The 288358-nt window shown below is 42.5% G+C and overlaps 1 protein-coding gene across 2 annotated transcripts; it reads left to right on the top strand.

Moving 5' to 3' along the window:
• Positions 1-8067: 8067 nt before the first annotated feature.
• Positions 8068-239758, top strand: LOC126266911 (forkhead box protein F1-like). 2 transcript variants are annotated; one of them, XM_049971590.1, is made up of 2 exons: positions 8068-9554; positions 238832-239758. In XM_049971590.1, the coding sequence occupies exons 1-2, from the start codon at positions 8243-8245 to the stop codon at positions 239038-239040; spliced, it is 1521 nt and encodes a 506-aa protein (XP_049827547.1). In that variant the 5' UTR covers positions 8068-8242; the 3' UTR covers positions 239041-239758. The 2 variants fall into 2 exon arrangements, with proteins under 2 accessions (XP_049827547.1, XP_049827548.1); XM_049971591.1 differs by lacking the exon at positions 238832-239758 and adding an exon at positions 41138-41203 and having other exon boundaries at positions 8244-9554.
• Positions 239759-288358: the final 48600 nt, after the last annotated feature.

Raw genomic sequence — 288358 nt, forward strand, 5'->3', positions numbered from 1 at the left:
ACAGGGAGTGAAAAGTTATTTACAACTAGTACAGAAACGATAATGCAATTACAAGAGTCGAAGGACATAAAACGGAAACAGCAGTTGAGAAGAAAATGAAACATGACTGTACCCTATCCTCGATGTTATTCTGTCTATACATTGAGCAAATGGTGAAGAAAGCAAGGAGAACTATGGGAAGGGAATTGAAGCCCAGGAAGAAGAAATAAAAATTCTTTTATTTGCCGATGACACTTACAGAAACGGCAAACGGCTTGTAAGACCAGTCAGACGAAATGGATAATGTATTGAGAATATAAGGTAAACATCAACAAAAGCACAACAAGAGCAATAGAATGTAGTGAAATCGGGCGATGTTGAGGGAACTATACTAGGAATAATACACAAAAAGTAGTGGATGAGTAGAGCTATTTTTGAAGAAACATAACTGATAATGACCGAAATAGGTAGGGTATAAAACGCAGATTGGTGACAGCGAGATTTACATTGCTGAAAAAGAGGGGTTTGTCAACATCGAATATCAATTTAAACGTTAAAAGGTGTTATCTGGAAATTATCCTTGTGCGAAAGTGAAACGTAGACGATAAGCAGTTCAGACAAGAAGACAAATGCTGAATATCAGAAGGTTAGATCAAATAAATGATGAGGAGGTACTGAATACAATATTGGAGAAAAGAAATTAATGGCACAACTTAACAAAAAGAGTGGGTCGGTTGATAGCCCACATACTGAGAAATGAAGAAGTGATCGGTTTGGAACGAAGTGATGGCGGTGGGGGAATTAAAATTATAGATGAAGGCCTGGGCGTGAATGCAGAAAGCAGGTTCAAATGAATGTAGGTAACAGTAGTTATTAATGCATGAAGAGACTTGCGCAGGATAGATTAGCGTGGTAATCTGCGTCAGACCAGTCTTCAGATTGGACACCTCAACAGCAACAACAATTTTCCGGTATGTTGCAGTGTTATCTTCAGTCGAATACTGGTTTGACGCAGCTTTCCACACTAATCATTCCTGCGCAAATCTCTCCATCTGTATATAACTGCTCCATCTCGCAGCCCCTTTAACCCGATTACTGAAGTCAAGCCTTAGTCTTCCTTTAGATTTTCCCCCTGTTTCCTGTACTTTGTACTCAGTGGACGGATTAAATAACATGTGGCATAGCCTGAAGCTCTGTCTCAATCCGTTCTTATCTACTGCCACCCTTTCGTGCTGTTGACTCGTATTTCTACTGTTTGATTTCTGTACAAGTTTAAATAAACTTGTGCTACTTCTATTCTATTCCTAGTGACTTCAGAATTTAGAAAAGCGTATTTCACTTTAGACTGTCAAAACTTCTAAATCTACAATTGCTACAAATGTAAATTTGACTTTCTTCTCCGTATTTTCTAAGATCAGTCTAAGATCAGTGTTAGCTCCCGTGTTCCTACGTATCAACGCAAATCAAATCATCTTCCGTCAGGTCAAATTCAACCAGTCGTTCCACTATCCTGCAGACAATTTAATGTTCATGTCTTGCCACCACTACTCATTAAACTGATGGTCTAGCAATACCTACCTCCTTTTTTCGTTAGAGCAGACAGAATAAGCTGGTCCCATGTTTCCATACTGCATTTCCTACTCTTTCCTGTTCTACGACTTCATTATCGCAAAGTTATTGTTTCTCAATAAAGAAATAGTGGCTTTTCCTATTATGCACAAGGCTACTGAGGGTAAAGATGCTGCACACCACGAACACTGCTAGTAAAATAAATGCTAGGGATCCAAGAGTGAAATTTAACGGCCCAATGACGTCACACATACGAGAACAAGCTTAGAAGCTCTTGGAATAGCACGGGTATGGTATTTATGTCGGTGCAAATTTACTTTTGTCGAGTGCTGCATATTGGTCCATCTTATACATCATGAATGACACCCGATGAATGTTTTATAACGTTCGGTTTCTTGTTCAGAATAGTTGTATTTTTTTTGTTATTTTTTTTTGTTTTGTTTTGCGTTCGAAAGGCTAAACGGGAATCCCACGCTGTCGCAAAATTGTTTAATATGGACCATTTATAGTTTACGTGAACTGCACGCCGACCAAAATCCAAACACGAAAACGAATCTATCAGCTAAGAATACATACGATTCTGTGCTCCGACTTGTTACGGTGAAAAAAATGTGATCCACATCTACGGGCTAGAAACGAAAAAGAAATCAAATTAGTGTGTCGAAGCAGGTGACCTTCCAACAAGAGAGATGAAACTCACATAAATTTCTGGGAAGTATCTTCTGGGATCCAAAACACATTCTTCTTATATTTACTAAGCAAGCTGTAAAACAATGCGAAGTGAATGCTATACAATTATTAGCTACCAAAAAGAGGAACAATACAGTAGGAGACACAATGATTGCAAGAGAATAAAATCCATTTATACACTTGCCCAAACAATTCCATTAACGACGGGAAAACTGAAGGAATAGGTACACCAATCACCAGGTCATCTGCCTTGAATTTCTAATTTCCACCTGTTTCTACGTCTAAAGGAATTTATTCCTGCACAAACTGTGAGTCAACTAAGCTGGCTCCTGCAGTCGTGTATGGGTATTTTGTAAACACCCCAAAACTGAAATTTAGTGTTGGATTTACTCTTTAAAAAAAATGTTGGGCAAAGCGCATCTCTGTGACAATGAAATACAGCCTTTCACTACCATGCTGATTTTTCACCTTCCTTTGTGTGAAATAAACAGAACAGCAATGAGAAAGCGACGTTGCAAGCACTGAAAGAAAACTTACACTGTATATGTTAGGTGCCTATAATTTGCTTAGTATCGTCTGAACTCTGCAGATTTAAAGCTGAGTTGACTAGAAGTCTGTGAAATTAGTTAGCATGTAATATACTGTTCTCGTTTAGCATTACTTTTCCGCACTGCCTGTGCTACCGACTTACGCTTTTCTATTATCTCAACATTATGTACCTTACTGTTACACATCCTCCTTCGAGACTCCAAAATCATCACACAGAAACACTCTTTTGTTTGTTATGTTGTGATGTAGTCCTAGTATAAGTCTGATTATATGTGGCAAGTGCCACGTGTATATCGAACCAGGATTCGAACGCAGACCGCTGCTTTTCGATCTAGTAATCCGCGAAATAGCTAGCGCACTGGCCGCGAAAGGAAGTTATCTTGATTTAAATCCAAGTCCAGCTCAGATTTCTACCATCCTACGTACATGAAACTCTGAATACGATCTGCATATAGTAAGAGTACCCATTCAAAAATGGATTTGTTTCATTTCTTTACTTTCCTGCAGTGGACATGGAGTTAAATTAATGCCTGTGTAGACTTGTTGCTATTTAGCAGATACGTATTTTTATCAAACAATTCGTGTGTTCCTGTGTACTTCATGTGGTACTTATCACAGAACCGAGTGAGTAGCGCAGTGGTCAGCAAACTGGACTCGCATTCGGGAAGACAACGATTCAAACGGCGTCCGCCCATCCTGATTTAGGTTTCCCGTGATTTCCCTAAATCGCTTCAGGCAAATGCCGGGATGGTTCGTTTGAAAGGGCACGCACGACTTCCTTGTCCATCCTTCCCTAATCCGATGGCACCGATGACCTCGCTATTTGGTGTCCTCCTACGAATCAACCAACCGGCTTAGCACGGATGTGTAGTGGGAATGTTACGGTTGTATTTAATATGTAGGTTTTCCAGGACGTATTTCGGTCGTGATATCTGTAGTGCATGTTATCATCTTTCACCAGTTGGTTAGCATCATAAGTAATTGCATTAGGATATACATATATCGCGTTTTACATGCTAAACAGAGCCGCCCGCGGTGGTCTCGCGGTTCTAGGCGCTCAGTCCGGAACCGCGCGACTGCTACGGTCACAGGTTTGAATCCTGCCTCGGGCATGGATGTGTGTGATGTCCTTAGGTTAGTTAGGTTTAAGTAGTTCTCAGTTCTAGGGGACCGATGACCGCAGATGTTAAGTCCCATAGTGCTCAGAGCCATTTGAACCATTTTTTCGGTAAACAGAAACTTTTCTTATTTTTACTAGACAAAGGTACTTATAGTGTTTCACTTTTCTCTGAAATATTGATTTAACTTTATTTCCATTCTTCATCATGTTACTTCATATTTGTGCCATGGAACAAATTGTCTTTTCAAATACTAGACAGAAATTGTCGTCTAGGTGTACACAAATTACGTCTGAAATGATGGCAGAGAATAAACATAGAGTATCACGATATTAATAAAACGATAGGAGGCTAAGTTACCCTCGTTCAGTCTTCGAGAAAATGATGAGTGTTTATCACCCATATTAATTTTATCCTAATTGGAATACAACGTATTTGTTCACAAATTCTCGACTGTCAAGGGCTAAAACGAGAAACGTTAATTTATAAGCTGTCTTATCGAAGAAAGTGATAAGCCGATGCAATAAATCAATGTGGAATTCGATACGTGCAGATCGCATACATATGTCTTTTAGAGCACAGACAGAGAGCTTTTCCCTAGCCTCCTACCGTTTGCTTGTTTCTGGGGGATGGTATCAAAATGATATGGCACTAGAGCATAAGTAAAAAAGCAGACTGATTATCTTGAAAGGTTTCGCGAGCTCTGTCTTTGCCAACATTGTTAGCAATGAGTTCACTCAACGGTAAATTGCCGTTCACGGTACACACCGTCAGCAAGAAAGTGTAACATAAGTTTCTATTTCAGCCTTAGTGCTGTTGTGATGAAACTAAATTATTCGTAACGCTGAATGATTATTTATATTTTACAACAGCAGTTTTCGTCACAGTTGTTTCAGATGGTCCAGATGGCTCTGAGCACTATGGGACTTAACATCTGAGGTCATCAGTCCCCTAGAACTTAGAACGACTCAAACCTAACTAACCTAAGGACATCACACACATCCATGCCCGAGGCAGGATTCGAACCTGCGTCCGTTGCGGTCGCGCGGTTCCAGACTGAAGCGCCTAGAACCGCTCGGTCACAACGTCTGGCCACAGTTGTTTCTAACATTTTGGGGACCCCAGAAAGCAGAGCCTACGTAAGGATGTGCGGCAGATACACTTAAACATTCAGTTCGCGTTTACCTTCCAAATAGATACCAAATAGACAAATTAACAAACTTAAGCACATCTACGAACTATTACTTTGATTGCCGAAAACATTTGTGGAATTTTTCAGTGCAAAAGGCCGGTTGTGACCAAGGTAACCAAAATTGTGCTAGTGAAGGGCATCACATGAAATTAATGTCATTATATTTTTTAGTTGTGTTCTGGTTCCCTGTAAAAAGCTAGATGCTGTAAGAAATAAAAAGCTCCCTCAAAAAGGCAAGAATGAAGACGTATTACCAGCGAGAAGGCGCAATGGACTTGTCACTACCCACGTATTTGATAGGAGCGGACTCCGCATTCCGATTTAGATATCCGAGGTTTGCCTTTAATCGGGAAAATGCCGATAGGTGGATGACAGTGGATAGTCTCCTGTCTACAGCTTTATATCTAGCTGGTACTCCATACCTAATAACCGCAATGTGGACGAGACTTTTCCTATCTACAGAATGCAGTCGGTCTCGGTCAGATACAGGAAGTATTTCCAGCACTGACTTTATGTGGTCGACATCGTTAACGTTTGAAACCCAGCCGAGGCCGAAATAAATGTCTTGGGGAAGAGAAAAAGGGGAGGAATCGTATGTGATCCGTCGAAGGAAACCTTCAGGCATTCGCTTCAGTGATCTGACCCGGATGACTTTAAAAACTTTTCAGTGTACAGTACTTTGCAAAATGTTAGTAATTCTGTAAATATTGCTCTCTTTACGTCAGGTTTTCGAACTAAGCTTCTGTAAAAGCTTTGATGACTCCTGGAGGAACGACCCAAACATGGAAGAAAAGAAAATGAATTCATATTTTGGACCACTGGTGTCGATGCTTCTTGTACTTCATTCTCATACTGTGATAAAATATTTATCTTTGAACTCCGATTCTCCTAGTTATAGTTAAGACAGTTCACTCGTAGTAGGGGAACAGCTATACGTGCAGATCTAGTATGTTCTGCAGGCTGGATGCTCACGAGCGTATGTCTGTAAGCACCCTGATAGGTGACACTGGTAGCTTGTGTGAAAGCCGGTACAAAAATGACGTTACGTATTACTGAAACGTTTACCTTCAAATGTACCACAGCGTACATTCCAAGGAGAACGAAAAAAGACATTACATCATCCCAAGTACTCGAGTAATTAGGAAAATAGTAAAATATAATTATTTGAACTTGTACCTAGAGGAAACCACAGTCGTTCTTCCGATTAAATACCTGCCGATGGAATAGAAAAGGAGAGAAAATGGTACTGATATATTAAGTGCCCTTATCGAAGCACTGTAGATTAGGCTGCGGAGAGCCTATATGTTTAGTTACTTCAGATTGATCGACCTCGGAATAAACTTGTAGAAATGTACTATCGCTACTAACATACTGAAACCCCCCCCCCCTCCCTACCCCCACTCCCCTCACACACACACACACACACACACACACACACACACACACACACACACACACACACACACACACTATTCTTAATCTGAACCGGGATTTAGATCATCAGCCACGAAAAAAGGCCGATGCTATAATAATGCAAGTGGATAGAGGGTGGAAATCTACGAACCACAGTTTTTCGGCGCTAAATTAAAATATCTTTCCAGTACGTAGTTGACTAAATAATATTCTTCGGGTGAAACAACAACAGACTGAAGGCTGCTACATAAATATCTTAGTAATACACTTGCCGTCTGCGATATCCAAAGTTTTCCTGTCAGGGAGAGAAATAACATGTAATTTTTGTCTTACGAGAACTGACTTCATGTATTCCATCATGAGTACTTCTCGCTTTTCAGGTTGGTGCCAACAAAACATTTGGCTTTCGGAAGAGAAAGATGATGATCGCAATTTCGCAAAAAGTTCTAACTGCAACGATAAACGCCTTTGTTTGAATGACTGATGTACAACTTACGTATCATATCTGTGACGCTCTCTGGACTGTTTTGCGACAGTACAAAACGAGCTGCCCTTCCTTGAATTTTCTGGGGATACTCCGTGAATCCTAGCTGGTGAGGGCTCAATGCCACGCAACACTTCAAGAAAGGACGGAGAACGGTAGTTTAGGCAGTCTCTTTACTGGATATGGTGCATCTGATAATAAAATGGAGTTTATGGTTCGCCTTTCTAACAGAATAATCTACGCGGTCGTTCTAATGAAAGAGACTATTGACGACACGGAATATCGCCGTAGTCTACAAACACACCTCAAAGATACAGGAACATTTAGGTCTATCAAGGATGCTTAAAATCCCTGAAAAAAATAATTTAGAGAATATAATGTAGTTGTGTAAATGTGTATATGCGTACTACAAAATAATGATGCAGAACTGACTGGAAAAACGTAACAGAAACATTAGAAGACGAAACACATAGATAAGGTGTTGTAGAAGACGTCTTGAAGCTGAGAAACAACCAGATTAGATTCGATAGGACCCAGGTCCTGACTGCTGCGAGCTATTGTTGTAACAGTCTATGTGGAGATAATTAAGCACGCAAGTAATTTCAGTCGAAAAGAGGAGGGTGTGAAGCTGAGTGGTCTCTGGATGAGGGTGAACGACGGTGAGAGGGTAGCAATAGTGGCCGACAGCAGCCGGCAAGAACCAATTCATCACGAATTTTGAAAACATGTGACACGCTTCTACGTAGCAGCGCAAGGAAACGACATGAATAGATACCGGACTAGTGTGTTAATTGGGCATTTATAAAAGCTACAACATCCGTCGAAGATTTCCTCCCTAGATAAAGAAAAAGCGTTTGGGTTCTAGAACAAATTCGTTTGTCCACGGAATAAGAGCCTGGAATGTTTTAACGGTTGACACTGGTAGGAGCTTGCTTCAGAGGGGAGAAACGTGCCCCGAAAAAAAGAGAAGGTGTTATTTATCAATGTGGTTCCCGTCCTCATTCTGACGAGTGACTAAGAAAAGGAAGTGACGGTTCGGACGGGAGCCCGAGCGGCCGGCGTCGCCGTCCGCCATGCTAGCAGCGCGCGTCGGCGTCGCCGGACGCGGAGGGACGGCGAGGGGAGAGCGAGGCCACGCCCACCGCGGCGCTGGGCCCGCCTCCGCGTCCGCCCCCGCCACAAAAAGCGCGGGCAGCGCGCGCAGGGCCGGCGGCCGGCCGCCAGTTGTTTACTCGCCAGCCCAGCGAGATGATGAAGAGCGAGGACGCTCCGGCGCCCGCCGCCGACGCGCACGAGCCTCCGCCGCCGCCGCAGCCGCAGCCGCAGCACCACGCGTCCGTGCTGCAGCAGACCATCAACATCCAGCAGCACCTGCACCACCTGCACCTGCACCAGCACCACAGCGTCATCCTCAGCGGCGCCGGCGCCGGCGCGCTCCCGGAGCTCGACCACCACGCCGCGCTCACCTCGCACCACCACCAGCAGCAGCTGCAGCAGCAGCAGCAGCAGGCGCACCACCTGCAGCAGCAGTTGCACGTCGAGGCTCTGCAGCAGCAGCAACAGCAGCAGCAACAACAGCAGCAGCAACAACAGCAACAACAACAACAACAGCAACAACAGCAGCAGCAACAGCAGCAACAGCCGCAGACGCAGCAGCAGCAGACGCAGGACAAGGAGCAACAGCCGCCGGCGAAGAAGGGCAACCCCGGAGTGCGGCGGCAGGAGAAGCCGCCCTACTCGTACATCGCGCTGATCGTGATGGCCATCCAGAGCTCGCCCGCCAAACGGCTCACCCTGAGCGAGATCTACAGCTTCCTGCAGCAGCGCTTCCCCTTCTTCCGCGGAGCGTACCAGGGCTGGAAGAACTCGGTGCGCCACAACCTGTCGCTGAACGAGTGCTTCATCAAGCTTCCCAAGGGGCTGGGCCGGCAGGGCAAGGGCCACTACTGGACCATCGACCCCGCGTCCGAGTTCATGTTCGAGGAGGGCTCGTTCCGGCGGCGGCCGCGCGGCTTCCGGCGCAAGTGCCAGGCGCTGAAGCCGTCGGCGGCGGCGGTGGCGGTGGCGGCGCAGTACCACCACCAGCACGGTCACGCGCACCCGCACCACGCAGCCGCCGCCGCCGCCGCCGCAGCCGCCGCCGCCGGCTTCTTCTCGCCCGCCGCCGCCGCCTCGCACTACGACGCCGCCGCCGCCGCCGCCGCCGCGCCCGACTACCACGCGGCCGCGTGCGCCTACCCCCAGCACTACGGCTACGAGTACGCGGGCGGCGGCGCGGCCGGCGGCGGCGTGCTCACCTACCAGCAGCAGCAGCAGCAGCAGCACCAGCAGCAGCAGCAGCAGCAGCACCAGCAGCAGCAGGCGTGCTCGGACCGCGAGGTGGCGGCCGCGTGGGCCATGCAGGGCGGCGTGTTCGCCACGAGCGACGGCAACGCCTACATGAAGCCGCCGCCGCTCAGCCCGCTGCCCGACCACCAGCCGCTGACGCCGCCCGCGCCCGGGCCCTCGCCGCACGACCCCTACGCCTCCTACCAGTACGCGCTGCAGGCCGCCGAGCACGGTAAGGGCTGCCGGGCGGGAACTGCCAGACTCAAACAATTATCTGCCCAAGTCACGGTTTCATTTCGTCCCACGACACCTTTAGAGAACGCACATCTGATCCTAAGAGGCACACAGTGGTAAGCAAGTCTACTTCGTCTTCTTTAAGTAGCCAGTTTAATTATCTGCGTCGTTCACTTTTTTTCTTTCTCTACGATGCGTTTTCACTCCTAGACTCATCAAATGTTCAAATGTGTGTGAATTCCGAAGGGACCAAACTGCTGAGGTCATCGGTCGCTAAGACTCACATCCTGCATGCATTCACTTGCAAGTTTGCATCGTTTCCTGGATATATCCAGCTGTCCGCCTTTCGTTTACAAGTTTGTTGTTATTTGCTCCTTCTTAACACCGTATGACACTGACGTCATTCATATGTCTACACATACAGGGTATTAGAATCAAGAGTTCCTTAGTTTAGGAAGTGGCACTTTGCAACAAAACAAAATAAAATTGTCCAATAAACATGGCCTCTAAAATCCACACCTTAACAACTAGAAACCCTTCATCTTGCTACTTCAAGCTCTATGTTATTACGGAACGACCTACATAAATCAGTAAACACATGAGGACTATTCCATGATACAACATGCGATAAACAGCTACTACCGTAAACCGTATTCACACTCCTGGGTGATACAGTTCTTGCTTGATAGAGTACCAGCCCATTTCCTCTGAAATGTCTGAGAACATCTCACACAATCATTTAATGGCCAATGGATAGGTCGGGAAGTCCAGTACGCTGGCCAGCTCGCTCCTCGATCTTTAAAAAAAATGGTTCAAATGGCTCTGAGCATTATGGGACTCAACTTCTGCGGTCATTAGTCCCCTAGAACTTAGAACTACTTAAACCTAACTAACCTAAGGACATCACAAACATCCATGCCCGAGGCCGGATTCGAACCTGCGACCGTAGCGGTCGCGCGGTTCCAGACTGCAGCGCCTAGAACCGCACGGCCACTTCGGCCGGCTCCTCGATCTTAATCCCACGGTTATTTGGTTTTGGGGACACAAGAAATCTTTGGTGTCTGCAAGTCACCACAGGTACGCGTCATCTGTGCCTGCCAGCGCTTCTGCGACGAACCTGAGGGTTCTCAGAGTGTTCGTGACATCGCAATCATTCTGTACGAAGCATGCGGCACTGTGAATTGACTGCATGCTGAGCATCTCCTCTGGATATAACTCACAAATGCAGGTGGTACGTAATAGCAAGGAATAATGTGTTTATGGCATTATGTAAGCCCTTCTGTAATAGCAAAGAGCTTGTAGTAGAAGAGATGTGTTTCGCACTAGTGAAGATGAATTTGTGCTTAAGGTATGCACTTTAGAGCCTTTACTCAACATTTCTTGGTTTCGTCCACCTGTTGTCTCTCAAATTATGGAATATTTTTTAACATCATCCACACCGCGTCACAAAATTATAGTCTGTAGCAGACAGTGCTATACATACAACTGTCACCAGTCCCCTTTCCTATTCCAGACGCAAGTGGAAAGCGGGAAGATCGATTGTTGGTGCCCGCCGTTTGATCTATTATCTTCATAATTTTATCTCCGTTATCTTTTCCTGTAATATACGTACGAGGAACCAATATTTCAGTTGACTCCTATAGGAACGTACGCTATCGCAGTTTTAATATTAAACCACTCCATTCTGCTCAACGCCTCTTCTCTGCGTCTGCCACTGAAGTTGGATACGTGCTCTCGTAGCATGTTCGTGTTTACTTATCGAACTTCTGATGGAACACGCTTCTCGTCTTTTTCTCTGTTGTGTTCCCTCTATCAGTCCAGTCTGGTACAGGGCCCAGATTGGCTAGTAATATATAAGCAACAGCAAAAATACTTAAATAATCTTCCAGCAAGAGCAAGCCTGTAGGCTGTTCTATTTACAGATTTGTTACTCTGAATGTCGACAAACTAGGTACATTCCAGAAATCGTATAGTTGCTCAAACATAATGCTTTACAACCTTGATTGGCAATGCAAACAGGTAATGCCCTTTGACTAGCAAGACATTATATTTCTGTACTTCTATGATCTCTAGAGAATATTTATTTTGAGTTTTATGTTTCGATATTCACTTGCAGAAATGTGAGTATACAACGATCTGCAATGTGATTCGTGCTGGAATATGTTGTAAATAATTTTGTTATCGTTTTCTGTATCGATTCTGTGCTGTACTATGATAACCAGTGAATCGTAACAAGTGATTTGTAGCAACGTGAAAAGTAAGACAAACTATTGGTGACAGCTAGAAGAAGATCTAGAAGAAGAAAGTTTATCTTTTGGTGCTTACCCCTACCTTACCGTTACCACTCCCACAACGTTACTTCGCCCCATTCATACTGGTGTATCATCTACACAGTATTTGTCAAGACTAAGGGCCAAAATTATGCAGACGCTACTGAATATTTATTTATTTAGATAATCGCTTTCGGCCCAATCGATGATCATCCCCAGTCCAAAACTAATATTGCAAAACGACATTTATGCAACAATTCGCGAATTAACTCCGGAACATGCGATATTGTCAGGAATGTTACGCGGTTATCCACGTGACAACATGAGCATATGTCAGCGTCTTCATATAAATTAAGAAATATCTTCATGATATGTTAAAATTTTTACGAAAACGATGGTGTTCTCTAATAAACTTAGGATGCTTGATGTGGCTTTCATTCCGAAACCGTGTAAATAAATTGTTCATCACTGAAGATGGCCGGGGGTAGATAGTAATCTACGCGGCCAGCTGTATACAGCAAACAAAAACACAACAGTGTCACGCTCGAAGCTCAGACTGATTTATACATCGCACTTTTGTGGGAGCCTTCCATTGATTTCCCATACAATCACACATATTTGCTCTTGTTGCTGTCTACAGTCGGAGACTGGTTTGATTTAGCTTTCCTGTGCAGACGTCCTTATTCCAGCAGAACTACAAGGGGAAATCAAATGAAAACGAGACAGGTGGTAACAAAGAAATTAAACTCTTTATTATTTCAAAAGTAATCCCCATAACTGTTAATCAATTTATCTCGCTGTGAGGCAAAGTGGCCAGTGCATTCATGAAAACTTGTTTTCTGTTGCCTACGGAACCATGATCGTACCCACGTGGGCACCTCTTTATCCGAAGCAAATCGACAGCCACGAGGGACGGTAAGAAGTATGTGTAAGGGCTTCCCCGCCAAACTTCTGCAGCGTACTCGAAGCAATCTTGGCAACATGTGGGCGGGTCTTACAGTCATTTGAACGTGTTTATTGCATTCATCCCTTGATCACGCCCTACAATTTTTACCACCCCCCCCCCCCCACCCATATTTTCTTCCATTAGTAAACTGACGATTCCTTCATGCCCCAGGATTTGTCCTACGAACTGATCCCTTCTTTTAGTTAAGTTGTGCCACCTTCTTTTTTCTACACCAGCCCGATTCTGTACTTTCTCATTAATTATCCCACCCACCCACCAAATATTCCGTATTCTTCTATAACACTACTTTTCAAATGTTTCTATTCTCGTCTTGCTGAAATTGCTTCTCGTCCACGCTTTACTTCCGTACAGACATCTTCGGAAAGGTCCTCCTAACACTTAAATTTAGATGAGATGTTAAAAAATATCTCTTTCCCACAAATGGTTTTCTCGCTATTGCCGCGCTGCACTTTATGAGTACATCATCTCTGCTTCGACTATTCTCAGTTATTTTGTAGCCCAGTTAGCAAAACTGATCGACTGCTTTTGGTGTCTCATTTCCTAATCTAATTTCCTCAGCATCACCTGATATAACTTCACAACATCCCATTATATTTAATTAACTTTTGTTGATATACATCTTATATTCTCTTTTGAAGAAACTATCCATCTTGATCAACTGTTCTTGCAATCCTTTGCCGCCTCAGACAGAATTACAATGTCATTGGCAAATCGCAAATTTTTTGTTGCTACATTCTCCTTGTCTTCTTTTACAGCTTGCTTAGTGTATGCATTGAATAACATCTGGAACAAGCTTCAATTTCATTTCACTCCCTTCTCAGCTACTGATTACCTATCATACCACTCATATCTTGTAACTGCAATCATATCTCGTAACAACTCATGTGCGTTAATGTCACATATTATGTTCACATAATTTTAGTATTTTATTTATGTTATTACTTTTTTAATTTTTAACCTATAATGAAGGTATTTTCCAGTTAGGTGAGATCGCTGACAGGTGCACAAGTTGTCACGTGGTTGGACATATAACTTTCCTTGTACGTTCTCGTAGTTCTCTATTGCATCCTCGCCATTTAGGGCAAAATGCACTTTGCAACACTCATTAGTTTACACCCAACCGAAATTAATTATCAAAACTTTAAAAAAAAACTACAAACTCAGGTTGTTTTTCACTTTACTATCAGGGACCACGGTTTTATAAAGACGCCATGTATTCAGTTGTGAGTATTCAGAGATGAGAGACCTGCAGTTGTAAATGAGTATTTCAGGTGTTACGAGGTCTCCAGTGGACTTGAATCACGTGTTTGTAAACTGATGTGTGTACGTTTCTGCATCGACGCTGGCGCAGCTACCTTGAGAAACAATAAACAGTGGACTGTGACGTGTGTCCAGTGTGCATTTTTTCCGAGGGATTCCACGCTGTCGTTCATGTATGAAATCGCGAAAAAAACCACAGCAGAACCGGTTGACAGGTTCGTGGCTGCCTGTCTCATTGTGCTACAAACACCAGGGACATATGAAATTACATGGCAGAAATGTGTGCCCAGTTGTATTCATGCACCCATCACTTTAAGCAGTTTCTATGATTTAAATTTTTGCTTTAAAGTATAAGTTGGTCCATCTTAACGTTTTCACTTTAGCATGTCCATCTTAACGTTTTCACTTTAGCATCCTCTACAACCCGTAATTTTGACGCTGTAGGTATAGCACACTCTTTGTTTCATCTTTACTCAGGTGTGCTGTAGATTATTATCTATCCTTGGCGTCAGTGTGTCTTAAACTCACCGTATGTGGAAGAAGAGAGACCGAGTGTGAAGTGTATTCTGTGGATACTGTATGTCTCATGTGTACTTCAGCACTGGCTATCACTGTCAGCACATTGGTTAACCAACGACAATTGTTGTAAATAGGAGTCGCCATATGTCCTCCCCGCTCTTTCAATACACAGACGCGAAACATTGTAAGCGCATTGTTTTCTTAATGTTTGTTACGGTTATAGGAAAATAGTTAACCTTCGACTTGGATTCCTGTTAGCGTCCTCTGTACGTTCCACAACCTTACGTGGGAAATTAGAAATACCAAGTTTATTTACTGAGAAAATGTATTACTTTTCAACCGGTGTACAAGTTCCACATTTGGCGAGCTACCATGAACATGATCGATGAAACTCGAATATGAGTAACTAACGACTGTGCTTTTACACTTAGAGTGGAATATTTATTTAATTAGCCGTATTTTGCAACTAAATTTTGTTGCTTTCATTACCAAAACATGTCTCACTGGCAATGGGAGGCATCTTTAGAGAGTTTTTAATAATCAAGAGAAGTGAATACTCTAATTTTCAGCAAATATTTTCATTTTTACGTCAGTTCGGGAGCTGTAGCAGTTAATAGCGGTAAATGAGTTCGGTCTGTTTACTTTTAAGCTATTTTGTGCGAATTACTGTTATTAATATCCTGTTGCTTTGACTTACTCTACCAGAGACTGTTTCGTTAGTGATTGTTTCTGTGGAAGAGGCCAGCACTATTCCGCTAGATATACGCCGCAAACGTGTGACAGCTCACCTGTTTTCGTGTTTGTTAAAATATTCCTTTGGGTTTTGTAGAGCCTCTTGCTGTTGTCCTAAAGTCTTTTCTGATGGTGTTCGTTACATTTATGGTGATGTGTAATTGTTGCTTGGAGAACGTTGAACATTTTATAGTGTGCCCACTTAATTGCAAGTTGGTTTACGGACATTTAAACACACACACTGTTGTTGCTTGATATGAGTGTGGAACTGACAGTAAGTACTTAGTGATTGCATCTGTCTTTCTGACATTTGACTTGCCAAATTAGCAGTCACGAGAAAAATGATGTCGGTTATTTTATGTATATTAGACACTATAATTTTTCATTTTAAGTTTTTACCAATATACACATCTGATTCTTTTTAAGGTTCCGTATCAAATATGTCTCCCCTTCCTCATTATTCACCGGTATTGTGGTATTGTTGACGTTCGAAGTTGCAGCCGGTCTTGTACAGAAAATTATACGAACTATTCGTTTGTACGTCATTTGACAGTATTCAGAAACCCAGTCCTTTTTTTTTTTAATATGTCACAATACACTCTGTTGCGATAGCTCTAGTCGTCTTCATTTCATGTTTATATCATCAGCAAAGGGAATTATTTTGCTTCTATGAATATAAGAGTCGAGACCATTATCATAAGTAATACAGAAATAGTAATGGACCCAGTACCAAGCATTGCGGCACGCCGGGGGTTATCTGCTCCAATAGGAAGAGCATTCGTTGTCATACCTAACGGAAGCTGATGCAATATAACGAACTATCAATAATGTAATGTGCTACTAACTACACCCCCATGCAAAAAAAAAAAAAAATTAAGTTCCATCATAAAGATAATGTGTTGTGCGAGGTTCAGTGCCTCAGACAGATCACAAGGTGCACCAGGAGGAAAGTTGTTCGAAGTTGTCGGATATCATTAGGAGAAAACATCACCCAAAATACGCTCTGTATACAATCGTTAGCGAGACAACGCTGTCTGGAACACTGCGTCTTCGTTAAGCGGTACCTTCAGTATCTGTTTGGACTTACAACAGAGTGGAACTACTGCACATTCCGTAGCGGTTATATACGAGCTGTATTTCAGTAAAACACATTTTTGGTATCAGACCAATAGTGGCGGTAAAAATGGAAATGAGCGTATGGCATCGTTGGCCGGGAGGCCCCTGTTCGGGGAAGTTCGGCGGCCAAGTGCAAGTCTTATTTCATTCGACGCCACATTGGCCGACTTGCGCGCCCGTGATGGGGATGAGATGACGATGAGGACAACACGACACCCAGTCCCTGAGCGGAGAAAATCTCTAAGCCAGCCGGGAATCGAACACGGGCCCGCTTGCATGGGAGGCGTGCACGTCACCACGCAACTGAGCAGTCGGACAATAGTGATGGTATTCTTGCTTTACTACCAAAGTTGCTCGCCTGTTCTCCACTAGAATACTTATACACTATGGCATAATTTAAAGAGTGATGTTCGAAGTGCAGTATCTATAACGAACATAAAAATGCGTTGAAGATAGCAGAGCAGTTCTTTAACACGTACTATGAGGTAGAAAATGACAAGAAAACACAAGGTACGATCTGTTAATTTACTGCTGTATGTACTGAAAGTTTCTCTAACACTTTTAAAAAGCTGTATCTAGGAAAGTGCTGAGATTAGAACGTACAGTTATGAGATTTTTGTGTTTCAAACCGTTCATATAATCATCTGCTAAAGTATGTGGACTCCCAGTTGTATTAACTTGTACACATATTTTTCTTGTTACGCTATATCCACGTGAACTGCAGACAAAACGTCATAGTGCTTTTGCAGGAAGTAAAAAGGTACACCACCATCTAAAGTATCATGATCGGTGTGGCACTGCAAAGGTCAGACCACTCTCCTTCAGTCTTAAACAAGAATGTCTCAACTTTACGAAGCGTCTAACATAATTTCAACCGATAGTTTGCTCCTCCAAACCAACGTCAGTTATAAATACAGCAGCATAATTAGACAGCAGACATAACCTACTGACCACTCGGATTACATTTTTTTATACACCAGTGGTTCACAAAATGTCCAGGTGGAACATAAGTTCTTCTGGAAGGGGAGCGGCCGATAGGACTGGTGGCCATGATGGGTGTCATGTGCTTCCGAAAACCGAAATTCTTTCCTACCGTGTGATAAATGGGTTTCTTCGTCAAAACTTGACTTTTTTGTTACAATCGACTCCTTAGAGTTCCTTCCCAACAATGAACCAGTAACGATATTGTACATGTAAGGCCACGTGAAGTAAATAGCAGCTATATAATTAAAAAAAATTAAAACTACATCTGTCTTTATAACCGCTGCTAATGGTTTCACCTGCCACTTTTACGAAATATTTATGTCTGCACACACTGTTAATAAGAGCATAATGTACAAAAAAACAGCATTTGCAAAATTTTAGAGTGTTCAGAGGTATGCAAAAAGAATCTTTTTTTTATGCGCTAAAGATTCGACAGCTGCGCCGTTTTCTTCCTCTATGTCCTTCTTCTGCAAGTGATGTTCAGAGACGGTATTCAAACTGCCAGGTGATGAATGTTGTTTTGGAGATGTTGCTGAAAATTCGTTAACGATAATGCGCAACTGGCATTTGCGTGCTAATGAATGTATAACAACCTCTAAACAGCTAGTTGTTTCAAGAATAATGGCTGCAGCTTCAACCAAACTGGCACTCGGCTCTTCTGGAGGACCAGTTGGCGTCTCGTGCACAAAATGGTCCCTATGGCCCCCCTCCCCCAACAGTACACCCATGGAAGTGACATCAGGAAAACATGGTGGCCACGGTACAGGCGCTATATCTTCAATCTGACTACTGGGGAAAACATAATATAAATGTTCTCTGATTTCAACGCTGAAATGTAGTGTGACTCAGTCGCGCTTGAATAAAAGACGTTGCCTGACAGATAGAGGGACGTTCACCAATATTCCCGTAGTACTTCAAGGAGAAATATGCGGTAATTTCCTCTACCGAGTGTCTGAGGCAGAGATTACGGCCCATTCAGAAGGTCGTTAACAATACTAGCCTATACATTTATGATAAATCATTGTTGATGGTGGAGCACACGAAGTGCATTAGGATTTTCCAGCTCCTACAGACAAGGCTGTTGAATATTACTTCCCTCGTGGAGGCAACTTTGTCAGTAAACAAAATGCACATTTAGAAGTCAGGGATGATTACAAATTGGTATCTAATACCATTGGCAGAATCCCACCCACTGCCGAAAGTCATCAGCTCACACGTCATGTGCGGTAGCGTTCTCGCTTCCCACGCCCGGGTTCCCGGTTTCGATTCCCGACGGGGTCAAGGAGTTTCTCTGCCTCGTGATAACTGGGTGTTGTGTGATGTCCTTAGGTTAGTTAGGTTTAAGTAGTTCTAATTTCTAGGGGACTGAGGACCTAAGATGTTAAGTCCCATAGTGCTCAGAGCCATTTGAACCATTTTTCACACGTCATGCATCTTCTGACACTTGACTGGGTGCATGTCCGTCTCGTGCAGGACGTTCCACACATTGAATTTGGAGATATTTAGTACACTGGCTTTTAATCATGTGCGGTGCTGGGGTTGTCCTCAGTTCTTCAAACTCAGCAGTTTGCATACAACGAGTTCTACCAGTTTCCAGTCCCTCGGGTTTAAGGAATTCTTTTTCACGAACACGGCCATCAAGTCTTTAGAATGTGACATGATTTGGCAACTCCTCCCTGAAAACCAAACTGCATACGTACGCCTTGCTGTTCGGGTACTGCATGATTGATAGGCACGTCAACTAACTCAATAACAGTGCAAGCAGCCATCAAGAATCTGTGAACGCCACTAGAAACTCCCATGTAAACACAACATAAGACGAACAGTAATAATGTAATGATTTATTAGGGACGTGGATACTGCTAGCAGCAACGAAGCAACGAGAACTTACCCTTCCTAGCAGTAAGATGTAGTTGTGTTGCAAATCAGATTCCAATGTCAGCGTGTTGCATACGCAGCAGGGAAAACAATTGTGAATGCTGCGTCAAACCCTTCAAGAACCGCAAGGGGGAAAAAGCGATGCACCTGTGATATTTGTGTCATATAAAAAAAAAAACTGTTGCTTTTTTATTTCCTTTAATAACTCTACATTTTTGTAACATATTTTTTTTTCATACACTGTATATCATTAGCAAACGAACATACGAAATCTGATCAAATAGTTCACATCTAAAGCAAATGTATGAGTCAACACATGTCGAATGTTGCTTTGCAACTCTGTGTAGTTGCTAACACTGTCTGTAGCTATGAAATTGCTTTAACCCTTTCAGACCTTCTAGCTACAGTTGTGACATTAACTTGTACTGTGTCTTCGCTGCAACACAAATATTCTTTCCCATGGAAAGGTACACATTTGTGAACGTTCAACCTTTCCATCACGTGAAAGTGTTGCCAACTGTTGGGCATCACTATGAAAATATCAACAAGTCAGTGTAGCAGTGCGCTGCAGCTCGTGACCACTAGAATACACCGATGTGGTTGGTTCAGTACATTCCACTGTGTAATTTAATCTTGTTATTGTCATTTTGCATGGTAATTATTGAATGCTCATTTTACCATTTATTAAAATAGGGAAAACTTCATAATTAGTTATTTTAATCTATAAAACGAAGTCAAGTGTGCAAAGTATTTTTTCTGAAAACGGGTACATATTTTTGTACAGATCTTTACCTAATATCATTTTAAAAAATCACCTAAGAGCATTACTGCATAAATAAAAATTTTCCTTCCTCCAGGAAAAATTCAGGTCTGAAAGGGTTAAAAAAGAGAGAGGATACCACTGTCAGAAATGCTGCATATAATTGCAGCATTTAAAGAGACAATCGAAAAATAAATAATTCCACTGTGGATGTATTTACATCTACATCTACACATACACATATACTCCACAAGTGACTAAAAGGTACCTGATGAAGGATAGTTCATTCCATCTTTAGTTACATACTGGTTTACTGTAGTCACGTATTGAGTGAGTGGAAAGTAACAATCTGTATGCTTCCGTGCACACCTTAATCTCTCTTATCTTACTCACATGATTCGTTCGTGACATATACGGTGTGTCTTTCCGGTGCTCTAATTTTGCACGAAAGGTTTCAGGAAGATCAACACTATTTTGCTTACATACGTTGTATACCAACCTGCTACGAACTTGTCGCCGCGTCTGTGAATCCAGTTATCTCCTCGGTGAGCCCTTCTTGTAAACGCTCCTAGTAACAGGTGGAACTGATCAGATTCACGTCTTGTTGACGGTTTCTAGTCCCTGAATTGTTCCCTCAAACCTCTCATCCATATTCCTTCCCTACTGCTGAATTCACGTCTTCGTACCATTTTATAGTATTATTTTTGTAGTGTTGTATCTCTATATATGGATTACGAGAAAGGCATTCGAGCATACCAGTACTCTGCTAACCAAATGCTATCGAGTTATTCCTCTCTTGGTTGTTGTTTCAACTGAAGACGGACTAATACTCCAAACCCGTTATGGTAAAATTGTGTTACCTTAAGTGACTACTAGTTGTATTTATGCAATGAACTAAAAGGAATTTATTTTTCAATTTTCTATGATGTCGATGTATTACTAACAAATTTAATTATTATTTTGCAAATTAGGAGAAAAACTAATGATAAAATGAACGCAGTATGTAAATCATCTCTTAGAGTAATCTGATTCAAACAAACTAATGTTTTATATTTCCTCAAGAGGGCCGCATTCGAATTCCCTGCCAAGCCTAATCTTGCCTGGCGTTCCTGATAATATCGGTGTCCACGGAACTCTAACCTTTCGCGTTCTGTTTCTCATGACATAGTTTCTTGTGGTATTTTCTCTGCACGTATGAACACAAAGCTGAGATAATAGTGATAAGGCACTTACCTTTCTCTGCGCCGGTAGCAGAGTGGACAGCACGACAGAATGTCAATCCTAAGGACCCGGGTTCGATTCCCGACTGCGTCGAAGATTGTCTCCATTCAGGGGCTGGGTGTTGTGTTGTCCCTATCACCATTATTTCATCCCCATCGACGTGGAAGTGTTCCACAATAAAAACAGGTCAGCCTTCAAAACTAACCCATCGAAGTTTAGTAAGTTACTGTCAACGACTCATGTGCACATGCTAAACATAGCCTGTAAGTAAAATTCTGTCGCACATTTGTGTGAAGGAAATATTGACTTTAGAAGTACTCGGTATTATCTGCGATTTAACAAGTGCAGTTAATAAGTATCAACAAAATCTGAATATGTGGCACATCACTGTCCTGTCACATGAGGACAAAAATAAAATAAAATTGATAAAAAGAAACAGGTTATAAAATGGTTATGTTCCAACATCTTCAGTTTTATTAAAGAGCTTATACGTCAGTAATATATTTCCTTGTTTTTCTTTGGCTTTTAGGGTTTCTTTAATTGGCGTTTGACTGATATACTCTTTTGCTGACTACGAACGTAGCCTGTTTAAGTAACAAAACATTTTTGTATCGAAGTTTAACGCCAGATGTAGAATTTGAGGTTGCTTTTCGGAGAACGGTTAAAAAATCCGTAGCAAATTTCGAGAAGCGAATGATAATATCTGCTTCAAATAGTTAAGGTATACCCCCCTAATCAGCCGAAGGAAGAGAGGAGCTGTCATTTTGAAGTACTCTTTCAGTATTTTCCATCGGAATGTAATAAAACTATAGTTGAAGAGGTGTTGGAAGGCGAGAATAGCAGAGGCGTGTGTGTAAGACAAACCTTTGGCCACATGGGATGCAGCCGTTATGCTGCGATGACTAAGACATCTGGCAAGTTTTAGAACTTCAGTGTTAAGGTTGATGACCAGAATGACACTGTGCCAGTATCTGATAACAACATGTCAGATCGTAAAATAATCTTATCATTTTGTTTTTAATAACTGAGTTTTTTAGTAGACCAGATTCACATACAGGAATACATTTAACTGTATTACTTGCTTTTGTTGAAGTTGTCATCTACGATCCAAAAATGACAAACTGAAATGCGGCCAGCCGGAGATTTTTTCTTTTTTTTTAGGAGTCAGTCTTTGAACGACCTACTATCCCTTCAACGCTACTCAAATGGGTGAGTCATCTGTGAATCTAGTTAATCAATTATTTACAAAACACATTTCCTTAAATAAAAAAAACGTAAATCTGTAGTGCTGTGTTTCGCATAAATAATTGTTGTCTGTACCCGTAACCGACGTCCGCTTACTTCTGTAAAACGAATCTGTTAACCGAACTGTAAAGTTTTCAATTTCAGTTTTCCGCAAGCTATCTGAAAGTCATTACACTAATATTCCACTGACAATGCTACCGCCAGGAACGTGTCTTTCGTCTGAGTTAATTCTAAACACGGACTCATCCCGAGTTAACTTAATATGCACAGTTAAAGATATCACTCACCTAATTCCGACATTGTACAGCTATCGTACTTGCGATCCTGAGTCTACGATGGAACGCAACGCTCTTTTCTAATGGTTTTGACAATAACTGAACGCTTGCTTTCCCCACGTCTGTGTAACACTGAGATTTTTCACTTTTAACAATAATTTCTTCGCACATCACATTATTTCATGAATAATTAGACAATTTAAAAATGATACGAAGTGATGTGCTGTACAATCTTACCTTCGTGACGTAACTTTATCTCCTCCCATGAAATTGCCAAATTCTTTTGTTATGCATTTGATGCCGATCATTAATCACTTCCCTAACCGTTTAAACTGCTGTGTTTATCTCCAGCAACGTTACATATGTGATCAGACATACCACTACTTTCGTTTAGCCGATGCTTATTGGATGGCCATATCCTATTCACAGTAGAATGTTGTCCTTAACGGAGTTAGATCGCTTTTCTTAGGATAAACATCCATACTGAATCACACGGACGCATTAAACGTGGTACTCCACTTAGCGCAATATTTCATTTCGTAAATGGAATTGCCGGAAGGCACCAAACTAGCTTTCCATGTGGAGAACTGTCGGACCCTTATATATCCACAGGGAGAACGTTGCGAGAGAACTCATTCGGATCCCTGAACAAGGAGTAAAGCGCAATTTATGATTTTTTTTCTGGTGTCACAATACCAGCTGCACTCCTTATAGCGTTTACCAAGATATCTAAACTGTAGATTAAGATTTGGCGCCTACTCTGCTGGAACATTTGTACAGAGGGAGAAAATATCTCTTGCACTACATCACATCTCGAGCAGCCACTAAGAAGTCAGGCATCGCCTGATAAGACAGTTCATACTGAATAAATGAGCCAACGTGGAATCCTAACGACGGATTTATTGCCAAGATTTAGGTTCATAGCCAGGAAAATGCGGCACAGTGAACGGCAGGGACACTCCAGGAGAGGAATACACTCTTCTTCGCAAGTGGGTTCCTTGAGTGACAAGCGGATATGCTCAAGGAGGTTCGGGATTAGAATCACTCACCTCATGTTCAGTTATGGCTACTTAACTAAAACACCGCCGTAACATCAGTCTCCCTCCGTCTCTGTTGTATGAACGTGTGGAGAAGCGATGAGTGAATGGCGGAGTGTGACTTCCCGTCGATACTCAGGCAATTAGAGACAGGACATAAGCTGAAATTGACAACAATTGGGAGGCTAGGATATTTGCAATGACATTGTGGAATGAATCTTCTAAGCATTCACTATAAGCAGTTTTGGGAAACCAAATAAATGAATGAGGTTGACCCATCCGTATAGACACGCGCGCGCCAGCTCGCCATTTCCAGGATTCAGGGGAGGCGCGCTGGCCCCCAGATCGAATCAGCCCAACGGATTAACGACAAGGCTCGGTGTGCCGGCCAGCCTGGGTGTGGTTTTCCGGCGGTTTCCCACATCCTGCTACGTGAATACCGGGCTGGTACCCACGCCATGCTGACTTATACGATTTGCAAACATTTATAAAACTTTCGCACACTTTCAAGTGGGCGAGCGCTAGACGCAGACTGTCGGGCTACACAAATTCCGTCCCGGTAGAGAAGGGGTGCCGACAGGAACGGGATCCGGCCACCCTCTACCACTAACATTGCTAAATCCGAAAATTAACAGGGGGACCCTGTTCAGATACGGGGAAAATACATGAAAAAGAAGAAGAAAAGAAACAAGTACATCAGGTTACCTGAATGACATTGAATCTCGCTTTTCTTGAATTGTAGATCAACTTGTATGTGTGCAAACTTTATCATATAACGTATGCCTCAATATAGCTGACCCAGTAAAAGACATAGAAATAAAGATGTACAAAGAAAGAAAGGAGAAAAACAACAGCAACCCTCTGCATTCTTAGCAATGATACGCAAAATGCGTACGTTGGGCCCTGAATACTTGTAAAATTATGTCAGTGATGGTTAATTCTCCTCGAATTGACAGAACGTAAAAAAAAGACGTATAGTTGGAGGTTTCTTCATCCTTGTGTGTTAACAGTCTTCTGACTGGTTTGATACACCCACCAACTGTTTCACGTGCTAACGTCTTCATCCCAATTTAGCTGTCGTCCATTCACTTCCACAAAAAGCCATGTTCTAGTATACTCTCAGAATTGCCTCTCTCAAATAAAGGCCTTTGTTTGATAGTAGTAGGTTTCTTCAGCGAAGAAACTTCTCCTTTCCTGTGCTAATTTGCTTCTTAAGACTTCTTTTGTTTACCCATCATACATATTTCGTTTCCCAGGTAGCAGAATTCTTGCACTTCATCTGCTACATGGCCACCGATTTTGATGCTATATTTGTCGTTAACTTCATTTCTACTACTCAAAATTTTCGTCTTTCTTTGCGTAACTGTCAAGTAAATCCTGCGATTACTCGACTGCTCAGTTCGTTCAACAAATGTTCAAATGTATGTGAATTCCTAAGGGACCAAACTGCTAAGGTCATCGGCCCTAGACTTACACACTACTTAAACCAACTTACGCTAAAGACAACACACACACCCATGCCCGAGGGAGGACTCGATCCTCCAGCGGGAGGGGCCGCGCAGTTCGTTCAGCAGCACCTGAAATTCTGTTATTGTTTTTGAGAATAGCAGCACATCAGGGGTCATTATCATTGATATTCTTGCACTCTGAAGTGTAACCCAGACATTCGTTTATACCTGTCATTACGTTTTCGATGTACAGGTCGAAAAGTAGAAATGAAAAACTGTATCCCTGCTTACATTCTTTTCAATTCGAAGAGGCATTTTTTGGCCTTCCATTCTTATCATTCGCTCTTTGTTCTTGTACACATTGTGGCAATACGGAACTACACAATCTCGCCAGGAAAAGATCGATCATCTTGTAATTATAGTAAATAAATAAGTGTAAGGGATTCCGAATTAATAAAAACTTCATTTTATAAAGTGAATCAACGAAGCTGCGGCTGTAAAACAACATTATAAGTAGACACATAACATTTATTTTCTGCAGCTTATGTTTATGGCAGGACGGCAAAATAAAAAATGTGATCACAAGGAAAGAACTCCGAAATTACCTTTCATATGTTTATTTGAGTGTTAAATGTCCATTTGGAAGAGGGGAAATACTAACACTGCCATTTTCCTATTGTTAATACTGTATATCAGAACACTTAAAATATGTTCAAGCCCCGATTTTCTTCTTTTCTATTCTAAAATAACTAAATAAAAACATCGAGTGCAGTTCTCTGCTACTTCTGTGTCGTACTGTCTGACTCTGAATTGCATGCAGGAATAATATGAGATAGAATACCGCGAAATTTTTAAATAATCGTAGCAACTAATAGCTTTGAACATAGGCTCGCTACTGATCACTACGATGACTTTCGTCTACAACTACGACGATTCCAAGTTACGACTATCAGCAATAATTTATACAGAAGTACAAGAAGGTGATAAAGTACATGTAACAAATGAGAAAGTATATGGAAGTTACATGAAGAAGAGACGTGAAACGTAGTGATCAGATAGCCACAGCTGCAGGCAGCTAAAGTACCAATTTCGATCTGTCAGTGATATACAGTACCAATTATGAAGTATTAAGACGATCGTAACAATCGTTCTGTAATAATGGTTATTGTGTTATCTGAATACATTCTGGTCCTACACATACTCCCTCGCGTAGTAGATGGGATGGAAACTGTTTATTAACTCCATGGTCGAAGAAACTAAATTTTGACACAGTGCATTCGCTAATGCTATGAGAAGAAATTTAAAAAATCCCATAATTAAAAAACACATCCTTGCACGTACTTCAGTCAACTGATAGTGTGTAATCTTACTCAAGCACTTGGATACTAATCTGTTTATTGACAGAAAAATTCTGGGCTAGATATAAAATATCTGCAGAAGTAGTGTTTTACCTGACAACAATGTATTACGGGTCTAGTTGCCGCAGGTAAAAGGAATGGTCACAGCGGAGTTGTTTGTACATATTACTTACGACCACGTTTTCTAAATTCCTGCCTTGCTATAAGCTTAGGAAGAAGAAAGAAACTGAGAAGCACTTTTAAGTGTAGTCTGAAACATTAGAGGTTTCAAGTAATTCGTTGATTTTGTGCCATATGGACAGGGCGTTTCTTTGGTGTCCCCAGTAACTGTGAGCGTTAGACGTTACACCGTTTTCATTTGATCAAAAGACCACTCAAGATTCAATCCTACGATGTCTTCTCGGTGCTAATGCACGACGAGTACACAATGCTTGACTCAACCAGACATGATGTGGTTCTCCGACTGGTGTAATGATATAGAAGCTGCCTGATTAACTCAAGTCAGGTAACATTTATGATGAAAATTGAGATATGAACTCTATATTTTAACACAATACTTTTGCAACAACTGTACGCCTCGGGAGACTATATATTCTTCTTCTTCTTTCTCTTCACTTCATGTATTAGCCAAATTGCCTGTCACGGTACTCCATTTCTTGTATGGTCTTCCCACCTCTCTTGTTTCAGCGTAGCTACACTCTATAGCCTTTGCCGGGAATATTTATCCTCCTTTAGGGTCCATATGTTTTTTTCATTTTCTCCTCTTTTTCTTTTTTTCGTTTAAGTTACATATTTTTAAATCTTTTCTTTTATCTTCATTTCTTTATCCGACCTTCCCTTGTACATCCGTTCACTGTTCCTAGAAATCTCATTTCTTGAGATTGTATTCTACTTTCTTGGTGTTTGTCGTTGCCCATGCTTCACTCCCATACGTCAGGCCTGGTTCTGTTATCGTTTTATAAAATTTCAGTTGGGTTTATTTCCCAGCTTTATTTTTCGAAGTTTTTATGACGGTTCCACATATGGAAGTAAATTTATGTTTTGGTCCACGTCATGTTTGTATTGGAAAGTAATGTAGCATGCTAAATATTTAAAATGTTTTACTTGCTCCAAGATTTTATTATTGAAGACTACCTTAGATCTTACTAATAGTCCGCCCTGAAATGCCATCAATTTCGTTTTATGTACCGATAATGTGAGGTTGTCACCTGAGGCTATCAGCTACAAGTTACAGACTCCCTTTCTAGGTCGTCCTCATTCCCTGTAATCAGAGTTAAGTGATCCGTAAATAAAATTATATTTAGTCTAGTGCCACGATCTAAAGTAACTCTATTTATGTTCAACATTTTCCATTTGCTGATAATTTCATCTGTATGTGTATACTGAAGAATGTTGAAGAAATCCAGCATCATTGTCGTACCCCAGCATCATTGTGCTCATTGACCTTGTTGTAATATTTCCCATCTCTACAACAATTTCGGTGTTTGTGTATAGACTGTTAATAACATTTATGAGGTAAGATGTATAACCTCATTCAGTCACGACATTCCATAGCATCTCTCTATTCACAACATTATTAAATGCTTTCTCCAAGAAAAAAAAGATGGGTTTTCCTACTGAGCTTTCGTGCTTTTCCTATAACCTGTTGCAGTGTAAAAACATTGTCAATATTTGATTGTCGTATTCTAAAATATGATTGTTCTTCAGACATTAACTTCTCCGTGACAATTTTAAGACTTACGTCCAGGATTTTGGCGTATATTTTATAGGCTGAACCCAGGAGGTTTATATCTCGATAGTTAATATATTTATTTTTATCGTCATCTTTAAAGATACATATTATTTTCGCCCTCACCAAGTCTTTTCGCACTTTCGTATTTCTCCAACATTGAATAAATATGTGAAGAAGGCTTATATTTGGGAATAACCTTCCATATTTCCACAGTTCCACATTAATAACATCTAAACCAGTGCCTTTCTATTTTTTAATACCACAGTTTTTGTATATATATATAATTTCTCTTCTATTTACTTTCATTATACTTTACAATAGTGGGACTGCTTACATAGGTCTTGAAAGCTGATTGTTTTTCTTAAATTGCCCCGTCCGTCTCTGGCGTCCAAATCCTTACTCTTCTATGTTTCCTGCATTTGCTTTTTTTTCCCTAGTAACTTAACGGCTATGTTTGATACAGCTGTGTTTTTAACTTTTTTCCAATGTTTTTCCAAGTCTTCTACCGTTCCCAAATTTGCTAATGTTTTTGTCATCAGCATTTAGTACAGATCTCTTAATGTGCTATCTTCTACAAGGTAAACTTTAAGAAAATGAGCTTCCTTTTGATCTATAAATGGTTTCTTCGGTTTTTTACATTTTGCATAGACGTCAATTGTTGACATCAATAAGAAATGATCTAATCCAATATCCACTCCCCAATAAACTCTTGTATCTCTAACATGTGCAGGAAATCCCTAATTTATTATTGGTTAATCTATATATAGCTATATCCGCTTGCTGGCCAGATAAATTTGTGCATCCCTTTCTTCATAAAGACACTATTGGATATTTTTGAGTGATTAAAGGTAGCAAAATCTCTGAGTTTTTTCAGTTTTCATTACATACGTTTCCTCCAAGTGTACATAGTATTTTTTGCAGTTGGTATATTTATAATTCTGGTATTGAGATCTCCCATAAGAACTGATTTTTATTCTATCCGTTTAAGATCACTTTTTGTAAAAGGGCTTGGATTCGTCAATTTTTTCCTTCTTCTGGGGCAGAAGTTGTTATTATTCTTAGGATTCCTCTTGGACCTTTAATTCCTGCTAGTGCAATTCGTTCTTTACATGTTCGTAGTCCCGTATTTTATGTTCCCTTATTCTATGAATGTAGTTGGCAACACCTTTACTTGGTCTTTGTTCCTGCTTTACTCCGCTGTAGATCATAATGTACTCGTCTATGTATTTGGTTCCAGATGTTTTCTTCTTTGTTTCTGTAATTGCTACAAAATCTATTTCATTTCTTTCAAATGGTTAGCTGATTCAGCTTACTTAAAAGCCATTTCCCTAACGTTCGAGATGGTACCTTTCAAAGCTTCATTAACTATTTCCTCTTGTTCCTATTTCTTACTCAAGTCGTATCCCGCCAATCCGTCTTGTTTCCGAGGCTGTACTGAGTAATGCACGTAGGTTTATTATGTCCCTGAATCGAGTACCTGCACATTGCAGCAAGACTGATGATGGGACTGCCATCTCTGAACTTTACCAGTCACAGCTCGTAACTCACATAAGTGAGTAAGTTACAGCACTTCGTCTGTACGCGACGTTTTGGTTATACCGCTAATACTCGGTCGTCAGAGCGTCGTCTGTTAGGCAGTCATACTATTCTCTACATCAGATCGTCGCATTTCCTAAGCTTTGTGTAAATCAAGGTCTTACCGATGGTAACAATCTGTGTAACCTTTATTACAGACCTTTTGCCTAGTCTCAAATAAACTTCTGGGCCCCATATTTATTCAAGTGTTTAGCACGAAAGAAGAAAAACCACGACAGCAAATGTTTCCTCCTTCCTCTCTACAATGTGGACACACGTAATATCTTTGGCAAAATCTTCTCACTCCTGAATCTGTGCTTTCTTACATTTACTATTTCAAATAATGAAACGTTCATCACCATATTAAAACTATTTAAAATTTTTGCAGAATTTTTTTTATTGGTGAGAACCTGTTAAAATTTTCTGGAAAGTGTAGTGATTGTCCTAATTTATTTACGTATAAATAACGATACATTATTCTCATCGTTGCATAATTTCCATCCTGTGATTTCTCAAAGCTTACTATAAGTCCGTCGATTTTTTATGATCATTCTTGTTCTGCTTTTTCATCAGATCAGAAGGTTGTTAATAACGAATATTTGTCTATCTAATCGGAAGCCGGGCATAACGAAAACAGCTAAATAGTGCGCTGATTAGAACCTTCCTGGCAGGTTATAACTGTGTGCCGGACCTGGAATCTAACCTGGCATCTTTCCCTTTCCCATGCTAAGAGTCCATGTCCGAAACAAAATTTTAATCTGCCAGGAAGTTCCAGTTAAATAGTTGACAGAATTTCATCTAATATGTAATAAACTCCTCGCTCGCTAACCATTTCAAAGCAAGAAACACACGACTTCATAAAGCTGGCTCGATAATTCGAGCAGAGTTGTTAACAATTACAAATACCATATTATTAATTAATTACTGTAATGTTTTATTTTCTGTTTCATAACCCGGAATACATATTACGTAATCAATGAATTCTCCCAGTAAAGACAGAAAAATGTTATGAAGAACAAACACTCCAAGTTCGCTCCCTATCGTACTGGACAGAGAAAAAAAAGATAAAAAGATTCGTAAACGCAAACTTCGAACTATATAAAATTATTTTTCGATACATCACTTGCTAGAAAGATTTCTCACACGTATTTTTAGTTATGTCCAGAAAGTCTCCACCAATACGTGTAACCATCCTAATTTCAAATGAATAGGAAAGACAGCATCTGGGAAGTGCAATTTACTATCGTTCTTCGTCGTTCCTGTAAATTCTATTGGTTCCCGAAAGTACGCCAGCCAAATCTCCTATATCGACTACGGTTTTTTTTCTTCTTGTGGAGTATAGAGCTGGTTCAATTTAACGACACTTCCTGTTTTCACTCGTCTACGTCGTTTGTTTTGACTGATCCCTCATAACAGGTTGTCTATTATTGCAAGGAAGATGCTGAACCGACCACTGTTCTGCAAATGGACAAGCACAATACAGCAGTTTCCACGAGGGAGTGTTTTGACTCCAATGTTTTTCTGGGCACAGAATCAAACAATTATCTATCAGTGTCGGACTAAACTGCGAAATAGACGTCAAATAAAATATGTTTAGACGTATATCCAACATAATTAGTACATTCTGCGAAATTTTCCGTAACCTCACAAACCTTTCAACCTGTTTTTGCTCCGCTTCCTGTATTTAGGGTATGAAGGTGTATCGCAGACGTATGTCATATTGTCTGGCGCACATTTCTATTTTCTGTAATGTCAGCATTCTCGTTTAAAGTATGACTTTGACTTCTCAGTTAGAGAAGCGTCCAACGAAGTGCTTTCATATTACAACGAAAATTCCGGTTTAGTGCGAAAGGTTCATTCTGGGAAAGCATTGATACTTGGCGGCAGTGTAGCAGCATGTTAGATGCGCATATGATACGCCAGTGGCAGTGGACGTTAGGCAAGTCCCACGCACAAATGTTGGGCTATATGCCTATCAGTCAGGAGTGGATCCCATTCCGAGGAACTTCAAGTGTGTATTTTCAACGGTGTCACCACGCTTAGTGTTGATAACACTCCAAACAGACAAGCACTGCTACGCTAGGTCTGATAAGAACCCTCTTTGTATGATGCAGGGTACACTCCGAGGTTGGTGCTTCTGTAATCTGAACCGCACACGGAAGGTAAACTATGAATCACACGTTGAGGAATGTCAACATCTACGAGAGCGTGCTCAAAAATAATGCCTCCGAATTTTTTAATGTGAAAACCACCAAACCTTTTCCAATTAAAAAAAACGGGATCAACACCTTACATCTTTAGTCTTCATGTCTACATATACGCAGCCCTCTGCCGCTACAGGGCTCCGAGTTGTAACGTGTAACATGGCGGCGTGTAGCGTAACTATGTCGGTGCGTGAGAAAGAGCGTGCTGTAATCGCTTTTCGAAATGGAATAGTTCCTCCAGATATGGAGTATCCTCTCCCTCAACATGGAGATGCCAGATCACACACAATCGATTTTCATATGTTTAGAGTGCTTACCGAACACCTTCGAGGATTTCACTTTGATAGCGATGGAGCGGTGCAATGAAGGTGTTGTAGCTCCGTCAACGGTATCAAGAAACTAGATCTCGTTGTGAGAAATGTGTTCTCCGCCAGGGTGACTCTGTTGAAGCTATCCTGCGATGTGTGGTGGGGGGTACCTCCGGTAGCACTTTCACTCTCCCCCTCCTTTGTTCAATTCGCTAATTGTGCGTGGGAAGAACGAATGTCTATAAACTTCCATATGAGACAAATTTCTCTGATTTTCTGGTCGTTTTCATTTCGCGAGATATATGTGGAAACAAGTAATATGTAATCCGACTCTTCTTCAAACACAGCCTTTTGGAAGATCAACAGCAAGCCTCTACGTGATAGACACACCGCTCCTGTAGCGTCTGCCACTAGGATTCGCCGAGCATCTCCAAATCACTCATCGTTCTCACGTCAACTAAATGATTCTGTGACGAATGAAAAGTACTGTTCTTCGTTGTGATAAATACACTACGTAGAAAATAAATACGGAAACAGTCATCTGTACAAGTATTGGCAGTGCTTTGGGATGCATTGGGAAACGTCTAAGGTACTGTCATCACCATCCTTCTTCTGCAAGGTTCCCTAGTTTCATAACTAACGAAATAAGTTCGATGAGAGAAACTTCCTTTTTCATCATATTATTTAGTTCTCACATCTCTCAAGGATTCGTTTGGTTAAGCGTCTCAATTCAGACAACAAAGAGCAAATACTTTACTACAATAACTTCTACAACTACTACTACTACTGCTACTACTACTATCACTAGCTCAATTCAGTTACGTTTTATTTCTAGCTGTTTATTTGTTATTCATTTAGTGTGATATCACTGTATTTAGTGACTTGTTCTTCAACCCTATAAGCTTGTACGATCAGTGTGAGGTCTGAAGTAAGGTAATGTTTTAAGTTCTGGCTCTAGACGGACCAACCGGTACGACCGACCGCCGTGTCTTCCTATACGAAAGGTATCACTGGAATCAGTGGCATTTGCTCAGTGCACCGGGTTTCTTAAACTTGGAACCGCCACTAATCGGTCATGTAGCTCCTCCGTTGGCCTCAGGAGACTGAGTGCACCCCATTGCAGTCCTTTAACTAAGGAAAAAATCCCTGTCAGTATTGGGAACCGAACACGGGTCCTGCGCATGGCAGTCCGCACACAGACTTTTCAGCTATGGAGGTGGTCTGTGAGGTCAGCTTCCCTTCTCAAATCAGTAACCACTTGTTAGAAATGGATGTAAACGGTGCATTCCATAATTTGTTATATTTTCTAGTTCCTAAGACTTTCAAAATTACGTTACTGTAATATGATGTGCTTTTGAGGTATGAATTATGGAATCGATCCGAAATCAGTCCGTATAGAAATAAAAGGATCTTTAAAGGCTGGCGCGAAAGCCTTGCTTCTTAAAGTGAGGATTGCATAAAAACCTGCTTAAGCTGTAGTGAGTGCCTTGCATCTTTCTGATGTTTTTTCCCTGCTTTGGTTACCAGTGTGAGATGGAAAATGAAATGTAGCTTGTTATGTTTACTGCCTGCGGACAGAAATATTCCTATTTAACTTGGTGTTTGGTACTACCATCTCTGAAACTTACTCGTATGGTCCTTACGTTATGTTACATGCCAGCTTGTCAAATGTGGTAGTTTAAGAAGCAGTAAAAGTAAGGGGGGGGGGGGGTCAAAAAGTAAGTAATTTTTATTCAAAGTGACATTCACGACGTTATTTTTCTGCATAGTCATTAAGTCTCTGTATTCAACAGTCGGGACGTTCTCCCAAACGTTCAGTTCGTCGACTATAGAAATCCGCTGCTTGTTAGCGGAGACATTCGAGAACCACTTTGTAAACGACGTCATTGTTGGATAATCTCTTTTGCCCGAAACGTTCTTTCAGCTTGCGGAAGGGTAGAATCCGCCTGTGCAGGCTTGGTCAAATAGTTGGCATCATTGCATTTGGTTCACATACCGCCAGAGTGTCACTGTGAATCCGTTTGCAACTTAGACGTTTTGCCCACAAGAATTGTACCTTCCCACGTCGACATTGGAGTAAGTTTCCAGTTGCCGCTCCATTTCAGTCACAAACTGTGATGCACCTGTCAACGGTACCGCAGCAGGACTGTGGCTGCAGCAGACCCTGAACAACGACTCTCCTCTGCCACTCTCGCTCCGCTGTCGTCTTAGCGTGGGACGACATGAGTAACTTTCTGGTCTCTGTGTGAAATACAACTGAAGCAATGTTAGGAAAACGTTCCTATACATTTAGCTTTACGCCAACTACAAAATTTAATGCTTCGTAGCATGGACACAAAGATATTCTGAACTTACTGTTAGCACAGGCATTAAACTGACATGTTCATAATTTGAACCACATACCTTATAAAGTAAATGTATACTATCGTCCACATCAAAATTACAACTCAACTAAAAATAAAAATAAAATTTCATTCTCGGTTTTGCTATATCGAGTACGATACTTAATCAAAATAGTTTGCTCTCTATATGTATAAACATAATGCTAGACTTTCTCTAGTATAAACATCACTTTTTTAAAAATATATAATGTTTGTATATTATTGTTCGCAATAGTGCAGCTATCATTCTATCTTATCATTTCTCTCATGAATTTCAAAGTGCTACATAATCCGTATGACGAGACCATGTTCAATAAATTTTCACATGAGACTCAAATTTGCACGTTCTTTCCCGTTTACTAGAGAGATTTCGCTTTTTTTCAGGTAGCGAAATTCTGCCAATTTTCCGAAGAAAACTGTAAGAATCCACCAAAACACTTCATCTACCGTCTGAAAAACTTTTCATTTATGGAAGGCAGCAAAGCATTCTTATTATGCTGTCTGAATTAATAAAGTTGACCCTAAGACATGAATAAGCAGTTATGTAGTACATGGTCTTTAAGTGACGGTAAAATGAGAGGTAAGCCATCCAATCCTTTGAACAGGTAGTTTACCTACCAAAGAAGTACATCCATCGTGCAACCTCAACTTTCAACACCGATTTCTGAGAACATACTTCCTCTCTCTTTCCGAGTTTATCCCGTTCTGCTGGATCCGATATTGTCATTATTTGTCAAATAATTTTATTTAAACATTTTAGCTGAATGTCCTTCTATCGCCACGGCCGTCAGTTAACCTAAGAAAGGGAAGTTTTGTGAGCCGTCTGTCGGTGAATCGTGTAAACTGTTTGTGTATCGTACTTTCTGATGCCGGGATTGAGGACCAGCACAGTAATTTACCTAAACAAGAGCGTAAAACCGCCTAAAACCCACACTCGCGCTATCTGGTGCACCAGACCAACGCTAGTTAATCCGTCGCGCCGATTCCATCCGGATCTGCCTCACATCCATGTGTCGCTAGCTAGTGCGTCGCGCGTTACGCTATACGAGCATGTCACCGCAACACATTTTAATTCTAGTAAACGAAATATAGTCTACATCATCATCAACATACGTCTTCGTTTGGGTTAATTCCATGTACTCTAGTTAGTCAATTACCTACCTGATATTAAGACGGAAGATAACGATACTTACGGAGAAACAGACGAGCTGTTTACAAAACTGAACATTAGAAGTAAAATGGAATGAAAGAAATTTTTTCATACTGAGAAATGAGGAGGAGCGATCTATTAAATTTAGTAAAAAAAAAGTTCTAGAGCCAAGATCGCATGAATACTTATTTATTTTTGACTGTCAGTTTTGACAAGCTCTGTTGTCATCCTCTGGTGTTAAAAACTGTTGTTGCAATAGACATGTTTTGTAACAATAAGTTCTGAAGACGAGAAGATGACAGCAAAGCTTGACGAAACCGGTAGTCGAGAACAAATATGTATTTATACGATCTTGGAAGTTTTATATCAAAACGGAAAGACATGATCATAAAAACGATCAGCTGTAGGCCATTTCCTCACCGAAACAAAAACAAAAAATTACGAAACTACTTTCATACGCAAATGCAAATGTTTCAGCAGCGTTATCCATTACAATGATACTGTTTTTCTTTGATTACAGATCGGTTATTTCCAAACAGTCACACACAGAACTGAAATATTCGTAGAGAAATAACAGGTGTTAGGGAAAACAACTTGTCTCTACAGAAACAGAGGAAAACAGTCGACCATTTATTTATATGAAACAAATAACAAATTTAATATCGAACTTGTGAGACTGAAAATATGTAGCACGTCACAGTTTATTTCTTTTCCTGTCTTTTTTATTGATCACATGGAAGGCTCCATGCGTCCCATGGATATATATTGAAGGTGATTAAGAAATACTTGAAAGCGATCATGGTTTAAATGAATTAAGTTTTTCCATCAAATACGACTCGTTACTGCTATTATACAACATTACTTGTGAACATACAAGATACAAATGTTTAATTTCACAAAGTTTCGGGACCCGAACGGAAGCATGTGATTCTTTTAATAATTACCAGTAATCTCTCTTCAGTCCACGTCGTCCTAAGCAAGTTCGCTATACAACTATACTAGGCAAAAACCGCCGTCTGTTAAGAGCCAATATTGACAAATTTTGTGTTGGAGTGTTTAGAGTGTTGAGGAAATCTAGTATGTTAGCAGCAGATTTCTTTTGCAGCTCACTTTAATACGCTATGTGATCAAAAGTATCCGGACACCGCCAAAAACATATGTTTTTCATATTAGGTGCATTGTGCTGCCATCTACTGCCAGGTACTCCGTATCAGCGACCTCAGTAGTCATTAGACATCGTGAGAGAGCAGAATGGGGCGTTCCGTGGAACTCACGGACTTCTAACATGGTCAGGTGACTGGATGTCACTTGTATCATAAGTCTCTACGCGAGATTTCCACACTTATAAACGTCCCTAGGTCCATTATTTCCGATGTGATAGTGAAGTGGAAACGTGAAGGGACATGTACAACACAAAAGCGTACAGGCCGACCTCGTCTGTTGACTGACAGAGGCCGCCGACAGTTGAAGAGGGTCGTAATGTGTAATAGGCAGAAATCTATCCAGACCATCACACAGGAATTCCAAACTGCATCAACATCCACTGCAAGTACTATGACAGTTAGGCGGGAGGTGAGAAAACTTGGATTTCATGGTCCATCGGCTGCTCATAAGCCAGACATCACGCCGGTAAATTCCAAATTACACCTCGCTTGGTGTAAGGAGCGTAAACACTGGTCGATTGAACGGTGGAAAAACGTTGTGTGGAGTGACGAATCATGGTACATAATGTGGCGATCCGATGGCAGGGTGTGGGTATGAGAATGCCCGGTGAACGTCATCTACCAGCGTGTGTAGTGTCAACAGTAAAATTCGTAGGCGGTGGTGTTACGGTGTGGTCGTGTTTTTCATGGTGGGGGCTTGCACCCTTTGTTGTTTTTCGTTGCGCTCTCACAGCACAGACCTACATTGATGTTTTAAGGACGTTCTTCCTTCCCACTATTGAAGAACAATTCGGAGATGGGGATTGCATCTTTCAACACGATCGTGTACCTGCTCATAATGCCCGCCCTGTGGTGGAGTGGTTACACGACAATAACATCCCTGTAATGGACTGGCCTGCACAGAGTGCTGACCTGAATCCTATTACAACACCTTTGGGATGTTTTGGAACGCCAGCTTCGTGCCAGGGCCTCACAGACAGGAGCCGAAACCTCTCCTCAGTGCAGTACTCCGTGAAGTAAGGGCTGCCATTCCCCAAGAAACCTTCCAGCACCTGACTGAACGTATGCCTGCGAGAGTGGAAGCTGTCATCAAGGCTAAGAGTGGGCCAACACCATATTGAATTCCAGCATTACCGATGGAGGGCGCCACGAACTTGAAAGTCATTTTCAGAAAGGTGTCCGAATACTTTTGATCATATAGTGCATACTAGATTCGCTCTTACTATGCTATATTCAAGTGCTGAAGTAGTTGAAGCTAGCTGCAATTCGTTGACTCTGTTGGTTCAAATTGCTTTGAGTACAATGGTACTTAACATCTGAAGTCATGAGTCCCCTAGAAGTTAGAACTAATTCAACCTAACTAACCTAAGGACATCACACACATCCATGCCCGACGCAGGATTCGAACCTGCCACCGCAGCGGTCGCGCAGTTCCAGACTGACGCGTCTAGAACCGCTCGGCCACAACGGCCGGCTCGTTTACTCTAATGAGATTAGGTGCGATCGAAAAGTTTTCGTTCTAAGGTCTCACTAACCCCTTGCCTACATGTCGTTGATTATATTTCCGTATCGGAGTCGCGCTGGGTTGCATATACGCTGAAGAAACGCATCCAAGCGGAAAAATTTTGATCGCCTCTTACACGAATATCTTAATATATGGTTTAGTCAAAGAATTCATACAGGTTTGTGCTATCCGTTTTTACTTTGACAATCACGGGAAACACGAGAGCGGTAACGCATGTAATACAGCAGGTATTTTGCATCAACGACCTGTAAAAACTTCTTGAGTCTATGAATGAATCTTTCACAGTTCGTTCATCGAACACAAACTATAGTGTTTTGCAAATACTATTAATGTGAGAATGTGGATCCCATATTAGAAAACGGAGAAGCAATTATTGTTTCAAAATTTTTTTTTGTTATTAGGGTTTTTCAGCAACACATATGATGTGATAATTTGTGCCTTTAGGTTAAGTTATTTGGTACCAAGAGCAAGTCTTTCACTAAACAATTTTACTGTCACTCATATTCTCGTAATTGTACTTTTCTGTTTTTCCGAAGAATAAAAATAGTTGTGGGTTCCCCTTCGAGTTTACATTATACACTGACAGATTTAATTCCAACTACTTTGCACACGGATCTAAAACAAGTATTTTTTTTAAATATGTTATTATGTTTTATCGCTGATATTTGTTTCATGGAAATTTAGTAGTCCAAGGTATAATTCTGGAGACATCATTGGAAGACAGAACTTTAGGCAGAGAATCGTGACCTGAACCACGAACCAATGCCAATAAAACAAATCTCAGGAATATCGTAAATACCGGACATGAAATCCTGCGTTCTATAATCACGACGTTTTATTCTGTACTTTAGAATCAATTTCATTACATATTTCCAATCTCATACCATAAACAAGCGTCACTATGCCTGTAAGCATACCATTCATACTGACACAGAACTAACACTTTTGACATTTGAGAAATATTTTAAAATATGGCTCTCCTGATATAGTGCATTGTCTTTCATAATTCTTGTGCGGAAGTGTCTGTTTTCACACATTCTATTCATGTTATTTCCACACAATGGGCACTTTTATTTTGCTGCTGCCTGTAAAGGCGCGGAAACGGCGAGGATATATTCATCCGGATAGGACAACTACATGAAGGCGTAGTTGACAATTTAAGGCATGTTGACCGTAAGACAAGAGAGAGATTCCAGCAATATGGAGTCATTAATTTGTATAGCACACATTTTGTTGAGCACAGATCATTAAAAAAAATGTGTTTCTAGGCATTGAACTCTTCATCTGTTGCATGTCAGCTTCTCTGAACGTCGTTCACGGACATCTGGAAGAGGTGCAGTTGTTTCTAATTTAGTCATACATTCAGATTCCGTAGAAGATAGTCCAGCATTTCTGCGTTACAATGATAGTAGGAGAAGTCCAAAGAAAATCTGGTTGGGCCCTTTCGTTTCATAAAGTGTCAAGTCAAGACTTTGAGATATTCGCCATTGCACCACTTCGCTGAAACAGGCAATTACTAATGGAAATATCCGGCACTATTTTCCACGGTGTTTTGAAGCTTGGGCTACTGCCGGTGCCTGAAGTACTTGGCCGTTAATGGTGTTACTTTAACAGGACACTGTCTTCTGCTTGCCGCATTCACTCACACCTAATTTCACTCGCTCTTTTTAATATTTCCTTGGATTTGTTGTTCTGCTGGGAATTCACTGTTGCTAATACCACTTGCGAACTTTACTGCATTGCAGTATTTGTTTCTCTTTGAAGATATAATAAACGCCCCAAGAGAGGTTATTACTAAATTATTTCTTCACGAAGATTTTTGGAAAATGTCTTTTGAGTAGCTTCGGAAGCTACTTTGTTGCGACCACTGACTTATCTTGTGAGTGTGAACGAAACAATATTGCACAAAGTGCTTACGTTGTGAGTTTGATTATGACGGTAACTTGAAATAACGAGCTAATGGAATCCTCACTTTCTGTGCATGATCACTCAGCGGCCGTCTTTGATTTCGCTACAATTTTATTCCTGTGGTCGGAGGCCATTCCTGTCGTCCCGTCGCTCCATATCCCTAGATGAGAGGCACATACTGCGAGAGCGTGATGAAAAGTAATCCTTCGAATTTTTTATGTGGAAACTCTTAACGATTTTTAAATAAAACAAACGTTATTAAAATTCTACATTTTTATTCTTCACGTCTACGTATTTATTTCTCAACATAGTCAACCTGCCGACGAACACATTTCCTCCAACGAGAGACCAGTTTGCTGATATCATCATTGCATAATGTCTGACTTTGCTGTCGAAGCCACAATCTCACCTCTGCTTGCACCGCTTCATCACTGTCAAAGTGAAGTCCTCGGAGGTGTAAGGTGTTCGTTTAGTTTTGTAAACCGACTAAAATCGAATGGGGCCAAGTCGGGACTGTATGGAGTATGATCGGTGACAATGAACCCAAGGTGTCGGATTGTTGCAGATGTCGCAGAGCTCGTGAATGGTCTTGCACTTACATGCTGAAGGCGACATTGACGTGCTGAAGGAGAGGATGCTCCATATGCGGACGAACTCTTCGAATTCGAAACTCGGTTACGGCACTCTGAAACATAGCTAAGCCAGACACCGCCATGCGCTACAGTTCGGAGTCCTCTAGTGGTTGAGAATTGCAAGTATGTAGACATGAGTTACAGTTTGTTTATGTAGACATGAGTTACAGTTTGTTTTATTTAAAAAGCTTTAAGAGTTTTCACATAAAAAGTTCGCAAACATTACTTTTTAGCACGCTATGCTACATACGTATTATCTCCCTGCTAGTTGAATAAATTTTGTTCTTCGTTTTTTAATGTTTTGCCCCTTTGTGTGACGTGATTGTGAGTTAGAGACAGGAAAAAAGTTCTCGAATTGGCTTAGAGGAAAGTGGAAAACCGTCGGAGGAAGACACTCTGTCTGCCACATGTTCTACGTCGGCTCTCATCAACCCCATACATGGATGCAGGCTGTGTCTGGTACACTTGTCAGTCTCCCAAGTAGTCGCACTATGCGTTAAGCTGCACAAAAGTCGATTCAACTAGTCTACACACTAACAAATCCTTTTTTTTTTTGTTTTTGAGACGGTTTTCGTTCCGAGTACACGAGGACTGGGATGGCATGCGTTAATTCTTTGGCATTGCTTTCCGATCCACGGAGGCATTCTAATGCGTCAATTTTTGACCCAGAGAGGGATAACAGTCCTCGAATAGCACCACATTTTTCTGGTTTGACTCCAGATGATTTCGTGCTCTGCCTACAGTGGGGAGTATTTTGTGGATGTTGAATCGATTCAGTGGAATGTGACAGCAATTTTGAACGGTATTCCAGTCGAAGGTTTGCCTAAGTGTTCCATAATCTCTACGACGGATTTTGCAAATGTGTGACAAGAAATCGTTTGTATGATAAAAATTAAAAAGTCGATAAAATTGTTAACATCATTTTGTATTTCACTTCGTGATAATCACAGACCTCAATTAATATACTGACTAGAGCATCTCTAAGTTAAAACAATATCTGTGAAATATGAATAACGTAAAAAGTTAGTTGAATAGTCAAATTCAAAGTACTTAAAAACAGAGTAAAAATGTAGAAGAAATTAAACGCTCCAGAATATTTGCATTTAAAATACATTTGTTACTACATTATATTCGAGAAACTGAATTGATCCCAAACAGATCATTGCAACGTTTTTCACTGTGGCATACGAAGGACCATCATGTTGAGACCGGCTGTGCAGCATGCTTTCTTCAATCTTCATATATTTCTTTTTAAAAAAAATTAAAAAAAAAAAAACAGCGAGGGCAGCGTGCACTAGATTACCTCGTTTGACACGGTGGGTAAACGCTCGTTGGGCGGAAGACAGACGACCACAACGTGGCTCTCGATTAATCACAGGTCGTGCCTTTGCCGTCCGCAGAACGTCTGTAGTCTGCAGCCCCTCTAATGAGGCGAGGCTTTTACGCAAGCGGTCAAACTCTTCGCATCAAGCGGTCGCCACGTCCGGCAAAACATGTAGACTCTATCTGCGTACGTCATGCATATTCGTAGTGGTAAACTCGCATGTAGAAAATGTTATAGTGTTACTCAATTTTTTCCCTGAAAGAAAATCAGAGTTAAGGAACGCTTTCCTTATCTTTTCCAAAATAACTTTGATATTTAAGATTACAAATTGTGTTGCAAATTAATCATTTCAAAGCACAATCACCAAAACGTCTGAAAAGTTTGGAATATAAAACTAATTTTCCAATATTTAATTGCTTCATCATTTTCATTGGAATCTGCTCTTTTTGATGGTGTTAAACCATTCTCAAACGAAAGGCAATGTGTTGAGACGAAGGATCTCATGGGCTGCGGATGTCGTATTTTCCTTCTCGAAGCAATGATGGTAGTCCGCCCTTCAGTGTCGCAGTACAAGATTTTACAGCCGTGGGATCTTTCCTGTGTTTTCAAAAGCATCTACTTGAATAATTGCAACTTTCTGTATTTTTTAGCTCCAGCATTTTTGCAGAATAAAGCGAATCGTTTTTTTCCGAAACAATTCCTTTCAGTGTACATGTTCCCCAAAATTAGCTGTGTCATTTCCGTTCATATAATCGTGATTTTCATTTTTTCTACAACGTAATTCTTCTATCCTTCATTTGTATGGTGAATGATGGGTCAAGGCATACATTATTTTCCTATTATAAAGCTCTAAAATAATGGTGAATTCAAGAAAGTGACACTGGTGGTGTTCATTCTGGTATTACAGAATACAAAATAAGAAGTTAGACATATCATTGTATTTGAAGAAGTGATGCTTATAATACAGACATCATCAAAGGTGGCATAACTTCTTCTGGCACTGTGAGTCGTATCAACTCAGAGCAAAAGGCTTTGAATAAGAGACTTGCAGATATCACTTGGGATATAGCTTTTAGCAGAGATTTTAACACTAGTTAACAGACGCAGTGAGCCCTCAAAACACGCAAAAGAGTTCATTTGTTCCGTATATATGGGGTCTCTCCCTCTAGCACTAGACTCTTCAATTCCAGAGGGTGTGAATTTTTTAGAAATAGACCTATGAAGTATGTTGACGCATTTTCAGTCGGACTCTTTCAATCATTAGCAGAAGCTAGTTTCTTGTCGCTAATAGCCTTACATAGTTTGTGTTTTACTCTGGATTAACGAAAACAAAAATAGAGTGTAAGATTTTAGTTATCACTCTTTTGTCCCTAGAGACTGCACCGAAGTAGGAAGACGTTTTATTTTGTTATATTTTCAGTTAATTATGTATAAATACGGAGATATTAGGTGTATTTAATTTTCTTATAATAGCGACAGATTTAGAATTGAAATAAGATAGTAATGTAGAAGTAGTAGCTATTTTCCCTGTCCGTTTACAAAACAGTTTCAGAAACCTTTAAATGAAGACGGAAAATATGTTTTCGAAGCTTATGCGAAGGTAGTACCATAGACAGTCTTTTTGCGTCGATGATGTGGTCACGAGAGAACGAGTAACTGTTGATATGAACAAGTTTGCTGGGAGAAATCAGATGTGGGCTTACTGAATAAGCCACACGGACATTCACTGGACCAGAGTGAGAATAACCACAGGAAACTTAAGCCGTATGATGGGACAGGGTTTTGAAACCCGCTGCTCCCATGTCCTAATCCCTGACCTCTGCGCCGTGTAGCCTGGTAATCAATAATAACTCGCGGTTACCTACTACTAAAGCTATACACGTTCACAGTATTGTTACTGCGGCTTCGTCCTCCATAAAATGTAGTCAGTAACATATAGCACTACCATTGCCAATCGTCATTTAAGTGTATACAAAAACGATGAAAGAAAAACATATTTGATGTAAATCATTTCATTATTTCTCAAATTTTTAGATTCATCCCCCGTCTCAAGATGAAGAAAGTCGCTGTCCATGAATATTTGTGTTTGCTATAAGGGAACGGAGCATCCGTCGATTCACAACATCATCGGTGGGCGATGTGTTGGATAAATCTTGCATAATTCCTTCAAATTTTCTTCTTAGATTCTCCATAGCTATGTGCCGGTCACATTGTCACAGTCGCAGAATAGATTTTTAGCTTTTCCCCTCTTCTAAAGCCAGGATTTTCATCTTCCTTGATTTGTGCCAATTCTTTTTAAAGATGCCCATTCTCATGATGAAGAAAGGCGTAACGGTTTCTCTTATTTATCCAGATTTCATTATGACTTAGAGTAAAAATGTTGTTTTATACTATACAGAACTAATAGTTCTTCAATCCGCTAAAGCAATGGATACGACATGTCTAGCGTAACCAGAGATATAAGCTATCATTTCCGTGGAAGAGTTGTACGAAACAACCACTTCTGTTGCTGCCGGTTCATCATGAACCACTCAAACAGCTGATAGATGTTTAGTTTTCGGATCTCACTGATATAGCGACGTTTCGACTCCTCTTACGATGTTCACCGATTGTGCATTACATCAGTGGAACTGTTTTGAGAGCCCGCATCTCGTGGTCGTGCGGTAGCGTTCTCGCTTCCCACGCCCGGGTTCGATTCCCGGCGGGATCAGGGATTTTCTCTGCCTCGTGATGGCTGGGTGTTGTGTGATGTCTTTAGGTTAGTTAGGTTTAAGTAGTTCTAAGTTCTAGGGGACTGATGACCTAAGATGTTAAGTCCCATAGTGCTCACAGCCATTTGAACCATTTGCACTGTTTTGAGTATTTCCTTACACCAGTCGACAATTGTCGCTGAGCTTCGGTCAAATTGTGTGACATACATCGGAGTCAGGTCGTTTTTCATGCAAAACTGGGAGTGTTCTAGTCTCCGATATGCCGAAGTATGTTCCTGAGTCACGGTAAGACACAACCGATTCTCCTAAATCGTGCAGCACATAGCATCAGCGTTTGTTGCAATAACAACTGTTTTAGGTCGACCTTCGTGAAATTCGTACTGATGAAATTCTATTGAAAAATTGTGAGCAGTTTCTTAAGACAGTTGATTGCCAAATGTTTAACTAGCCAGTTGTTGTTGGGTTAGGCCTTTACAAACATAGTAAGAAAAAAAACGCTCACTTTGGACTAACGAATCTGACAGTTTCTGAACTTCCGTTGTTTTAAGAATAACAAAATTTCAAATTTAAAAACAGTTGTAATGTCACATCTCAAAATTCATTACTGGGTGTGTCCAAAATGGTCCAAATGGCTCTGAGCACTATGGGACTTAACATCTGTGGTCATCAGTCCCCTAGAACTTAGAACTACTTAAACCTAACTAACCCAAGGACATCACACACATCCATGCCCGAGGCAGGATTCGAACCTGCGACCGTAGCAGTCGTGCGGTTCCGGACTGAGCGCCTAGAACCGCTAGACCACCACGGCCGACTACTAGGTGTGTATTTTCTTCCATAATAATGACTTATTAGGAAGCTTATTTGCAATTTTATTGGTACACTTAGTATAATACGCATTACTTCCTGTTATAGGATTGATTGTTGAAAATGTGTTGAATGGTTTCGAACACGACAGACCGTGACTAAATCTGCTGCAGATCACGTTTCATGTCTTTGACATTTTAGCTGTCAGAGATTCGCAGTAATTTTGTTTGCCATACTTAATTGTTAGTAATAAATAATCGTGTTCCACAACAGTAAGTGATTTGATGCCTCGTCTCTTACAGCGTTTCTGTTCTTATATTGCCGGTAGTCGATTCGTGGCTTATTGGAACAGACGAGATATTTACATCGATGCAGACACGAGAATTGTGTGGGCAGCGGCAGTAGTGCGTCTTGAATCCAGTGAAGATCCAAGTCTATAAAGTAACAGCTCTGTCCAGAGAATCCCATGTGGCCATGTTTTGTTTAAGTGTATGATAAATGAATCAATCCACTGCAAGCAATTCGAGTTGATGCGAGGATGATATTACTGTGTCTGTCTTGGGGACTAAGTCACAAGTTTCCTAATTGCAGAGCCGACCGAGATGTGCAGACACTGGGGTAAGGAATTCACAATTGGACCACAAGCAGGTAAAGCTGAGCGATTGCAGGGTGTGTATATGTTCCGCTCGAACACCGGAATCACGCACTGTAGACCATGCGATAGCGTGTCCTCTATCAGATTGTACCGCATAAGTTTCTGCGTAATGTGAACAGATGGCCTCTAGCTATGGAAATCATGCATTTCAGGACTATGTTTGGCGGAAATTATTTTATCTTACTCTATGTAGCCGTTGATCATAGACTGACCCCGTTGCTCAACATGTATAATGACGTTCTACTGAATAAGGTATTTAGCAGTATTTATAGCGGTGTAGTCCAAACGTTTCCGACCTCGGAACTTCCGTTGAACGGACAAATAACACTTTGCTTACATTCTGTTCTTCTTCCTGATATCTACCATGATTAACACGGACGAACGGAATTACTCAAAGAGAATAAGGGTGTAGAGTAAGAAAAAACTCAGGAATCCGAGAACAGAGAATTTCTCGATTCCGAATAGTACGAGAGAAATGACGACGGATATTCAAATATTACATGCGAGAGCAAAACCTCCCGTTTCACGTCGCGGGATCGATTCGTGTCGGCGTCATCAAAGACCAGAACGAGAACAGTCGTTGGTTGTTCTCATAGAAGGTCCCTGATACGAATTCGCTTCGCTTTGACTCCATCTGAGTCTCACTGCGGGAAAAGAGGCAGCTTGTTTCTTCCATTAATTTCTTATACGTTAAGGAACGTTCCATTGAAAACCGTATATATAAAAATATTGTTTCGTGCTTACCTTATATCATTTAAAAATCATTCCATCACTTTAAAATAAAGAAAAAGAGAAAACTCCGTAATTCGCTGGAATCTGGTGGAAAAGGACCGAAAAATCTACAGTTCCTTACCAAAAGGGGACGAAAACTGAAAACATTTCTCTGGTTATAAACATTAACATCACCACGCCGCAAAGTATTCACTGAATTTCTGTTTGCTTCGTGCGGAGAGCAAAAACACATTCATCATTGTAGATGTGTTGCTTGTTACTTGTTTTTATACTAACATTCGCGCTTGACGCCTGATAACATTTCACAAGCGCGAGTGCTCCATATCTTGAAGCGATGTTCAGCCCCCATACTGAAATGGTATTGTGGTAGTGGACTCTGTCTATACGGTGATCACCTATCCTTTCCGTTCCTTTCTTTGTGACCTTGGGCCTTACAACCCTCACGCCTCTGTTGTAATGTTGTCACCTCTCAATACTTAATGATGTTCACTGCTTTATATTTCATATTCTACATCTGTGTAGGACAGACATGTTGGCAAATTCACTAGTAATCGACTTCTTTACTTGCGGTAAGACTCGAATTCGATTTTCTGCTTTTCAAGGCATCCACCTATCTCGAGTTCACGGAGGCCTGCTGGAATATTCTGCAGCGATGTTTATTCCTCGCTACTACTCAGAAACAGGGCACAGTGAAACAATGCGATGCAAAAGTCACCCTCCAGACAATACGTCAGTTGCCGGCAACAAAAGTCTAACTTGGTGATGCTTGGAAAATCATAACCCTTCAAATCAGGCAGTCACGCTCACTGTGGACAAGTGTCTGAGCGGTAGAGGAGGCAGGACGCGCTGTGAATGTGTGAATGTCACAAGCAGCAGTCAACATCACTCAGACAGCGTGGGCGACCATTACCCTGTTGAAAAATGGCACCATCATACTGTCACGTTACAGATAATACACAGGGACGCACGATGTCTATGATCTATCGCTGGTCCGTCGGAGTTCCCTCTAACACCACCAGCCCTGACCTGAAGTCAAACGCGAAGACTCTCCACACATGGCGCCAGGAGTAACACTGCTGTGCCTCTCCAAAACATTGGAGGAAAGGAATGTCTTCCCCCAGATTTACCGACATACGCTCCAAGGACGGTCATTCGAGTTAATGCAGACCGTGATTCATTGCCAAACGTAATGAGACGCCATTCATCAGAAGTCCACGCTTCCCGGTCACTGCGCCAATCCAAATGCAGTCATTTGTGTCATGGTGTTACCTGTTCTTGGATAGGAGGCGCAGATGTGAAGGGGTTACGATTTGCTTGGTGCACAATACGGCGACTCCCTTCTGATGGTCAAATGTAGTCGACCGGATCCTTAACGACGGATATTCCTAGTTTCACAGTCCGATGCAGTCCAGTACCGCTCCACTGTCGATCTGAATGCCCCACAAACCTGGATTTTTCACGATTCGACAGCCACCCAAATGGAGACCAACAGTGTGGCCCCTTTCAAACTTTGTCATGTGTTGATAACGCTGTCTCACACAAGTACCCAGCATCTCTGTGTGCTTCGCAGCTATCACCCAACATCTGACGATGTTCATACACCGTATGTACCCTATTAGGCTAGGTAACAACACTACATCTACATCTACATCTACATCTACATCTACATCCATACTCCGCAAGCCACCTGACGGTGTGTGGCGGAGGGTACCCTGAGTACCTCTATCGGTTCTCCCTTCTATTCCAGTCTCGTATTGTACGTGGAAAGAAGGATTGTCGGTATGCTTCTGTGTGGGCTCTAATCTCTCTGATTTTATCCTCATGGTCTCTTCGCGAGATATACGTAGGAGGGAGCAATATACTGCTTGACTCTTCGGTGAAGGTGTGTTCTCGAAACTTTAACAAAAGCCCGTACCGAGCTACTGAGCGTCTCTCCTGCAGAGTCTTCCACTGGAGTTTATCTATCATCTCCGTAACGCTTTCGCAATTACTAAATGATCCTGTAACGAAGCGCGCTGCTCTCCGTTGGATCTTCTCTATCTCTCCTATCAACCCTACCTGGTGCGGATCCCACACTGCTGAGCAGTATTCAAGCATTCGGCGAACAAGCGTACTGTAACCTACTTCCTTTGTTGTCGGATTGCATTTCCTTAGGATTCTTCCAATGAATCTCAGTCTGGCATCTGCTGTACCGACGATCAACTTTATATGATCATTCCATTTTATATCACTCCTAATGAGTACTCCCAGATAATTTATGGAATTAACTGCTTCCAGTTGCTGACCTGCTATTTTGTAGCTAAATGATAAGGGACCTACCTTTCTATGTATTCACATCACATTACACTTGTCTACATTGAGATTCAATTGCCATTCCGTGCACCATGCGTCAATTCGCTGCAGATCCTCCTGCATTTCAGTACAATTTTCCATTGTTGCAACCTCTCGAACCACCACAGCATCATCTGCAAAAAGCCTCAGTGAACTTCCGATGTCATCCACCAGGTCATTTATGTATATTGTGAATAGAAACGGTCCTATGACACTCCCCTGCGGCACACCTGAAATCACTCTTACTTCGGAAGACTTCTCTCCATTGAGAATGACATGCTGCGTTCTGTTATCTAGGAACTCCTCAATCCTATCACACAATTGATCTGATAGTCCGTATGCTCTTACTTTGTTCATTAAACGACTGTGGGGAACTGTGTCAAACGCCTTGCGGAAGTCAAGAAACACGGCATCTAACTGTGAACCCGTGTCTAAGGCCCTCTGTGTCTCGTGGACGAATAGCGTGAGCTGGGTTTCACACGACCGTCTTTTTCGAAACGCATGCTGATTCCTACAGAGTAGATTTCTAGTCTCCAGAAAAGACATTATACTCGAACATAATACGTGTTCCAAAATTCTACAACTGATCGACGTTAGAGATATAGATCTGTGGTTCTGCACATCTGTTCGACGTCCCTTCTTGAAAACGGGGATGACCTGTGCCCTTTTTCAATCCTTTGGAACGCTTCGCTCTTCTAGAGACCTACGGTACACCGCTGCAAGAAGGGGGGCAAGTTCCTTCGCGTACTCTGTGTAAAATCGAACTGGTATTCCATCAGGACCAGCGGCCTTTCCTCTTTTGAGCGATTTTAATTGTTTCTCTATCCCTCTGTCGTCTACTTCGATATCTACCATTTTGTCAACTGTGCGACATTCTAGAGAAGGAAGCACAGTGCAGTCTTCCTCTGTGAAACAGCTTTGGAAGAAGACATTTAGTAATTCGGCCTTTAGTCTGTCATCCTCTGTTTCAGTACCATTTTGGTCACAGAGTGTCTGGACATTTTGTTTTGATCCACCTACCGCTTTGACATAGGACCAAAATTTCTTAGGATTTTCTGCCAAGTCAGTACATAGAACTTTACTTTCGAATTCATTGAAAGCCTCTCGCATAGCCCTCCTCACACTGCATTTCGCTTCGCGTAATTTTTGTTTGTCTGCAAGGCTTTGGCTATGTTTATGTTTGCTGTGAAGTTCCCTTTGCTTCCGCAGCAGTTTTCTAACTCGGTTGTTGTACCACGGTGGCTCTTTCCCATCTCTTACGATCTTGCTTGGCACATAATCATCTAACGCATATTGTACCATGGTTTTGAACTTTGTCCACTGATCCTCAACACTGTCTGTACTTGAGAGAAAACTTTTGTGTTGAGCCACCAAGTACTCTGAAATCTGCTTTTTGTCACTTTTGCTAAACAGAAAAATCTTCCTACCTTTTTTAATATTTCTATTTACGGCTGAAATCATCGATGCAGTAACCGCTTTATGATCGCTGATTCCCTGTTCTGCATTAACTGATTCAAATAGTTCGGGTCTGTTTGTCACCAGAAGGTCTAATATGTTATCGCCACGAGTCGGTTTTCTGTTTAACTGCTCAAGGTAGTTTTCAGATAAAGCACTTAAAAATATTTCACTGGATTCTTTGTCCCTGCCAGCCGTTATGAACGTTTGAGTCTCCCAGTCTATATCCGGCAAATTAAAATCTCCACCCAGATCTATAACATGGTGGGGAAATCTACTCGAAATATTTTCCAAATTATTCTTCAGGTGCTGAGCCACAACAGCTGCTGAGCCCGGGGGCCTATAGAGACATCCAATTACCATGTCTGAGCCTGCTTTAACCGTGACCTTCACCCAAATCATTTCACATTTCGAATCTCCGTCAATTTCCTTCGATACTATTGCACTTCTTATCGCTATAAACACGCCTCCCCCTTCACTGTCCAGCCTATCTCTGCGGTATACATTCCAATCCGAGTTTAGGATTTCATTACTGTTTACGTCTGGTTTCAGCCAACTTTCTGTTCCTAGTACTATATGGGCGTTGTGACCGTTTATTAATGAGAGCAGTGTTACGTGTCTGTTGAATCTGTTGACATTATAGGAGGTGGAAAATGTAGTTACCACTCAGTCTTACACATTCATCAGCCCTTCTTACCGAGCGAGGTGGTTCTGTGGTTCACACACTGCACTCGCATTCGGGAGGACGATGGTTTAAACTCGCATCCGACCGTCCTGATTCAGTTTTTTCGTGATTTTCCTAGACAGCTTCACGCAAATGCAGGGACGGTTTCTTTGAAGGGGCATGGCAAACTTCCTCCCCCATCCTACCGAAACCAACGGGTCCGATGACCACGCTGTTTGGTCCCCTCCCGCGAATCAACCAACTAATCAACCAACCAGCCCTGCTTATTAGTGGATCACGAAATCGTTCGAAAACACCTGTCTGTCCTCGAATTTGATCACATGTGCGGGACACATTATTCTGTAGCGTGTGCATGTTGATGAAAGATACGATATAATGTCAATGTCTTTTAATGTACCCACAGCCAGAAATCCAAGGGGTGAAGATCAGGTGATATGGGAGAGGATGCTTATGGATTTTTTCGAGCAAAACATTGCTCATTAAATTTTTGTGTTAGGTACTGCCGTACGAGGAGTAGAATATTTCGTGGTGCCCCGTTGAACATGAAACACATTCCTTGTCTTTTCACCTGTTCAAGTTTCCGGCAACGTGTATGGACCTATGAGTCGGTCACAGTCAAGCGAAACCGATAAATTGATACGCTATGTTTCCATGACTATTCAGGATTGACATCTAGATATTGCCGAAATTTAACATCCCACTTTGTGTCAACTTTACTTCATCCGTAAATAAAACGCAAGCTGGAAACTGTGGATATTCAACTATTTGTATTGGAATGAGATCGAGAATGTTAAGCTTGTGGGCCGAGAGCTTGCACAAGCTATGAGCATTACGCGTAAAGTAAATGCGCGTACAGAGTACGCCACACACTTGTTTCACTATCGTCTTACACTCATAGAAACACTCGTACCTCGACGTACAGCGTTCAAATTCTGCGAGTTCTACGGCGTTCTCGTGTTTTTTCCCCGAATTATTCCGTATGTGCATATCGCTGGAACAACCTGCTGAATATCCTTTTTCTGATCGAGTTGCCAACGAGGATATCGAACGGTGTACATGAGGCTTGCCTGTCGAGTTGCGCCATTGGAAGAACCATGACAGGATACCATGCTTGTCATTTCCCCCATACAGTAATAGGAATCGATTTCACTGTTTACGCTGTTCTCACGCCATAGTATCATTAGTCTTGCTATGATGACTGCATAATCTCATAACGACAAACGATGTGACTGACGTAGGATATACACGTAAATGTATATAGAGAGTGGTCCATTGATCGTGACCGGGCCAAATATCTCACCGAACAAGCGTAAAACGAAAAAGCTACAAAGAACGGAACTTGTCTAGCTTGAAGGGGGAAACCAGATAGCGCTATGGTTGGCCCGCTAGATGGCGCTGCCATAGGTCAAACGGATATCAACTGCGTTTTTTTTAAAAATAGGAACCTCCATTTTTATTACATATTCGTGTAGTACGTAAAGAAATATGAATGTTTTAGTTGGACCACTTTTTTCGTTTTGTAATAGATGGCGCTGTAATAGTCACAAACATGTGGCTCACAATTTTAGACGAACAGTTGATAACAGGTAGGTTTTCTAAATTAAAATACAGAACGTAGGTACGTTTGAACATTTTATTTCGGTTGTTCCAATGTGATACATGTACTTTTGTGAACTTATCTTTTCTGAGAACGCATGCTGTTACAGCGTGATTACCTGTAAATACCACATTAATGCAATAAATACTCAAAATGATGTCCGTCAACCTCAATGCATTTGGCAATACGTGTGACGACATTCCTCTCAACAGCAAGTAGTTCGCCTTCTATAATGTTCGCACATGCATCGACAATGCGCTGACGCATGTTGCCAGGCGTCGTCGGTGGATCACGATAGCAAATATCCTTCAACTTTCGCCAAAGAAAGAAATCCGGGGACTTCATATCCGGTGAACGTGCGGGCGACATGGTATGGTGCTTCGACGACCAATCCACCTGTCATGAAATATGCTATTCAGTACCGCTTCAACCGCACGCGAGCTATGTGCCGGACACCCATCATGTTGGAAGTATATCGCCGTTCTGTGATGCAGTGAAACATCTTGCAGTAACATCGGTAGAACATTACGTCGGAAATCAGCATACATTGCATCATTTAGACTGCCATCGATGAAATGGGGGCCAATTATCCTTTCTCCCATAATGCCGCACCATACATTAACCCGCCAAGGGCGCTGATGTTCCACTTGTCGCAGCCATCGTGGATTTTCCGTTGCGCAGTAGTGCATATTATGCCGGTTTACGTTACCGCTGTTGGTGAGTGATGCTTCGTCGCTAAACAGAACGCGTGCAAAAAATTTGTCATCGTCCCGTAATTTCACGTGTGCCCAGTGGCAGAACTGAACACGACGTTCAAAGTCGTCGCCATGCAATCCCTGGAGCATAGAAATATGGTACGGGAAAAGTTGATGTTGATGTAGCATTCTCAACGCCGACGTTTCTGAGATTCCCGATTCTAGCGCAATTTGTCTGCTACTGATGTGCGGATCAGCCGCGACAGCAGCTAAAACACCTACTTGGGCATTATCATTTGTTGCAGGTCGTGGTTGACGTTCCACATGTGCCTTAACACTTCCTGTTTCCTTAAATAACGTTACTATCCGGCGAACGGTCCGGACACTTGGATGATGTCGTTCAGCAAACCGAGCAGCATACATAGCACACGCCCATTGGGCGTTTTGATCACAATAGCCATACATCAACACGGTATCGACCTTTTCCGCAAATTGGTAAACGGTCCATTTTAACACGGGTAATGTATCACGAAGCAAATAGCATCCGCACTGGCGGAATGTTACGTGATACCACGTACTTTACGTTTGTAACCATTACAGCGCCATCTATCACAAAGCGAAAAAAGTCCAACTAAAGTATTCATATTGCTTTACGTACTACACGAATATGTAATAAAAAATGGGGGTTCCTATATTAAAAAATGCAGTTGATATTCGTTTGACTTATGGCAGCACCATCTAGCGGGCCAACCATAGCGCCATCTCGTTTCCCCCTTTAAACCAGACGAGTTTCGTTCTTTGTAGTTTTTCGTTTGATGCTTATTTCGTGAGATATTGGGCCCGGTCACTATCAATGGACCACCCTGTATAGGGTGTTCCACAATTAATATTGCACACTTTTAGAGGTTATAGAGAGGTTTTCTTAGATCAAGTTTTTCGTAGGAACCCACGTTCGGAAACGTCATCTAACGACGCTACAGTGCGTCAAAATTTATAGATGCCGGCGCCTGTAAATGTATGTATATGCAGGGCGATTCCGTGAGGAAGTTACACACTTTCTAGGATGATGGAGAAGGATATAGGTATCAATCTGAGGCAGGGGTCCAAATACCGGAAACGAACGAGTCGAAAATTATAAGTGAAAACCATTCTGATACCTCTGACAGTGGGAATATATGTAGTCTAATGGTTGCTGCTGCGATTGTAGGGTTTGCAACTCTTAGAGGTGGTGGTATGGAGGAAGACAAGGTAAAAATTTCCCTTAATCATTGATTCTAAAATTCATACCTGAGGAATTGTGAGAACTTCTTTATCTTCACTACTGTGAACCACATCTCCGTGTTCATTGCTCTTAAGGTATGCATCTTACAGCCCATGTTTACTGGACTGTTTTTACTTTACTGTTTTTTTTTTTTTTTGTTCATACTACCACCTCTAAACGTTGCCTACCTTACAATTGCAGCAACAACAGTTCCAGTACATGTATTTCACTGTCAGAGGTATCAGTACGGTCTTATATATGACTTTTTTCTAGTTTTGATCAGTACTATCCACTATAAGAATATGGGAGACCTTTTGAAGACACTTAGTTTTTGGACTTTCTATATGGAAATCCACCGGATTCAGTTAACTGTTTTGATTGCTATTTCGTTTGTGGCATGAAGTACTGGGCTCACATATCGTCCACAGCACAAAGCCGCATTTATTTCAGAAAAGGCTCAAAACCTTAGTATGAATACACTTTACAAATTTGATTTCGGTCAGCATTCACAAAATGCAACACCCGTATTGCACAAAGCTACCTCACACTTAATTCATCATGTTGCATAAACTCTCTTATGATATACCTGTAGCGTTAGTTGGTTGATACACTTTCAATCGTCAATAATTCGATACCTCGTCACTCACTTTCTTAATGTTACTGTTATTGATTGCAATTTTGACACAATTTTCACGCTATTCACCATGAAGAGAAGCCATAGCTGAATTCGGATACCATGGCTTACAAATGAAAGTGAACGGTCATTCTACCTGTTACCCTTTTACTGGGCCCCGGGCTCGATTCCAGGCGGGATGACTGCCTCGAGGTGACTGGGTGTTGTTGTGTCGTCTTCATCATCATTCATCCCCATTACGGTCGGAGGAAGGCAATGGCAAACCACCTCCGCTAGGACCTTGCCTAGTACAGCGGTGCGTGCCTCCTGCAACGTACACAATGCTCCTCGGAGTATGGGACCTCATCATCATCATCATCATCATCCCCCTTTTACTAACCATGGATGATTCTGCCAGGAAATGTCTACAACAAAGAATATTATGACGACGTAATATTCCAGTTTATTAATTAGATCGAAACACGAGGAATAGACGCAAAACAATCTCGCAGCTCATTTAGACTCTTTGTATCAGGCTAAGAAGATTTTTCTTTATCGTACTACGACAAGTATAAATATGAAACTGATAGTTTAGTATTAAATCTCTTATGGAACCGATCACGACACTGGAAACTGACATTTATTGAGGAATTTTAATAATAATATGTGAAACTTATATAAAATCAATACACAGTAATGTTAAGAGTAAGTATGACAGTTTAGTGCTGTTTCATCTCTTGTGAAAAAGCATCACAAAAGAGATGCGAGGCAAAAGAAACAGGATACCACAGAATGAGCCGCTACTAGGCTGTTTTCTAACAAGGTGACGTAAGAAAGCGAGTGGGCCGCGTTTTACTGTGTGCTTTCGTTGCCCCCACGAAATTCTCATTTCGAACGAAGAATGCCTTCGCTTACTCTTAAATCAAGAACATTTGACTTCCAGGAAACGGTGTTGGTGAATATTCGTCTTGACGAACGTAAGTGCCTGCACTGGCTTCTTCAATTTGTAGACGCACTGCAGGGTTGGTTAGCGCAGGCCAAGTTTTCAAGTTTACACCTTTTGGATCCGTAGTTCGTAAATGTGAATGCAGCGATTACACACAATGCGTATTACGACATAATTTGACTATACGAAATTCGATCCGAACCGAAGAATGCAACATTCCCTTTTTACAACTGTTTTATGGAGCTACAAGGTCTAATTAATCGTGTATTAGGGTCAGAATGTTTTTCTGGGACATGAAACACCATCACGTAACAGTCATATAATCTCCTTAACACCACAAAACTTAACAGAACACGTTCAGCCTCTTCCTGAAGCCCCTGTTCATACAAAATATATGTTACAATTGTGGGGCTACTTGTACTTTAATTCCAGCCTGAAAGTAATTCCAGGTGTATTATTTGTACACATCCCTCATCGGAGATGGGTCTGCGTACGTGTTTGGTGCCTGCATTCTCTTGAAACAAACAGCGCGTTGCTGAATAGTAACCGTTACCAAACAGGAACACTTCCTCTCTGCCAAGTTCATTGAAATAACCAACACTTCCAGATTCCTTTTTCTCAGGTACTCAATTCGTGTGACATGCATCTGGCATCCAGATGTAAAACTTCAAATTCCCGGCAACCATTCATATTCAGCAGCCACATGCGATGAAAACAATCACTGAATCGTCGAAAATAACTAATCATCCTTTTGTAGGCAGCGACTCTTTTTGTCCCGATCTCCAAACAGAACTGTCATACTCCCGCCCTAAGAAACGCCAGTCTTTAACACCGAGGCACGAGACCCTGATCATCATGTAAAGTCCCGAGTTCATTAAGGGGGTTTGTACCGAACGATGATTTGACCATAACTGATTCATTAAGTATACCATTGGCAAAACTGTACGATGGGGCAACAACTTTCATCTAATGAGCGTAATGCGAAAGGAATTAGCTGCAGCGGTATGAACGTTTCTGAATGTCCCTGAACCAAGGTCTACAGAAAAAAGAAGTCCTTGAACCTCCTCTCAAAGGACTCAACGCACAACTCGAATTTATTCAGTCGCAATACAAATAATACAATGACCTTCATAAATCTTAAGCTGGAAAGAAGAGTGGTAAAGAATTTGAAGTAAGAAAGCTTGCTAGAGTTATGAGAACCACAACGCACAATCTACCCGTTCCCGACAACCAGAGGACAGTAGTAGAACAGGAAATGATGGAAGACGATACCTAGCGTTAATTATAAGGTTGCATTTCCATCGCCGATATCCCCACCATCACCTCCACTATTCAACGGTTAGGGTTCCCTAATTTGTTCGCGCCCCTCTCATTTTTTGGATGCTCCACTCTCTTTGTCGAACAGTAATACACACGTTTACAGGATCTTTTTCTAATTTAAACCAGTGATACCTCCTCTAAGAACAAGGGAAACTTAAAAAAAAACTGTAATTGCGAAGTCGATTTCACCTGTTGGGAAGGTTCTGGCCTGTGTTCCCTGTGATGCAAAAGATTTGTTATTGATTATCTTGACACGATTAAAAGAACAGCTGGTGAATAATGGACTTGTCGTTTCTATTAATCGCAAGGATAAAAACTGAGAGAAGTGCAATTTGGACAAAAAGGTATCTCTCACGATGGCAGATTTTTAATAAAGTAACGTTAAAATTCTACATATTTACTCAATATAGTCGTCCTATTGACGACCACATTTCTCCGAAAAACAGATCAGTTTGTTGATATCGTCAACGTAGGATGTTTGGCTTTTTTCACGAAACAACAACTTCAGCTCTGCTTGAACCACTTCATCACTATCAAAGTGAAGTCCTCGATGGTGTTCTTTAAGTTCTGGAAACAGATGAAAATCGAAAGTAGCCAAGCCGGGTTGTACGGAGGATGATCGATAACAGTAAGCCCAAGGCATAGGATTGTTGCAGACATCGTAGCGCTGGTGTGCGTTCAGGCACCGTCGTGCTGAAGGAGAGGATGCTCCGTCTGTGGGAGACCTCTTCGACTTCTAAACTCGATTCAGCACGCTTTCTCACCCACCGATATTCGAGAGGCATTCAATAAGTTATGCAACACTCTTTTTCGAAAGCAGGCTGGTTTTGTACAGGATTCCCACATGCCATATTATTCTTGATTCTTTTGGCTGAAAAATCCTATTTTTCAACGTAATAAACTTTCAATGAGACGGCCTTAAACCACCTTACTGGTAGGGCCTATATGGCCTGGTGGTACCACCCTTCTGGTCAACGTCGGAGCAACGTCTTGCTGCATCAGTAACCTCCCCATCATCCACGTACCTGCGGAGTACATTCTTCATTGAGACAAAGAGATAGATGTCGGGAGATACGAGATTGTGGCTGTGGCATGGACGAGGAAGAAGATTGTTAAGCAAGATGTGTAAACGCCTCTCGGGAGCGCACACGTGTGTGAGGCCTTGCGTTGTCATGGGGAAGTTCGTTTGCATTTTTGTGGAGATGAAAGCGTTGAAGTCGTTCCTTCAATTTCCCTATAGTAACACAACACAATTCAGAGTTAACCGTTGTACCGTCAGGAAAGACATCAAACAGAATAACCTTTTCAGAGTCCCAGGACACCGTCATCACGACTTTACCGGGTGAGGGTGCGGCATTGAACTTTTTCTTCGGAGAAGAGGCGGTGTGGAGGAATTGCCGTTTAGTTTCTCATTCGAAGTGATGAACCAATGTTTCATCACCTGTGACGATGTTCAACAATAAACTGTCACGATCAACCTTGTAAAGTGCAAGCAATTTCCCATAGATGGTCCTACGTTGTTCTTCATGGTATTCAGTTAGTCGGCTCGAAACCATAGGGCACACACCTTTGAGACGAGTGTGTCAACACTACTTAAAGATACGTGCAGTTGAGCAGCGACGTGTTTGATTATGATCTGTCAATCACCTCCAGTAAGAGTGCCCGCACAATCCAGCATTCCGGAAGTCACAGCTGTGTGCCGCCCAACGGCTCGCCGTGCTTTTCTTCACTGTTCATCTCCGTAGACATTCTGCAAGCGTTTATCAATATCTGCGACGTTCTGTTTTTCTCCGGCAAAAGAAATTCAGTGATAGCTCTTTGCTTGGAACGCTCCTCCGCTACAGACGCCATTTCGAAAGTTGCGAATAGTGCCGCCACCAATCGAAACTTCATGAGGCTATAGAGGCTAAAGCGCAAAAATTCCACGATGTCCGTCAACAAATTCCGTATCTTTTCAACCGATAATTGCAAAGAAAGAAATGCGTTGCATTACTTATTGAACGTCGCTCGTAGTTACGTCACACACCGCTCCATTACACGCTACAATTCGGAGCCCTCTAGCTGCGGAGAACTGCGAATGTAGACATGAAGAATAAAGATATAGGATACTAATAACTTTTGTTTGATATAAAAAGCGTTAAGAAATTTTACGTATAAGATTCGGAGGTATTACTTTTCATCCCGCTCTCGTACATTGCCAAGAAGGTGCACTAACAATGGGAAGTTGGCGGATTTTCATTGCGATTTCTTGCAACGTGCACTTTGCTATCCTCCTGGACAGCGTGCCACAGAAAGGTCATCCGGTCACTTTCTACCACTAACACTGTCTAAACAGAAATTTAACATGCCGACTACGTGGAGATACGGGATAAAGCCCTGAAAAACAAGAGGAAAGATCCACTTTATTCGATAGATATGAGACCCTTTGGTTTATATGCATTCATACACGTAAAGAAATTTGTAGCTGCAAATGCACTGCTCCGAATGAAGCCGGAAAAAGTACGCTTTTGGGCTGAAAATTCAATCTTCACCGACAGGACCAGAACATTTCATTTTCTGGGAGTGTGACAGGTTAGTCATACTGTTTTATAGACTCACGTTGCGACCGCTGTTGCAAGCGACCTCCATTGAATACACTACGCAGGTGAATGAATGTCCCTTAGATCAGTGATCGAAACGTTTATCTATAAAATACTTGACTGGTGCATAAGTTTTTCCATAAGTGTACTAAACATAACAAATGCACATAACAGCTACTTTAATCATCAATAACATATTCACCTTCAGTATTTACAACAGTCTGCCAACGCGGCTGTAGAAATCACGTGGTTTTGAGTCGAAGAACGCGTCGAGCCACGTTCGGAGTGCAGTTTCATCCGGAAAGGAAGTACGCAGAAGTTTGTTAGATAGAAAGTGGAAAAGATGAAAATCTGAGGATGCAAGATCACGTGAATAACGTTGGTGGTGAATGAATTCCCAAACCAACCCCTATATAGTGTTTTTTGTATCTAGCAGAATGCGAGCTGACGTTATCGTGGACTAGCATCACTTCACGCAGTCTTCCTGGCCGGTATTCTTGGATTAAGTCTCAAGACGTTTCGGTTATTGACAATAAATTCCAGCAGTGATGGTAACACCTCTGGGAAGTAATTTGTAATACACCATATCACCACTGTTCCAGCAGATGCATAGCATTATCTTTTGTGAATGCGCGCAGGTCTTTGTACGTGTAGTTGCTGCTTTGTTTGGGCTCAACCATTTATTTCTTTTCTTAACGTTACCGTAAAGACACCATTTCTCATCATGAGTAACAATACCGGATGGGCTCGCCCGGTTTGCCTTGCGGTCTAACGCACGGCTTTCCGGGCGGGAAGGCGTGCCGATCCCCGGCACAAATCCACCCGGCAGATTAGGGTCGAGGTCCGGTGAATCAGCCAGCCTGTGGACGGTTTTTAGGCGGTCTTCTATCTGCCACAGCGAATGCGGGCTGGTTCCCCTTATTCCGCCTCAACTACACTATGTCGGCGATTGCTGCGCAAACAAGTTCTCCACGTACGCGTACACCATCATTACTCTACCACGCAAACATAGGGGTTACACTCTTCTGGTGTGAGACGTTCGCTGGGGGGGTCTACCGGGGTCCGAACCGCACGATAACCCTGGTTTCGGTGTGGGGCGGCCGAGGGGTGAAGTGCACTGCGGTAGTCGTCGTGGAGTTGTGGACCACTGCGGATGTGGCGGGGACGGAGCCTCTCCGTCGTTTCTAGGCCCCCGGTTAACATACAATACAATACAATTCAACAATACCGGATAGAAAGGGTCGGTGTCACTCGCGAGCCAATTGACGACGAAAGAGCAGAGATGTACCCGATGATTTTTTAGATTTTGGTTTAGAGGACGTGGTACCCATACACCCGATCCTTGAGCCTTCCTCATTGCATACAAATGTCGCACGGTGGTGGAATGATCACAGTTTATCAAATTTTCCAGTTCTCGAGCACAGTGAAAAGGATCATTGTGGAATAATGCGTTTAAACGATCTTCACCAAACCCCGAATGTCTCCTGAACGTGAAGAGTCACTAATGTCGAGGCCATTTACCTAAAAACGAGAAACACATTTTCTTTTCATTCTATGTCCAGTGTAATTAACCCCATACATGGCGCAAATTTTTCTGGCTGCCTCCGTTCCTGTAACCCCTCTAATGAACTCAAACAGAAGAAAATGTGGGAAATGTTTCGATTTCTTTATTTCGCACCTCATTTTGTAACGTAAACAGCTCCACTCAGAATGTCCAAGTGACAAAATGACTCTATGTAAAGTCAAATAGCAACAGTAAACAATAAATAAAAAAATTGCAACCGATAAATAAACCTGCAGCAACCGGAATACCAACATGCAAAATAAAAACTCTACAAACTTATACACCAACCAAATAATATAAAATCGAGGGCACATAGCGAGAAAGTGTCTACTGAAGATGTCAACAAGGAAGGGACGGAGCAAATCAGGAGCACCCATCGGGGCAGGTAGCAGTGAGTCTTGTCGGAGACGAGTCTCACGCCGGAGAGGCAGGTTAGGCCGACAAACACGAGTGTCGCGCCGTGGTGTCGGATTGCGGTCGCCATATTGGGGCCACGCGACGCTGTGGCCGCCCACGGAAGGCCGCATTCCTGGCCCCACTCCGCGAATATTTCTGTCTCTGTCTCCGTTACTTCCGACTCCGGCACTCTCTCCTAAAACCGGCTTTATCTCGTTTTCAACTCACATGCACGAAAGTGCTGGGTTTCTGCCGACAATACCTAGTATTAAGAAGACAGTGCAGAAAGTAGGTTAAATATTATTATTATGTCAGGTCAAGTAACTTTTATTGCATACTGGACTACACTTGAAAGCAACACAGGTAAATGACACTATTTTTCAGCATAGTCACCAAGTCTCCGTAAACAACGGTCGGAAAGTTCAGTTACTTGAAGACGTAAATCCGCTTATTGGCCACACGGAGCAATTCGAGAACAGCTTTTTGAACGTCCTAATCGTCAGAAAATCTGAGATTGGTGCAGATTAGTTCTTCGACTTGCCTGAAAAGTGTCGCCTGTGTTCGATGTCGATGATCTTGATTCTCCATCGGCATCATTCATGTCTGTGTGGCCTTGGTCAAATTCTTGACATCATTTTACTACGGCTGGAGGCGGCATTGCATTTGTTTCATATACAGCCAGAGATTCACAGAGAATTTGTGTACACTTTACACGTTTAGCCCACAAGATTCGTACTGTGCCACGTATTTTAATTTCTAGTCGTCGAACCATTTGACTAGGACTTTGCGCTACACCTGTTATCAGTTCCGCTGCAGAACTGTGTCTGCAGGATTCCCGAAAGATGTACTTTCTCCTTACAACGCAGCACTCTTCTTGCGAAACGGTCTAAGAGTGGTACGGGATGATTATCTTATTTTTTGAAGTCCTCTCGTAAATGTGAACTTGCTTTTCCACTTTACAAAAGGTTCGATGGTACTATTGGCACTTCTGTTGTTCTAGTTTCCAGTGTAGGAGGGGTGTTTAATAAGTAATGCTACACATTTTTTTTTCTGAATGCAGGTGGCTTTTATTCAGGCTTCCAATACACCATATTATTTCCCACGCCTTTGGCTGCAAAATGATATTTTCAACACACAAAATGGTTCAAATGGTTCTCAGCACTATGGGACTTAACGTCTCAGGTCATCAGTCCCCTGAACTTAGAACTACTTAAACCTAACTAAGCTAAGGAAATCACACACATCCATGCCTGAGGCAGGAAACGAACTTGCGACGGAAGCGGTCGCCTGGCTCCAGACTGAGGCGCCTAGAACCGCTCGGCCACACTGGCCGGCTTTTCAACACAATCTCCGTTCAATAGGACGGCATTACGTCACCGTATTGGGAGGGCCTGTATATCCTCATGGTACCATTCTACTGGTTCGATGTCGGAGCCAACATCTTGCTGCATCAATGACCTCCGCATCATCCACGTACTGCTTCCCACGGAATGGAACCTTCATTGGGCCAAGCAGATGAAAGTCCGAAGATGCGAGATCCAGAGGCTGTGGGGTGGATGAGGAAGAACAGTCCAATGAAGTTCTGTGAGCAGCTCTCGGGCACGCAGACTTGTATGAGGGCTGGCATTGTCATGGAGAAGGATAAGTTGATTTGCATTTTTTGTGGCGACGAACAGCTGCAGCTGTTTCTTCAGTTTCATGATGGCAGCACAATACACTTCAGAGTTGATCGTTACACCATGAGGGAGGACAGCAAACAAAATAAGCCTTTCAGAATTCCAGAAATTCGTGGACATGACTTTACCGGCTGAGGGCGGGGCTCTGAACTTTTTCTTCGGAAGAGAGGTGGCGTAACGCGAATCCATGGATTTGTTTCCGGTTCGAAAAGATGAACCAATGTTTCATCGCCTGTGAGGATGTTGGACAAAAAATTGTCAGTAGCACTCTCTTGAAACGCAAGCAATTTCGCTCAGGTGGTCCTTCTTTGCTCTTTGTGGTCTTCTGTTTGGCGTGGAGGAACCCAGCGGGAGATCGATTCTTAAGTACCTCTACTGGTGGACCAGTGTGTCAGCACTACTTAAAGAGTTGCTCTACTTTGTTTGTGATGTGACAGACGCCTTACCCAACGACTCATTTGTTCATTGCTTGGTCTCCGTAGACATTCTGAAAGGGCATATGAATATCTCTGCGATGCTCCGGTTTTCCGCCAAAAGATACTCGGTGACAACTCTCTGTTTGAAACGCACCTCCGCTACAGACGCCATTTTGAATACTACGTATAGCGCCGCCACCTATCGGGACTTCATGAAACTACCGTGGGTTAAGCGTTAATATTCCACGATGTCACCCAACAAATTTCGCATTTCTTAACCTAAATTGTCCGTGAGAAATAAATGTGCATTACGTCTTGAACGCTCCTCGTATTATCGGTATCTATATACAAAAGGTTTGTGTGTGTAAGAACAAACAGACTTTTCTCTGTGTCACCCACTCGTAGTTGAGTTCGTAGACAGACCTTATTCTCATGATTTAGTAGGGAAGTTTGATCGCGGTGCGTGGCAGTGGATGAGTGTGGAGACAAAAATCTAAAAAAACATGAAGCAACAAATAGTCTTAGGAAAAGCTATATACTCCGTGATTTACGAACTTTACTGTACCTGTGTAAATGCGTTTATAGTTTCATTCGTCCGATGTTGTACTATGCTTACGGTGTTTCTTCATTCAGACTGTAATAACGACGTCTAATATCAAATAGATCAGCTTTTGATCTCTCAGTACGTTTTCGTCGATCACTTTACCGACGACAGCAGAGACGCAAAGAAAAAAAATCCAGATAGACTCAAAGATAAAAATAAACCTAACTAAAAAATGTATAACCGAACCGTACACTACAGGGATTTCGGATAATCATTTCGCTTGTTCTGCATGGTTATAATCCTTTTCATAGCTTAGTGCGTTTTCGTCAATCATTTTGATAATGCCTTATGAAATAAAGTAACTACCATTCGTTTCTAGCTTCATTTGAATATTATTATGTCAAGACAATATTACCAAATTAGAATTGGCCTCCGGTGTTACCGTCGGTTAATTATTTCTGCGTAACGTAACGTCTATGCCAGTATGGATGGAACACGGTGAAGATTACATAATCACAGAAGTGGGTCTTATGGAACAACATGTCCAAATGAAGTGATAAGACGGCAGAACAAGTCCTGAACCATCAAGGAGTAGTCTAGATCTACTCTCCATATACTTAAGGTATCACATATCGTTACGACGCCGCGGACACCTTATCAACGAAACTGCAAGTTTCCGTGCCGCCGATAGCGCTTGCGAAGGATCTGGCAGACGCAGTCGTGCTCGCCCGTTGAGCCGCGCCTCCAGCGGCTCTGGACTTACGGTCACCCTCTGCCGTCGCGATGTAGGACGGCCAGCGGCAGCCCACAGGCCACTCTCGCTCGGGGCCACGTCGCTACGCAGGGCGCCTAGTCGCATCTTCGACATCGACGTTCATGTTCACTTCGGGGAGCCTCATCCTGGTTCACACAGATGGATTACAGTTTCTTGTTGCACTATTTGTGATGACTCTACGTACATTGGATAACCACAAGTTAAGTAAATCTTCTGTTCACTGTCTTAAATTTTCACTTATCTCTTCTGTTTCTGTCCAGATTCTCTACGACGACAGTTACCTCACCACTCTGTACTTCACCTCTCCTTACTGTGGTGTACTAAAATGTACACAACAATACTGATTCGTTCTTCACACGATATCCAGCACTAAACATCGAAACAACTTCATCTAAACATAGACAAGCTCGCACTTGCCTGCGTATCAGTCTCTTTGTGTTGTATCCAACTAGTCAGGAGTCAGCTGCTGCCGTATGATAAGAAACTCTTCTAAAGACAAAGTCTTACTAGAATAAGAGCACCTGACAGAAAAATACACACATAGTGTCCACAGTTCTGTTCCTTCTGTCCTACAAAAATTGTTGTTCGGTTAACCAAACAAATGTTTTAAATGGTTCTGAGCACTATGGGACTTAACTTCTGAGGTCACCAGTCTCCTAGAAGTTAGCACTACTTAAACCTAACTAACCTAAGGACATCACACACATCCATGCTCGTAGCGCGTAGAACCAAACAAATGTGTAAAGAGGTCAACAGGTTGGTCATTTCCTTCTCACAGCTAGGAGGTACGACTAGCTTACAGAGCATAAAGTTAATTTGAATACATCTACATCTACGACATACTTCGTAAGCCACCTAAAGATGTGTGGCGGAGGGTACTCTTCGTACCACTAACTAAGAAGAATGATTGTCGGTAAATTTGTGTATTTGCTGCAGTTTCTCGAATTTTCTCGTGGTGGTCATTATGCAAAGCGTATTTGCAGAGAAGTAATTTGTTGTACGACTCTTTCCGGAACGTACTCTCTAGAAATATCGATAGTAAATCTCTCTGTGATCCGCAACGCCCCTCTTGTAAGCCGGCCGGAGTGGCAGAGCGGTTCTAGGCGCTTCAGTCTGAAACTGCGCGATCGCTACGGTCGCAGGTTCGAATCTTGCCTCGGGCATGGATGTGTTTGATGTCCTTAGGTTAGTTAGGTTTAAGTAGTTCTAAGTTCTAGGGGACTGATGACCTCAGAAGTTAAGTCCCATAGTGCTCAGAACCATTTGAACCCTCTTATAACGTCTACCAATGGAATTTGTCGAGAATCTCCGTAACACTCTCTCGCCAGCTAAACGATCCCGTGAAGAAACGTACCCTCTTCGTTGGATCTTCTCTATCTCTTGAATCAGTCCTATCTGGTAGGGATTTCAGATAGATGAACAATACTCAATAACCCGCCTAACAAGCGCGTTATAAGCCGTTTCCTTCGTGGTTGAGTTACATTTCCTTAAGATTCTTCTTATGAATCTGAGTCTGCCATATGCTTTGCGCACTATTTATTTTATATGATCATTTCACCTGAGGTTGCTCTGGATAGTTACCCCCAGATATTTTACAGCAGATACTGTTGCCAGCGGAATGCATCAATGACATAGCTTTACAATATTGGATTTATTTTCCTATGTTTGCGCAATATGTTACATTTATTTACGTTCAGGGTCAACTGCCAGAGCCTGCACCATTCACCAGTTCTCTGGAGGTCATTTTGCAAATTGTTACTATCTTCTGGCGTTGTTACTCTGTTATACGCAACCGCATCATCTGCGAACAGCCTTAGCACCCGACGTTTTCTACTAGATAATTTATAAATATTGTAAACAATAACGGTCCTATCACACTTTCTCGAGGGGGAACTACCTTTACAACTACATTTTTAACACTCGCCGTTTATTTCAACAATTCCTGGGTGATATGTATTGAGACGCAATCATAAACCATGGAAACAGTGGCGACACTGGAACAACGGTAATCTTACCCTCTTCATACATAGGAAGTCCGAGACACACACACGAATACACTCAAGATTCCAAGACCTACATAAGAAAATATAGACGACCTCACATCTTCATAATATTCACATACAACTCTTCGCGACCAGAAATCAAAAAAACAAATGAGAAATGGACAAGCCCCCGTGCATCGACACGATATAATAGACCGAATTTTACGACAAAAACAAATGAGATTTATTGAAGTCATCACAAAGTACCACATCTTTGCAACCGTTAGATGATGGATGTACACAATCGAATAGCGAAAGCGAGGACTGCCTCACTCACACAATCTTATGTGGCTATACGATGGAATTCAACTCACGAATATCGACAAAACCATCGAAGCTGAATTCCCCGAGTCACAAGAAGGTCCGAAACTATACGACATAGTAGTGAAAAGCATGATCCACGGACCATGCGGGCCATTAAAACGCAATTCCCCATGTATGAGTGATGGAAAAAAAAACAACCCCATACTTCAACGACACAAAAGCCGATGCTGATGGCTATGCCACATACAGAACACGATCATTAAACTCAATTGTGATTTCTACAACAAAGCTACTGCTGAAAAGTAACTCATCGACAAAATTTACCCAAACATTGTTTACAACTATACCAATCCGGACAGGCTATTTCAAAGAGAAATTTTGACAATTAAAAATAATCTTGTCAACGATATCACTTTCAATAATCAAAAGAAAATTCCCGGTGGAGGGAGAATATACAAATCGATCGACGTGATGGTAAACGTCGAAGAAAGTGTGAGCTTCCGTGCAGAATTTCGAAACTCTTTGCAAGTAGCAGGAATGTCATTGCACTGCCTTCGATTTAAAATTGGAACTCTGAGCATACTTCTCAGAAATCTAAACTCACCGAAACTATGTAATGGAACAAGGTGACAGTTAAACAGCTATCGAATAACATGGACGAAGCCGAACTTACGACTGGAAAGTACACAGGACACACACTATTTATCCCCACAATACCACTGATCTCCACTGAACTGCCATTACAATGTAAAAGATTGCACTTTCCAATCAAATCAGCCTACAGTTTTAGAGTTAACAAACTTGAAAATGTTGCGGCATCAAAGACTCTGCTTCTCTCACGGTCAGTTATATGTAGCTTACTCCCGAGTAGGAAATTCAAAAAAATTGTACACATCTATCACAGATAGCAAAATGAAAAATGTTGTGTGTAAACAAGTATTGTAAATAGTTGGAACATGTTTTCAATAAAAAATTTTACCTCTTATACTTTAACAAGTATTGTAAATAGTTAGATTACGTTTCCTGTATTTTTTTCTCTTATATTTTAAAGTTTATTCTTTTATTCCAACAACCACACAATCTCATATCAACTCCCTGAGTGAAGCCGTGCATCCCAGCTAGTTACTACACATATATACCAGGTGATCGGCAAAATATGTAGATGGACACGTGAAATTCATCAGAATCCTGTCAGTGGTCGACAAAAGACACAGATATCATAGGTCGTAAAACAGTTTTGGTGAGATAAGATTGTACGTGCGTGTATAAATAAAAAATTGTCGCCCGGCAGCTCCTTCAAAAGATAATGGATGATTGTAGAACAAAACACGAAAGAAATGTACGACCTGCATCGGGAGTTAAGCTCATAGTGTCGAACTTGACCACGGTGATTGCTCATCGAAATCCGGCCAACGACGGACGGTCTCCTCAGGTAGAAATGAAATGCCAAATATAAACCATTAACTTTCCATTTTTTGAAACGTAGTAGGTTGCGCCTCTGAAGTGTAAAGTAAACACCCCGTACTTTCTACTCGTTCCAAAACGTATTCTGTGTCATAGCCTTTGAAGATAGGTGAATAGCTACGTAACTCTTTTTATGCGAACTTTTCTTCTTTGTTTTTAGTCTTTTTCGAATTACTACCGTCTGGCATGTGGGTGATCTACTTTTTTGTTGTTGAGTGAAGCACGTAACAGCTTAGATTATTTCCATGTAGCCACTGTACAGATTTAGCCCTTGTCCTATTTCATCATGCAATTATGATCTTCATTGGAGAGGTATTCACCCGTCAAGCACTGAATTTCTTTTTTATATTTTCTATTTTTAAGTGCAGTTTCGTGAGCTTCCAACCATAATTTCCTTAATTTTTTGTTACATTACCCTAGATAACGTATCCGTCGTAAAAAGCAACTACTTCTTGATAACTAGGAAATGAAGTGGGTAGCGATAAAGTTCACCTGTGTGAATCTTCGATTTCCATTGAAAACCATCTTGATTCATCTGTGCATAGAAACAGAATATATCTCAAAATCTCGCATACGTAAACAGTAAATCTCTTCATATGCTCATCACTTGGTGGCTCGATACAACGACGGTTGCTACTCGTATTGTGACAGGCCCTTGTCAGTCTAACGGTACGCATGTGCAGTGCACATGTGATCTAAACGTATGCCACGATGTAGACAAGAGGGGAGAAAGAGAGGGGGGGGGGGATGGATAGACAACGAGAGAGAGGAGGGGAAGTGGCGAGAGGGGAGGATGAGGGGGGGATGGGAGAGAGGGGGGGGGGAACTCATTTAACTAGCCACAGCATTTTCAGTGCAAATGAATGTTAAAAAAAAGGGTGCGGTCAGCTGTATTACGGAAGACTTATGGATTCAGAAGTTTGTATGTAGGTGAGCGATTATCTGCTGACATACTGTTTGAACAAGCGGCGGTAACAGTCGAAGTTAATGGCGACTCTCGCTACCGTTGGACCTCTAGCTGAACGAAGACGCCACCCAAGAAAGTAATTTGATGAAGGAGAAAATAGCCAAGAGTTAACTGAATGGAATCAAGTTCCGTGATCTGTTAGACATTTCCCCGAGTCTTAGTCTTGTGGCTTTCGCTTTTGGTTTCTATAAAATCACTCTGTTCTAATCTACATAGTAGCCATCTGCTGCTTTACTGATAGTGAGTACGGTTTTAGAGCAACACAACAATTGTTGCAGCGAATCTATTACGCAGGTATGCACGTACCGCTGATGATTTTGTCGCATATTGCACGATAACAGAGCGCTCATTTCCTGGCCGAATGTCGATTAGTACCAAAAGTATAATTAAAAATAAATAAATAAGACGGTAAAAATGCAATACACGAGGACTGAACGAAATTCCTTACGATAGTCCGCTGCTATGAAACAAATAGGGTGTTAATTTTGCTTCTCGAGTTAAAGTTAACATTTAACTAATATACTAATGTCAATGATTTTACCTGCGCAAGCTGTTGAAAGTCACTAAAAATTTACAAATAGTTCGAGAAACCAGGAATAACGACACCAGTATAAACATCTACATCCATTACTCCGCAAGCCACCTGACGGTGTGTGGCGGAGGGTACCTTGAGTACCTCTATCGGTTCTCCCTTCTATTCCAGTCGCGTATTGTTCGTGGAAAGAAAGAGTGTCGGTATGCCTCTGTGTGGGCTCTAACCTCTCTGATTTTATCTTCATGGTCTCTTCGCGAGGGAGGGAGCAATATACTGCTTGACTCCTCGGTGAAGTTATGTTCTCGAAACTTCAACAAAAGCCCGTACCGAGCTACTGAGCGTCTCTCCTGCAGAGTCTTCCACTGGAGTTTATCTGTCATCTCCGTAACGCTTTCGCGATTACTAAATGATCCTGTAACGAAGCGCGCTGCTCTCCGTTGGATCTTCTCTATCTCTCCTAACAACCCTATCTGGTACGGATCCCACACTAGTGAGCAGTAGTCAAGCAATGGGAGAACAAGTGTACTGCAATCTACTTCGTTTGTTTTCGGATTGCATTTCCTTAGGATTCTTCCAATGAATCTCAGTCTGGCATCTGCTTTACCGACGACCAACTTTATATGATCATTCAATTTTAAATCACTCCGAATGCGTACTCCCGGATAATTTATGGAATTAACTGCTTCCAGTTGCTGACTTGCTATATTGTAGCTAAGTGATAAGGGATCTTTCTTTCTATGTATTCACAGCACATTACACTTGTCTACATTGAGATTCAATTGCCATTCCCAGCACCATGAGTCAATTCGCTGCAGATCCTCCTGCATTTCAGTACAATTTTCCATTGTTACAACCTCTCGATACACCACAGCATCATCTGTAAAAAGCCTCAGTGAACTTCTGACGTTATCCACAAGGTCATTTATGTATATTGTGAATAGCAACGGTCCTACGACACTCCCCTGCGGCACACCTGAAATCACTCTTACTTCGGAAGACTTCTCCGTACAAGGCTACGCTCCTTACAATGGCCTTCAGAAAATGCTTCCTAAGACTTAAATTTATATTTGATGTTACTAAATTTCTCTTTTTCAGAAATGCGTTTTTCTGTACTACCAGTGTTCCCCCACTCTCATTCTCTCTAAGTATCACTTCCGCTACCTTTCTCGCAGACGGGTGCAGCTCGTGCTCCCATCCAAACCGCTAGGCACAGTTTTTTGCTCCAGTAATCTACGGTATATTAGGGTTAAGACAGGGGGTAACGCCGCTTCATATTTTGTGTAGAATGTGACCGGGATACGTGAGCCCGAGACAATTTGTTCAACTCTTATTAGAATGTTTCCCTAGCCCACCGCCTCCCTCAGTCTCTCTCCTTTCGTTGTTCGCAAGTGAAAATACTGAAATGACAGTCGGACGAGAATTTCCTAAGCAATCTCGTTACAGGCTGGACTGCACTTTCTGAGTTCAGCTCCACCAGATTCTTTCGTTCTACTTCAAATCGCTCCGGATAGGTTCACTCAGATATTTGAGGTAACAAATTGTGTGTGGTGAAACAATATCGAAGTTTCCCGCTACTTATACAGTGCATTACCTTACGTTTCTTATGACTAGGGTCGCCTGCAAGTCTTTGCAGTAAGTTCTTTTCAACTGCAAAGCGCTTCACAAAAATTCACTTGCCCTCCATGGTACAAGCGCGTCGCCCACTTTCATACTTAGAGAGCTACCGAAGCTACCTAACCAATCACTTGTCGGTAACGGTACTATAGTTCTCCGTTAGTTATTCTCTGTTTAATTTTCGTATATGTGTAAGTCTCCTAATTGAATACGACATGCTAAATTGTATTTATTAATATACGTACAGTGCCTTTGCAATCCTAGTCCTATGTTTGATAAACAATAATACTAGTTACCTGATGACAGTGCGCTGGTCATATACTTGATAAGGCACTAAGGAAATGTAGTAAATACGGCGACAATTCGGCTCCGTTATCCAGAGCCATTTGAGTCTCGTCAACAAACATATCGAATGGAGTTGCTAGCATAAACTATGTTGACTCTAACAGTCAAGTTCCTCTGTCTCCTACTGCTCCTATTATATGTTACCTGACCAAAGGCATTGTTTCTTTAATTTTTACAACCAAGCAATTGTAATATCACCAAGCATAGGAGATGTCACTAGACTGAATGGATAATTATTGAGCTAAATGAATTATAATGTTGTTGTTATGGTCTTCAGTTCAACGACTCGTTTGATGCCTCTCCACGCCAGTATATCCTGTCAAGACTCTTCTCTCTGAAAAACTACTGCAACCTACATCCATCTGGAGAACCTGTTTACTGTATTCATCCCTAGACCCCCCCCCCCCCCCCCCCCTTAGAAGCTTTCTCTCAAACTTTCCTCCGTGACTAGCCTGACAGTTCCTTGTCGCCTCAGAACGTATCCTACCAACAAATATCTTCTTTTAGTCAACTGCTGCCATAAATTTCATTTTCCTCAATTATAAGTAAGTATTCGATCTGGCTATCATATCTTTGGCATTTTTCTGTAGCACCACATTTCAAATGACTCTTTTATCTTCTTATCTGAACAGCTCATCGTCCACGTTTCACATCCGTACAAGGCTACGTTCCTTACAACTGCCTTCAGAAAATACTTCCTAAAACTTAAATTTATATTTGATGTTAATAAATTTCTCTTTTACAGAACTGCTTTATTCTGTACTACCAGTCTCCACTTTATACTCTGTCTACTTTGGTCGTCGTCAGTTACTTTGCTGTCCAAATAACTAAACTCGTCTACTACTTTTAGTGTCTACTTTTCTAAACCAGTTTCCTCAACATCGCCTGATAGTTCAACTGCTTTCCTTTACTCTTAGACGTCAACACACAGGTTGTTTGTAAATTCCCGTTACAAATATCTAGGACTTGTAGAGGAGACAATTTCTTGAACTGGAACCCAATTCCGTGATACTGCTATTTGAAAACATTGGTAACGGCACCACTTTTGCAAGTAATTGATTAGGCGTGACCCTGTACATCAGTTCTTTTACAATTTCTCTCAATGGCCAAATAAACAGTTCATGTGCTCGTTGACGGGTTCTCTTCAACTGGATTCAGTACGGTCTCTTCCAACTCGGACTTGCGGTGTCTCCTTGGAGCATCACAGTCACGACTGCTGACAGCGGAGGTACCCTTCCCCGAAGACGTTGCATAATTGTGACGTAAAGACAATGCGATGGAGTCGGACGTTTTGGAGAACGATCTTGATACAGTAGACGAGCGGCTATTCCATTACCGTGAGCTTCGCCATTCAGAAAAACCTAGTCGGTACATTCTGCAATCGTGTACTCAAGCAAGTTGCTCTAACGATCACAGACACACAATGATGCGCGGACCAGGTCAGAGAGGTAGGGCAGACGTCAAATGACATCAGTCGATCCGAGGTAACCGCCGGCCGCGGTGGTCTCGCGGTTCTAGGAGCGCAGTCCGGAACCGTGCGACTGTTACGGTCGCAGGTTCGAATCCTGCCTCGGGCATGGATGTGTGTGATGTCCTTAGGTTAGTTAGGATTAAGTAGTTCTAAGTTCTAGGGGACTTATGAGCACAGCAGTTGAGTCCCATAGTGCGCAGAGCCATTTGAGCCATTTGATCCGACGTAACCACCCACCACCATAACTCTCATGTTGCATACCTACCTAACAAATTCAAGTAAGGTAGTAGGAGTAATCCAGAAAATTACAGGCCCATATCGTGAACGTGGATATGCAGCAGGATTTTAGAACATATATTGTGATCGAACATAATGAATTACCTCAAGGAAAACGGTCAACATGGGTTTAGAAAATATCGTTCTTGTGAAACACAACTATCTCTTTATTCACATTAAGTGCTGACTGCTATTGACAAGGGATTTCAGATAGATTCCGTATTTCTGGATTTCCGGAAGGCTTTTGACACTGGACGAAGCGGCTCGTAGTGAAATTGCGTGCTTATGGAACATCGTCTCAGTTATGTGACTGGATCTCTGATTTCCTGTCATATAGGCCACAGTTCGTAGTAAGTGACGGAAAGCCGTCGAGTAAAACAAAAAACAAAAAAATGGGTCTGAGCACAATGGGACTTAACTTCTGAGGTCATCAGTCCCCTAGAACTTAGAACTACTTAAACCTAACTTACCTAAGGGCATCACACACATCCATGCCCGAGGCAGGTTTCGAACCTGCGACCGTAGTGGTCGCGCGGTTCCAGACTGTAGCGCCTAGAACCGCTCGGCCACCCCGGCCGGCGAATAAAACAGAAGTGGCTTCTGGCGTTCCCCAAGGTAGTGTTCTAGGCCCCTTGCCGATCAGTATATATGTTTATGTAGTCATCAGAAGATCAAAACAAACTGCAAAACGATATAGAAGAAATATCGGGATGGTGCAAAAAGTCACAGCTGACCTTAAATAACGAAAAGTGTGAGGTCATCCACCTGAGTACTAAAAGGAACTCACACTTCGGTTACGCGATAAATCAGCCTAATCGAAAAGCGTAAATTCAACTAAATACCTAGGTATTACAATTATGAACAACTTAAATTGGAAGGAACACGTAGAAAATATTGTGGGGAAGACTAACCAAAGACTGTGTTTTATTGGCAGGACACTTAGAAAATGTAACAGACCTACTAAGAAGACTGCCTAAACTACGCTTGTCCGTCCTCTTTCAGAATGCTAGTGCGCAATGTGGGATCCTTTCCAGATAGGACTGACGGAGTACATAGAAAAAGTTCAAAGAAAAGCAGTACGTTTTGTATTATCGCGAAATATGGGCGAGAGTGTCGCAGAAATGATACAGGATTTGGGATGGACATTATTAAAAGATAGGCGTTTTTCACTGCGACGAAATCTTCTCACGAGATTCCAATCACCAACTTTCTCCTCAGAATGCGAAAGTAATTTTGATGACACCAACTTACATAGGGAGGAACGATCACCAAGGTAAAATGAGGGGAATCAGAGCTCGTACGGAAAGATATAGCTGTTAGTTCTTTCCGCGCGCTATACGAGACTGGAATAATATAGAATTGTGAAGGTGGTTCGTTGAACCCTCTGTCAGGCATTTAAATGTGATTTGCAGAGTATCCATGTAGATGAAACATGTTTTCAAACGGCTGTAGCACGGAGACGGTACGTTTCCGGACATCGGTTCAGATTCAGAATATTATGTACTCACTACCCTGTCGAAGACGTGGAAGTTGGTAACGTGAATTTCCGGAAGCCCTTTATGTAAATAGGTTTTGCCGTGGCTGTTATCGATATCGATTGAAACAACAAGTGTACTGCCACTAATTACAGTTTTATTTGCATAAGGTCAACAACCAATTCAAAAGCGTGTGGCGTCGAGGAAGGGGGTAGGTCATACCAAGCTACGATTGTCGATGACCAATCAGGTGGTGAAACGCCCAAACAAGCTGGGCGAGACTTTAGGAACGCCGATCCGCGCTTAGTGTGCGCACTCGGAACACGGTTGCCCGTCGTCGGGCAATAAGTAGTGTTTTTCTGGCCGTTCCTTGCCTGCACCACCGCCATCTGCTGGGCCGGAAGATGGGCCCCGGCCCGTGTAACGGTCGATCAATCCCTTCGCACAGCCGTAAAGAGTTCCCGCTCTTAGGGCCTCTCCGCCTCCGCTCTCCACACCGGCGAATGTTCAACCGCTGGCGCTCTCGGAACAACACAGCAACCTCTTTTTAGTTCTTCAGGTTCCCAATCGTAGCTCTGAGCACACCTCTCAAAAATGTAAGTGGTAATTCGAAAACATCTGCTAACTTACTGGGTTGCACATGCAAAACTTCGCATTTTGAAAAGGAACGTGGTTCAGTGCCTCGTATCTCCCATCTCCGACTCTTGTGACGTCCGATAACGAGGTCCACACTATGACAAGTCCCGGCGTCGTACGTTCCTGGATGAAGCATCCAACCGCCGCATCTCTCTAAAAGTCCGTCTTATCCTTTACTACAAAGAAGTGCCTTGATTACGCTCAATATAAAGCGTTATTGCGATGCACTTTCCTCCCACTGTAGTCGCAATACAACGTCAAACAGAATGGGATAGGACTATGTACTGGCCTTCGGGTGGAACGGCCTTCAAATTCGGTGCTCATACTCAGTCCGACTACTTGTCTTGTAATTTTCGTGGTTTCCATAAATCATTTAAGGAAATAAAGTAGCAAAGATGTTAATTTTAACGGCGCTATGTAGAGTACATGGGTAAGCAAACCATATCTGGCTAAAACAATCAATTTAATTCAAAGGTAGAAAAAAAAAAGTCGGAACACTGAATAAATACTATCATGACATTCTATTGAATATCGAAGAATTATATGAAAGATAAACTTAGATTTCACACACACACACACACACACACACACACACACACACACACACACACACACACACACACACACACACACGCACAGCGATTTATAGGTGTGAAATATTTGAAATATTTGATCAGTTCTTCTGTGCTTTACATTGCGATCAGACAAAGTACATGAATTTATCCTTTATTGAGAACCACAGTCATGACAAACATTTTGAATGAAATTTCCACCGCTCGACAGTAAATTTTTATTATTAATTTATTTCATACACTTGTCATTTCGGCCTTGTATCGACAGTCAGATACAAGGGGAAATAACGCAAAATGTCCGACATGCCAGCATAACGTGTCAGCATCGAAATAACATATCTGTTCTGTAGTGTATCACGCAAAATAAAGGATGAATAAGTAAAATGATAAAGTTGAATTTTGAATTTTAATTGTGATGGGGCACATGAGATTGACTATAGCATAAGAAGGTCATGATGAAATCTTGCTGCGTCCACTAAACACATTACCTGAATTTTCAAATTCTTTTAAAAGTCAGGCTCAGATGTCGTCATTGGAGGGCGGTAGAGTTTTGTGACGTATGACCGTGCTTATATTAATCAGCAGTACACTAAATGATTTGCTTAAGATGAGCAATGATGATCGGAGCTCGTAAAAGAAAACTCAGGTGGTTGGTTCAGCTTGTGAGAGACTTAACTCTCCATCCGACAGCGCGCTAATGGCGCACCATGATCACGCCAAGAAACCGTCCACATCCAACGGTTTATATGATTGGAGCACATAAAGACAAATTTCAAATAATATTAGTAGAAGGAATAAATTACTTTGATAATAGATGAAAAGATATTTAAGTTCATTACGGTTATTATTAATTTGTAGAGGGTAAATCATACAGAACCTTTGCGGCTGGTAGTCTGGACACAAGAGAATAGCAAGGAAATGACTTAACTCACTACGCTCTTTTTACAAACAACAAGATGAATGAAAATTGATTATGGGTGTCTTTAGTTTCAGAGACAGAAATTCTGCTATAAACTAAAACAGTGATTTGTTATCGTTTATATAAACCACTGATCAAGCGTATTAATACTTCGTTCTCATTATCTATCTATTATCGCTATCTAAAGACTACATGTGAATTCAGCAAAGTAATATAGTTTAAAAGTGGCAGTAAACTGATCAAAACAGCGGATTAGACGAGATTTCCAGAATTCTTCAGAGACGCAGCACAAACTGAGGCTGAGGAAGAACTGGCAGGGATATCCGCAGCGTCTATTTTGAAGGAACGACGCCGGCGTACACTCGCCTCCGCATCCTAGTTCGCTAAAGAACGCCGGTTCTGTAGCGCACGACTCAAAGGCAAGCCGGTTCGGTTTCTGGTGGTGGGAAACTTTCAGTGTCGGTATGTTCGAGGTAAGCGGAGGAGAGGTAGTGGCGTGAAGTTCCTGAGCACTACTTTTTGAACCAATTTCCCGGATTGAACCTCAAAACCCTCCTGAATGTCTGATGAAGTGAGAACATGTGACAGTGTTGGCTGTGATGCGTTCATCAGATAGGGACGTTAAGCTCGACGGTCCACGTGGTGCTCTTCGAAAGGTGTAGTCTACGTGCCGACACCGTGTTTCACCCTCTCCTTCCCATTCGTCCGCAACAATACAAATGAAATTAAATGAGCGTGTGACAGTGATGGCCGGGAGATCCCATCCGGGGAAGTTAGGCTGACGAGTGCAAGTCTTATTTCAGTCCACGCCACACTGGGCGACTTGCGTGCCGATGACGAGGATCAAAGGGTGATAAGGACAACACAAGACCCAGAACACGAGCGGAGAAAATCTCCAACCCGGTCGGGAATCGAACCCGGACCCGCTTGAATGGGAGGCAAGCAAATTACGACCCAGCTAAGCAGTCGAACTGTAACAACATAAAGCAAACTCTACACTGAACAAGCACTGATCACCGTCTTCGACACGAAACAAACACTTGACGCTTCATAACAGTCGTAGGAAGGCAATTGCAGACCACCTCTACTAGGACCTTGTTATGAGAGGAGATGCAGGATTCCTGCATGTGCTTCCCTACGTTCATTCCCTGAGTATGCGACTACTTTGACTTTTGATACCGACATCTGTCTTGAGCGATTCAGAAAAGTCTACATGTGGTTGAGCAGACAGGGATTTGAAACACTGTCCTCTCGAATGAGAGTCCAGTTGTCTTACCCTTGCAACATCTGCCTCTATGACATCTTTTATTCCACGCTGAAATCATATTTTACAGGATCAGCTTCCAATTACCGCGTAATATGGTGTACTATAACGTACTAAAGCAGCTCTGTAATCCCTCTGTATAAGACCTAAATCTTTAGACATCGAATACCGATAGCTGAGAAGCAGAATTATAGTCGGGACAGTTCGCATTTAATTGGTATGTCAAAAATGAGAGAAGAATCACACCACTGCCACGAATAAGATGCGTTGTCCTTCGAACTGCTGCCATTGCTTCACGCGTCTGTGGCGATGGTTTGTTACTCCTCAGTAAGATCAATCCAAACTCCTGTCCAGAAGAAGCAGAACACTTCAAACATATACATTACTATGTTCTGCAGAAATGATTAGCAGTTCAGTCATCTCGATTCAGCATGTGTCCTGTTCCCTAGAAGGCACAAGATGCACTATGGGCTTTGATAATTTGTTCTATATGTGATGGCATCGACGCGTAAAAGGAGCGAATGGCGTCCTATTGTATAGCCATCCATGCTGCATTCCGATTCCAAAGTTCATGTGCGGTGGTTGGCATTGGGTCACAACACCCCGTCCGTCGTTTCACCATATCCCACACATTTTCGATTGGTGGCAAGTCTGGTGATCTGGCGGGCCAGGGCAAAATGCTGGCATCCTGTGACACCCAGAAGATACGTGTTCGTGCAGCAACATGTGGTCGTGCATTGGGTTGCACAAAAATTGTGTCTGGGCTGTTGTGCGTAAAGGGTAGGGAAACAAGTAGCAGGATCCAGAATGAGATTTTCACTCTGCAGCGGAGTGTGCGCTGATATGAAACTTCCTGGCAGATTAAAACTGTGTGCCCGACCGAGACGGATACTGGCAGAAGTAAAGCTGTGAGTACCGGACGTGAGTCGTGCTTCGGTAGCTCAGTTGGTAGAGCACTTGCCCGCGAAAGGCAAAGGTCCCAAGTTCGAGTCTCGGTCGGGCACACAGTTTTAATCTGCCAGGAAGTTTCAAGTAGCAGGATGTCTTTCACATAGGCAAAAGCGGTCATAGTGCCTTGGACACATGCCACCTGTGATTTGTGGTTATACCCAACAGCACCCCACAGCATAAGGCCTTGAGTTGGCACTGTAAGTCTCGTGCGAATACAGTCACTGTGCCGCGCGGGATTAGCCGAGCGGTCTAGGCGCTGCAGTCATGGACTGTGCGGCTGGTCCCGGCGGAAGTTCGAGTCCTCCCTCGGGCATGCGTGTGTGTGTTTGTCCTTAGGATAATTTAGGTTAAGTAGTGTGTAAGCTTAGGGTCTGATGACCTTAGCAGTTAAGTCCCATAAGATTTCACACACATTTGAACATTTTTTGGCAGTCACTGTGATGCCGCTACCACTGTCTGTGGCGAACCAAGGTACGGCCATCATTTTGAAACAAACAGAATTTGTATTCGTCCGAAAGCACTATTGATGCCACTCCTGTCTCCAGTGACATTGTTGCATGCACCATTGCCGCCTAGCATGTTTCTGCACACTCGTCAAAAATAGGTGGAGTAGTGAACGACCCGCACGGTTTCCATTCCGTAATAAAGACGACGGACTGTCACCCCAGATATTGTACGATATGTTACACTGCTTCACTGTTGCGCCAGAGCCGAGGAGGAGGCAGACCTGTCCTGAAATCCATTCGGATGAGGTGTCGGTCTTCTCGGAGTTGGTCTGGGTGGCGCGACCTCACCGATCTCGTCTCGTTCTGTGGCCTTCCCTGAACCATTCTGCACACATCCGTTGCACGGCCGAAATATTCCGTCCCACACGAGCAAGTCTCCTTGATGGAAGCAACACATTCTCTCATGCCAATAATAAGTCCTCTTTCAAACTCACTGATCTCACGGTACGTTTCACCTATACATCTCTGAGGCATCCTGCACGCCTGCTCAAGTCACACTGGTCCATTACCTTCGGTTTATAGCGACAACGAGAGCCGCAGGCACATTTTACGGATAGATGGTGTCGCGCCGTGACCTTGAATCCGTGGGCCGACATGGGTAAAAAAAAAAATGGCTCTGAGCACTATGGGACTTTACACCTATGGTCATCAGTCCCCTAGAACTTAGAACTACTTAAACCTAATCAACCTAAGGACAGCACGCAACAGACATGGGTAAAATGCTAATCATTTCTTCAGAACATACTAATATACATGTCATGTGAACATAAACCTCCTATCTCTAGTCGTTCAAGGTGTTCTCTTTTTCTGAACATGAGTGTACATACTCTTTGGAAGAGCTGCAGGAGATGTATCTTCCAGATGAATCTCAGGCACGTCACCAAGGATGTCAGTTGCTGCTATGTGTTGTCCATGACATTCGAGTGAAATTCTAACCAAATGACCTTTATTATATGTGTTGTTTCTTTTCTTTCGGACGCCATATGTATAACTAATTAATCTTACGGGAATCGGCAGGATGCTGCGAGCAATGAACCTAAAGGGCAGGGGCACTAGATCAGTAGTGTGTGATATAAGTTGAGGATTTGCATCTGACGGGAGGTGTGCTGGGGTAGCCAGTGTGGTGGTGGTGACTGCTGTGTCCGGATGTGGTAGTGGTCAGCGCATCTGCCTAGTAAGCAGGAGATTAGGATTCCAGTCCAGCACGAATTTTCAATTTGCCCCATTTATATAAACCACTGCCCACTGGCAGCTAAATGTTTTTAATTCGATCGTGCCAAATGATCTTTATAGGAATGAGAATTGTCGTTCGTGTATATGAATAATCCAAAGTGGTACCCATAAATTAGTGTCTTTATTCGGCAAACATTTTCGTTCTGTATCCTACCTTTAACTCACTTCAAAACAGCTCTTCTACATTAAAGAGCACTGACTGGAGCGTTTTGCGCTACACTCGAAAGAGAGTATGTTTAAGGTTTGATGTAACATACACACGGCACGACAGTTAACAATCATCCGCATTTCACCTCTTTTTGATAGTGCGTATTTCAGTGCAAGATTGGCAAATGGTGTATGTAAATTATTGCGTCATACCCATGTGGTCACTTGCGTAATATTCCAGTTTACTCTGAGCATGCTGTATTTGTCAAAAATTAACTCCGAAATATTAGCTTCTTAATGTCAGACAAATATTGCTATAATCAAGCTCATCTTTGAGGAGCCACAGTTGAAAAATATTATTACAGTTTTGAGTTGCATACGTTTTGTATGAGCGCTTTAAACTTAAACGTTTTGTAAAATGCGGATGTGTCGATCGCCACTTTTAATCGACAATACACCAGACCGGGTTGTTTCGGAACTTTTGCTTCACATGCAGCAGCAAATTCAATTCTGTCGTTACACATTTCACGTATCAAGTGCGGCATTTAATTTCTCGTTCCTTATTTCTACGTTCACTTTATCATCTACTACGCCAATAAACGGTACACGTTCGTATCTGCTATCACTAAATGTACAGTATCTTATTCCTCTAGTGCATATATTTTATTTCAGCTATAATGTTTCGCTGTTCGACGTTCGGCTGTATTAAACCGATTCTGGTTTCGAAAGATTTAAGTATCTTTGCACATGAACGTCCCATATAACTCAAGGTGTTATCACAGACCAGTGCCGCTACCGCGGGAAACTAAGAGGTGACGTAGAAAAGTTAGTGGTCAAACAGGCTTTCTGCATCCCATTCGTCAGAGCCATTTCTTCACTAGGCAGTCCATTCTTCATGTCAACATGGGCCTAAATTTAGACGCGACGTAATTTTTCATCCATAATTGCCCACATTTGCACACAGATCTTTTGAAGCTGAGCGTTGGCGAGATATTAGAAGAGAATATCTGGCTGTGGTACATTCAGCTTGTAATAGCATTCCTCATTTTTCGTGTTTCAAGCAGAACACTTTATAGGGCGGTTGAATTCCACAGAAATTTCTGTGTTCCTTCAAGCTGTTAAATAACAGATGCAGTGACGAGTAGCATTCCTGTAAATTCTACGACATAATAAAAATCTACAAATTCCCCGAAAAGTATTTACATTACGTACAAATCTTTTAAGCCAGAGTGTAAGCTCCACGAGGATTGGTATTTAGTACCAATATTAGCTCACATATTGAGTTTGGGAGAAATTATAATCTATTTCGTTAAAAATCTTAAAATCACTTATCTAATTCTCACGATTACAATACGAAAAATACGATGGATGCAGTAGAACTGTCACAAAATCTACCAGAAATATTTATTATACAAATTCATCCAACAAATTACGTGTGATTCTGGTCTAATTCAGTTCCCATTTATCAGCCATTGTGGTTTGCCATATGCAATGCAAAATGGCCCTTTCTGCTTTGTATGCAAAGGCAAAAAATTGGTAACTCGTCAGCGAATAACTTATCGATCCTTTCCTTCATGATTCAGTCTTGCATTTCAGTGACATTTGTACGTTATACGGTATTCGGAGCAATATACAGTTGTGAGCTGCATGTAATGTATTGGCCATGGAGGGCACTGGTACTAGTAAGAATTGGCAAAGATGGGCAACAGAATGCTTCGACTGGAAACATTTGTGGGGACGTTTCCTGGCGTATGTGCATCACGTGTAAGGTTTCTTGACGCCAATAAGGAAACTATGAAGATAACATCAGAAAGCCATAAAAATTCGCATGTCGCACTGTAACCATGGTGCACGGAAAAATGCTAAGAAACGGATACTTTAGCCAGGAAGTTGCAATAAGATCTTTTGTGTCGAAGTATGGATTCACTCCTACACAATTCTCCAACTTACGTGACCTATATTCAGCAGCAATTTTTATATAGTCGCCATGTGATCTTATATTTATGATGACATATCATTTCTCACAGTAAATCCAGGAAATAATTGTACCTGATGTATGACATAGAAGGCCTCGTCATCGTGAGAAAGACTTTGTAGAGACTAAATAAAACCTAAGAGTTTTCCATAAGAATTGTGTGACTTTTAGATACACAGCTTTCTTGGTCTAGCGATTTTTGTGTGGAATATTGGCAATTTAGTGTAGTGGAGATAACCTACGACAATCTAGTACTTGACATTTCGCGTCCGCCCTTCTTTTGGCACTCTGGTAGATATGGCATCTGTTTCGGGTGGAGTCTTATTGCAGTCATTGTCTTAGCATACTGAATAACAATTTTGTAGTTTCCCTAGATCTCTCGAGATGTGTACCAGGATAGTCTCTTAAACTAAGCCGTAGCCTATTTCATTCCGCTCCCTTCCCCATTTTGATCACATGCTTCCTCTCTAACAGTCTCAACGTCACGGGAAGCTAACCTCTATCCTGATTTCCTCCGATGTGATCTTCCAAAGTGTGCGCCAAAGTATAGCATTCACGTAATGTGGATGCGAAGGCCAACGCCTTCTCCATAGCGCAGCACAAAATGCTACCTACTCTAGCCATTCCGTTGTCAAGCATACCTCCGACATTAAATTGATAGCTTACAATCATTCAGTAGCTGCAACGAATGTTACTCTCGGCAGCGGACGATAAGCAACGATTTTTCCGCTTTAAGGATTCGCTCTTAAATCTGCCTAGTCACTTATTGACAATGTGTGAGCCGGGGTGAAGGAGTGTGGCTAATATTACATTAGAAAGAGGAAGCAATATTGGGGTTTAACATACTGTATTTCTGAAATACAACAAACTAATTTTTAGTTTGATTTCAAGGCATGAGATGCTGTTGTTTCATCTCACGATAACCGATTATTTAGCAGTTATTTGACTGAATTTTCCTGAAGAATACTTCTTATGCTGCTGCTCGTAATAAATGGCAGTTTTTTTAGCTTATCTGAATAATTTATTTATGCTTTGGCAATCTATAATGCATACTTTGGATAATTAAACAAGTGCCAGAAACTATACATTTGCTTTTGTGTGTGTTCTCAAATATAAGCTACGAGAAAAATCAAATTTCGCAGTCTCCTTCATTATTTGTTTCTTTACTTCACATTTTTTTTGAGCAAAAGTAAGATAATAGTAAAAAAATTGACCAGGTGCGAACAGGACTCGTACACTGCGCGTTCCGTACGAGCTTAATTACTTCGATAGACAGTTCATCCATCCCGGGGTCGAGAATGTCGACGAATTGTGCCTGTTATCGATATTCATTCTGGCAATATATTGTTCCAGGAATTCCAAGACTGTCGAAAATATTTTAATTTTGATATTAAAGTCGGATAACAGATGACAAAAGAAATAATTTTTTCCTATGATATTATCATAAATCAGCAACTTTCCTATTTTTCAATTTTGATGTGCAGTGAAACCTTGCTTCTTGCCAAGTTTCATGATTCTAGGCCGACGGAGAGTATCCAAGAGGTTTTGATGAGTCAGTTTCCGAGTACTAAAAAACGTGACAAATGGCTGTATCTTTTGATTACATTATTTAGTTTTTCATACCGCAAGAAGACAACAAATTTTAGCATGAGATGTAAATTTCAACTTGATATACCTTCCCGTTCCTGCTAAAAAGGGATCTTCAACAGACGGATGGACGGGCAGATAGACAATCAGATAACAAGTGACACAAATAAGTGATTTAATTACAAATTAACAATTTTCGGTTTTTTCCTACAGTTGTATCATAAAACATAGCTTGCTGCCAAATTTCATGATTGCGCTGATTAAGAAGCTTTAAATTTTTTGCACACCAAGGGACCCTAGATTTTAGTATGTAACATAAATTTCAACTCGATACAATTACGATTTCCTGGGGAAATGGGTTTTTGACAGACAGACAGACGGATCGACAACAGAATGATCCTATAAAGGTTTTACCGATTGAGGTACGATACCGTAAAAAACAATTGTCTGTAGGAAGGAGCATTAGGGTTTAATGTCTTGAAGAAGAAGAGTCATTTGACGTGGAAACTACTCGTGATAAGAGAGTTTATTTTGTAATGTGTCCATTCGCTTGAAACAGAATATTTCCACTTTGGACAGTACACAAAGCGTATGTTTATTTTCTTTTCACAATTATTAATCTCTTCGTCTAAGACGTTATGTACTGAAATGAATATCGTTTCATGCATAAACCTGAAGATGAGTCCATGTGTAAAGGGCGACCGGGAGAAAAAGCAAAACCAAGATGGATCATTCAAGCAAATAATAACTATGTCGTGCCTAAAACAAAACAAAAAAATATTTAATGGTGTCAGATATATAGGATCAGCAGTTGTCACATACATGTATTATGTTGCAGAACTGCTTGATCTGTGACATGTTCCTTTAATAAGTGCTCATCAATCTCCAGTGGAGATGTCGTAGAAAGTGGATAGTCTTAAAACTCCGAGAGCTTACAGCCCTTGACAACTCGTTTCATAAATTACTGGCCACCGTGTAGTGAGCACAACTGTAAAAACTGATTAATCCGGAGTTGAGTGAAGAAGTTTCCACAGTCTGGAAATGGAAATGACAACCTGTTAAAATAATATTGGTAGATTATGCACCATCCGCCACATACTGATTGGTAGTTTGAGGAGTACAGAGATAGAAAGAACAGCCATATACTGAATGATTTAGAAATCACGATCAGCTGCCCAGCAAAATATCTGAAGGCAAAATACTGAATTGTAAGCTGTAACGTGGGTCAGTACAAAAAATTTAGTGGAGTTTGAGAAACCTTCTTATATCCAGCATTATAATGTCGCTAATAGTATAAAGCAGAAAAATAACAGTTTACAACTAGTAACCGATTTAACACTAAACTGTATCTCAATCTTTACCAAAGCAGTGGCCAGACTTCTTTTCACTGGTAGAATATGCAGAAAATACAGCCAGTCTACAAAGGAGACGCTGACAAAATGACTCATGCGAGACATAGTAAAATATTGTTCAAGGTTGTCGGACCACATCGGAGAGGAAGACCAAGAGATAATGTATGTATAGAAAGAAGGGAAGGAGGCATGAATGGCCACAGGTTTGCTTGACTCAAAGCCAATACTGGCAGACGCTTCAAGGCAGACATTAACAAAAAAAATTATCAAGGACCAGCATCCCTCTCGTAGAGTCCTCGAAAGCAAGATTAGACTAATTGCTGCGCACACAGAAGCATTTAAGCAGTCATTATTCGTGCGTTCCTTACGTGAATGGAACAAAATGAAACCTTAATACTTGCGCTGCAGTTCGCGGTGGTTTCAGAGTATAGATGTAAATAAAGATTCATGAGCTTTCTTAATAAAGGCTGATTTCAAAGTTGACTCAAACATTTATAAAAGCCTGTGTAGCATGTAGATATTCTCCGATAGTGACATTATTACAGACGGCAGGAGACTGTTCAATTTTTGCATATCTCACAAAAGAGAATTTGTGCAATCACGCCGATTTTTGCAACTGAAGAAGATCTGTTTGGTGTTTTCCTCTTCACTAAATCAACCCAGAGGTGACGGCATAAGAGTGTAATGTTCCTTGAAGCAGCAATGGCGGAAGCTCAGCTGTCTGCTGCTGTTCCTAAGATTTATGACTGTCGGTAGTAGCAATACCGGCAAAGCATTAATAGCGAAGAATATATCTGTGCGTCATCTCTTCCCTTACATCATTACGACTGCTAGTTTATGTTCTACACTTCCAGCAAAGCTCTTAATTTTTTTCGAGAGCGTTCGAAAAATAAGCTACGTAGACAATAATATTTGTAGATATGCAGATATTAGTTAGCCATACAACGTGGCGTCAACGTGCGAAACATATCATAGATTACGGGAGATACTGATTTTTTTTTTTTTTTTTACAAATAAACACGGAAAGGGGTGGGCTTTCTTGGCACGGTTATTTCTCTTCTTTAGGTAACTAAATGTTGAGGTAAACAAGAATTTCGTAAACGAAACCATTTATTTTTTACTAGTAATGTTTGACAGATATTTTGAAGATATTACGCATTTCATTGCATCCATTCAAAACTGTAGCAGAAGACTACTGTGAAATATGCTAAAGTAAGGGCCGTGTAATGCCAGCTCAGCGCGAGCGCTCTTTCAGCAGCCTCTCAATGTAAACATGGGATAATGGTGCGAAATCTGCGATATACTGCCAGACTTCCGCCTCTCACCTGGCACCTTAGACAGGCTATTTTTGCGAAAGAGTTTATGACGAAGCATTGACATGTGCTGTACGCCTGCATTGTTTTCAAGAGTTAAAGAATTCCGTTAACAAAAGTTCGTGGTCTAATTAGAAAAAAAAATTATTTTTTCAGTGTCTTGGTACGCCATAAACGTTTAAGTATTAATCCTACGACCAAACGACAAATCCCTATCACTTTTCGCCTCTAATCTTGAACCATTTGAGAATCGTTGGGCATGTCCATGCTATGTAAGATATTTTGAGTAAGCAAAGCACGTTACTTTCTGTTCGTAAGAGGCATTATGCGCAATCGTTCCTTGGAGGTGTAATATTCAAATAGTGCATCAACATCACATTTCTGTGTTTGTTAATTTCTTGTTCTATCCAAGCGAAGGGTAAGAAAACTGCATAAGTGGTAATAAATGCCATTAAGTTTCCGTGTAATAGGTCAATCAATATTCCGTAACTACGATATATTTAGAACAGGAACTTTCAGTCCAGATCGCAACAGTTATTTATTTAATGTTTTATTTATTAATTCTGGTAACCGACTTCACACAAAAGTGTCCACCTTTTGAACAATATTTCTATAAAAACTGACTTTTCCACATTTGACGAATTTCGAATTGGTTCCGTAGCAGCAACAATTCAGCAGCATTCCTGTGGTAGCATAACGTGACTATTTCCGTTTGATATTGTCCACATGTGCAGTACACCGTGTTGACTCCTTATAAATTTCAATGACCTTTCGTTACAGCGAAGCTACCGAAACAATTCGGTATTTTTACATAAAGAAAACATCGCATTTAACTCGTTATGTAACAATCTACTGTAATGCATCGTGAGTACTTTTTACCATACATACAAAAATGGTGAATGGCTGCAACAAATGTAGTTATATTGGAAAGAAACCACCGGTTTTACAGCCGCAGAACTGCAGACTATTTTTTTAATAAATAATTATTAGTCAGAAGTGTGATGCTAGAACGTAGGCTGTAAACAAACAAAGGATGTAGCATTACTTGTGTGCTCCAAAACTGGGGTTACATTTGAACTAGATTGAGAATTTTAAAACTGGTACTTGTAAGCTGTTGCTCTCCTTACTACGGTTTTCGTGTAAAACTCAGCTTACTGTTTTACCACTCGATACTTTACAAATAAAATATACAGGCGAATATACACATTTCGTATCGCTAAATCTCCAAACGACGTTTGACATCGTCCCTCGTAGTCGTTTGACGCCAATCTGCTAGCATGTGCAGTGTTTTTGTACCTTGTATAAGCGGTTAGTGCACTTTTTCACTGACATAATTCAGTACGTTACCTTTGTTGCGAGAGAGATAATTAAAACATCCTCAAGAAAGGCAAAGTATGACATTTATTACTCTGAACTGATGATGGATTTCTTTCATCCTCCAACAACAAAAAGAAGTTCAGGACGATATAGACACATGTAATTAAGGCAATTAATAATAGCTTGCATTCAGTGTTAACAGCTGTAAGACACTGAAGACGAATAGTAGAGAAAATTCGGTTGCTTTTCAGCACGCTTCTTAATCACTTTCTTCGGCAATTAGTCACATCTGGTGATAAAGTTTCGGTGTTAACTGTAATGAGTCGACAATATAAAATAAATAATGGTGAGAATCAAAACGACTTAGATTAATTAGATGAATACCGGTGAAGCATAGAACGCTAGAAACGGGGTGTGGGACTCTGCTACAAATATTGTACAACCTCTGTTGTATGTTGTTCTGCGGAACGAGCGTAACAGTATAATAACAGAGAATGGGGCACGTACACTGGTTAACCAGAACATGATGATCACCTACCTAATAGCCGGTATGTTCACCTTTGGCAAGGAAAAACAGCGGTGACGCCTCGGACACGGAAGCAATGTGGCCTTGGTAGGTCGCTAAAGGTAGTTGTCACCACATCTAGACACACAAGTCACCTAAACAGTTTTCGCTGTTGCTGAGCAACAGTCATACAATAACTTTTAAATTAAAACACCGTCATTTCACTGTATTCTTGTTTATTTAATTACGACTCAGACTGAGTTTAGACCATTAACGTATATTGCAGGACATCAAGTTAAAAACTGGCCGTAAACTGTAAAAAAGATTCGCTCCCCACTAATAGCAGATGTAAAATCGTTTTATTTATTTATTTATTTTCATCTGGAATCTAATCGGCCATAAGCTGAGAAAAATATTCGCTCCCCACGAAATGCCAGGTGTAAAAAAAATGAATCGGGAGCGAATATTTTTCTCAGTTTATGGCCAAGTTTGAGCTTGATGTCCTGCAATATATGTTAATGACATAAACTCAATCACTTGAAAATTACTTAAATGACAGAAACGTGGGTGGTGATTAAATAAACAACAAAAACAGTCAGATGGCGATTTGTTCATTGCCGGCCGAGGTGGCCGAGCGGTTCTAGAAGCCACAGTCTGGAACCGCGCGACCGCTAGTGTCGCAGGTTGGAATCCTGCCTCGGGCATGGATGTGTGTGATGTCCTTAGGTTGGTTAGGTTTAAGTACTTCTAAGTTCTAGGGGACTAATGACCTCAGAAGTTAAGTCCCATAGTACTCAAAGCCACTTGAACCATTTTTCGATGTGTTCATTTAAAAACAAGTCACGTAATTGCCATAAATTTAGGGGAGGGGGCCGATGAGCTCTTGTGCTACATCCAGTAACATCCCAGATGTGTTCGATCGGGTTCAAGTCTGGTGAGTTGTCCAGCGCATCAACTGGAATTCGCTATTGTGTTCCTCGAACCACTCTATCACTCTCATGGCTTTGTGACATGGCCCATTACCTAGATGAAAAATGTCACTGCCTTCGGGAAACATGATCCTCATGAAAGGGTGTACGTGTGTAAACTCACCTTTACTGACAATACATGCACCGGGTGAGTGTCTGACTAGCAGTCCTCAGCAGGTGACGCCGCTATCGCCTGGACGGGCTTATATCGATAATAGGCCAGTGGGTTACAATGTTCTGGCTGATCAGTTTATGTTGGCACACGTGCAGATCTATTTCTTTTCCCTACACTATTAATAATGCGGAAAAGAAAGAAAACAACAATCCTCTACACGCAACACTGTGATTTATCGAGTACTCACACGAATTTAGGTGCACTACTATTCTCCAAAAACTTGAGGAATAACCGAGGGACTATCTATATCGTGTACCAAAAGGAATGAAAATATGTAGGAAAAGATGTCATCAACTTACCATAAACTTGATTAAGTGCCGACACTGATATGATGTGACATGATCATATCTCAGCTTTCTGAAGCGGTCCATCTTTCATGTGACAAGTAAAAACGGAAGTTTGTTAACTTTAGATACTCCAAAATATGTAGCCCAGAACAGCCTACCAAATCTAAACACAAACTAACTCTACGATGCTGTGGCTCAAGTGGGAGACTGTTCGTTTTCATCACTGGGGCTACGTATCAATCAATTGTCGGTTGTTTCGTAGCAACTGGCAGTTGTTCCTTAGCAGGTGTCAGTTGTTTCTTAGCAACTGCCAAGCAGTGTACATATCTTGGATTGTTGACGATATGCAGTAAGTCACTGTCCGTCCCCGGTAGCTGACTGGTCAGTGTGACGGATTGTCAATCCTCTGGGCCCGGGTTCGACTCCTGGTTGGGTCGGGAAATTTTCTCCACCCAGGGACTGGGTGTTGTGCTGTCCTTATCATCATCCTATCATCCTCATCGACTGCAGTTCGCCGATGTGGCGTCCAATTGAAAGACCGGCACCGGCCTAACGGTCTGCTCGACGGAGGGCCCTGGCCATACGAATAAATAAATAAGTCACTCACGCCAATCGACTGAATCTAGGTGCATATCGGTTGAGCCAATCAGCAGTTCGCTGTAAATCAAGTACAGATGCCTTTGTAAGCGATTATTTAAAAACACAATCGTGAAACTGCTAATAGAAAACACACGTGCTGATATTATACTTCTGATTTTCGATGACCGTTCAGAACCAGACAAACGGAACTAAAACGCATACAAATGAAAACAGGCCATATTGTAAAGTTGAGCTCATATTTTCTAAAACGAAATATTCATAGGTGTTACATAGTCTAGCTAATAGGCAACAAGGCGGCTACTCCCCTTCTAGAACTGGGACGTTGCTCAACATTTGATGGCTCCAAGGTTGGCTCTTCTGATGGAAACGCTTGCTGCTTGCTGGCCGCTTGACAAGAGAAACCTCAGTCAGCTGTTGTTCTGCTCATCCATCGGTTTTGACAGCTGTGTTACGTAAGAGCAGTTTGAGTGGGTGGTCGACTCATATCACTTTTCGCCTGTTGCGTAATAAGGTGTCTGTCAGCCGCTGCTGCCTGGTCCTCCATGTTTCAGCTGGTCAACTTTTCTCTCACACCATCACTATTCCATCATACTTTGTATGAAGTAATTAATTTGTCAGTAGCTTCTCTTGGCCATTTCGGTATAAGTGCTTTCTCTCTGTGTATCTCTCCCTCTTTTTCCCTCTCTCTCTCTCTGGTGCGTGTGTGTGTGTATGTATGTGTGTGTGTGTGTGTGTGTGGTGCGTGCGTGCACGTGTGTTTAACGGTAATCTGAAAATTTCAGTAAATACCTGTATTCTCAGGGCATTTAGCATTTCTTATAGATTAACTTCATCGTTTTTTATTCCTCAACGAACCCCAGTTGACCAATCCGTAACTATTATCATTAGTTACTCATTGGTACGTCACGAAACAAAATCCCGTCTTTGACAGGATTTGCCTAGAATAATACACTGATGTGCAAAATTTAGGAACAAAAATAACTTTCTCATGAAGTGTCGTTACCAAGTAACATAGCTCGACGAAATTTGTACCAAACGTAGAAAGATACGTAGAAAGAACTGCTACGGTATATTCAATAAATAAAATACTTCTGGGTTTGTGATCCCAATGTCAACTATAAAATTCCAACGTTTCGGTGACGATTGCAAGACGCCTTCCTCAGGATGTATTGCTAGAAATACCCCCTGAGGAAGGCATCTTGCAGTATTCTCCGAAACGTCGGAATTTTGTAGTTGACAATGGAGTCACAAGCCTAGAAGTATTTTATTGACTGTGACAACAGCCGCGGAAGCCTACGTTTACATGCTACGGTATATTACAGCAGATATGTGATAGAAATACTCAATGAGACAAACAGAAATGATACTTATATTCACAGATAATAATTACAGTGAAATCACGATTCATGTGGTGCCATTCACATTACAAAAGGCGGGACATGGTTCGTTATAGGGTGTGTGATCACCATAGACGGCAATGCATGCTCTGTAACAATCTCCTATGCTGATCACAAGTTTGGTTCCAAAAATGGTCTCAAATGGCTCTAAGTACCTTGGGAGTTAACATTTGAGGCCATCAGTCCCCTAGACTTAGAACTACTTAAACCTAACTAACCCAATGACGTCACACACATCCATGCCCGAGGCAGGATTCGAACCTGCGACCGCAGCAGCAACGCGATTCCGCACTGAAGAGCCTAGAACCGCTCGGCCACAGCGGTCGGCACAAGTTTGGTAAGATATTCTTGTGATAAGGCGTTCCATTCCACCAGCAGAGAGGTTGACAACTGCTCTTTATTGTACGCAGGCTCCCTGCAATACGTCTCTCCAAAACATCTGTCACCTGCTAGACAGGATTATAGTCGGCGGACCAGAAAGGCCAGAGCATTCGCCGAATATCATTTCGTTAAAAGAGCTCCTCCTCCCGCATCCCTGAAAAGAAGCACGTAGGGATGGTGTCTAGTGTCACAATAACATTGACCCGTAACTGTTCAAATATTTGGATGTCATCAATGTGCATTGGTACATTATGTATTACCACATTTCACCATATGAGTTTACGTACAGCTGTATGGATATGATCGTTTTGGTGGCCCAGGTGTTATGGTTTTGGGAAGCAGAATGTTGTTAGGCTGTCGTGATCTCTACATCTTTGAACGTGGGACACTCGCCAGTCAATGTTATTGTGACACTACACTCCTTCCCATGTGCTTCTTTACGGGAGTGCATTCGGTCTTGACTTCATTTTTGTAGATGACAATGTGCGACCGCATTGAACAGTGCAGGTTGGGGAGCTCTTTTTGAGAAAGGATATTCGGCGAATGGACTGGCCTTTTCGTTCCACCGACTATAATGCCGTCATGCGCGTGAGGGATGTGATGGAGACACGTATTGCAGCTCGTCCACATGCACCAACGACCAGCCAGCAGCGTCAACCGCGCTGCTAGAGGAACAGAACGCCCTACCACAATAACTCTTAACCAACCTTGTGTCCAACACTGGAGACTGTTACAGAGCACGCATTGCCATCCGTGGTGATCACACACCCTCTAAAGAACCCACGTTCCGCCTTTCCTATAGTGCAAGGGTCTATCATGAATCGTGATTTCACTGTCATTATTGTCTGTGCATGACAGTGTCATTTCTGTTTGCCTCGTTGCTTATTTCTTTCGTCTACTTCTGTACTCCAAGCTTCACCGATCTCTGTTACTTGCCAGCGACACCACATGTGAAAGTTATCTTCATCCCTAAGTTTCGCATACCAATGTATGGACATTGAAGCGCCAGAGAAACTGGTATACGTATAAGTATTCAAATACAGAAATATGTAAACAGGCAGAATACGACTCAGCCGTCGGCGACGCTTATTTAAGATAAATGTCTGGCACAGTTGTTAAATTGGTTACTACTGCTACAATGGCAGGTTATCAAGATTTAAGTGAGTTCGAAGGAGGTGTTGTAGTCGGCGCGGGCCGGCCGAGGTGGCCGAGCGGTACTAGGCGCAATAGTCTGGAACCGCGCGACCGTGTCAGCGTGCGAACCATTCAACGAAACATCTCCGATATAGGATTTCGGAGCCGAAGGCATGATATCCTTAGGTTAGTCAGGTTTAAGTAGTTCTAAGTTCTAGGGGACTGATGACCTCAGAACTTAATTCCCATAGTGCTCGGAGCCATAGCCGGCGCACGAGCGGTGGGACACACCATCTCGGAGGTAGCGAAGAAGTGGGGAATTTCCCGTACGGCCATTTCACTTGTGTACCGTCAATATCAGGTAACCCGGTAAAATATAAAATCTCCGATATCGCTGCCGCCAGAAAAAGATCCTGCAAGAACGGGGCCAACGACGACTGAAGAGAATCGTTCAGCGTGACAGAAGTGCAACCCTTCCCCAAATTGCTGGAAATTTCAATGGTGGGCCATCAACAAGTGTCAGCGTGCGAACCATTCAACGAAACATCTCCGATACAGGATTTCGAAGCCGAAGGCCCACACGGGCGCTCTTCATAACTGCATGACACGAAGCTTTACGCCTAACCTGGGCCCGTCAACACCGACATTGGACTGTTGATGACTGGAAACATGTTGCGTGGTTGGACGTGTCTCGTTTCAAACTGTATGGAGCGGATGGACGTGTATGGATATGGAGACGACCTCATGAATCCATGGTCTCTGCATATCAGCATGGAACTGTTCAAGCTGGTGGAGGCTCTGTAATGTTGTGGGGCGTATGCAGATGGACTGATAGGGGACTCCTGATACATCTAGATAAGGTTCTGACAGGTGACACGTACATAAGTATCCTGTCTGATCACCTGCATCCATTCATGTTCATTGTGCATTCCGACGGACTTTGGCAATTCCAACAGGACAATGCAACACCCCATACATCCAGAAATGCTACAGAGTGTCTCCAGGAATACTCTTCGGAGTTTAAACACTTCCGCTGCTCACTAAACTCCCCAAACATGAACAGTATTGAGCTTATCTGGGATGCCTGGCAACGTGCTTTTGAGAAGCGATTTCCATGCCGTTGTACTCTTACGGATTTATGGTGTCATTTCCATCCAGCACTACTTCAGACATTAGTCGAGTCCATGCCACGCCGTGTTGCGGCACTTCAGCGCGCTCGCAGGGGTGCTACACGATATTAGGCTGGTCTACCAGTTTCTTTGGCTCTTCAGTCTCTATTAATTCCCTAATGTGTGAGAAGAGACATGTATTGTAACTATTCACTCATTGGATGTGAAGTTCGAATCCTTGTCTTGATTTTTATCTTCAATGCTTCCTCTAAAATACTGCAGGCAGGTTCCAGGAAGATTCCTTTGATAAACTCAAGTACGGTTATCATGAAGAGAGATTAGATGCAATGGCTAAACCTCTGTACTCATATTAAGGGGAAGAGAGGCTCAAAACCCAATCTCACATCCACATTAATGCCTTCCTAGAATGACAGTGTAAGATCCAAATAAATACTGCCACTGAGAAGGCTATTAAAATCCTACTAACCATCTGCCGAAGCATTCGCAATGAAGTATCAGAGTTTGAGGCGTTCTTAGAATGCAGTGGTGTTCGTATAATGATAGGTATAAAACGTTGCTTAAAATCCAAAGCTGACAGAGAGTTTTGGGGTAAATCTAATCCTGTATCACTTTGCCTGGGTCAGAAGCTCCTCTTGACGTTTTGAGTGCTTGCGATTGAAACCCAAACTCCAGTCGTGTATCTAGAGGATAACTAATAAGAAATGGAGGTGGTGTATTCGTCCCAGAAGACAAGAAACTCATATGCACCGAGATACACATTGAAGCTGTACACGATATTGTTTGGGCAAGACGCAGTACCAAGGATGGGCATTTGACGGCACTTTGAACAGTGGACGTTACATTTCAGATGTGTTGCGACCCGTGGCTCTACCCTTCATTCGATCCCTGCAAAACCCTACATTTCAGCAGGATAATGCACAACCGCATGTTGCAGGTCCTGTACGGGCCTTTCTGGATCCGGAAATTTTTGACTGCTGCTCTGGTCAGCACATTCTCCAGATCTCTCACCAATGGTCAATGGTGGCCGAGCAACTGGCTCGTCACAATACGCCAGTCACTACTCTTGATGAACTGTGGTTTCGTGTTGAAGCTGCATGGGCAGCTATACCTGTACACTCCATCCAAGCTCTGTTTGACTCAATGCCCAGTCGTATCGAGGCCGTTATTACGGCCAGAGGTGGTTGTTCTGGGTACTGATTTCTCAGGATATATGCACCAAAATTGCGTGAAAATGTAATCACATGTCATTCTAGCATAATATATTTGTCCAATGAATACCCGTTTTTCATCTGCATTTCTTATTGGTGTAGCAATTTTAATGGCCATTAGTGTATGTTCATCAATGTTATTAGAATAACTTATTCACATGTGTCCGCAAAAGATTCTTCTGGCTGTAACCCGTTTTGCTTGTATGATGCGTTGGACAGCAGAATGCGCAAACCCCTTGCAATTGCTGATATATTAGCCATTGCTGTTCCTATTGCTGATATGCTGCTTTTTGCGAAACGTAGAGAAAGTCGGGAGAGGGAAGCTGTATAACAAGCCGTTTTCCTCCACTGATGCTGTCTTTTCAAAGTTATTTATTACTTTGTTACGCGGAATACCTCAGTGCTGCCTTAATGCAGATGAATGATTTTATTTTCTTACGTGTCGATCGTTGTCAGTTCTACCAAGTCATAAATATGGGAGAGATAGTAATAAAATTTTAATTATCACCTCGAAAAAATGAATTTTCGTTATTAACTTTTTCTTTGTGTGGAGGTACACGTCTGCAGACCTGAAATCCCCGCGCCACGGTACTGTAGCACACCACCAGAGGAGTCGAAACAAAACGGTACAGTCCACTGACAAAGTGGAGTAAGGTAATTTGTTTTCTGTATTTGAAAGGCAACAACAGTTCGTGTACGACCTTACGGCGCAGTGGTTAGGCGTGAAAGGTGCTTCCAGTGTGGTCAGACAAGTCTTAATGTTGAAGAACGAAGTGGCAGACAATCTCTCTATGAAAAACTGGTAATTGCAAGAAGTAGAGGCGCTGGTGCTCTAAGACTGGTGTGTTAGAGATACTGCCCATGTCTGCTCGATCAGTCACCAAACTAATTTTTAGACAAATTTTCAAACAAATGCTTAGTAATAGTGTTTATAAAAAATGGTTCAAGTGGCTCTGAGCACTATGGGACTTAACTGCTGTGGTCATCAGCCTCCTAGAACTTAGAACTAACCTAAGGACATCATACACATCCATGCCCGAGGCAGGATTCGAACCTGCGACTAGTGTTTATATACAGGGTATACCGTTTATCTTGACCACCCTAAATCACTGTTTGTCCAGATGCAAATTACGAAATGTTTCAAGCAAATGTTCTTTAGCCGTCGGGAGGACGTCAATCAGTATGTTTGCCTTCGTTGTAGCTTTGTTCTTTACAAGGATAAGAACAGTGGTATGACTTTTTTAAATGGCGCCCTGTATTTTTTATTCGGTAATTCATTTCCTCTCTTAAAGACCTACTCAGAAATGTATTACAGTGTACCATTCACTGAAACACAACGTTATTAATTATATAACACAGCTCTGACTGTGAGCCCGGGGTCACAAACTCGTCCATTAGCTGGAGTTGTCAGAAAACAAATGAAAACAAAGTAAAAACATAACACAAAATTGACTTTGACTCTTCTGTATCATTGCCCAGGACTGACACCGTCATGTGGCTTGCGGAGTATGGATGTAGATGTAGATGTAGAGTAGAACATTCAAAGATGCTCAAAGTGGTGCCCCTGGACACAGATACACTGGTTCACTCTTTGAATAAAAGAGTTATTTACTGCTTCCAGGGTTAGCTGCTGAAGAGAGTTACAAGCAAGCACGATACTTTCCTGTATGTCCTCTGGAGCTGTCAGAATATAGTGATAGGCAACGCCTGTAATGCATCCACAAAGAAAAATGTACATAGGATTTAAATTAGGAGACCTAGCAGGCCAACTAACTGTTGCTCCTCGACCAATCCATCTGGCAGGATACCTTCGGTTCAGAAAACGTCATGCACGCAAGGCATTATGTACTGAACATCCATCTTATTGATACCACATAAGCCTTCTGGTTCTTAGCGGCACTTCATCCAGAAGAGAAGGAAGAATTCGTGTGAGGAAGTTGGCATACGCTGTGCCGTTTAGACTACCATTGATGAAATAAGGGCCAATAACTGCAGTGCCAAGCATCCCACACCAGGCGTTAACTCTCCATTGACGGTGATGTCCCACCTGTCTAAGCCATCGTGGGTTGTCGCTGGACCAATAATGCACGTTCCTTGTATTTACCTGTCCTTTGTTTGAGAAGGAACATTCATCGGCAAATAGAGCGCTGGAGACGAAGTTCGGGTTTGCGAGGATTTGCTGCTGTGCCCATTGACAGAACTGTACATGATTCTGGAAATCATTTCCATGCAATTCTTGATGTAGGTGTACATGGTAAGGATGGAACTGGTGACGTGTAAGAATACGACTTACACTGCTTTTAGGAATGCCAATCACGCGTTCAAGCTGTCGTGTGCTCAAATGTGGATTCATATCAAAGGAAGCGAGAACAGTAACTTTGGCAGCTCCGTCTGTGCGAGTGCTACGACGGTTGCGTTGTCGTGGGCTGAAACTTCCCGTTTCCTGAAGCGTCGCAACAAAACGAGAAAACATACGTCGGGATGGTGGGTTCTTGTCAGGATATCGCTCTGTACAGGTCCGCTGCCTGCGTAGCATTTCGCCTATCTTCAACAACAATAAAAGAAACGTTATGTCGATGCAGTTTGTAGGAAGGAAAGCCTTAACTGTATTACTACTCTACACAACAGTATTTAAAAGGACCAAATTGTTGTACTAAATGCACCTGCACACAAGAAAACAGTATTGCAATTACTGTTCTGCTCACTTAGATTCCCGATAGATGACTAGCATTTTTACCTTCTCTTCGTTGATGTACATCCTACTCGCACAACTCTTCAACTGACGATGGTTGACAGAATGACTGATGTGCATTGTACTTACGTTTACATTTGTCCTCTGTCAACGTCAGCACGTGGGTGTGTTCCATTACCCCGGCTACGTCAATGTTGTGTTATGTTATTAAGAACGTTGTGTTTCAGTGAATGGTACATTGTGATACATTTTTGAATAGGTCTTTAGGAGAGGAAATTAAGTATTCAATAAAAAAGTACAGGGTGAAATTTAAAAAAGTCATACTGCTGTTCATACATTTGTATAAAACAAAGCTACGACGAAGGCAATCATGCTGATCGAAGTCCCCCTGACGTCTAAAGAACATTTGCTTGAAACATTTTGCAATTTTCATCTGGACAAACAGTTATTTAGCGTGGTAAAGACAAATGGGACACCCTGTATACTGACAGAGTAAATCTGAAACTCTCTAATGACCTGCCTGTGGCCCAAAATCGCGAAGTTACTCCCAACTCGTTGTCAACTGGGATCGCCCGTCTTTTTGCCCTATTTTGTTTTTCTATTCTTTCTCGTATGAACATGAGCAAAAAATTCTTGTCTATTGTGGACGTGTTAGAACAATGAAACTGTGAAATTTAAGGTAATGTATAATGAACTATCTGCAACCAGCTGCTTTTATAGGTTATTTTTCCGTGGTTATACTTCAAGATGCCTGGCATTCCAGCCTCAGAAGTTCTTTTTTATTTACGTGTCGTGAACATTGTTTCTTTATTAACGGCGTTGCAGAACTTTGTAACGGATGTTTTTAAGACAGCTATTGTGAATCACTCTCAGCAAAGAGATAATGTTCACAAGTAAGATCTGATGATAGGGTGAACGTAATATGAATATATTCTCAAAATCGCGTTCTTTGAGGATCAGTTTGCTGGTGCGGCGCACCAGTAAGCGGATGCCATTCGTAACGGCGCGTTACCCCGTAAACATTAACGTTTCGAACAGCCACCGTTGCATCATGTGACAATGTGGCACGCGAGCTTAAGTAAGTATGTGAATCAGCCTCGCGGGTCACCAATGTTTGTCCAAACCTGATCTACACGATAGTGCAAACAATGAAAATCAGTCATGGCTCAGTTTTCGAAATATTTTGAACGCAACAAAGGTTGTTGTTGCCTGTGACTGCTCATTCCATTCCATATGCCCGCCGAATTGGGGGCAGTAGCGTAAATGAGGCAGCTGTGTGAGGTCAGTCAATATGAGTTTCTTGGCTGCCTAATCATCGTGGACGAGTGCTGAGTGTATTCGATTACTCTGAGGTAATGTGGCATGACAAGATGTGGAAACACGGAGATGACCAAATCATCATTGGACAAGGTGGTGTGTGTATATGAATTCCTAAGGAACCAAACTGCTGACGTCATCGGTTTCTAGACTTAGACACTACTTAAACTAACTTATGCTAAAAACAACGCACACACCCGTGCACGAGGGAAGACTCGAACGTACGGCGGGAGGGGCCGCGCAATCAGAGACATGGCGCCTCTAACTGCGCGACAACTCCGCACGACACAAGGTGGTGTTGACAAGGGAAACTCCCCAGCGCATCCCCCTCAGATTTAGCGGTAAGGGGGCCCAGTGGATAGCACGTGAAAAACTAAACACAGATCAAACATGAAAACAGAAAGAAGGTGTACCAAACTATGAAATCAGAAGCAAAATAGAAACAGTCAGCGGTCCAAGTTCAAGTTGTACAACATCGAGCAAATTTGAATAGCTACGGCATCGTGATTACGCTGTCACATTGTTGGAATCGCGCAAAATTATGAACTCTCCGTCCCGTCATTAACGTGTCTGTTCGCTGCATTCAAATTTATGTCTGTGTCGTGGTGTAACGACAGTTTCCAACAGCGAAATGTAGGGAAGGCACATCCGCACGTACGTACTTCCTGTTTGTTCTACAGAAGTACCACCTGTTATGATCACGCGTTCAGTTTTGGAAATTTTGACTCTTGAATTCTTTTGCTGTAACATAGTTCACACCCGATTATTTGTTGTTTTCATTTTCTTGAGATGTCTATGCGCCATCTCGCCTGCTCTCACTATTCATCACATTTACTTGCGACGGTAATATATTCTTACCACACGACCCATATTCTACAACCAGTGTATCGTACAACAGTTGCCAAGATTACAGAAAGAGAACAGACACGTCAATAACAGTACGAACCGTTCATAAATTTGTGAAAATAAAAATGGGGCACGTAGGAAATTTGAACACGGATCTCACCATCTGCAGACCAACAACGTAACCAGACAGCCATGACGTCGCGCTTCTTGCAAAATGGTTCAAATGGCTCTGAGCACTATAGGACTTAACATCTGTGGTCATCAGTCCCTCGAACTTAGAACTACTTAAACCTAACTAACCTAAGGACATCACACACATCCATGCCCGAGGCAGGATTCGAACCTGCGACCGTAGCGGTCACGCGGTTACAGACTGAAGCGCCTAGAACCGCACGGCAACACCGGCCGGCGCGCTTCTTGCAAGTGCGCTCGATGTTGCACATCTTAAGTTTGGACCGTTCACTGTTTCTATTTTGCTTCCTTTCTCACAGACCAATACATCTTCCTCCTGTTTTCATGCTTGATCTGTGCTCAGTTTTTACCACTAAATCTCAGAGTGTTGCGATGGGGAGTTCCATTGTGAGTGCTTTTAGAGACCGACGTGGTGCGGTGCAAACACTCACAGAAGAGTGCCACCGAAATCAACAGAAGAGACCACGGTGGACTCTGAAGACGAAGGGTCACGGGAAGTTGTCCAAAAGGGCGCCTGTGCTTCACGACAACGCCCCAACTCAACCTGCACGGAACACAATCACACACCCTGTATCTCTAAAATATGGCCCACACCCGTTCACCTCATATTCTCCAAGCTCTGTGACATTTTTCTCTTTTCTCTGGCGAAGAAACCATTACGTGGCATGCATTTCGAGAATGACGATTAGGTGATTTTCGAGTTGTGTTGAGTTGATTTGGGGCTAGAGACCAAACAGCGAAGTCATCGGTCTCATCCGATTAGGGAAGAATGGAGAAGGAAGTCGGCCGTGCCCTTTCAAAGGAACCATCCCGGCATTAACCTGAAGCGATTTAAGGAAATCACGGAAAACCTAAATCAGGATGGCCGGACGCGGGATTGAACCGTCGTCCTCCCGAATGCGAGTCCAGTGTGCTAGTGGTTTTCGAGTGAAAAATTTTCTAAACAACCGAAAATCAGACTTCTGCAGCCTAGGTCTCCATCAATTCATCCATCATTGCGGAAAACGTGTCGCATTAAAAGGTGAATATGTAGATATTTTCAGTTTCAGCTTCAGTTATGTCATGTTCCGTAGATCTTTTTCCCGATTATTTTATCGATATGTGTGGAACAGGTCAGATTACAAGATATATATACACACATGAATAGTGCTAATATTAATATTACTGAAATTTTTAGTTCGACACATGCAACTACATTTAGAGGTACAATCTTTTTTTTATCATTTATGAAACAGAAAATCGTCCGTGGAGTAGAAGTTCTACAAAATAAATGGTTTTAAGCGAGATTTAAAACTTGATCTGCTACCTGCCAGAAACCTTGTGCTATTGGACAAATGATCAAAGAATTTTGTTGCTGAATAATTTACTGCTTTTTGAGCAACTGACAGCCTCAATAACGGATAGGAAAGGTCATTTTTCGCTCTGGTGTTGTACGTATGAACATCACTGTTCTTCGCAAATTGAGATGGATTGTTTGTAACGAATTTCATTAGAGAATATATGTACTCTGATTGTGCAATTAAAATACCTAACTCCTGAAAAGGTGCCTACATGACGTCCCTGGGTGAACACGACTAATTATTCTCACTGCTCTCTTTTGTGCAACCAATACTTTATGTCTAAGTGGTGAGTTACCCCAGAAGACTATTCCATAAGACATTATTGAGTGGAAATGTGCAAAGTACGTTAGGAGGCTGAACTGTTTATTACCAAGACTAGCGATTATATGAAGAGCGAAAGAAGTTGTCGGTATGACTCTATTCGGTATACAGAATTGGATATAGTGAGGTTTTTTTTTTTTCAAAATAAAGGGAGAGTCCATTTTCTGAGAACCACTTGATAATTCTTTGAAAGACATCCTTCACAATATCTTCAGCTGCTCTTTCTGGAATTGGATTTATTATAACACTCATGTCATCTGCAAAAAGTACTAGTTCCAATTGCTGAACGTTAAGTGGGGGGTCATTCACATGAATAAGGAACAGCAGAGGACCCAAAAGTGAACACTGCGGGAACCTCCCCCCCCCCCCCCCCCTCCCCTTGACAGCTCTCTATTCACTAGAACTTAGCACCCTCCCAACATTATTTGTGCTATTCAGTACAGCTTTTTGCTCTCTGTTCATTAAGTATGATTCAAACCAGCTGTGTGTATAGCCTTCAATACCACAAAACCTGAGTTTTTCTAAGAGTGTGACATGGTCCACACAGTCAAATGCCTTGGAGAGATCACAAAAAACACCAACTCGCGATAATTTGACATTTAGGCCTTATACTATTTGATGGGTAAATGTGTACATAGCATTCTCAGTCGAGTAACCCTTCCGGAATCCGAACTGTGACATGCTGAGTAAATTATCTTCACTTAAATGTGAGACTACTCTTGAATACATAGCTTTTTCAAATATTTAAGAAAATGAAGTCAGCAATGAGATTGGTCTATAATTATTTAAATCACTCTTGTCCCTTTTCTTATGAAGAGGTTTGACAATTGCGTATTTCAATCTGTCAAGAAAAATTCCCTGTGTCAGCGAAGCATTACATATAACGCTAAGGACTCCACTTATTATATTAGAACAACACTTCAAAATTCTGTTAGAGACTCCATCAACACCAGATGAGCTCTAGTTTTTCAGTATATTTATAATTACCTTAATTTCATTGGGGGATGTTGGTGCTATTTCTAAAGGCCTAAAGTACTGGGGAATGACATTTTAACTTTTTTTTTTTTGCTTCTTCAACTGAACCCCTTAACCCTATTTTTGGTGCTACATTCAGAAAGTGATTGTTAAGAATACTTGCAACCTGTGAATGATCACTCACAACATCATCATTTAGCTTTATTGCTATGGTACGCTGTGCACTGTCAGGCTGCCCCGTCTCCCGTTTGACACCCACGACGTGTTTCATGGTCGCATCTTTATTTTTTCTTGGTGGTAATTAACGCTTTGTGGCTACTCCTTACAGTGCGAAACACAGCTTACCCTTTCCTCAAGCAGTATCCAGAGAACTATGGATGACGGGCAACAGGCAGATTGCATATTCCTAGATGTCCGGGCCCACTGCAGACTGTCAACGAAGGTACGAGCTTACGGATTTGGTTCCCAGATATGTAAGTGGCTCGAATACTTCTTAAGAAATAAAACTCAGTAGCCGGCCGGAGTGGACGTGTGGTTCGTAGCGCCTAACGCTACAGTCTGGAACCGAGCGACCGCTACGGTCGCAGGTTCGAATCCTGCCTCGGGCATGGACGTGTGTGATGTCCTTAGGTTAGTTAGGTTTAAGTAGTTCTAAGTCTAGGGCACTGATGACCTCATAAGTTAAGTCGAAAAGTGCTCAGAGCCATTTGTACCATTTTGGAAAACTCAGTACGTTGTTCTCGACAATGAATGTTCATCAGAGACAAGTGTACCGTCGGTAGTGTCCCAGGGAAGTGTGATAGGACCGCTCTTGTTACGTGTATACGTAAATGAACTGACGGACAGGATGAGCAGCAATCTGCGGCTGTTTGCTGATAATGATGTAGTGTGCTGGCAGTTGTCACTGTTGAATGGCTTTAGGAGGATACAAAACGACTTAGGAAAAATTTCTATTTGATGTGACGAATTCTAGCTTGTTATGAATGGGGAAAACTAAATTGATGCGGTGGAGCGGGAGAACCACTCCCGTAATGTTCGAATATAGCATTAGTTGTGCGCTGCTAGACACAGTCACGCGATTAAGTATCTAGGCGTAACGTTGCGAAGCGACATGAAATGGAACGAGCGCGTAATGACGGTATAAGGGAAGGCGAATGTTGGTCTTCAGATTATTGCGCAAGTACCCTCTGCCATGTACCATAGGTAGCTTGCGGAGTATGTATGTAGATGTAAATGTTGACATGATTCTTTCTCTTGTACCGCTCTAGTTGTTCCGAAGCATTTCTAGAACAGGTAAGAATAAGAATTTTACTCCATCTGTGGGTTCTAAACTTATTGTTACATCGGAATGTATGCAGTGACTCTGCGCGGGATAGCCGCGTGGTCTTAGGCGACTTGCCACGGTTCGTGTGGCTCCCCCGTTGGAGGTTCGAGTCCTCCGTCGGGCATGGGTGTTTATGTTGTCCTTAGCGTAAGTTAGTTTATGTCTGATTAAGTCGTGTGTAAGCCTAGGGACCGATGACCACAGCAGTTTGGTCCCATAGGAACTTAACACAAATTTCCAAGTTGCATGGTGTGACAAATGTGGATATTGTAACGAGGACGAGGCTTCGTGCAGAGGCTGCGAGGCGGTCTCCACTTCCGCTTCCGCAGAGCGAGCGCCCGCGACCGCGGCCGCAGCCGGCGTAAACTGTTTACCTGCACCGTTTGTTTGACTCACTTGCGGCGGGTAAATTGTTTCCGCGACGTAATCGGCCCCGACCTAGCACAACGAGGCGCTCTGCGGTCCCGCGGGCCCCTGGGCTGTTTGTTTGGGCGGCCACGCCGGCTCACAACCGAGTACGCACTTCCCTGCTCGAGTATCGCGTCTATCAGCAGCTCCTCTAGACGTAAACTTGCACCTACTACAGACACAATAATGCTGACATCACTCTGTTAATCCGGAAGTAATGTCCTTGCAGGAGGAGTACATTCTCATTTATGAGAGCTGCAGATTCTTTCTGTGTTTGAAGCGTGATAGGATCTTTAATATGCGAACTGTAACAGGACCTCTAATGTTTCCAATATACCTGGTGCGTTGAAAAAGTATGGGGAATTTTTGTTTTTAGGAAGTAACTTTATTTATTCATCTACATTAATGTTATATTCTTCAAATTAGCCCCATTAGATATTATACGCTTTTATCAGCGATTGTTCCAATCCCCGATGCACTTCTGGAACTCGATCATTGGCATAGCACTTAGCTCTTTCAGCGATGCACTTTTAATCTCATCTAAGCTCGTAAAACGACGGCTCTTTAAAGTTCTTTTCATTTCTAGAATGAGAAAATTTTCACACGGGGCCATATCTGGTGAATATTCAGGATTGGACATTATTACAGTGTTGTTTTTCGCCAAACAAGCAATGTGCAGGTGCATTACCTTGGTGTAAAAGCCATTTTTTCGGATTACTTCCCGCTAGCGGCGTTGAACTTGTGGGTAAGTAATTCTTATCGATCTTCTGATCTATCGATTAAGAACTCTTGATGCACCATGCCGTTGAAATCGAAGAAAGCAGTAAACAGCCTTGGTCATCTTTTCTCGGACTTGGCAATCCAGAATGCCTCCTCTCGGACGACTGAGCCTGAGGTTCGACGTCATACCTGTAGACCCATCTTTTGCCACTGTCACACGTTTCATACCCAAAAAATTCGAAAATATTTCTAGGCATGAGCCAGTTGATATGTGATCCTCATCAGCAACTTCCCTGGTTCTGATTCGGCGATCGTTCATAATCTTTTTTTTTCCACTTTTTTCATCGTTTTCATCGGTAGCTGATGTGATGGAGCGTCCTGAACGTTCGTCCTCTTCTACTTGTTCAAGACCATCTTGGAAACCCTTATACCACTCGTAAACCCTTGTTTCAGTCACAGGAGACGCACCAAATGTCGGAAAAAACCGCAAATTGGCACGTATAAGAAGAGGAACAACACCAAAAATGCAACAGGAGCGTAATATGTAGAAAATCGTCAAAACGTAATCTGTAAGTACAGATCAAAATATTACTATATAATAGCAAAAACGAACCACCAGAACTGTTTATAACCTATAGGTACATTGACCAAAATGTAAACTAAATAGCAAAAAATATGTACATATTCCAGGCCACTGAAGATGCCTTGCAGAAAATAAAGGCGAAATGCGTATGGCTCGAAAATTGTCTTTCATACAGTTGTAGTCACACGGTCCCAAAAGTAAAAATTATAAATTTACCGTAATATTACAGTTAACTGAGGAAGACAGAACTACGAAAATTGAAGACGTTAACACCAAAATCAATTTTCAACGTATAGAAAAATGTAATGCACATTATCTGATACATTTTTAAAACAAATCAGTAGTCGCCACTCGTAAGCATACACATGTAACCTTCCTGAAAACTGACGACAAATCAAACATTCAATATGGTCCTAGTGTATTGATACGCTTCAGACATTTATACCAACATAATAACGAAAAATCGGGAGAATCGGACTGATGCAACCCACGAAATTAAAAATTTACCATTACTTTCTGCACAGTCCCCACACACCAATGATTTATCAAATAGGATCAGCAGCGCTATATCACTGTTGATAGGAGATGCTGTTGTCTTCACTAAAATACCTCCTTGAACGGTAATAAGGAGTTATAAAGAGACTTGGACAAAGTTTCGACACTCTGTAATGAACGCTACCTCTCTTCAGTTGCGGATAAATGTATGTTATTTCTCAACCTGCGCGTATCCCACACTGATGCGTGGGCGGCTTACTTCTCCACTTTTAACCTCAACTTTCTATCGTACTCAACCTCAAGTCTGAAGCCTGTAGTTTTCATGTCTTCCTTGACATTATCGAACCACATTGCTTCTCGAGATGGCTATGTAGTGAACTGACAACTTTCTTATCATTTCTGAAAATCTGCCCGTACCATCCAAAGCGTGTTTCTCTTAATTTTTTTCATGACTGAGATATCAACCCCATTCACTCCCTTATAATGACCACTAGACGCAAATATAACCTTTTTGTGATGGATTCGGGAACGCAGTCTTACGACAATATTAGGAATAAATTTGCCTCTGAACAAAAATGATCTTCACTTCCTGAGTGGTGCTGTGGACACGGTTTTTCCAGTGCACGATACTGCTGGGCAGTGGCGGCAGTAATCCTAGGCCACACTGTCAGTTGTTGCTATACGGATATTATAGCCATTTGCAACCCTCAATATCTCATAGCGATTCTATGTACTATATACTCCCGGTGGATGTGAGGATAGGACCGGCAGCCCGAAGTCGATCATGACGTAATAAAAAAAAAACTGATGACCATTTTTCCAGTCAGAGACGAATTTATACCTAATCTCAAATAAAATTTTGTTTCTGTGTGGGTCCACATTTCCTAAAAGCTTAATAGAAGAAAACATGGTCCACGTGAAAGAATATCTATCACACTGCATACATCTCCAGACACAGCGAAGTATAAAAACACATCACACGTCTCACATCAAGATAACACCTTAACGTGCAATATTTCTACTTAAATGTTGGACATTACGTACTATATATTGTAAGTACCAAATTATTTTAGTTCACGCATATACAGCATACGTCATGTTCCATCATTACTTTGGGAACTGATCCACATCACAAACGTTGCAACCCCACATATCCTACTGGTAACTCTGTTCTGAGTACTACAGTTTGGCAACTAACAGCAGCTGTTATGATGTTATCAAAGATAATTTCGCAATCTTTTTCGCTCTGGTTCCTCCTAAAACTACTTATCCATTTTGGCTAAATACAAGCCGACTTATAGACATATGATTGCGTGTAAAATTGTCCTCCATAAGAGGATTCTGCTGGTTCGTCAGTGACAATATAATTTTAAAATACTATTAAATATTTATTTTCATGGATTAGTCTTCGGTATAATTTGTCAATAGATTCGTTTCAGTGTGTCTATACACTGATCAGGCAGAACATCACGACCACCGACCTACTATCGATATAAATCCGTCTAAGCGATAGCAGCGTCACATCGCGAGGAATGACTGCTTGTCAGACACAGGCATCGCGCACATGGTATCAGTGAGCGTGCTGTCTTCGTATAGAATGGGGAAGGCGCGCGATCTGTCAGAGTTTGACCGAGGGCAGATTGTGATAGCCCGGAGGCTCGGCACGAGCATTTCAGGAAGTGGACGACTTGTCGGGTGTTCGAGGAGAGCTGTGTTAAGTTTCTTCAACTTGTGGCGAAATCGAGACTAAACCAAGTCCAGACGCCGTATGGGTTGGGTGTCCACCCCTCATTACAGACGTCAGGATAGGCGGCGAACTGTGGCGGAACTAACATCAAACTGAAATGATGGTACAAGTGTGTTTGAACATATAGTGCACCGAACAACGATGGGTCTCTGCAACAGAGGACCCACGCATGTCCCATTGTTAATACCATGATACCGCCAACTACGATTGAAATAGACAAGTTACCATCAGCAGTGGACGTTAGTGCAGTGAAAGAGTGTTGCATCCTGTGATGAAGCCCGATGCATCCTTCATAATGCCGATGAAAGGATGCGAATCCGTCGCCTTCCAGAGGAACAGCTCGTTGACACCTCAATCCGAGACGGAGACTAGCTGGCGGCGGCCCCACTATGCTTTGAGGAACATTCACGTGGGCATCGATGGGTCCAATAGAGCTAGTGTAAGGCGCCATGAGGGCCAAGAAGTATTGCACGCTAGTATTGTTACCAATAGCTCTACATTGTTTGGATGTGTGCATATCTTTAACAACAACATAACAGCTGTTGTTAGTTGCCAAGCTGTAGTAATTACAACATGTGAAGTTGTGAAGATCAATTTTCCTGATGGCAGTTTCATTTTTCAACAAGATAATGCCCAAGGAGTGAGATGGAGTGGCTCGAGGAAAGTGCTGGCGAGTTCCAAATGATGTGCTGGTTAGCCAACTTACCAATTCTGAACCCGATCAAATACATCTGGATCTGACTGAACGTAGCGTCAGAGCTCATCGCCCCCCTCTCCGGCATTTACGGGCGTTAGGTGACTTGTGTGTGCAGGTTAGGTGCAAACTCCCTCCAGCGACCTACCAAGGGCTCATTGCCTCCATGCCACGACGCGTCGCCGCTGTTATCAGTGCCAAAGGTGGCCATACCGGCTCTTAAGTAGGTGGTCACAATGTCCTAGCTTATCGGTGTACATAGCCCTCCTCAGGCAGTGATGACCCACGATACGATACATTCATTAAGTCTGGCATGCTATCAATTAGTAGAGTGTTCATTTTTCAATACTTTATTACATTCATACTTATTTCGTACATCACTTCTAATGTGGTGTACGTCTGTCTGTATGCCCTTCAGTGGTCTTTGGCCACTGATAACATGATACACAATACATCACCTAATTCTGGCCTGCCAGCACTGCATACAGTGTGCCTCTTACATATGCTCCGATAGTTCTACAGTGTTTGGATGTGTGCATATCTTTAAGAACAACATACTAGCTCCTGTTAGTTGCAAAGATGTAGTAATTACTACACAAATACCAATATGACAGTGAAGTTATAACGTTTGTGACGCGAATATATTGCCAATGTAACTTGGAAAATAACGTCTATTTTGTATGCGTAAAGTAAAATAATTTGGTAACTACAATACGAAATATCACATTTGCAAGTAGAAATATTGCACGATAAGGTGGTGTGTTCATGTGAATTGTGTAATGTGTTATTTTTATACATGGCGACGTATGGTGATGTATGCAGATAATGTGGTACTCATCCACGTTGGTTTTACAGGTGCCTGAAAATGACTTGTGCCCAAAATTAGCTAATCGCACCGATTTCAATAAAGATAGTTTACATTACAGCCTTTTCGCTTTGTTTCTACTTTATACTAAATTCCTCTAATCTGAAAACAGTCATTTTTAAATTACGGTTAGTACCAAAAACTCTGCGATCAGGCCTAGAGAATCACGTCATGTCGATCGGCCACTGTATCCTCTTCTGTCATATGACGCCAGAGACGGGCATTTTAGCACCTCATCGCTCTCCCGTCCGTTGTCGGCTTTCCAGATCTTGGAGCCTCAAACAAGGAACTTCTCAGTTGGCAACACGGCTCTAAGTGAACATCGTTTCAGTACTTCTACCAAACAAATCTCAGGCTGTATCTGGAGTTGAACCAGGGTCTTCCTCAAGGCAGACAGACCTGCTGACCCCTCTGCTTCGGTGGTGGGCCAACATTAATACTAGAGCATATTAAATTATAAATATTGTATGTCGAAACGAGATACGTAACTGCACAGAAAAGATCTTTAAAAACAGACGTTTTACATTTTTTATAGAGCTGTCAACTATTGTCAGAACAGGTAGCAGACTGGAGTCGTGAACGAGAAGCCGCTCGCCAGCATCTAAGCAACTGGACATGTGACAGTTCCCCTGTGATTCGATCAACCGTTGGCTGCCAGATGTTGAGATGAACTAATTGGGAGGTCATCAAGACATGTTTCTTATGCTCGATGTAAATTGCTTATAAAATACTCGTTCGGCCATTTATTGAGTGCTGTTAACGGTTTGAGACCCCAAGCAAAGGTGGATTAATGAAAGATATGTAAAAGTATCAAAAGAAAGCTGCGTAGTCTGTATCGTGAGAGCCTCACGGAACGTATCAGTAAACACAAATGGGGAAGCTATTAAATGGGCGTTGTTCCTCACTTTCCGCAACAACTTTATGTCATACACATGAGAAGGTTCGATGCCTGTCACTTGTACTGTCTCCTCGATCTTATCCAACCACATAGCTTCTTGAGACTGTGTGGGGTCAACTGCAGACATTCTTCTTATTTCTGATGATGTACCTGTTCCACTGAACATGTTTTAGAGCAAACGTTCCATCTCATATAACGACTATAAATGGCGTGTATAGAAGGACATCCACATCTATCGTCCCACGTACTGTACGTGAATATAACAGGACCGGCAAGAGATTATCTAGTTCGCTGTTGTTCGTACGTCTACTTGCGTGAGAAAGTGTAGTAATGACAATGGAAGGCTGGATCGCTGTGGTTAAATACCACTGTCTGTTTACTAACAGAGAACATATTTTCAGTGAGAAACATGACTTTAAACTCGTTCCACCTTGATTTTCACGTCATGTTTGCAGCGAAAAGCACATCTGAAATATTGCAAAGAAGGTTCTTAAACTGAATGAAACGAAATGATCGAATGGCATTGATAGTCGGGAGTCCACACTTGGGGAAGTTCGTTGTTTCGAAGGCGATGAAGTGATGATGAAAACGACACAGTACCCAGTTCCCGGGTGAAGATAACCTTTGATGCTACCGGGAATCGAACCCGAGCTCTATATGTCGCAGTCAGACGCTCTGACCGTTCAGCTAAAAAGGACGGCCCCGTCAAACACAAAAACAGAATTAGATGAGAACAGCTTCCTTAAATTTTTGCGCCATTCCAATCAAACGGCTAACTTACGTCTAAGGTTTACACAAACGGCTATCAACACAGTTTAAAATATATTTGCATCTTTTGCAGTTTTCCATGAAACAAATATTTAGAACACGATGATGGTGTCGGTGGTAACAGTAAAAAAATTATAGATTTCTTTTTAATTAGTTGAGGCGATTTCCCGTCTCAGGGTCTATGTATTTATACAGATTCATGGAACGTGGAACTAGGAAAACCTAAGATTATATATCGGTTCCCATATCAAAAACCTGTCCTTGACGTCTTACGTGTTTAATGTCTTACGCGAAGACGACAGCGATAGTTTTCAGAAACACCGAGCTATGTGGCGCATTCGTATGCCACTGGACTCGCGTGCGGGAAAATGTCCCTTCCAAACTCCTCGTCCAACTATCCTGATACAGGTTTCCCGTGGTGTCCGTATATCGCTGAATGTAAATGCACGAATCTCTAATGACCATATCGTTGTTTAGGCGACGTATTGTCTTTCTGAAACCTTATGAATGTCGATACTAATTTCAAAAAACAAGGGTAAAAATTATGTAGATAAAAGTCGTCAGCACAGTCTTTCCAGTAGAAAGGAATTTTAAGTTTTCGTCCAATATGCTGTCTGTTTTATCAGAAACACTATATTTCTTAGTGCTATACCTATCCTTAGAGCTACTTAATTATTTTCAGTACACCACAAATGTTATTTCTTCATACGATTATCTGAAGTTATATTTGAAACTTGTGTACTAATTAAGTACTGTAATGTTCCCCAGCACCGTTAATTGTAATTTTGAACAGCATTGCCGTCGATTACTTGTAGTAATAAGGCAGAGATAACAGAATTTATGACGTAGTAAAAACTGAACTTCTCCCGAAAAGGCCATGAAGGCCCAACGGGACCGACCGGCCGCCGTGTCATCCTACGCACATAGGCGTTACGGGATGCGGATATGGAGGGGCACGTGGTCGCCAACCGCTCTCCCGGCCGTATGTCAGTTTTCGAGACCGGAGCCTCTACTTGTCAATCAAGTAGCTCCTCAGTTTGCTTCACAAGGGCTGAGTGCAGCCCGCTTGCCAACAGCTCTCGGCAGACAGGATGGTCACCCATCCAAGCGCTAGCCCAGCCCAGCCCAGCCCAGCGCTTAACCTCGGTGATCTGACAGGAACCGGTGTTACCACCTCCGACAAGGATGTTGGCTTATGACGTAGAAATGATATATAACTACACTCCTGGAAATTGAAATAAGAACACCGTGAATTCATTGTCCCAGGAAGGGGAAACTTTATTGACACATTCCTGGGGTCAGATACATCACATGATCACACTGACAGAACCACAGGCACATAGACACAGGCAACAGAGCATGCACAGTGTCGCCACTAGTACAGTGTATATCCACCTTTCGCAGCAATGCAGGCTGCTATTCTCCCATGGAGACGATCGTAGAGATGCTGGATGTAGTCCTGTGGAACGGCTTGCCATGCCATTTCCATCTGGCGCCTCAGTTGGACCAGCGTTCGTGCTTGACGTGCAGACCGCGTGAGACGACGCTTCATCCAGTCCCAAACATGCACAATGGGGGACAGATCCGGAGATCTTGCTGGCCAGGGTAGTTGACTAACACCTTCTAGAGCACGTTGGGTGGCACAGGAGACATGCCGACGTGCATTGTCCTGTTGGAACAGGAAGTTCCCTTGCCGGTCTAGGAATGGTAGAACGATGGGTTCGATGACGGTTTGGATGTACCGTGCACTATTCAGTGTCCTCTCGACGATCACCAGAGGTGTACGGCCAGTGTAGGAGAACGCTCCCCACACCATGATGCCGGGTGTTGGCCCTGTGTGCCTCGGTCGTATGCAGTCCTGATTATGGCGCTCACCTGCACGGCGCCAAACACGCATACGACCATCATTGGCACCAAGGCAGAAGCGACTCTCATCGCTGAAGACGACACGTCTCCATTCGTCCCTCCATTTACGCCTGTCGCGACACCACTGGAGGCGGGCTGCACGATGTTGGGGCGTGAGCGGAAGACGGCCTAACGGTGTGCGGGACCGTAGCCCAGCTTCATGGAGACGGTTGCGAATGGTCCTCGCCGATACCCCAGGAGCAACAGTGTCCCTAATTTGCTGGGAAGTGGCGGTGCGGTCCCCTACGGCACTGCGTAGGATCCTACGGTCTTGGTGTGCATCCGTGCGTCGCTGCGGTCCGGTCCCAGGTCGGCGGGCACGTGCACCTTCCGCCGACCACTGGCGACAACATCGATGTACTGTGGAGACATCACGCCCCACGTGTTGAGCAATTCGGCGGTACGTTCACCCGGCCTCCCGCATGCCCACTATACGCCCTCGCTCAAAGTCCGTCAACTGCACATACGGTTCACGTCCACGCTGTCGCGGCATGCTACCAGTGTTAAAGACTGCGATGGAGCTCCGTATGTCACGGCAAACTGGCTGACACTGACGGCGGCGGTGCACAAGTGCTGCGCAGCTAGCGCCATTCGACGGCCAACACCGCGGTTCCTGGTGTGTCCGCTGTGCCGTGCGTGTGATCATTGCTTGTACAGCCCTCTCGCAGTGTCCGGAGCAAGTATGGTGGGTCTGACACACCGGTGTCAATGTGTTCTTTTTTCCATTTCCAGGAGTGTATATAATAATAGTATAGTTATAGAAGCATTACTTTTCAGGATATACGTAAATGACCTAGTAGATAACGTCATAAGTTCGATGAGGCTTTGCGCGGATGACAATGTTCGCGAAGGTAGAAAATTGTAGCGAAGTCCAGGAAGATCTGCAGAGGATCGGCGCTTGGTGGAGGGAGTGGCGACGGACACTCTACATAAACAGCTGTGATGGTTTGCGAATACACAGACAGAAAGGCCTTTATTGTATATTTACACACTAGCGGAAAAATCGTTGGCTGCAGTTACTGCTATAAAATACATAGGTGTAAGCGTACGGAGTGATTTGTAAGGGAAAGAACATATACAATTATTCGTGAGTAAAGCAGATACCAGAATGAGATTCATTGAAAGAATCCTCAGGAGTGCTGCTGCTACGGTCGCAGGTTCGAATCTTGCCTCGAGCATGGAAGTGTGTGATTTCCTTAGGTTAGTTAGGTTTAACTAGTTCTAAGTCTAGCGGACTGATGACCTCAGGTGTTAAGTTCAGGTGGTTCAAATGGCTCTGAGAACTACTTAAACCTAACTAAGCTAAGGACATCCTAACTAAGCTAAGGACATCCATGCCCGAGGCAGCATTCGAACCTGCGACCGTAGCAGCAGCGCGGATCCAGATTGTAGCGCCTAGAACCGCTCGGCCACACCGGCCGCCAGATGCTAAGTCCCATAGTGGTTAGAGCCCCTTTGAAACCGCAGGAAATGTAGTCCATCAACGAAGGAAGTAAAGGACTGGCAGAGGAAACAAAGAAGATCAAAAGAAGAGCGGCGCGCTTCACTAGAGGTTCATTTAATTAGTACGAAAGCGTCGTAGAGATGCTCAAACCACTCTAGTGGAAGACGCTGCAGGAGCGGTGTTCTGTATCACGGTGTGGTTTATGATTTAAATGCCTAGAGATTACGTTCCTAGAAGAGTTAACAAATACATTGCTTCCTCATTTGCGTACCTCGCAAAAAAAAAAAAAAAAAAAAAAAAAAAAAAAAAAAAAAAAAAGATTTGGGGCAACATGGGGGCTTGCCGGCGATTGTTCCTCCCACGAACTTTTCGCGAGTGGAACACGAAAGAGGGAAGTAACAGTGGTACTCTACGTACGCGCTACCACGCACTGCAAGGTTGTTTGCGGAGTATAGATGTCGATTCACTCCAGGTGATGTTGTCAGTACAGCTCTCTGAAACACGTTACGGAGCTTTAAAACAAAGGTGCCTAGTTGCAGGTACGGCTGTCTTTCAGTTGATGCTGATAACAGTCAAGGCTAGGCGTGAACTAGGACGTTCGCGTCCAAGATGGGCATCTCCGGAGAAACTTGTCAGCTAGCAGCCGAGTGCACAGTGCAGCGTATCCACGCTCGGCCGCCTCCGCGGGTCTTTTTGCAGCGGCCGTCTGCGCTGCGCTGCGCAGGCAGCAATGCGTAATACGTAATGCCTTGCAACACATGCAGCGCTCATAATGGCCCGTAACCCCACAGCAATCCTCGCGCTGTCTGCCGCGCGGTGCGGTTGCTTCAGTTGCAGCGACAGTACTTGTCCTCTGACACTGACTTCTCTGGGACGCTACTCAGCTGCCACCACACTCTCCCCGTCATATAATCCACATCTATACACGTAGGGTTCAGAGTTAAAATTTACCATTGAAGTCAGCTTTGAGGGCAAGAGCCGAAAAGAGAATTCACTCGAATTATCTGACCATGCAATAAAAATCTTTTTCAAGCTTAAGAGGGATGAGATGTGTGACTAAATGTACTATTATAAGAGGGTTATTCGGAAAATCAAAAATCTTTACTTTGCAACAGTTAGCTACACCTTCCAGCTACTTCTCTAGAAAGTCACCGCTCCGACTGAGACAACTGTCGTGGTATTGTATCAACTTCCCACTATCGTCGTAATAGAAGTGCAGTCTGCTAATTCTCAGCGCTGACCTGCAGCTTGTTTTTCTGTGCCAAAATGTTGTCTTCGTAGCCAGCAGTTCATGTGAGCAGAGATGAAAATCAGAGGAAGCCAAGTATGGACCGTATGGTCGGTAATCAAACGCTTACCATCTAAAACGCTGCAAGAGCGTCCTCATTCCCTCTGCAGGTGCGGCCGACAATTGTCACGAAGAAGGAAACGCGCAACAGTTTCGTTGTGTGGACTTCACGAAATATCTCACAGGCATCCATCTTCGCGGGAGACATTATTTTCTAGACATATTTACGTGCTTACAGTGCGCTCAGAACTGAAAAGAGCGACTTGACGTGATCGACGGACATACTAGAGTCACTGTCCAACACATCTGTGCAAAGCTTCGTTGGATTTTCACAGTGGTTTCCATTTCGCCATCAGTCGGACCTTACTTTCCAAATAGCCCTCTTGGTCTTGCCGTAGCGTTCTCGCTTCCCTCGCTCGGCGTCCTGGTTTCGGTTCCCGGCGGGGTCAGGGATTTTTCCTGCCTCGAGATGAGTGGGTGTTAATGTGTCGTCTTCATCATCATCATTTATCCCCATTACGGTCGGAGGAAGGCAATGGCAAACAACCTCCACCAGGACCTTGCCTAGTACAGCGGTGCGGGTCTCCCGCATCGTCCCCTACGCTCCTCGGAGTATGGGACCTCATCATCATATCCATTAAACGATACAGTTTTTGCATGTACAGCGCTTTTTAACGTTTTATTGATTCACTTTCCCTTCGAAACTTTTAGGAGGTTATTTGATATAAGATGTGTAAGTAATATCAGTTTTCTATAAAAATACAAATCTATTTCCTATTATATTAACATGCAGACGTTTCACGCCCTCAGTTTTCATAAAAGTGATTCTTATAGAACCTGTAATATTGTTAACTGATCACAGCTGCATGTTAGATTATTCCTTAATGCTCTACTGATGAATAAAGGCACTGTCATTCTTGTTCTTTGGTGGACTGTGTGTTCAGCTCTACGTCAATAGTTCTAAAGTGAATGTGTGGCTGTATGGCTAGAGTGTTTACATATTGGTTTTCTTCTGCCCATGGACTAGTACCGTGGACTGACAAACTAAATCACTATAAACGACATATACGTCGCGAGAGAATTCAGCAAGTCTGTTGATCTCATATAGGTGTTCGACAAAAAAGCACCACGAGAAATGCATGCGTAAACGAGAATGCAGATGTCAACAAATCTTGTAGTCGGGTTGGGTTGTTTAGGGGAGGAGACCAGACAGCGAGGTCATCGGTCTCATCGGATTAGGGAAGGACGGAGAGAGAAGTCGTCCGTGCTCTTTCAAAGGAACCATCCTGGAATTTACCTGTAGCGATTTAGGGAAATAACGCAAAACCTAAATCATGATGGCCGGACCTGGAAAAGAACCGTCGTCCTCTCAAATGCGAGTCCAGTGTTCTAGCCACTGCGCCACCTCGCTCCGTTTACGTTGTTGTACTTGTCCACGAACGGTACCTGTGCAATGTCCTCAGTACGTTGCAAGTGTCAGTCGAGATCAGGACAGAGCACTGTGTAGCTGTGGGTGGATTATGTCGGAGCTAAGTGAATTCGAAGGTAGCCAAATTGTTGGTGCTCCTAAGGTGGCAGCTTGCGTAACCAAGTCTTTGGTGCTTCCGTAACCAAGGGGTCCGAAGAGTTTGGTGCTTCAAGAGACACCGCATCGAAGTTTCATATTGCAAACATGAAAGCGGGCAAATATCAGCCTCTAAGTCACAACGCAGACGAAAGAGTGTGTTGGGTGATCGTGATGGACGGTCATTGAAAAGAATTGTCACGAAAAATAGGACAACAGCTGCAGAAGTCAGTGCAGAACCCAATGTCGCGATCGCGAACCCTGTCAGCACCAAATCAACTCTACTGGAGCCCCATAATCAAGGAACTGTAGGGCGAGCTGGAATTTCAAAACCACTCATCACAAATGGGAACGCCGGTAATGCCTGTAGCAGGGAAATGTGGTGACGAAGCCTTGAAACTTGGACTATGGAGAAATGGGGGGATAACATTGGATCGGATGATTCTTGTTTCACACAGTTTCCGACTTCTGGCCAAGCTTACGTCCCAAGAGTAAAACATGGCGGGCGTTGGGTGATGATTTTTGGCAGGCATATCGTGGTATTCCATTTTGGCTGACCAGGCCGCTCCCATGGTACAGTGTTTGTTCCCCAATTGTAATGTTATGTTCTGTTCCAAGATGACAGGACTCCTATTCACAAAGATAGCATCGTATAGGACTGGTTTAATGAGCACGGGTATAAATTTTCGCATCTCGAATGGCCTCCACAGACACCAGATCTCATTATTAGTGAACTTTTGTGTTTTACTTTGGAGAGAAAGGTGCGTGATCGCTGTCCACCTCCATCGCTGTTACTTGAAGTTTCCACTATTTTGCAGGAATAATGGTGTTGTAAGATTCCTTTCAAAACTATACAGGATCTTTATATGTCAATTGCGAGACGACTGGAAGCTATTTTGAATGTCAACAGTTTTGCTACACCGTATTAGGCGTGATAATGCGCTGCGTTTGTGGGTTTCACCTTATTTTGCCCACACCCTGAAACTACCGATCGTCATCAAAATTAGTCATACTGTCAAAAATTAGCACCTGAGACCGAAAAATAAATGACATATAATTTTTTTGAGCATGAAGTAAATACTGAGCACCGTTTGCTAGAGTCTAAAGTAATCTCCCTTATTCTTTCTTTTCCAGATTAATCTCTCGAATGCAAGCAGGCAGTTGGTTGGAAGTAGATTCGTTTCCTAGTTCATTTAGTTGACAGGCTGTCCTTGGGTATCTACTTGTCTGTTGGTTACAAAGTTTTTGTGCAGAAGATAATTTCTGAACATTAGAATGACTGTGAAATTAGCCTTATTCCTTTTAGCTGATTTTATCATTTTGATCTAGTACTCTGGCACATAAATACATTGTTCCTTTGTTCTAGGTTTTTAGATCATACGAAAGTCAGCGCTGTTAGGCAAGAATGAATGCTCAGATTCAAGTGACTTCGCATTTGTGATTTCTGCTTACATGTGAGCGGCTTGAGCACGTCTTAACATAATTATCATCGTTTTGATATTTATATTTTGTGTAGTTCACGAGTCTGAAAATAGTATTACATCCCTGAAATATTTTACATTCTCTCAAATGCCTGCAGATACTTCCCTCTCTTCCTCACCTTCATCAAGTTATCATAACTGAAATGTAAGTTTCGCTGTTTCTTTACAAACTATTTAATCCATGAATTTGTATCATAAAACAACACATGTTTGGAACTCTGTAACAATTTACTGTACTTCAGATGTTATGAGGTTTCCGTCTAGTAGACGAAAATTTAACTATGCCCATGTTTCGACACTAAATTGCAAACTGACACGTTTCTAGTCACTCGAAAATAACCAAAAAAATGTGAAATGGTTAACTTTAACTCAAGAGCTTCCCCATAACTCAGCAGGCCAGTGCTCATGGCTTGGTAAGGGTTCCTTCGTTCCTTTATTAGCCGCTAGTAGTGATAGTCATTTGCCAGTGAACAAGGAAAGGAAATGACTAGTGCTGGCACAAGGTACCGTCCACCATGCTCCGTACGATGGCCTGAGAAGTATGAATATAGATGTAGCTGTAAATTTACTGTATCTATTAGGATATCAGCCTGTCCATTCATAGGCACACGGAAGTCACAGAAAATGTTGTCTCTTTTCTATTGAGAAAACGAAAGATGGAACTTCTGGTGCTGATTGGCTCTCTTTAGTTACCCTCTAATTTTTTCACTGCCGTCACTTCGTAAGACGTATGTGAAATGTTGTATATATTTGTCCACAGTACTTAGAACAAACGGTATTGAGCTCATCTCCCAATTCCCCTTTGGGAATACTATTTCTTACCTGCCCTACCGTGCGACTGCTACGGTCGTAGGTTCGAATCCTGCCTCGGGCATGGATGTGTGTGATGTCCTTAGGTTAGTTAGGTTTAAGTAGTTCTAAGTTCTAGGGGAGTAATGACCACAACAGTTGAGTCCCATAGTGCTCAGAGTCATTTGAACCTGCCCTACACTCATGAATCCTCCAGTCTTCAATTTGAATCCACTGATTTCGATGAGTAAGAGATGTCCTCTAATAAGTTACAGACCACAGCTAATTCCCAGGAAAGTGCATCATAATCTGACAGCTCTGTTCCATTAATTAGAAGACTGTCACCTCCTCCACCCATCACTGGGTAGACAGAGAGCTATCACAATGATAAAAATAGCACTCTAACGCACAGGACGAGAAACACAACCATTCAGAGTATACGTGAATTGCACAAAGAAATTCAGAAGCATACATCTACGCCGGCCGGTGTGGCCGAGCCGTTCTAGGCGCTTCAGTCTGGAACCGCGCGACCGCTACGGTCGTAGGTTCGAATCCTGCCTCGGGCATGGATGTGTGTGATGTCCTTAGGTTAGTTAGGTTTAAGTAGTTCTAAGTTCTAGGGGAGTAATGACCACAACAGTTGAGTCCCATAGTGCTCAGAGTCATTTGAACCTGCCCTACACTCATGAATCCTCCAGTCTTCAATTTGAATCCACTGATTTCGATGAGTAAGAGATGTCCTCTAATAAGTTACAGACCACAGCTAATTCCCAGGAAAGTGCATCATAATCTGACAGCTCTGTTCCATTAATTAGAAGACTGTCACCTCCTCCACCCATCACTGGGTAGACAGAGAGCTATCACAATGATAAAAATAGCACTCTAACGCACAGGACGAGAAACACAACCATTCAGAGTATACGTGAATTGCACAAAGAAATTCAGAAGCATACATCTACGCCGGCCGGTGTGGCCGAGCCGTTCTAGGCGCTTCAGTCTGGAACCGCGCGACCGCTACGGTCGCAGGTTCGAATCCTGCCTCGGACATGGATGTGTGTGATGTCCTTAGGTTAGGTTTAAGTAGTTCTAAGTTCTAGGGGACTGATGACCACAGATGTTAAGTCCCATAGTGCTCAGAGTCATTTGAACAATAACATCTACAATTAATTGATATCGAAATACAACAATATAATGATGTCAGAATCTGCGTTGACAGCACAAATAAGATTTTACCGCGTCTCTCTCATCCGATAAGTCGAAAATAAATATCGTGTACGTCCTGACATCGATGTTAGGTGATGTTCCCATTAAATATACATTGGAGCAGGCGGCCAGTGATCGAAGTCGCTTCCAATGATTCGTGTAAACTTTTGAAGCCTGTAATGGAGGAAGACTGTATCCCAAAGATTATCATTCACAATTAAGGGTTCTCGTTTTGTTGTTCCACAAGCAGTTTGATACATTGTTGTACACAGCCATACATTTTGTTTTTCTATCATGACTCTGGGGTCTGTAGCAGGTGCTAAACATTAATACGTTTCTATTGATTGGCTCTCACAGAAATATGGACATCACATGGTGTAAGCTGCTTCCACAATACACAGGATGGCTGAAATAAAACACAGAAGCGGTGTTTCTTATTGATTAAAATGTGGAAGACATCGCAACATCCGGAAACTGGAAGAATCTTCAGCATTGTGGAGAATTTACGAACAGCTGTTCCAAGGCGACGACCTCTACATTTAATCTCATCTTCCACAGTCGCAAGGTAGCAGATGTCTCAGTGTTCTATTTTCGAAGAGACCAAGAGCATCGATTCCTCACATTCGTGGTGCATGTTGCACCCAGGTATATGTGCACTGTTTTGGTGTTCTCCAAATCTTTTGACACTGAGTTTTTCATTTTTATGGCTTACAGTGCATAAATGAATGTGGAACAAGGGGGTATACTGCAGGACTTAAAGCCGAGACAGCATGAATAGTATGCACCGTAAGCTGTCAACCCCAACAGTGGAGGAATGGATTGATTTTCATACCCCAGGCGAGAATGTAAGCACCCTCATTCCCCCACATTTTTATCGTACTTTCATTAGTTTAAAGCGTTTTCAATCAATTTTCGTAATTTTATCAGGTTTTATTTAATTTCAGCACATTTTACCGAATTACTCGATCTCCAAACCACCACTTTCGACGACTTGTCGCATGAGCAAAACGTCTTAATGCATCGATCTCGTGACGCTGTCAGCCAATGACAGTGCAGTATGGTTCTCAATTTCTATAACTCTATAACTCTGTGACTTGTATCCCCATCGACGCGCAAGTCGCCGAAGTGGCGTCAAATCGAAAGACTTGCACCAGGCGAACGGTCCTCCCGACGGGAGGCCGTCGTCACACGACATTTTTTCTGTTACTTGTACATGTGCGCATATCACGAACACTGTTACACTGCCTACATCACACGACACAAATACTGTTTCTTAGCACAGGAAATAGCCATCAGGAGAGAGAAAATGAAAAACCTACTTTCCTTGCCCAAAACACTCTACAAATTCGGTAAGATTTTATTACAATTTGCCATATGTGAATGGCAGTCGCAAAGTATTCTCCCATTCGTAGGATAAAGTCGGAGATTGCAACATCTCAACAACACCTTTGATGAAATGGTTCAAATGGCTCTGAGCACTATGGGACTTAACATCTGACGTCATCAGTCCCCTAGAACTTATAACTACTTAAATCTAACTAATCTAAGGACATCACACACATCCATGCCTGAAGCAGGATTCGAGCCTGCGACCGTAGTGGTCGCGCGGTTCCACACTGAAGCGCCTAGAGCCGCTCGGCCACAGAGGCCGGTACCTTTTATGATTACCATCACAGAAAATGGATCATATCCATAGCTGCACTCAGCCATATCGAAATGAGCTGCCCCTTCATTGAACCTATCGGCTAAGGAACCTGAGAAAAATTATAAATGATCTCACTATATATCTTGTAACTGTTCCTTCTTCATTAACCGACCCTCCCTGCAACATTAACTCCGATTTAATTTGGAACTGACCAGAAGTAGGAGGCCACTGAACCCACCACATTCGACATCTCATGAAGGAGAGGAAAGAGACGTGTTCCACATAGTCTACACACTTCGATATTTTGTTTCAGGAAAGGGTGTAACATGGGTTCCAAACTTGCGCAACCAACCGACATTACAGATATAGACCGGTATTCTCATTCCAGTATCGTAACTACAGTTCTGCGAAGGCTGTTCCATACCATCTTACTCACTTCACCTATCTAATAACACACAATCTCTCTAGAAGCATGAATGCATGCATGCATGTATGAATCTCCCTAGATGCATGCATGGTTGCATCCATGCAGCGCTGTTAATACTGCAGGAAATATAATTCCAATACCTCACATACATTTACCCTGCAAGTCTTCTATCTCACTCTCTATAGTGAAAAACTACAAGAAGATAAATCCACTACCTTCTACAACAATGGAAAAAAGAAAAAACTGCATTCTTTGTGATATTTGCTCTATATAGCTTTCTGGAGGTGTACAGCACCCACTGTTCACGTCCGATTACAGTTCAGAAACCCCATAAAATGGTCGTCAGCAACGGAAAATGCACCAAACAAAGACATCTTGTAAGGAAATAGACAAATTCATTTGTCAACCACCGCTGCTATGCATTTCTCTACCAGGTGGCATTAGCTAAGCTTTTTTAGTTCATAGTTTTAGTCTGTTGGATGTTACAAAAATAAGAAGGTGAGAGAGAGAGAGAGAGAGAGAGAGAGAGAGAGAGAGAGAGAGACTGTACTGTTAAGGAAGACTTTAAAACCTTTAGACTGTCACATTTCTAGCTTACTAATCATAGGAATACGATAAAGGAGATTAGGACAAGACCTCTGGGGTATTTATAAACAGTCTTTTGATATCAATGAACTGTAGGTTCTATGCTTCTGAATTTGTTTGTGCAGCCCACATATACTCTGAATGGTTGTAAATTTCTTCCTGTACGTTAGAGTGCTATTTTTCTCGTTGTGATAGTTCTCTACCTTGTAAGTGATAGGTGGAGGATGAGACACTCTTCTAACTAATGGAACAGTGCTGTCGGATCATGATGTGCTTCCAAGAGAATTATCTGTGGTCTGTTACTTATCAGGGGACATCTCTTACTCCTGAAATCAGGTGGGTTCAAATGATAAATCGAAGACTGGGTGATTCGTGTGACTAGGGCAGGTAAGCGATACTCTGCCGAAAGGAAAGTTGAGAGGTGAGCTCTATACCATTTCTTCTGAGTATTGTGGACAAACATATTACAACCTCTCACACAGTCAGCTTCAAACGTCGGTTCTCAATAATGTTCCTAAAAAAGGACATCGCCTTCCCTCCAGGGATTCAAATTTGAGTCACCTGTCGAGTGCAATCTGATTGCCGGAGAAAATATTCTCGTCATGTAGTGAGGCTCCCATGATTAGTTTGATTAATTAGTCAACCAATTTGACATCAACGACTTGCCATTAGGTGGGTGGAAGGGAGTTGCAGTAGTAATCAGGCGTTTTTTCGTTGTGGTGACACCTTTCAACGAAATTTCAATCTCCAACCTACACAAGTAGAGATGGGCATCATAATACGATGTGCTGTATTTCCGAATTTATAAAGTGATATGTACTATTAAGCTGATGGTAGAGCATGCTATTATCAATCCGTCAAGACCCAAAAATGAGTTCATATTATAGTCCTGGTATGTAGGATGTAGATATTAAGTTGATAAGAACAGACGTTTTTACCAGATGAGAAAATACTTAAGAGGAAATGTAGCCTACGTCGTACTGTTGTACTGGATTTTCACAACAAGTAACCATACTTTAGCGATATGAAAACGCGTGTATGGTCTGATTTCTTTTGTCTTCGAAAATAACTTGTATAAAATGAACGAGTCTAAAATTTTCACAAGAAATTCGAGACGTGTGGACAACAATATCCTCGTTTTGGATTAGGTAAAGTGGATTTTTTAAGGAGGGGACTCTATCTCAGAGTGGAATTTCATTTAGAACTACATGTCCAAGCCATACCTACTTGTCTCACAGTGTCCATGTGTAGTGGCCACCTAGAAGCGGCAGCTTAACAGTTCTGCAAGTGATGGATACAAATAATGCTCTGACCTGCCAGCTCTTACCCACAGCCATGGGGAAAAGTCCTGATGGCAGACTTCGTTCTGCCCTCTGGAAGGCTGAATTGCGAATTAGCCTGTATGCTGTTAGAGCAGCGACAGAAGCGAATGTGCGTATTGTGTGAGAAGACACAATATGGGGTGTGTTTTCGCTCCAGGATTATTCCCCCACGTGAAGTTGATCAGTTGATGGCTGGGTGGCCATGGACAGTCTCTCTGGCCCCTTAACGTCTGGTATGGCCAGCGTGTGGATAGCTGATGATGGGCTCGCAACTACTAGTGTGGCAGCAGCTTCCCGGCAATCAATGGATGGAGTGTGGGCAGGCAGAACGTTTTGTTAACCACACATATTTGTGTAAGGTGGAAATTCTGTGGTGGAGGAGGACGTTTGTGTTCTCAAATGTCGGCGCATACAAGACGTAGACATGTTTAGTGCTATGATCTATGTGTGATGGAAGTTTAATTACTTGATTTGTGAAATGTATGTGCATGATTCTCAAATGTTGAAAATATGTTTCATTGCAGTGAAGAATATTGTAAGGTGGTGATGAGTGTTTTAAGCAATTTGTCTGACTCTTGTAAATTGTGAAACAGTTAATTTGGTAGGGTAGTGTAAATGGACTATTTCATGTCTTTTTTGGAACTGCATGAGTTTTCGCTTTGTTCCCAGCATTAGCCAAATGTAACACATTAGTGGGAAGGGTTCTACCACAGCCGACATTCAGAGGAGGAAAGAAAACCTCTATCTGCATGTCTGGGTATGTTGGTTCACGTATGTGTTCACACAAACTGTAAGTAATTAGTTGAGAGAGACAAAGACAGGGAGCAAGTCTGGAATTTTCTAAACACAGGAATGCCGCCATCTGATGCTTTGTTCAGGGGCCAAGTGAACAAATGGAGGTGCCGCAGGCAGGTAGGAGTGTCATCTCGGTCTATGGGTTTCAGGAGCTGGTGTTACAGCAGAAAGTAGCTACTTGAGAGAGAGCAGAAGTGGTTTCCAGGGTATCAAATATCAAAGGATGCTAACTTTCAGTCTACAGTCGTCGTATTCAGTATCATGATCTGTAATAAGGACATTGAACAGTTTTCGATGTCCTTGGTGGAGCCCAGATGATACACATATGGGCAACCCAAAGCAGCCACTAATATACCGCATTTCATTCCATTCCTCAGTGCTTACAGTTATTACTTTACGGGAAGTGGTGATTGGGGGGGGGGGGGGCTGCAGATATGAGCTCTACCCAAGTGGGGGGAGCCCTGTCCCCCACAAAGTGATGAAATAGTGGTGGAGGGGAGATGATTTAATTAATTAGACAATTAATTTGGTATCAAATTTGAGCTCTTATTGGTGAGGAGAAGGGAGGCATTTTCCAGAAGGGTGGAGGAGAGGGAGTGGTGGTGGCGGCGGGGGGGGGGGGGGGGGGGATTATCTGAACGACAGATTATCCCCAGGGAGTCATAAAGCAATGTGAGTGTGTCATAAGTTAATAGAACAGTCGGTTTACGAGGGGTAATTTGCCTCTGAATGTATGCTTGCTTCTGAATGTACGCGACCTACACAAATATAATGGTCCAGAATCCTCTTTGTCCCACTACTGACACACATTAACCTGTTTCACACTTGGAAGTATGGTCAGAAAAATACTATGTGTGGCCCCAATCTCTCTTCCTTTTTAGTGTCCTGGAAGTGTGCACTGTGGTGAAACTACCTGATGAGTTAAAACTGTGTTCTGGACTGGATGTCAAACCTGAAACCTAGTTTCCACAGCCAATACCCTTTCTGTCTTACAGACACAAGTCCTCTTGCTTCACTTCTGCCAATGTCTCTCTCGTACTTTCAAAACATGACAGACATTCTACTGTATACATTGTGGTACAAGCACATGTGGAAGATAGGATATCATGGGGTAATGGCTTAGTGCAGCCTGGGAATTGTTTCCAGGATTCATCTTTCTCTCTGCAACCGACCGTGCATCGTCGGGGAAGGGCAAGTCCTGGGTTCAAACCACAGTCTAGCACACAACCACAGTCTATGAGAAAGTTGCTCCCTTACCATATATAACATGAGCTCTAAGTGATATGTAAAATGGGTGCAGCACAAATATTGTACAGTCTGCCTAGAAGACCGCTTTTGCGATTACCCAGTAGGGTTGAGGCTTTCATCCAGAGATTCCGTTAAGTTCTCTGAACAACTGTGCTACGCTTTTGTATATGCTGCATTAACATTTTACAATACTAACACAGCATCTCTTAATTAATTCGATACCTTTTGTTAGGCTTATTTTTATAATGGGCTCAAAACGTTCACTCAGTACTCTACAACATATTGCATTAGCCTTGAGGGTGCTCACAGTTAAACTTCAGCTACTTGAGTCAGTTAGATGGAAAACTATTTACTGTATTCCCTGTTAGTCCTGCTTGGTATGTGTCCCACATGCTTGAGTAATATTCTAGGATGGCTCCCACAAGTGTTTTGTAGACAATCTCCTCTGTAGATTGATTACACTTCCTAGTACCCCAGCAATGAACCACAGTCTGCCACCTGCTTTACCTATGACTGAGTCACTGTGATTGCTTTATTTCATATTCCTACCGGTAAAGGGTGTCCAAACCTTTTGACTCAAATTGAAACACTTTACAATGGGTTTACAACTAATTATACTGAGATATTGAACCAATGTTCGGAAATGCATTTTTCTTATCCTGTGGCCATACACAGTGTACACTGCATAACAACGTAGCTCATAGTAATTGTTCAAAGTGATGACAGTCAATCATAATGCATGCATGGTAACCTGGTGCTCCTGCGAGATGTGCTGCCACAGTTCAGAGACTGTTGGCCGCAGAAAGCATGTTAATTCGAACATCACGTACCCTCACCACTGGACTGGAATGGGAGGTCCTGTCCCAAGGCCAGCGCGATCGCCGGATCTCACACCTCTGAACTTTTTGCTCTGGGACTATGTCAAGACGCTGGTGTATTAAACCTTCTATAAACAGATGAAAACCTGATTGCTAGGGTCCAAGCTGCCTATCTCCTGGTACAACAAACACTTCTTCTCTCTTTGAGAGATATACATGTAGTGTTCACACATATGCGAAAGGAAGGACACTACCTACATATAATTAAGTAATTGTGCACAGTGATACCTTCAGTGCAGATGCATACCAAGCTCTAAAACACAGGAATCGGCGAGATGCTGCGAGTAATGAGACTAATTAGCATGGGCACTACAAAAGTAGTGTGAGGTATAAGTTGAGAATTTGGGTCTGATGGGAGGCGTGCTAGGGGAGTCCATGTGATCGTCAGCGCATCTGCCTAGCAAGTAGGAGGTCTGGGTTCGAATCCCGATTCATTACAAATTTTCAACTTCCCCCACTGATATAAATCAATGACCACTGGTTCCTAATGTCTTTAATTCTCTTGTGTCTTTATCTTTGACAGAATGTGGCAGGACTTCATGTACCATGGCCATGCATGCATTGAGACTGGCGGTTGTCACTTTGAACAATTACTATGAGCTAAGTTGTGTTAAGCGGCGTACACAATGATGTCCATAGCGCAATAGACATGCATTTCCGACCACTGGCTCCCTATCTCAATACAATCGGTTGTGATCAACTATCACACATTTCAATTTGACCCAAAAAGTTTGAGACACCCTGTAGATGCGCCTAGGTATTTCGACTCACTGATTTTGTAGTCATAAAATACTATGTGTCTTTATCTTGTGAAACGTACAATTTTATATTTCTGAACAATTAATTGCTGATGGTGTTACTGGACGAGGAGAACTGAAAGCTCTGTCCTTGTTGATAATCTTAGGAACAAATTACAAAAAGAGAAATTCAATAGGAAGTTTAGTCTTGACTGTAGCCGATGTGGATCTATCCCACCGACCTGACAGCAGTCGAAGGTGATACTAGCGAATACCAGTATACCAACACAGAGGGCCTGCCTCCTGTTGGAAAATGTTCTTACTTTCCTCACCCTCTGCCCTGGACTGTGAAAAGGTTCAAACATGTCGTTCGTTAAATGCACAAAACACGTTTACTTCTCGATTCGTGACAACCCGCGGTCTCTCAGGAACTCATAACGGGTCATTATGCCTATTTATTTTCAGAAAAAAATTAAATTCGCACCATGGTGTATTCTTCCACTTCCTTACTCTGTGTAGTAATAAAATTATTAAGAACTTCCACTTTTTTGGTATCATTATCTAAATTTTTATCACTGTCTGCGTCTACTAAACAATCCACTGTTATCGCTTGCAAACAATATTCTTCGTTATTCATTTTCGTCCCTGCAACAGTTAGACTTCGCGTCGAGTTCACTGATCTTCGTTGTTGGAAGGTAGCTGAGTATCCGACGATGTTCGAATTAAAGATAGGCTTGTGTGTGTGTGTGTGTGTGTGTGTGTGTGTGTGTGTGTGTGTGTGTGTGTGTGTGTGTGTGTGTGCATGTGTGCGCGTGCGTGTAAGTGAAAGCGAGCTCGGATTTGGGTGTATAGAAAGATAAACTGATTCTCAGAAAATATTTTCTACATCTTTAACTCCATCTTGAAGATTTTGCAAACCTGCACTTTTCTGTAAAAGTTTACAGAAGGTTCTATGGAATTTTAATCGTTATGTTCGACTTAACGGGCTTCTTGGATCAGCATAGCGACGACAAACACTGCTGATTTGACACTAATATCAGTATTTTATTTTATTTCATTTTAATTTTACGTGTTGCCCTATTACAGCCTCGCCTGTCTCCGTATGAGTACAATAGTTGCTTAAACTATATAGTAACACTTTTCCTCAGTAAGTTACGTGATGATGATGTATGGTTTGTGGAGCGCTCAACTGCCGGCCGGGGTGGCCGAGCGGTTCTAGGCGCTACAGTCTGGAACCGCTAGACCGCTACGGTCGCAGGTTCGAATCCTGCTTCGGGCATGGATTTGTGTGATGTCCTTAGGTTAGTTAGGTTTAAGTAGTTCTAAGTTCTAGGGGACTGATGACCTCAGAAGTTAAATCCGATAGTGCTCAGAGCCATCTGAACCATTTTTTGAACGCTCAACTGCGCGGTCGTCAGCACTCTTACAAATTCCCAATCTGTCCCCAGTCCAGTCTAGCCACTTTCACGAATGATGATGGAATGATTAGGACAACACAAACACCCAGTCCCCGTTCAGAGTAAATCCCCAACCTGGTCGGGAATCGAACCCGGGACCCCGTGATCCAGAGGTAGTAACGCTAGCCACCAGACCAAGAGCTGCGGACGTCAGTAAGTTACGTGCACACCATGTTTGACTGAAATTGTTCCGTCGTTACAGAGTTAATCTAGTTAAATTCAAACAACAGCTTCAACGTAAGGTAAATTCCACGTGGTGTGATGTCAAGAAGGACTTTATCGCCACTTGGTGTCCGCATCAAGAACGAAGCTTGACTTCCGAGCGTAGTTGGCTGAGGTGTCAGAGTGAACCGCAGCCAGCACACGGGGACGATCCCTCCGCCGGAACTGTCGTGCAGTCAGGTGCGGCGGCGCGGCAGCAGAAGCCACGGGCAGGGAGTGCCGGAGGCACTAGCGCTGAGTGGCACTCAGCTTTATTTCTGGAGCCCGTGACACGGCGCAACGACAGCCACTTGCCGCGGTATATTCGGACTTCCTGACGCCGCACCCGCTTTGGAATAAATCAGTCGAAATGACGCCCACACATTACGCGATATTCTGGGCACGTAGCCACGAGTGCCGCTCGTTTTACGATTTCCACTCGGGGCAGTGCTATCGGAGTTTGTCGACTGAGGCGAGATGGTCTGTTCTATTCTATGGCTGTGACAGAACCGCTGCTAACAGTGTGTCAGCATTATAAGACAGCAGGCAGCACGATGGCACATCAAGGCAACGTTTCGAAACTATGCAGACACTTTATGGGAAATAGTTGGTACACAGAGGACTGTTTTCTTTATTTCAACCACCAAGCATACTTTTTTAAGAAATATATTGCTACTGTTTTACATAAAATGTTGACGATTAGCACCACGAAATTGTTTATGCTGTATTATTTATACCGCGGCAGTGCGGGAAGTTGTCGTCCTGGCACAGAGACGCTCTTGAAAAAAAAAAAAACTTTTTTTTTTTTATTCTACTAGTTATACGGTTATATCAAGTGTCAGCTTGAAATGCGGAATAGCAAAGTTTATATAGGTTTTTAAGAAAATGGTGTTGTGCATTTTCATTCAGACGGGTAAACAAGAAAATATTGCCGTCAACAATTCTCTGTTTTTCATGACATATCACCAGCGAAAAGTTCTTCGTATTTAGTGAAGACCTGTAAAGAGCCACATTCTTCATTTTCAAAACGTATTACGAGGGGAATTCAGTAATTAATGCAACACTCTTTTTTTCTGAAAAGGATTCCAATACACCATTTTATTCCCCACTCTTTTTTCTGCAAAACCCTGTTTCTCCACATAATTTCCGTTCAAGGCGACGGCCTTACGCCAGCTTACTGGCAGGACATGTACGCCCGCATGGTACCACTCAATTGGTCGCCGTCGGAACCAACGTCTTGCCGTATCAACAACCTCCCAATCATTCACGCACCGCTTCCCAAGGCGTGCATTCTTCGTTGGGCCAAAAAGATGGTAGTCGAAATTACTAGATCCGTACTGTAGGGAGGATGAGAAAGAACTGTCCAATGAAGTTTTGTGAGCACTTCTCGGGTGCGCAGTCCTGTGTGAGGCCTACTAGCGTTGTCATAGAGAAGGAGAAGATCGTTTGCATTTCAATGGCGACGAACGCATTTGTTTACTTTCCTGAGGATGGCGCAACACAACTCACAGTTGATCGTAGCACCATGAGGGAGGACATCAAACAGAATAACCCCTTCAGAGCCCCCAGAAGGCCGTCGCCATGACTTTACCGACTGAGGGTGTGGCTTTGAATTTTTTGTTCTGGGGAGACGCGTTGTGACAGCATTCCATGGATTGCCGTTTCGTTCCCGGTTAGAAGTGATGAACCAATGTTTCGTCGCCTGTGATGATTCTCGACCGAAAACTGTCACGATCAGCCTCGTAACGCTCAAGAAATTCCGTACACATGTTCCTTGGCCGCGCTTTATGGTCTTCCGTTAAGAGGCGAGGATCCCAGCGGGCACACACCGCTGAGTACCCCAAATGGAGACCAGTGTGTCTCCACTACCAACAGAGACATCAACATGCGCAGCGAGACGAATTCCGATCCGTCGATCACCTCGAATGGAAAAGTCCGCACCTTCCAACATTTCAGGACTCAAGGCTGTAGGCGGGAGATCGGACAGGTTTGCCCGACCTTGATGCGATGATGACAGACACCTCGGCCAAACACTCACCGTGCTTTTGTTCACTGCCAGGTCTCCGTACACAATCTGCAAGCGCCTATGAATATCTGCAATGCTTTGATTCTCCGCCAAAAGAAGCTCAATAAGAGCTTTCTACTAGGAACGCACCACCGCTTTGAGCGCCGTTTTGAAGGCAACTTTCAGCGCAGCCACTAATCAGAACTTCATGAAACTATAGTGGCCGAAGCAGCGTAGCACAACAAATTCCGCTTTCTTTTCAGCCGAAACTAGTCGAGAGAAAATGTGTCCTACTACTTATTGAACTCCCCTCGTAAATAATTGACAGATTTCATATGTGGTCGTAATTCTACCGGAAATGTTATACGTAGAGGGCATCCCGTAACTGCAACCACAGATGAAATAATCGAGTAGTGAACATCATGTTATCTGCTGATTTGTAGGTAAAGCTGTATGAAAAGTTGGTTTCATAGGCAAATTGAAAGAAGTAGCGTGGTACATTCTGTATGAACTATGACAACGTGTTGTGCAAAATGAGTGCCATGTTGAATGCTGACCGAAATTAAGCGTCAGAACGAGTTCCTGGTCTATTCTGGACACATGAAAAACTTTATTTTTGACCTCATTTTGGGATTGTGGATGAGGCGAGGGTCTACTACCCACACTAGAAATAAAACAAGAACTAAGGCAGCGGGCGATAGCCAGAGTACCTACGTGGTAAGGGCGAAGTCAAAGTCCTCTACTGGAAAGATGCCCTTATTTTCTCGGATGCAAGGAGATAATCTTTACTGAAAAACTTGCAAAAGATTCAATAATAACAGGCGATCAAATATGCCACCAAAAAGGACGTGAACTGAAAAAATTAAATCATTTTTCTTGCGGACAATCCGCCAGCCTATAAAGCTCCTATCACAAACAGAAAACTATAAATTTTGTGGAGGTACGAATTTGTGGAACACCCACCCTCTTCACCAGATTGCAGGATCGTAATTTACAGGCTTTCAATAATATGTTGCCATACTGCGACGTCAGTAGCGTCTTCACGTGATTATAGGCAGCACTTCGGAAACGGCGGACAATGTTGTTTCGTTTCGAAAGCATGCTGCCTTTGAATTCCTTGTTAAAGAGAGAAATCTGCAGCTGAAATTGACCTCAGACTTCAACGTGGCTATGGAGATGTTTGCATCAGTCTTTGCAGTGTTGGCAGATGAGTGAAGCACTTCTAAGACGGGAAAACGAGTATCAGAGATGAGCCACGTAGCGGTTGTCTGTGAATTGCCTCTACGGACCGCAATAAGAGTTGGTGATCTGATTATAGATGACAGGCGTATCACAGTGAATGAAATCGCTGTCTAGCTTGGAGTAGGACACATTGCGGTACGAGAAATGATTCAAAGCTTAGGTTATCGAAAAATTTGTTCCCGTGGGTTCCCATGCTTATTGACTGAAGATCACAAACTCCAAAGAACAACCATCAGCCGAAACCTTCTTCAGAGATTTCAAAATGCAAGTGCTGATTTTTTGATGAGTGTTGTGATGGGCGATGAACGCTACAAAACGGTGGAAGATATTCAGAAAGCAATGTGTCAGTGTCTTCGCGCAAATGGAACGGAGCTCTGTCTTACAGCTGTTTCCAAACTCGCAGAACGATGTGAAAATGCGTGCAAAGAAGTGGACACTATGTTGAGAAGTGAGAGAAAAGTCTTGAGATTACTATGATGTACTAGGTTTCTCTGAAACATAAATATCAAGAGATTTTATAACTGTTGCTCAGTACTTACAGTATGACCCTCGCATTTTCATTCGTTTGTGTATCACAACAACCATCTCCCTCTCTTTTTTTCCGACCAGTCAATTCACACATTTTTATATTTTACTGGGCAAACAGTGCACTCATCTGTACTGTATATAGTCGTTTACATTTAGGAACAACTAAACCTGCAGTGTTGCAGAGGGAGTCTCCACGATGAATCGATTAGTTCTGGGCGTCACGTGACTGTGACGTCAAACCTGTAGCTCAGCGCAGGATGGGCAAGGCGCGCTATATCATCGCATTGGAGAGAAAGCCACATAGTGTGTGCACCGAATGGGATATTTTACCATCGTGGTCGTAAAGACTCTAAACTTTTCACGTGCCACAGTGTTAAAGGTGCACCGCAAAGACCTCAATCCGGGAAACCGGACGCCGCCAGCGTCAGCAGCCATGGGCAGCGGATTGTAACAACGGATTGATGGCCCACGCTGCTGCAAATCACTCACCAATTCAATGGTAAGCAGCCAATGAGCAGTCATTCAATCGGAACTGTCTTCTCGCTATGGGGTACAGTGGCCAGCTCCGCACACATGAACCTTCACTCAGCGCGCGTGCATTGGACAGAGCTTAACAAGGGCGCCGAAACACTGCCACTGGAGCTCAGGTGAGTGGTAGAGGCGTTCTATTGTGCAACATTCAGCCTATTCCGATATGAGGATACTGATGCATCTTCAAATGTCTTCCGTTGGTTTCTGTCTCAGCATATTCACTCGATAGATCGCCTGTGGCATTCTGCACGTGACCCTATCAACACATTATACTCTTCCATCGCTCCAGAATTCTGCTAAAACGCTTTGAGGGACATCTCACGGATACGACGGTGCCTGTTCAGCCCACTACAATTTTAATCCTGGTAGAGGATGGCGCAATACGTGGGTGCCTTGAACCCCAACTCCGAATAGTCTCAGCGGATTATGAGTGGTGACTGAGCGCTCATGGGTCAGAATGGCTTCTTAACGCCCTCGTCTTTTCTTGGAGTCCTTGCCATGACCAACCGCCACTGTCTTCAGGCTGAAAGTGTTTACTACTTGCTAGAAGATAAGTACCTCTACCACAACTTCTCTTTAATGTCTTGAGTCAGTAAGCCTTATTCTTGCCTTGTTTTTGCTTTGTCAATACGCATCGACGGGACGCAATTATTAAAGCACTGCATCAGTATTATGGACTATAGGGTTCAAAGTACCATCGCTCATTCCAGTGTCATTTATCTGTGTTATTCCTAAATCACTTCAGATAAGGCTGAGACCACTCCTACTGAGCGAATACTCTGCCCCTAAAGATTCCCACGTCAGTGGGGTGTTAAACTTTAAATTTTTCTGCCCGTTTTAGTACCATTGGTGCGATAAGTTTTATGCGGCTTCAAGTACAAGTACAGAACATCACAGACAATATTTTACATGTGCTTTATAGTTCTCACAACTCACGAAGAGAATTTTCATGAGAATGTGAGAACCGAGACGTAACAGTAATAGTTATCGATTAAACAGTATAACATTCACAAGTAACGGTCCAGGTTGGAACCACATACATGTGCGTACCGTAAATGAGTATGTAAATAGTTCGTACTGTCGTGATGCCTAAAACCATCACATGAAGTCAAAGGCGCCACAGCGTGAAAGTACCGTCAGGTCAATGTGTGTAAAGTGTTTACAGAGTGTCAGATAGTGAACACAATAACGGATATCTCTCAGACGGCAATAACACGATGTGAAGCACTCTAGAAGAGGCCGAATTGTGAGACTGTCGGCGGATGGGCAGCCGAATCAGGAAAAGGCGGCGACTCCGGGTATGCCGATCTCATTGTGATCTTTTGGATCACCTAATGCGTACGAGAGAGCCCTCATATATACCTGCTGTAATGTATTAAGTCTGGTCACATGCAGCTAATATTATGCTGCCGCCGCATTACCTCTGTTGAGGAGTGGGTCGTGCCACTGTATCCGTATCCTCCAGCAGTATCTGTTGGCGTCTGACAGAATCCGAACTGTGTTTCAGTCTCCTGCGCGTACGTTCCCACTTACATTCCACGTCAACAACGGCGAAGTTAGGAGTGTTTTCGTAACAGGTATTGTCCTCTCATCCTTTGATCTCCTGCATCACAAGTATAGACGCCCTCAAGACGGGGCGGCGGGGGGGGGGGGGGGGGAGGGGGAGTGGAGGGGGTGGCGAGCAAGAGGAGGAACTTGTCCCTCCTGGAATCGGGATTCAGGATTTTTATTAATTACAGAATTAAATCAAATTTCTAGCAATCATTTTGTGCGACTCCATTAAACTGGAGATAATTCACTGCTAACCGCGACGAGAAATACGGTATCTTCAGCAGTCATTATATACCTTGAGCTTGTTAGTTGTCACTTTATTCACGAGAAATTATGCCGACTCCATGGCGCGGCTGGGGTTTCAGCGCTGATATGCAGTTATGATGTATACCAACCTTTACAGAACCGTGCCAAAATAGTGTTTTCAGTATTCTCTGTCGCTTCCTTGTTCAGCGCTTACCGAGCTACACAAAAGAGCCCTTCTAACACCCTGGCACACGGGATTCCGTCGCCGCTTCCTAACATATAAACATGCCAGAAGAATACTACAAATTTCCATAAGGAAAACTTCCCCCCTTAATGCACAACCGAATCACAACAGTAGTTTACCACTTGTCTCAGAAAAAAGAAAACCCACGATGGCTTGTTGATTCTGAAATCATCCGAAAAAAGAAAATAAAATTTCAGCGCTAGAAGAGAGAGGAGTTTCAAGGTCGAAAAAAAGTGCTCTCCAGGATTTGGATCCTCTCGAGGTCTATGTTGCCACGCAGTGCCACGCAGTGCCACATGTATTCAGAGAGCTACGAATTTTGCATTCCAGCTGGCATACTGCATAACAATGTGACAAACTGGAAAGACGAGAGTCATCTCGGTGCAATTCTAGGCTGCCGAAAGTTGATTCCAGTGGTCAACTTCAGGGTCGTTTCGGGAGGATTCCCATATTCATCCAGTCTTGTTTTGGCTATGGGCTACACTTTACCTAACCAAGCCGAAAAATGTAGTTTTCAGAACATAGTTTGTTCAACTTCAGCTATTTCAGTCGACTGTAATAACAGAAATCATGTGAGTAACGCAATAAGTCCATTAACATGAACAGATGTGACTGTTTGTAAGCGAAGTGTGTTATTGATATAATTAAAGTTGAATACACTTTTTTTTAAGTTTGTTCCCTGTTGCTCACTTCGAAGGGTATTAATGTGGCATTTTTCTTGATATCCAGCAGTATTTTCTCAATCATTCTGACTTCCTTTCCTATTTCAGTTTTTATATTTCAGATCAGCTTAACATTCTGACAGCATAAATAAATTATTTTTGTTAATATATTTAGCCTAATTTCATAACTCTTTGTGTAGCCTGGATTTAAGCATGGGAAGATTGAATTTCAGTTCGTTGAATAAAAATGGTTTCGACCATATTCAAGTTAATAACATAAAGTACTGTACTTTGCTTACACTGTGAAATATGCTTAGCCGGCAGGTGTGGCCGAGCGGTTCTAGGCGCTTCAGTCTGGAGCCGCGCGACCGCTACGGTCGCAGGTTCGAATCCTGCCTCGAGCATGGATGTGTGTGATGTCCTTAGGTTAGTTAGGTTTAAGTAGTTCTAAGTTCTAGGGGACAGATGACCTCAGATGTTAAGTCCCATAGTGCTCAGAGCCATTTGAACCATTTTTGAAATACGCTTACCTTTTAGGTACCAAAGTAATCTGCCTTAAAAATACTAAAATAACTGGCACGATACATTTACAAACTCACCGAATCAGATAGGAATCTTGTCCTCTCTTGGAAAACTTTCTGCGGGCGCCCATGACCGTGAACCATGGAAGCAGTCCATCTACACAGTTGTCAAGATCATCTTTTTTCAATTTTCTTTAGTCGAGTGTAGCTACTTGTTCAAAAACATGCTCGTCGTACCCGTAAGCAGCTGTAATGCATTCTGGTGGCGAGTGAAACTTCTACTAGTGGTATATGACTGGCAAGGAGAAGCGAGATGGTTGCATTCTGTTCCAGACTGCAAGCAAGTGAGTTACTGACGGATCTAATTGACTCCAGTGGCTGACTGTCAAAGATGTAGCATGGCATTTTATTTGCGGGCATTGCTGTTGAATTTTATCAACCAGTCCTTTCAGTAAATACTGGTAATCTGCAAATCTAGCTGTAGTTTTCAACAATTTTCGAACAATATGGCTTACCTGCATACAAATGTCCCATCTGTGAACAGTCTAGTATACTGACTGCCGTAAAGGTTCTATCACATTTGCTGTATGTTACTTTCATTTCCTTCTACGTGACACCATTAAGAAAAAGGTACTTATTTCCGCTTACTAGGATGTCTTAAATCCATAGGCATACCAAGTCGGACATTATGTAAACATTTCTTCTGTCTATGTTGCAATAGTGCGTGACTGTAACTAAGGTATTTCAGAACTCAAAGAACGTGGGATGAACCTAAATCCTGTTGTTTAAAACCTCCTCAATCATGTTTGCGAATGAGATATCCAGATAGATGCTTGTGAACTACTCTTGACTTCTTGCAGGCAAGTCATCACGTTCGAGCACAAAACATGTTTCACAGCTCTACAAGAATCTGACGTCAGTGAGAAACGTTTTCATTTCTGCGTGGCGGATTTGTGACTCTTGTTAGGGACTGGAACGACCTGCATCACCTTCCCATCACGTGGAAAGCACCGTTACTTCAGTGACTTACAGTTGTCTATTGCTAGAAAAGAACAGGTTTTTCAGTTATTCAGTTTGTAAGAAGAACAAGGCTTTGTGTAGGAACGGTAATTTAGTGTGGCGGCGGGAGGTGGTGCCTAGTGTAGCAGTTTGCTGTTTTCTTAATGACACTGAATTTTTGAATACAGCCGAGCAGAGTCATCCAGCTTCACTTCTGCCAGTATCCTGCAGCAATCAACACACAGCGTTCGCGTAGTCAGTGTCCATAAATGTATTACAGCGCATCTGTAGCGCGATGCAATTACGTTACCCCTAGTCACCTGGCATACAACTGATGTTTGATCGTAAATGTGTACGTCGAGCCGTTCAGTTCGCCAGCTGTTGAGGACGGTGTGAGTCGGAGCGCCGGCCTTGCAGCGGCGCGCTGATCCGCCGGCGTGACGGACGAACTGCAGCCGCGGTCGTAAGTCAGCGCGCGGGACAACTTAATGGCGACCGGCCCTTCTGTAATCGCCGGAGCAGATAGCGGCCGTCCAGCTGCCGTCGCCGGCCGATTAACGCAACACCTCTCACTCTGGAGCGCCAGCGAAAGTGAACGCACACGTAAAAGCCCTACACTCCACACAACAGCGACACCGAACGAAGAATTGCTCACACCTACGACATAGCGCACTAATATCGCGTAACACCGCCTATAGCCTCGATAATGGTCTCAGTTCGACGAGGTAGAGGGTCCACAAGTTTCTACAGGTACTATAAGAGGCGCTCAAAAAGTTTTCATTCGAGGTCGTTGGTGCAGCGTGTATGTAACGTAGCGCAACACCGGTGCGGGTACATAAATGTAGACAACGGATTGTGCGGCATTCGTGACTTTCATACGTGTGTGAGGTAAATCCGCAAACGTGAGCTATGGCGACGTTGTTACGAAATGAATCCAAACAAGACCAACGTGCTGTTATTCCGTTCTTGGCTGCCGAAGCAGAAACACTGGTAGATATCCATCAGAGAATAAAGAATCTGTAACGGGAAGCATGTCAACCAGAAACCGCCGTTGTGGAAAGGTGCACCAAGTGCTGTACTGTTCACAATTCGACACAAGACGCCGGTGGACCTGAGAAGCTTGCCTCATCAAGTGGGAGACAATACGATCTCTCACTATCCGATTATCGCACCTTGGGTCCCTTAAAGAAACCTTCAAGGGTCGCCGATTCCTGTCGGATGAGGATGTGAAGTAGGCATCTACATCTACAGCTACATGATTACTCTGCAGTTCACATTTAAGTGCTCGGCAGAGGGTTCATCGAATCACTATCATACTATCTCTCTACAATTCCACTCCTGAACAGCGCGCGGGAAAAACGAACATCTAAACCTTTCTGTTCGAGCTCTGATTTCTCTTATTTTATTTTGATGATCATTCCTACCTATGTAGGTTGGGCTCAACAAAATATTTTCGCATTCGGAAGAGAAAGTTGGTGACTGAAATTTCGTAAATAGATCTCGCCGTGACGAAAAACGTCTTTGCTTTAATGACTTCCATCCCAACTCGCGTATCATATCTGCCACACTCTCTCCCCTATTACGTGATAATACAAAACGAGCTGCCCATTTTTGCACCCTTTCGATGTCCTCCGTCAATCCCACCTGGTAAGGATCCCACACCGCGCAGCAACATTCTAACAGAGGACGAACGAGTGTAGTGTAAGCTGTCTCTTTAGTGGACTTGTTGCACCTTCTAAGTGTCCTGCCAATGAAACGCAACCTTTGGCTCGCCTTCCCCACAACATTATCTATGTGGTCTTTCCTACTGAAGTTGTTCGTAATTTTTACAGCCAGGTACTTAGTTGAATTGACAGCCTTGAGAATTGTACTATTTATCGAGTAATCGAATTCCAACTGATTTCTTTTGGAACTCATGTGGATCACCTCACACTTTTCGTTATTTAGCGTCAACTGCCACCTGCCACACCATACAGCAATCTTTTCTAAATCGCTTTGCAACTGATACTGGTCTTCGGATGACCTTACTAGACGGTAAATTACAGCATCATCTGCGAACAACCTAGGAGAACTACTCAGATTTTCACCCACGTCATTTATATAGATCAGGAACAGCAGAGGTCCCAGCACGCTTCCCTGGGGAACACCTGATATCACTTCAGTTTTACTCGATGATTTGCCGTCTATTACTACCCAGTTACGGACTTCTTCACACAGAAGGGTACAGTGTTTTATCAATAGGTATCTTCAGCTCGATGTGTCGGTAGGATGATTGCCTCAATGCTCACGGTGATTTTTCCTGTCAAGCATGCCAATTCTTGGGTAGACGAACTTCTAACGTAACAGTATTTCTTTCATTTGCAGACTACTAATTAGAGCTGTTACGAGTAGTATATTTTAGGTTGGTTAGTAAAACTAAGTACATATGACACAAGCAAGCCGTTGATGTTCGTTTTCTCCTGGACAGCAGGTCACGTATTGAAGTGTAGACAAGTAGATGCAAAACAGATCGTCTATACTCACAGGCTTTGTCCACTTATCGATGTGGTTACGAGCGTGCAGAAAACATCAGGTGGCAAATTATGTGCAGTGCTTGCGAAATGTAGAGAAAGAACAGTTGTCAGGAAGAAGTGGGTGCATATTAAGGTACCAACGATCAAAATATCTGTTCTCATATCCCTAATACCATGTGAAGCCACTCACTGATGATTGATAACATAGCGCTACCAAATTGCAGGATTCGTTTCAACCGCTATTCTAGATGGTCCGAGAAATTTTTCATTACATTAATATTGGGTCATTTAGCAGGATAGTCGAAATCCCGCAAGGTGCTTAAGCGTTCGTCAAATCAGGAAATAATTCGTACAACACTGTGACCATTACTGTTATCACTTTCGAAGACGAGAGTTTGCACAGCATACTAGTCATGAATATGTAGCAGAAAATGTTACAGTTTGACATAAACATTCTTGTTTTTGGTCACGACAATGTGAATAAGTGATCCCAATTACACCCCCAAATCATTACAGAATCTCCTCCACATATTGAGCATTAAATGCGGGATTGGGCCGTAATGCATTCGACGTTTTGCATCACTTCAGATAAAATTCCGTGCTATGGCCGTAGAGGGCCAATTAAGCCCGACCGACCGCAGTGTCGTACTCTGTGGCATTGGATGCGGTATGGATGGGCATGTGGTAAGCACACCACTCTCCCGGTTGTCGGGTTTCTTGACCTTGGCACCGCTACTGATAGGCTGAGTAGCTCCTAAGTTGAACTCGCGTGTCTGAGGGAACCCCGTCCCAGTCATCTCACCAAGGGAAAATCCCTGGCAATACCGGGAATCAAACCAGGGTCCCCGCGTGGTAGTCAGCCGCAGTGACCACCCATCTACGGAGGCGGACACGTGCATATCTTGAAAACAGGCAAAACGGAGACTCACCTGGTGCCACTGCGTTTTTCCAATCAGCTACTGTTTCTGCGTCGTTTGGTCCATTGAAGACGTGTAGCTTCATTTAGCGCTGTGAGTAATGTTCTGCGATGTATCCGACCCCAGATGCCCACTGCCTGCAGTTCCGTTCGCAGTGTTGCTCTCGGAAACTATTTGAGATGGATTTGCATTCACTGAGAGCAGCAGCTCCAGATCAATTTGATACCAGTTGCCAATGACAAGGCGTGACGATCGTCTGCACTCCCTGCCGATTAAGGTCTTTTTGCGGCCGTTGTTCTTACGCTCTGTTACATTCGGGCCGGTGATACATCTCTCTTTGTATGAATGTTTGACAGTCCGCGTTGACACACCAACAAATCGCGGAACGCCATGCACTGCATGGTTATGGGCGTATCCAAATATTACAATTATTGTACCCATTCTGTAAAGTCTCCTCGCGCACCCACCATACTGCACCGATTCCGTAAAATCGCCTGGCACATACCATGACTCACGCCAGCGATGGAGAGGCACATGACCGCCTGGTACCAACTATACACAATCTACACCTCTCGGAGGCAACCGTTGTGGACTTTTCATGGTGTGACTAATATTTTGTCCAATGATTTGACTGTTTTTGGACAAACTAATATCAAGACCCGCTTAATAAGATGTAGGGCTGCTTTTGGCATTCTAAATAGCCTGAATCCTCTCGAGGTCGATGGGGTTTTATCCTGTCCCCCCCCCCCCCCAAAAAAAAAAAAAACACCTGTTCCAAACCCTTGGTAGATGCGGGAGGGCTGTAAACTATCATTTATTATTTTTCGAATATGCAATGGTACCACCCACGTATTTATAATAATAAAATATTTAATATATGAGAGAGATGTGAATTCTGTGGAGGCTCATTTTGATCAGGTTTGATGAAGGTCGCAAAAATTAACAGATTGTACAGGGCAAACGACACTTACTCTCAATAGTATCCTCAGAATTCACACCATGTCAGACTTCTGGCGCTGTCAAGGAGTTGAAGGTGGCATAAGGTGGAGAACGCTCCCTAACGATTTTCTAGGGGTGTTGGCGGCGAAACTTTCGGCAAAAAACACCTTAGCGACCTGCGAATCGAAAAGAATTATCGTAACTGAGATAAAAGTATAACGAATAACAATGAAAAGGTAACAGCTATTTAAGATTGAAAATAGGCTGACTGCCTTATGAAAATAGCAAATTGATCATGTAAACCATACGAAAAAAGAGTTGAATGTAATCAGCGCTAGAGACTGGTCATCTTTTGAGTGCCTGGCGCTTTTTCCGAGGGTGCTGTTCCAGTAGAGCATGTTGTCTGCACGCGAAAGCCTTAGACCACATTTCCTTCTCTTTCTTGAACGCAGCTAAATGGTACAGACAGAGACACTGTTTCTCTTCCTTAGGAGCATCTTCGTGGATTGGTGCGCTGCCTTGATAATTTGCGTAGTGAGGATAAACCTCAGTTATAACCTTATTTTCAGTATTGGTTGTAACATATATTAATGTTTTAGTTAACTATATAATCGGCTTCTTCAATTTCTATTTACTTAAATGTGTTATCATCAGTACAGCATCAGCAATGATACGAGTACGTGTCCTACATTGGAGCAGTGACAACTTAGCATGCTGATGGCACTGGCTGTAATAAAACGCACATTTAATTCATCTAGTATCGCCACTACTGGTATAGTATGTATACGAGTAACGGTGTTGTGCTATTTTCAGTCCAGTCTTACCGTTTACAACACATTCCTAAACAATGGTAATGACGAAGTAGTATTACGTAATATTCCACGTATCTGAAGCGTAGCTCGTATCTCCCGAGTTCAGTGGGATGCTATTCCAAATACTCATATATACATGACGACGGTTGTCGTGATTAATTAGCGTAATATTCCAAGAAACCATGTAAACATTGCAAAATTCGATAATATTACAATTCTGTGATTATACAGGTCAATAAACAGAAACGTTATTTTAGCTTCATCGTTATCAAGTCAACACCGAACATTCCTGAGAGTGCAAGAAATCCACTGCTGACAGCAATGCGTCACTAGGTTAAGATTACTTGAAGAGATATTAAGTAACGTTTACCAGCAACGTTTCCTTTCACTGTAGATAGAGAATTCACAAATATTTTCATCACCTAAGTTCCATGACACTATTTACGAAGTCTGCCTGCTTACTGGATGGAAACGTGCTTGCATCCCATGCAAGCGGGTCCGGGTTCGATCCCCAGCCGGGTTGGAGATTTTCTCCGCTCGGGGACTGGGTGTTGTGTTGTCCTCATCACCATTTCATCCTCATCACCGGAGCGCAAGTCGTCCAATGTGGCGTCGACTGAAATAAGACTTGCACTTGGCGGCCGAACTTCCCCGGATGGGGCCACCCGGCCAACGACGCCATGCGCTCATTGCATTTCCATTTATGGATCTTCCGCTCCACTTGCAATAAAAGATCTCTCGTTTGGTACGATCGATCTAGGTAACTGCAGATAACTTGACAAGAAAATATGTTAATTCATTAACGCTTAATTTTTTAGTGTGAATTTCTTTAAATTTTTAAGGAAATGTTTAAAAAGTCTAAAACAGCATTTAGCTGAAGTTTAAATTGATTACCATGACAGAAATTTAAAAAAAAACACTCTCCTGTAAATGGGACGCTGGGTGCTTCTTCAGCTTTCTTTCCTGTTTTAAAATTTTTGTTCCACTTGATTTTTAAGAAGATAAATTAGAAATTTCAAAGTGGGAAAGATTTAGTTAAATGCTCCAATTACAAAATAAATTCTGTATTCTTGAAAGATTATGCGATATAATTTTCAGTTAGCCTCTAAATGGAGTCGCAACAGTGAATACACTTGGTGAGCAAGGGTAGCTACGATTATTTACGAAAGTTGGTGATTAAAAGCTACAGACCCAATGAGTTACACTTACTAAAAATGTTGAATGTAATTTTCATTGATCTAAATATTGAAAAACAAGTATTCGTAGGAATTAGTTAAATGGTACAGTTATAATCAGATCACTTATTTGGGAAGTCTGGTTCGTCATGAAATTTTGGAAAACAAGGAGTAAATAAAGTTACGTCACATTTAGTGCAAAAGGTCAGAGGCTTCCCTGAACAATTTTGCAACTGGCATCTTCTCTGCTTTTAATTGATCAGTAATTGACGTATGCTCAAGTGGCGATATTATAGATAATGAGATACATAATAAACCGCTTTCCGAGTACACAGAGTAATATAAAAATCACAAAACATATAGGTAAAGAAGCCCAATGAATGAAAACAGATTTCCGCACATAATCAGCACCTTCCTTTAGCGCTAACGCCAGACCGCCGCATAGGCGAGAAGTAGTTAGAGGAACGTGATTATGTGTGCCAGTGTGTTTTCATTCATTGGACTTCTTTAGCTATTTGTTTTGTAATTTTTATATTATTCTTTGTACTCGGAACGCTGTTTAATATTTATCACATTACCTATAATATCGCCACTTGAGCATGTCTCTGTTTATTATTTACCTCATTATTTCTAATATCGCCACTAGAGCATACGTGAGTTACTGTCCCTTAAGTTTTTTCTTATTAACAATTTAACTTTTGTCGCGTTTCCTTTCATTGTTTTTTATTACTAGAATGCCTCTTACACTTTATACGTCCATTACAGACTTTACTGATTGAACCTCCTTTTATTTTATATCGTACAATTAATCATTGCAGAATATGTATACGCCTAAGTAGCGACATCTGGCGAACTAGCAACACAAACATTTTGTGGCTACTGTACGGCAGTTCGTTTCGAACAGTAGTGCTGCTGACAAGATAACTCTTGTATGTTTTATTATTTAATTATATTTGATGATGCTGGCACTGATTTTGTGTTTAGCATTTGACGATGACAATATATTACGGCATGATTTTATAAAACAGGTATGCCTCTTCATATGTAAAGCGCACAAATGCACTTAAATGTCAGTAATACTTTTCATTATGGTCTATTTTTTTGTCATAAGCTGTAGACAATCTGCTAGAGTATTTGTGTGTTTCCCATATTTTGCTGCAAATCTAAAGATGGTCGTTATAGGTCGAAGCCGGTAGTCTGACGACAAAAAATTTGTAGCCATACACGTCAAGCAGAGGAAATTTATTCTATATTCGGGTCACTGTTCAATTTGCGACCATGTCGCAGCTTGTGAAAATTAAAACACGTGACAGCGGAACTGTGAAACCGAATGTATTTGTTTTAAATTTTTCATACCAAAAATACTATCACCACCCATAATTACAAATAAAAAATAAATAAATTATAAGGTGGCTATAATTTTGCGTGTTACAAGCACTCATCTACATACTTTGCTGTGATTTACAACCAGAATTAAGTATAATTTGATAGGTTGTACATCGTATATATGAATATTTAAAGATGACTGACATTGTCACGTACTCCTTGTAAATAGTTGTTAACGCTTATTGCATGAAAGGTGATGGAGTGTCTTTGTTATCAAAACGGCGCACTATACTAGCAGAGATTAGGAAGCCAATGGAAATGAAACGGCAGGCGTAACTCAAGCCCTGGGTGGAAAACTCCGCATAGGTGTGTTGGTCCTGCCTGACACAGGAAGTAGCCAAGACGGACGGTCGGGGCACGTGAGCACTGAAGCACAACACAGCGGCGGCTGGCCAGTATCGTAGCTAGGCTAGAAGGATAAACGGATAATACTTCGGAAACTCTGAAAATCTTGGATGCAGCAGAGAGGAACGAGGAAGCATTACCTCAGAAATCACGCAGGCTGAGTTATTTCCGAGAGGATTTTTACTCTGAGAAGCATACCATTGTATGTATACGTAATTAACTGGGATAGATATTTCCTCGAAAACTTTCCATGCTGGACGACAAAAGACTAAAATATGGCTTCGACAATATGATTCGCTTTCTGCAGTTACGAGGGACGAGAGCCGAGCTTTGCTGGAAAGCCAGCAGTGGTGAGAGAGTATCTTCCATTTTGAGTGCCCGTGTCTAACGGTCGCTCAGTAGCAGCTTTGTTGGTACAGACGGACTTGCTGTCTTCGCTCTCATGAGATTTTATAGTTAGAACAGTTAGACACTGTACTGTTGCGAACCTATACGATTCTGGACTTCACCTCCAGGTAGGGAGTGATCATAGTGAACACAACGTTCAGTGAGTGGGCCCACTTCTTCTGTCTATACTCATGCAGAGACGTTATCTGAACTCCGTCCTTGTGGCTGGGAGTTCTCGTTTCTCATCTGAAGTACACAGAGGAGAAGACAATATTAGATTATACTAGTCGGAGGACCGTCTTCTGCTGTCCAACTGTTTAAATGAGGGCTTTTTTCATATTTTGTGGCTGGTGTTCTTCCGTCGTCACAGACGTGTACGATAACCATCACTCCGACGCACCGTATGCAGTACATACGGTGATATTGCTAATTGCTTTGGCTTATTAGTGCTATAAAACTAAACAGCTGTGATCACGTAAATTTTATTTCCATTGAGGTTGCACACCACTGCAGATCATCTTTGAAAGTAGTGTCTTGTAGTGTTTGGTACATAGATGATGTCACTCATCTCGCGTTATTTATATTCGATCGCGTAGCCATAAAAAGGGGCATATTTGTGCAAGTTATTGATCGTATTAGTTACGAAATTCATTTGTATCTCTTTATGTCCATTGGACATTGATATATAAACATTTCTAATAAATAAAGGGGCTTTAATCCACAAGAAATGTAAAACCACAAACAGCATTCATCATTTTGTAGTTACTAGTTCCTTTAATCATTCATTTATGTGGATGTTGTAATTTATATGCTAAAGAGCAAGAAGGAAGATATAAAGTCAGCATTAAGAGATCCTAAGATCTGTTTCAAGAAGTAGTCAAACAGGGTCAATTCTTCATTTTCGCCTTCAGTAGTTTTCATTGCGCACATTCATTTTACACCCACCTGGAGTAGCAACTTGGAAAATAAGTAAATAAATAAAATTAAAAAGATATGGCAAATCGATCTAGCTGGTCTCAAGTGATGAGCTTTCACAGTTTAATTTAATTACCGACTTTTCAGGTTGATTTCCCAAAAAAATTTCTTTCATACAAACTTCGTTCTCCCAATTACGAACACAACAAAGACAGACATAAACCAAACTTATCGAGCTGTTCTTAATTGATGATGTATACATGCGGTAACTGATGTTAATTACCGACTTTTCCGTTGGTTTTTCAAAAAAAAAATTCTTTCATACAAACCGTATCTTAACAATAACGAACACAACAACAAATCAGTCAAGTCGTTCTCCGGTGATGATTTTTCATACATGCGGCAGTTTATTTTTATTTATAAGATGGTTGCACAGGACAGACTAGCGTGGATAACTGCATGAAACCAACCTTTGGGAAGAAGACTACAAGAACAACAACAACAACAACAACGGTCGCTACAGCATTCTGTACTCCACACATTCCCATCGCCCATTTATTTGTGCCATGCCCCCTCTAGTTAGTAGGCACTTAAGCGCGCCAGAGTATCGCGAGGCTGTGCAGAAAAAGTGTGTCCGGCGCCTCAGCTGGATTCGCGACAGTGTGTGCTTGAGAGCCGGGCCGGCAGAGATTTGTGGCTGCCGCCGTCTGCGGCCGGGACCGCTCGCCTCTAGTGGCGGTCGCCTGAGAGCCTCTCAAGTGGACTCTGGCTGCTGCAGCTCCAGCTCTACGGTCCGATGCGCTGCCAGACACTGGCTCCAGGGCTACGGCCAAAGACTCTCGCACTTTGGTGCAAATTACACTTGCACAGGCTGCCTAGCCAGTCGTATCTTTATTTTAAATTTACCACCCACCCTTGCTGGGTAGCGCTAAGTATGTGCAGCCGGACGACTTGTGTAGTGGCAATTATTTTCTGTGATACCTTTTCCTGCATTCCCCTTCACCGCTTTTATACGTTAACTCTACATAAGCAATCCGTTCTTAGCAGCTTGTATCTGATACGTCCTGCATCGCAGGTCTTTAGGAGGTCGGCAGTAGCTTGTGTCGGCCAGCCATTAGTGTTAGCCTGCACCGGTCAGACACTGCAGTCGGATTGCTGATATGCAGAGTGAACATTAAGAAAACCGATAAACTGTAGAGGCAGAAGATGCGTCCGGAAATACATCGTTGCAAAAGTAGATGATGCGGACGAATGGAAGTTTCTATAACCCCGTGCCGTGTGTTCCTTGTCTGTGATTTTTTTTTTTTTTCTTTTTCCTTGTGGCAGTTTACTAATACACAGCCTTACCGGTCCAACTGTCTCGGTGGACAAGTGAGAGCGGACTCAAAGCAACAGCTGAATAACAGCCCAGCATAGCACGTTGAAGGTGTGGGGGTGGAAGTTCCACGCCACCCTCCGACGACGTAAGTACAGAGGAGGGTTGCAGATGCCGATGCTGATGGCAGGGTGTGGGTATGACAAATGCTCGGTTAATGTCATCTGCTAGCGTGTGTAGCGCCAACAGTAAAATTCGGAGGCGGTGGTGTTAAGGTGTGGTCATGTTTTTCATGGAGGGGGCGTGCGCCCCTTGTTCTTTTGCGTGGCACTATCACAGCTCAGGCCTACATTGATGTTTTAAGCACCTTCTTGCTTCCCACTGTTGAAGAGCAATTCGGGCCCCCTAAGAAACCTTCCAGCACCTTATTGAACGTGTGCCTGCGAGAGTGGAAGCTATCATCAAGGCTAAGAGTGAGCCAACACCATATTGAATTCTAGCATTATCGATGGAGGGCGCCACGAACTTGTAAGTCATTTTCAGCCAGGTGTCCGGATACTTTTGATCACATAGTGTATGAGCATTGGTAAAGGTTGGAAACGTGGTTGCATCTCGCGGGAACGTAATAAGCTATAGCTATTGGCTATATTCTCACATTTATAGCAAATAAACAAGCAAAACTACAATAGAAGATAACATTGCAGGTGAAGGAAGAAACGACCAGAAACTACGATCAGAAACTAAGTCCACAATGAAGGAAACAAGACCCAGAAACTACGTTCCATATAGTGGTGGAGATTCTAATGATTAACAGATCATCAAAACTCCTCTGTCGTGTCTGCATTCATAATGTTGAAAGACTGGCGCAGAAAACTCTGGCATGGCAACTTTATTTCAGGACTGGCTCATAATAGTGATTCCACCAAAAAACAGATAATATTCATTAAAGTCGCGTGCAAATTATACACCGAACCCACCATTTAGAATGCTCAGCTTCGAGAGATCTGGCCAACTGTTGGAATGATCATTTGGTCTATGGGAACAATCTCTTGTCTTGCAAGTGGGAAGGAAGCAGATCTTAGAAATATTTTGTCCTACATATGCTCTCAAGGGGTACTGATACAATTGGAGGTTGAATTAACTTAACTCAGTAAACACCTACAATGAATTATGAACTCCTACCCAAGTTCAGTTTACATTAGGAGCTCTCTTAAGAGCACATCTTACCTCGTGGTTACAGCTTCTCAGTGTTCTTCAAACCCTTTGGAAATCCACCTTACTCTTTGCTTGACCGGCTTGTTTCAACAAGGTAAGGGTGATATTCGGACAATCACAAAATCACTCTGGTGGCTCCACACCCTCATCCAGTCCGATGGGCACCAGCTAATCGCAATAAAAAAACTGTGCGCCCGTTCCACTGGAGTCTAGAGGACAATATTCGAACATAAAACTCAGTGGCACTTTCCATACCTTCCGGCCGGCGTGTGCTCTAAACTGACCAATCACAGGTCATACTTCTTACAGAATGGGAGAAACTCGTCTCCTACGACCAGCTTAGGTCACAAGACAGACTTGAAAAATGAGATTAAACTAAAAAGTACAGAGGCTTTATAAAAAAGAAATAAGGTTACCTACCCTGATTTTCTAGCTACAAATAAATTATACAGAGTTTGATCTTGAAGGGAAATGTCGTAAATGTATGGCACAGGATGCTGATGTGAAATAGAGGTATACTGAATTGATATTAATCTGCAATGGTTCCCTAGTCAATCTTCCTCCCACTAAAGCAGCAGATCTGTTAGTTAATTGAACATAATTTAATTATCCCCGAGAAATATTACATGAAAGGAGTGAAACCTCCCCTTAGGAAAATTTTGAATGATTGTGCTGATAAACCCCTTACGTTATTTGATTTTCAAACAGCTGAGCAAAACTGAAAGTGCACAGACATTTATCTCTTTACTTATTCAGATCATCAATAAACTGACACAATATTTTTAGCGCAACGCAATCTGACTTTCAATAATCCCTACAAAAGAATGGCCCTGACTAAAAATAACCTATACCTTTCACGAATCACTTGCTTCACAAAAATCTTCGTTACTCGAACTACTGCAATACATCCAGTCTTACAAATTTACCCTTTCCAATGGACATACGTCCAGATCGTCCGCTCTCAAAATTCTGCAATCTCTCTCTCCACGTCCACCACTGCTGGCGGCTCACCTCCAACTGCGCAACGCTACGCGCTGTTCACATCCAACTGCCCAACACTACAATAGCGAATATTACAACAATGCCAACCAGCCACAGACTACACACAACACAGCCAGTGATTTTCATACAGAGCGCTACGTGGCGTTACCAATATAAAAACCTAAACAGCCTACTTACATAGCCCCCATGCTCACCACAAAAAATTTTACAAATTGTTTTGGGCACTGGCCAATACATATTTGTTAAAAATTTTCGTATATTGACGCTAACAAATATGTCAAATGCACACGCTTACCAATACAATGCTGGTGAGAAGCTAAAATTTTCCCACAGTCCATGAAGACAGTCCTGATCATTCATCACAGTATTAATTACAATTTCATGCACAAAGTCTGAGCAGGAAAAGAAAATGCACACGGAAGTAGTGGATTTCCATGCAGTGTTGATGAAGTAGTGTTGTCCTTCCGACAGAAAGATAGTACTGACTGTTGACATCCAGACAGGTAATGGTCCACAACAGAGCAAACACACAGCAGAGTCAGTCGAAGTTAAAGAGTATTCGTAGTTAGGTCATCATAGAGCAGACCCGTCCTGGTAGAGAGTACGGTATTGGTGGGCCATCAAAGGTACAGACACACGTACGCGATTTCGCGAGTAATTGCGCTTCAGCTGAGCCGCCAACACGAGGCACGGAGCTCGCTCGCTATCGGGAGGTTCCCACGTCTCCGCGTGGCCGATACTGGGCGGTGAGTCACAGCCGCCGGCAGTGATGCAAGCGTATCGCCGGCGTGGAGTGCGCAGATTGCCGCAGACAGTGACCAGGCCAGCAGCGCTGACCGCCGCAACCGCACGGTCGCCAACCTCCCGCCGCCACGTGCTCACACATCAGTCCACACGAGGCGCCAGCTGCGAGGGGAAGCTCTGCACTACCACCACGACACTACACAGTACTACCGCTACAGACACTAGGCGAGCTTTCGAACTGTGACAGCGTTGCTTTTGGTTTACGTTCTAGTGCGTGACTGTGGAATGAAAGGAAGCGGGAGAACCTAGCATGATATCGACACACACTCCACTCTACTGAGATGCGTCGAGAGAGACGGTTCGTCATAACAACATCGCAATTCTTGAAAGAAGCTTGCAATTCAACCAGTGCGTGCGTGTAGGAACTGGTCTGCGACTAAACTTTCGCTGCCACGTGCATGTGTTGAGGAAAAGTAAACGCTGGAGGTTTAAAGCTTACCGACCCTTGATAAGTACGTAATACTGTTTCAGATGAAGTAGAATGAGCAATAAAACTGCCTTCGGCCTCGCGGAAGGACCCATTCCAGTATACACTACAGGCCATTAAAATTGCTACACCACGAAGATGACTTGCTACAGACGCGAAATGTAACAGACAGGAAGTTGCTGTGATATGCAAATGATTAGCTTGTCAGAGCATTCACACACGTGCCGACATCTACAACGAGCTGCCATGAGGAAAGTTTCCAACTTATTTCTCATACACAAACAGCACTTGACCGGCGTTGCCTGGTGAAACGTTGTTGTGATGCCTCGGGTAAGGAGGAGAAATGCGTACCATCACGTTTCCGACTTTGATAAAGGTTGGATTGTAGCCTGTCGCGATTGCGGTTTATCGTATCGCGACATTGCTGCTCGCGCTGGCTCAGATCGAATGACTGTTAGCAGAATATGGAATTGGTGGGTTCGGGAGGGTAATACGGAACGCCGTGCTGGATCTCAACGGCCTCGTATCACTAGCAGTCGAGATGATAGGCATCTTATCCGCATGGCTGTAACGGATCGTGAAGCACGTCTCGATCCCTGAGTCAACAGATGGGGACGTTTGCAAGACAACAGCCATCTGCACGAACAGTTCGACGACGTTTGCAGCAGCATGGACTATCAGCTCGGAGACCATGGCTGCGATTACCCTTGACGCTGCATCACAGACAGAAGCGCCTGTGATGGTGTACTCAACGACGAACCTAGGTGCACGAATGGCGAAACTTAATTTTTTCGGATGAATCCAGGTTCTGTTTACAGCATCATGATGGTCGCATCCGTGTTTGGCGACATCGCGGTGAACGCACATTGGAAGCGTGTATTCGTCATCGCCATACTGTCGTATCACCCGGCTTGATGGTATGGGGTGCCATTGGTTACACGTCTCGGTCACCTCTTGTTCGCATTGACGGCACTTGGAACAGTGGACGTTACATTACAGATGTGTTACGACCCGTGGCCTTACACTTCATTGGATCCCTGCGAAACCCTACATTTCAGCAGGATAATGCTGCCCTGGCCAGCACATTCTCCAATTGAAAACGTCTGGTCAATGGTGACCGAGCAACTGGCTCGTCACAATACGCCAGTCACTACTTTTGATGAACTGTGGTATCGTGCTGAAGCTGCATGGACAGCTGTACCTCTACACGCCATCCAAACTCTCTTTGACTCAACGCCCAGGCGTATCAAGGCCGTTATTACGGCCAGCGGTGGTTGTTCTGGGTACTGATTTCTCAGGATCTATGCAACCAAATTGCGTGAAAATGTAATAAGATGTCACTTCTAGTAAAATATATTTTCCCAATGAATATCCGTTTATCATCTGCATTTCTTCTTGGTGTAGCAATTTTAATGGCCACTAGTGTATGACGAAGTGATTTAAAGGATGGTGCTACGACATTTGCACCTCATTCATAGAGATAACCATTGCGACAGCTCGCTTGATAAGAGCGCCAATAGTTTATTTCATAGTCTCGCTTTGCTGTCTAGCACCGTGTCAAGTGTTACCGTCTTCTCGTTGCATCTGTCAACTGCGGGCGAGTAACATGTCCTTGCGGTTTGGAAATGGATTCCTTACCTAGCAACTGTCATTCATGTGACATTTCTGCCACGTTCTGGTCAACAACTCAAAAAAGCACCGGAGTATCTTCTTATACAGCTTTAAAAAACTTGCAGGATTCGTCCTTGGAGAACAATAACAACCGTGCGTCATCCCAGAGTATCCGACCAGTGGTCGATTCAATTAAGAAACTGACGTTATTACACTCCTGGAAATTGAAATAAGAACACCGTGAATTCATTGTCCCAGGAAGGGGAAACTTTATTGACACATTCCTGGGGTCAGATACATCACATGATCACACTGACAGAACCACAGGCACATAGACACAGGCAACAGAGCATGCACAATGTCGGCACTAGTACAGTGTATATCCACCTTTCGCAGCAATGCAGGCTGCTATTCTCCCATGGAGACGATCGTAGAGATGCTGGATGTAGTCCTGTGGAACGGCTTGCCATGCCATTTCCACCTGGCGCCTCAGTTGGACCAGCGTTCGTGCTGGACGTGCAGACCGCGTGAGACGACGCTTCATCCAGTCCCAAACATGCTCAATGGGGGACAGATCCGGAGATCTTGCTGGCCAGGGTAGTTGACTTACACCTTCTAGAGCACGTTGGGTGGCACGGGATACATGCGGACATGCATTGTCCTGTTGGAACAGCAAGTTCCCTTGCCGGTCTAGGAATGGTAGAACGATGGGTTCGATGATGGTTTGGATGTACCGTGCACTATTCAGTGTCCCCTTGACGATCACCAGAGGTGTACGGCCAGTGTAGGTGATCGCTACCCACACCATGATGCTGGGTGTTGGCCCTGTGTGCCTCGGTCGTATGCAGTCCTGATTGTGGCGCTCACCTGCACGGCGCCAAACACGCATACGACCATCATTGGCACCAAGGCAGAAGCGAATCTCATCGCTGAAGACGACACGTCTCCATTCGTCCCTCCATTCACGCCTGTCGCGACACCACTGGAGGCGGGCTGCACGATGTTGGGGCGTGAGCGGAAGACGGCCTAAAGGTGTGCGGGACCGTAGCCCAGCTTCATGGAGACGGTTGCGAATGGTCCTCGCCGATACCCCAGGAGCAACAGTGTCCCTAATTTGCTGTGAAGTGGCGGTGCGGTCGCCTACGGCACTGCGTAGGATCCTACGGTCTTGGCGTGCATCCGTGCGTCGCTGCGGTCCGGTCCCAGGTCGACGGGCACGTGCACCTTCCGGCGACCATTGGCGACAACATCGATGTACTGTGGAGACCTCACGCCCCACGTGTTGAGCAATTCAGCGGTACGTCCACCCGGCCTCCCGCATGCCCACTATACGCCCTCGCTCAAAGTCCGTCAACTGCACATACAGCTCACGTCCACGCTGTCGCGGCATGCTACCAGTGTTAAAGACTGCGATGGAGCTCCGTACGCCACGGCAAACTGGCTGACACTGACGGCGGCGGTGCACAAATGCTGCGCAGCTAGCGCCATTCGACGGCCAACACCGCGGTTCCTGGTGTGTCCGCTGTGCCGTGCGTGTAATCATTGCTTCTACAGCCCTCTCGCAGTCTCCGGAGCAAGTATGGTGGGTCTGATACACCGGTGTCAATGTGTTCTTTTTTCCATTTCCAGGAGTGTATTTTGTCTGCGTTGTACTCGCCTCTGAGTTTTGCCCCCCTATACCTTCTTTGCGAGCAGGGTTCGTTGTCTTGGGCATCAGCTACATCCATCTGCCTTTGAACGCCCATGGTCTCAAGTGACAGCACACAAAGGTATCCCCACTCTACCAGCTGCTTACTAACCCAGTTCATCCGGCACGCTCAGCTTGCTATCTCTCTGCATGGCCGCACCCGTGTGCACCGGCAACGAATTTCCTGTATGTCGTCGGCCTCTTCCCGCATTCTGACAGTGCAGTTCACGTCTTATTGACAACGTCACTTTCTGACACCGTATTTTACCCCCTTACGACCATACGCGAAGATATTACTGTGAAACACCCATTTAACTCTTTTTAATCCTTGGTGTATTTACTTCTCTAAACCACTAAAGATCAAACTATGAAACGTATCGCAGGACCGTCGTCGCCATTGGTGAAATCTCGGTTATTTCTAATTGACTTCGTTAACTATTCTGAAGTGCAACTTATCCGTTCAATATCTCTCTCGACCAGGATAGTTAATATTTCTAAATAAAAACAGGGTGTAGCGATTGCCCATCACGTCTCAAATTCTCAGGTTTACAGACTGCATAGGACTCCGATCACATAAACCGATTATTCCTGGAAGTGGTCGGCTTGCACATCACTGTAACATTGGTCAAGCGGTTTTGTAACGCAATCTTCTACAACGTTCGTCAATTCCAGTCACTGTGAGTTGCTTTCCGACCATTAACAATCTTTACTTGCGATACGTTACTATGAGATACGATGTTGTCGTCATCTTAGATTCTATATACGAGTATACCTTAGCACATCATTAGTCTTCGATACTTTAGCAAAACTTTTCTTAAATACTTCTCTGTATCACATTTGCTGTGTTAACTACCCGAAGAAAAATATCAACCATCGCTGGCACAAGGCGTAAAAGCAGGCGTATTTCCTGTGTGTTACGAGGTGACCAGTGAGCGTACGGAGATTGTTGATAGCATTCTAGTTCAAGGATCTGAGTTTCGGTGAAAGCCAGGACATGAAATGGTATATTAAGTGAGATGTTCTGCAATGAAAAGCATTGATCCTCTCCAAACATTAGTAATGAGTCAAGCAAAGTTCCATCTTTTCTGATACATTTCTCACGCTTGATAATCGTCCTCTCTTTTGGTTTAGCTTTCACTGATTTCCGCTCTTCAAAATTTGACATAAAGTTTTCCTGTGAATGAAACACATTTTCCACAAATTGATATCGCTTAAGACGTAAAATGAAAAAAAAAATGCACTTGAAGATGGACACGAAGGACCGAAATAGTATCTCTATATAAAAAACAAAAATGGAGAACACATGCTGTCCTTGCGAATTATTTGCCGTGGCGTGTTGCAGAGCGACATTTTTTCAACCTTGAACTTTGCAGCTGCGCAGTGACGAGTTTCTTCAAAATCGATTAGCTCACCCACAGTGGGCGAGTCTACTAGAGACGTGTTCATGTATTTCACCAGCGGAGCAACCTCATAGAAAATTATATATGTGGACAACTTTTGAGCTATTGGAGGAATAAATGCAGTCGTATATGAGCTGTCATCGGTCCTGCTTTGAAGACGATGCCACTCACTGAGAGGTCTATGTCTGATAAGTTCATAAAGTGACAGCTTCAGTTTTGCTTCTATTATAGACATCTGTCAGTCGTAGATTTGCGAACGGAAACTTTCTGGTATCCGCCTGAAGTCAGATTAGAAGAGTAAGGTTCTGTTTTGATTCATTTATCGTCTGCTTCAAAAAAGGAAGGAAGGAAGAGTATGGTTTAAGGTCCCGTGGACAAAGAGATCATAGGAGACGGAGCACAAGCATGGCTTGTTTTAAAGATAGGGAAGGAAGTCGGCCGTGTCCTTTCAAAGCAACAATCCCGACACTTGCCTGGAGCGATTTAGGGAAATCATGGAAAAACTAAATGAGGATGGTCGAAGGCGGATCTGAACCGTCGTCTTCCAGAATGCGAGTCCAGCAAGCTGAGCATTGCGTCACCTCACCTCATTTTCACCTCGCCCAATTGACTGTCTGGCGAGTGATCTTACGCAGCTTCCATCTACAGGGTGCCCCATTAGTAGACTGGATCATCATGACATCTAGCACAGTGTTTCGCAACCCTTTTTGGACCCATTACTCCAGAGTGCAATCAGACATTAGCTAAAACTCCCGCCCTCCATCCCCTTCTATCTGTTGCCACCACACTCGCCCACATTAATACCAACTTTAGCACCAAACTTAACTGAAGAATGAAAGACTTTTGTACGAACGCTTTTATTTTTAAAATGATGAAATATGCAAGATAGTTTGTGTATGTGTGTGTGTGTGTGTGTGTGTTTGTTAGAATGAATGACGAAAGAAATCGTCGTGAATTGCAAGTGCTACCCACAACTCTTTCTTTTCTGAGAAGAAGAAAGCTAACTATCCACATATGACACTTGTTACAAAACATGCTTCCTCTGCATCACTCCTCTCCATTGTGGCACCTGCTTTACCTGCACTCTGCAGTGCCATTTAAAATCAAACAAGTTCAGGTGTGTGCACTATACTCACTGTTCGTAAATCACTTAATTGCTGTGCTGCACTCCTTACTTCTGAACTGGCAGAAGTTCGACAACTTCGGACTGTTAACGCTTTGTTGCTAGCCACTTTAATGACGACAGTAATAATAATAATAATTATTATTATTATAAAGCTGTGTACACCACTATAGTAGTCCTTATGTAGTTACTGCTGTGTCTTGCTGACAATTAATTCATTTATCTGTTTCGAAGCAAGTAATGATGGAATTTCTGGACTATTGTAGGTACTATGTACAACTTGGAGAAGATATTTTTTTAAGGTGTTTAGCATTTTTTACGTGTATGCCTCGCTTTTATTATCAGCGATGTACGGGACAAACCACAACATGTGTGTGTAGTGGGTGGACTACGTAAAGAACCTGTAACGTGCACCGCATTAAGGCTACTAACTGAGAAAGAGTAATTATTGATAGCTTATACAATCAATATCAGACTCTTACAAAATTGTGATAATAGTAATAATCTTTTGAAAAGAGTTTAGTTTCGTTACTGAAACAGAATCTAATCGTCTAGTTTCATTTTACCCCTCAGGGGGTAATAACCACCAAGTTGGAAACCACTGATCTAACGTATATGCATTTTATGACAGCTTTTACTTGTAACTTGTAACAGAAATGTCATGTTGCAATGCTGTAAATTGTTGGTTTCTTAAAACAGGTCGAGTTTCTGAAAATCCGACAAACAGTATTCCTTTGGATCAATGGATTAGGCGAGTACACCTATACTCCACATCCTGAAACGTCCAAGAAGTTCATCCCCTTATATTTTTTCAGTATGGGCCGGATTCACCAAAGCAGATACAACTGCGTGTCTGAGCAAAGCCTTCGATGCAATTAGCAGCGTAGTGGATACTCCGTGCCAGGGAGACCAAAAACTGCCAGCACGCCGTAGAACAAGGAGTTGCTGAAGCAGGTGTTAAAATGAGAAGGAGTTCCGTCTTCTTGCCACCACAACCGATCAAAGTGGTCTCTGCTGCAGCAGAGAGTATATAGTGCGTCTAATGAGCTTCAGGTAATTCCTATAATTGAGGTCATCTCCAGAGAAGAAAAGCCTTATGGTACCCTGGTACTAAAACATCCCCAGAAAGTGACGCTTGGACATCTGTCATCGTATGCAGTTATCAGATTTAGTTTCGAATAATATCAGTAAACAATATTAAGCCGTTTTGCACTATTGATCAGATGAAATTTGACTTCATCAATCATCAAACCATTATGCGCAACTACGGGTCCTTTTTCACTTTGGAAAGCCGTCAGGATCATTTTAATTCAATCTGTGAATGACTGTCGGACGATATAGTTTCTATTTCATGTTTGTGACCATGATTTTGTGGTCTGGTGATGATCCGTAGGGTGATGACTCTAGCACCTGCCGCAAAGTGCCCGTTGCCTCTCGAAGTGGAATAATCTGCGATGGTGCATAATTTTCACAATCCAGATGCTTACAGCTGTGTACCTTCTGCTCCTTGTCGGCTAGTGAGTATCAGCGTACGCACCGAATTCGTTGCTCCGTTGCAGCCTTGGCAGTAACCACTTTAAAAGTTGTCTGTAACTTTGAAGAAACCAGCATTCAATAACATCGGAATACGATGCATTTGGTACAATTTGCACGCGAAACCTGTCAAAAATGCCCTATCGCTAAACGATATACAGAATAGACGTGTGATGCGTCGCTTCCGAGTCACCCTGTAGTGACGTGAACGTACTTGGCTCAAACTCAAGCCGTTTTAAAAGTGCTTGAAACGTTCCGATTCGTCCATTCGTGGAGGTTCGGTAGCTGTGTCGTGGAGCAAAAGTCACGGCCTCTTAGCGCTGTGCGCCGCCCGAGACAAATTATGCGAGTTGTGGCTCCGCAGGTTTACCCGGAAACATGTAAAAAAAGGGTCGCCAGTCTCGCTTTGACCCGCGAGACAGTGCTAGGATCGTCATTACTTCAACACTACTAATCAGGTCTCTTTAGCAATGAATCTACGAATACTTTCAAAGGACTCTCAGATCCAATCACTGGATAGCAAAACAAGCATCTCAGACAGCCACAACACCTTGCCAGACTAGTTACTAGCCTCAGCCGCCGATAATATCCTCAATAAACAAAACAGGATAACAGTGTAAAGTGAAAAGAGGACAGTCACAAAAGTACCACATTTTAAATTTTCTCTGGAACAAATCAACTTTACTATCTTCAGTTAGACCTACGCCGAGTCCGCCCCGTTAGTTAAACAACACCTGCAGCTACCTGATGGTGACAAGCTCAACTGCCCTCCCCCTTTCTACCAAGTACCTGAACACCAACTAAACTCTAACACACGCCTAGAAAACCGGCAAAAGACCAACTTCAGCACACTTTTAAAGCACCAGCTCCATCCCAAAGTGCCCACGACGCGCTTACTAACCTCGCAAGGACTAATAGCCGACTCACCACTTTGCAAGCTCCAATAACTACTTTCGGCAATAAACATCTAGAACACAATTCAGTCACATTGGCCATTCCTAGCTTCCATTAATGGCACTCAGCATATAGCTGAAACAGTTGAAAACAAAATAAGTCGCCAGGGCCGGATGGAATCCCAATTCAGTTTTACAAACAGTATTCTACGGCATTGGCCGCTTACTTATTGGCATTTATCACGATTCTCTGGCCCAGTGTAAAGTCCCAAACGACTGGAAAGATGGCAGGTGACTTCTATATGTACCCAAACGTAAAAGAGCGGACCCGCTAAATTACAGACCAGTATCCTTAACTTCGATTTTCAGCAGAATTCTTGAACACTTTCTAGGTTCCAGTATAATAAATTTCCTTGAGGCAGAAAAGCCTCTGTCCATGAATCAGCATGGCGCTAGAAAGCATCACTGTGGCCTATCTCACACGACGAAGGACAGCAGACAAATTCCATATTTCTAGATTTCCGGAAAATATTTGACACGGTGCTCCACTGCAGACTGTTGACAAAGGTACGAGCATATGAAATAGGTTTCAGGTACATGAGTGACTCAAAGACATCTTGACGTAAAGAACCCAGTATGTTGTCCTCGCCCAGTGTTTATCATCAGAGACCGGGGTATTGTCAGACTGTCACAGGGAAGTGTGATAGGACAGCTATTACTTTCTATATACATAAATGAGTTGGTGGACGGGGTGGGCAGCTATCTGCGTTTGTTTGCTGTTGATGCTCCGCTGTACGGGAATGTGTGGAAGTTGAGAGACTGCAGGAAGGTAGAACGTGACTTAGACAAAATTTCTATTTGGTGTGATGAATAGCAGCTGGCTCCAAACGTAGAAAAATGTAAGTTAATGTGGATGAATGGAAAAACATCGTTTTATTCGGATGCAGCATTAGTAGTGTCGGGCATGCGAGAACTGTGGTAGGGAAGACAAATGGTCAACATCGGTTTGCTGCGGAAATTTTAGGAAAGTGTGGTTCGCCTGTAAAGGAGATTGCGTATACGTCACTAATGCGACCCTTTATAGAGTACATCGAAGCAATGCAAAGGCGCGCTGCTAGACTTGTTGCAAGTAGATCCGAACAACATGGAAGTGTTGCACAAGGTGCTTCGGGAACTCAAATGGGTATCCTTGGAGGGAAGGAGACACTCTTTTCGAGGAAAGCTATTGAGAAAATTTAGAGAACTGGCATTTGAAGCTGCTTACAGAAGGAAACTACTGTCGCCAACATTTTACGTAGGAGCCACGAAGATAAGATACGTGAAATAGGGTTCATACGGAAGCATATTTGCGATTGGACGGGTAAAGTACTCTCCGCCACGGTGTTCAGAAGGAACGGGTATTCAGTCCGTGACATTCGGCCAGCTCTGTCCACAAAACCGAGACGCGATGCCGTTCTACCATGCAAGGTTCGAAGAGACAACGCATGACGTTCAGTCTACGGTGTAACAACGAATAAGACAAGTAGTTCTAAACAGACAAGGAACCAGACTAGTCTTCAGGCCACCCAGGAAAAGTGAAGAAATGTCGCAACCTATTAAAGTTAATCTCGGTGTGACAGTGGCAGGGATTTGTAATATTCCATGTAAGTGAAGAGTACCTACGTGGGTCAGAGTATATGGGCTATTGCCAGGTGCGTTGGACATCAACGTTACCTTATGTTGCAAGTCACAGTCTAATGAATAAACACAGGACTACGTTCGAAAGGGCGCAGATTCTGACTCAGCAATCGAACTATTGGGCCTCTGCGATTAGGGAAGCAGTGATAATTAGACTATGTGATAATAAATTCAATAGGTGCATCGACTATACCCTTAGCAGTACTTGGAAGTCTCCGCTTCATAAACAAAGATCACAGAGGAAGCCTTCAGATCGTTACACTATTAGTGGTGACGCAGCGAACACACTAGAGAGTGATAGTCTAAGATTGTAGAAGGTACCGCCTCAGGATTCATGACGTCACCATGACGTAACTAGCTACTCAGGTATAGTCCTATAGGTATAAAAGTGTGAGCCTCGCCAGTTTCGTAAGAATGAGATTTAGCCCTTGACGTCGATGATGCAGGCACTCATCGACAGCTTAGTATTTTATCTAAATTTGGGGCAAAATGTTAGTCGAGAAATTTGTAGCCATCGATTCTGTCGCTGAAGAATTTGTAACGGTAAAATGTCTGCAAACCACAGGCCATCCTCGCTCTTTAAAACAGCGCAGTCATCCCAGACTACCATCCAGAGACGGCCGATTAATTAACTCCAGGACCGATCCTCTGAATGCCAGAAAAGCGCCGTTGTAAAAATTGCGCTTGGGGGGGCTGCCAGAATGCCAGACGGGGACACGTGCATCCCCTCCAGGAGTCACCTGCGAGGTCCAGAAGGCGGGGCGGCGTCCCCGCGGCCGGCGCGCACAGGCAGAAGGTCGCGTCAGCGGACACTTGTAGCTCTGAGTCAGCCGCGGCTTCAACGCCGACCGTCACAAAAAGCGCGCAGCCTTAATGACAAGTGCACACACACCCGCACAGCACACCGCGCACATGCTGTCGCGAACGCACCGACTCCCTCCTTAAACAGTTTTGTTACGGTCGCCCAAGCCATCCTGGGCTGAGTCCCTTCCGGAGATCCGACACTGTTCTCAATTTCGATAGCTCACTATCAGAGCCGGCTGCCTATACTTTATTGTTTTTCGTATCTCCTGTGGTACCTATAACCAGACTACTGAATTACACTGTAACTATGCTGAAACTTCCTGGCTCATTAAAACTCGAGACTCGAACCCGGGACCTTCGCCTTTCGCGGGCAAATGTTCTGTCTACTGAGCTACCCAAGGGAGACTCATGACCCATCCTTACAGCTTTACTTCCACCAGTGCAGAGCGAGAATTTGATTCTGGAAACATCCTCTACGCTATGGCTAAGCAGTGTATCCGCAGTATGTTTCTTCCATGACTGCTAGTCTGCAAGTTTCGCAGGAGAGCTTCTGTGAAGTTTGGATCGTAGGAGATGAGGTATTGGCGGAAGTAAAGCTGTGAGGACGTGTTGTCAATCATGTTTTGGTAACGCAGTTGGTAGAGCACATGCCCGCGAAAGGCAAACGTCCCGAATTCGAGTCTCGGTCCAGCACACAGTTTTAATCAACCAGACGTTTCATATCAGCGCACATTCAGCTGCAGAGCGAAAATTTCATTCATGCAACTATGCTCATCAATATGTGCCTCGATATAATACTGACGTTGCCTTGGTTATATGTCTAGGTAATTCGTAATATGCCTCATATTGTGGGAAATCCTTGCGCATTGTGATAATGTCTGACAAACTTGGCTTTGTTACCTGCTTGTTAGCTCCGTCTCAAAAAAATAACGACTTGTTCAGTTCGACAAACTTAGGTACTGGACTACCTGCTGATTGAAAAGCTCTCATCTGTGAATATTATCACCTTCTAAGGCATAGGCCACAGAGGATTGCCGTGCGCAGACAAGACGTGGGCAGAAAACATTCTGTGCCGCTGTCAGTAGGAGCGAGGCAGTCGTGCTGCGAAGAGTGTCAGGTACTCATCTTAGTCAGACCAAGATAGTGATGCACTGCACCTCGTAACTGTTCAGCAGCGAAGAACATAGTGAATGCATTAACGACAGCTAAAAAATAGAAAGACTTATGGCATATTTGACGTAGTGTGAGAACTGAATATGTATTGCGATCGGTCTCACAATATTTTCAACATATCTCAGAAGTGTTTCCGTATTGTGTTAGGCAGAGCGAAGAACAGGATTCAGAGGAAATTTAAAATGAGAGGAAGTATATGACCGCCTCTGTACTCTTTGGTACCTGCCCAACTATGTCGGTACTTTGAGCGTTACATAAATATGGGAAAAAACGCCACCACATTCGGTAAATACCGTAGCGACCTAGAGAGGTTTCTTATATGCATTGTTAGGATTCGCAGACGTACAGAGTTTGTCTGTAATAGTAGATATAGATGAATTTGAATGCTACATAGAAAGATTAGCATTTCAGAAAATACATTTTCGACGAACTCTGAAACATGAGCACCTTAATTCTCCAGAATCAGTTTCGCTACCAAGTATTTTGTGACAGATGAGACGTCTCCTCTTCATACAAACGCAATGAAACCGTTCTGAAGGTTGGTTCAAATGGCTCTGAGCACTATGGGACTTAACTTCGGAGGTCATCAGTCCCCTAGAACTTAGAACTAATTAAACCTAACTAACCTAAGGACATCACACACATCCATGCCCGAGGCAGGATTCGAACCTGCGACCGTAGCGGTCGCGCGGTTGCAGACTGTAGCGCCTAGAACCGCTTGACCACTCTGGCCGGCCGTTCTGAGGGAATCAATTGACAAACGAGCTTTGAATATTCAACAGCAAACTGTCAAAGGATCGAAAACGTGTAGAATATGCATTTGTTTTGTCAACACGAGAATTCGTAACTAAAAACAAGCCATTCGGTTGCACCCTTCCAAAGCTGTCATCATTCAAATTATTTGTTAGTTACACAGTGTTACTCCAAGGCGAATGACGATAGGTTCTGCAGACATCATGGAACGTCCCCTCTCGTCTTGTTCACAGAGCTGTCGTAGCGCCGAGTAAAAAACCATGCGCGGCCGCGGAGAGAAACCACGCGCCGTGCGGTGAGCGAGACAAATCACGTGACTTATTGCTCTGTAAATTTACTCCGAAACGTTTGCTGGTGGACCGGGTCATTTCTAAGCACTGCTACACATATACGAGGCCGTGCAGAAAAGTAATGCCTCCGAATTTTTAATGTGAAAACTCTTAAAGCCTTTTAAATGAAACAAACGTTATTAACATTCCACGTCCTTATTCCTCATATCTACATATTTATTTCTCAACGAAGCCACTCTGCCGACGAAAACATTTCTCCCGACGAGAGATTAATTCGTCGACACCGTCACTAAAGAAGGTTTGACTCTGTTGACCGAGCCATAACCGCAATTCTGCTTGCACCGCTTCATCATTATCAAATTGAAGTCTTCGAATTTGTTCTTTAACTTTTGAAAACAGATCAAAATCGGAAGGGGCCACCTCGGGTCTGTGTGGAAGATGATTGATGACAGTGGACACAAGGAATCGGATTGCTGCAGATGTCGCAGCGCTCGTATGTGGTCTGGCTTTGTCATGCTGTGTGGACGGCCTCTTACAATCCGAAACTCGATTACAGCACACTGTTTCTCACGCACCGACATAGTTACGTTACACACCGCCATATTACAAGTTACGAGTCTAAGCTCTCTAGCCGTAGAGGACTGCATACATGTACACACGAAGAATAACATGTAGAATGATAATAACGTTAGTTTTATTTAAAAACCTTTAAGAATTTTCATGTAAAAATGCAGGAGGCATTACTTTTGAGCATGGTGCCGTACTGTCAAACTAAATAATGATTTCAGTGTCGATTTGACACGCATGACATTGTGAAAATAGTTATTCCTCCTATACTACTAATCAGTGTCCTATAGAAATCCAACTACTTTCAATATACTGCCAGATCCGACCACTGGATTGGGCAACGAATACCACAGTCAGTCACGACACCAACACCATCCGGTTTCTACCATCTCCTCTACAAACCATACAGGATCACACTCTGAAGTAAAGGAGGATAATGTCACACGTAAGAACTCATTGTAGCAAAGCGGAATTTATTATATTCTAATAACATCTACCAAGACCGCTTCATTCATTAAACAAACCCGTCAGCTAGCTAGTTGCTCCACGCCCTGCTAGGCGGCCTCTTTTTATAGAGTCCGTATACGCCCACTAAATACCAACACTCACCTTCGAAAACTGGTAGCCGACTAAGCCGATTCCCACGCCCGCACATAGGAAAGAATTTCTGTATACTTTCTGAAGTTTCTACACCAGAAAACAACTTTACTGATCACTAACTGGCGACTTCCGAAATACTCACCGTAATACTTTGTCCACGGCAGAATGCTCAGAACTTGCCTTCTGTTTCTCACGAGGACTGCCGACCGATTCCTCGACGCCAGCTCCTAATTGCTCCAGGCCTTGGGCCAATCAGCCTGCAGAACAGAATGTAGGCACTTCAACTGGCCGTTTCTTGTTACTGCTCATAGTTCTGCGAAAGGTACTGCTGCCTGCCGTCATTGTCAGATGTTTCTTCCCAAAGGGTGTTCAGAAACAGCATCCATGATGGTGTAATTTCTCGACTTTGAAAACAGCTGCGTCGGGCAGGATCACAACAATTTAGCGGAATTGAGTGAAAACTCGCCCTTTGTCTCCTGCGGAAAACGGGAAACTGACGCAGACGTTCACAATAGCGACCACCACTAGCTGACGGACATGTTTCCGAAATGACACCGGTTGGTTATAATTACGGTAAACGTACCAAAGATTGCGCAGTCCCAAAGAGAGCTCCGCTTGTGTTCCTTACAATTGACCAAACTGATCAGCTCGCCAGTGACATAGTTGTGTTCAGAGTGGTATCATAAACGCCTCGTAGAAGTTGTATGAAGAAATCCTGTGTTTCCGAAGTAAAACAGGTAAAAATTGTTTTTTCGCTTTCCTGATGTAATTTTGGTACTTTGTTGCATAAGTTATACACAGAATACAAGAGCAATAGCCTCTAATCCTTGACTGCATTTTGAAAGGTTGGCTTGCAGTCTACCGTAATGCATCCATATGTTATGCGAATGTGACGTGCGCTGCCATCTGTTCACTTCGCTTGGAATCATTGTTTCTGTACCAAAGAGCGCGCAAATAACGTAACCAAAGAGTGCGTGCTTTCTCCTAAGATTTTTTTATTTATTTGGAGGGGACCAAACAGCGAGGTCATCAGTCCCAACGGATTAGAGAAGAATGGGAAAGGAAGTTGGCCGTGACCTTTCAAAGGAACCATCCCGGCATTTGCCTGAAGCGATTTAGCGAAATCACGGAAAATCTAAAACGGGCTGGCCTGACGCGTATTTGAACCGTCGTCCTCCCGAACGCGAGTCCAGTGTGCTAACCACTGCGCCCCCACGCTCGATTCCTCTTTAGGGCACAACTGCAAACTTGTGCTTCTTGAGTACGTTCTGGAGTCCGAAGGATAAGTTTTGTTTCTGAATGACTTCAGATTAAGTACGAAAATCAGACAGGAAGTTCATCTAAAATGAAGAGCTCTTCAATGAGACCAGACAACGAATTGTAAATAGAGAAAACAAACAAATATTGCGGCTGATCTTGGTACGAAGGAGTCTGCTTTAAGGAAAAGACTGAAAGCTATGAGTAGGGAACATACATAGATTTTGGCGTTTCCAGAGGACTGGATACAATGCATTAAGTGTGGTAGATGGTGGCACGAACTGAGCTCATCATTTGTGGGTGATATTGCTTTCACTTGTGACATTTGCTGAATGCGTACTCTTCGGGCATGTTCTGAGTACTCTTAAAGTGCAGGTGAACGAAAGAGTACGCATCCTCCGTCTTTTGTATTTACGAAAAATTCGATAAAAGTATTACCTCTCTCTTGCTGCAGTTTTCTGAACATGTAGATTTTGTGTTAATAAATATAAATCTAAAATGATTTTGTTTTCCTGTTGATAATAAGCCAGATATTTCCGGTTATTCCTTAACTGCGCTCTCTTACGTATGGTTCCCCTAAAGTGTAACTATGACAAAGGTCCAGTGTGGACAATAATTATGGTATGGCAGCAAAACTTGGTACATATTCTAAAGCGTTAATGCGAAACCGATTTAAGCTGGCAAATAAATTAGTTCTAATTTTGGCCACCAGGTGCAAATTTGTCGCTGTGAGTGCAAATAAGACGTATAAAAATGTTTCTATATTTAATGGACTAGAAACAAGACGTGCTCAGAAAAAGGCAAACGAGTTAGAAAGCCATAATGATGATTTTATTGTTAACCTCCGTTTGCGCATTCGTTCAAATATGAGTGCTGGACTCGTCAACGCGATACTGCATCCATAAAACGACGTGGTCAGCTGTTGCTCGCAGCAGTTCCGGTGGAATCTGAGCAACGTGTTCCCGTATACTGGCCTTCATATCAGGTAGAGACCGAACGTGTCCCTCGTAAACGCTTTCTTTTAGATATCCCCGGTGCCCAAAGCCACATGGTTTCAAATCAAGTGATCTTGTAAGCCATGCATCTGGAAACTCTGGAGATCACATGTTCACTGGAAGTTGCATTAAGCGGATTTTTAACTGGCCAGCGACAAGAGGTGTTGTCCCATCTTGTATGAAAATATTGGTTTCCACACTGTTGTGCTGTTCCAAAGCAGCAATCACAAGCTGTTGGAAGAGGTCACGGTACAGCTGACAGTCCCTCTGGGTGTATTCTCGGATCGAGAATAAAGGTGCTTGTGAATCCACACCACACAGCAACATACCGCGAGAGCAATGTCTCTTCATGCACAGCATGTGGTTTAACTGTACCCCAAATTCGGTGGTTCAATGTATTCACTGCATCCTGTAGAGTAAAATTTGCCTCGTAACTCCATAGAATATTGCCTAGTCACATGGCATCAACTTCGATCCGTAACAGGAACCGAAGAGCAAATTCAGACCCTTGCTGCGGATCATGAGGTCTGCATCTTATGCGGGTACAAGTGTAAAATAAACCACAAAACTTTCCGTATTGTTGATGATGAGGTGGACAATTCTCGTGACTCTTCAAAGGCCCTAAAACTACCCAGGGCACGCACTGCATGGTCAGTTACAGCAACAGCATCCTGGTCAATAAAGTCCATCTGGGTAGGACGCCTTCCTCTTACAGGTGCCACCGAGCTCATCCATGTTTCCGAATTTATCACCTTCTATAAATCATTTAATGACATCGAGCCTCTCCTCAGACCTTTCAGACGGCGATACTCTATCAAAACAGTTTCACTAACAGCGCACAGCCTCTCTTCTCGAAAGCCTTATTATTCATTCACGTTATGGTTCAAATGGCTCTGAGCACTATGGGACTTAACTTCTGAGGTCATCAGTCCCCTACAGCTTAGAACTACTTAAACCTAACTAACCTAAGGACATCACACACGTCCATGACCGAGGCAGGATTGGAACCTGCGACCGTAGCGGTCGTGCGGTTCCAGACTGTAGCGCCTAGAACCGCTTGGCCACTCCGGCCGGCTTATGTTAATCACAAGCTTGTTTTAATCGAAGAAATCTCACTCCACAATAACTTAAGATACGCCTCCCTATTCACAAATTAATTTCAACGGTGGAGAAAACATGTTCAAACGTGTGTGGATTGCTAAGGGACCAAGCTGCTTAAGTCATCGGTCCCTAGACTTACACACTACTTAAACTAACTTAAACTAACGCTAAGAACAACACACACACCGTCCAGACTGTAGCGCCTAGAACCGCTCGGCCACCGCGGCCGGCCATTCACGTTATGCCTTGTCAAATAATATCGTTGGTGTCACACCGTTATACGAACAGTGTAAAGCGCCATATTTGCACCTGGTGGTCGCAGTTAGAACTAATATGTTTTCCAGTGTAAATCGGATTCGCATTAACGCACTAGCATATCTACCAAGTTTCGCTTGCAGACGATAATTACACTGAAACTCCTTGAGTAGCTGCACTTTAATAATAACCCATTCGTATGTTACAATCATTGCGTAAATATCTCAATAAGAAACCAAACAACCGCAACACACAGTTCATGCTATACTAGGGCTACTTTTTGGACGTACCGTACTTCCTAATAAGCTCTCTCGTCCCATGTTGAGATGTCACGCTCAAAAAATCGTCAATTAAGACGCGTAATTTTCTTTTGCCACAATATTGCAAGGCGATTGTTTACGTGCTTCTCTTAACACCAGCAGTGAAACAAACTCTTTCTCATAAGTACTGATTTTGTCATATAGAGATGTTTTATGCATTTGGCTCTGAAACTTACGAACGCTTTTAATGGCAGCTATTATTTTCACTTTCGGTTCCTCCATCCGCGTTGGACCCCTAATGAAAGCAGCCTCGAGCCATCTGAAGGTGCACCAATCGTGACTGTGAACGTGGAGTGGACGAACGATCGTGACGCCACTATTGTGTGCATTAATTCATTTGTTAACACAGGAGTGACTCTAAACAGCGCCACGTCCTCGCCACGCCACTTACGTGTGGATTCCGCCTAACAAGCTTGCGTGTGTCCTGAACAAATACGAACACAGTTGATATTCCATAACAAAGTACTAGATCGTTCTTCAAATCTGAAAGTTGGAAAATGTATAAACTGAATTTCGCTTACTGAGTTTATTCTTCGAAACGTAGCCCAACATAGTTTCAATAGGTTAAAGAAGCACACACTCAATTTGAAATCACATTTTCCTTTTTCACTCAAATTAGTCAGCTACTAAGCTAAATAGTTATGATTTACAGCCTCATGACCGTGCTATTTTGTCAGACTGTTATTAGAGTACAACCTTTGTTGCTGTAGCGCTAAGAGGAGGCGGGTGGCGACCCTAGCTCTTCGGTTGCTTTATATCCCTGGGAATGATACCTAGTACTCATCTGTTAACATGCTAAGAGGACCTTGGGCTGTCTTCGAGGGACTGGGACGAAGAAAATTACCCCTCCCTATACGGGATCTAACCCAAAACCCCCAGGGCTTAAGTCTAGCGCTCTATCCGCTAGACCACCAAGGCCAGTAATCTATTAGAGATGTAAATTAGGCTATTCGCTCACTCCACTTGACATGAAGTTCTAACCCCGAAATGATTCGATCACGATCGTGAAGTTCGGTTGAAAATGTGCGAATTATGCACAACACTTAATTTTATGTACTCGTGATTCAGTGAAATCTTAAAGCTCGAATAAACTAACAATCTGAATGACAGATCGCAAAGGCGGGGAGCTGTGCTTCCAACTTGCAGTCAGCTATGCTTAGCAAGGCACTTCGTGCCCCTATAAAACAGGCGATAAACCAAGCGCCAGACCCTTGATAAGGGATTGTGATTGGGTGATGGCTGGCCCCTACCAACCCATCCGCTGATATGTTGATCAAAAAATGGTTCAAATGGCTCTGTGCACTATGGGACTTAAATGCTGAGGTCATCAGTCCCCTAGAACTTAGAACTACTTAAACCTAACTAACCTAAGGACATCACACACATCCATGCCCGAGCCAGGATTCGAACCTGCGACCGTAGTGGTCGTGCGGTTCCAGACTGTAGCGCCTAGAACCGCTTGGCCACTCCGGCCGGCTTATGTTAATCACAAACTTGTTTTAATCGAAGAAATCTCACTCCACAATAACTTAAGATACGCCTCCCTATTCACAAATTAATTTCAACGGTGGAGAAAACATGTTCAAACGTGTGTGGATTGCTAAGGGACCAAGCTGCTTAAGTCATCGGTCGCTAGACTTACACACTACTTAAACTAACTTAAACTAACGCTAAGAACAACACACACACCGCCGCCCGGTCTGGCCGAGCGGTTCTAGGCGCTTCAGTCTGGAATCGCGCGACCCCTACGGTCGCAGGTTCGAATCCTGCCTCGGGCATAGAAGTGTGTGATGTCCCTAGGTTACTTAGGTTTAAGTAGTTCCAAGTTCTAGGGGACTGATGACTTCAGATGTTAAGTCCCATAGTGCTCCGAGCCATTTGAGCCAACACACACACCCAACCTGCGACGGTAGGGGCCGCGCAGTCCGTGATATGACGCCTCAAACCACGTGGCCACTCCGCGCGGCCAACGGTGGAGAAAATCTTAGTGAACGTATACTTCTACATAAAACATAAAAACGTTGACTAAGCCTTGAACGTAGCCATGCGGATAATTCTCTATTCCCGGCAATGTCGTTGCGAGGAACGACAATATCCAACATTCTTAGAAGTAGCGCGGCAGACCTAAAGGCTACCGGCAGAAAAAAGGTATAACGCCCCGACTAAGCGTGAGTGTACGCAATACGTTACTAGTTCTTTTCAATCTCTAGGCATTATGACATAAATAACTCCTACAGATGAACTGACATGGTATTTATTTTTCTGTACTCATTGCTACTGACCTGAACTGTTTATGTACAGAGATTTGACAGCAGTCATGTTACAATATTACCAATGTAGTACTCCAAATATGTCCCTGCAAGCATTGCCAGCTTTCGCTTTCCGAACACAGACTCTCCCCCTGCACTCGATACACATCACTGGAAAAGATTCCAGAGCGATAGATAACAGAATCTCTTTAAAAGCAAACTTGAAGCAAAATAAATACTCACGAGGAAATGAAACAGGGACAGTTTCGGTGTCAGAGGAGGGCATTCTCCTCGAGCGACGAATGATTTGTCACATTGTAAGCTACACGTCTATAGTTTACTGTTGGTACATTGCTGAATCGACGTATGTTAAGTACCAGTATGCTTGTACTCTTAGAGTTTGTGGGCGATCAGTAGTTAAACCATGTATGAGGAATAACTGTTCTATTAAACTGCAAGGTCACCACCAGCCCGAGACTTTTGTAACGTATGAGACAAGAAAACTGGAAACTATCAACCTATGTGTCCAAAAGATAGGATGCAAAAATTTCAACTGGAGTGAACTAGGTGAAAACCGGAGTACATAATATTGCTAAATAAAAGCGATAATTACTCAGTAACTTGTAAATTTGGCACGGTAGTTCTATACCCTTCCTCTCTCTCTCTCTCTCTCTCTCTCTCTCGCTCTGAGAATATTTCTTGGATATCAATGTCTCTTTGTGCAGCATGTAAAACCAGGCTAATATCTAGAAGCATTAATTTGCAAGGCGGTAGCTATTTTGTGAGCTATAAAGATGGTAGCAGGACACACTATGTTTTTACCACACACATATTCAAAGATAACCACAAAGAACTATGGGTGGACATCCTATCAACGTTCTTAACTAGTGCCTGAACATGAAATAAATCAATATGCTTTGATAAGGTGAAATTACGCTGCACAGTTTAAATATGCGTACGTGAGGGAAAAGAGAGGAAAAGGAACAGGAAACATGTGACTTCATTCATCCGTTCTAGATCCACGTGACAAAGACGAAGTTTAGAGGTACAGAACACCACCCACTACGTGCATATACTAATCGCAAAGAGGTGTATACCGACTGAAATATCTTGTTGGCATAAATACACGACGTGAGAATTCTTTCGCACAACGTACAAAGACCTGAATTGACCACGCGGTGGACTGAGTCACACATCTAACTGTTCGAACTAGAAATAATTGAAAATCACGAAATGCATAGAATCAATGAGTAAACACGCCTACAAGAATTAATAGATCATGAATCAACGTGAACTGATGCCAAACCCAGGAAGGGGGAGAGCGCGAGTGGTTCGGCCGGCCGATGTGGCCGAGCGGTTCTAGGCGCTTCAGTCTGGGACCGCGCGACCGCTAAGGTCGCAGGTTCGAATCCTGCCTCGGGCATAGATGTGTGTGATGTCCTTAGGTTAGTTAGTTCTAAGTTCTAGGGGACTCAAGTGTTGAGTCCTATAGTGTTCAGAGCCATTTGAACCAACCGAAGTGGTTCATCGAACAATTGGTCGTTACTGAACTAAGGAAATTGCTAAAAGTTCCCGCAAAACACAAAAATGTAATAGCTTAATTAATTCACCAGGCACTGATCAATTAAACTAGTACGGACAACGTATTGAGACGTAGTAACGGAGCGGAAGGCTCACAGACAAGAATATGTGGGACAACACGAGAACAAAGCAAACAATAGAACACTCGAAAGAAAAGTACAAAAAAATGAAGAGAAATATCGCACACACATGAACACACAATTACTCTCACATTTACACAAGATTGAAATCATCCTAGTTCAGCCTAATCATAGTCCTTGAATCGCACTCCGCACCGCAATGTTTCAAAGCAACAAATCATAACTTCGAACAATGATAAAACCATAAACTCAAGCGTTATCTATCAAGAGCAATGCGTAGCCCATCCCGAAGAAATAATTGGAATACTTCAGTTAGGCTAAAGACCTTAAGTATTCTCAACGTCTTTCGCATGAAGACCGCAGACAAGGCAACGAACTACCTCGTCATTGGTAGCAAAATGTCTACCTAAGGGTACATTCGTAACAGCCAGCAGAAGAGTGCCGCTCCATTAAGAGCACACACAAAACCGACACTTGAAACAGAAGCGACTAGATGGGTTGTTCCCACCACCGACCTAACAACCAGACCACTCTCAAACAATAGGGATAGACCTCTTTGCCAGGTAATAGACTCAAAGTTGGTTATTCTGTGCTCCAAGAACACGAAAATCAGCTCAACTACCAAACACAAAACAATTCCGGAAAGACACATGAAAACATCCGATCACTCAAATTCTAAAAACACATAAAGTACGGCAAGGGAAGGACATGATAAATATGGTTGTGGATTACACTTGGAAAAGAAATGGATCACATGAAATATTGACATAGTGATGCGAAGCATACTTTACTTGCATTAATGTCAGATTAACATTGAGTTTTCATCAATTTCTCTGCTCACTCCTTCTGGGAGATTTAATAGAACTATACTGCGGACAAGCGGTGCAGAGAATGAGACAAAAAAAGAAACAAATGGGACAACCGTCATATGAAGCGAATCTACAGTGACGCTTCAAAGTGACTAGAATGTTCTCGATCTCATAACAGAGAACACAGGACGTGCATGACGCACAGCATCGCATATTTGACCGCAATCACATCTTGTATGTATGATGTAATGGATACTCTTAACGAATACCTTTCAGACTGTGAGATTTTCGAGTTCAATCGTGTTATGGATGTAATTATCACGATTCGAAGAAAAACCGCCGTTAGAATCAACTACCCTGGGAAGGAAAGGAAGGAAGATTAGGTTTTAATGTTTTAAGCGGACTCTATAGAGAGACTAACTCTATATAAATTAGGGGAGAGCAGTTCTGTAACTTGTGTATTTGGGAAAACTAATTGCGATTTCCGGTCGTAGGGGGTTCTAAATTTGGTAATTAAGATACTAACGAGGTGGCTGGGTTTACAACACACAATGCAGAAGTTTATCTTGGAAACAGTCAGTTGTTGCATCAAAGAATTTTCACATTGTCTAAAAGAGTGTTCACAAAAGTAAGGCTGCAGCTAAGAATCCACTGCAGTCAACCGTAAGGAAAACACTGACATTGTTCATACATTACTAAACAGGTAGTGGTTGCAGAATGGAGGACAAAGTGCCGCTACTTTAGGAGATAAGTTTAACCTCTATAGCGCAGATGCTTCTAGGGTAGAGCTTTCCTTATAAAACAGAGCAGAGATACCATTGCACCATAAGAGGAGATGGGAGAGTGAGATATCTTCTAAGCACATGGCGATGTTCTGCCCGCTTCTTGAGGCTATTCTTCTAGCTTCTTTGTGTAGGCTTTACCTTTCGGCATTTCCTACTGCTTGGGAGGGTTGTGTGAAAAGTTTGTCATCTTTATTTGCAGTGTGACTTGTGTGTGTGCGGACAGGGGTGTGGTCGTGAGATTTTAGGGTGCTAATTTTTCTTTTGTGGGCACTGCCTTTGCATCGATCGAGCAGTGCGATCGGCCTTCGATATCGTACATGCGGATCAGGTGCATTCCCCAGTTCTCTGATGAGGGGGTTATTTGATAATGTTGCCTTATGGTAGAAACGTCTTGCAATCTCTTGGTGCCGCTGGAGCACTTCTTTTTCTTCAGCTGCTTCGTGCAGGTATTTGTGCGGAAACTGCGGATGTACGTGGAACACCCGCCTGAGTATTTTGTTCTGAAGAGCCTGGAGTCGTTGGAGATGCGTTCTTGCTGCATTGCCCCATACTTCACACGCGTAGTCGAAGAGGGGGCGAATGTACATCCTGTAGATGAGGAGGCCGTTTCTGGAAACGTGGTCGCATTACGTCGCGCCATCGGATTCTTGTGAATAGCAGTGTGTCGTCTGCGTAAATTGCTTTCTCAACCCTCGGTGGTGTGGGGAGATCGGAAGTATACAGGGTGTAAAGCACCGGTCCAAGTACCGATCCTTGGGGCACTCCTGCATGGATTGGTCTTGCTGTAGAGAGTGCGTCGTCCACTCGAACTGCAAACGTACGATGTCGAAGGTACGAGGCTACCAACTTGACGTAGGCTCGAGGGAGGCCGAACGAGTTTAACTTCCAGATTAGCCCCTGATGCCACACACTGTCAAAGGCTTTGGTGACGTCGAGGAGAACTGCTCCACAAAACTCCTTCTTGTTGTATGCGGTGGTGATGCTACTGACGACTCGGAGAATTTGGTGACTGGTAGAATGTCCTTGGCGAAATCCAAACTGTTCATGAGGCAGGATGTTGCGGAGAGTGATGATGGTTTGTAGTCGCTCGAGGAGAAGCCGCTCGAATAATTTGCTAACATGTGGCAAGAGGCTGATCGGTCGGTAACTCGTTGGTTGACGTCGATTTTTGCCGGGTTTCGGTACAGGTACAACAAGTGAGTGCTTCCACGCCGTCGGGTAGGTCGCAGTGGTCAAGATCCAGTTGAAAATAGTCGCCAGTCGCATTACTGCAGTCCAAGGGAGCTGTTTAAGGACTCGTCCTGTTATATCATCCGATCCTGGAGCCTTGTTCGATGGTAGTGCGCGTATTCCGAGCTGTACTTCTTCTGGAGTGACAGGTGGTATTGGTTCGTTGTCTTCGTCGTCTTCGTCAGCGCCGTCTTCTTGCAGGATCGCCTCCACCTCTCGTTCGATGGTATTCACTCGTTGTGGGTCCACTCCTTCGATCAGAGGACGGAAGTTTGCCTCGAAAGAGTCGGCCAGTAGGTTCGCCTTGTCAGCAGGGCGGTACGCAGTCCGAGTATCCGTCTCAAGTGGCGGGATGCGTGTCCTGCGATTTGTGAAGAAGCGGATGGCCTGCCAGTTAGTTGGATCAGGTGTGAAAGATCGAAGTTTGGCCTCCCACTGCTGGTTCCGGTGATCGATGATGGCAGCCTTGATGTCGCGGCGTAGTTGGTTAATCCGCTTCTTGAGGTCGTTATTGCGGGTTAGGCGCCACTCCCTGCACAGCCTATTTCGCGTCCTGATGGTGTCCAGAATGTGCTGTGGCAATCCAGGCGACGTCGAAAGTTGCGGCGGCTTGGGTGGTGGTGTGGCCAGCTCCAAGGCGTCAGTAATGGCGTCAGTAAGTGTTTCCACAGAGTCGTCAGTGATGTCTCCATTGGCGTTAATGACGTCGACCGAAAAGGCAACACACTCCTTGAAGCGGTCCCAGTTAGTGTGTTTCAGATTTAGGCGTCCAGGATATTGCTCTGGAGCAACTTGTTGGTCGAACAGCACCGGCAGATGGTCGGAGTTTAGTGCATGTAGTGTAACCGCATTCATGAACTGCAGAATGCCCTTAGTTATGGCCACGTCGATGACGATGTGGAAGGTGTCTTTTAGCGTACATGCTACAAAATTAGCCCTTTTTCTAGCTCTTATTCACCTAATAGTCGTGAATAGCTGGAAAAGAGGACCTGTCCTCAAGACTGTAAGAATAGGATATAGGTAAGGAATTTGTCCAATACCCTAACATTTCATCTGTTGCATGATCCTAGAACGTGTTGTAAGCTTAAACTTCGTAAACGACAAGGAAGAATAAGCTTCACGTTCTTTTACAGTCACGATGTATTGCAAATGCTGCATTCAAGTGAACAAGCAGCTTTCATCTGCCCGACTTTTCAAAAAGACACTTTGCGTGTGGCACATTGTTGACTGAAAATCTAGATATTATCACACGGATCATCAGCTCTGATATGCGACAGATTCGAAGAATGTTTACTTAAAGAACTCGCTACGCTATACCCGACTGCGAATGGCCTATATCGAACGACAATTGGTTTTGTGTGTTCCCTGCTCTATTGTCTAAGCCTCATTATATCAACCCTTTCTTAAAGAGAACCGTCACTTTTTTTTTTTTTAGCTCTGAATACATACTTGGATGACAGCCAAATAATGTTTTCTACAATGACATTCGCTGTTGAAAATTTTCTTGTCGTGTGAACAAAACAAAACCAGATGCTTAAATCAGTTCTCATTACTTCCTATGCCAAAAAATGTTCACAAATAGGCACTAATACAGGTACTAACTACGTCTGCCTTCTATGAATAGCAACACCACAGTAATGAAAGGTATATTCCATCCGCACTTTTTACTAAAATTACATTTCAATGCTACGTTTGTAAAGTGTGTCGTAAACAGTTTATTTGTGTACTTACGAAAACGCCGTCTTATTCGTAATCCGATGAGGTCAGATAACAGCAGAAGCTAAGCACCACGCTACTTAAAATTTCTTTTCTCCTCAGTGTTTCTCGCACCTGAATTTCAGTATTTTTACATAATTCTGTAACGCTGGGACCCAAATGCACTTCATGTTTCCTACCGTCCTGCAGTGCTCGATGTCAGCCGTATTACGAGTAAGTTCTTTGTTTTAGTCTTTTGAATAGCACTGCAATTGTATTCATAGCGTTTCTCAGACCAATCAACGTTATTTCTAATGTATAAATTTTCTTTTTCTGTTACGTTGCATATCATTTCGGCGCACTGTCCATACAAAATCACCATCAAAGAGTTTCAATATTTGGCACGCCACAGACTCTACACACATACCCGTGCGTAACCTCTCAGGATTATGCATTAAGGCACATCAAGACGCAAAATAAGATATAATATGAATTTAGCAAATGATATTTTTCTTGTTATACCTTACCACATATAAGACAATGGAACGTCAGGTTCTCAATGTTCATAAACAGTTTGTCCCTTTTAGTTTCTCTTATCTATGTGAAGTATAATCGCGGAATATGATCGTCAGGAAGTGGCTTAATCATTATTCTACTAAGTGTACGGAATGTAACAAATGTGAAATAAAACCCAAAACCAGGACAAAGATCCACTGCAGGCTGAACAGTAAACTTCTGATGCCTGTAACCTGTTTAAACATCAATGGGGTGGCATGAGACAATATTAGAGCGATAAGGACCTGAAATCTATGATACAGAAAGCTATTTGAAGACTTTTATTTATTAAGAAGGTTCCGAGCGAGTAGAACGCGTCTGTAAAGACAATCCGTACAATAGACTTGTGCAACCGATTTTAAAAGGCTTCTCTAGCGTTAGGTATCCTTTATCAGACAGACATGACAACGGACATCATATCACTTCAGAGATGCGCTTTTGCAGATCATTGTATCTCGTACGAAAGTGTAACTATAGGCTTGGAAAATTTACATGGGGTTTTTCGCTGGAAAGGTGACGTTGTTACTTGCTTTTTTTTTAGGAAAAAAACCATTTGGATAAATCTAGAGGGCCGGTATTCGAGGGATGTCGTGCAACAGGTCTACTAGCTCCACCGTATCTCTAGCTTGGGGATGTTGAAACAAATATTTGGACACATACAGTGAAATTTCCCTCGCTCTGTACCGAATCGAATAGGACGGAATGTTGATAATGCCGTTAGGAAATATCCACAGCCATATTTTATAAGTGGTTTTGGGTATTGTATATATAAACACTAGATTTTATTAGAAAATTTCATGTCTCTAAGGAAAACAGATGCAAGCAGTATTAGATCGCCATTAAAGTCCGAAAAATAAAGAATTTCATTCCATAAAAAGTTAGTCTCGTCAAGATAACACGGACGAGCAATGTTCGAAGGACTTCTTGTTCAGCTAAAATGAATTTGATGGCGACTATAAATGTAAAATTCTCTAAAACTGTATGGTTAGTGAAGAAAAACATATTTTCAGTTTACAGCAAATGATCGACGGTTTTCTTGTGACTAACAATTACTGATAAATATTTAAATACTGCACTTTTTCAGGCCTGCTGCCATCATAAATTAAAGTTACTGATGTTAGTATACATTATCGTTTTCTTGAAGATCATGAAAATATCTACAAAGGAAAGACACTTACCATGCTGTTGTAAAGCGTTTTACGTTTTATTCCTTGAACTGAGTTTCGGCTGCTTGAGCCTTCCATAAGTACCACCTCGTAACAGTGCGCTTCTCTATTATTTTACTGCTCGCGGTCTCGAAACTGCGTCCATACCGCTGTTCGTGTAGTCCTGGCCTTTGCGATGCGTCCGATCCCACTACGCGACGTAGTTGCAGATCAATCACTAATCCGCAGACCCGCATAAATTCCCTGCGTTGCTATATTAGTGGAATACCTTTGGTAAGCGTCCCCAGCGTCGTTTTTGCTCGGGTGGTAAAAAGCAGATTGTGCCATAAGCGATTACTGACCTCCAACAGTCGGAATGCACTTAGTTTATTGTCAAGGTCCATTAATTAGATGCAAAATGGAATCCTACATAAAACCAAATTGCTTTCAGAAAAAAAAATGTGTTACGTTACTTATTAAACGCCACTAGTATTACAGTTTGTACTAAATTAATGTAAAATTTTGAGAGCCACTAGTGCGGATCAGCAACTACTAAAGCAAAGCTGTTGCCGTAAAATCCCACATGCCTGCACTGGAACAACCAGGTCCGTCTGCGAAACTCGGTACTCCCGAGTCGGTAGACTTGCACTGCCCACTCTGTATGTTTCTGCAACCGACTCTCCGATCTCAAATATTAGGCCAACTATTCATGCATATTAAACATTTTGGCCTGTTGGACAATCAGCGGTAAGGCTTATCATCCGCGGATATTCTTAATGGGACACCTCCCTTTAGAACGAATGACGTCGGTGTATTTGCGTGGCCTCTGATTAGAAGCAACTCGTAACCCAGGTGGCAAACCAACGATCGGAAAAAGTCTCTTGATGTCATATAAAATCCTCAGAGGACCTCCTGCGGTGAAAGATTTCCGAGTACCACACCGTTCTCGGAATTCGACCGGACGTCTCATCTCCCTAAGGAAACTAACATGGGAAATTAACAAGCACCCGTGCACTTCGGATTACCTTTCAAAATTCTAACTGAGACTCGCACCTATCTCGTTGTCTACAGCTGTCCGGCGCTGTTCAGTAAGAGAACGTGGAATTGCTCTCCGGATCGAACATTGATACCTCCAAGAAGCCACCCTTGTTGTGGTCTATAATCCGAAGTTTATTTGTGTAGCTCTCCACGTCGATTTACCCTACGCATAGTTCTTCATCTCTGTATAAATACTGCAACAACCAACCACCTGAACCTTCTTACCGTAGTCAGTCTTCGACCTCTCACAAGAAGTTTTGTCCCATATTTCCCTCCATTGCCAATTTTATTATTCCCTATTGGCAGGAACTGGCTATCACATTCAGAAATAAAATAGCTGCAGGAAATTCAGTGATAACACAGAAGTAACAACGGTATTTACCAACTAATAAGTGATCGTCAATATATTCAATATATACTGATGAGCCAAATCATTACGACCAATGCACACAGCGAGATATAAACCCACCTTGTGGCGTTTCTGGGAAGCATACGGACGGAGCAGAGATGAGTAAAGAATCATTCTAGCGACGATATGGGACGGAAATGGGGAAATCCATTGACATAAACGACTTTGACAGTGGGAAGATCAATATGGCTCGGGAACGTGTACTACGGTCGTGAACACGTATGGGAAGTGGTTGAAGGATGGTTGTAAATATGCAGAAGGTGGCGTACATACGGCGTTTGTATGAGTGGTCGCACAATTTCGAGTCTGCAATGGAAATAGGCCATAATTCCTGTAAATGAATTAAAAACACCCCTGCCAGTGACAATCTACGTGCAGAGGAATGGGTATCTAATCTAGCTTTGTTAGGAGATCGGTAATGTTGAACAGATATCCTGCTGGAACGAACAACACTAGATATGGTAAAAGTATTTATTTTCAGACAGCAGAAAAATGGAAAAATGTGTAAAGTCAATACAGAATGTTAAATCCTACTGTTAGTCTAGCTTTGAGACTGGGAGACCATCTGTGACTTTCCTCAAAATCGCGCCCCCCGTTTGTTATACGGATACACTACGTTGGCGGATATTGATTAACACCGAGAAACTGAAGGCGTCCACCCGGACTGGCACTAACAGTAAAGAGCTCAGAGAACAAGCAAATGGAACTCAACACGTTTACTGTATTGTTTCCCATCTGCCGAGTCGTGGTGTGTGTATCGCCAATTACAGAGCTGAGAGGAGTGGTACTGGAGCTTCGATCTGCTCGATGCCGTTGCTCGCCGTATAGAGGATGTACGTTGCGTACCTACAAATTCTGTTTATATGTAGGATGTAATGTACCATGCACAAAACTTCTACAGCTGAAACTACTTCAGTACAACACAGAACATGAGTCAAGATGTCTGTTTGCTCATAAGCCAGGAACAGAAGTTAAACTCAGGTATTCGGTTGTAAAGAACAACTTCAGCATGCCTCGGGCTCCACAGAGAAGCAAAGAATCGTTACTTTGCTTCCAGAGTAATGACCCCCTCCTAGTGGTCAAGTCGACACTTTGCAAATTCTAACAGGGAGACTCTTCGCTGGTGCTCTTGTCATCGAAGCCTCTAAATTGGTCGCCTCGTGATGCGTCCTCCACAGGAGAGTCCCCTTAACACGCCGTACGCTGATTTCCAGCAAGGATCGATTGCGGCGTCTGCGTGTGCACTCCCCGCAAAGAATCCTCGCACCCGTTACAAAAGCAGTGCCTCCTACTACGTGGATCGTGATGCTGTCAGCAAATCTTCTGCAGTTTATACTCCGTACAGACCACTGTTCTAAAACATTCTACAGCTACTCCTACCACTATGGATACCGCCAATCAAATTCACTTTTCCGCTTAATGGCGGGAAACGTGGCTCGCCGTCTCCCGTTAGAAGATCTGCAAGGGGTCAACTCGCATCCGCTGTTAGTGAACCCCCCACATTCCTTCATACCAAAAGGATGCCTCCTTCTCTTGTAAGATGCTACTGCTCTCCATCCCAGTTTCCAGCACCTGGCTGTTTTCACCGATTTTTAGCTGGAGGAGAACGTCTCATATCCACTCACTGGCCTCGCCATGGGGAGATGGGCACCAGGGGTATAAACCCTCTGCCTCCACTCTGTTCTCTTTAGAATAGTGAAACATCGCTCTCAGTCGAACAAAACACGGCTTGAAACTTCCTAGCAGTTCAAAAGTGTGCGCCGGACAGAGACTCGAACTCGGGACCTTTGCCTTTCGCTGGCTAGAGCTCTCCCGACTATTTTATCGATTTTGTTCGTTGTTGACCGGTGTTTTTAATCGTTGCAGACTTCACATGATATCCGTTCAAGTGCGTTTGATGATCCTTCCACTTAGTTTTTTTTTATTACAGAAGCCAACCGGCTCTCTGACCATACACGCTGAGCTACCGTGCCGGAAAGCACGCCGCACGACCTTTGCTCAAAACTCTACTTCCGCCAGTATTCGGTCTTCTACTTTCCAAACTTGGCAGAAACTCTCCTCCGAAACTTTCACAATTTGCACTCCTGTAAGAAAGGATCGGTAGAGCACTTTCCCGCGATAGGCATAGGTCTCGTGTTCGAGCCTCGGTCCGGCACACCGCTTTATTTTTCCAGGAAGTTTCATGTCAATGCACACTCCGCTGCAGAGTGAAAATTTCAATCTGAGAACACGGTTTCTTCCCTAGCCTCCCTTCTGCCGGTCGCCGCTTTCAAAGGAACCCGCAACGGTCACCGCTTCTTGCTCTCAATATCCAGTTCTAATTAAGTCTCAGCTATGCAACACTACATAAAAGTGTTGGTGCGTTGTGCTAACCAGTGCCTATAAAAGAAATAACCAAGTACCAAAATCACACTCGTAGATAGCCATCGAATAAAATGTGAAAACTAACTACTGTAATATTACATGTAATGAGGCAAAATATGTCGTCTTACATGATGAAACAACGAGCAGGGTACAAGGTATTGGACGTCGACGCCTCACCGCAGAACATGGAGGTCGGGGGCGTGACCGCTCTGTTAAGCAGGATAAACGGCGATTTGCGGCAGACCTAATAGAGTACAATATTGGCGCAGGCACAAGTGTTTTGCCGGCCGGAGTGGCCGACCGGTTCTAGGCGCTACAGTCTGGAACCGCGAGACCGCTTTGTTCGCAGGTTCGAATCCTGCCTCGGGTATGGATGTGTGTGATGTCCTTAGGTTAGTTAGGTTTAAGTAATTCTAAGTTCTAAGGGAATGATGACCTCAAAAGTTAAGTGCCATAGTGCTCAGAGCCATTTGAACAAGTGTTTCGCAGCACATCATTCAATACTGACTGTTCACAGTGCGGCTGTGCAATAGGCACCTCTATGTGTTCCCATGTTGTCAGCGCATAACTTTGCAAAGCGTTATGTTGTGGAAAGAGATGTTAGAACTGTGGTAGGGAAAGCTAGTGATCGACTTCGGTTTATTAGGAGAATTTTTCGGAAAGAGTGGTTCAGCTTTTCAAATGAACCACTCATATGCTCATTTATCACTTTACAGGTGAACCAGTCATATAGACCGCATATAGGACCCTGGTGTCACGTATTCTTGACTACTGCTATAGTATTTGGGATCCGTACGGGGTAGGATTGAAAGAAGACATCGAAGCAATTCAGAGGCGGGCTGATAAATTTGTTACCGGTAGGTAAGAACAACATGTAAGTGCTACGGAGTTGATTCGGGAACTCAAATCGGAATCCCTGTAAGGAAGACGTAGTTCTTTTCGAGAAACACTAATGAGAAAATTTAGGGAATTGGCATTTGAAACTGACTGCCTAACGATTCTACTGCTGCCAATATATATTGCGCGTAAGGGCCACGAAGATATACGAGAAATTAGCGCTCATACGGAGACATTTTTGAGAGTGGGACAGGAAAGGAAATGACAAGTAGCGGTATAGGGTACCCTCCGCCACCTACCGTACGGAGGCTTGCGGAGTATCTATGTAAATGTAGATGTAAACATTATCATTATGACAGCAGTAGGTGTAGGGTATTCGAGATTCAACCGTAAATTAACGGAGACGCGTTTACTGGTCGGATGAATTAAGGATGACGGTAGAGTCCAGATACGCTGTCAGCCAACCACACTGCTGCTCGATACGCAATGTACCACAGATACGGGCCGGTGCAGGTAGTATCTTGCCATGAGCGACGTTCCCTTGGTCTTACATTGGATCTACCGCTGTAACTGATGGCAATATGACTACCTCAACATTTCTGCGAAGCGCCAGCTTTCCTTAATGCTTGACGTCTTCTCTGATATTGATGTCATCTTACAACAGGATAATTGACTGTGTCAGGGGTAGAATCGTGCTACAGTAGTTTGAGGAGCATGATAGTGAACTCACGTTAATGCCTTGCCCATCAAACTCTCCTGATCTGAACCCTATGGAACACGTCTGGGACGCTATCGGGAGCGAGGTTCTCTCCTAAAAGCAATCAGCTCGTAATTTAAGGGAATTTCGTGACCTATGCGTAGACATTTAGTAGCACAAACCTCTGGAAAACCTCCAAGCACGTGTCGAATCCTTTGCCATACAGCATCGCTCCTGTGTTGTGCTCCAAACCTGGACCGACATGCCGTTAAGCACGTGGTCATATTGTTTTGGCTCTGCACTGTAAATTGTTACATTTCACACGATAAAGGTAATGATACTTTCGTAATAGCGTATTTTCCTCACATACATTCATAAACGTAATTAGTAGTAAAACTTTGCGTAGGAATTAAATGGACACTGTCTCTGCTCATTGAAATTATGCTGGAATTCTGCGACAAAGAATGAGAAGCTATTTCGACAACATTAAGAGCAGTGTACTTCTGAAGTTCTCCGCGTACACATTTAGCTCGTACTTAGCAACATAGCTCAAACTTGCTGTAAATATTTGGACTATTCTGTCTTTGCGAGGACGAAAAAGTCCTTCCTTTCCTCGACAAGGAGCACGTACATCCGAACGCTGTCTTTGACTTTAATACGAGTAACGATGATAAGAGAGAGAAGAAAATGAATGTAAGAGAAACAAAATTGTTAGCCAGAAATCTACAAGAGGAGAGCAGTGACTTTGCATTGGAACGACCATAAACCACAAAGGAAATTAGTTACCTATAGAACAGACCAAGCTGAGGACAGACTAAACGTTAATACTGATGGGTAATGCTCCTTCTTCTGCGAAGCCACTCGGTAGATTTTTCAGTGCTTTTCGTTTGACAGTTGATAATTTTACAAGAAGTGTAATTTGATATATTTGCCTGTATATGTGTGTAGTTACGTCATACGTATTCAGTCGTATTGTATTCATCTTGGTGTAGGATAATTTGCGATTATATTTGTCTCCGTATGCATGATGACTTGAGTCTCTTTCAGAAAAAAATGAAGGTACGGTTTTGTCAGTTCGTATACGTAATGTTTCAAATGTGTCTAGTAAGTTATTGCCACTAGCGTAATTATGTTCTGTGTGATCAAGGTTTTAGCTTTAAAGAAAAAATAATATACTAAAGATCTAACATCGCTTGAAAAAAATGTAGCAGGGTACTTGAAAATGGCCTCATGCCGATATTACACAGTACAACGAAAATAAAAAACAACAATCACAAGCATCAAGGAAGCATTCGAAAGATTTATATGTATTGCGGAGCCAGGTTTAAGAAAATTATATTATCTGTTAGAAATAAATTCACGTGTACTTCGGTGATACAAGTTAATGCAGATTTTAATAGATTTTATCACGTACATGTATATGGTTTACTACCTGACAATGTTACTTAGTTTATAGAATAGAAACCAGCTTCTTTCGCCACCCATTTTCTTACAGTTACTAAGGGATCTACACACTAAAACGAAAGCTACAGTTGTGAGGAGCGGTGTACTCACATAATTATAAGAACATAAATGTGTTGCGGTTGGACCAGACAGTCATGGAGGCGGGTCACACCCATGTCAGACAAACGCATGGGACTGGAACAAAAACGCTGGCTTCGGGGAGGGTTAGAAATGAACTCAACAATGACGTAAATAAATAAGTAGATGAACTCACACGTGGAACCAGCAACCACAGCGCCTGTCTGGACAAAGCGACACGGAAGTGTTTAGTACAGACGGCCCTGAAGCAGGCTGACCGCGGCGGAGGAAGCTACTGACGTAGAAGCCACTGAAATGGGGCACCGAACTAAATGGCCGAAAAAGAGCGGGAAACGGCGGGTGAATGGTCCGACCGCTTATGTAAGTGCGGTTCAGAAGATCGATACATAGCAGAACTACAAATATAAAAATGATATCATATCGTAGAAACAGAGGAATCGGCAAAAATGCCTGAAAGCCAACGTGACACAGCACAGAATATTAAAGAGATAAAAGATAAAAATACAACAAAAACAGTGCGTTTGGATGAAGTGTATAAATATATCCAAAAGCTTAGCAATAAGACAACGAGAGGTGAGGTGTGGTAGCAGAATTATAGTAACTGTTACGATCGGTACCCATTTATAGACTTGTCTTACAGAGCAAAAACGTCTTAGTAAAGTGTTTAGTTAGCTGTAAAACGATAAAGGCAACAGGAATAACAATGTACACACGTAAGAGAGCACTTTGCACCCATACAGTAGCAGACATAATAACAATAAGTGAAGGATAAAACGGCTATAAACTAGGACAAGGGACAGCGAGTAAAGAAATGAAGCCTGTGTGTACTGGATGAGAGCCCTGTGGTCAGGGCACAACAGGATTAATAAAACGACAGAGTCGTTGAAATGGAATAACGTAAACTAACCTAGATGCGTGGGAACGACACCTTTAAAACACAAAATTAAATAATACATAATAATAAGTGTACGGGGACATGCCTAAAAGTCAATGTGACAGAACGCATGATAATAAAAAGATAAAAGATAAAACTGCAACAAAAACAGGGGGTACTGATGTTATACATAAAGTATGTCAAAAAATCGAGCGATAAGACGACGACTGCAGAAGGGCGGCCAGAAAAAGATGGGAACGGCTGAGATGTATGGTCTCGTCGTTTTATGATCCCTAAACAAAGCAAGGCCTTAGTCGCATAAAAGTAATATGCACAACAGGAATGTAAGTGTAGACACATAAATAGAACGATGCCCCACACGACACCAACCCTTATAAAAATTGGTGACAAGTAATAGCGGCTCTAAACTGGAACCAAGTTAGACGACTAAGGTACTATTTTAATATTTTTTTGTGGGATCTAAAATTTAGAAACCTCTCTCACACCGACCTGATTTAACTTCACTGATTAGGATAGTAAAAAAACATGCATATATTAAGGGAATTTTCATTCACAAAGCAGGCTTATCACATTCACATAGTTCAGTACTGTTTTCCCCTGATTAAATTGAGCTTAACTTAAATTCCATAAGGCAGTGAAGCAATTTCGAAGTCTCGGTGCGACGAAAATCGTCAGTCGATCTCCTGAAAACATTTGTAATAATTATTAACTTTCGGTGATCACATGGGGAAGACCGTAGATCTGCCGTTAAGACCGTGTTAGCCTATTTATTGAAAGTAATAAGCTGAATATCTTGAGCATACAAAACGGCAGATTCGTCCAGTGTAAATCAGACGTTCCCCACTGATCCCGTGCAACACAGCGTAGTAAGCAGACACTGTCAATAACAATCAGTTAAATAATACGCGAACACACTTACTTTAGTTTAGTTCATGTATCCTTCTCATACAGAATCTCATGAAGATGGAGACTAGCTCAACAATACATACATATACATCTTCGTTCTTTCACGGCTAATCCGCAAGATCTGAATCATTCTTTTCATAAGAGAAAACATGGATGGCAGAGAAGCTATTCCATGGAGTAAATGCACGCTCCAAGGAATAATAGGGCTTGAAACTACTTCGCATTGATAATCATCGTATATTAAAGTTTAGCAATCGGTGAGATAAGAAGAGATATTTCGAGATATGTACTGAGTTATATAATTTATAAAATTTCTGAAAATATCGGGGAGAGACCACTGCAAGAGACATTACACTATGTCTACATGTAGTGGGATAAGACCATTAAAATTAAGTACAGTAGGATCGTTGTGCGGACGGTAATTAAAATATAATTAGAGTCAATTGAAGTTGATTTTTATTCTATAAATATGGTCCTCAGTTGAAGGTGTTCATCTGATCAAATATTTTGTAATGTTACTTAGCTAGCCGGCAGCGGTGGGCGAGCAGTTCTAGGCGCTTTAGTTGAAACTTCCCCATAGAACAATTTACAACAAGACTGTGTTTAAACTGACACACAATATTTTTGGCGCAACGCAATCTGACTTCCAAAAATCCCTACGAAAGAATGGCCCTGACTAAAATTAACCTATACGTTTCACAAATCACTTACCTCACAAAAATCTTCGTTACTCAAGCTACTGCAATACAGCGAGCGCCACTACTGCCAGCTAAATAAAAGATTCAAACTACTGAAAGCACTAACTACTGATAGGTATAGTTAGCAAATGAAAGATTTTAATACAGAACAAACAATGTATTTACCTTAATAGTCATAATATATATATATCAGTTCATAACACCAATTCTTACAAATTTCAAAACTCCGCCATCTCTCTCCCCACGTCTACCACTGCTGGCGGCTCACCTCCAACTGCGCAACGCTACGCGCTGTTAGCATCCAGCTGCCGCTACCCAACACTACAATGGCAGACAACAATGCAAACCAGCCACAGACTGCACACAGCACAGCCAGTGATTTTCATACAGAGCGCTACGTGGCGTTACCAATAAAAAAAAAACCTAAACAGCCTACTTACACAGTGCGGAGCCGCGCGACTGCTGCGGTCGCAGGTTCGAATCGTGCCTCGGGCATGGATGTGTGTGATGTCCTTAGGTTAGTTAGGTTTAAGTAGTTATAAGTTCTAGGGGACTTATGATCTCAGATGTAAAGTCCCATGGTGCTCAGAGCCATTTGAACCATTTTGCTTAGCTTTACGGCAGGATCTGCTTTGTATTGCAAGATACATGCGCTACACATTTATTTATGAAATTTTCTGTGGAGTGCAAGACAGACAGTCAACATTTACAAACGGTTTGCGCGATCTGGCTACAACTTCTGCGTTTCCGCACCTACTTTTCCACTCCTCGTACATTTAGAGGTTTGCCGTCGTGGCCCGTGGCCCACGCTTTCCGCATCCTCGGTGTGACAGTGACACCCCAGCTCCGTCCTGATGGCTGCAGCCTCCTTTGGCCGCCAGCCGCGGGGGCTGCGTCGGCGTCCCGTGGGACCGGCCTGGACGGGGCACGTGCGGCGGCGCAGCGGGAGGCGGTGCGCAGGCGCGCGACACTGTGTGACGTCACGGGCAGCTGCGCCGCCGCTTTATGGCCGCCATGGGTGGTCCCCGGGCCGGAACGTTTATAGCTCATCCTGGCGCGCTCTAGGAAAGAATAGGCGCCGCCCTGACGAGGCCGACAAGCGCCGTCACGACCGACACTGACGCCGACGCCGACGCGAAATCAGGTCGACGCCTCGCCGCGGCGCTCTTATAGCCCTGGTGGCGAAAACTAGACGCCAATGAGCTACCCCTCCACAGGGCATCCCCCCGTAGAGCTGTCAGACCATATAGTAGCATTCATTACTCAGGCAGTCCCGAGACGTGTTTTAGTGTCTCACAGCGCCGTAACACATCATCCAATAAACGCCGAACAACTTACCATTATATCGCTGAAGGGCCAACTATGTTTCTTAATGCGACTAAACACCGCGATTCTTAGGAACTTTATCTTTCATTGCACTTCAAGCAGGTCTGCTTTTTCCTCTTTTTTTCATTTTTGTGTTTAACAAGAGAGAGCATCTCTTCTTTTTCTCTTAATATCTTTCCCTCTTTGCGCTGTCTTTCTCCTTCTGTTCTTCCGCCAGTCCTGTAGATCGTTCAGGAGGCTTCTAAGAAAATTTTTGTGATTATTAATTATATCTCTAAATTGCGTTCTATCTTCAAAGATTTCTTCACGTGTGTTACTTTCCTTGAGGCATACGTGTAGTTGTGTTAGCCAAGTGTTTCAGTTCTTCATTGACGAAGCTAAGTTCAGAATTTTATTTGTGATCCCATTTATATTAATTCCTTGTAGATGATCATAAAACTGTAATCGTTTCCTGATTGTGCATATAATCTTTTTTCAGTTAATTGATAATTTTTTTTCGGTCATAGGATTTTCCACATAGTTTTACTTTCATTTTCAATATTTTTTATTTGATATCTGCCACTAATTAACTTGATTTCAGATGCATAAGTACTACCATTTTAGCAACGATTTTATAATGTATTTTTGTCTTTTCTGATAGAGTATTTTATTGTATTTGTTCCAAGAGAGTTTGTTATGCTATTCGTAGATTTGCATTTCTGTCTTTGTAAATCCTCGATTTAGCCTGGATGGCCAATCACCTCATCCAAATATTAGAAGTTGCTCACCTGTGAAATTGTCCAGAATCTGTTGAATCCCAATCTGGCTTCTTTCATACTCTGCGTCTACTCGTATGAGATTTGGACTATGGCTTTTGCCTGTTCCATGTATTCTGTTTAGAGATTCAACTAGTTGTTGTCTGCTGTTGGCGAGGGTGCAATATAATCAGTAAATGTAAAACAATGGAGACGAATTCTGTTTCGGAGATGTCTGCCAATAACCAATACCCCTCTAGTTATTTTAGCATTTTCTAATAGTTCATTCCCCAATCTCATTTCATGCTCATTCCATTTTAAACGCCGGTTTTCCACCTCATCGGTACTCTTTTTGACTTCTGATTTTTTTAAATGTGAGATCTTCCGTCGTCTTGAAACTCTACAACTTACTTTTAAAAAAATCCATTTGCTCAGTGTCAAGTCTTCTTCTTCTGTCTTGTTTCGTCATTTCCCAGGATTTCGCTCCTTAGTGTTATTGATTTGTATAATATTTTTTACCTTTTTCTTGATTTTGCCTGACCAAAGGGCGGAATTCAGCGTATTGTTTGTTTGTTCAGTTTGAATTGTTCTCTGCTTTATTTCTTGTTTATTGCAACTATCGTGTAAGATTATAACTGTCAGATATTTATAATTTTTGTAGTTTTTCCATACATGATAATGCCATGTCGTTTACTTCCTACACGGAGATATTTTGCTTTAGAAGCATTTATTGTTAGTCCGGTTTTATTTTATGTTTCTAAGATTTTCTTCGTAGTGTACTGTACATCATCTACAGCCAATATTATTTGATCATCAACGAATAGTAAACTCGGTAGGTAAGCTGTGTCTATGTCTAGGGCCATTTCTACACACTTTTTCAACCAGTCTCTAAGAACTTCATTCAGACAATACTTGAACAGAGCATCCTTGTCTAACGCCTTTGGTTACTCGTATTACTCGGGAGATTCCTTTTCCTGTTTTTATTTTTCTCTCTAATCCCTCATAAACATATACGTTGCTTATTGTGTTCTCATCAAGACATTGATAAGGGTTCTTTATCGATAAGGTGTCACATGGTTTTCGCAAATCTATGAATATCATGTGTGTCTCTTCTGTGGCTCTTCTTATTTCAGTTTTCTCTTTTATAGTAAATGTATTATCTACACAAGAAAAAACTTCGGTAAGGCGACTCTGTTCTTGTCTTATTATAGTTTCACTCTCTACACGTTCGTTTGTATTTCGACACCACAGCATTCCCACAAATGCAGTAATGCTAATGCCCCTATAGTTGTTGCAGACTTTTTTTCTCCTTTCTTGTATTCAGAACTAAACCGAATAGTAGTGGGGATGAACTATCTTCCTGTCCGATTCTTGTCGTGACTTTCAACGCTTCAGAGTATTCTCATAAGACATCAACTTTTGATGTTGTGTCAGTCATGCTTTGTTTGGTCAATTACCATGGTTCTTTTTTCCCTGCTTGGGACTGGATTTCCTCTCATGTAATGTGGTTTTGCGAATCTGGAGAGTAATTTTAAGGTTTGGGATTTGTCGGCACGCCATCTGATTTCTCGAAACGCTGCGTCTGATATTATCCAGTTAGGTGGCACGTTTCAGACATGTTTTTCTAACATATTGGGTAGTAATTCAGAGAGAAATTTGTAGCTGAGAGTAAAGAGATTCCTCTGTACTTGTTTTTATCACATTTGTCTTCTGTCTCATGAAGTGGGTGCATAAACATACACTTCTATTATTTGAGGTCTCGTCACTTTGCCAGCTGTCATGAAGTATTCTGGCCAGTTTGTCACTACCTATTTACAACTTTTACGCGGTTACTCCCTCTTTCACTGGTGCCTTGCTGTAGTGAAGTACAATATTATTTGCTCGGTTTATTCTAGGATTGGTGCTGCTTAATACGGATTGGGGACAGCTTTCTCAAGAATACACTATTGCTTGTAAAACGTGAAACACTCAGAAGCAGTGATCTACAACTCGCCACAGTAAGAGGGCATGTAGTGGAACCATCATAAGTATTTAAATTGCAGAGAGGTGACATGCACATAGGCCCAAATATGTCGTATTTTGATTGCTCGGACAGGCCAATGTTATGTAATAGTCAGTAGGTGCGGAGCCGTCATATGTAGTGGAAACATTTAACCAAGTACCACCAAGTTTCGCCGACATCGTAAGTGAGTGGGTTCGTGCGAACCAGAATGATAGCTCTTCAGGGGGCGGGTACGTTGTTCCATGACACTGCGGCTCATCCAGGGCACGCTGATACAACAGTGAGGCATGTGTGGAACTAGTGTCAACAGGATACTAGACGACATAATGTGACCACCGCACGAGATGACAGCTATCTTGTCCGCTCGTTCGTAACGGACAGTACAGCTTCGTTCACAGCTGCCGAGAGTTCTTCCGGGTTGTATTGCTGTGGTCCATGGAACTCTTCTATCCCTGACATTTCGACCAAAGCTACGTTGGACAGTCGGCAAGACTCAGCACAACCAGGAGCACCTCCGAAGATGTCCAACGTAGCTTTGGACGCAACGTCAGGAATAGAAGAGTTCCGTGAACTACGGCCATACAACTCGGAAGAATTCTCAGCAGTTGAAACACCTGGTCGTGAAAGCCTTCATTGTATGATTCGTTCACATTGTTGGCTCGACGTTGGAGCACTGCAACGGGTGTGGGCTTATCTGCATCGACAGTTCGACCCCGTCTTCCATGGGTGGGCTGGTGGCACGCATGCTATTGCCTTGTCTTCCATTTACCACAACATGCCAACGTTGCAGACAGCAATGGTCACGTGAATGTCGACAGTGGTGTGCTGCTGGTAAAATGCTGTGTTTTTAGACAAGTCCGACTTCAACTTCTCCTACAGTGATGACTGCATAGGCGTTCGACGTCGTTCTGGTAAACGCAGTAGGGCGGACAGTACTGTTGAGTGGCGTACTGGACAATCGCCAAGTGTGATGGGTTGGAGTGCCATTGCCCATATCTCACCTCCCACGTCTTGACGACAACTGAAAAGCTACCGCTTCATAAGGGAGATTTTACAGCCCAAGACCCTTCCTGAAGGCCATTCCATATGCTATATTTCAGCAGCACAACACCCAGCCACACGTGGTGAGGAATGTGCAAGCCTGCTATTGCTTTCTTGGCCGGCCAATTCGTGTGACATATCACACATCGAAATGTTTCGTTGGCCAATAATGGCGTGGCACAGAGAGGAAGAGAATCTCTCCCAATATATGACAAATTTCCAACCCTGGCCAGATAAAATCTTTGCACATAGACACACACTTGAAAAAGTTTCTTTTCCCAAGATAACTATTGTGAACCAATCATAGTTCCTGTTACTCGGCTTTAAATGAACATTTCTGTATGGCATGAATGTCTGCGATGGCCAGACCCACAGTCTCAAGCTCTGAGTTTTTCACCTAGCTTTTAGATCTTATCTTGCCAAAAAGGATTTCTTGTAGTGTCTCGTATTATGCAGTTTTAATGGAACAAAGGCTGCCCTCCTATGTGCCTGTTATGCAGGCATGCTCTCTGTGACTTCCCTGTCCTACATCTGCTCGAGGGTGTCTGTCAGTGACAAACAAGTTTATGACACTCCGGTCCTTCCAAGTTAAATTTCCTGCTGCGAACCAGTACCACATAAGTGTTCTGATTATCGATTACATGTTGTTGTGGTTTTCAGTCCAGAGACTGGTTTGATGCAGCTCTCTTTGCTACTTTATCCTGTGCGAACCTCTTCATCTCCAAATAACTACTGCAACCTACATCCTGCTGAATCTGCTTACTGTATTCACCTCTTGGTATACATTTGCGATTTTTATCCTCCACGTTTCCCTCCAGTGCTAAACTGATGATCCCTTGATGCCTCAGAACGTATCCGACCAACCGATCCCCTTTTCTAGTCAAGTTGTGCCACAAATTCTCTTCTCCCCAATGCTATTCACTACCCTCTCATTAGTTACGTGGTCTACCCATCTATTATCCAGCATTTTTCTGTAACACCCCATTTCGAAAACTTCTATTCTGTTCTTATCTAAGCCGTTTATCATCCATTCTTCACTTCCATACATGGCTATACTCCATACAAATACTTTCAGGAAAGACTTCCTGACACTTAAATCTATACTCGATGTTAACAAATTTCTCTTCTTCAGAAACCTCTCTACTTCGGCCATCATCATTTATTCTCCTACTTTAAGTGTCTCATTTCCTAATCCAATACCCTCAGCATCGCCTGAATTAATTCGACTACATTCCATTATCCTCATTTTTCTTTTGTTGGTATTCATCTTATAACCTCCTTTCAAGACACTGTCCATCCCTTTCAGCTGCTCCTCCAGATCCTTTGTTGTCTCTGACAGAATTACAATGTAGTCGGCAAACCTCAAAATGTTTAGTTCTTCTCCATGGAAGTTAATTCCTACTCCAAATTTTTCTTTTTTTCCTTCACTGCTTGCTCAAGATACAGATTGAATAACATCGGAGATAGGCTACAACCCTGACTCACTCCGTTCTCAAACACTGCTTCCCTTTCGTGCCTCTCGACTCTTATAACTGACATCTGGTTTCTGTATAAATTTTAAATAGTTTTTCGCTCCGTGTATTTTACCCCAGCCACCTTCAGAATTCGAAAGAGAGTATTCCGATCCACATAGTCAAGCGCTTTCTCTAAGTCTGCAAATGCTAGAAATTTATTGTAGGTTTGTCTTTCCTTAACCAATTTTCTAACATAGGGTCAGTAGGGTCGTAGGGTGAGTATCTATCAGTTTTTCCATTCGTTTGTAAAGAATTCGTGTTAGTATTTTGCAGCCGTGACTTACTAAACTGATATTTCGGTAGTTTTAACATCTGGATTGGGATTGTAATTATTATATTTTTCTTGAAGTCTGAGGGTATTTCACCTGTCTCATATACCTTGCTCACCAGATGGAAGAATTCTGTCATGGCTCTCCTGAGGCTATCAGAAGTTCCAAGGGAATGTTGTCTTCTCCCGGGGCCTTGTTTCGATTTAGGTCTTTTTGTGCTCTGCCAAATTCTTCACGCAGTATCATATCTCCCATTTCATCTTCATCTACATCCTCTTCCATTTCCATAATATTGTCCTCAAGCACATCGCCCTTGTATAGACCCTCTAAATACTCCGTCCAACTTTCTGCTTTCCCTTCTTTGCTTAGTATTGGGTTCCTATCTGAGCTCATGATATTCACACAAGTGGTTCTCTTTTCTCCAAAGGCCTCTTTAATTTTCCTGTAGACAGTATCTATCTTACCCTTCGTGAGATAAGCCTCTACATACTTACATTTGTATCCTAGCCATCCCTGCTTAGCCATTTTGCATTTCCTGTCGATCTCATTTTTGAGACGTTTGTATTCCTTTTTGCCTGCTTCATTTACTACATTTTTGTATTTTCTCCTTTTATCAATTAAATTCAATATTTCTTCTGTTACCCAAGTGTTTCTAATAGTCCTCGTCTTTTCACCCATTTGATCCTCTGCTGCCTTCACTATTTCATCCTTCAGAGCTACCCATTCTTCTTCTACTGTATTTCTTTCCCCCATTCGTGTCAATTGTTCCCTTATGCTCTCCATGAAACTGTGTACAACCTCCGGTTTAGTCAGTTTATCCAGGTTCCATCTCCTTAAATTCCCACCTTTTTGCAGTTTCTTCAGTTTTAATCTACAGTTCATAACCAACAAATTGTGGTCAGAATCCACATTTGCCCCTGGAAAGGTCTTAAAATTTAAAACCTGGTTCCTAAACCACTGTCTTACCATTATATAATCTCTCTGTAACCCTCCAGTGTGCCCAAGCCTTTTCCACGTACACAACCTTCTTTCATGATTCTTAACCCAAGTGTTAGCTTTGATAAAGTTATGCTCCGTACTTCCCCTTTCATTCCTTACCCCCAGCCCATATTCACCTACTACGTTTCCTTGTCTTCCTTTTCCTACAGGCGCATTCCAGTCCCCCATAACTCCAAAATTTTCGTCTCCCTTAACTAATTGAATAATTTCTTTTGTCGCATCATACATTTCTTCAATCTCTTCATCGTCTGCGGAGCTAGTTGGGATATAAACTTGTACTAATGTGGTATGCTTGGGCTTCGTGTCTATTTTGGCTACAATAATGGGTACACTATACTGTTCGTAGTAGATTATCCGCGTTCCTGTTTTTTTTTTTTTTATTCGTTATTAAACCCACTCCTGCATTACCGTTATTTAATTTCGTATTTATAGCCCTGTCTTCACCTGACCAAAAGTCTTGATCTTTCTGCCACCGAACTTCACTTGTTCCCACTATATCTAACTGTAGCCTATCCATTTCTCTTTTTAAATTTTCTAACCTACCTGCCCGATTAAGGGATCTGACATTCCACGCTCCAATCCGTAGAACGCCAGTTTTGTTTCTCCAGATAGAATCGTCCTCTTGAGTAGTCCCCGCCCGGAGATCCGAACGGGGGACTATTTTACCTCCGGAATATTTTACCGAGAGGACGCCATCATCATTTAATCGTGCAGTAAAGCTGCATGCCCTCGGGAAAAATTACGGCTGTGGTTTCCTTTTGCTTTCAGCCGTTCGCAGTACCAACACAGCAATACTGTTTTGGTTAATGTTACAAGGCCAGATCTGTCAATCATCCAGACCGTTGCCCTTGCAACTACTGAAAAGGCTGCTGCCCCTCTTCAGGAACCACACGTTTGTCTGGCCTCTCAACAGATACCCCTCCGTTGTGGTTGCACCTACGGTACGGCTATCTGTATCACTGAGGTACGCAAGCCTCCCCACCAACGGCAAGGTCCATTGTTCTTTGGGGAGAGGGGGGGGCGGGCATAGATTTCACATAGACCGCGATTTAAATGCGTAAATTGGCATCGTTTTCTTTGTTCTCTGAACCACAAAATTGTAGACCGGGCTATTCAAGTTGTAAAAACAGTGAATGTTTCCACACTTTTGTGCTGGAATGTTTTGCTTAGTGATTTCGTGTAGATTTCGATTTAATTAATTGAATTTATGCCACTTCCTTTGTACTTTGAGCCATGTTGTCGTAGATGAATGCATTCATATTGTAACACCAGTAAATATTTCGAAACTGCCCTCGGTCATTATTTAAAACATCACTGCTGTGGTTTACTTATTGATTTCATATAGTTCACGATTCAATGAAGTGAACGTATACCACTTACTTTGTGAACTGAACCACACGGTTGTGTTTTAGTTTTGTCATAATAGGATGCGAATGCCTTCAAAGACTACCGTAGCAGAATATTGTCAAGTGATCTTTCAAAGAACCCAAAGAAACTCTGGTCGTATGTAAAAGCTGTTAGTTTCACCAAAGTTAGAGTCAAGTCCCTAGTAATAAGACAAAAACCGAAATTGATTGTAGCAAATCAAAAGCTGAAATGCTAACTCCGTTTTCAAATGTTCCTTTACAAAGAAAAACCTTTGAGAATTGCCCCAATTTAATCCTCGTACCACTCAAAAGATGAATGAAATAATTATTAGTGTCAGTGGCGTGAAAAAACAGTTGAAATTGTTACAACTGAACAAAGCTCCATCGCCCTATGGACTCTCTGTCAGATTGGATATTGAAATTGCGTCCGAGTTAGCCCCTCTTCTACCTATAATCTATAGTAGATCCCTCGAACAAGAAACTTTGAGCAGTTCTTGAAAAAAGGCACACGTCACACGTGTCTACGAGAAGGGTAGTAGGAGTGATCCATAAAACTACCGCCCAATATTCTTGATATTGATTTGTTGTAAAATCTTAGAACATATTCTGCCAACCAGTATGGATTCCGAAAACTTGGTAATTCCTGCTGGAACATCAGGCATAACCTAGCCACTTGGTATTTAACATTCAGATTCGTTGTCAGTTTTCATCCTCCCGATTTCTGAAGATGTTTAGGTATAGTTCAAGAGCGGACACATCTTAGACAGACCAGATAAATGTGAACCTTCTGTTAATTATTACTTTAAAAATTGTAATTTATGCTGCAAATTTTGCAATAATATATCAATAATCAGATGTGCGTGGCGCACAAAGTGTATGTGTATGCTGCACTTCTTTGCAATGAATAATACAACGTCCCCTCATTACTGCACTGCAGATAATGTGACGCAACCTAAATACGGTAAAATAACAAAGTAGACGTCAAACGTAATATCCAAAACAAAACAACCAAAAGCACGGAACAAAACTAACAACAAACAAATAAAACAAAGGCCATGAAAAAACAAAACGGAAATAGCCTCTAGCCTCCTCCACGTTGATTATTCCCGGACTCGTTATGGAGCGACACCTTATTGGTTCAATGAAATCCTTCAGGAGCCCGTATTTATGGTTGCAGTGTGAAATTGCAAACAACACTATCGCCATGTGTGACTCCGTACAGAGCGCGCGCATAGCGGTATTAAGGGGTACTTCCCACATATCTGACTAAGGCGACTTCGTTTGGTTATATCTCCAATTGTTTCGACAATATGTGCTCAGAAAGATAACAACCGGGTTTTCTTCAGGAGGGTTTTCACCACTTCAACGGCCGTATGTGCACGTACAAAAAATGCGTGTCTTATATTTTGACGTAGACTCCAACATATTCAAATTGTATCGGATTTAGCGAGTGGCGTGGGTAACGTTACTTGTCAGTACCACACATACGATTACTGTCGAAAGTACGATCACACGGGGTATCAAGCGAGATTTGTGACTGGAATGAGGGTTTCTTGGCGGGAAGGACATAACGTGTTACCTTGGATGGAGAGTTATCCACAGATGCTGACGTAACTTCAGGTGTTCCCCAGGAAAGTGTTTTGGGACCCTAGCTTTTCCTGTGGCATGTTATGTTATTAATACAAAGGTAATGGAGTCCTTGACAGTAAAATATGGATGGAATGGATATTTTCAATTTTCAGATAATATTAACAGTAACCCCAGACTTTACGCAAGTGATGCAACTCTCTGTTATGAAATACTGTCTGAAAAAAAGAAGTAGAAATATTCAGTCGATCTTGATGGGATTTCAAAGCGGTGCAAAGACTGAAAACTTGCTTTCATTGTTTACAAATGTAAAATTTTGCACTTTACCGAACAAAAAACCGTAGTATCCTATGAATACAATTTCAGCAAGTCATAGTTGGAATACGTCAACTCACACAGATACGAGAGATTGACAGTTTTTAGGTATACTAAATGAAACGATCACAAAGACTCCGTCGTAGGTAAAGCAGGTGGCAGACAGCAGTTCATTGGTAGAATACCAGGGAAATGTAATCAGTTTACAAAAGGATTTCCAAACGAAATAAGCATGCGACTGTTCCTAAAATGGTGCTCAAGTGCGCAGGAGCTGCCCGTAGTAGAACTAACAGGGAATACTGAGCGTTGAAAGCCACCTGTTCTTTTTAAAATTCGAATTACATGCTAATACGAGTCCTAAAATATGCTCTGAATACAATACCCTCTTTCATTCGGGATTTAGGCCCATCAAATCATATTAATAACACTGACTACACCTTTAAAGAAATATGACAAAGAAAACAACAAATGTAACTTACAATGGATTAATAATGGTCTTAAGTATACATTTGATTGAATTGCGTGAACATGATAAGCTGTGATAAACGTCTAAATTCACGTGAATAATGTGCGAGTAACCGAGCATGTAGCACTGAACAATGTTGGCCCGTCTGTTTGAATAACCTTGATATTGGAAATTAGAAAATTCAGTGACGTAAAACAGTTACATATTATATAAAGTGATGAACTACCACATTCTTCCGCGACTGCAATGGCCGACATGCCCTAAGTTCTGTAAAGGCATGGAGAGAAAAATATGTGAAATGTTCCACTTACTGCGTTTTCGAAATGTAAATGTTCTTGTAACAGTAGTTCGGAAGGAATTGTATCTCTGTTGAAGGCAGATAGAATATTACGCTAGATAGTTGAATGCCGACTGCCAACTCGGTCAAAAACACACAGAATTTTAAATGAATGACAAGGGATCACTAAGAAACTTTAGAGTCGTTATATAAGAAAATATACAATTACCTTCAAAGCATTAATAAATGCATCATGACGCACACACCAACTATGCGTGAAAAACGTGGTACAATGAATCACTACACAAATACCTGACAACAGAAAATCTGTACGTATTAGAAATTATTTTTAAAATATCACTCAACGATAATGTGAGGGATTCAGAACGCCTAACCGCTTCTGCACCATGCTTCGTAGGTTGCCCATCGCATAAAACTACAAACGGATTATCTCACCACAGAAATTGATCGCTAGTTTTGTGAACACATTAACTACCACCACACCAAACCTCGCAGTAGGAAAATTGGAGAGAAATTTGTATTGACTCAGACATATTTCAGCACTTTTCGGGTTATCTTCAGTGTTTTTATATAAAATATTTAAGTTTGTAAAAGGAACGATTGCTGTCAAATGCCTTACATTAGTCTGCTTACAGTACAGAGATGAGACATATATCACTGAGTTGCGGCAATCTATGTCGTTTATTAAAGATACGTCTAAAGGTTTTACTTTTATAGTAAATTAGGAAATAAAGTAATTGTATATATTTGTTTATATATATCAAATGAAATTGTTGCTGGTTTATGCTAGTGGCTTTAAATCTACTAGGCAATCCTTAGCTTTCATCTGCAAATAACGAAACTTTCTTTTTATTTTTCTGCTGGCTGATAATCGCTATATGTCGAGCTATTTAGCGTCTTACTGAAAGTTTTTGATGTTATGTGTCTTTCCTAGTCTGCTTCGAGGTAATGCGCTAATTTGTTTCGCTGTTGTACTGTAGTTTACACATACATTTTACATGATTTGTTTGCCAAGCACGGCAAGTTACGCGTTGTCTTGCCTGTGTGATGTTCATTTGTTTGGAATGTGGCGCTCCGATTTGAAGTGCTGTTCACGCTTGTGATGTTTAGCTTGTGTGTGTGTGTGTGTGTGTGTGTGTGTGTGTGTGTGTGTGCTTGTGTGTGTTTGTGTGTGTGAAAGGACTGTATAGAACATTAAAAACATGTGCAGTCGACTTCGATGTCAAATAGAGCAGAGATATTGACACAGCGGATATAGTTAACGACAGAGCTTTTTTAAATTTCTGTTGAAGGGACACATGAAAAGCACTGGCACAATTTTCCGGTTTAATATTTTTAAACTTTTTCTTCAAAGTATTGTTTAAAAGACGCTTATTGCTTTGAGGATTATTAAGATTTTGCTATTGTGTAGTCAGCTGCCACAGTGAAACATGTATACTATTTCTGCATGAATGTCATTGGCAATCATAGTATAAGGAATTAATTGCGCCTATTTTTAATGTTCGCTCTGTTGTATAAAAACTGTCTATTAATGTTTATGACCCTGTAAAAGTCAAATTTAACGTTTATTTGTCCAACTCTTTCAATTTTTATGTCATCTGATCGGACTGTAAATGAAATGGTAGTGGAAGGTTCTGAGATGTGCAATATTTATAACTGAGCAGACTCCCGTGGTGTTTCTGTTAAAAGTTTGGGATGATCAGTCCTTCGAGTTACGGAACGTGCCAATAATGTGATCTATTTTACCTTCAAGATGACGGCGAGCCCTGATTGAGAGCATTGCTCTTTGCTTCTTGATATTTTGTAGGAAAATGATTATATGAAAACGATTATTAAAGTGGTTAAATGGAAGAAGAAGCCCACACTATTCCTTTTGAGTCTTACGTTAGAAATCTGCACTGTGTTGGTACCAACTATTAATATGTAAAACTAGTAAGAATTGCACCACTTTTATTAATCATGCCAGGCACTGTGTCAAATATAATTGTTTCATTATTTTACTTGTAATACTAACATATTTCTTGCTCCGTTGATATACTATGCGAAACGTGAATTTTTATTATTGTTTTTTGCGTGCTCTCCCATGTTATCCGTCTTAGATGCCCTCACTTCAGACCGACAATGAGCAGGCGTCGCTTCCCTCGGTGTGTCCACCTGGGTCACACTCCTTACTTACGTGAAAAGCCCGCAGCAGATGAGAGCAACATAGCAACAAACCACGCCTCTTTTGTGTGACCGTGAGAGGATCGCAGGGACTGTTCTGGACAGTTTCTTTTCTTTACAGTACCCTTAGGCACTGAGTTCAGGGGCAAATTATGATGTTTATTTACACACAAATAATTTTAATCATCTGTGCATTAATAAAAATGTGACGTGACATTGGATTTCTCCAAGAATATGGTCACCTTATAAAATGCCAGTGACTGCAGCGTACTGTGAACGCAGTTTCATCAAACGAAAGGCGACAAAAACAACTGAAGGTCAAGTTGGCTGAAAGCAGACTGTCAGATTTACCTCTCCTGTCGATAGAAAACGACATAGCTACGTAACTGACATAAATGACATAATCATTGAATTTGATGAATTCAAAGCAAGGAAACGTAACGTAAAATTATAATAAAGAACAATCACTGGGAAGAGATATATTTCTCAATAACTGGTTGTAGCCTATTCTCTTTTATTGCTATTTCGTAATATATGCATTGTTAATAGTTTGTGGGGAAAACATGTAGTCTGTTGTGTACTGCACACCAAATTAAAACCAAATTGAAGTATCTGCCATAAGTAACAAGATATCGATTTCGTTTTACTTTCAAATCTTTTTTAGAAACTTTATACAACTTTTAATGTATTTAGCACGATTTAATTTGTTATGTACAATATATTGCATCAATATAGTTCATTTACGTAATATTTTTCTATAATCCGTCTTTTTTAATCAATCAAATGTGTGTGAAATCTTATGGAACTTAACTGCTAAGGTTATCAGTCCCTAAGCTCACACACTACTTAACCTAAATTATCCTAAGGACAAACACACAAACCCATGCCCGAGGGAGGACTCGAACCTCCGCCGGGGCCAGCCGCACAGTCCTTGACTGCAGCGCCCCAGACCGCTCGCTAATCCCGCGCGGCGCCTTTTTTACTAAACCAAATTACAGGATTATAAAATTTGTTAAATCTGCGTAGAAAAAGTTGCTGACAAGCAGTTTTACAGTTGGAGGGGGCAGATTTACCAGTTCTGCCAGGCGTGCAGGAATAACAGTGCACACACACATATGTATGTATCTAAAACTGGCAAAGATACGTAGAATGTAAGCATACTTGACATGGGAAGCACAATCTCGTCAGTTGTATAATATATTCTGTGGGATTACATTACAGCTAAATTTACTGTTGAAAAACATGCACGCAAACTTAAAGAAATTTGCAGTAGAACCGTTTTTACTCCAAAAAATATGCAGGGTGTATCATAAATAATGGCGTGAACGCATACAGTTAAAAGTACACGAAACTAGAAGCAAAAAAGTCTCAGTAAACGTAGGGTCGAAAATGCATACCTTAAGAGCTACGAGCAATTTTTCATCTTCGATACTGCAAGCTCTTTGCTTTCCACATTTTTGAATGTAGTGGTATGGAACAAAACAAGAAAAAAATCCAGTAAACATTTGTTCTAAAATGCATATCTTAAAAGTTATGAGCAATTGTTCATTAGAAGAGCTGTGTTTCCAAGTAGCGAAGATCAACAAGTGGTCATAGCTCTTGGGTATGCATTTTAGAGCACATGTTTACTGGACATTTTTTCTTGTTTTGGTCGACATTACCAATATATGGAAAGCAAAGAGCTTTCAGTAGAAGAGATTTGCTTCACAGTATCGAAAATGAAAAATTGTTCGTAGCTCTAAAGGTATGCATTTTCTGCCCTATGTTTACTGAGACTTTTTGCTTCTAGTATCGTGTACTTTCAACTGTATGCGTTTACGCCATTAATTATGATACACCCTTTATATTAACAAAAAAATTTAACATACCTGTCATTGTACGGCAAAAGCATAAATCATTGATAAACAAGGGATTTTAATACCAAACTAAGAGTACTTTAACTAGAAATACATGTAATCGTTATAAGTGCATTCACTGTATCTAAGACACCTTAAACATCGAATTAGCATACATACGTTGATATAAAACTACGCACGACGGTGCTCATAAAACATAAAGAAACATGTCTAAAGAACAGATACCAATTCGATCCTGCAGCCACTATGTGTCGATTCATAGTCCCTGCAGGATCAAAATTGTCTCTGTTATTTCGGACACACCCAAAAACAACAGACACCACATAATATATAATGAATTAAGGTGATGATGGCCAATGATCCCTTCAGTGCAAACTCTTACTCTTGCTAGAATCGCTGAGGCTAGTGAGCAGAGGCGTTACATCAGTGGTGTGTGGTGTAAGTTAAGGATCTGTTCCAACAGCAGGCGTGCTAGGATACTTAGTGTGCGGTTGTGGTGACCACTGTGTCCAGATGGCATAGTGATCAGTGCATCTGTCTAGTGAGCATGAAGCCCAGTTCCGCATCCAAGTCCAGTAGAAATTTTCAAAGTGTCCCATTGATACAAATCAGTGTCCACTGTCAGCTAATGCCTTTAGTTCCTTTGCATCTTAAATGAATTATGTCTGATATAATCATTACAAAAACCTATATGACGTAATTAAACATAGGTATAGCGACATGCGATAAACACTGAAGATCCAAAACGTTATGACCACTACCCAACGCGAGCCTGAATGTCTCCTGCGGGCATTGTCCGCCCCATTATCTGAATGGTCAGCGCGTTGGATTGCCATGCATGGGGGCCCGGGTTCGATTCCCGGTTGGGGTGGGAGATTTTCTCCCCTCAGGGATTGGGTGTTGTGCTGTCCTCATCATCATTTCATCCCCATTGTCGACGCGCAAGTCGCCCAATGTGGCGTCGCACTCAATAAGAGTTACAATTGGCGGCCGAACTTCCCGCCTGGGAACTCCCTGCCACTGACGCCATACCCTCATTTCCATTTTCCAGCTGGTATTGTGAGCACGTGACTGAAACTGTATAATCGGAGCACAGGAGAATGGGGAAAACCACCGACATAAACAAATCTGACAACGGGCAGATTGTATAGGCTTGGTGCCTGGGAACGGACGTGTCGGAAACGGCGAAGCTATTCGACTGTTCGACTGCTGCTGTCGTGAGCATGTGTGAAAAACAGTTGAAGAACGGTGAAATCAAAAGTAGGTGGCAAGGTGTTGAATGTCCGGCCCTCATCATAGAACGTCGAGGTAGCAGGCTTGTCCGCTCTGTGAAGTAGGGCAGGTGGCGACCTGTGCCATATCTAACGACAGAATGGAATTTTGGTATAGGCGAAAGCGCCGCCTATGTTCGACGTCAACGTCCAATAACCACTCACAGGCGGCAGGTGGCAACACTAACAGTGGAGGGTACTTAAAGCATGCCAGAGGGCGCGAGAAACAGTGCAGTCGTTGTCGTAATGGGAAAAAGGAGCGATTTATCTGAGGTCCAAATGGGCCTGATCATTGGCTTTCGGGCCAAGCGTGGAAGCATTTACGAATCAGCTAAATTTGTAAAATGTTCACGTGCCACTATTTTTATAGCATACCATTCATCGGCGTTTTTAAAACCGGCGCTGAGGAAGCTGTTATGTACCATGAGCCATAATAACAGGCTGTGCAAATGTGCATGGGCAAATAGATGTGAAACTATTCAGAAACTGACCGCCAAAATGAAACAAGAGGCTGCCAACAGAATCTGCACAACGACGTTACAGTGCATGAGCCTCCGCAGCAAGTGGTTGGTTCATGCACCAATGCTGATGCTCTTCATTGGCGACAAAGGCTGGAATTTGGAACTGGACGTCCACTGAGTGGCACAATACTGCTTTTTCAAATGAATCACAGTCTTATGCTCCATCGGGCAGATGTACAGCATGAAACATCTGACAGCAAACGCCCCGCAACGATCGTCGGAAGGGTCCAAGGCGGAGGAGGAAGCGTTGTGGTCTGGGAACTGTTTTCGTGCATTTCCTGGATGATCTCGTCATTCTGTGAGGCACAATGAATCAATACAAGTATACATCTGTACTTGGGGACCATGTCTACGCCCACATGCAGTTTCTTTTTCCTCGGCACGATGGTGTCTTGCAGGAGGACAATGCAATGTCTCACACAGCTCGCAATGTGCGTGCTTGGTTCCAAGAGCACCATGATCAGTGTGCCGTACTCATCTGGCTACCAAACTCCCTGGATTTAGACCCAATTTCGCTGTTTGTGCATGGATGCTCAACCGAGAAACCAGCTGGTCCAGCAGTGGTGTCGGAACCTTCCAGAATCTCAGTAACCCTCTCCCTGCACGACCGGCTGCGGCTCACGCTGCAAAATGTGGTCATTCAGGCTTTTGACTGGTGGTCACGTTAACTTAACTAGGCAGTGTGTATAAGAACACTGAAATCTTAATTTTGTTTGGAGTGAGACGTGATTGCGCTTGAACACATTACAAAAAATTTCTCAACACCTGCCTTAATTTCTTGAGAGTTATCCCATTTATTGTCAGTGTTACTTCCCAGATATGTATATTTGTTTACTTGTTCAGTAAATTTACTTTTAATGCTTAGATGACAGTTTAGTATGTCTTGCTCGCTTATGACCATTAATTTTGTTTTAGTTTATCTATTTTTATATTTATTTCTAGACCATGAAGCCACAAAATATTCGAGATACAAGATGTTGAAAAGTATTTAAGCTGTACCTCAATCTTTTTAACATTACAGCATCATCAGCGTAGCCAATATTGTTCGGCTTCTCTCCATTCGAAACGATTCCTGCTTCGACACTTTCAAGTGCTTCATTGAAGCCATATTCCGAATAAAGATCAAATACCAGTAGCAAAAAAAAATATTCCCCAGTCTCACTCTTTAAAACAACTTTAATGTGGCGTATTTTCCATTTTCTACTCTCACAGCAGCATATTGCTTCCAGAATATATTAATTATGATCCGAAGGTCTTTGTCACCCATCCCACTATTTTTAGAATCTCGGTCATCTTGCATTATACTCTATCCAAAGCTTTTTGATAATCAATAAAACAGATGTAGATGTCGCAGGTCATACATCTGCACCTCTGGAATAAGATTTTAATGCAGAACAGAGACTCTCAAGTACGGATAGCGTATGTAAAGCCAAACAGTGTAAGTGTCATCTGTTCCTCACAAACTACTTAAATTCTTTGTAAATATTGTCAGGAGACGACTCATCAGCCTTATTGTTCTGAAATTAAGTTATATTTTAGTTCCTCGTCATTTGGTAAATTTGCAAACTCTGACTTAACCCGTTTTGAGAATGATACCCGAATTATAAATTTTAATGACTTTTTGTGTAAACCGTTCTATTTTTTCTGCATCAAACAGTTTAAGAAATTCAGAATGCATCCCATCTGGTCCTGTTTTTTTTCCCATCTTTCATTGCTCTTACTGCTTGTCTCACTTCCTTTGCTACAACATCTCGTCCTGTTTCCGAACTTGTATTCTTTAGTTTTTGCCAATCATCAGCCTACCATCATTATCTGCTAATGCACGTGAGGGTTTTATACGGACGTTCCCAGTCTTTTCTTTTACTTTTCTTAACAGTATTGTAGTTGTCATACTGTTTTTGCTAGTAAAGAGAGCAGAATCAAGACTGGATATTCTCGAAAAAACGACGAGAATTTGAAATGAGAAAGGGAAGGAATGTAAGATTTAACCAATAAGTTTTGGAAGAGGAAAAAAAAGTACTGAAAGAAACTGCTTCGCATTTGAAGGTAATTTTGTTATTCTTTCTAAAAATGTTACATCTGCTGTTATACAAATTAATCCTTTAGAAGAGGTAGACGGTAGTACAGGCTTCGTAATTTTTGCAGAGAAAGCATTTTAACAAAGTTTAGAAATGCACCGAAATTTCTGAAAATAAATATTGACCAAATAAAGAAGGCTAAAAAATTTAAGTATCTTGGGAGATAATCCAAGAAAATGGTTCGAAAAAGATGTTATAGAGAAAATGATACATAAAATGGGAAAGACATACAGTATAAATAAAGACCTTTGTAATAAAAACCACCTATCTAAAATTGCAAAAATTAGGCTCTAGAGTGCAATAATCTAGCCAGAAAGTTTATATGGAAGAGTATGTCTAGCATTAAACCATGACTTACATAACTTAGAAATGCTAGAAAGACGACTCGTTAGGAAAAAAATATTAGGCCCACGAGATACCACCAAAGATTGAGAATTGCGAGGTAGCGATGATATTTAGCGAAACATAGAAACATATCGGAAGTAATGAGAAAAAGAAGACCGCTATTTCTTCGACTTTAATATCGAATGCAAGTAAGTAAACTAACCAAAAAATATTCAAACATATATTGGATAAAAAGATAGCAACAACTTGGGTCTATGAATAAAAAAAAGGTTTCAGAAAAATAAATAAACAAAATTTGAAGAAACAACTGACCAAGAAGTGTTTAAGGAAAATGTTTTAATATGGAAGGATCCCAAGATAAGGAAGTGAATAAAAGGCTGTTCTGAAGTAGCCAGAAGCCAAGAAGGAAAAAACATAGTGAATAAATGAAATAGCACTGGAAGAAAAGAAAAGACCAACGAATAAGAAATTAAAACTGCCACGTGATCTATAGTCGGCCCATCCAACAAGAAATATAATATATTTTAATAGAATAACAGTTTTTTTCCATTAATGAGTACATCGCTTTAGCATAAGATCCGAAAAAACCTTTCAGTAAAATATAGCATTTGAAAAGCATTCATCCAAAAAATTGAGTGGTACATGTGTCACGCAAGTGATTGAAGAACTACAATAGAGACTAACTCTCACAATTTTGACAACATCGTAATTTACACCCAACAAAATCTAAGTGTTCACTCACAATTATCAATATCTCACTTAGCACTGACAATTATGATCACTGATTTTCAAAATACGACTTTGTGAGAATGCGAAGGATGGGATTTTTATTTCTTTCTATCATTTCCGCATTTAAGTTCTGGATGTAATTTGTTTTGTCAGTGGGGCAGGGAATCTTTCTCATTCCGTCTCGGCTTACTCATCTTCCTGTGGACTCTCAGAGCGTGTCGCATTTGTAGTCGGCAGCTGATACTAGGGGCCAGTCTGTGAATAGACACCTTTATCTGGCTGGAATGTTCTTCGCAGGCACTCTTCTCTGAGAATTAGCTGAGAAATTTCTGGAAATTTTTGTATGTAAAAAATTAAGCGCTCTTATTAATTTTTTTGGTGGGAGGGGAGGGGGCGTTCATGACCCCGTTAACCTTCTCTCCACTGCTTATATCCGCGCCTGGCTCAGCCTGCAATAGAATGTCTCACCGACAGTGTGCTGATGGTAAGACGTCATTATGCCATTCGAGAATCTGGTTCAAAATGGTTCAAATGGCTCTAAGCACTGTGAGACTTAACATCTGTCGCCGGCTGCGGTGGTCTCGCGGTTCTAGGCGCTCAGTCGGGAACCGAGCGACTGCTACGGTCGCAGGCTCGAATCCTGCCTCGGGCATGGATGTGTGTGTTGTCCTTAGGTTAGTTAGGTTTAATTAGTTCTAAGTTCTAGGCGACTGATGACCACAGATGTTAAGTCGCATAGTGCTCAGAGCCATCTTAACGTCTGAGGTCATCAGTCCCCTAGACTTATAACTACTTTAACCTAAGGGCATCACACATACCCATACCCGAGGCAGGATTCGAATCTGCTACCGCAGCAGTAGCGTGGTTCCGGACTGAAGCGCCTAGAACCGCTCGGCCACAACGGCCGACTGAGAACCTGGCAGGACAGCATTTTCTCCAACAAAGGAGTTGTTTCTAATTCAGTTTCTCTTGAGTGTATTAACGCTATGAAGTCCAGAAAAGTTTCTTCTGACATCCATTGATTTTCTCTAATGCCTGGTGCAGCCGACAAACTTTTGTAGAAGCATCCACTGTGCAGTGGTAATTTTTCTGAAAGCAAAGGAAAATTAACTCTCACCTTCTGGTTGCCAACATTTTCTCTGTCTGCCATCTTATCAGACGCACATTCCACTGGAAGGTGCCTAACACGGCTTGTAGTCTGAGTGACGAAAAATTACGTACGTGGTTCGAATGTCTCTCGCGCTACAAATACAGACCAGCTGAGGTCCTACTATGAGAAGTCATTCCAAAAGTCTGAAAATGATATTACAGTCTTCCAAGAGATTTTACACTGAGAGTGAAAATCGATCGTTCCCGAATATGATTCTAGCGTCAGCCTGAATTAATAAATAATAAAAATAAGAGTTGTTATTCGGTGACTTACGGCGCGAATTTGAAACATTTAGAAGCTGTGTGAGTATTATTCTCTTAAAACTCTTTGGCAAAACTTTCAAAGGTTTGTTTAGTTAAGAAAACTTATTGTGTCTCTTTGTCAAGTCACAACGTAAAAATTTAGAACCCTGGTTTTGGTTATCTCAGATATTAAATCACGGGGAACTGTAGATGCACTTTCTCCCAAATTTTCGTTAAACACTACGGATCATTTGGTTTGAGAGATAAGCCGGTTTCTTCATTTCTCTTCCGTGGAACACAGAATAACTTTATTACTCGGAAGAAATTTTCATTCTGCAGCGGAACTTACGCTGACATGAAACTTCCTGGCAGATTAAAACTGTGTACCGGACCGAGACTCGTACTCGGCAAAGGTCCTGAGTTCGAGTCTCTGTCTGGTTCACAGTTTTAATCTGTCATCAAGGTTCAACTTTATAACTCGTTTCTCACGCTCTAATTTTGCAGCATTAACAGCCTAAAACATCTGGCGTATTATTTTCTTAGCCAATCTTGAATACAGAGTTACATAAAAATCGCTAGGAACAGCCATAATAACTGATGACAGCCTATTGGTGTAACGTTCCTTCCTTAACAGAGAACTCTGCCAACACCCACACACTGAGAACTGGTAGTGTAACTTTTCACTTCCATCAGTCTCCGCTCATGTTTAACCTTTTTTGTTGTAGCTGCCAAAAATGCGCGTCTGGCTACATTCGTTTATTTCATTCAACTTTCAGTCTGCCAGGTTACTTCTATCGAGTTCTTACCTCTGTCCTTTCGTTACTTCGCTTATTTGTTTAGCACTGCTGTAGAGGACCTGCCAATCGCATGCTTGCTTTCTATGAATGCCGTCTACTGAATGCAGGAAGTGCCTCGTGCCAGAACTAGGTGATGCAAACCTATCAGATGTCCACTTTACGCCTTTCATAAAACGTTAAGATTGAGTTACAGAACACAAATAATGAACGGGAGCCAGTGTTTACTTGCTTACAGTGTCCTAAACCCGAGTCATTCTCCATCACATACTTTATTGGTTATGTCCACGGGGAGGTGATTACATATAAACGTTTTCGCCACTGCTGGGCAACGCTTGTCCAATATATCTAAGCATTCCAAGTCTTCTCCACATATGAATACCTTCTGAGAGTGCTCTTCACAAGACTTTACCCCTTGTCGTTTCCTGAACTTTATCTTTTCTCTCTGTTAAGATCTCAGATTTCTTGAGGATTACTGATCGAGGTCCTGTAGTGCCCAATAAAATTGACTTATTTTCTTTTCCGTGCCAATCGAGGCTCAAACCCCTGCCTGGTAATCCATATTTAGAGTTCCAGTGCTTTCAGGTGAATTCTGCGACAATTTCTTGCCCTGTCTTCCATCAGCCGTTGCTCGCTCTCTAATGAGGAAATATACATGATGGCCGAAGTAGAGAGGACTCAAATCAGAGACTGGCAATAGCAAGAAAAGGGTTTCTGTAAAAGAGCACTTTGTTAACATCCAACATCAATTTAAGTGTAAGTCTGGAGTGTAGCTTTGCACGGAAGAGACACGTGTACGATAAGCAATTGAAACAAAAAGGGAATACCAGATTTTCACTTCTGCTGCTACAGAAGAATGTTGAAGATTAATTGGGTAGATCGAACAACAAATGGAGAGATACTGAATCGAATTCTAAAAAAGAAAATAAATGAATCTATGACACAACTTGATTAAAAGGAGCAGTTGATGCGACACACGCCGTGGCATCAAGAAATTGTCAATTTGGTAATTGGCGGAAGTGTTGGGAGTAAAACTGCAGAGATAGACCGAGGCTCGATTCAAATGGATTTAAGTTGCGGCAGTTTCGGTGAGAAGAAGAATCTTGCACAAAATAGACTAGCATGGAGAGCTGTATCAGATCAGTCTTCAGAGTGAAGATCACAACAACAACATAATGAAATCGGCATCGACAAGACGTAGAGTTAAAAACCTCCTTCTGAAGACCAGTGTACTTCTACATCTCGAATTACCTCACGTGTCTTCACAGCCTTAAAAAGTTCACAGGGAGTCTTACCAACAATCGTTCTTCCTGCGGAGCATTCGCAAATGGGACGGAATAGGGCGGAAGTGAGAATCGTACTCAAAGTAAACCACCTACACGCCATATGGTGACTTGCGGACTACAGGCCTAGATGCAGAAAAATGGGCCGTCTCGTGTCGGCATGGATTAATGGGAGAAACAATGAAGCAGAAGGTTCCCGCAGATGACCGTGCGCCACGAGAGCCACCCTGACTCTACAGTGAACGCCTGAAGAACATGGCGGCGACTACCGAGGACGCAGAGCCACCTTCAGTCTCTGAGTGTTTGAAAGAACAATAAAGAACAGCCGCTTAGAGTGGATCCCTCTGACAAATTTACCACTGTGGACAATGCAGATTAGAAGTAGAAGGCATTTAATCATGGAGTCAGTTCATCTATTGAACGAAGTTTTCTTATAAACGGAAAAAGCGTCCTGTGTTTACAGTACCCAATCTGAGTGCTATTACACAAGGAGCAGGCAGTTGCACACCCGCGTCATATTCAGTAAGCATACAGTAACGAGTGCCCCGTAAATGAATATTATCACCAACTCCGTCTCCCAGCTTCATCTGGATACATTGGAATTCCAGATCTTCCATCATTTATCACACTATAATCCTTTCGTACAAAAATGTACCTACTATTTGCTGATGCATTATGTTACATTGTTTTTTTCATACTGCATTATACAGGCTATTCATATTTGAGATCAACACTTACACGGTACTTAAAATATTTTTTTTTTTCAGAAATTAGGCAGCTGTTATCTTCGTTTGCGATTAGATGGCTTGATTTCTTTCGTGTCCACGTTCCGGTGATTGCGGCATGTGTGCCTCGTACTTGTTTGTATGATGTCATCTCGCCTCTCTCAGCCCTCAGCAGCGTGCTTCTCCATGTAGCCACAATTTTACTGGCTCTTATCAGCTTTATGTCTCTTCCAATGTGGTTTTATTATTAACTTCTTAATCAAATGTTTTACGTGAAGAGAGCATTACTGCTCTCCAATTTGTTCGTCAGTTACCACATGTGATTACAGTCTTCTTATAAATATGTTTCGAACAAAAACAAGTTATTCTTTAGTTTTCTATATGTTAATGTTTAGTTCTAATCTGGTCAGGTAATAGTGAATTTTATGATTAAGGCACCCATAATCGGCGCCGAAACGTGGCAAAAGTAAAATTTTGTTGCAGTCGGTTGTATGTTTTACATCTATCATAGCATCTTGTAGCAGAGTAATGCGCATTCCTTAACAGCACACATTAAGAGGAATTGTCCTTCTGATTACGATATACAAGGTTTTCACAAAACCCTAACTCAAAAAAAATAAGACTACAAATGGCGAGCGCAATGTGCGAGTACATAGGACGATTTTGACAGGAAAAATAAACTCGAATCAAATTCTCACACTGAGAAAAATATTAGAGAGTTTCATTACTTAAATACCGAAATAAATGAAATATATTTCAATTTCAAGTACTCATACAGTTCAGTATGTAGACGCTAATGGTTAAAAAACAATGAGGGATTTCTGAATCCTGAAAAACTGATAAAACTCACAAATTTATACTGAGTTCAAAATAAATAAGAAAATATGATAATCAAAATCAGGGCCCCTCCAAGAAACTGTGCTCCGACCGATTCTTTTAAATAGTTGCCTCTCTCCGGTGCTGAGCAATCGCCAGCGTGGTAACTCAGCGTGGTCGGTCAGAGGGTTAGTTGCAACAATGAACTTGAACGGGTGTCATAGGACGTCCGTCCCTAACAAATGCAAAGAACGATAAGGAACAAAATAGACTTTTAAAGAAAAGGTAGAAGGAATCAGTCTTGGCTGTCTGTCACGTGTAGGACCTGATTTCGATTCCTGGCGATGACAAACATTTTTACTTGGTACGGGATGCCCTCAGCCTTGTGATGCCAACTGATGAAGAACTAGCTGCTCCAGGTTTACTAACGGCCGGAGAGCGGTGTGCTAATACCAGGACCCTTCATTACACCATTGGCAGAGGATGACACGGCGGTCTGTCGGCACTAATAGGCCCTCCAGGGACTGTGAACGGAGTTCTATAAAAGCTAATGAGAGGGGTAAGGACAAACAATACAGGAACAGTTTTTAATAGAATGAGTCCGTATCTAGGTTACCAGACAGTATGGCTATTTTGACCAGAAATAACAGAAATTGAAAAAGAAAATGTCAGCAGTAAAGATGGGGTTGAAACTGATGAAATGAAACAGCCTACGAAACAGGGGGGAAGAACCGAGAGAAGAATATCCCTAGAGGATACTGAAAGAGTAAGGCAGTTGACATATTTAGGAATCTTGATGGAAGAAGAGAGCCGTATGTCAAAAGAGATACAACAACGAACAGTGGAAGGTTATTTGAGCTGTTACGCACTGCAACAAAGTATTAAATGGGATTTATAGGAAAGAAAATGTATTCTAAGACAAAAAAGGACCCTCCACGAAGGAATTATCTGGATGGGACGGAAATCGGTAGACCTGATGTACATGTACCGACAAACAAATAATTACAACTTCAGAAAAATTGAATGATTTATTCACGAGAAAGAGCTTCACAAATAGAGCAAATCAATAACGATTGGTCCACCTCTTGTCGTGATGCTTTTGTTCGGCTTGGTACTAATTCACAGGGTTGTTGGGTGTCCTGAAAGACATAGTGCCAAGTTTGTCCAACTGACTCGTAGATCGTCAAAATCCCGATCTAGTTAGAGTGCCCTGTCTACAATGCTCCAAACTTTCTCAGTTGGGAAGAGAGGATCCGGAAACCTTCCTTACCAAGTTAGGGAAGGCCGTCCGTGGCGTCTCCAAACATATCTTTGCTGGTCATCGGGACTCGTTTCGCGGCGGGACTCATCACTGAACACATTTCTACTCCAGTCAATGAGATTCTAGGTGGAAGACGTGTCTGGAAACGCCTTGGACACTGTTAGGTTACCAACCAATCTTTTGCCCCCATATTGAACGATAAGTTCGAGTGGATTTCATACCAAGACCCCCTTCAGTTCCCATCCACAGCACCCTTACAACAAAGTGGTACGTCGACGATATTCTACGCCCCGTTTTGTTGCCCTTATGGCAAATCATCCCGGGCTTACACTTCAACAAGATAATGCACGCCCGCACACAGTGAGAGTTCCTACTGTTTGTCTTGTCAGACCCTACCTAGGCCAGCAAGGTCGTCGGATCTCTCCCAGATGGAGAACGTTTGGAGCATTATTGGCAGAGGCCTCCAATTAGCTCGGGATTTTGATGGTATAACGCATCAGTTGGCAGAATTTTGGCACGATAACTCTCAGGGGGGCAACCAACAACTCCGCGAATCAATGCGAAGCAGAAGAATTGCTTCCATCAAAGCCAGAGGTGGACCAACAGTTTGTGAATCCCTTTCTCTTGAATATATTAGCCATTGTTTCTGAAACTGTAACCATTCGTTTTTCTGTACATGTACATCACATCTAATGATATCCGTTCCATTCGGATAATTTCTTTTCTTTTTGTCTTAAGAGTGTATACAGCACTGATAAGAACAGTGTTAACAATGGGTCATAATTATGAGCATAAACAGCACGCAAGGGATAACAGAGAAAAGGGAAGAAAATATTTTGATAATTACTCGTATATCGGCGAGTGTATGAAAACGGATAGTGGAGGTGAAAACAGAATGAAGAATGAAACTCTAGTGTAGAGAGCCAAGAATTCTAATAAAATCTAAAGAAGCTAGAGTTAGTGGCATGCATGTACACAGAAAGTCAGAAGGAAAGGTAGTGAAAAAGATATTCTAGGGAAAACGAAGCAAAAGAATAGCAAGAAGTAGGTCTCAGAAGCGTTGTCTAAAAGGAAAATCAGATTGATACCACGGAGAGAGGAGATGAATGGAGGACCATCAATCTGTAGGACCAGGCACTTTATGGATTGTAAGTATCAAGTCTACGACAAGGGCAACACATGGCGCTTCACACCTCACTCCCTAAAACGGCGTGGGTGGCGCCAGATGCCTAACTCGTCGTTCAGCTGTGCGACAATTTACTTAGACATTGAGGTGTCGTTCCCGAAACATACTTTCAGCCGTTTTGCGACACTGAGCACGGTAAATTAGCCGTTTGTGTAGACTCTGCGGGTGACCACAGCTATTGTTACATGGGCTACGTTATGTCTCTCAGTCACTAACTAATAAATGTTCTGAACTTACAACATTCTAAGCCTTCTAGCTGCGTTTAATTACAGTAAAAGCTTGCGACGATAAGCTCCATCGCCTTGTCCAGGAGCGTCTCAGTCAGCTGGTCCTTACGAGGGTGACGGAGGTTATCATCGAAACCCCGATAGTTTAATTTGACGCTGCAAGAGGACCGAGAATATTCTATACAAGGAAAACGTCGCGATAAACTTGCTTCTCAAAATATTCTCTGTACTGAATTGGCCCTGCCTTATTATTAGTGTCGTATACCATTAGGTTATTGTAGTGAGCGGACATTAAAATATACAAACAAGTTGCTGCTGTATGATCCACACTTTTCCCGCAATACTGTATTAACGTATGATAGACTGAAACAATGGGTAACACGTCCCCAACACTATATTCTTACACACGAAATATACAGGCTATTATCAGTACAGTACCAGAGTGTAATGAATTTCCTACACGTTTAGTGCTTTCCATTAAGGTAGCTAGAAGCTATTTCTATCATTCCAATTCATGTTCATGTTAAAAATCTAATATTTTCCCCCAAGAACCCTTAAGTACTTTCACTACGGAATCTGCGGAATAGTGTAAATTTGGATTACTTCAATGTATTCTCCTATTATATGAGCAAAATCGCGGGGTAATTCTGATCACCACGAGGGATGTGGTGAACAGCATATAAAGCGAATTTTAACTGCAAAACTAACGGTAGAACATGAATATTACATATTTACGGCTGTGTACGAGAATAAGGAGCTTTTATTTTGCGAAGTAACGTGACAGATAGTTACAAACAATTTATTTATGTAACTATTAAAATATGGGGTAAAATAAACAGTGAGTTATAAGCTTTCCGCACGTTTTATACATTGCCTGCATAATAATGTAGTACAAAAGTATTTACAGTGACAAAGAAAAAGAATTAATTTACTCGTATATATTTATGCACTACAACCTCTCTAATCAGGTCCCCACAGGGGCCCGGTCGGAAAGCTAAATCATCATCATCAGTGTCATCATCACTGTTCTGCCAAAAGGCAGGTTTTCACACGGTAGCTCTCCAGGCTGTCCGGTCTTCAGCCATCCTCTTCAGGTCTGCAAAATTTCCTCTTCCCTTTACGTCGTATATCATCTTGTATCTCCTTCTTCCTCTCAGTCTTCCCCTACAAACCAATCCTTCCAAGGCATGTGCTAGCAAGCACTCCCTTCTGAATGACTGTCTCAATCAGTTCTTTTTCCTTTCTCTTACAACCTTCAGCAGATATCTTCTCTCACCAACCCTTTCCAGTACTCTTTCACTACTCACTCGTTCCATCCAGCTTATTCTCCCAATTCTCCTCCATATCCATATCTCAAATGCTTCTAACCTTTTTTCATCCTCTCGTCTCAGTTTCCATGTTTCTGCCCCATGTAGTGCCGCACTCCAGACAAAACGTTTGCCAAGTCTTTTCCTTAGACCGTTATCTAATCTGCCTCTTTCTATTGAATGCCTCCTTCGTTATGGCAATTGGAGTTTTCACCTCCTGGTGACATCTCAAGTCTTCAGTTATTGTGCTTCCAAGATATTTAAATACACTTACTTGGCTAGTGGCAGATTTTCCTATTTTAATATTGGACAGTCTGCGTCTTATACTGATGACCATACTCTTTGTTTTTGCTGTGTTTATTTCCATCACATATTCCACAAAAGCTTCATTCAGATCTTTCAGCATGTTATTTACTGTCCGCTCACTTTCTACCACTAATACCATCTCATCAGCAAATCTTATACATTCTATTCTCTTTCCACCAATACATATTCCTCTTTCCCAATCTAAGCCTTTCACAATAATCTCTTAAAAGTATACGTTAAACAACAGTGGGGAAAGGCAACAACCTTGTCTAACACCTCGGCCTTCCTTCTGACATTTCATTTCCAATCCTTATTCTTACTTTCTGGTGTAAATATAGGTTCTGCATCAGTGGTCTCTCTTTCCAGTCTACTCCTTTCCTCTTTAAAATATCCATCATCTTGTTCCATTGAACTCTGTCAAAAGCCTTTTCTAAATCTATAAAAAAACAGCAAAGATTTCTCTACCTTTTTCCATACATTTTTCTCTTATAGTTCTTAAAACAAAAAGGTCCGATTATCCGATAAACAATTGTGTTGACCCGTAATATCACAATACAGTACAGTGCAATTTTAATTTTCAGTTGCAAATACTGTGCTAAATATTGTTCCATGTAGAAACAGTATCAAAACGAAAAGAATACGTCGATACACTAAAACATCTTACACAACCGTGTGATGTACAGTAGTGCCTTTACTGTAAAATATGTCTGTGTCGTACAGTATAATATTGTTACTGGGAGTGAAAGTTTAACAACTGCCATATCTTATTACAGTACTGTAGTGGCACATAACTGACTTATTTTGTGCAGCAAGAGTTCTTGTAAGGAGCGCTATATAATTTAAGACAGGTTCATGAATGTTATTAACTTGATCAGCTCAAGCTCTATTACTAAGTTTTCAAATTTCGCAACGAACTTGCTGGCATCTAGTCCGTCGGCGGAAGGCTTCTCGCTTGAAATAATTGCATTTTGAATCCCATGTAGTTTTCTTCCAACCATGTAGCCAGCTTTCACTCAATGTAAACAATTCATTTTTATTGTGTCTGTCTAATTTTTCATAGAAAAATAGTAAATTTTCTTTTTATCAATGGTCCAGACAACAAAGTTCCTTTTCTTCTCTCCTGTTCAAACCACATCCAAAAAGCTTTATCTACAATTCCACATTTAGGTTTCTCATAAGTCTTATGTATTTTCAGTCCTTTCTCGTCATTAATCGTCATTGTATGACTTTCAAGTGGTTCCCCATTCTTTCCTCAGTCTTTGACAGCTGTTATGTCAACCCCTACTCCATTTTCAGTATTTTGAAGAGACTGGTTTTTACCTAAACTTTCAAATTTCTCCCCTAAAGACAGATTCACATGTTTACTTTTACTTGATGCCATAATTTAGTTTTATACAGTTTAATATGTAAGAAGAACGTTGTCGCTCATTTGTAAAACAAATGCGTGCAAAATAACACTTATTGAGCGAGTTAGAGAAACTGATCGAGCTACAACACCTGTCTACTTATCCATACAGCAGACAATGGGTAATGGGTCGACAAGTGCAGATACCGGAAATGGGGTGGTCAACATAAGTGTGTAGTCGAACCTTTCGAGGTCAAATCAGCGGGATTATATTCTAATAGTAGTAGTAGCAGCAGCAGCTTTATTCACCTGTAGATCTCTTTTTACTAGGATACAGGACATGTCAAAGTATTTACAAATTTAGACCAATTTAAAATAAGCTAATTCTTACACACATACATTTACAGAGTTCTAGTTAGATACACTCATTAGATTTACTCTTGGTATACAAAACTTCTATTAAAAATAACTTATTAAATAATGTAATGCCACACTGTTCACTCATATCTATCAGTCACTGCAAATACAATAAACACATTGCTCCATAACATTTCACTCACTACACACATAAACACACACACACTGGTGATCTCTGAGCCGTTTTCTGTACCACATTTTCCCATTTGCTATCATGAAAGACTGTGTCAGCGCCACTCTATAATGAGTGAAATGTTGAACTCAGAAAGAGGAAAAGGTATCAGTACTGTGCCATGCATAGCTTTGGGGATAAGTTTTTCTAGAAAAGGATAAAAGAGGGGAAAAAACATAGTGTGAAGGTGTTATGTGGAATGTTGGATGTTTTGTAATCATTATTATTATTTACTTGTATAACTTTTCTTTTACCAAACCCTTACTCTGTTTTATCTAAGTAATCCTTCGATGTATAAAATGCACTGCATAACAGGTACTTTTTAGCTGCTTTTTTAAAAAAATAAGTGTATTTTTGGAATTTCATTAATCTCTTTTGGTAATTTATTGTACAGTTTTATTCCTTGGCAGAAAATGCTGTTTTGAGTTTTATGTTTATTTTTTCTTGGTAAATGTAAGTTTAGCTCGTGTTCCAGGGTCATGGACAGAGCTGTTTGTGCAGTAATTACAAATGTTATATTTGATGTGTGCAGCTGATTGGTAAATGTATTCACATAGAGCAGTTAAAATCCCCAGTATTTAGAACAGATCTTAACAATGAGCTAGACTACTGTTTTTGGTTATTATTCTTATGGCTCTTTCCTGGAGTTTGAAAATTGTGGTCATATTTTGTGCATTTGTTCCCCAAAAAAGAATGCCATAGCTAAGAATTGAGTGTACATATGAATAGTATGTAACTAAAAGACACTGCATGTTACACATTGATATTAGGATTCTGAGAGCATAACATGCTGATGACATTCTGTTTGCAAGTACCTTTCGTGTTCACATCGCTTCAACTGAGAATCAATATTCATTCCAAGAAATTTTTTATTTGTTACACAGTCGATACAGATGCCATCCACATTTAATTTAACATTGTCATTTTCTCTCTTCAAACTGAAATTACTGTTGCCCTTAAAAATGTAACTTCAATTAAATTACCGACAAATAAATGGTTCTTGCTGACAAGTCCTGCACAGGTTTCATAGAAACATAGATTATGTCTATGGTATCGTAGTTAGTCACTCTTTAGCCGGCCGGGGTGGACGAGCGGTTCTAGGTGCTACATTCTGTAGCCGCGCGACCGCTACGGTCGCAGGTTCGAATCCTGCCTCGTGCATGGATGTGTGTGATGCCCTTAGGTTAGATAGGTTTAAGTAGTTCTAAGTTCTAGGGGACTGATGACCTCAGAAGTTAAGTCCCATAGTGCTCAGAGCCAGCCATTTAGTCACTCTTTAACACACATCAGTTTGAATAATATGAGAAACGGCGAAAATCGCAAAGACCTTTCTCTTCCAAAGATTTGCACTTACTTTCTACTTCTTGTTAGACTAAGATACAGCATTTTAAGGCCTGTTCAGTTCAGAGGTTCCCAAGCTGGAGGTAATTAATTACTCCTGAGGGATAAAATTTAATTTTCTGACGGTAAGAACAAATGGGTGCAATTGTGTTTCGATCACGGAACTACATTAATTTAAAATCATCTTCACCGTTATCGCTATTTCGTAAGAGTGTAATACCGATTACGTAAGATACCAATCATTACATTTTTTCAAATACTAGTATTAACACATGACATAGCAGTATGGGGATTACAGCTTGTGAAACGAATGTATGAACATCATCTGCCTCACGTAACCCATACGCAACACATTTATTTTTACTTTGTACCACGTTTCTGTGGTAGTAAAACTGAGATGTGTACATCACATATGCTTAAATATCTCATGAAAATTCCCGCAATAGACCAGAAATTGCTTCATTAGTCACTTTATAACAATAAATGAAGGAACTGACTGTACAACTCGGCAGTAATTATCTAATGGTTACTATACTTCTCTGAGTCGCAGACAGTATTATTATTACTATTATTAGTAGCACTGATCAGACTCAAGGCATTGGCAGCGTGAAGTCTTTCAGTTTCTGTCAGTTCGGAAGTATAGAATCCAGAAACCAAATGATTTACAAACAGTACGTGCAAGGCACAAATTTCAGTAACGTTTTTTTAAAATCTGGGTGCGGGATGTGGGTGAAGCAAGTGTCGCCTGGGAGAGGAATGGAGCAGGGGAAGCATGTCTCTTAACAACTGTGTATCCTAACAAGTGTCATTAACCCACTTTCCTCGGGAGGAGTTGTACGCAGCATTCGCTACGTACTGAGAACTGCTTCATCTTTCTATAAAGAAAGATTGTTAGAAATAAGCAATACCAGTTGTCTGATTTACGCATTAATTCGTGGTTTAAAAAGATACACAGAAAAACAAAATATCATCAACCTTTCGTCATTTTATAAATGAAACGGTTCATAGCATTTTTTTTTCTTTCAGAAGTTTAGTTAATCGCTAATGTAGGCCGCTAAAAGGGGGAAGGAGGGGTTACTAACTAATATCCGAGTGCTCTCAGGGGTAATGGTCTCAGAAAGCTTGGGGACAACTGTTAGTATCAATAGAAATGCTCGGATGTTTATTCTATGAGGGCATGCCTCCGATTTTTTTTATTCTGTTTTCAATATCGGTCGAAGTATTACATCTCATGAATATTTGTATTACTCGAACTTCTTTCTTGCTTCGCTGACGCAAGTTGCAACCATCTGTCGCTAAAGGACCCCGAATTGTGGAGTTTAGCATGGTGGTGGTAGTGTGTAACGTAATAACCTGACTGTGTCGGTGCTTGAGAAACCTCGTGCTGTAATCGAGTTTCTAACTGCAGTAAAAAAATAAATAAATAAATAAATAAATAATAAAATAAAATATAAAAATACCTGCCCCCAGTTCAAATTCATAGAAAAATGAAGGCTGTGTGCGGCGATGTTTGTATAGACATCAGTAACGTGCAACGTCGTTTTTAACACCGAAAACGAGGGAGCATCATTGGAGATCCGACACAAATGATGAACGACGCCAAGAAAGCTCAAGAGCATGCCATCAGAAGGCAGAATCATGCTCACAATGTTCTGTGGTGTTCAAGATGTAGTGGATTTGGATTTCGTTCCTAAATGACCTCCATAAACCCTGCAAGGTAATGCGAGACTAGCAGAAAACTGAAAGCAAGAATTCGAAGAGGTCGTCAGATGGCTCTGAACACTATGGGACTCTAAATCTGAGGTCATCAGTCCCCTAGAACTTAGACTTAAACCTATCCAACCTAAGGTCATCGCACCCATCCATGCCCGAGGCAGGATTCGAACCTGCGACCATGGCGGTCGAGCGATTCCAGAATGAAGTGCCTAGAACCACTCGACCACAGCGGCCGGCCCGAAGAGATCGTCCACACATGGAGCATCCTCTTGTTCAATACGTCAGTGCCAGACCACACACGGGCTGTAACAGTTCGATGCATTGGGTGTAATGTCATCGATCATCCTCCATACAGTCCAGACTTGGCCCCATTCAATTTTCATCTGATTCCAAAACTTAAAGAACGCCTTTCAGGACTTCACTTTGATAGTGATGGGGAGGTGCAAGCAGAGGTGAGGTTGTGGCTCCGTCAATAGAGGCAAAGGTTCTACAGTGATCGTAGAAAGAAATGTGTTCGTCACCTGACGACTATGTTGAAAAATAAACTTGTAGAATGTTAAGGTGTTTGCTTTACTTTAAAAGATGTAAGATTTTTGGCACAAAAAATTAGAAGGCAACATTTTTCAGCACGCCCTTGTACCTGGTGAACTGGAGGAAGAGACACTTGGAGAAGGGTACAGTAGGGCATGACTCAGCAATGGTAGATGAAGATGGAGCGTCAGGATTATTAGAAGAGGTTTCTTTTTCATGAATTCTAACGGCGACAAATACTTGTCGTCTGGGATTACATTTACATTTTAAGGGAATAACGTGGTGCACTGGATCTCTTCTTGTAGAGTGAGCTGTTGCTGTACTTATGATCTACGCTCATGCAAATATTTTGCAAATGTGAATTTGTTGATAGGAACATTACCTTGGCTGTAAATGTGGGATTGGGCTACTTCATTATTAAAAAAATCTTTCATTGATTTGAAAAAAGGTTGGAAGACGTGTACACTACGGAAGAGAGACAGAAAACTTATACGTCATGCTTTATATGCATATCTATACATTCCAATGAGCAGTGAGAACAATGTCCTTCTGGAGCAGTCGTTTCCAATCTTTGTTAGACCATTACCAATGAATACAAGCACCTTCTCCCCCCTCCCCCCTCGCCACTCTCCTCACCAACGTTTCCCTCCTCCGGCACCGTTCCCCAACTTTTAGCGCTTAACTTTAGAATGAAAAAGAATTTGCTTGCAACATTGTTTTGATGAAAGTTGAATGTTATTTAGTTTTTGTGCTTAAGTCACGAGCTAATAGATCAATGACACAGTTGGAAGTGCATGCGTCTAACGATCTTTTCTGTACATGAATTGTTCTCAGTTAGAGAACATCATAAATCATGCTCCACATCCATTCAGTTCCCTGTTTTTATTTTAATTAACATCATAATCAAAAATTCTACTTTCACGTCTATAAGTCTTCAATGCCACATCTCTCTTTCATGTGTTGCATTCGGGTAGTGTGTATGTGTGCACGCGTCGCTTTGTGTTTGTATACAACATGCTCCCTCTGCACTGCTCCTCTCCTTAGCGACACTTATCTCACATGCACCGTGCTCCCCCATTTAAAATCAACCAAGTTCAAATGTGTTGACTATACTTGCTATTCCTAAACCACTGGCCTCCTTACTTCTGAACGGGTGGGAACTGGAAGTTTTCAGAATGTTAACGCTTTGTGTCTAATCACTATAATGAAAATAATAATGAGAAGAAGAAGAAAAATACCGTATAGTAGTCCTCACGTAGTTATTGTTACGTTGTGTTGTCAATTAGTTCATTTGTCTGTTTGGAAGTGAGTAATGAAGCAGTCTCTGACCTATTGCACGGACTGTCTACAGCTTGGTGAAGGCTTTTGGTGAGATATTTAAAGTTTGTTACGTCTGTGTGAGGTACAAAGCAAAACATATGTTTATAATGGCTGGGCTGTGTGAGAACCTGTAACCTCCACACTGAGTACCACGCGTTAATTATACGAATGCATGGTGCCTGTTCTGTCGGACATGTCCGAAAGAGCACATACCACGTGGAACCCACAGATGTGCTACGTATTAGGTAAACTGAAGGTGGGGGGAAAGAAAGGAAAGGAACTAATAATATTAGCTGCATCGTGACTCATATTATTATTTTCTTTCCTTTACTTTCCTTCCCCCGCCCCCCCCCCCCCTCCACCACCAATTTAAGTAATCATGCATAAATGCTAGTAATTAAGAAAAAAGTAATTTTTCGTCACTCACATAACGAATATTAGAGTCTTAAAAAACTGTCATAATAATAATGATTTTTTAAAAATAATTTCGTTTCATGACTGAAACATAAGCGATCCGTTTTCGTTTTCACCGCTTAGAAAAATTAATATTTCCCCTCAGGGGGTAGTTACCTCCCAACCTAGAGTATGTAAGAATTTACTGTGTAAATGCTGGAGCCACGGTAAAAATAGGTATTCGTTTCCATAGTCAGTATCGGGGATTTCCATGCAGCAACCTGGAGAAACATCTATTTTTATAAGTTCATACGAAGTGTTTACGTTTGAAAGTGATAAGAACTACAACAGCATAGAAATTAACAACGACTGTGGCATTCTAAATCCTTGCATCAACGACATTCTGTGCTTCACATCCACATGAATTCCTTTTTCATTTAGTGTTTTTGTAGATTTTTGTTAAAGGGAAATCTATTTTCGCCGAAATCAAATGGATTTGTTCTGTACTCAATCACATTTATATTGTCATGTAGTAGAAGGTGTAATTATATGAATGACGAACACTAACTTCACTTAAGGAAGGTTTATTCAGCACTTGCACATACAAGAGCTCGGAGCAAACTGCCTTCGGCCAGAACACATACAGTAAACAGGGTGTTACTAAAAGGTACTGCCAAACTTTCAGGAAACATTCCTCGCACACAAAGAAAGAAAATATGTTATGTGGACATGTGTCCGGAAACTTTCCATGTTAAAGCTCATTTTATTACTTCTCTTCAAATCACATTAATCATGGAATGGAAACACACATCAACAGAACGTACCAGCGTGACTTCAAACACTTTGTTACAGGAAATGTTCAAAATGCATCCACCCTCCGTCGCATGGAATCCTTGATGCGCTGATTCAGCCCTGGAGAATGGCGTATTCTATCACAACCGTCCACAATACGAGCATGTAGAGTCTCTACATTTGGTACTGGGGTTGCGTAGACAAGAGGTTTCAAATGTCCCCATAAATGAAAGTCAAGAGAGCGTGGAGGCCATGGAATTGGTCCGCCTCTACCAATCCATCGGTCACCAAATTTGTTATTGAGAAGCGTACGAACCCTTCGAGTGAAATGTGCAGGAGCTCCATCGTGCATGAACCACATGTTGTGTCGTACTTGCAAAGGCACATGTTCTAGCAGCACAGGTAGAGTATCCCGTATGAAATCATGAAAACGTGCTCCATTGAGCGTAGGTGGAAGAACATGGGGTCCAATCAAGACATCACCAACAATGCCTGCCAAAACGTTCACAGAAAATCAGTGTTGATGACGTGATTGCACAATTGCGTGCGGATCTCGTCAGCCCACACATGTTGATTGTAAAAAATTACAATTTGATCACGTTGGAATGAAGCCTCATCCGCAAAGGGAACACTTGCACTGAAATGAGGATTCACACATTGTTGGATGAACCATTCTCATAAGTGTACCCGTGGAGGTCAATCAGCTGCTGATAGTGCCTGCACACGCTGTACATGGTACGGAAACAATTTGTTCTCCCGTATAACTCTCCATACAGTGACGTGGTCAACGTTACCTTGTACAGCAGCAACGTCTCTGACGCTGACATTAGGGTTATCGTCAAGTGCACGAAGAATTGCCTCGAACATCGCAGGTGTCCTCGTCGTACTAAGTCTTCCCCAGTCGCGAGTCATAGGCTGGAATGTTTCGTGCTCCCTAAGACGCCGATCAATTGCTTCGAACGCCTTCCTGTTGGGACACCTTCGTTCTGGAAATCTGTCTCGATACAAACGTACCGCGCCACGGCTATTGCCCCGTGCTAATCCATACATCAAATGGGCCTCTGCCAACTCCGCATTTGTAAATATTGCACTGACTGCAAAACCACGTTCGTGATGAACACTAACCTGTTGATGCTACGTACTGATGTGCTTGATGCTAGTACTGTAGAGCAATGAGTCGCATGTCAACACAAGCACCCAAGTAAACATTACCTTCTTTCAATTGGGACAACTGGCGGTGCATCGAGGAAGTACGGTACATACTGACGAAACTAAAGTCCGCAGCTCGTGGTCGTGCGGTAGCGTTCTCGCTTCCCACGCCCGGGTTCCCGGGTTTAATTCCCAGCAGGGTCAGGGATTTTCTCTGCCTCGTGATGACTGGGTGTTGTGTGATGTCCTTAGGTTTGTTAGGTTTAAGTAGTTCTAAGTTCTAGGGGACTGATGACCATAGTGCTAAGAGCCATTTGAACCATTTTTTTTTTGACGAAACTAAAATGAGCTCTAACACGGAAATTAAGCGTTTCCGGACACATGTCCACATAACATCTTTTCTTTATTTGTGTGTGCGGAATGTTTTCTGAAAGTTTGGCCGTACCTTTTTGTAACACCCTGTATATACAGCTACAGAACGTTCAACTACAATGATTCTTGACTTTCGTGGATACTTCTAGAATGTACTCGAACCGTATATAGAAAATTAAAATTGTACAGTGCAGGTGAGTCTTGATCTCAAGATCCCCCATGCAACAGTTTAGGATCATAACCACTACACCACGGTGCTCCTGCGCTTCTTCTCCGACAATGTTAATGACAATTGTACGAAACATTTCAAAGAATCCCTATACATTCGATTTAATCGTCCCACAGGCCCCTATCTTGGATAGCCTCTTTAATTTCAGACAGTAAGATCAGAATGCCTCTTCAGAGATGTAAAAAAAAAAAAACAGTCATTCTCACAGGTTTTTCATTTTCCCAATCATATATTTCTCTTATTTAATTTTGGGTGAGCAAGATCAGCAATATCATCTTCAGGAGTTTAATTGCAATCTCTGTACCCGCCCATTCTTTCACCCCCAGATGGAATAGCTTAATGCCCAATCGGTTTACATATCTCCTGATCCAAAAAATGGTTCAAATGGCTCTGAGCACTATGCGACTTAACTTCTGAGGTCATCAGTCGCCAAGAACTTAGAACTAATTAAACCTAACTAACCTAAGGACATCACACACATCCAAGCCCGACGCAGGATTCGAACCTGCGACCGTAGCGGTCGCTCGGTTCCGGACTGTAGCGCCTAGAACAGCACGGCCACTCCGGCCTGCTCTCATGATCCGTTGCGACAGTTTCGGTCGACTGCGTTACCATGTGCATTCGTGTAACATGTGCAATAAGTAAAGAAATTATGTGAAGTGGCGATGAAGAGATGAGAAAGGAAAACCAAGGAAAGGAAGTGATGATATCAGCGGCATTAGGACTTTATGCGGGATCATCGGCGACGAGCGAAAAATGTGTACCGGACCGGGCCTCGAACTCGTGATCTTTGGCTTACTTATCTTTTTTTTTTGGCATTTTGTTCGTTGTGTTTGATCGTTGCGGACGTCACGTGACATCCGATCAAGTTCGTTTGTTGATCCTTCCACTTACTTTATTTATTACAGAGGCCAACCAGCTCTCTGATCGAACACACTTTTTTTTATGTTTTTGTTCGCTGCATCTGCTCGGCGCTGACGTCGTAAGACATCCGTTTAAGTTCGATGTTGATCAATTAACTCAGTTTTCTTTTATTACAGAGGGCAGCTAACTCTCTGACCGAACACACTGTGCTACCGTGCCGGCAGACTAGACAGTTACGTTAACCACTGTGAGAAGCGGACACAGTGATTGTGGCAGATGCACGGACTATCTCGGCACTCTCCGCGGACGGCTCACATTTATACGTAGCGCCACGTTCCACAGTCCATGTCCTCCTTGCTCGCTAATTTTAGATTCCCACTGGTGGTCGAACCATATCACGATACCGTACATCCGCACTGGAGGCTGCGGAATCATTAGCCATTGAGGCGAATCGATTGTATATGAATGCATCGTGTCTGCTCTTTGGGACATGTCCGAAACAACAGACACAACGCATTCATATAAGTAAAGAAATATTTCAAAATTTCGTAACAGCCCCGTAAAGTTACTGACGAAGTAACCTCTAGAGTGAATACAAGGCGGACACGAAACCTGAGGAGGGAGGTCTGGGGTAGAGGGTCCGGGGCGGTTGTCGACAGCAGGAGGAGCGCGTTTAGCGCTGGCGAGCCGTCCCACCGGTGTGGGCGGCGCCGTCTGGCCGGGTTAATTCTGTGCGTTCCCCTCGTTACGCCGGCCGCAGGCGCCGTTTACACATATCGACAGCCACCTACTCTCGCACCACTTTCTGGGTCGACAGCGCCACAGTGCCACCGCCCCATCGTTACCTTTTGCTGACGTTCCTTCATGTCATCGTGTATATCTTTTTACATAGCACTAAGATATTTATCTATGCAATCTACGCCCATCCTTTTCTCATCTTTGTGGATGCTCCATATGTAGAAGACCTCATCGAATTCTTGCTTTCAGTTTTCTAATAGTCTCGCGTAACCTTGCAGTGTTTATGGAGGTCATTTAGGTATTAATTCCAAATCGGCGTAGATCCACTACACCTTGAACACCCCGGAACACTGTGAGCATGATTATGCCTTCTGATGCCATGCTCTTGAGCTTTCTTGGCGTCAGCGGTCATTTGTGTCGGATCTCCATTGATGCTCTCTTGTTTTCGGGGTTAAAAACGACGTCGCACGTTACTGGTGTCTATACAAGCATCACCGCCACAGCCTTCATCTTTCTATAAATTTGAATTTGAATTGGGTGCACATTTTTTTTTTACTGTAGTTAGAAACTCGATTACAGAACGAGGTTTCTCACGCATCGACACAGTCTCCTTATTACGTTACACACCCCCACCACCATGCTAAACTGTACAATTCGGAGTCCTTTAGCGGCAGATGGTTCCAGTTTGCGTCAGCGAAGCAAGAAAGTCGTACGAGTATTCATGAGATGTAATAGTTCGACCGATATTGAAAACAGAATAAAAAATTCTGAGGCACGCCCTCATGGAATAAACATAAGAGCACATCTATTGATACTAATAATTTTCCCCAACCTTTCTGAGACCATTACCCCTGAGAGTACTCGGATATTAGTTAGTAACCCTTCCCTCCCCCCGCCCCCTTTCAGCGTTTTGTATTAGCGATGAACTAAACATCCGATACAAAAAAAATTCTTTGAACCGTTTCATAAGTGCACATTTCTACTGTGTGTTTCTTCCAGAACCTACTTACAATACACTCTAAGACAAAAAATAAATAAATAAAAATGTTGAAATATGTGTGGAATGTTATGGTACTTAGCTGCTAAGGTCATCAGTCCCTAAGCTTACACACTACTGAACCTAAATTATCCTAAGGACAAACACACACACCCATGCCCGAGGGAGGACTCGAACCTCCGCCGGGGCCAGCCGCACAAAATAAATAAAAAACGACGCACTAAATAGGGGTAAAGAACAAAGGACATTGATCACAAATTAATATTGTTCATACAGATATCGATTGAAAAGGCGAAATTGTGAACTTTGGCGGGTGATGGGTGAATGTGTGACAGTGTAACGCAATTTCACAGTGCAGCTGACAAGGATAGTAAACAGTACTCCTTTAGATACCATCCGCTGCACGCTTACAGCAAGTGGTGCTTCAACGATATTCTACGCACAATTTTGCTGCCCTTCATGCCAAGCTATCCTGGGCTTACATTTCAGCAATGTAACGCTCGCCGGGACAGTGCGGGAGATTCTACTGCTTGTCTTTGTGCTTGCCAAACCGTACCTTGACTCGCAAGGTCGCCGGATATCTCCCAATTTGGGAACGTTTAGAATGTTATGGGCAGGGCCATCTCACCCAGGTAGTGATTTTGACGATCTGACGTGTCAGTTGGACGGACTTTGGCACGATACCTCTCATGACATCTAACAACTCTTTCAATCAATGCTAAGCCGAATAGCTGCATGCCTGAGGACCAGGGGTGGACCATCGCTATATTGACTTGATCAGTTTGTGAAGATTTTTTTTCTTGAATAAATCATTCAATTTTCCGAAATTAAAGTCATTTGTTTGTCTGTACATGTATATCGCATCTACCGATTTCATATCGGTTCAGATAATTCCTTCATCGTGCGTCTCTGTTTTTCTTTCTGAGTGTGTATTAACGTGGGCGTAAACTACAACTACTAGAAATAATAGTACGCTTGAACAAAAAAAGAACCAGATTTGTCCGGAAAAAAATGTTGCAAAGTGGAGACAACAACCTAGGCTCAACAGTATCCGCTCGCTTTACGTAAAGATCAAGCACTGAAGAGGTTTCAAACAAATTGTAAAAAATGAAAGTAAGTCTCAGCACGTCTCATCGATGTCAAAGGGTACAATATCAGCGTGTGGGGTGATTCTCAAGGGCTGCATAACGACCAGTCTCTGAGAAATGGATCTATCAGAGCCTGACTTTATGATTCATTTAATGTATACTGCTATGACAGTGACAACAGTCATACGTATGTAGAAACAGTGGAGGAAAGACAACAGTACACTATGAGCATGAGTCAGACAACCCAGTATGATCAAAGCCCTGGGTGGCCACTATTTCGTTCGTATGGCCGTAACATACCGAGCAGTCTCGACCACAGGACTGCGTCGACGCTCCTATGCTGTCTGCTGCGGGTTGAATTAGAGGCGCGCACATCATAGCATCGTTTCCGCTCCCCAGAAACCAGACAGCAATGGGCACGTGAACCGTGACGAAAGGGGATGAGTTGCATAATGTAATCTTTTCGGCAGTGGTTCTCTCGGATGGGTGCTTACATGTCAGACGCTACCGTGATGATCGTGGTCTGACAATAAACACTGTAAGCGACAGAAAGAGGGATACTCACAGTCCTCGAATATATTGATGCAATAAAGATAGCTGACATTTCACATAGACTGAGTTAAAATTGGGTAGAGTTAAAATATCTGCTGACTGTTGAAAATTCCTAACCAGTAGCTATTTATACTGATGTAATAAGCTGGAATTATGTTTTTTGGTTTCTTTCTGAAGGTTTGTCTCACTTCTAACCTCTCTTAAAATTTGCTTTCTTCCTGTCCTCCCTACCTTAAAAAAGGGTCTTTTCTGAACCCTATAACCACTGGTATTTTACCACTCATGACAGTGCCTCCCCCCTTTAACTTTCCTGCTATTTCCCCAGCCAATTTACCCTTCCCCTTCCGGAGACATGGCTTAGCCACAGCCAGGGGGATGTTTCTAGAATGAGATTTTCACTTCACAACGGAGTGTGCGCTGATATGAAACTTCCTGCCAGGAAGTTTCGTTCAAAAATGGTTCAAATGGCTCTGAGCACTATGGGACTCAACTGCTGTGGTCATCAGTCCCCTAGAACTTAGAACTACTTAAACCTAACTAACCTAAGGACATCACACTCATCCATGCCCGAGGCAGGATTCGAACCTGCGACCGTAGCAGTCGAACGGTTCCGGACTTCGTGCCTAGAACCGCGAGACCACCGCGGCCGGCAGGAAGTTTCGTATCAGCGCAACTCCGCTGTAGAGTGAAAATCTCATTGTATTTATTTTCTAGTTCGACTCATTATTTTTTGCGGTGATGCAGTGAGCTGCATAATTCTATATATCAGATTTCCTCTCAATTTTCTGAATGCAGATCACAAACAGAGATTCAGTGTTTTTCATTCTCCTGACGTATGTCAGATTTGGAACTTCGAACGCTTTCCATTTACACTCTTCAGTTGAACCTTGTGTGTATAGTGACTTTTTTCGGCCCAGACGGTGTGTGATGTTGTGTGCTGGTGTGTTGGCAGGCCTGCGCGGCGCCGGCGTGAGCGTGCAGTGCGACCGGAAGCCGTACCTGACGCCGCCGCCGGTGGCGCAGCAGTCGCAGCCGCAGCCGCCGCAGGTGCAGCAGCAGGCGCTGCAGCTGCAGCAGGCGTCCATCCCCACCAGCCTGCCGTCGCCGCCCGCCGCCAACACGGCGCACGCCTTCTACGAGCACGTCAAGTACACCGTCTAGCTACAGCTGGCCGCAGGCGTTCGTTACCCCGGCGTTACCTGCGCCTTTTAACCGTCTGCTGCAGATCCGTGTCGGGCAGTATCCAGCGCGTTCGAGGAACCGCTGCGGCACATCTGCGGCTACAGGAAATGTGCGACGAAACAGGACACTACTGTGCAAAGCGCTTGTGTCAGCAACTCGGTGCTTGTGATTTAAGATCTTAAAAGTGACGTAACAATATCTCCAGGCTTTCGTCTGTACCAAAGACGTACACCAGACTGTTGTGCTTCACCGCAACCAACTGTCTTCTTTAAGAAACGGCACATACGCCCAGCTGCCTCTGTGCTTGTGGTCTTCGTGTTGTGCATCTATCCGAGCAGTGCAATGTGACAATAAAACTATTTAGGAACTAGGACGTTTCTGCTCACCAGGCGTCGCTTCCGCTTGCGACGCTCGGGAGAAGGCGATCTTTGTTTGTCACACGCATGCAAACCGACAGTGTTGTTCTGTTGTGTGATCTGCGTAAATAACGTCTGATCATTTACGTTGATCTGTTGTAAATGAATTGGTAGACAGTGACACATAGTACAAGAGATTGTTTCGAGAAAGTGAAACTAATAAATATTTCGAAAGAAAAGCGAAGCAGTTGCTTCTGTCCGCTTTCCAAAACGCGTTCTCCAGATTATCTGACAATACCTCAGTAGTATATGCTACCGAAAATAAATGTTGTTTAAATCAATGGCGTCTAATTTGATTAATACCTGAAACTTTCATTCGTATTACATGTCTCTTTTACAGGATCTACAACGAAAATTTTCAGCATATTGGATACTACCTATTGTTTGTTTTAAACTATATTAATTCGTGCCTACACTAATAGCTTAGATTCTCAAATCCAGAGTAGCAAGTCCACGATATCACATGTTATTCCACCTGTTTTTTAACTTTATAAATAAGGAACAAAAACTACGAACAATGTAGGTTTATTATTGTTCCGTAGACAATAAATCTACAACTCCACGAATATTCTGCAATTCACACTTAAGTGACTAGTAGAGTTCCATCGAAACACTTTCACACTATTTCGAACAGCGTGCGGGAGCAACGAACAGATAAATCTACGTCTGAGGTTGATTTGTATTACTTTATTTCTTTTATCTTTTCTCCCAATGTAGGTGGGCGCCAACAAAATATTTTCACATTCGGAGCCGAAAGCTGAGATTGAAATTCCTTTAAAAAATGTCTCGGCATAGAAAAAGCCCATGTTTTAATGATTGCCACCTCAACTCGCGTAACATATCCGTCTCACTTTCTCCCCTATCCCGTGATAGCACGGTACTAGCAGCCCATCTTTCAACTTTTCGATGTCCTCCGTAAGTCCTGTCTGGTAAGCATCCTCTACCGCACAGCACTACTTTAGCAGAGGACGAACAAGCATACAGTAGGCAGTCTGTTTAATGGATGTGCTGCATATTTTAAGTCTTTTGTCAGTAAAATGCAGTCTTAGGACAACCTCCGCCACAGCATTATCTGCATAATAGTTCTGATTTAAGATGCTCGTAGTTCTTATTTCTACGAATTTAGTTAAACTGTCAGCCTTTATAACTGTGCGATTTATCGTGTAACCGGAATTCAGCTGGCTCCTGTCGGTACTTATGGGGGTGGTCTCCACTCATTATTTAGAGTCAGTTGTCGCACCATGCAGATATCTAGTCCGAATCATTTTGCGATTGGTTTTGATCATCTGATGACTTTATTGAACGGCAAAAGACGACATCATCTATAAACAGTTCAAGAGGCCTGCTCAGATTGACCACTAGATCATTTATAGAGATAGGAACATCAGACAGCTTGTAGCACTTCTTTGGGGAACGCCAATTATCGCTTCTGTTTCACTCAATGACTACTTATCAGTACGAACTGAGGCCTTCCTGATAGTATATCACAAATCCAGTGGCACATCTGAGGCTATAATCCATAAGCATCCAATATGATTAAAAGTCACTTGTGATTAACGGTATCAAAAGCCTTCTGGAAACCCAGACACATAAGAATCAGTTTGAGATGCCCTGTCAATAGCAATGACAACTTTACGATAGTAACAAGACTGTAGGGGTGACATATCTTGCTGGTTCGGTATATCCACCTTCCCCCTAAACAAAAAACAGTGCAGCGCCATCTTGGAAACATCTGCACGTCTGTGTCTGCCAAAGCATCTGCGAGCTTCACTCGTCGATATCTGTCAAGCCGGTTATCACAACTGTCCAAGCGTCCCTCTTCAGGCGAGGCTGCTGCTTTGATTTTGTTGGCTAATGACGTCATTCTTATTACGTCAGACAAGCTCCACGTCATAATTACGACGTGCCTTATGACTCAAATTCTTATAAACTTAAGTTATGGTGATAGTTAAGTGCATCCAAGTGACACAGCGAGTCCCTCACGAACTGCCGGTTATGGTCTAATGCAAGAAGTGTTTATAAAATATTGATTGAATTGCGTTAAAAGTGGGTAAAAATGACTAAAAAGACAAAAACACAAGTCACTAGGAAAGTGTCGATGTAGAAATAAAACAGACTGTTGACGCGATGTATATGAAACGATTCAATTTGGTAGGAGTATTTTGAAAACAGCGCTGATTTTATCTAGGCAAGGTATTACAAAATCGTTAATGTTTCCTTATCGATTCTCCTTTCACGATGGTTTCATTAATTAATAATAATTAAAACATCATCTTTTAAGCATAAGCAATTGTTAGAACAGAGGTATTTTGAACTCATCCTTTGTTTCGAAAACATGAATTACTTCGAAAGGCTAACCTAAAAAAATGTTAAACTTTAATTGAACAGTGTTATCATATAAGGTTTTCCATGACTGACAAAGTGCCTATTGGCTTCTGTCTCTGGTTCTTCGGCCAACGTTCATCTGATGATGTTACTGACGTTTAGCCAGCACGCGTGGCTGGCATTGTCAAAGCTTCACCCTCCAGATTGGTCGACGGAAGCTATCCTCCAAAAACCTATTATGTCACTACGAATAAGAGGTGGTTCTGATTTCCATTACATGTTGATAGAGCTAGGGATAATTCATACAAGACAAATATAATTAAAAAGATCTGAATGGAAAGGGACGCATAATTTCGAGACATTTTATGTAGTGACCAAAAGTGTCTGTTAAGTTACATTGGGATCAATTTTTACTACATAGTATTTAGGTTAAGGCGAAACAAAGCAGTTTTTCATCTGGAACAATCGATATGGAATAAATCGACGGGTCACAGGCGATCTCAGATTAATGAAAGTAGCAGCGAGTTTGATAGAATTGTATCACAATACACCTCCTTTTTTCCTTTGAATGTTTTTTTATAAATTTCACTTTCGCTCGTAACAACAAAGTAAATTTAAATTGCTGTAAATCAAAACACACTAAAGAGTAAACACACATGCATAATACTGGCTATTTGTTCATGAAACTATGAGCTCTTCCCACAGGTGATGCGAGTTAAACTATTTGACTGAAACTGGCAACTTGTTATGTTTACCAAATTCAGCAACGTTGTAATGTAGCCCTAATGAAATATATGTACACTGTTCAAATTCTTGAGAATACCAGAAGGAGTCTTGACGAGCCTATGCCCCTATTTGGTCCGGGGATAGAAGCCTAGGTTCGAGAACCAGTCCAGCTCAAATTTAAACTTTTCACGAAGTTTCTCGCTGCTGTAATCTCCGCTGTGAAATAAAAGACTGATCGGCAGTACAGTAAGACTTGTAGGGGAGACTCTGCGGAGATTTAGAAATAGAAAAGAGATATTGCTTCTGGAAGAAAGCTTGGATCCCAGTATAGTTCAGCCGGTAAGGACACTGCCCACTGAAATCGAGGTTCGTGGTTTCATTCCAGATAGAATGCAACACTGTGGTCAGGCAGAAATTTCAACAGCACTGTACATTTCGTTGCAGAGTGGTAGCTCCATTTTATCTACAGAACATTTAATTTAAAGACTAGCACTGTTAATTCGGAAGCTCTGAGGTGAGAGTAATGGGAAGTGCGGGCGGTCACACACGACGCGTATGACTCTCATATTAGTTCCAGTTAAAGGCCACAAATGTTGATTATATTAGGCAACGGAAATTGCTTTTACACAGGGGATGAACATAGGCAAACTTAAACTGTGAACTGTGAGGCTAGTTGCATTAGATGAGAGTCTTATGTGGTACAGTTGGGCTATCTCATGCGATAGAGTACACAAGCGTAGCGCAGCGCTGTAAGCACGCAACTGTAGCTTAGGCAGACAAAGCCGCTGTACTAGACACATCCTATCTGATCCACTTACAGCCTGCCGCTGTGGCTGAGCGGTTCTAGGCGCTTCAGTCTGGAACCGCGCGACCGCTACGGTCGCAGGTTTGAACCCTGCCTCGGGCATGGATGTGTGTAATGTCCTTAGGTTAGTTAGGTTTAAGTAGTTATAAGTTCTAGGGGACTGATGACCTCAGATGTTAAGTCCCATAGTGCTCAGAGCCATTTGAACCATTTTTTTATCCACTTACTGAAAGAACATTCGCGTACTAACCCAACTGCCACCCGCCGTGTGGCCCGACAACCTGCAGTGATGGTCTGGGATGCCACCTCATTCATAGCAGGACTGCTCTGGTTGTCATCCGCGGCGCTGTTACAGCACTGCGGTACGTCGATAATATTCGATATTCTACGCACTGTTTTGTTATGCTTCATGGCAAGCCATCATGCGCTTAAATTTCAGCAAGACAATGCTCGCACACACATGACGAGAGTTTCTACTGCTTGTCTTCATGCTTGCCAAACCCTACCTTTGCCAGCAACATCGCCGGATCTCTCCCCAACTGAGATCGTTTGGAGGTTGTGGGCAGGGCCCTCCAACGAGCTCGGGCTTTTGACTATCGAACGCGCCAATTCGACAGAAACACACATCACATCTATCGATTTCCGTTCCCATTCGGATAATACCTTGCTTTCTTTTATCTTAGAGTGTATAAAAAATGTAAAAGAACGCACCAGCGAAGGTACAGGGCAGCTGCAGAATCCGTGAACAAATCCTAGGTTAGAGTAAAATAAATTTCCGTGAGACTGAGAAGGTTCTGTCCACAAATGAGCATGGATTTAGAAAGCACTGCAAAATTTAGGTTGCCCTTTTCTCGCGCCATATTCTCCGAACTATAGATGAATTACATCTGGAATATTCCATTTCCCTAGATTTCCGAAAAGCGTTTGACATAGAGCCCCATTGCAGTCGGTTAAGGGAGGTTTGGCCACTTGTAATAACTTCTCAGATATGTGACGGGCTCGAAGTCTTCTTAAAGAATAAAACCCAGTACATTAACCTGAAAGGCGATTGCTCATCAAATATATAGCTATCGTCAGGAGTGCCACAGGTAAGTGTCGCAGAACCGTTCATGTCCTGTGTATACGTAAACGATCTGATGCATAGGGTAAGCACGAGTCTGCATATCTGCAACTCTTTACTGGTGACGGTGTGGTTTACGGCAAAGTGTCGTCGTTGAGTGACTGTACAAGGATACAGAATGAATTAAACAGTATTTCTATTCGGTGTGATGAGTGGTAGCTTGCTATAAATATAGACAAATGAAGTTAATGAAAATGAGTAAGAGAAACAAACATGTGATGTTCGAATACCGCTATAGTAGTGTAAGGGTTGACACAATCACGTCGATTGAATATGTGGACGTAAGGAAAAAATATAAAAATGCAGCAAATGAAGCAGGCAAAAAGGAATACAAAAATGAGATCGACAGGAAGTGCAAAATGGCTGAGCAGGTATGGCTAGAGGATAAATGTAAGGTTGTGGAGGCTTATCTTACGAGGGGTAAGACAGATAGTGCCTACAGGAAAATTAAAGAGACCTTTGGAGAAAAGAGAACCACTTGTATGAATATCAACAGCTCAGATAGAAACCCAGTTCTAAGCAAAGAAGGGAAAGCAGAAAGGTGGAAGGAGTATGTAGAGGGTCTATACAAGGGCGATGTACTTGAGGACAATATTATGGAAATGGAAGAGGATGTAGATGAAGATGAATACTGCGTGAAGAGTTTGACAGAACACTGAAAGACCTGAGTTGAAACAAGGCCCCGGGAGTAGACAACATTCCATTAGAACTACTGACAGCCTTGGGAGAGCCAGTCCTGACAAAACTCTACCATCTGGTGAGCAAGATGTATGAGACAGTCGAAATACCCTCAGACTTCAAGAAGAATATAATAATTCCAATCCCAAAGAAAGCAGATGTTGACACATGTGAAAATTACCGAACTGTCAGTTTAATAAGTCACGGCTGCAACATAGTAACGCGAATTCTTTACAGACGAAAGGAAAAATTAGTAGAAGCTGACCTTGGGGACAATTAGTTTGGATTCCGTCGAAATATTGGAACACGTGAGGCAATACTCACCCTACGGCTTATCTTAGAAGCTGGATTAAGGAAAGGCAAACCTACGTTTCTAGCATTTGTAGACTTAGAGAAAGCTTTTGACAATGTTGACTGGAATACTCTCTTTCAAATTTTGAATGTGGCAGAGGTAAAATATAGGGAGCGAAAGGCTATTTACAATTTGTACAGAGACGAAATGGCTGTTATGAGAGTTGAGGGGCATGAAAGGGAAGCAGTGGTTGGGAAGGGAGTGAGACAGGGTTGTAGCCTCTCCCCGATGTTATTCAATCTGTATATTGAGCATGCAGTGAAGGAAACAAAAGAAAAGTTCGGAGTAGGTATTAAAATCCATGGAGAAGTAATAAAAACTTTGAGGCTTGCAGATGACATTGTAATTCTGTCAGAGACAGCAAAGGACTTGGAAGAGCTGTTGAACGGAATGGACAGTGTCTTGAAGGAAGGATATAAGATGAAAATCAACAAAAGCAAAACGAGGATAAGGGAATGTAGTCGAATTAAGTCGGGTGATGTTGAGGGTATTAGATTAGGAAATGAGACACTTAAAGTAGTAAAGGAGTTTTGCTATTTGGGGAGCAAAATAACTGATGATGGTCGAAGTAGAGAGGATATAAAATGTGGACTGGCAATGGCAAGGAAAGCGTTTCTGAAGAAGAGAAATTTGTTAACATCGAGTATAGATTTAAGTGTCAAGGTTTCTGAAAGTATTTGTATGGAATGTAGCCATGTATGGAAGTGAAACATGGACGATAAATAGTTTAGATAAGAAGAGAATAGAAGCTTTCGAAATTTGGTGCTACAGAAGAATGCTGAAGATTAGATGGGTAGATCATATAACTAATCAGGAGGTACTGAATAGGATTGGGGAGAAGAGAAGTTTGTGGCACAACTTGACTAGAAGAAGGGATCGGTTGGTAGGACATGTTCTAAGGCATCAAGGGATCACCAATTTAGTATTGTAGGGCAGCGTGGAGGGTAAAAATCGTAGAGGGAGACCGAGAGATGAATACACCAAGCAGATTCAGAGGGATGTAGGCTGCAGTAGGTACTGAGATATGAAGAAGCTTGCACAGGATAGAGTGGCATGGAGAGCTGCATCAAACCAGTCTCAGGACTGAAGACCACAACAACAACAACGAGTGTCTGGGATCCCTAGCAGGTCTGTTTAAAGGAACACATGGGAGAAATTCAGAAGTGTGCTGTTAGATTCGTTACCGGTAGGTTCCATCAACATATGAGTATTATATAGATACTTCAATAACTCAAATGCGAATCCCTGGGTGGAAGAACACGTTATTTTCACAAAACACTAACGACAAAATTTAGAGAACTGGCATTTGCGGCTGACTGCAGAATGATTCTGTTACTGGGGAAGGACCGCGCAGACAAGACAAGAGAAATTAGAGCTCGTGCACAGGTGCATAGGTAGTCGTTTTCTCTCGTTTCATTAGCTAGTGGAATGGGAAAGGGATTGACTATAGTCTAGTTGGGGTAAGAAGGTCCCTTACAACCCACAACTCCGTTGTCAGCTTTCAACTACGAAGACCAAACGGCCACGGAGGAAAATAGTAGCCGTGTGTAGAGCTGTGACAACACTATCTCTTGCCAAAGAGACATTTACAAAATCGCATTACGATATTGGTTGATGCAGGGACCGGAAGTTACCACGTCCAACCATCTACAACAGTCAGGGATCAACTTACGCCAACTCAACTGCAGCAGTGGTACAAGGCTAATATATGGTGGATTCTGGATAAGGACTGTAACATCATTAAAACCATATAATTACAGAAGTACTGAAACCAAGATATACATTAAAAATCTGAGAAACATGATATTCTTTCAGAGAAATTTATAGTTTATGACTTTAAAAAAACAAAGGGCAAGTGGATCACTTCTCATGTAATCCAAAGGAAACAAATGGTCATGTTAAACCGCTGATTCAGTTTTCATGATGTATTTTCTTCTGACTGAGAACAAATTACTCTCGTTGTTCCAGAAGGGTTGAATATTGAGGCTGCTCGTCTTCTTACTATATATGAACTACCTACCATCTTACACTATGGAAATAGAAATATTGACCTTTGGTAATGAAGCAACCATAAGAATCAAGTACCATAGACATGCAACGACTGAAGCCTAGAAATTAAGCAAGGCAGTGAGCATTCATGACAGCACTTCTCGGTACACCTGAAGAAAACGGCTGAGTTCGTCGTCAAAATGTTGTGCGTAAAATGGAAAGAGAAATTCGATTGCGAATCCACAAGCAAAACATTATTCAATCGCACTGCGAAAATCTGAAAGGTTACAACAATTATTGCTTGATTCTCTGTAAAATGTCTACAATATACCTTCGAAAAATAGCATTAAAACAATAACAAAAGGAGATACTACAGTCTGAATGCTGAAAATTGATGGGTATTTACAATCAAAACACTTGAGTTCTACAACGTATGCTCTGCAAGTAACTGCTGACTATCGTGATGAAGATGTTATTAAGTTGGTTTATTTCCTATATTTCTACCCGTTAAGGTCACACAGCATTATTTTCTGGGTAAATCCTTACTTAGATACAACCTTTTCATTGCACGAAGAGCTGTTAAATGCGAAATATCTGTTGTCTGCCCTTGAACGTCATATAGGTAACTCTTTAAAAGTTTTGCATATAAAAACTAGTTCAACAGTAAATTTACTGTTGCACAAAACTTGTGATGCATATATTACAATTCAAAAAATAGTGATAGTACTCGCAAATAGCACACTAAAAACAAACTTAGCCTGTACTACACACAAATTAACCTCATTCTGCCACAATAAGAGCAGAGAATGAAGACAGAAAAATATCTGACCTTCAGACATTCCATTTCCGAGAATAATATTACGCACTCACTCACGTTGAGGAAAAACATAGGTTACTGTGGGACAGATTATAAAATACGCAGCTTGAATTCTACAATTTGCTGATGCCAGTCCCATCAGAACCAATGTCTTGTTTTGTATATTATGTAATTTTTAATTGAGCGGAGCAATAGAATTCAGAGAGGGACGTGTTAGCCGTGTTTGGCCATTGTTACTGTGGGTGACACGAAACGTCAGAGGGGGACGCCGGACACGGACAGCGGGTCCCTGAGACGGACGAAAGAGAGGTGTCTCGAATGTTGGCTTGGAGGTGGAAGAAAGTTTCCAAATAAGGGCAGTGTCCCCTAGTTGAAGGCAGATCGTGACGGGCGTTGGGTGAGAACAGTGTTGTGGTCGCTAACTGTGTTAGGCTGGTCACGACTGAGTAGGTGAGGTTAACAATAGTGGAGAATCTTGCGAGGAATGGTGCCAAGCAGTGTCTTAAAATCATGACAGTTCACATATCAAATCCCTGCTGGCCGCATGTTTTACTCAAGCGTCATGGAACATTAAGTGGTAATGCTTCGCCGTTCAATCGTCTCCTACTTGGGTCACTAGTTCGTCAATAGTATGTTAGGGAGACGATTACTTGGAACAGTGGCTCCATCAATTTCGGTGCAATGCACATTTATCTTATATCTGAATTTGATACAAATGCATACCAACTTCATTGAAGGACACTTGGAATTGCGAAGTTACCTCATGGATATTCTGGTGAGTAGCTTCCCTAATCAGCACTCCGTATGAGCAAATCGGTTGTAACTGTACCTGATGTTGCTCGCACCTTAGGTAATTGGGCTTCGCACGGCTCTGTTTAAATTGAACAGCTCGGTAACTTCGTAGGGTTGAGCCGCACACGTCTGCTTTCATGCTCAGCAGGTAACTTGCTCCAAATAATAACCAGTATCTGTGATATTGCAGCCAAATAGTCCATACATTGACTAGAACTGTGAATGAATAAAATAAACAGATATATCAAATATAAGACAACTGACGATTTAGTAAAAAAGGTTCTCTTCTAACGCCATTATCTGATGTAGACGACGTCAGAGAATTTTGTTGAATAATGTTTATTCACGATAATCTCAAATAGACTATACAGAAATTGGTCCTGTGAAAGACTAAAATAATCTAATAAAAAGTAGTAAAGTTACGTTGAGAGCGTTACGAGTATGGCAGCAGAATCCTTAGGCTAAATAGTCATCCAAGCCACGCGAAACACTAAGCCTATTTCATGGTCATAATACCCGAAATCCAGTATGAGATTTTCACTCTGCAGCGGAGTGTGCGCTGATATGAAACTTCCTGGCAGATTAAACTGTGTGCCGGACCGAGACTCGAACTCGGGACCTTTGCCTTGCCTTGCCCGAAAGGCAAAGGTCCCGAGTTTGGTCTCGGTCCGGCAAACAGTTTTAATCTGCCAGGAAGTTTAATCCCCTAAATATTTGCCAGTTCAAAATAATTCAGAGTTCAGTTTGACAATTTACACAATAGCACACACTAGATAATGAGTAGAAGCTCATCCTGTGCCTGTTCTAAATTCCATAGTGTAGTTGGAAAAAGATAAAGTTCTGCTCTGAAGCACATTCATAACTCTAGAAAGCTGAGTCCCTTGAAAAGTTAAAGTACTCTAGCAGCCATACACCGCCCAGAATCTATGACCGACACGATCGAACAACACATGTTACTAAAGGCAGGTCTACCATCTTCCAAGACTGATATAAGGGTGTCCTCTAAAGTTAAAGTCTTGTAGCACCCGTTCACCACCCAGAATCAATCACTCACACGATGCATTCTTCAAGAATCGGCATAAAAAATCTTTCCGAATCGCTCCCTTGAGCGCACCACTCTAAAAGTGTCTACCTCCATTTAGCTGTGTTCTGCCACTGACTCTCATTAACCGAAGACTATTTCCGCTAAATCGAGCGAGCTGGTGCAGTGGTTAACACACTGGATTCGCATTAGGGAGGACGACGCTTCAATTCCGCGTCCGGCCATCCTGAGTTAGGTTTTCCGTGATTTCTCTAAGTAGCTCCAGGCAAATGCCGGGATGGTTCCTTTGAAAGGGCACGGCCCGCTCCTTCCCCGTACTTCCCTAATCCGATGAGACCGATGACCTCGCTGTTTGGTTCCCTCCTCCAAACAAACCCCCCCCCCCCCCCCCCCCATTTCCACTAAAATCATATCGTATTTATGTTCTGCAGATACGGTTTTGAGTCAGGCTGACCATTTTCGATACCAAACTAATATATTATAACAATATTTAAATAAATAAACGTTATAAACATATGGTAATACTGAAACAAATCACAATAAATGCAAAAGTTTGTTTATAAATAAAGAAACTATCATTTTTGAGCTGGAGCGCTCATGTTAAATGACGTCAAAATATCGATAAATATTATTTAAATAATTATTTATGTCTGCTTGACAGAAACGTCTTCTGGTACTGTTTTCAGTTGTGGTGTCAGTTAAAACACGCGACTGACCGCTTCATAAATTATAGTGTTTTTTATATCAATTTTTATCATATTTAAATAATGTTACTGGCAAAAACAGTAAAATATTCATCAAATAACTGCGCAATTATGACAAGATATCAGGTATTCATGCCACATTCATTTGCTGTGTTATTGTAGAGGATACGACGTTCTGAAAAACATTTGCCTAATGAAAAGGATATAAAATGTAATAGATTAATAAATAAAGTAGATACAGATACGTAGCTTTCAGGAATGCTAGCTATGTTGAATTGTTTGGTGAAGTAGCCTGAAACGTCTAAAAGTTGTTAATTCTAAGGTGCACTATGACAATATTTAGTCACCGTAAATTACAAACATGCGTAGTTTTAAAGATATTGAAAATAGTATTGTTTCACTGGTTGCATCTCATTTTTCTGAGACCGATGATGTATTGATACTTCATTTGTTGCATAACTACACTTTATTATAGAATTTCTAAGAGTTGTAAGTAGCCATATTAGAGATTATCTGACACTCCGCCATTTCCGGGGCATCGTCTGTTCAACTAAGTGAGAAGCTGCCGTCCAAGTTCCCTGCACTGAGGATTTTCCCATTTCCAGCCACACTGACGACCTTCGTACCTGGACAGGGCCATACCGGTTGCTTTGCTGGACCAACTGCAGTGCGCCCTGGACCCTGGGATCACCGGCTAGCGTTCGGCTGCACAAAGAAATTCACTTCGCTTAGTACCGATATGTAGCCGAATAACTCGTCTTCACAAACGTAACGTTACAGTCTCAACGGTATAGCCTTTTTTTTTTTTTTTTTTTTTTACCAGATGCATTCAGCGCTTGTTTTCTGAACTAGCAAATCGCTCTCAGGGCTATAACTTCATTGAAAGTGTGGGCATGTGCCACTATTAGGAACGCAGCCTAAGATCACGTGCAGTAAAGGTAAGACAGGTGAGTTTTTGCAGGCTGCAGCAGCGCTGGCGCGGACCGACTGGCGGAAACGAACAGGTGAGTTTGTTTCAGCGGGCGGCTGGTGCGTGCCTGGAACTCAAGTCACCCACCACGGCGGAGAGTTACTTTACGTAGAGGTGTTGTGTATGTCGTGCCTTACACATAATTTGTAGAATTCGATATGCAAAATTAAGTAACAGGTAAATAGGTTACAACGTCTTCCGTTATGAATTAAAACGTGTTGCCACACATTAAAAATAATTTTAAAAACAGACTGAAATAAATTTTGCCTGTCAAGTTATTCTACTCCATAGTTTAATTTCAGTGCGGATAATATCTCTCTGTGTTTGGATTCGATTTCTTAAATGTTCTGTACATCTACACATATTATAAATTAGAGTGTGGTGCTTCGTTTTTCTGTCTGCAGGTCAGTTGGGGGCGAAGACGAGAACTTAACACTTTTCTGTTTTTCCCTTCTGTTTTTCTGGTTACATGACAATGGAAATTGTGCACAATACACCTAGGATCATTCTTTACACAACACCGTAAGTTCTAGATTGTTTGTTATGTACTGAAGTTATATTTTACAAAATGTTCCAAATGAAGAAAATGGATCTTTTCTCTGGGCCTGAGTAAACATCCGATTGTTCTGGGGCAAAATTTCACATAGAAAGAAATTACTATAACTATTATAGTCTAAGGGAGAATTACAGTATTTGGCAGGTACTACCATTGTTACTTTGTATAATGTTTTGCTATGCCAAAATCATCACCATCATTACAATAATCAGCACCATTGTCACCGCCATTGTGGTCGTATTTAAAATCAAAAGTTTTCACTAACGTATCACTAATTTAAATGCAAAACATTTTAACAAAAAGAAACACATTTTATTATTATTATTATTATTTGGCCTTTCCTTACCACTCTTTCTGCAGTTTTTCCAGTAAAGTAAGTATTGCTGTTTCGTCTTCATTACAGACCCGATCGGGTGAAATATTATATTTAGATTGCAAAGTTTCCAAGTTATAGTTAATTAAATGGTCCGGGCTATTATGCTGTGTTCGAATGGATTCCACCTTTAAACCATCTGTTTCGTCCCCATCTGCGGAGGACATTTTCAAGGGGGATGGTAGCAACTTTGAGTGTCCGATTCAGGCCCTGGTTTGCTACTAACTGCAGCAAAAATCCGTTTACGCGTGCTCCGCGCAGTGACGTGACGTCACATGTTTTGAGTATACGAGCGCTGTTCGTATCACCCCATATAGTCCTATGATGAGAGACTGGTGCACATTTCTTCAGTACCGGAATCCCGAAGTAATTCAGTTTCACACCCTCTTTCTTTCTATTGATATTCCTGGGTGTTTTACGATCTCTGTGGTCTCTCTGTATAGCCTTTCGCCGGCCGGGATGGCCGAGCGGTTCTAGGCGCTACAGTCTGGAACCGCGCGACTGCTACGATCGCAGGTTCGAATCCTGCCTCGGGCATGGACGTGTGTGATGCCCTTAGGTTAGTTGGGTTTAAGTAGTTCTAAGTCTAGGGGACTGATGACCTTAGAAGTTAAGTCCCATAGTACTCAGAGCCATTTGAACCATTTGTATAGCCTTTCACGGTATGCGCTTGTAGCTGCCAGTACTTGTGTCCTATCAGAATGAATGTGATGGTTTCCTGGCTGCAAAATATCTGTCACTCTCCTCCGTTCTGCAATTGCCTTGTGCTCTTCTAGTCGTTTTTTAACCGCAGTCTGCTTTAAGTCTTTTACGTCATGTGGATTCATTACATCCAAGCCTTTTAGCTGCATTTTTAATGGAAGATCCATTTTCTGTTGGATTTATAGCCTCCTCTAGCGTTTTACGAGACAACGGCGTGGAGGAAGATTTTCTGTCGCAATTTCTATAACATAAAGCTGAACTAGTCTTGTTAATGGTGAAACCGTCTATGTGACTTAAGGTCCATTAAATAAGTTACACAAACTTACGCGTTCAGTATTAAAACACAAGAAAGAAAAAAAACATTTTGGGGCAAAAGTACGCATACAGATATTTGCCCAACTAGTTCGTAGAATCTTTGCTCCATGGCGCTGATTTCTCAACCTCTGGTATCAGCTGCCATATGTGTGAATTTGTTAAACTAACAACTAAAGTTAAAACATGAGTGAGGTTATGTATTTACATACGAGCTATTGATAATTCTTTGTTGCAGTAGACAGATAGCCATCAATTACATGGTAAATACTTAGATCGAAAGTTCCAAAATTTAACGTACCTTATATCTCCAAAGCTTCAAATCGCAAACTATTAACACAACACCCCTGATCCTCTCACAGTAAAAGTTCTCACTGAAGAGGTAGGACTGCAACACTGCAGTCACAAGTAGGATAAACACTAGATTCGAGTCTCTGTCCCGTGCGCACCTTTGTCCCTGCCTGTCCTATGTGAAGAGTAATGTCAGGAACTATTGTAGGGATTTTGACACGATTTTCACTGATAAGTAGACTGATTCACGAGGAAGGTTTTGGGTATATAATGCATTGCCGCTATATCAGAGAAGTCGTCTTTCCATAGACGTTGAGCATATTTATAATGGAAAGTGTATAATAAATTGCTCAAAAAATTTTGAACCACTCTCATCACATGTATAGTTACTTTCTTTTATTCAAAATCTCCTTGTCAGCACTCTTTTGATTGCAGGAAACGCCTGCACACAGCTACTTGGGTAACAGGGGGACAGCTGACCACACATCCTCAGTGCGGCTCAGTAGGGCTTACCGTGTCTCCATATCCGAGCCGCCCAGCGTGGCTGGTGGACACCGTCAGTCTAGCAGAACGCGCTGAAGACTCAAGAGACAGTGCATGCATTGTCTCTTCACAGGAAGAAGACTGCTGTGCACGAAGAATGGAGGCAAGATAGCAACTGGGACTGAACTGGGATCATTGTCATGGGGTACTCGTTGTCAACGAATGGAGGGTTTGTCTGACGCCTGATGATAATAGTAGAAGAGAGTGATGATGACCTTGTACCAGTGCTCGCCTTACTCATGCAGCCCCACGAGTTCAATGGGGAGGTGAGAAAGTCATTTTTGGGTCGAAGTGACGCACGGGTTTCTGACTCCTTTCAGCACTATCAAGGGCAATTTGAGGGCTCTGCAATATCGTGACAGGATCTTCCAACCTACTGACTTACAGTCAACATTTCGGCGGTGGATTCGTTTTTCAAGACAATAATCCATGAGTACAACATGCTAAGGGGGTTGGCATCAACGGAATGAAAGGGCCTGCCGTATGTCCTGATATGAACCTCTTGTGTCGCCGCTGCGTGATGCTATCGATACTGATAAGGTCTGCGGGCGACGGCGGGATAAGGTTGATTCTCGTAACGCAAGGAGGAGCATAAAGCTCTCTGCCTGAGACCATGGACTGGGATGTAATATAACATCCGTTTGCACCTGCTCAGTTACGCTTCTCTCGTTTACTGAGCGGTGAAACCGTTATTCGATTAGTACATCGTTTAATAACTTGAAAGCCATGATTTTGCTGTTGGTGTTTACGTAATTCAAACAGTCCAGTAAAAACACAAACTGCACCATAGTTATCACTATTTTGCCACCTTGACAATGATCTGCAGATACCCTCCAAGTGAGAAATGTCCGGGCATGCGTACGGAATTTGGCGCACGATTTTCTTCCAGTTCTCCCTATGCAGATAGTTGTACGACGTACGACATAAATATTGTTTCTGAAGAACTCGATAAATTGTCAGTGCATCTTTACATCAGTTTAATCGTAAGCTGCTGCAGTAACGATTTCGTAACTACCTTGTGGCCGATCGACATTCAACGCTGAACTTTTGCATCTAGCAACTAATATTCAGCGAACACATCAGTTCGATCACATTCACAATGGGATACAAAACTTCAGCCTGATAGTATCTTTACTCTACATATCTGTCATCCACAGAGACTGTACTGTCTTTCAGAATGGTTCTTCTAGTCTGAATCCTAGCACGCGCTGTAATGAATTCTCATGACGGTTTCGCACCACACCCTAGTCTGGAGTACCGAACAGGCGGCGCCAAAGCAACGAGACGGCGTCACAGGAAGATACATGCTATCGTCTTGATGTACCATATAGCAAAAAAGCTGATAACAAGGAAAGGCGTTTGAAAGGCAAAAATGTGTACTACTGCAGCTCCTTCACTAACTGATTAAACCAGAAGAGCTGAACGAATTAAGTCATTGCCAGCCATTGGTGACACTCAGCTGCTACGGTCAGTTGTCTCTTGTGGGGCAGGGGTGTTGCTGTTGGAGAAGTACTGACCAGCAGACTCTCATGAATATCCCCCAAATCAGACTCTTACTCTCAGATGTACTCAGTTGGTGCCAGATGCTTCCCGACATTCTCTGTACATGAGCGTACAGAGGTGTGTATGTGATGGCAACTAAAGCTGTCTTCATCAGCTGCTGACTTCGGGGTGGAGACTACTGCAGACCCAGATGAAGTGCCCAGTCATCTACCAAGCACTTCGTCTCCAGCATAGGCAGGCAACCGCCTGTGCTGGGGACCGTATGCAGACGACTTATAGCCTCTACACTACTGGGTCGCCCTCTCAATAATATATTTGTTCCAGAACCCGATCCTGTATTGTTTATCTTTCACAAGAAACCTCGAATTTCTTTTTACGTTGTTCAATAGTTGGGTTACTACACAGTAGTAAGAGTTTCTAGTCCGCACAAGATACCGTTAGCACCAATATGGTCATGAGAAAGTAAAGTATAGAGAAATGTTATTTCGGTTTCTATAGAGCCAATCCAATTTTACTTATAATTTCTAACTTGGCCTCTGTTTTAGAGTGAACAGCCAGAATTAACATTTTCTCTACTAGAGAACAGCGGCCAAAACGACTTTGACAAACTTAGATCCATAAATTTTTCAGACTATTTGAGCAATATATTGGCATCTCTTTTCACGGCGCTTTTCAGAGTTCCATATGGTTTTTAATGTTGTGTGTAGCCTACCTGTATACCTTAACTCGCATCTGCTTCCTAATACATAGTTTTGCAAATGTGCCTTTGTCTTGAGGATCCACAAATTCTTCTTGTTTAGCACTCAAACATATTTCGGTGAAGTTTGACCATCCTCATTGGCTTCAGTTATTCTCTGTCAAATAATTATAAAAAAATTTTGAATGATAATACGTGTTTAGAGAGTATAGTATTTATACTTGTGAATTATTAACAGAATGAAACATATACCCTAGCATCACTTACTGATGCTTGTTTGGCTTTATGACATTGGCAGTACTTCTGATATTTTGCTCCAGTTTCTCAGCTGCAAATAATCAGGAATTTTCAGTATTATGTCAAGTATATTTGCCAAAAAGTTAGACCTACAATTGTCGTTGTTTTTTCCACTTTGCAGTTTACAATAGTTCTGCCATTAGATTATATTCCGTAGTGAACATTGATTTTTTTGTTATTCTTTAAGTGTCGTTTGTTAGGTTAAAGTATTAGTTTTTGAAAATACTCTGGGCGGCATTGTAAATTGATGAGTGGAAGGGGAGCCTATGTAACTAAAGAATGTCTTTAGTTTCCTTTTTTACGCCAATACTCTACAGCATACGTGCTTTCTTACTCGCACTGGCGCTTTTTGTCGGACAGTCAACTATTCCACCATCTTGTGTTACGTTCTGGGACTGGGAGGGATTTTCAAATTTTGTGACGGCAGCAATCTTTGTATGTACGTGTGTGTGTGTGTGTGTGTGTTTTTGTGTGTGTGTGTGTGTGTGTGTGTGTGTGTGTGTGTGTGCGTGCGTGCGTGCGTGTGAGTGATTGTGTGTGCATGTGCGTTTCGCGCCTTGATATTCTGATAGTTCTTTTTCAGCAGAGATTAGGGTTCTGTTGCAGAATGCTGTGTATTCATTAATTACTCCTTTCCTTTTACTGTGGCTTTATGTATATGATAATTTTCTCGTATTATAAGACTGTGTGATGGGTTGCTGCTACAGTCAAGAATTTTTAGATCGATGTTCAAGCCTGTTGGTCTGTGGTTCATGCCCACAAGGTGCTTTGCAAATGTAAAGTGACCACTGCTACTCTTAAGAGCCTTTCTGTGTTCAGTGTAACTAATGCCGTAATTTTTAGCTGTCTGTCCAATGTAAACTCAGTCGAAGTCTTCTCACGTGAGTTCCTATATTCTAGATGTGTTGAGTTCCTCTGAGTCAGCGTAGGTTCTCTGTTTCTATTGTATTTTCAGTCCTTGTTTAACAACAGGAGTCTGTGTTTGCTCAAGACAGGACTTTGTCCTAATGCTTGCGCAGGCAGTTGCTGAACGGTTATTTCGAATGAACGCTTGAGTTTCCTGAACGCTCTCCGGGATATTTTTTGTTCTTCATTGCGAGAGGCGAGTGAAGACTTCCTGTCTGACTCACAGTAGAGCGTTGACCGCCCCGTATCGCTCTGCGGAGGCAGCGTCACGTCATTTTTTTCGTGTGGGGGGTCTTACACGTATGGAAAACATTGTCTTCATGACGACACTGGCTGTCGACGCTGGCATTCGGCGACCTTAAATTTCAGCGCTGCCTCCTCCGGTCTGGATCCTTCCCTCAATTGTTGCAGGGTGTTTGGTTTCAGACGTTTCACGCTATACATTCATCTGAAAAGGCCACCTGTTGCCAGTCAGTGGGCAGACTGGCACGGGTGCGTGAACCAGGCGTCTCTAAGGAGGCCCATACGCAGCAACGTTCGCTGAACGTTCGATGAGGAGACACTGTTGGTACCCCGTGGTTCATCTGGGCGGTCGTTGCTCGGCAGCTGCTTGTGTGTTCGCCTGTACACAACTCCGCAATCGTCGTTCATTCCTGCCATCTATGGTCCGTGTTGCATTGCAGTTGCCTCGGCGCTGGGTTTGGGCAGCGCCATTTTGCCGTGCGCGGTATACTTTCAACGTGGCGTCGGGCGTACTGTTTACAAACTTAGCCGTTTTGGCCCGAAAGCCAATGATCATGTCCTTTTACACGTCAAATAAATAAATCGCTGCGTTTCCGAATTACGACGACGTTTGCAATGTATTGCCCCCCCCCCCCCCCCCTAACACACGCCCCCCACCCGCCGCCCACGTGATAGTGCCTGCACACGCTGTACATGGTACGGAAACAATTTGTTCTCCCGTATAACTCTCCATACAGTGACGTGGTCAACGTTACCTTGTACAGCAGCAACTTCTCTAACGCCGACATTAGGGTTATCGACAACTGCACGAAGAATTGCCTCGTCTATTGCAGGTATCCTCGTCGTTCTAGGTCTTCCCCAGTCGCGAGTCATAGGCTGGAATGTTCCGTGCTCCCTAAGACGCCAATCAATTGCTTCGAACGTCTTCCTGTCGGAACACCTTCGTTCTGGAAATCTGTCTCGATACAAACGTACCGCGCCACGGCTATTGCCCCATGCTAATCCATACATCAAATAGGCATCTGCCAACTCCGCATTTGTAAACATTGCAATGGCTGCAAAACCACGTTCATGATGAACACTAACCTGTTGACGCTACATACTGATGTGCTTGATGCGAGTACTGTAGAGCAATGAGTCGCATGTCAACACAAGCACCAAGGTAAACATTACCTTCCTTCAATTGGACCAACTGGCGGTGAATCGAGGAAGTACAGCACATACTGACGAAACTAAAATGAGCTCTAACATGGAATTTAAGCGTTTCTGGACACATGTCCACATAAAATCTTTTCTTTATTTGTGTGTGAGGAATGTTTCCTAGACGTTTGGCCGCACCTTTTTGTAACACCCTGTATACTCACCACATCTACCGATTTCAGTTCCATTCGCATAATTCCTTCGTGGTACGTCGTTTTTTCTTAGTGTGTACATAGATATATACGAAAGTGTCCTTTTGCGATTTTCAAATCTAATGTTTCTCCTGTATGTGGTCGAAGCTTCGAACAACTGCGACACACGTGCGGAGCTGTTGTGAACCAGCAAAGTGGCGTCTACGTAGGGCACTCGTTACAAGCAGCGTGCTGTGATTACATTCTTGGTTGCTGAGAAAGAAACCATAGTGAACATCCAGAACACGGAGTGTATGCTAACGATGCAGTTGATGGGAGTGAGTGTAGGGTGATTGCTAAAGACAGCTAAAGTGTCAGGTAACTTAGAAACTGAGTTCAAGGATCGACAACTTTCCGAAAGTTCTGTCACAGCCACTGCTTCAGACGTGGTGAACTGCGCAGGTGATCCTTACAGACCGGTTGATCGCTCGACAACTGACTCTGCGGCTTTCGGTGACCATTGGAAGTGCGTGTGCTGTGACTGAAACTCTTGAATATTTTAAGGTATGCTCAAGATGTTTTCCACTAACGCTCACAACCTATTCAAAGAACTGTTGGGGTAGTCTGAGTCGAACGGAGATATCTCTCTACCGTGGATCATTACAGGTGACAAAACCTGAATGCACCACTTTGACCTGGAAACAAACAGGCAGTCCGTGGAGTGGCATTAATTACGATTGCCAGTAAAGAAGGTATTTAAGGCAGGTTTCTCTGCCGATAAAGTAGGATGACAGTCTTTTGGGGTAGTCTGGTGCCATTCTTGTGGATGTGTTGCCTAAGAGGTCAACTATGAATTCAAAGGAATAACGTGACGGCTCCCAACGAACTCAAGAACTGTTTCCGATGTGTAACCGAAAAGAAACCTTGTTCTAGCATGAGAATCCAAGTTCTCACACAAGTTACAGGACACGGGAAAGCATTGTGAAACTGGGTTGAACATCACTGCGTCAGCCAGCCTACAGTCCAGACCTGACAGCCTCGGACAACACCTGTTTGGACCACTTATGGATTCTATAAGTGGGACATACTTTGAGAAGATAAGAGAGTAGTTCGTGCAGTGAAAACACGGCCACGAGCGCAGGATAAAAGGTTTTACCAACAAAGAATACCCGCTGTTACACAACTCTAACATAATGTCATAAAACATGTCATAGAACACGATTAAGGGTATGTATAAATGTAGTATACGGGCTGAAGAACAAAATTGCGCACTTGGAATGCGCAGCGCGATTTCTCTCATAACAGCAATACAAAAATATCTCTCACAACATTCCATCCTGCGCATATTTCGGCTAGTAAATGGCAATCTGGCAATACTGTAATCACGTGTTCGGTAACAAAGTCTGTCAGAACTCAGCAGTAGTGCTGCGAATAGTGTTTTGGGCTGGGATGCAGGAGGTCGACGGTTCGATTCTGGTTTGAAGATTATTTATCTTAATTTGCTGAAAGTGGTCTGCGTGGTACGATACATGGCGTTTTAATCTTTGTCTAGAGACTACAGTGGATCGTCTACAAAGTATCTACTGTTACATACTACAAACACACAAATGGAAATACAATCATTTTCACTGGCCAGCTTTTAAAGAACTCTTTTGCACGCGAATTCTTTCGCACCACTGCATCTACTAGATCCCAAACTTGTTTTGTGTGTACCCTCCCCCAATTGTCCCATGGATTAACACCAGCTATTATTCTTGCCACGTCCAGGTCCTTTACATTTCGTTAGGGTGTTGCGTCACCCGTAGGGCTAGCAACGTGCTTTGCAAATAATTTCGATGGGCCCTTTCGGGGAAGGCGCACAGAAAACAGGTTTGAAATCTAGTAAATGCAGTGACGCGAAATAATTCGGGTCCACGACGTGCAAACGGCTTCTTTCAAAGCTGACCAATGAAAACGATTGCACATCATTTCTGTGTTCGTAGTACGTAATTGGAAATATTTTGTAGAAGACCCACTGTAATCACTGTACGACGATTAAGACGGCAGATATCGTACCACGCAGACTACTTTTAGCAAATGAAAAGAAATAAGCCTCGACGCAGAATCGTACCCTCGGCTTCTCGCGTGCTAACTCAGCCACTGCAACAACTGCACAGCACTGCACTGCTTGCTAACGAAGGTAGTTAACGTACATGTAATTACGGCGTTGCCAGATTGCCAATCTTTAACGTACATTTACTACCCGAATTTTGCACAGGACGAAATTTTGTGACAGACATTTTTGTATTGGCAGCATGTGAGGAATCGCGCTGCAAAGTCCGTGTGTTTGGACTTTTCTTCGTCGTGTATGTAAAGGTAATGTTGACTGATATCATTAGATTCTAGATCTTCTAACAACTCTATCACAACAAAGGTCAAAAATTAATTATGATTGTAGTGTTGCTCACGATGCTAAATATTGCATTTTCTGGCGACAGCAAATATTATGTGACAGGTGTCACTAGAGCACGGTTAATAAAGTCATTTCTTGAAATAATGGATAAACTAGGCACTCATCTTTTCGTGTTTCCCACGCTGGTCTCGTTGTGAACTCATGGATCAATCGTCGAAAATCTAGGTAGTGATGATTCCAAGCTCGGATGCAAAGAGGCTTAGGTGTTATTCTGCGATATTCAAAAGTTTTATAGATGTGTTTCATAAACCATTCTTGAAGATGAAACTTTTGCAAGTTAGGACAATGGTGATGTAAAAAAAGTAATCAGCACTCAGAATTTAAGTTACACTCCTTTTTTTAATTGCTTTTGTTGCAATATCACGTAACTCGAACCAAAACATCACTTCACAATATAAAACATGCTTGAAAATATCTTCCTCACCGTTAAAGTTCACATTTCATAACTGACTACAGTTTGCGTCATTTTAACATGACAACCAAAGCTTGACTCTCTAATAACCGCTTGCGAGCCCAAAAATCAGTTACAAGTGCGTCAATGATCACAATGACAAAAGAAAGAAACCACATAAGAATAATATCATTGCAATATATACATTTCGATGTATCTAAGTACCTCTACATTAATAAAAATCATATCTGAATGTTGTTACAGAAATATGTTAACTATTTTACAGAAACACAGTGGAATATTGCTGGTGTGGAGAGGTTGAGGTGAGGTGCCGTAATGGTTACGTAATTCAAGTACCATTACAATATTCAGAAAAAATGTGTCCAGAAAAGAAAGAAAAACGGTTTAGCGTTACTTATTGAGCGATCCTCGTAGATTAACTCCCGTGGCCCTGCTCTGGCGCGTGTTTCTGTGAGCAACCGGTGGTCCGAGAGGCAGTCGTGTGGGCTTAAGTGATGCTAGCAGCTTTACTGCGCCGACTGTAAATCACTTTAAGCGGGTCTACCACGCGACGACGCCGGCCGCCCCAAATCGACGGTCGCGTGGAAAAGAGGGAAAGGAAGGGTGCAGTCAGCATCCACCGGACACGATTCGCGCGCCCTCTTCTCCAGAAGATCACGCACACGCACGCACACAGAGAAAATAGGTGGAGTGACGGGGCAGCAACAGAGGGTCGTTGTCCGGAAGGCGAGAGAGCGCAGCGCGAGATGGCCGGGTGCACAAAAACAGCCCCGCAGGGAAACTGGAGACGAGGCGCGGCGAGCCGAGATGCCACTGCACCACCTCACACGTCGCCGTCCGGCCTGAGATCCACCAGGGGCAGCCAGCGGACGCGGGCGGACCGCCGAGCCGGCTACCAGAAGGGGCGCTCCCACCCCGACCTGACCTGCTTAGCGGTCGATAGAGCAGATGAGATCTCTGCACCGTCACCACCCTCCACCTGTACAAACCGGAAGGAATCCGCCACATTGTGACATCTATTCAGTAGTAGGTGACGATACAGCGATGTCAAATGAACCTTTCGATATCATTCATATTCTAACTTTGTTTCCTTGTAATTGCAAAACTTATTTTTTATTATAGTGGTTTTCGGGATTGTTATGATGTTTGGCGATTATTATTTGAAATTTCACGTATCATAATTACACTAATAGCCATTAAAATTTCTACACCAACAATAAATACAGATGACAAACGGGTATTCATTGGACAAATATATTATAGTAGAACTGACAGGTGACTACATTTCACCCAATTTGGGTGCATAGATCCTGAGAAATCAGTACCCAGAACAACCACCTCTGGAGGCCTTGATGCGCCTTGATACACCTGGGCTTGGATGCCGCTCATGCAGCTTCAACACGATACCACAATTCATCAAGAGTAGTGGCTGGTATATTGCGGCGAGTCAGTTGCTCGGCCACCATTGACCAGACGTTTTCAATTAGTGACAGGTCTGGGGAATGTGCTGGCCAGGGCAGCAGTCGAACATTTTCTGTATCCAGAAAGGCCCGTACAGGACCTGCAACATGCGGCCGTGCGTTATCCTGGTGAAATGTAGCGTTTCGCAGGGATCGAATGAAGGGTAGAGCCGCGGGTCGTAACACTTCTGAAATGTAACATCCACTGTTCACAGCGCCGTCAATGCGAACAAGAGGTGAGCGAGACGCGTAACCAATGGTACCCCATACCATCACGCCGGGTGATACGTCAGTATGGCGATGACAAATACACGCTTCCAATGTGCGTTCACCGCGATGTCGCCAAACACGGATGCAACCATCATGATGCTGTAAACAGAACCTGTATTCATTCGAAAAAATGACGTTTTGCCATTCGTGAGCCCATGTTCGTCGTTGAGTACACCGTCGCAGGCGCTCCTGTCTGTGATGCAGCGTCAAGGGTAACCGCGGTCATGGTCCTTGAGTTGATAGTCCATGCTGCTGCAAACGTCGTCGTACTGTTCGTGAAGATGGTTGTTGTCTTGCAAACGTCACCATCTGCTGACTCAGGGATCGAGACGTGGCTGCACTATCCGTTACAGCCATGCGGATAAGATGCCTGTCATGTCGACAGCTAATGATACGAGGCCGTTGGGATCCAGAACGGCGTTCCTTATTACCCTCCTGAACCCACCGATTCCATATTCTGCGAACAGTCATTGGATCTAGACCAACGCGAGCAGCAATGTCGCTATACGATAAACCGCAATCGCGATAGGCTACAATCGGAAAAGTGATGGTACGCATTTCTCCTCCTTACACGAGGCATCACAACAACGTTTCATCAGGCAACGCCGGTCAACTGCTGTTTGTGTGTGATAAATCGGTTGGAAACTTTCCTCATGTTAGCACGTTGTAGATGTCGCCACCGGAGCCAACCTTGTGTGAATACTCTTGAAAGCTAATCATTCGCATATCACAGCATCTTCTTCGTGTCGATTAAATTTCGCGTCTGTAACACGTCATCTTCGTGGTGTAGCAATTTTAATAGCCAGTAGTGTATATTTCTATCATTAAATTTTTAATATCCGTTTCTTTACATTCTCGCATTATCTCTGAAAACGTTAAGGGGGAGACGTTCATCAGATTGATAAAAAATCTCAATTTTCAGTTTATCTTTTATTTATTAATAGAACTCATGGACAATAATTTCTCAAGGTTTCAGTGATGAAATCGCATCCAAAGTGCCTCAAAAATAATTAAATATGTGACGTGACCTTCCTGTCACCCCCACGATTTGAAGTAACAATTAACTACTAGTTCGGTGAACAACACTTTCCTGGATTACTTTCAAGCGAACTCGCAAGGGACACATCTTGAAGGCTGTGAACCCTGAACTTCTAAAAGAGTGTGTTCATGGCAAAACCCAGGATCCAAATGAGCCTCTACATTCACTTATAGGAAACGATGTCATAAAACATTGTCATCTGCTGTAGTTGTCATAATTGCAACTTAAGATGCAATTCTTGTATTTAATGATAGAAATGTAGGGCCCATGGAGGTATAAGGGAGAATGGGTTTTGAGATAGGAATTTTCGCTCAAGATATCTTGAGAAAAATGGGTGTACAGCGCCTCTCTGCAGCTGAAGAGTCAGTTGAAGCCCTGGCAAATGGAAAGGAGGCAGAAAACAAGAAACCAGAAGAGAAGCCTTGAAGGAGAAGAGGACACTGAGTGCAAATCTGGAGCCCTCTGAAGAGGTGGCAGAAGGAAAGACGTTAGGATGAACTGGAAATTACATTTTCTAGAAATTTTGTTTTTTAAAGTTCATGTACCTTTTTCTCAGAATCTACAAAGCCTAGAAATATGAAATTTTGTACTCTTATTTCTATAAACGCAATAAATGTAGTCTCAGGGGTAAATTTTGAAATTATGATTGCAATCTGGACTATGGGGTAAAGTGCTTGGAATTTTGCATCAATTTTATGTTATACTTACAGAATTATTATTAACAGTTGTTAAAATTCTCCTATTGGATATATTAAAAATCCTTATGAGAGAAGCTTGATATATGCAAAGAGATTAAACAGAAACTTTGCAAAAAACTCTTGAATAGTTTCTGAGAAAAAGGTAAATGTATTATTTTTTAAAATAAAATTTTGTAGTTCCATAAAATGTTAAATATATATAACCCAAGGAACGTAACAGTAAATGTGTCAATTTCATGTAAAGCATGGTACAATATTTCATTATTGCATCTTCAAAACTGTGGATTTGGATTTTTTTCTGAATCTCTCCCCCCCCCCTTAATTACCTAGTGAAGTCAATTTTGTTTCCGTGGCCAGTTATCAGTAGATAAACTTACTTTCGGTAATATACAGATTATTAAAAGTCCATTAAAGAAATCATATTTAAGACTGCCTAATCATTCATTCTTTACCGAACACCTTTGTATTCCGAATAATATTTCCTACATAAAGGTTATAACAATCTTATTGCAGTGCCATCCAACCAACTATTTATACTCTCGGAACTTGACATTTTGTTTAATTTGCAGTTTTTGGAGGGACTTGGAGAGGGTCTGTGTGAAGTGACAAGGGGACCGGACGTAGGATCCAAGACAGGGACATGTCTCCATTGTAACTACATAAAATGTACTTACTGGAATACCGCGATGCGTGAAGACGTTTATAATCAGGAATTCATTTGCATATGTTCATAGTGAAATATACGAACAGTGGATCCTTATTTCATAATTTACAGGTTCATCCAGTAACATTATAACACAATTGAATTGATTTCATGAATTGAGTTACGATGAACCATCGTTACCAGGAAAACGTTTTGTCCTTAAACACGACAAGACCTAGGCATCCGTAAAGATCATACCCGGTTTTTTTCTCTACAGAACAGCGAGCGGAGCCAACATCAACAACAACAACAATTTAAGAGAAGTAAATTTTTTGTCGTCTGTTTGTTGTAAGAAACAACATAGGCACTGCCTCTCTGCAACTCTGGTTTCCACATTTTAATACCACAACATTTCTATGTTTGTTGATTCCGACAGAAATGTCAGAAAACTAAATTTGTGCTCAATTAATTATCTTCGTGTTTATTTGACTGTGTGAAACGCGTTGTTAGAATTCGCATGAAGTCTCTGGTACAGGACACAGATAATGTCACTATCTATCAAGCTCTCTCAGAGGTCGGCGTGGATCTGAATACCAACGGATATCTGCATTAATAATTAATTTTGGAGGTAAAAGGCCAGGCCGATGATATCTGTGGATATATGTGCAGATATCCTCAATACTAATCAATACTGTTTTCTTAGTGGTTACAAGTGGAAGGACAGCGTCCATATTACTGCTTTCATCTATTTCGATTATATACGATCGATTTGTTTTAAGTTACAATTATTACCAATTCAGGGTTGTGTGTCGTTACATATTATCTAAAAGTGCCTGGACAACTATAAGTCGACATTGATATGGGCTGGGTCTACCCATCGCTTTTATGACGCCTTGAACCCTGCTGGGGAGGCTTTCAGTGAGGTGTGGAGGAATGGAAACCCATTCTCCCTCAAGAGCCGAAACCTGAGAGCTTAGTGCCATTGGACGCTAGGGTCTGGAGCGAAGTCGACGTACTGAGTAACTCAGTCCATTTCAAGAATGTGATTGTTCAGAAAACTTTTTCTCATAAATGCTGCTTTGTGTTAGGGTACATTGTTAGGCTGATGTAATCGTTTTCCTGAACTGTTCCTCTGCTGTACCTACTACACAATGCTGTAAAATGAGTTCACATTATTTCTCATTTATCGTTTTCTTACGCCCAGTAAAGGAACAAGACACTCTAACCACGAAAACACCTCCATACCTCCCTACACTACCTCCTTCGGACGAGGGTTGCCCAGAAAGTACTGCTCTGCATTTTTTTTCTCAGTCGAAAACAATGCTACGAATGCGAAACGTTACGTATGTACTACACTCCTGGAAATGGAAAAAAGAACACATTGACACCGGTGTGTCAGACCCACCATACTTGCTCCGGACACTGCGAGAGGGCTGTACAAGCAATGATCACACGCACGGCACAGCAGACACACCAGGAACCGCGGTGTTGGCCGTCGAATGGCGCTAGCTGCGCAGCATTTGTGTACCGCTGCCGTCAGTGTCAGCCAGTTTGCCGTGGCATACGGAGCTCCATCGCAGTCTTTAACACTGGTAGCATGCCGCGACAACGTGGACGTGAACCGTATGTGCAGTTGACGGACTTTGAGCGAGGGCGTATAGTGGGCATGTGGGAAGCCGGGTGGACGTACCGCCGAATTGCTCAACACGTGGGGCGTGAGGTCTCCACAGTACATCGATGTTGTCGCCAGTGGTCGGCGGAAGGTGCACGTGCCCGTCAACCTGGGACCGGACCGCAGCGACGCACGGATGCACGCCAAGACCGTAGGATCCTACGCAGTGCCGTAGGAGACCGCACCGCCACTTCCCAGCAAATTAGGGACAATTTTTCTCCTGCGGTATCGGCGAGGACCATTCGCAACCGTCTCCATGAAGCTGGGCTACGGTCCCGCACACCGTTAGGCCGTCTTCCGCTCACGCCCCAACATCGTGCAGCCCGCCTCCAGTGGTGTCGCGACAGGCGTGAATGGAGGGACGAATGGAGACGTGTCGTCTTCAGCGATGAGAGTCGCTTCTGCCTTGGTGCCAATGATGATCGTATGCGTGTTTGGCGCCGTGCAGGTGAGCGCCACAATCAGGACTGCATACGACCGAGGCACACAGGGCCAACACCCGGCATCATGGTGTGGGGAGCGATCTCCTACACTGGCCGTACACCTCTGGTGATAGTCGAGGGGACACTGAATAGTGCACGGTACATCCAAACCGTCATCGAACCCATCGTTCTACCATTCCTAGGCCGGCAAGGGAACTTGCTGTTCCAACAGGACAGTGCAAGTCCGCATGTATCCCGTGCCACCCAACGTGCTCCAGAAGGTGTAAGTCAACTACCCTGGCCAGTAAGATCTCCGGATCTGTCCCCCATTGAGCATGTTTGGGACTGGACGAAGCGTCGTCTCACGCGGTCTGTACGTCCAGCACGAACGCTGGTCCAACTGAGGCGCCAGGTGGAAATGGCATGGCAAGCCGTTCCACAGGACTACATCCAGCATCTCTACGATCGTCTCCATGGGAGAATAGCAGCCTGCATTGCTGCGAAAGGTGGATATACACTGTACTAGTGCCGACATTGTGCATGCTCTGTTGCCTGTGTCTATGTGCCTGTGGTTCTGTCAGTGTGATCATGTGATGTATCTGACCCCACGAATGTGTCAACAAAGTTTCCCCTTCCTGGGACAATGAATTCACGGTGTTCTTATTTCAATTTCCAGGAGTGTATTTGAAGTCTCATGAATGAGCATATCAAGTTTCGGTCACGTCCAACAGATAGTGTATCTGCAGAGTTTCAAAATGGCGTCTGTAGGTGATGTACATTGCAAGCAACGTGCCGCCACTGAATTTCTCACTGCAGAGAAAGAAACTGTCTGAGTATTCACAAATGATTGTGCAAGGTCTGTGGAGCATCTGCTGTCGACAGAAGCACAGTTAGCCGCTGGGCACGGAGGGTGAGGTCATCAGAAGGCGGTTCAGCGGAGCTCCACGATTTGCAGCGGTCGGGTACACCATCCACGGCTGTTATGCCTGACTTTCACTCATTTGGGCCATTAAAGGATGCCATTCGTGGAAGACATTTTGAGGACGATGAGGAGGTGATTCACATAGTGAAGCACTGGTTCCGCCACTAGGACAAGGGTTGGTACCGACAGGGCATACACGCCCTTGTTTCGCACTGGAGGAAGGTCGTTGAACGGAATGGAGATTACGCCGAAAAATAGGGCATGTAGATAAAACACCATTCTTTCGTGTATGTAATTCTCACTGGGTTCAATAAAGAATTGTTGAAGAAAAAAAAATTGTGGTGCATTATTTTTTGGGCAACCCTCGTACTTCGTTGACGGCAATACACAGATTACAGGTAACTTTCTCCGGACATGCGCCAAACCCAAACCCTTCCATCGGATTGTCGCGGGTTATAACGTGACTCATCGATCCAGATCACTTGCTTACAGTCGTCTACTGTCAGTGGCGATTCCTTTTACACCACCTCAAGTGCCGCATAGCACTCACCACAGAAATGAGTTATGAGGAGCTGCTTGACTACGGTACCACAATCGTTTTAACTCCCTATCCACATCAACTGAGTTAGCTGGACTTCTGGTACCAGTCTGGAGCTCAAGAGTGATTTCTTCCGATGACTTCGTGCAATTTTTTATAACCACCCTCCACCATGCTCGGCGGTCCCCGTCCGTTAGTACATAGTATGCTCGTTCTTGGCTCAGTTGTTATTTGCCCCATCATGCTTCCACTTCATAATCGCGTCACCAACACGGCCCCATTCTGCTGTTAGTGCTTCTCCAGTGACAGCACAGTACTTCCTCCTTTCTTCTTTTTACTTTGCTCAGTATTAGACCATATCCCTAATCTATGTTCCCGTCCAAAAAGGGAAGAATACAGCTCATGTTCATATTATTAGCTTGACCTTTGTCTGTCAACAGTACATAAACGTGTTGGCAGTGGCGTTGTACGCCTTGATACAGCCTAGTTTAAATATTAGGTCCTTATTTCATGGTAGTCTATGTGAGAATTCCACCACACTCACAATAATCCTCATCCTAAATAGATAACAGCCTTACAGGTAATATCTGATATGCTGGAGTGTGCATATTGGCAAATAGGGTGGCATAACCCATTTAATTGCATAGGGGTCTTGAACCCACTACTAACTAATAATTAACCTTTTCCCTTAAGAGTTTTGTTCCACGTCATAATTGTGACTACATGTAGTGGACGGTCGTACACATTATACTTATAGCTAGTGTATGTTTGGCTATGTTACCAAAAGTGTGTCTGAGGTCTTATGGGACTTAGCTGCTAAGGTCGTCAGTCCCTAAGCTTACACACTACTTAACCTAAATTATCCTAAGGACAAACACACACACACCCATGCCCGAGGGAGGACTTGAACCTCCGCCGCGACCAGGCGCACAGTCCATGGCTGCAGCGGCTAGACCGCTCGGCTAATCCCTTGCGGCGCTATGTTACCACAGGCTTCCTAAGCACAACGTAGACCATCTGTGCATAAAGTCATAAATGATGATGTAAGCTTTACACACCCAGTCAATCATAAATGCATAGTAATGCACGTTAGTCAAATCTCGCGTTAACAAATCGACTTATTAATCCATGTATAATGGAAATTATTTTATTTCCACCTTCTCCTAACCTTGAGAAGTTCTCGCGTTTCGGACATATAACCTTGTTCATCCCCCGCATGAGATCGTGCAGAACCACATAGCTTAGCGGTTATCATTTAGGGTTTTTAATGTAACAAGTTGAACTTAATGTCTGAGTAAATGTCTTGTCAGTTATTAAGGTCTCTGTTTATAGTTAACGCTCATCGGCATTCTATCTATTTAGTGCCTTATTCTCTCACAAATTTACGGTTTAACATTATAGGTAATTTCCCAGTACATATAAAGATAGCTAAGCGTAGGGACTTTTAACTTTCCGTGCGCGCACGCACGTAATTCGTCGTCTCGCTCAGTAGTAAACTGCAGGAGCGTCTATAGAAAGGTCCCAGAACTGCTCTCATTAATAAACGGTCACAACGCCCATATAGTACTAGGGACAGAAAGATGGCTGAAACCACATGTAAACAGTAATGAAATCCTAAACTCAGATTGGATGTATACCGCAGAGACAGGCTGGACAGTGAAGGGGGAGGCGTGTTTATAGCGATAAGAAGTGAAATGGTATCGAAGGAAATTGACGGAGATTCGAATTGTGAAATGATTTGGGTGAAGGTCACGGTTAAACCAGGCTCAGACATGGTAATTGGATGTCTCTATAGGCCCCCGGGCTCAGCAGCTGTTGTGGCTCAACACCTGAAGAATAATTTGGAAAATATTTCGAGTATATTTTCCCACCATTTTATAGTTCTGGGTGGAGATTTTAATTTGCCGGATATAGACTGGGAGACTCAAACGTTCATAACGGGTGGCAGGGACAAAGAATCCAGTGAAATATTTTTAAGTGCTTTATCTGAAAACTACCTTGAGCAGTTAAACAGAGAACCGACTCGTGGCGATAACATATTAGACCTTCTGGTGACAAACAGACCCGAACTATTTGAATCAGTTAATGCAGAACAGGGAATCAGCGATCATAAAGCGGTTACTGCATCGATGATTTCAGCCGTAAATAGAAATATTAAAAAAGGTAGGAAGATTTTTCTGTTTAGCAAAAGTGACAAAAAGCAGAATACAGAGTACCTGACGGCTCAACACAAAAGTTTTGTCTCAAGCACAGATAGTGTTGAGGATCAGTGGACAAAGTTCAAAACCATCGTACAATATGCTTTAGATGAGTATGTGCCAAGCAAGATCGTAAGAGATGGGAAAGAGCCACCGTGGTACAACAACCGAGTTAGAAAACTGCTGCGGAAGCAAAGGGAACTTCACAGCAAACATCAACACAGCCAAAGCCTTGCAGACAAACAAAAATTACGCGAAGCGAAATGTAGTGTGAGGAGGGCTATGCGAGAGGCTTTCAATGAATTCGAAAGTAAAGTTCTATGTACTGACTTGGCAGAAAATCCTAAGAAATTTTGGTCCTATGTCAAAGCGGTAGGTGGATCAAAACAAAATGTCCAGACACTCTGTGACCAAAATGGTACTGAAACAGAGGATGACAGACTAAAGGCCGAAATACTAAATGTCTTCTTCCAAAGCTGTTTCACAGAGGAAGACTGCACTGTGCTTCCTTCTCTAGATTGTCGCACAGTTGACAAAATGGTAGATATCGAAATAGAAGACAGAGGGATAGAGAAACAATTAAAATCGCTCAAAAGAGGAAAGGCCGCTGGTCCTGATGGGATACCAGTTCGATTTTACACAGAGTACGCGAAGGAACTTGCCCCCCTTCTTGCAGCGGTGTACCGTAGGTCTCTAGAAGAGCGAAGCGTTCCAAAGGATTGGAAAAGGGCGCACGTCATCCTCGTTTTCAAGAAGGGACGTCGAACGGATGTGCAGAACTATAGACCTATATCTCTAACGTCTATCAGTTGTAGAATTTTGGAACACGTATTATGTTCGAGTATAATGTATTTTCTGGAGACTAGAAATGTACTCTGTAGGAATCAGCATGGGTTTCGAAAAAGACGGTCGTGTGAAACCCAGCTCGCGCTATTCGTCCACGGGACTCAGAGGGCCTTAGACACGGGTTCACAGGTAGATGCCGTGTTTCTTGACTTCCGCAAGGCGTTTGACACAGTTCCCCACAGTCGTTTAATGAACAAAGTAAGAGCATACGGACTATCAGATCAATTGTGTGATTGGATTGAGGAGTTCCTAGATAACAGAACGCAGCATGTCATTCTCAATGGAGAGAAGTCTTCCGAAGTAAGAGTGATTTCAGGTGTGCCGCAGGGGAGTGTCATAGGACCGTTGCTATTCACAATATACATAAATGACCTGGTGGATGACATCGGAAGTTCACTGAGGCTTTTTGCAGATGATGCTGTGGTGTATCGAGAGGTTGCAACAATGGAAAATTGTACTGAAATGCAGGAGGATCTGCAGCGAATTGACGCATGGTGCACGGAATGGCAATTGAATCTCAATGTAGACAAGTGTAATGTGATGCGAATACATAGAAAGATAGGTCCCTTATCATTTAGCTACAAAATAGCAGGTCAGCAACTGGAAGCAGTTAATTCCATAAATTATCTGGGAGTACGCATTAGGAGTGATTTAAAATGGAATGATCATATAAAGTTGATCGTCGGTAAAGCAGATGCCAGACTGAAATTCATTGGAAGAATCCTAAGGAAATGCAATCCGACAACAAAGGAAGTAGGTTACAGTACGCTTGTTCGCCCACTGCTTGAATACTGCTCAGCAGTGTGGGATCCGCACCAGATAGGGTTGATAGAAGAGATAGAGAAGATCCAACGGAGAGCAGCGCGCTTCGTTACAGGATCATTTAGTAATCGCGAAAGCGTTACGGAGATGATAGATAAACTCCAATGGAAGACTCTGCAGGAGAGACGCTCAGTAGCTCGGTACGGGCTTTTGTCAAAGTTTCGAGAACATACCTTCACCGAAGAGTCAAGCAGTATATTGCTCCCTCCTACGTATATCTCGCGAAGAGGCCATGAGGATAAAATCAGAGAGATTAGAGCCCACACAGAAGCATACCGACAATCCTTCTTTCCACGAACAATACGAGACTGGAATAGAAGGGAGAACCGATAGAGGTACTCAGGGTACCCTCCGCCACATACCGTCAGGTGGCTTGCGGAGTATGGATGTAGATGTAGATGTAGATGTACATATCCGCGGTGTCACACTTAGTTCCAACGTAGCGTCCGCGGCTAACCGACCACTTTCCACGAAGTGCGGCCGGGGCTGTTCCTCGGCTAAGTAACGTAGCTTGACATGGTACCACGGTACTTTAGCTTTTTATGTTTGACCGTGCCTTATTCCGGCATGTATTAGTTCATTTTATGCTTCTGAAGAAGGCTAGATTACTCTAGCTGAAAACTGGGTAAAAGCCAGTAACTATTCGCAACTGAGGCGGATCTTTGACGTATTAATTACAGCTCTAATCACTTACCATCCGATGGCATGACCGTGTACAAAGCTACATTGGCATGCGACTTGGTCTTCAGAGTATCTCACCTTTTTTAAAATAAAATTAGACCAATAAGCACAACAGCGCATTGAATTATATCGGGAGCGCAGGGTAACTTGTTCCAGAGGCGGACAACAAAGGGAGAGAAGTGGTTTGCGAATGTTTATGATCTATGGGTGGGCAAAGCTAGTATACCAGATAACTCATGTTTTTTGTTGGGATTTTAATGAGATGAGAGATGCTTAATCTCTGGTGCGATGTATTCGGGTACATACACGGTAAGGAGCCGATGAAGTAGACATAGCACTTTTAGTCAGATGTCTACCCGCAACCATCCTCACTAGGCGTGTGAGCCAATGGCACAGTCAAAGAGGCGAATGTTGCAGATTTAAGGCACGCAGTAATTCGTGGCTGGTCTTGTGTAGGTAAAGTCGGAGGTCGTCGGCATGGAAATTATATTCACCGGCGGACAGTAACGATGAGATGTCACTGAGATACAACGAGAGCAACAGTGGCCATGGAATTGACATTTTTCGCACTCCTTACAGTAGAAGCTTCCACGACGACCTTTCGTTCACACAGACAACACGCTTTCAAACCACTTCAGCGAACTAACTGAAAAACTCAGCTGTCACATATTTTCTGATCAGTTTTCGAAATTGACGGTATCAAATGTATGCTGAATTATAGTAGTGTCATGATCGTGGGCTCATGGCTACCTTTTGAGTATTTCAGGTCCTCGGTTATCATAATTAATGTAATGTTTGTACCAAGGTGTATTCTAAAACTGGGCTGATATGTCTGAAAGAAGTTAAATTTACGTAATTATTAAGTCAGTTAATAGCGAACAATATATTCTAGAGCTTTGGATGCACTGAGAAAGCTTCCGACTGGTCAGTAACAATAAGGTGGTTATTCGTTCTTAGGGCATAGAATTGGGTAGACAAATAGTAGCACTCCTGCCCAAGAAAATTTACTATGGAGGCAAGACACCCAATTACCACTAGAGATGAGAGTTCGTCTAGGAAGGGAGCTACATTTGAAAATAATCGTAAATATCGATACTAGATTCAAATGCATAGTTTTCTTTGTTGACAGGCTGATGATATTTCCGATGATATTTCAGTATGGGTGGAAAATGAGGCACAAACATCGTTTACAAACAATATCTTTGTTACATTAAAATTAAAATTAATTTGTAAAAGCTTTTTACTTTATAATGATACACAGTAATTATACCTTTAAAAATACATCAGTATACTAACAAGTAAACCTACCCATAGAATACTCTTCGATTTTGATCAGTCTGAATATGTTTTACTGTACAATAAAGTAAGATAAGAATATTTCTACTTGTCTATAAAGCCTTTAAAGGGGAAAACACCCACTTGAAATAAATTAAGTTTGATATCCCAGAAGAAATGTCGTTGAAACGGTAACAGATCTAAAAATAACTTCAAATAAAAGCTATATAGTTTTAATGTACGTTACAACGGTGCTCCCCAATTGTCGAAAAACCATTTTTCCGAAATTTCCTCCCCCGCGCTATTTTGTTTTTCATTTTGACATTTGACGAATAGCAAAATGTATAGCATCGTTAAAACCACATTGAGTCATATGTAATGAAGTAGTATTCCAAAGACGCATTTATCAGAAATAAGCTAGAAATATCTCCCACATACTTCCGTTTCAATACCAGTTATGATATTGTGTTGTTTAATCAGCCGGAACATTATGACCACCAACCCACTATAGATCCAGTGAAGTGCCAAAGAAAGTGGTATAGGCATGCGTATTCAAATACAGAGATATGTAAACAGGTAGAATATGGCACTACGTAAGACAAGAACTGGCTTCAAAAGCCTCTGAGCACTATGGGATTTAACATCTATAGTCATCAGTCCCCTAGAACTTAGAACTAGTTAAACCTAACTAACCTAAGGACAGCACACAACACCCAGTCATCGCGAGACAAGAACTGTCTGGCACAGTTGTTAGATCTTTTGCTGATGCTTCAATTACAGGTTATCAAGATTTAAGTGAGTTTAAATGTGGTGTTACAGTCGGTGCATGAGCTTTCGGACACGGCGTCTCCGAGGTAGAATTTAAGTGGGAATTTTCCCGTACGACCATTTCACGAGTGTACCGTGAGTATCAGGAAGCAGGTAAAACATCAAATCTCAGACGCCGCTGCGGCCGGAGAAAGATCCTGCAAGAACGGGACCAGCGACGACTGAAGAGAATCGTTTAACGTGACAGAAGTGCAACCCTGCAGCAAACTGCTGCAGACTTCAATGCTGGGCCATCAACAAGTGTCAGCATGCGAACCATTCAACGGAACATCATCGATATGGGCTTTACGACTACACGACACAAAGCTGTAGGCCTCGCCTGGGCCTGTCAACACAGATATTGTTCTGTTGATGATTGGAAACGTGCTACCCGGTCGGACTATTCTTGTTTCAAATTATATCGAGCGGATGGACGTGTACAGGGATGCAGGCAACCTCATGAATCCATAGATCCTAGCCGCGTGAGGTAGCCGCGCTGTCTGGGTCGTCTTGTCACGGTCCGCACGGTTCCACCCGTCGGAGGTTCCAGTCCTCCCTCGGGCATGGATGTGTGTGTCGTCCTTAGCGTAAGTTAGTTTAAATAGTGTGTAAGCATAGGGAGTGATGACCTCAGCAGTTAGGGCTCAGAAGACCTTACCACAAATTTCCGAATTTTCCATGGACCCTGCGTGCCAGCAGGGGACTGTTCAAGCTGGTGGAGACTTTGTAATGGTGCGCGGCGTGTGCAGTTGGAGTGATATGCGACCTCTGATGTGTCTAGATAGGATTCTGACAGTTGACGCGTATGTAAGGTATCCTGTCTCATCACCGGAATCCGTTCATGTCCATTGTGCATTCCGACGGACTTGGGCAGTTCCAGCAGGACAATGAGACACCCCACACGTGCAGAATTGCTAGGGAGTGACTCCAGGAATACTGTTCTGAGTTTAAACACTTCCGCCGCCCACCAAGATCCCCAGATATTAACATTAGTGAGCACATCTGTGATTCCTTGCGACGTGCTGTTCAGAAGAGATCTCCATCCGCTCGTACTGTTACGGATTTATGGACAGCCTTGTAGGGTTCCTGGTGTCAGTTCCCTCCAGCACTACTTCAGACATTAGTCAAGTCCATGCCACGTCGTACTGCGGCACTTCTTAGACAGGTGTACCATTTCCTCTGGCTCTTCAGTGTATAAAGCACTGTAGGCGATAACAGCGTCATCTGGCGAGGAATGAGTGCCAGTGAGACACACGCACTGTGCATGCCATATGAGTGAACATGGAGTCCGTGTGTAGAATGGGGAAGGCGCGCGATGTATCTCAATTCGTCCGAGGGCCAATGTTAACAATGTAACTTTGACAACTATGACAAAAATGAGCACCCGACCACCGCACTGGACGTTGGCGCAGTGGCAGAGCGTTGCGGGTCTGCTGAATCCCGATACTTTCTTCATCATATCGATGGGAAGATGTTAATCCGTCATCTTCTAGGGGAACATCTCGTTGACACCTGTATTGCGGGTGGGAGACTAGCCGGCAGTGGCTCCATTATGCTCGGTGCTCGGGGGGACATTCATATGGGCATCAATGGGGCCATTGGAGCTCGTCCAAGACACCGTGATAGCCAAGGAGTATTATACACTAGTTGCAGACCATTCATACCCCATCATGACGATTATATTTCCCGACGGCAATGGCATTTTTCAAAAGTCACGAGGCCAGGACTATGATGGAGTGGTTCGATGAACACAGTAACCAGTTCCAATTCATATGTTGGCCAGCCAACTCGCAGGATTTGAACGCGATCGAACACTTCTCGGATGTGACTGAACGATGCGTCACAGCTCGCCGCCCCTCTCCCCCGAAATTTACGGTAGTCAAGTGACTTGTGTGTGCAGATGAGATGCGGTGCGAGCTCACTCCAGCGACCTACCAAGGCCTCACTTCTTCCATACCATGAGGCGTCGCTGCTGTTATCTGTGCCAGAGGTGGACATACAGGCTATTAGGTAGATGGTCATAATTCTCTGACTGACCAGTGTATTTTTATCTTGTGTTGTATCGGAGTTCTTTTTTTTCATTACCGTAGTTTTTGTTTTGTTTCTTGTTTTCAAGTTTTAACTATTTCAGATATCATTGAGTTATATTTAAAATTGTTTGTACGTTATTGTTCTAACGTTATTGTAAATCTATACAACAATGAGGATCTGCGGAATTTTTCGGGTCAAATAAATGCTGAATGCACTTTGAATTTGCGCAGAAAGCACGGAGAACTTTTTTTTAAAAAAAGTGACGTTTTTGTCAGATCTGCGTGCACCGTTGTAAACAATAAAAACGACGCGAGTATTATGAGAAGTGTTTTTTGTATCTGTTACATTTACAGCGGTGTTCGTTCAGAACTTTAAACACAGTTTTTAAGGGGTCTTTCACCCCCTTAGCAATGGGCACATGAAAAGTTTGTGTCTCTTACTTTGCTCTACGCTACAATAAATTCAAAGCTGATTAAAACTAAAGCTTATCCTTTGGGTAGGTCTACTTTTTCCACTATAGACAGATTTAATTCCTTTTCTTTTCAAACATGTGAGTAGGCTAAATAAGGAACCGGTTAGCGTCACGTGATAAAATATTCGGTTGACAGAGGGCAGACTGGTCGACTATTTCAGATGTACGGATACCCATTTTGTGACTGTTAAAAACTGTGGTCCTGATCCATGTACTTCTGCACACTTCGATCTCCGAATCGAGCGATCTGAGAGCCCCGAGTGTGTGGGGCGCGCCGCGCGCTGTCTGCGAGGCGTTTTTTGCTGGATGCCCGCTCTCAGCTGAGGCATCAGGGTGGCACGGGCAGGGGAGGCGGGGCCGCCCGCAGCGCCCTCGACGTCTTCCAGAAACGCGAGCTCCAGCTGGAGCTGGAGCTGGAGGGGAGGGCGGAAGGTTCACCGGGAGGAGCGACACCGCCCTTGCTGTAACGGTAGGCCACTTCAGTTTTCGGATGAACAGGGGCCTTCGATGCCATTCAGTGACATCGACTTGTGACGTCACAAAAAGCGTCAAAATTAAACACAAAAATGATTTCAAATTTCGTGCAATGACATACTCGTTTCTGTGGAGTCGAAATATAAACATTAGATACAGAATCATACAAATTCTTAATAAAAAAACTTCTGAAGCTTTAGAGACAACCATGGGAAATTGAGGGTTTTGGAAGGGACAAAACAAGACATCAGCTGCAAAATGCAAGGTGTAAATTTTAGGTTGACGAACCAGAATAACTCGAAAAATGAGCCTCACACGAAAAAATGTGTAGCATCCAAAGTTGATTATTTTCGAGGGGGACATCTGCTGGTGCTAAAATTAGCCCATCAGACATGTTATCAAGATGTGTACAGGGATTTAGAGCACGAGTCAATAAATGCATCGAAGTTGGAGGTTATCACTTTGAACATTTGATTTCATAAAACGGTGAGATGCAAGTGATTTATGGACAACAAGCAGGGCGAAAGTGAGAGTCGAGGGGACTCACTGGAAACAAGCACCTCGAGTGGGTTAGTCTTTTCCTCAGTTAGTCTTTTACTTTGTTAATTAACGAGTTCACTCGTTAGTAAATAGGATGTTTGGTTAGTTATAGTTAGTCAGATGATATAGCTAGTCAGATGATTTGTTTGATAATTAAAAGTTGTGTGGCTTCATGACCACGAAACAAACAAAACATATCCGAATTTGCGGAAAAAATTTATATTTGGGTCAACATTTGAAAAACTCTAATTTCTCATTCTCAAACCCCATCCTATGCGGAGAGAGGGAGAGTTTTAGTTTTAACGAATGAAAATTTACGAAGTAAATAAGTATTTTTTATTTATCCGTAACTATTTTCCACGCAAAAATGAGAATATGGATTTTCTTGAATTACAGCGCCAACTACCAAGAATCAAAACAAATGTTTAAGACAAAATGTAAGTGGTTTTTTATGCGAAATCTGATTCTACAATAAAAATTGGAGTTCCCTATTGAACGTTTAAAGTCCCCCACCCCCACCACCGGAGGGGGGGAGGCGGGCTAATTTTAGCACCAGCAGATGTCCCTCTCCAAAATAATTTACTTTGGATTCTACACATTTTTTCGTGTGAAGCTTATTTTTCGAGTTATTTTGATTTGTCAACTTAAAATTTACACCCTGTATAAAATCAACAGGCATAAGACGAAACAACGAGAGAAACATGATACTATGGTAAGTTAAACAGGGGTACAAAAACAAAATTAGTGCGAACCAACTTTAACCGGTATCGAGAACATCAGTTGACCTACATAGTTCCACTTAAAAGACCAATACCGATACAGAAACCAAAAGACCAATAGCAATACAAAAATCAAAAAGCGATACCAATATAGACAGTAGAAAATTATAGAAATTAACGAAACATTACATTGGAAGCATCACTTTACCTACGCAGCTGAACTAAAACGCCGATACAATGCAAAAAGACAATAGGCAATGCGAACAACCATAGCCAAAAATCGCAAGCACTAAGGAAACGCAGTGTCGGAAACATCACTTGGGCTCTACACTCAACTCAAAATGCCAACATCGATCAAAAAAGCCACAAACCAATAACAGTACAAAGAGCGAATAGGTGATTGCAATACACATAACCAAAAACCGGAGGAACTAACGAAACGTGGTATCTAAACATCACTTGATCTATGTAGCACAAGTCAAAACGTTGATACCAGTAAAGAAAGCCAAAAACTAATAATAAAACAATATGCCAATAAAGGTCAGTACCAATACAGACATGAAACAACGTGGTGCCGAAAATATCTATTGACCTGCATAACTTAAAAAACGCCAATTCCAACACAAAAAGTAGAAAAGAAAAAACAAGAACAGTCTAAAGCGCTAAAAAGAGATACCAAATCACCTAGATAAAAATCGTGGCAAGCAATGAAATGCTGCATTGAAACAAACCAAACTATCAACAGCTTTGAATTCGAAAGGAAAAGACATTCATAAATAATTTCAAGCTTACCTAAATTTCAGCCGGCTGCGGGGCCGTGCGGTTCTAGGTGCTCCAGTTCGGAGCCGCGCTGCTGGTACGGTCGCAGTTTCGAATCCTGCCTAGGGCATGGGTGTGTCTAATGTCCTTAGGTTAGTTAGGTTTAAGTAGTTCTAAGTTCTAGGGGACTGATGACCACAGCAGTTGAGTCCCATAGTGCTCAGAGCCATTTGAACCTAAATTTCAATCATAGTTCACGCTCTTTACTAGGACAGCCACAGAAAATTTGTAACCTGTGACTCATTAGAGTTGTATGTTCGGTAACGCATGACGTTGCGCAGCACAATAGTCGTTAGTCGCGGCTCAAAGCTGAGGAACGGCATCGAAGGCTCAAGTTGACCACGAATTCCTGTCTCTCAGAAACACGGTTCTAACTCACAAGGGACGCATGCATACAATGGGCCGCCAACTTTGTTCGACCTTAGCACGACAGTAGTACATGTTTCTTGTTGTGGCCTTCAGTCCGACAGGTAGTTTAATGCAGCCTAACATACTGATCTGTCCCATGCTCGTCTCTTCATCTATGCACAGCTTCTTCAACACACAAAAATTTGAATCTGCTTATAGTACTCGATCCCTGTTCTCCCTCTGAAAATTTAACCCCTCCCCCTTTACATTTCAACCAGTACCAAAGCGACAGTTCCTTGATGCCTCAGAAAGTGTCCTATCAACTGATCCCTTCTTTTAACCAGTTGTGACATAATTTTTTTCTACAATTCGATTGAGCACCTCTTCATCAGTTATCTGACCAACCGATCTAATCTTCAGATTTCTCCTATAGCACCACTTTTCAAGAACTTCTATCCTCCTCTTCACAGAAATGTTTATTCGTCACATTTCACTTATTTACAAGGCTACATTCCTGACTAACACCTTCAGAAACGACCTACTAACGTTTAAAGTTATATTATATGCTAACAGATTTCTCTTTCATAGAAATACTTTCTTGGTATAACCGATCTGCATTTTATAACCTCTTTATTTCATTCACCGTCAATTTTTGCATCCCAAATTGCAATATTTTGTATCAGTCGACAATTATGCCAGTAACATTATATGGATATGAAGCATCACTATTTAGAAAGATGAAGAAAGTCTGTAAAAATTGTAAGAAAACTTTTTGGACTGGATTATGATGAAAACAACATTGCGTGGAGGATAAGAAGACATAAAGAATTAAGAAAGCTGTTTAAAAGCCCTAACATAGCCGAAATGCTAAAGAAGAGAAGAGCAGGCCATATAGCAAAAACGACGGAAAACGGACTACCTAATATAGCGTTCGGCAGGACAACAGACGGAACGACTGGAAGACTCTGAAGTGCGTGGCAAGATAACATCTGGGCGGACACAGCTTGGATAACCATGAACATCGAATAGACAAGCAGTGCACTCAACAGAAAGAAATGTAAGAGGCTCGTAGAAAAGGCGTGTGATCCATAAGGACTTTACCACATGTAAAGTAAAGCAAAGCAGGCAAGTAAACTGCAAAAACTCGTCTCCTGCTTTTAGTGACTCGTTTGACAATCTAATTCCCTCAGCTTAGTGTGATTTAATTTCAAATTCATTACATTACCCTTGTTTCACCTTTGTTGTTTATGTTATAACCTCTTTACTACACACTTTGGTCTCCACCTGTTTTCTTGCCATTATCCCTTATCTTGAGCGGGTGGACTTGTTAATCTCAGTTTGCTAATGTTAGTGGTAGGGGGTGGACGGATGCCCTTCGTGCCACCCCGGTCCCCCGACCCCACTACACTCGCGTTGGAATTCGTGCACCCTTCTTCTTGTGAGTGTTTCCCATTTGTTACTTTCCTTCTTGATTATGCGGAGGACCTCCTCAGTACTTATATTATCAGTCTACCTAATTTTTCAACATCCCTCTGTAACATCACATCTCAAAGGCTTCGAATCTCTTTTGTGTTGGTTTTTCGAATGTCATGTATTACTACCGCACAACGCTATGCTCCATAACGCTGTCATTCGTAGAAATACCTTCCTCAAATTAAGACCTATGTTTAATACTAGCAGACGTCTCTCTCCTGGGAGTGCCCTTTATGTCAGAGCCGATCTGCTTTTTATGCCCTCCTTGCTCTGTCTGTCACGGTTATTTTCCTGCCTAGGTGAATACTTTAACTTCGGCTACCTCGTGAACCCCAATTCTGATTTTAATTTTCTCGCTATTCTCATTTTTGCTAAAAGTCATTACTAACGTGTCTCTTATATTTACTCTCAATCCATATTCTGTACTCATCAGACTGTTCATTCTGTTCAACATGTCCTGTAATTCTTCTTCACTTTCACTCAGGATAGCAATGACATCGGGAGATCTTATCATTGATATCTCTTCAGTTGGAATTTTAATCCCATACCTGAACAAATGTAAGGATGCAGAGGCTTATCTCACTAGGGGTAAGATAGATACTGCCTACAGGAAAATTAAAGAGACCTTTGGACAAAAGAGAGCCACTTGTATGAATATCAAGAGCTCAGATGGAAACCATTTCTAAGCAAAGAAGGGAAAGCAGAAAGGTGGAATGAGTATATAGAGGGTCTATACAACGGCGATGTTCTTGAGGAAAATATTATGGAAATGGAAGAGGATGTAGACGAAGATGAAATGGGAGATACGATACTGCGTGAAGAGTTTGGCAGAGCACTGAAAGACCTGAGTCGCAACAAAGCTTTGGGGGTAGACAACATTCCATTAGAACTACTGACGGCCTTGGGAGAGCCAGTCCTGGCAAAACTCTACCATCTGGTGAGCAAGATGTATGAGACAGGCGAAATACCCTCAGACTTCAAGAAGAATATAATAATTCCAATCCCAAAGAAAGCAGGTGCTGACAGATGTGAAAATTACCGAACTATCAGTTTAATAAGCCACGGCTGCAAAATACTAACGCGAATTCTTTACAGACGAATGGAAAAACTAGTAGAAGCCGACCTAGGGGAAGATCACTTTGGATTCCGTAGAAATATTGGAACACGTGAGGCAATACTGACCCTACGACTTATCTTAGAAGCTAGATTGACGAAAGGCAAACCTACATTCCTAGCATTTGTAGACTTAGAGAAAGCTTTTGACAATGTTGACTGGAACACTCTCTTTAATGTTCTGAAGGTGGCAGGCGTAAAATTAGGGAGCGATTTGTACAGAAACCAGCTGTTATGAGAGTTGAGGGGCATGAAAGGGAAGCAGCTGTTGGGAAGGGAGTGAGACAGGGTTGTAGCCTCTCCCCGATGTGATTCAATCTGTATATTGAGCATGCAGGAAAGGACACAAAAGAAAAATTCGGAGTAGGTATTAAAATCCATGGAGAAGAAATAAAAACTATGAGGTTCGACGATGACATTGTAATTCTGTCAGAGACAGTAAAGGACTTGGAAGAGCAGCTGAACGGAATGGATACTATCTTGAAAGGAGGATATAAGATGAATATCAACAAAAGCAAAACAAGGATAATGGAATGTAGTTGAGTTAAGTCGGGTGATGATGAGGGAATTAGATTAGGAAATGAGACACTTAAAGTAGTAAAGGAGTTTTGCTATTTGGGGAGCAAAATAACTGATGATGTTCGAAGTAGAGAGGATATAAAATGTAGACTGGCAATGGCAAGGAAAGCATTTCTGAAGAAGAGAAATTTGTTAACATCGAGTATAGGTTTAAGTGTCAGGAAGTCGTTTCTGAAAGTATTTGTATGGAGTGTAGCCACGTATGGAAGTGAAACATGGACGATAAATAGTTGGACAAGAAGAGAATAGAAGCCTTTGAAATGTGGTGATACAGAAGAATGCTGAAGATTAGATGGGTAGATCACATAACTAATGAGGAAGTATTGAATAGGATTGGGGAGAAGAGGATTTAGTGGCACAACTTGACTAGAACAAGGGTTGGGTTGGTAAGACATGCTCTGAGGCATCAAGGGATCACCAGTTTAGTATCGGAGGGCAGCATGGAGGGTAAAAATCGTAGAAGGACACCAAGAGATGAATACACTAAGCAGATTCTTAAGGATGTAGGTTGCAGTAGGTACTGGGAGATGAAGAAGCTTGCACAGGATAGAGTAGCATGGAGAGCTGCATCAAATCAGTTTCAGGATTGAAGACCACAACTACAGCAACAACACATGAATCTTTCTTTTATTTCCCTCATTGCTGCTTCGATGTATAGATTGAACAGTAGGGGCGAAAGACATCATCCCTGCCTTACAACAATTTTAATCTGAGCACTTCGTTCTTAGTCTTCCAGGCTTATTGTTCCAGCTTGATTCTTGCACATGTTGTACATCACCCTTCTTTCCCTGTAGCTTACCCTTATTTTCCTCAGAATCTTGCAGCATTTTACACTGTCAAGGTCGACACATCCAATGGAGACATCTCGATTTTTCTTCAGCCTTGGTTTCATTATCGATCGCAACGTCAGAACTGCCTCTCTTGTGTCTTTACCTTTCCTAAAGCCAAACTGATCGTCATTTAACAGATTTTCACTTTTATTTTTTCATTCCTCTGTGTATTATCCTTGACAGTAGTGAGCGGAGTAGCGCAGCGTTTAGCACATTGGACTGGCAATCGGCAGGACGACGTTTCAAAAAAACATCCGGACATCCTGATTCAGGTTTCCTGTGATTTCCCTAAACTACTTAAAGTAAATATCGGGTTGCTTCTTTCGAAAGATACCTTCGATACATGAGCCATTAAGCGGACTGTGCGATAATTTTACTTGTCGGCTCTTTCTGTCTCCGGAACTGTGTGGATGATGTTTCCTCAAAAGTCTGATGGTATATCGCCAATCTATATTCTACACACCAACTTGATAAGTCGTTTTGTTACCACTTTCCCAATCATTTTAAAAATTCCGCTGGAATGTTGTCCAGCCCTGCTATCTTGTTTGTTCGTAAGTCTTCCAAAGCACTTATACATTCTGATTATTATACTAGATATCCTATCTCTTCCTTGTCGACTCCTATTTCTTCTTCTATCACGTCACCCGTCGTAGAGGCCTCCAATATACTCTTTTCACCTATCGGCTTTCTCCTGTACATGTAACAGCGGGATTGCCATTGCACTCTTAATGTTACTGCCCTTGCTTTAAATTTCACCGAAGGTTTTTTTGACTTTTCTTGTGTTGAGTCGATCCTTCCGACAATCACATCTTTTTCGATTACTTCATATTTTTACGCAGTCATTTCGCCTTAGCTTTCCTGCACTTTATTTCGTTTCTAAGTGACTTGAATTTCCGTGAAAAATTTTATATATCCTTCTTTCGTCGACAACTGAAGTATTTCATATGTTACCCATGATTTCGTCGAGGTTACCTCCCTTTTACCTACAGTTTTCTTTCCAGGTTCTGTGATTGCCGCTTTTAGATGTGTCCGTTTCTCTTAAACTACATTGGCTACCTAGCCAGTGATGATCTCAGTACCTGTGATCTTAGGGAACTTTAAACGTGTCTTTTAATTCCCTACCACTTCCGTATCTCACTTCTTTGCGCAATGATTCTTCCTGTTTAGTCTCTTAAACTTCAGTCTACTCTTCATCAGTACTAAATTGTGATCGGAGTCTATATCCGCTCCTGGGTACGCCTTGCAATACAATATATAATTTCGTAATCTCTGCCTGACCATAATGTAATCTATGTGCAATCCTCCCTATCTCCAGGCCTTTTCCGAGTATACCTCTTCTTCTTGTGTTCATTGGACAGCGTATTCGCTATTACTAGCTGACATTTATTGGAGAACTCAATTAGTTTTTCTCCCCACTCGTTCCTACCTCCAAGCCCATGTTCTCCCGTAAACCTCCTCTACAACCGCATGGTAATTCCCCATGATTACTAGATTTTAGTGTCCCTTTACGTTCTGAATTACCCGATCAATATTCTCATATACTTTCTCCATCTGTCCACCCTTTGCTTGCGACGTCGACATATATACCTGAAGTATTGTTGTCGGTGTTAGTTTGCTGTCGATTCTGATGAGGACAATCCTGTCACTGAACTGTTCACAGTAACTTATTCTCTGTCCTACCTTTCTAATAGTAACGAATCCTACTCCCGTTATACCATTTTCTGCTGCTGTTGACATTACCGTTCACTCATCTGATCAGAAATCCTTGTCTTCTCTTCACTTCACTACACTGATCCCGAATATATGTAGATTAAGCCTTAGCATTTCCCTTTTCAGATTTTCTAGCTTCGCTAACATGTTCAAACTTCTGACATTCCACGCCCAGACTCGTAGAACGTTATCCTTTAGTTAGTTGTTAAATCTTTTTCGCGTAGTCACTTTGCCTTCCGAAGGGGGCCTATTCCGGAATCTTTTGCCAATGGAGACATCATCGTGACACTTTTTTCATTTATAGTCCGCATGTCAGCATGTCCGCATGTCCTCTCAGCACAGTAGATAGCCAAGTTTGAGAGGACAGCAGCCAATTCCGAAGTGGGCCAGAGCCACTACTTCATACCGCCGCAGTGACCGGCACGATGAACTCCACGGTCCGATAGTCGGCGCCACTAACAGGAGCTTATTGTCTTCCACTGCCAGACACTCCTCCTCCCACAAGTGTATGGATCTCTTACTCATGAGCGAAATAACAACGT

The sequence above is a fragment of the Schistocerca gregaria genome, chromosome 4 (genome assembly GCF_023897955.1).
Source record: "Schistocerca gregaria isolate iqSchGreg1 chromosome 4, iqSchGreg1.2, whole genome shotgun sequence".
Classification (NCBI taxonomy): domain Eukaryota; kingdom Metazoa; phylum Arthropoda; class Insecta; order Orthoptera; family Acrididae; genus Schistocerca; species Schistocerca gregaria.

What these genes read in the sequence shown, in the direction of transcription:
- LOC126266911 (XM_049971590.1), top strand. Translation starts at nt 8,243, where the DNA reads ATGATGAAGAGCGAGGACGCTCCGGCGCCCGCCGCCGACGCGCACGAG. An exon ending in GCTGCAGGCCGCCGAGCACG is followed by an intron (nt 9,555 to 238,831) that starts GTAAGGGCTGCC and finishes GTGTGTTGGCAG; the next exon opens with GCCTGCGCGGCGCCGGCGTG.